The 275,923-nt window shown below is 39.8% G+C and overlaps 8 protein-coding genes across 17 annotated transcripts; 3 read left to right on the forward strand and 5 right to left on the reverse strand.

Annotated features, from left to right (window-relative positions):
- Positions 1–29,201: 29,201 nt before the first annotated feature.
- hmx2 (H6 family homeobox 2) lies at positions 29,202–38,530 on the reverse strand. Its single transcript, XM_088351185.1, has 2 exons — positions 38,036–38,530; positions 29,202–31,744 (listed from the first exon to the last, which is right to left on the reverse strand). The coding sequence occupies exons 1-2, from the start codon at positions 38,340–38,342 to the stop codon at positions 31,203–31,205; spliced, it is 849 nt and encodes a 282-aa protein (XP_088207311.1). The 5' UTR covers positions 38,343–38,530; the 3' UTR covers positions 29,202–31,202.
- An 8,807-nt stretch (positions 38,531–47,337) lies between these two features.
- On the reverse strand, positions 47,338–51,852 carry hmx3a (H6 family homeobox 3a). Of its 2 annotated transcripts, none has more exons than XM_088351187.1 (2): positions 51,319–51,852; positions 47,338–49,397 (listed from the first exon to the last, which is right to left on the reverse strand). In XM_088351187.1, exons 1-2 carry the CDS (start codon positions 51,611–51,613, stop codon positions 48,733–48,735), a joined length of 960 nt encoding a protein of 319 aa, XP_088207313.1. In that variant the 5' UTR covers positions 51,614–51,852; the 3' UTR covers positions 47,338–48,732. The 2 variants fall into 2 exon arrangements, with proteins under 2 accessions (XP_088207313.1, XP_088207312.1); XM_088351186.1 differs by having other exon boundaries at positions 47,338–49,400; positions 51,319–51,851.
- A 41,928-nt stretch (positions 51,853–93,780) lies between these two features.
- On the forward strand, positions 93,781–101,862 carry ikzf5 (IKAROS family zinc finger 5). Its single transcript, XM_088351463.1, has 5 exons — positions 93,781–94,084; positions 94,534–94,694; positions 94,983–95,156; positions 95,383–98,396; positions 98,905–101,862. The coding sequence occupies exons 2-4, from the start codon at positions 94,562–94,564 to the stop codon at positions 96,258–96,260; spliced, it is 1,185 nt and encodes a 394-aa protein (XP_088207589.1). The 5' UTR covers positions 93,781–94,084; positions 94,534–94,561; the 3' UTR covers positions 96,261–98,396; positions 98,905–101,862.
- Positions 101,863–102,074: 212 nt separating this feature from the next.
- Positions 102,075–107,424, reverse strand: LOC148353752 (scavenger receptor cysteine-rich domain-containing protein DMBT1-like). Of its 2 annotated transcripts, none has more exons than XM_088351462.1 (13): positions 107,198–107,424; positions 107,077–107,124; positions 106,876–106,977; positions 105,846–105,884; positions 105,658–105,756; positions 105,552–105,587; positions 105,323–105,467; positions 103,540–103,757; positions 103,217–103,392; positions 102,920–103,150; positions 102,673–102,836; positions 102,266–102,510; positions 102,075–102,191 (listed from the first exon to the last, which is right to left on the reverse strand). In XM_088351462.1, exons 1-13 carry the CDS (start codon positions 107,244–107,246, stop codon positions 102,145–102,147), a joined length of 1,599 nt encoding a protein of 532 aa, XP_088207588.1. In that variant the 5' UTR covers positions 107,247–107,424; the 3' UTR covers positions 102,075–102,144. The 2 variants fall into 2 exon arrangements, with proteins under 2 accessions (XP_088207588.1, XP_088207587.1); XM_088351461.1 differs by having other exon boundaries at positions 105,323–105,473.
- Positions 107,425–116,271: 8,847 nt separating this feature from the next.
- agt (angiotensinogen) lies at positions 116,272–125,420 on the forward strand. The gene is made up of 7 exons (XM_088351957.1): positions 116,272–116,416; positions 119,032–119,451; positions 119,522–119,876; positions 122,103–122,227; positions 122,300–122,448; positions 122,522–122,678; positions 125,018–125,420. The coding sequence occupies exons 2-7, from the start codon at positions 119,041–119,043 to the stop codon at positions 125,195–125,197; spliced, it is 1,377 nt and encodes a 458-aa protein (XP_088208083.1). The 5' UTR covers positions 116,272–116,416; positions 119,032–119,040; the 3' UTR covers positions 125,198–125,420.
- Positions 125,421–127,194: 1,774 nt separating this feature from the next.
- Positions 127,195–171,067, reverse strand: map3k21 (mitogen-activated protein kinase kinase kinase 21). 2 transcript variants are annotated; one of them, XM_088351955.1, is made up of 12 exons: positions 169,151–171,067; positions 145,913–146,093; positions 144,334–144,482; positions 144,082–144,257; positions 141,151–141,391; positions 140,038–140,160; positions 137,062–137,142; positions 136,456–136,606; positions 136,276–136,370; positions 133,889–134,250; positions 132,244–132,667; positions 127,195–131,474 (listed from the first exon to the last, which is right to left on the reverse strand). In XM_088351955.1, exons 1-12 carry the CDS (start codon positions 169,932–169,934, stop codon positions 131,191–131,193), a joined length of 3,051 nt encoding a protein of 1,016 aa, XP_088208081.1. In that variant the 5' UTR covers positions 169,935–171,067; the 3' UTR covers positions 127,195–131,190. The 2 variants fall into 2 exon arrangements, with proteins under 2 accessions (XP_088208081.1, XP_088208080.1); XM_088351954.1 differs by lacking the exon at positions 137,062–137,142.
- Positions 171,068–172,795: 1,728 nt separating this feature from the next.
- Positions 172,796–209,008, forward strand: pcnx2 (pecanex 2). 2 transcript variants are annotated; one of them, XM_088351586.1, is made up of 41 exons: positions 172,796–172,976; positions 174,439–174,644; positions 174,714–174,831; positions 174,916–174,952; positions 175,738–176,156; positions 177,129–177,332; positions 177,398–177,665; positions 177,750–177,850; positions 178,527–178,710; positions 178,938–179,079; positions 179,856–179,992; positions 180,077–180,155; positions 181,921–182,056; positions 182,267–182,409; positions 183,094–183,247; positions 183,334–183,366; positions 183,485–183,656; positions 183,727–183,837; positions 183,924–184,015; positions 184,104–184,213; positions 186,262–186,370; positions 186,485–186,577; positions 186,719–186,869; positions 188,102–188,243; positions 188,320–188,497; positions 189,884–189,992; positions 190,082–190,211; positions 192,004–192,062; positions 192,142–192,357; positions 194,421–194,674; positions 194,742–194,975; positions 195,868–195,971; positions 196,752–196,896; positions 197,004–197,234; positions 198,535–198,692; positions 198,764–198,880; positions 202,101–202,282; positions 204,455–204,621; positions 204,699–204,773; positions 207,978–208,154; positions 208,665–209,008. In XM_088351586.1, the coding sequence occupies exons 1-41, from the start codon at positions 172,824–172,826 to the stop codon at positions 208,809–208,811; spliced, it is 6,177 nt and encodes a 2,058-aa protein (XP_088207712.1). In that variant the 5' UTR covers positions 172,796–172,823; the 3' UTR covers positions 208,812–209,008. The 2 variants fall into 2 exon arrangements, with proteins under 2 accessions (XP_088207712.1, XP_088207711.1); XM_088351585.1 differs by having other exon boundaries at positions 177,398–177,850.
- rgs17 (regulator of G protein signaling 17) lies at positions 208,039–243,540 on the reverse strand. 6 transcript variants are annotated; one of them, XR_015852514.1, is made up of 8 exons: positions 243,379–243,540; positions 235,730–236,060; positions 230,393–230,523; positions 222,181–222,255; positions 221,864–222,095; positions 220,980–221,297; positions 220,812–220,911; positions 208,039–208,206 (listed from the first exon to the last, which is right to left on the reverse strand). XR_015852514.1 is itself a non-coding variant. In XM_088351588.1 (7 exons), exons 4-7 carry the CDS (start codon positions 230,497–230,499, stop codon positions 221,109–221,111), a joined length of 603 nt encoding a protein of 200 aa, XP_088207714.1. In that variant the 5' UTR covers positions 230,500–230,523; positions 232,540–232,643; positions 235,730–236,060; positions 243,379–243,540; the 3' UTR covers positions 212,131–221,108. The 6 variants fall into 6 exon arrangements, 2 of the variants coding, with proteins under 2 accessions (XP_088207714.1, XP_088207713.1); XR_015852512.1 differs by lacking the exon at positions 208,039–208,206 and adding an exon at positions 212,131–215,919; XR_015852513.1 differs by having other exon boundaries at positions 220,812–221,297.
- Between the last annotated feature and the right edge of the window lie 32,383 nt (positions 243,541–275,923).

The following is a 275,923-nucleotide window of genomic DNA, read 5'->3' on the forward strand; positions in this document are numbered from 1 at the left end:
CAAGACAAACAAATACAAAAACAAAGAAGATAAAAAAGGAGAAAGAGTAGCAAAAAACACGCACACAATTTTTTTGGACCATGGCCAACCCAATTTCCCAAACACCCAAACAAGTTAAGCACCACGGCACCCAAGTTGGTCATGCTTCCGTCCCTCCAGATGAAACGGGACACGAGAAAGCGGCCATGTCACTCGGGTCAGGGTGACACAACACACTCTTCTGTTCAACAGCCGGGCCCGACAGCTTTCACTGGTTTACCCATGCTGCATCATTCAGGTGCCCTGCCCATCCCTTAGAACGCATCTAAACATCCCACTATCCTTTTACAACACCTCTCCACTCATTCCTATCACCAACAAGATCATTAGCTTCCACTACATTGAGACTTTTGTCTAGCAGTGCACTCATAACACCATCTATCCACGTCAATCGCGCCCTCCTCTTGGTCTCCTTCCCTTTACTTTTTTATAATAAGCACAATTATTTTAGGAATTATTTTAATATAAAATAAGTTGTAAAATATTGTCGAATAAGAAAATACTGCCATTTTGATTCTTTTGCTTCTTTTTCTTTCTTCCTTAGCTTAGAATTCAGTGTTAACATGACTCCAATATCTGCAAAAACAATGAATTTAATATTTTATTATAAATGTGATAGGTTTATAGTTAATGAATTCCGAACTTGCAAGGAGAACAGGAAAGGACTGTATAAGAAAACCCTCACAATGCCAAATTCCAACAAAGAGTCTTTCTTGTTATTTAAACTCCTTGGTTCCAAAAAGCAGATCCACCCTAAGGGTATGGGATTTCAAAGGACAGCAACATTATTGACCAACGGTAACAGTGCATAAAATTCAAAATAACGAACATCTCTTAGGTATAATAATCAAAATCAAGAACTGGCATCTAATCTCCTTTTCGGGTGTCAAATACTAAAAAACAGAATAAACTTATTACAGATATATTAACATCACTGTAGAATAAGCAATATTATCAGACATTAGGGTGTGTTCTTGTTTTTTTGTTTTTGTTTATTTTTTGTCTGATTTACGTTTTAGAATTTTATTCCCAGGAATCATATTTTAAAATATGAAAATCATTTTTTTAAGCGGCCCACTAATCAAGTAGGGCTTCATCCCAAATGTAGCAATCATAGATTTTTTTGGGTCAAATAGTTGTATTTGATGAATAATAGAAAGAGTGGATCTGAATATGACAATACAGGGCGCACTGTGAAATTGTATTTCTCACGAGCAAGAAGAAGTAAATAAGACGCGGTTGTCTCATTATACTAGCGCCAAGCAATGGCTGCTTTATTCATCCAGAACGCATTGTACGTAAAGGTTAAGAGTAGTTATGGCAAAAGTAATGTATTATTAAAATACCTTTTGGAGTGAAGCACCTTCTGATATCTTTTTCTTGGCTGATGAAAAGCGGTATTGGGTTGAATGATGTAGACACCCCCCTTCCCCATCTTCTTTATTCGCCCCCCTCCGACGATTTATGCACCGAGTGAGTAGAGCTCGGCGGCGAGCAGGCCGTAAACATTTTGTTATAGTCGGAACCATCTCTTATTACTGGTTTTTCATTAAAAAAAGAATCCTTTCTGAAGCATTCAAAGCATTTGGTGGGTCGGGAGGCGGGAGGCAGTGGAGGGGATGAAGACGCTTCACAATGTTCTCCCTCTCACCCTCTCTGTACCTGAATCCTTTCTCTTTTTGATGCTGTTAAGGGAGTAATTGAGTGCAGAAAATGGCTTGGCTTATTTAGACTGAGTCTGATCCTGAAATGATTAAAGCTAAAGGGCTTTGAGGTATTCAAGGAGAGAGAATGACAGAAGGGGAACATGCTTAATGCTTTTCCCCCATTTGGCAAGGAGCCGGGGAGGGGGCGAATCCGCCAGACAGGTTGGTGTCGGCGGTGGCGGCGAAGAATAGCCTCTCCCTTGCCGGCCTATTAAAAGCACGGGAGAGAAGGGGGAGGATTGTCAGGGACGGTAAAAAGACAGGAAATCACGGCAAGAAATGAAGCTTCTTTTGCCAATTACCGAATGCCGAGTGCACACCTTGGAGCTCTTTGTCCTCTCTAGCACCAGTTCCCTTTTTTCTCGCTTTCCTTTTTTTGACGCTACCCCCGACCCCTCCTCTCTTCTCCGGCTGCCTTACAGATGCATTAGCACCGAGGCCCGTAGAAGAGCCACCGTTTTCGTTTCCCTTTTCTTTTCCCGTCGTCTTTCTTTAAAGTCTGTCCTGGCTCACTCCTAGGCTGCCTTTTGTGGATCCCTTTTAAGTGTGGGGGCAGGATAGGCTAGACCCCTCCACTCAACGTTTATCTCTGCCTTTTGATTAGGGTTAGCAAAAAAGGGAGCGGCACAAACCGCACAAAGGAGGCAGACGTTGAGCACAGTCTGATTAAAAAAGCGCTTGAGCATCCCAGAACGAGGCCGGCGTCACTACGTGTGACGCCAAAGCTCTTTTGTCTTATCAATAATTTAGCGCCGGCTCTGTCAGGTCATTGACTCGGGATGGATGGCCGCCGTCGCACCCCCTCTCGCCAAAAGCCGTGACTCTGGGGACCCGTAAACACCTCGCAAATGGGGCTCTTTATCTGTCCCCGCTGAGCTATTGACTCAAAGCTTTTAATTACTTCTCAGTTAAAACAGTAAAAAGAGAGCTGATGTACTTAATGCAGTATGTGTACAATCACAGCCTAAATTCCACAATTTTCAATAGCCTCTTCTTGAGCCGGGGCCAATAAACAACAGTCCGAAATACGGAAGGATGCCACATTGTGGCGCCTCTTTGCTTTTATTATGCCTCTGCTATACCAGCTCGGTGGCCCATACCAGCTCGGTGGCCTTGTGGGTAGGGCGCCCGCTTCGAGACTGGGAGGTCGCTGGTTCAAGCCTCGGCCGAGTCATACCTAAGACTTACGACTCATTGCCTCCCTGCTTGGCGCTCGGCATTAAGGGTTGGAATTGGGGGATTTGGTCACCTAATGACTCCCAACACAGCAGTTGGGTCTAAAATGGCAACGCCCTGTTCGGCTGCGGCTACATCGGCTCGCTACAGTTTAACTGTGTGAGTTGGATGTATTGACATTTCACTCTGTGTGCATCGGCACAAGAATGACAATAAAAGTAAATTCTTCTTCTTAACCCGTCTACGCAGCCTTCTCTCTTAGGACAGCTATAGGTTTGAGATGACTGACTTCAGGTTACACGCAGTAACTCTGATATGATTAGATCTTGAGTAAAGTGAACGCAAACACGTGGATTTCCACCCCAACTCAGCTATCCTCTCACTGGCACAATCTTGGTTTGATACCCGTTACATCCATTGCTCAGCAAATGTGGTCAGCAATGTTTTTCAAATTATCCATAACTTCTCAAATACAATAATATTCTACCGTAAACCCTGGATACCTGTGTATATAGCTCATCTAAGCTTTTAGGTTTATTGGGGTGGAAAAAATGCATATATTCACAAATATAAGCAAAAAATTAGGCATCTTATTATTCATTGTGTGTGGCCCCGTTACAAACCACCCACAAGCCAGTACCAATACACGGCCCTGTAGCACTCCACAGCCCAATACCAGTCCTCGGCCCGGTGGTTGCCGACCACTACTACAGACCATTTAACCCAAAAGTTTCAACAATAGGAATATCGAGATACTTTATGTCCATACATACAAAATGGTGGCAATCCTATTAGGGCATCCATCTGAAACAATGTCTTTTTGCCATTGATCTTTTGCCCGTACCTAGATTAGAACCCACAACTTCCTGATAGACCTTTTCCAAGGCTTTTGCCGCAAAAGCAAGCAGTAATGATGTGGTTAAAGATGATATAGTTGCCAAATTAGAGTCTGGGCCATCATATTTTGAGCAAGACTGAATCCATTCTAGCGTTCATAGGCCGCCTGCTTGTTCCGGCTTTGCTCTTATCAAGACACATGAGGATATTATTATGTAAGATTACTCATTTTTGAGGGTTTCAACTCCGTCAAGAGAAACCCCCTCCCCGCCAACAATACCGGCCTCATCCGTCATCGGCACCAGCGGGCAGCAGCCGCGGACACATCTCAAATGACCGGCTGTTTTGCCACAAGCGCTATTGTGACGCTAAGAAGATTTTCTTTCCATTTTCCCCTTTCATATTACATATTCCAGTGGGTGTTTTGTATAGTTTGAGGGATTTTTGGCCTAACGTGAAAGATTGAGAAGCTGTGTGCGTGTGGCCGCCAGCCATTTGCAAGGTTAATGTAGTAGAAAACAACATCCATCTCGCCCCTAAACACTTTCATTAGGCCTTCCGAGCGCCTCCTCGTGCAATGTTGTCAGCTGTGACGTGCATCATATTATTGCGAGTGACGCAATCAATAAAATCTCAATGTCGCACAATGAGCGATGTCCTCTGCGCTCTTTTGCTCTTTCGCTCATTCGCTCTTTCATTCCGCATGGTAATAAATGCCGCAGACAACCAGAGGCGACGACCATTAATAATAATAATATTAATAAATGGCGTGATGGTGTTTTGAGACGACTTTGTTCGCTTCTGACACATTGAGCGAGCACTTGGTGGATTACACAAATATGCAACTGCATCAGTTTTATGCATTCCAGGATAGCCTACTGCTTGGAATGCACTAAGGCGGCATTTACATCGCGTGCTTTCAATGTTTGAAATCTTTACTTTCGGATCTTAACGGGAACAATTTGGATTTATGTCATACAATGCAAAAAAAAGCCTCATAAAACAGTTACATCATCTATGCATGCTCCACATTGATTTGTGACGTGCGATGTGCAACCGATACAAAAAAGAACAAATAAGAACTGAAGTATAAAAGAGAAAAATTTGATCAAAATAGAATCTGAATAAGTAGACAAAAAATATTTACAAGGTAGTGCTTGAAGAGTGTTAATAGATTTGTATCATCTGATTGGCTGTTCAAACTAAAATAGTTTATTCACTAATTCATCTCCACGCTGTTTTATAAAGTGCCATCATTACAGATACCGGTTTAGAAAGGCTCCAAATTAATACAGAAGTAAATTGCACATGCAGTTTCATTAGTGCACGTACTAAGTGGTGGTATTGGTTCAGAACATTTATATACAATTGATTTGCATCATTATTTCAATATTGATATTCTAAGTGTGCGGTATGTATCAAAGGAATGACTCAACTATTGTATTTTATCCAATTTTTGTTTTTCTTGTAGTATTATTTTTTTATTATCTTTCTATTCTTTTTTGTCACTTGTCATACCATTTTTAAAGTATTTTCCTCAGATTTGCAAAAGACAATACTTGATGCACAAAATTCTGAATAATTATTTTTTTTATGTGTGCAAATCTTGATATAAAATACGGAAATAAAAATGTTTCTTTGACACTCGATACTAGTACACAGTTAATGTCCAAGTTATAACTTTCAATATTTTATTTTAAATCAACAACTTTGATTCTCACATATTTAATAGAAGTAGTTATAACTTATATCCAGGGAAAAAAATATATTTTGACAGTGCCTGTCCCCACATAATATAATTTGGGTTCAATGAGTTCTATCATCTTTTTGTGATTCAAGGAATTTATTTTTGGAGTGACTTTGTGTATTATTTAGCGCCTTCTAGTGGTAACAAATGTAGTTCAACGGAAAAAAAAAACAATATTGCTTTTAATAATAAGCAAAAATACAAGAATATCATATCAACGTGCATGTTTTACTTATAAGTAAAGACAATGGAATTTATTTTACATAACATGAGGCTCATCTAGAGGGAGCTGACCTGATAGTCCGCCATTTTGCTGCTAAAAATTAATCTTAAATTGATAAATTCTATATCAAAGTAAACTAAACTGATTAGGTCAACATCAGAAAATAATCAAAATTAATTTGAATTGAACACCAGTAGTTTGTTGGATTGTCTTTTTTAAGTTTTTAAGAGACAAAACGATGAAACTATGTTTGAATAATGGTTGAACAGAAACGCGTGGGAGTCATTGCTCGTTGTTGCTGCACAACACTACAATGATGAAAAAAAAAAACCAACCTCTGAATAATCCTAAAGTTTACTGTGGATGCAGTACTCAATTGCGTTCGAAAATAAATGTCCACTAAAGTCACAAAAAGGCAGCATTTGGCAGAATGATCCATTTTAATTGCACACAGCGGCGGCAGCAAGACAATCTTTAGGACCTCTTGATCAGCCCCGTGACCTTGTAAGTACATAGCCTGTCTCGCAAATAAGAGGGTTGCGTTTACGCCAAATTCAAAAAGCAAGGGGGGACCTGATAATTTCTAAATGGAGTGGCACTGGTGGGGAGTCCATAAAAGCCTTGCCTTGTTCTCAGCGAACCTCCTCTTTGCTTCACAACAACCAGTTAGGCTAATAGCTGGTGGGAGAAAGGGGGTGAGGCAGCGCAGGAGATAATCACTGGTAATCACTCGTCGGAGAAGAGCTGATGATCGCTACAGTATAACAGCTTGTACTGTTCCCTGTTGGAAAACAGTGACGAGTGGGGGGGGGGGCGGGCCGGATGTCGTACTCTCGGCAGGTAACAACTGCGAAATTAGTCGGTAACCTTAAACCCCCTCCGCAATCATGGAGAAAACTCTCCTCACGGCCGCCTCGGCTCCCCGCAACACATTTTCCCTCAATCTCGATATTCACCTGGTTGAGGACTGCAAGCCCTTTATTATAAAGCAATCCCGTCGATTTGTTTCGGTGGTGAAGTAGTTGCAGTTCAACAAGGAGCTTAGGTGACCCAAACAAGAAGGCTGAAGGGGACGTCTGCCGAAGCCCATGCGCTTGATTGGAAACTGTCAGTGTTGTTTACTTAGACAAATAAAACGGGCCCTTGACTTACTAGTTGAACTACTTTCGTCACTAATTCATTACACAGTTTACTCATTTAGACCAGTGTTTCTGTGTCACGGTTCACAATTCACAGATCCCTTAACCGCCTTGGTTGTTGGAGCACAAATGAGGACGCAACTCTGAGCAGCTTCCTCCACTGTTGACAGTTCCTGGCCTGTTTTTAGGTCATAGCAAAGTTAGCACAAGTCCATCCTTTAATGTTGTCCGCTTAGTTCTTTTTCGGTCTTCTCCATTTCCTGCCCCTTTGGACTGTGCCCTGGAGAATTCTCTTGGCCAGTTCTGGTTATCTTGTGATCATACGACTGACATTTCCGTCTGCGCACAGTTGTCAACAGTTCTTCTCAGGGTCCAATGCGCCCAATGATGGTGTTGTGCACTGTTTCCAGCTGTACTTACGCATTGGTATCCGATAAAGCGGCTTGCCATACTCTGTCAAATGACTTCGTGAAATCCACAAAGACGTTATAGAAGTGTCTCTAGTGTTGTTGAATCGTTGTTGGATCGATACCGGATAGGAAGGGACAGACGGGATCGATACTGGATGCGGGATACAGGAGCAGGATACCTGACAGGACAGGACAGAGCCAAAATGCTTGCCTTGCAAGTGTGGAGGTTCGTTGACAGACTGACAAGGAGTGAATGAGAGCACTGATTTTAAATAGGAGGGGAGCCAATCTGACAACGAGCAGCAGCTGGCGCCAAAAGAGCAGGCACAGGTGAGGGCAATGGGTAATCTTGACAAAATGTGTAGACTAAAGCGCAGAATTACAATTTCTAAATGTTCAAAATATTACATAATAACGGATGGTGTCCGAAGCAACTAGCAAGCAAGCATTGCAACACCCTATTCTCCACCCTCTTATTTACTAAATTTCAAAATAAACAGTACAAAATTAATTGCATTGTATCAACAAATATCAAAAAAATGAAAGTAACTTACTAGAAAGCCTCTTCTGCCATTCTTCTCTGGAGGGTTCTGAGTGACACACCAAATATGCTGACACTTTTTTGAACACTTCTACCGGAAAGCACCATAAGACCAGTGCATATTACACATGACTTCGTTGATTTGGGCATTCAGAGTAGCAAAAATTATCCCGAGCATTTTAAAATTTTCCTTAAGGGTAATAAAAATACCATCCAGTAGGACTTTATCACATTCTATGTGATCCACTTAACTCACAAGAGATGCAGAGACATAGCTAAAGTTTGTGATTTTCTTACTTCTTTTTGCAGCGGTATACCGCAAAAACTGTAAAAAAAAAAAATCTCCCATTAATAGTAACTAATAATTCGGCTCATGTGAAGGATTTTTTGTTCTCTCTCAGGACACCTGTTTTTGCACTAAATATTTTGCACTGAAATTTTTGGGGCAAAAAATGACCAAAGAGTGCACTTTCAGTTTCAGACAAAAAAAAAAAAAAAAAAAAAGGTGCTGTGCAAATTATGTTGCGATGACCTCACGTGAAACAGGAGTCCAGCTTTGCAAACCTTTTTTAACCTGGGGGTTTTGTGCACAACCCGGCTGCTTTTTACTCACTTTTACACATGGGTATTAAGCCGTCAAAACAGAGCTCTTTCAAAATTGAAACTACTGTAAAAAAATTTGGCATTGATTTGCTTGCGGGCTAGTTGTTGACCAAAAATGCGGGATCAGTATGACACACAATTTTCAGAGAATCTATAGTTTTGATGGCGCTTTTAACTCATTTTCTCCCTTGAACAAAAATGCAAAACACTGCAGATGAAAATCAGCTTTGCGAGGCCTGTCTCTCGTTTGAAGTGATTTCATCAGTACATACATATTCCGTCATCATTTTTTCTTCTCTTTTTCTCTTTTGACTGAAACCGAAAATCCACTTTAGGTTATTCTCAGCCAAAGACTCAGTGCATCCCAAATAGTTCAAATATATTTGTATAGCTAAAATAGCGTTAAAATGCATAAAACGAACAAAACAGCACAATGTTTTATTATTTCTAAAAGGAAGGAATGTGTATTCACAATCAGTGCAATTAAAAAAAAAATACCGTACTGTGTTCTGTCTCCCTGCACCTGATCGTTTCCTGCAAGAGTACATGGCGTCACAATTGGTCTCACAATCTAACGCTTAAATAGTTTACTATCAAGTATCAACATTATTAATGCGCAAATTGTCCCTCTTAAATGGGCTGAGATTGCAGTCATTTAGAAGGGACTGAGTCGAAGGAAGGTCTATTGATCGTCAGGGTGGTGTCTCCAGAAGCTTCTGCGTTGGCTAGACAGTGGCCTCCACACTTGGATGGTGAGAGGGGGGTATTGGATGTACGCAGGGACAGTCTTTTAACGGATCAATCGGGAGCACTTGGGCCACTTGTACCTGTTTGTAACTGATAAGACTTGACGCTTGGGAGAACTGCTAATGATTTGCTGGGATCCACACCACATACAAGAGAAAATATTCGCACAAAATGGGGTCGGTTATAGAAATATGCTAGGCTAACCTATCTCCTGTTTCGTTTGACATTGTGCTTTTAATAACTCATTTTTGTTTGCATGCACAATACAGCAAAATCTAGTGGTCAAATAATACACACTCTCCCTTTAAGCTAACAAAGAAATGCAAATAATCTGACTTGTAAACATGTGAAATGGACATTGTGTATTATTTAGCATCTCCTAGCGTTAAAAAAATATTTTATAAATTCAAAAAACAATAATAATTTCGATAATAAGCAAGAATACATGAACTATCATATAAACGTGCATTTTTAAAAAAATATCTGTATGTCAAGAACTTTGCACTTATTTCAAAAAACATAAACTTCACCGAGACACAGCTGAGAAAGTTGGCGGCCATCTTGCTGCTAGGGGTACCTGAAAAAAAAACAAAAAGTTTGTGAAAGACTTGGCAAAAAAATTTGGATAAATATGGTGAGGCTCGGTCACTTTGTGTTCATTAGTTTGTACTCTTACTCGTGCTTTTAAGCTTGATTTTTCGGTTATACTACACCTAACAGTGGCATCTAGTGGTCAAATAGAACATACTGTCCATTTAATACTGAATTTTTTAAATTGACAACATAAACAGGATCCAACTTCTATGGAGCTGAGACATCAAAAGCATTTAAGACTATACTCTCAACCTTCTTCTTGCAGCTCAATTTCCAGGTCTTGGCATCACGTAGTATATTGATTATTTTTCAAACAGAATTTAAAAAGCAACTGCCGTGTCCCAAAACCAAAATAGCCCTCTCTGTTCTTTTACTTTAGAGCAAACCTGTCCACTCCACAAAAGGAGGAGTAAGGCGGGAGGAGAAAGAAGTTTGTTCTTCCTACAATTAGCATTCACGGTTAGCTAAGCAGAACTAATGCGGCAATTCTTTGAGTGTCACCTTACGTGTCCTCGTAGCTGCAGGCCAGATTAAACTGTAGTAAAATGACAAACTCCCCCTTCCTGCCCTCTTCCTCTTGTCACCCTCCCTGACTCATGTGTATCAATTACCAGGCTTTTATTACGAACGGCGTTCTGGATAATTTCCTTTGAATGGCCGTGACCAAAAGTATGTGTAGCTTTAAAACGACAGGACACTTTTAGGGCGTGGGTCATTTGCCATTGATACTGTACTTTGGAAAACAAACGGAGCCGCAATGACCTGCTATTGTTGGCCAGTAGTCAGAACTCCCCAGCGGCGATCCTGTTTTAAGTATATGTTACAAAAGCCTTGTCAATACAAACGTAATTGCACATATGTTTTACGACTCCTAGAAAAAGTAATTGCTGTGAACAAGGGGAAAGGCAGTAACACCATCATTAGCGTTTGGGTAAGGGCAGGTGATCTTATGGTTTTCTTTCAAGAGAGAAAAGAAAAATCACAATTAATCGAAATCTAATCGATATAGCGATGTGACGTAGTGCGATAGTGTAACTGCAAAACATTGAGTTTTTCTCAAGGATTCATAGTTCCAGTTTGTTATTTGAGTAATGGAGTGTTTGGTCAACTCGAATTGTCACATTTGGCTCGCCAATCAGAACAAGGTTTTAATGGAACCAACCTATAAAGGCGAGGCAAAGTTTGCAAGACGTGTGTGCACGACTTTGATAGGCTGGTGTAAGCAGCGTGTAAGTCAAACATCCCTTGAACTTTGGGCCACCAAAACAAAACAAAGAACTAGGCTAAAAACTCTTAGGCCACCACTGCCGAATGTTGCTCGTCACCAATGCTAGATCCTTTACCCATGATCCTTTACCCATAGTACTCGAGAAAAACCACTACAATTATGACTCTTGTATTTTAATCATCACAAAGACCTTGCAGAAGTCGCAGTTACCTGGCGCTAGCGTTTAGCTAGCCAGCATCTCTCTAAATTGTTTTATTACACTGAAAGGAGTAGCACTCCAATTTTGTTGTACTTTTGTCTAATGACAATAAAGACTATTTGTTATGTTAAAGGCATATACTCTAAGTTTCTGAGGACATCATCTCAAGTTAAGTGCATGTCACTAAGTTCTCCCCAAAAACAAAACAAGCACTTTTCTTGTAAAATCGATAATTGCTAGAAATTGCAATACAGGTCTGAAAAATCGCAGTTGGGTTGTTTTCCAAAATTGTGCAGCCCTAGTGCCAATATTATGGGAGATTGAGCTCATGAGTCCCAAATGACATAATAATGCCAAATGCACAGGTGTCCGTTATGCAATTATTCCCTTTTACCACCACTATATAGTAGGTGTGTGATAATTAATAGGTAGTTTGGCTCTGATAAATCAATGTATCTTTTAAGAAGTGTGAAAGTAATAGTTGTTACTATTCAATAGAAAATATGTATTCTGTTAATATTGTTGTATGCTTCGTGTCTGCTGCTGCTCTCGTATGTTTAGTAGTAGTAATAGGCGATGAATTTTGTGTCTGGTGAGGCCCAGTATTCATCATTTGATTGGCAGGGCAAAAACGCAATGTACAAACTCTAGCATGGACAAACCTTTGATTGTTTTACCCGAAGATATAAATGACGTCCATGTGCTGCTTCTTTTGAGTAAATTCAGCATTAGATAGGTCATCGTTCTTTATTTCTAAAAAATGTACATGCAACTAGAAAAAAAATACTGAATTGCTTGACTTGCTGTTAGCTTGCTAATACTAATTCTATTGTTTGGGGCTGAGGTGTTTGCCAAATCAGAAACTTTGGTCGCACTATCGCCCTCTGACATGAGGCAAGAGAATTGCGTGCCTCACTCTACAGCTTTTATTTGGGGGTTAGGTGTGCAAACTTTTTTTGAAGTTCTTATATCCACTTAGTTATCAGTTTCTTCACACTAAATGTTGCAAACCTATAAAAGAAAGTGGGACTTAGAGCGTAAAAATATGATACATACTCCTCAAACATTGTTTCAATATGTTTTTATTTAATTTACCAACAGCAATTATACACTGGCCAATTCAAGCTAATTAGAAATACAAAAGCAATCGAAACCCCGCATATATTATATATCTAAATTAGTATCCATTACATGAAAGTAAATGCCGCTCATAAACAATTTGTAGAGCCTCAATTGTTCCATTGAGGGTAAACCAAGCAGGACCAACAAGACAAGAAAAGAAAAGAGCAGCAAGAATAGGAGAGCTAAATCCAGTACTAAACCAGATAGTGATCCTAATCTGGGTGCTTGGCTGGGGGTGCAAGGTCAAAGAACCAGTTACGCACCAGAGGCTACTTCAGGCCCACGGGTGCTGGTCAGGCTCTGATCCCTCTCCGAGGTTCTGACCCACAACAGATGAGAGACGGCAGCCAATTGCTGGGATCAGTATTGTATGGGCGAGTTGTATAGGGCAGCTGCGGGCCCTTGGGTGGGGGGACTATCATATGGCCACTGTATCATGTCTTTAGCTCGCAGAGGAGATTTATTGTAATGAGAAGATTCCTCCACAAAAGCCTTCAGTGAACCCCTCCAAGGGTGGGTTCTCCCGCGGGGGACGTCCTTTGATCCAAACCTTTCCGCCCTCAGGGGTTAAGCTGTGCCTTTGCAAATGAGTTTGACATGACGGGGCACTTCCTAATTGGTCAATTGGCCGCTACGCTTTCTGCAACAAGTGAAGGCTTTTCTTCCCTGTTTGATTGCTCTACCTAATGTGGAAGATTCATATATTTACCTTTGATTTGGTATATTTATACGAATGAATATTTATTGTTGTATTTCATTGCTGATCCTAAAATATTAGGCTGGGCCTACTAAAGCTGAGGGTATATCCTTTACTGACCTCTTGCATTCATTTTAACTGTCATAACTTTTGATAGAAATCACCTAGAGACTCGCTTCTTTCTTTGACATACTCAAAAATGTATGGCGGTAAGAGTGAATAATGCAGCCTAATTGAAATACACAGCGGATTTACTTATCAATATTATTATCTATATTGATATTTTAAATGTTGTTATTTATTTTCATTTTAGAAAAAGTAAAAACATGGGCCTGAACGTATTGTCAGACATTAAACAGGTCACTGCTGTAGGCAGCTGTAACTTTGAATCCATCAGAGACGAGATCAGAACAGAGGCCTGGCGGTGTCGAGTCCCACCCTGCAGGAGGCTGCTTGAAAGACGCCAAACCTTCCCCCGCCCCATCTTGTATCCCACTTTTCCCTCCAACCTCTCCCACCTCCATCTTCTTCCCAATCAGATTAGTTAGCCTGATAGTAAAAGGAAGGCTTGATGCCATTGAGGCCCTTCAGGCCATGCCAAAACAGGTGGCTGTGTGCTAAAATGGCCCATCAGAGTCAGCTGTGCACAAACAGTGTGATCGCTCTGGCCTCTTTAAATGGGAAATTTGTGTCGTTAAACAACCTGAAAAGTCAAATATACCTACAAATTGAAAACATTTCTGTAGCTCAAAACATACACACAGAAGACAGAATACGCACAACATGCATTTGGTATTAAGGCTACCAGATTATGGAACATTTAAGATATTTTGAAATTTGCAAAATAATAAAAAAAATGATATTCTTCAAATTACCTAAAATGTGTACACTACAAAAACAAAATCTTACCTGATTGTCAGAAAATTGTGCTCATTTTTTAGGGACTGTGTGTATTATTTGACCAGTAGATGTTGTTGTATTGTGTAGTGGAACAAATGAGTACTAAATAGCCAAAAGAATAATACAAAATACAGAGACTCAAGGTGACCAAAACACACCATTTTACTTTTCATCTTTTTGCCCAGCCTTTCACAAGATTTTTGGCTTCTGGTGATACCCATTGAACCAAGATGGCAGACGATAATCCCTCAGCTCCGTCTATGTAAGGCTCATGATAGGGCCCGGTCACACAGCCGTTTGCGGCTGAATCGCGGCTCAAACTTTGCGTTTTTTTTTTGCCCGTGGTTGCCCGCGATGGAAAATGCGCAAAATTGGCCAACCCGCTGTTCATCGGTGGTATGCCCGCAAAACAGACGCCAGCAACTGTTCCGCTTCCTCATCGCGTCATTTCCGCGTAATTTTCTCGTGTGGACCACGGGTATAAAAGCTCCCGAGCCGGTGTTGTGCCCAAATCCGACTCCTATGCAAAATCCCCCCCCCCCTCCTCGCGTGAACGCGCATTCTGCTGCGATCACTTTTGTTGGAAGCGTGCATTGACGTTGGTGACTTTTTCATCCGCATTAACAAACGCATTTTGTAGAATACGATCGCACTTTATTGTTTAAATAAACGCGTTATATAGACTAGGATCTCCTAATTGTTATAATTAGCTCGCTTTATTGTTTTAATAAGCGTTTTATATAGAATACGATCGCTTTTGTTGGAAGCGCAGCAGAATGCGCGTTCACGCGAGGGGGGCAGGATTTTATATACGGTGTGCATTACCGTTCGATTACGTTCACAACAAAAACAAAGACGGAATGGTTTAAGTTGTGTTACATTCCCAACAAATGCAAGACGAAGTGGTTTTGGTTATATGTTCGCCATTACATTCCCTAAAAGTGATATAAAAGTGAGATAAAACGAGTTAAAAGTGGTTGTAGTAGCGAGGGAATGCAAATCTCGGCAGGGATGCATTTCTCGGCATAACACCGGGCTGTAGAAATCATAACCGCTCAAGACACAGTCCCGTGAAGATCAAGATTTCAAGCTGTATATACGCGGAGAAAGGCGTTTGACCGTCACACGCGTAACACGCTAATTTCACGTAATAACACCACGATACAGGCGCAGAACATGCTATTACCATGCTCCACCCACGATTAGCCGCTGAAATTTCCCGTCCTACCCATGTGTAACCACGCCCTGGCCGCGGCCAGAGCACGTCGTTCCGCGTCATTTCTGCGTCATTACCTCGTGTGCCGCCCGCGGTTAACACGTGCTCAAAGTTTTGAGCAGCTCAAAACTTTTTCGCGCGGCCAACCGCGTGTGAATTTCTGACCGCGAGTAAAGCACTGCTGTATCTCGTCTATATGGCGGTCTCAAAGCGTCTAACAGCGCCCAACAGCGTCTGCTCCACGGCCAGAAATTTCTGGCCGTGATTCAGCCTCGTTACGCCCGTGAAAGGCTGTGTACCCGTGCTCTAAGGGCCCGGTCACACAGCCATTTGCGGCTGAATCACGACCAGAAATTTCTGCCTGTGAGGCGGACGCTATTGGACGCTTTGAGATCGCCATACACAGGCAGAAATTTCTGGCCGTGATTCAGCCGCAAACGGCTGTGTGACCGGGCCATTAGAGCACGGGTACACAGCCTTTCACGGGCGTATCGAGGCTGAATCACGGCCAGAAATTTCTGGGATTTTTCGTAGGAGTCGGATTTGGGCACAACACCGGCTCGGGAGCTTTTATATCCGTGGTCCACACGAGAAAATGACGCGGAAATGACGCGATGAGGAAGCGGAACAGTCGCCGGCGTCTGTTTTGCGGGCATAGCACCGATGAACAAAAAAATTCAAATTTTACCCGCGATACAGACGCAAACGGCTGTGTGACCGGGCCCTATAGTAAAAAAATACACACTTCTTGACCTATGAATATTTAAGAAAATTGGACACTCGCACCCCTCCACCATAATTAGGTAGCAGCTCACAGAGGGCTATTCGAAGTTATTTCACTCATTTTACTTTGTTTTACTCACTTTTCTTTTTTTAGAAGGAAAACAAGTTAAAATGTCAGAAAACAAATAATACATTTGCACAATTATCTGCCATAGGATTTGATTTTATTATTTTTGCAGGGTAAATCATGAGAATGATTTATGAAATCGTATGGTTAGAAATCCTGATCTTAGTTTAGAAGTTGTGTTGCGTTATCTTTAAAATTTTTGAGACACATTAGCACATTAGCATCCATGCTCTCCAAGTTGTTTTCTTTTTTCACTCTGCTTGATTTCTTAGGGTTTATTTTTAGTCCATAGTATTTGAATAAAAGCAGTTAACTCAAAAAGTAGGCCAGTAGAAGATCGACTTATCAAATATCTTGTTACTTTCTGAAAATCAGTCAGTCATTTGTCTATTAAAGCTTTACAAATCGGATGGCGACCAATCGAATGTAGATTTGGATATTTTTTATCAGTTCCCAGCTTTACTGAAGACTCTCAAGTGTACATTGTAATGCTAAAGTGCTAACTTGTGTAAGGTTTCACATGCTGGAGTTAAATTTGGTTTGGTTAACCGTTTGGTTAAGAGTTCAACATTCAAATTACAAAGTGCAATGTCTTTTGATGTTATGGTCGTTCAGCCAAAATTTGAATATTATAAAAACAAAAGGAGAATTATATCTCTTAATGCAATGAATAACAAAGACATAACCGGTGTCTGTAAGACAGCCCTTGCATTGCAAAGCAAATCAATAGCGAGAGTTTATGTACGCATGCTAACCCAGGCCACTCCCTCGGAGTGCGTGAACGTATGAGGTCTTGATCCACCTGCGGACCGTTAAACAGATGGATTACCTGCTAACCTTACTCCATGACCTTCCCAGGTTCGTCCACCTGCGCTTCCATGGGAATCCCCTTCCCCTCCCTGAAAAAACAAGGCCTACCCCCGAGCAGAGGGAGCGTGGATGGCCGGCCGCCTCACGCCAGAACGGAATGCGATGGGGGCTCTGAATTAGTCCAGTCAGGGAATCCTCAGCCTTAGGCACAGCTAGTTACTTTCTAACGTGACAATGAGTCCTTTTGAAGAAGCGTTTTCTGCGACGGGCAAATCCCTCTAAAAGCATCATGCCTGGCCGGAGGGATGTCTCAGGTTACTTCCCGTAACGGCTGTGACGCATTGTAGGTGAGACGGCGGAACTCCAGAGGACATGGTTTCTTTTCTGACTGCAGCCGAGAATGGGACAGAGGTTGTTCTCTGCACCTGAAACCCAACACTCAACTAATGTGTTTGGTGAGGTCGGCCCTATCAACCCACACATTTCTGACTGAGATTTGCTGTTGCGTCAGCAGTCTGTTAGTGGTGTTGCTAAATTAAGGAGTCATTTATGTCCTTTTTAAACCAATTGGATAGGTTATATTTAGGGATGATCTAGTTTCAGCTCCAGGAAGAAATGAAAACTCCCAAACACTGACCTTCACATCTAAATTGCCATGAGACTTGATATATTTTACTGCATGAATGTGTCCAATTTGATCTAATTGGTGAAAAAAAATAAAAAACATTCGCAAAAAGTGTGCTTTTGTTTAGTATATTTTATATCTTCCACTGGTCGGCAGAGTAAGTTTAATGCGTATCTGTGTCAGTAGGTCCCTAAAGATACATAGTTTTATGATTATATCCTCAGGAGGCTTTATTTTAGCTGTTCTTTTTTAATTAAATTGGATTTATCCGTGCAAACAAAGATCTTGCATCTTGGTAATTTAAGTTGTATTCTAAGAGAAAAAAATGGTGTTTGTAAAAGAACATGTGTTCCTCTGTTTTTCCTCAGGTCACGCGTTAAAAAGGTTAAGTCGGAATAAGTTGTAATGACCTATTTACATGCGTGGAAGTATATGGGTACTACCATTTACACAATCATAACCATAGTTGAATTGAAAATCTGATCATTATCAATGTGACAGAAGCTGCAGGTGTCTAGGGCCTTTGATGGACCCTTCACAGGGATTTACTGTGACCTACCCAAAGACGGCATAGTTCCTTTTAGGGCATGATCCCCTGATAAGCTGTCAGGTGATAGCGGACTGCCTGCTTTGTGCTACACTGGAGGCCGTGTGGTCTCTCAGGCTAAAGTGAGGGATCATGACTTGAGAGGCTACTTGATTATTGGAAAGAGAATCCGCCACATTCCACAGTAGAGGAACTTCCATTGAAATCTTATAGAAAATCATTGATTAGTTGGTTGGTTGGTTGGTTGGTTGGTTGGTTGGTTGATTGGTTGGTTGGTTGGTTGGTTGGTTGGTTGGTTGGTTGGTTGGTTGGTTGGTTGGTTGGTTGGTTGGTTGGTTTGTTGGTTGGTTGGTTTAAGCGGGAAGGTGGATTGGTTGGTGTGTTGGTTGGTTGGTTGGTGTGTTGGTGGGTTGGCTGGTTGGTTGGTTGGTTGGTTGGTTGGTTGGTTGGTTGGTTGGTTGGTAAAATGGTTGAATGGTTGGTTCATTTAGTTGGTATGTGAATTGTTTGTGTGTTTGTTTATTTGTTTTTCAGTTTGTTTGTTTGGTTGGTTAGCTGGTTGAAAGTGATACATAGTGTTATATGACAAAAGCATTTTAAAACATTCTATTAGTGATTTCTAACTCCCAAATTAACTGCACCCCTCCATCTACTGCTTTCCAATTCCAGTAAGAAAAAGGAACAAAATCTGAGAGAACTTGTTAGAAGGTCACATAGGAACCAGGGTGTAAACGTCAGACCTTTTTGCAGTTGAAGTAAGTGTACAAGGCAGCCCCAAGGGAGCACTCCTTGCCTCTCTTTAATTGGCGTGTAACAGGCTCATGTAGAGCCAAACTGTCTGTGACACGTCAGCACTTGGAAATAAAAACCCTCCTCGACCAGGTCTGTCATGGCTGTGGTCAGGGAACAGAAAGACCCACACAAGACAGCCACTATGGAAAACATTCAAAGGGATTAGTCCTCAATCCAAACCAACCAGCACTGTCTAGAAAAAGGTCATCTCATGACATAATTCAACAAGAGTTAAGAGAAGTTAATTGCTCTTGTGAAATGATCTGAAATGATCTGCATTTATATAGCGCAGGGCACAGAGGGACAGATAACTCACTCGCTCATTCCAGCTAGGGACAATTTGGACCGGCCAATCCACCTGAAATGCATGTCTTTGGAATGTGGGAGGAAACCGGAGTTCCCGGAGGAAACCCACGCAAGCACAGATATATAAATATATATATATATATATATATATATATATATATATATATATATATATATATATATATATATATATATATATATATATATATATATATATATATATATATATATATATATATATATATATATATATATATATATATATATATATATATATATATATATATATATATATATATATATATATATATATATGTGTTTATCTACTGAAATGTCCAGTCTATTCTCAATTCAAAATATCAGAATTTTAAACAACAGTGTATGTACAGAATATTCTTCATATGATTTGAATGATTGATCCCTTGACCTGGGTCGTAGGGGACCACTTCCTGTGGTGTGTCTTGGAAAGTACAGCCTGATTACCAATAGCAGAAGGAGCCTCCTGTGCTAATTGAGATACTGCACCTTTTACAAGTGGTCACTGTTGCTTTTTGGTGTTAACCATTATCCCACTCCCATTTTGGCTCCGGGGCCATCCCTAGACTTTTAGTTCACAAGTGGGCTTGGTCAGAAAAGATTTTTTAAAAAGTTTGACATAAGTATCGCTAACAAATATTCACAATTCTCCACACTTATTAGATTTTTTTACATATATCAATCAACACTTTGGACCAAAGCTCAGACCCTTCGAGGCGATTGCAATGCATTAAGCCAGCCAACTCGAAAAACCTGCTCGCTGCCTAAATAAATTTGAAGTGAGCCAGGGGCTAACAAGGTTTTAGGGGGTGAGGGTTGAGTGGGGGTCTTGTCATCCCAGCCCTTTTATTTATGGATTATTGTATAAAAGGGGGATTCTTGACCATTCTGTTTTATATTAAGTTGGAATTAAGGAGATGAAGGGAAATTATGTTTGCTTCTGTAGAACATGAATGGGCAACCCGCAGATCCGTGCAAGGGAGCAAATGTGGTTAGGCCATTGCTCTTGGCAACTATTACATAGATACAGTGATACTGTCACATTTTCCTTTCACTGTTTCCAATTCACATGGACCCTGACTCATTCACTGAAAATGATAAATATATTTGTCAAATACTTGTCAAATTCTCTTTACAGAAACAAAATGGCCAGTGTGAATGAAATTAAAAAGCCTAGTTTTGGGTTGGAGTTAGTAGTGTTTTTAATTCATTTTAGTAAAAACTGAAAATTACATGAAAACTGAACACACTCATAAACAATACAATGCACATTTCTAGGTTTTATAGGGATATATGACATCATTCATTTTTCAGACCAAAAACTAAAATAATCAACTCTTCAGTACTCTTATAGACATTTTTGGGTGGTAAGTATTTCTAACGCTTTGCAAATAATGTTATTTTGTTTTGAAAGCAAAAATAAAATAAAATGAATATAACTATCTGCATAAGCAACCTTTTGCTGCAAAGGTTGAAAAACACCATTCATGAAATTCTTGACCGCCGTAAATACTTTAATAACACTCCAAAAGATAACTTTTTGGAGCTGATTAAGACAGACTTTAGCACCATACAGGATTTTGTGTGTATGCTAGTGCCTGTACATCTTGTTATAGAATAATTTCCTTTAAGATGTATAAAAACAAAGCTTTTTCTTTAGTTTTTTATTTAAAGTGAATGGAGTTATTTTCAAAAGATCTTGGTCAATATGGAGCTTCGAAACTATACGTCTTTAGTTTCTCATTGTTCAGCCACACTCAATGGGCGGACTAACAAGTCTTTCAGGGTCAGATTTCTACATGATACACAGGTGTTCAAATACTTATTTGCAGCTATATTACCCAAATAAATTGTTAAAAATCATACATTGTGATTTTCGGATTTTTCTTTTTAGTTTATCTCTCTCACAATAGACTTGTACGGATGATTTGAATTTGAATTTTAGACCCGTCCATGATTGCTAAGTGGGAGCAATAGCAAATATATATATATATATATATATATATATATATATATATATATATATATATATATATATATATATATATATATATATATATATATATATATATGTGCTTAAGTGGATTTCCTCCGGGGACTCCGGTTTCCTCCCACATTCCAAAGACATGCATTTCAGGTGGATTGGCCGGTCCAAATTGTCCCTAGGTATGAATGAGCGAGTGAGTTGTCTGTCCCTGTGTGCCCTGCAATTGGCTGGCAACCAGTTCAGGGTGTCCCCTGCCCACTGCCCGATGATTGCTGGGATGGGCTCCAGCACCCCCGCGACCCTACTGAGGATAAGCGGTGCAGCTAATGAGATGAGATGAGATGAGAAGATATAAGATATATAAATATATATATATATATATATATATATATATATATATATATATATATATATATATATATATATATATATATATATATATATATACACAGTGGAACCTCGGTTCTCGACCATAATCCGTTCCAGAACACTGTTCGAAAACCGATTTGTAAAATCGTTTTAATCCGTTCCAACACCGTGAATGTTTACCATGAACGTAAACATGAAGCTAACCCAGGCTAATCTTACGTTCGCGTTAGCGTAATCTTCCGTACGAAAGATTACGCTAACATGAACGTGGAAAAAAAAAAAAAAAATTATGAATATGATTTCTTACCTTTGTGGTGGACGGCGGGGAGAGAAAAATCATCAAAATATTTCAACCTCTTCCAAAACTTGCAGCATTTTTTGCAATGGGAATCAAACCCGGGTCACGTCTTTGAGAGCGTCGGAACTTAACCACTAAAACACCAGTGATGCAGATCACACTATTTTTACTCACGAGGCCAAAAACAAATTTTAGAAAATGAAGAAAACAGAAAGACGCGCTGAAAGATAAAATAAACACAAAAAGGGGACACCCTGAACCGGATGCCAGCCAATCGCAGGGCACACAGGGACAGACAACTCGCTCATTCACACCTAGGGACTATTTGGACCGGCCAATCCACCTGAAATGCATGTCTTTAGAATGTGGGAGGAAACAGGAGTGCCCGGAGGAAACCCACGCAAGCACAGGAAGAACATACAAACTCCGCACAGGAAGTCCAGTAGCTGGATTTGAACCCACACAGGAGGTTCCCAAGACCTTAGAACTGTGCCGCACACGCGCTAACCACTGTGCCGCACTTTCAGATATTTAGCCAATTTGGGGGTTTAAGGTTTGCCTTATAGTCAGGAAACTACGGTATATTTGGAAAAGTCAAACATTTCATGTTGCTGATAAAAGTGTCATATTTGAGTCGTTGCGGTTAGTATATAAGCATCACTCTGATTTCCCTGCACGCAGCGCTCACAGGCGAATTGTGGCCGTCACCTTGTTAAACCCTCAGAGGACAATATTGAACCAGAAATCTGAATCTGCGCTTTAATGGGCAAAAATGCACACGGCGGCCTGATTGTTAAAGTAGCGTGCATTTCTTGAACGACCTCATTTTTAAAGTGGCCCTCGCCTGTCCAATATGCATCCGCCTATTTAGAGGCGACGCTACCTGAAGAGAAGCTGGGGCTATTACTGGCCAGATAAGTCCATTAGTATTACCTTTGACACAATAATGGATGGGAGATACAATTTTGGGCTCTCCATTTTGTATTTCCAAGGATAATAGAGGGATTATCTAGAAGGCCTTCTGCCGCTGCACTCAAGAGCGAGACCACGCTGAGGACAGAGAGCCCCGGCAACAGTTGTTTTGGCGCGGCTCTTGCCGAGACTCTCTCGCAAGATAAAGCATGTCATTATTCTATTAAAGACCGCCAATTTTTGTAATGGCCGCGGCAGCGGTCTGCAGAAGTGCACGCCGGGCTTCTCCAATATCCTGGACATTATTTGCTCGTTTAGTTAAATGATCTTTCTAATTACTCTTAATGAGGCTGTCTCCCTCGGTTCTGATGCGGCCGTGTCTCAATACGGCGTGGCATTCTTTTTTTCTTTTTCATGGGGGGACATGGTGGGGGATAATGACCTCTCAGGAGGCAAGGCTGCATGCTGCACACGTGGCAAATTGCCTTGTTTCCTGCCATCTTGTCTTCCTGCAAATTGCTAAATTGAGTTTCTGGGACCGGCGCATTAGAACACTTTAGTTTGCTTTCTCGGCTCCTTCTGACGATTGGCCCGGGCTTCGTTGGTGCTTATTTGCAGAGCGCTAGCTTATAAACTGCAGATAAACTAACACAGTAATGGCAGATTTTTCAAGTTAAGCAGGGTGTCCTCAGTTCATCTGCTCGTTCGTTCCGCACATTGGTAAAGTTGAATACGATTCTGATAACAGCATTATAATAGTGGCCTGGGATTGAAATGTGTTCCTTGAAAATACTCGGAACACAAAAATGCTTTCTTGTCAAATCATCTTTTCACTTATAAATAAATAAACATGTTTTCAATCTGTACCAAATATCACCTAGTGTGCTTTGCTTGGGCACCATGGAGCAGTGAAATAAACTGCTTCTTCTGGACTTTTTCGTGCAGATTTTACACTACTGGTAGTCGAGGTTTGCAAAGAATAAACAAAATTACCATCTACTTAATATTATTACTTTATTATGCATTATACCAAACAACTAACCCAGTTTACAAGCTCAAGCATTTGTTTAACAAATACAAGTACTGTACACTTTTTTCTATTTACAACATCTTCACTGTCAAATTATGATTTTTTTAAAAAAAATTGCTGCTTCATCACATTGTTGATTGGTTATATGACGAACTTAGACAAAAATTTTCCCACGTGTAAATGAGTGAGTTGTATGTCTGCCCTGCTACTGGCTGGCAACCAGTTCAGGGTGATGCCTGCCCACTTTGCAAAGATGGCTGGGATAGGTTTAAGCGCTCCCCCAACCCTAGTGAGGACAAGCGGCACGGAAAAATGGATGGATTGACACTTGTGCATATAAAGCAGCTTTCTTCTGGGACGCCACTTTGAAAAAAATCATTAAAAATTAATTCTGAACGTTTCAAATTTTTGTCCCTGTCATGTGTACATTATGGAAAACTGCTTTTACTTTCCTTAAGCATGTAGAGAAGTCCATTTTGTTGGCCATAGACAGAATGTTCCCCTGCCTTTTGAGCTTTCTGGGAGCGTTCTGTTCACATGATGGCTTTTAGAGAAGCTAAAAAAGACTTGCACATACAAAATGTAGGTTCATCAAGCTGTTTTACGTATGTGTACAACTTGGACCGCAACGTTATTGACACAAAGCAGACACAGATTAAAATAGATTATGAAAATCCGTGATATGGCGAAATCATGAAAAGTATACCGCATACGGCCGGGTTCAATGTACTTGTGTTTGTCATGTTTGAATACCCCGTCCCCAATCAGAACATACGTCAAGAAAAAGTTGTGATGAGTATGCACACGTGTTCCCAATGTTTTGTCTAACTGTTCCGGGTATTTGTCTCCCTCCCACAGTTCCTAGGACTGCGGTCATAAATTACACTTGAATGTGCAAAAGCCAGGACACGTCATCTCGACTAATCTTCATCGGCACGTCACTGTCTCTTTGCACTTTCAAACACTTCAAATCATTTTCATGGCACTTGCTATCAAAAGGTGGTACCTCTACCTATTCATCTTTTTGGGGTGGGGGGACGTTTGCATGTTTTCATCGCATCTCTACACGTTGGAAAGCAATCGTAAATCAAGCTGGTCACCAAGAGTCGGGTCTGGTTAGAGCCGATGACATAACGATATCTTCGGAGGTCATAAACAGCTTCCTTTCTGCAAACTTGCGCTGCTCCTTTTAGGATGTGACACATCACAAACTCACCGGTTCGAGTCCCATTTATCAATTTTGCCGTTATATCTGGAAGTTGCTCATTCTGCGTCACAAAATGGATCATCCAATAGTCCGAAGAGATTGGATGGAGTCTTGATTGGGCCCAGTGTAAAATGTATCCTTTATCTTGTGTACATGCAATAAATAATACAGTGTTTTTCAACTAGTGTGTCGGGCAGTATTGAGCGCGTTACTAAAAATCTCCAAAATACATAGCGGTTGCAGTATTCTACTTAGAGACTGACATTTTTAAGAAATTTTGAAAAAAAAGTCAGTATAAAATTAATTTGACAAAGTAAGCCCAAATACTGTAAATGCCGCACATTGTTTACTACCATCATGATTGGTATTTGCTGCAATACCAAAAACAGTAATTAGAGTTACTAGTACCTCAGTTAGAAAAAAGATAAGTCAGACCAAAAAGAAGTTCGTTACTCAAAACTATCTATCTATCTATCTATCTATCTATCTATCTATCTATCTATCTATCTATCTATCTATCTATCTATCTATCTATCTATCTATCTATCTATCTATCTATCTATCTATCTATCTATCTATCTATCTATCTATCTATCTATCTATCTATCTATCTATCTATCTATCTATCTATCTATCTATCTATCTATCTATCTATCTATCTATCTATCTATCTTTTTAAGCTTTAAGACAGTGGTAATTTCACTAAGAATTTTTTTACTTAAATATTTCATGTATATTTTGAGCTTTTGGTCAAAATATATAGTGAAATAGTACTTGTTCTGTTTCTTCCGCGCTACTTCGGGTTCTTGGTTTTTCAAGGTGTTATCTGTTTTCTAATTAAATATATTTTGCATTAAGTCAGAGAGAGGAGAAGTTTATGCACTTGATTTTCACAAATGTATGAACTATGTTCCCAATGCACTGTAATGTATTGTTGCAGTTCAACATCTGAAGAAAGACATGCCTCAATAACACGACCTCTGTGGTCCGTTTCATTCTATGGTGGTTCATTTACAGTCGAGTTTTGCACGTCTAATTCATTTGAGTTGAGGAATTGTAGTTTATGAGCATAAGGAGTGATATTGAGCATTTTAATAAGAATTAACACTTTAGTGTTGTTTTGCTATTGTGTAATTATTTCTAAAAGTCTTATGTCATTAAAACATAAGCAACTCACAGGGAGCGCAGTTGCTGTGTTTTGCGGAAACGTGGCTCACGTTTAGCATTCCGGACGCTAACGTGTAGCCACCCGGAGCTACCCGGAGCGATCCGGCTTCAACGCCGCTAAACAGAGACACGAAAGCCGGGGGGAATCGTAGAGGAGGCGGACTTGCTAACATGAGGTGGTGTATCCCTGGATTTTCACAAAGAAAAGTTTTCCATCTGCCGCAGGGATGTCGAATTTTTGGACTGGCGTGACGTCATCCACTTCGCTACAAGCACCCCTTGGGCATCATGTTCATCTGTTAATAAACAACGGGGTAGACTGCTGGAAGTGTGAATTTCCCTACGGGGATGAATAAAGTATCTTTCTATCTATTATTCTGTTCATTAGAAATCTCATGATGTTTTCAAGGTATGCACGAAAACTTGATTAAAAAAAAAGCCAGACGCCAAATTCGGACAGAAATAGAAAATTTATTGAATTACATTATTCTGGAGTGCTAAAACAACATAAAACAAGGATATTTATGTATTGTACGTCTTTTTTATCATTAATAGAATTATGTCATAAAAAGGAATTAAATAAACTGGAACCTTGTGTGATATGGAGGCTATGCTAGTTGGTTGTGGGGATAAAATTACTATCAACAAACTATAAGATACAAAATGATTAGATTAACGGATACACATGGTGTATTTAATACATGTTGGGAAGGTTAGTTGCCCTCTCACGAGACTGACTGCATAAACCATACAATCCATGTACAGGCCAGAGCGAGGGTGTCCAAACTGTGGCTCCGGGCCTTTTTTTAGTTTTTTAGCAACATGCATCATATATACTTTAAAAAGTAGTAGTTGTGTTGACAAAGTGAGTGACACTCATGTTTAACTAATACTGGTAAACGGGTAACACTGATTAATAAATTGGTTTGATATATTTCTGTTTTGGGCAGCACGGCGGCGCAGTGGTTAGCGCGTGTGCGGCACAGTTCTGAGGTCATGGGTTCAAATCCAGCTACCAACCTTCCTGTGCGGAGTTAGCATGTTCACCCCGTGCTTGCGTGGGTTTCCTCCGGGCACTCTGGTTTCCTCCCACATTCCAAAGACATGCATGTCAGGTTAATTGGCAGGTCCAAATTGTCCCTAGGTGTGAATGAGCGATCGAAATGTCTGTCCCTGTGTGCCCTGCGACTGGCCGGCAACCAGTTCAGGGTGTCCCCTGCCCACTGCCCGGAGATGGCTGGAATGGGCTCCAGCACCCCCCGGGGACCCTACTGAGGATAAGCGGTACAGATAATGGATGGATATTTCTATTTTATGCAATCAATTGTAAAATAGAATCATTGGCCACAAATTGTCTTAAAAACCGTGAAAAGGAATACAATTGTCATAAAAAGTGCACACTGAACTATAGGGCACGAAGAATTAAAAACTTCTGTCTATGGTTCTCCATTGACTTTTATTGTATTTTCCAGACTATAAAGCGCACCTGATTATAAGGCGCACCTTCAAAACTACCCTCGTTTCACGACCATAAGGCGTACATAAAAGCCACAGGTTTTCTTCAGTTTGTGGCTTATCGTGCAGTGTGCCCTGTGTGAGTTGTAATGCAGTGGATATACACCAGCTCGGGGACCTTAGGGTTGGGTGCCCGCCCCAGAACTCGGAGGTTATAGGTTCGAGTCTTGGCCGAGTCATAGACTTACAGCCAAGGGGTGAAATCAAATGTTTTAGAGTGATAGTTCACATTTCCAGCTAAATGTGACTTCGATGCGATCTCCCCTTGTCCAGCTTGTGCAAAGGACGACACGTGATGTCATGCAATTTGCGGAAATGCATGCTATCGCCGTAGCGTATCCAGCAATTTCAAAGTTATTGTTATTGTCTTGCTGCTGTCGTCTCATAAAACGGTGACATTTTTACCATTCGGACAAGGACCACAGTGCCACAGAAACCTCAAGCAGATTATCAATAAAATAATAGATTGCCGACACTTGGGCTAACGTGTCTGCCCGGACTGTTGTTCGTTAAAACCGGCATCATTTCTGAGGTGCTGCACCGTCAGTGAAGAAATTAAACCTTTTAATGGAGATTTAGCTAAGCGGTTCTGGTCTTTAACAGAAGACACGGATTTTGACGGTTTTGCATGATATGGATTACCGGTAACAAAAGTTTGGTTTTGCACCAGTTCTTTTCTTAGAATTTTGTTTTATTTGTGTGCTTTACTTTAAAATCAAAACTTAAATAAAACTCAGCGAAACTTGGTTTTGATTCTGTTGTATATTTAGATATGCACACGTGTATGCTGCAGCGCCCTATCATGCGTTGCGCCTTGTGTTGTGTTAAATACAGAAATAGAACCAGCTACGGAGACTGCGCCTTTGAACACAGGGAGCCCTATTGTCATGAAAATACGGTAATCCTTTGTGAAATGTTTTTTCTTATATAAGGCTCACCGGACTATAAGACGCATGAAAGTAAAACTACAGAAATATGTTTGCCTAATATATTTCTTTTTAAATGTATTTCAGAGAATTTCACCGCTAAAATGATTAGATTAATTCATACCATTTAGTTGTCATTATGCATTTACCAGTTCATTTATTTTGGGTAGTTGTGCCATTTCTTTTCAACTGAGCTATTTTACTCTTTTCAACAGCGGAAAATCAATTAAAGACAAGCAGAGTTACAAGCTTTATGATTGTATTTACCGTATTTTGGTCTATAAGATGCACTGGATGATGAAGCACCCAGTTTTTGGCAAATTTGGGGTTTTTAGTCGTCTCTTATAGTCAGGAAAATACAGTAATTGAAAAAACCCCAATCTTCGATGAAAAAAAGGAATAATTTATCAGTGCAACCAAAACATTAACATGTGATAATTTATTTTTGATTCAAGAAAATTGTCCTTAATAAAAAGTAAGATTGCGTTGCCACATGTTCACACTACAAAAAATACTTTATCATCAAAAGATACTTTTTGCATTTTAACTATTAATTCTATTTTAGCATGTTTATCTTTTTCTTTCCAGGCTTGTAATTTTCCTTTTTTTAAATCATGTTTTCTACTTATTTGACAGTTAAAAAAGAAAAACAAAACAAAAATTTAAGGAAAATATTTGTTATAGAAGATAATTTTTCACATTCTGGGAGTTTCTTTATACTGTACTAAGAAAAACACAAACCATTTTTGATAATTTTGCTTATTTTTAGAAAACTATTTGCCTTTTATTACTATATAGAAAGGCGTAATCGAATAATTTCACATGAAAATTGATGCTATGTGTTTATGTCTTTAAGATTACGTGTTGGCATTACATTTAAAAGGTAACGCTAGGTCATTGTTTAATCTACTCAAGTAAATTACGTTTTCGTTGAGTTTAATGTTAAATGTAAAGCATGAGTGGAAAAAAGTCTCCTAAAATAATACACATATTTAGAAATTATATACGCCTAACTGCTAATGGTTGTGGAGTTTGGGTATTTGCCACCATTTAAAACTTCAGCAAGTTAGAGCGAACAAATAAACAAAAATCATTTTACTGACATTAAATTCAAACAGTACTCCGAAATTGTGTTTAGATTACTCCTGCTTAATTCGAGGGCATTTTGTATTCTTCTGGGAATATAGAGGAGGAACCAGTCTTTCCAGAATATTGGCCCGTCCTCTTTAAAGGGACATTGTGTATGATACAGAGCCTCCTGGTGGTAAAAAAACGTATTGATTTGAATAATAAGCAAAAATACATGAACTATCATGTAAATGTGTATTTATGTTTAATACTTGTAGGTTGAGAAGATAATGTTTATTTGCCACAACATGGGGCTTACTCAGAAGAAGCTGACATGATAAACCACCATCTGGGTACCTTTGTTAGCCCTAAACCCAAAAAAACTAGGGCCTAAAAAAATGAGAGGAAAAATTGTACGTTTTGGTCACTTTGAGTCACCATAGTTTGTGATCTCGCTTGTCCATTATAGCACTCATTTATGTTTGCACTACAGAGTACATCAACATCCAGTGGTCAGATATTACACAGTGTCCCCTTTAAGAAAAAGCTTTAATAAAGCATTTTCCCCAAAATAACTGTCACATAATTATTATATAAAAACAATACATAATCTCTTGATCGGTCCGCCTCATTAGATATACCGTTAATTCCGGACTACAGAGCTCACCTGTGCATTCTTAGAATTAAGAACGAATCTCGTTTTTTTCTTTGTACGAGCCGCACCGGATTCGTAGCCGCAGGCTTTAACAGCCATAAAAATGAACTAAATCATTTCTATTTCTTACATTAAAATCCCTCCTCACATCCGGCACAATTTTCAACTGCGTCGTTTTCAGTTCTGCTCCAAGTTGTTTAGGTTACATGTTTTCGGATCACGTGACATTCAAAATGGCGATTAAAATAAGAAGTACATCTTAACTTTTGCCCGAAATGAAACGCGAACTTGAACTACGTCGCATAAAATGTGAGACCTTTATTTTTAAACGACAGCGCCACAGAAAGCATACTGTGGAGAATAGTGCCAGATTGGAACACATACGTGCAAACTCATCTTTTTGCGCTGTGGCCGTGGTAATGGACACAACATGCATTTGCTTGTCATCGTTCCTTGAAGATTGAAAGAAACATTAGCGAATTTACATTGACGTTAATGATACAGAAAGATTATTTGAGTGTTTTTAATAGATAAATTCCACTCCTGCTCGGACTGAGAACTTCATTTGTGGGGGAAAATGTTAAAATATTTCATCATGAGTTTATTGTAAATATTAAATAAGTTGCTGTTCAACCTCCTGTTTTGCTCCTGTTATGTATTATATGAATAATGTTGGCAAAGACTAAATTCTCTCGAAGGCCGTCATACATGTTTCCTGACATCACAGTGGTGTTTTGTATTTAGAGCACATGCATAGTGGAAAAGAGCAGCTCGCCCTTTCCTCCAGAGCCACAAAAAAAAACAAAACAATAAGCCACACCGTATTTAAAGATAGACTGTAGCAAAAAAAGGAGTGGCGTATACTCCGGAATTTACGCTAGCTAATAAATTAACACTAAAGAATGTCAAAGTTACCCTCGGAGCAAAAACTTTGGACACCCCAGCCAGGCTATCATAACCACAACATCTCAGTCAATATCAGTAGTCAACTTTATTGTACAGGTTATATAAAGGCAGGGCGGGCAGGTTGCTCCCAGGGTAGTAGAGCGGTGTAGGGAAGGCGATGGAGCGCGGCACCGGGACCCGGAGCAAAGAGTTCTCACGGAAAACCAACGGCATGCCCACCAGAGTCTGCGCCGAAGCGTGCGCCATGTTGGCCGCCTCCAGTTCGGCCGACAGCTGCCGCTTCCATTTGTTCCTGCGGTTCTGAAACCAGGTCTTGACTTGCGTCTCGGTCAACTGCAGGCTAGAGGCCAGGCAAGCTCGTTCCGAACTGCTTAGGTAGCGCTTCATGTCGAAGGTGGACTCCAACTGGTACACTTGGCTGCGTGAGAAGACCGTGCGGGTTTTTTTCTTGGCTGACAAACCGGGCGGGTGTTTGTCAGACGTGTCTGAAGGGCGCCCGTCCGACAGGGGGGACAGCAGGGTTTGTTCCTGATCCTCCTCCTTGTGGTAGTCGCGTAAGTGGGGCGCTCGCCTGGCCAGACCTTTGTCTGCAGACAGAAGGCCTTTGGTGGGATCTACGGGATTGATAGACAAAGTTAAATTTGGTTGGTTCGGGGACAGGGAGGGGATGTCGCCCTGTTGGGCCCTACACCCTTTTGATAGAGGGATAGAGGGTTTTTTTTTAAATACTAGGCCAGGAGTCAGGAACTTATGGCTCCTAAGCCAGCTATGGCTCTTTTAATGAGTACATCTGGCTTGAAAATAAAATAAGTACCATAGTAATCTTCTCTATGACTTTCCAATTTTTAGTATATGAGAAGGTGAAGTAACACAGAAAGACAATTGTTCTGTTTGAAGTATACAAGGGAGAGTTTCAACTATAGTTTACACTCCCAATGTAACAACAACGTCCCCGTTTTGGCTTTATGTCTCTATGGAATCCTATATATGGAAGCTCATTTAACAATGTATGTTCACTGTTGAAACATTTTAAGATGAAATACCAGTAGAGGTAAGATCTGAATCCCAAGCCCGAACCAAAACCAACCCAAAATTCGGGTCAGGTTGGGCCTTAAAGAGCAATCATATTCAGGTTCGGGTCGGGCTTCCCTCTCGATTACTTTTAAAAAATATATATATCCACCCGTCATTGCAATAATCCATTGCTGAGATACTCCGCAAAGAAAAATAAATAAATAACATAATTTTTGGATAATTTCTAAAAAGCTAGCGAGAGAGAAGCCCATCTCCAGCCGCGTCCTCATAAAAAAAAATACGAAAACTTGGTTTTGCTTCGAGCTTTATCACTGAATGAAGTTAATTTACTTAGGCTTTGATACCCGCAGGTCGGTTTGGGTAGGGCTGAAATTTTTAGGCCTGACCTCACCTTAATCCTACGGAAATGTAGAAACTGTAAATACGAAAATGTCAGCCAAGCACCCACAGCAATTTGATTGGGTTAGTGGCAGGGGTAGGCTAACCTTTGTGCACTCCTCTAAATGCATCCATATCCTTCTTCCCAAGAGTTGTCAACATTCTCAACTCCAGTTTGCACTAAAAATCTTAACTGGAACTAATCATCATTTTGCACTGCCATATGACAGCAGATTTGCACCTCATCAGACAATTTATATATACGCGACAGTGGCTCGATACTGGTTTAATTGCACAAATTGCCTTTGCTTGTTTTTTTTCTATTTTTTTATTGAACAATTTTCTTTTTCCTATTTATGCGTGCACTTGTGGTGGAGCTCGGATTTCATTATAATGTGTAATGACAATAAAGGCATTCAATTAAATTCTCATTTGCATTATTTTTGAACATTTTTTTTAAAAGAACTCCACTTGCACCTTGTTTTGAAATGATTATTAATGACAAAAATGATGTAAGCCTCGACAATCTGATGTAACTGAGGGAAAAAAGATACATTTTAATTATTTTTATTGGTATATTTAGTGATATGAGACACGTTGGCATTGTATCTTTTTCATAGATTATATCAAATAATCACAATAATTATGCTCTGAAGAATTAGCTTTTGTCTGGAGTGCAATTTGGTGGTTTCATTGCATTTTGTTGTAACAAAATGTGCTTCCTGATTTTTCGGTTTTATTGTTATGAAAAAATGAAGCAATGTAATGGCCGTGGGATTTTTGCTTTCAATGTCCACTGAAGAGGCAGCTTCAAGCTGATGGCTTCAAATGAAGTGCTTTTCACACTGTTTTGGGGGGCATGGGGCAGGCTTTCTCACCTTTCCCTTTTAATTCCCTGCCACTAATTCAAAGTAAGAGGCAGTCAGTTGACCAAACTAACTTGTCAGGACAATAAAATATCAGCAAAAAGATGAGGTCTATGATGAGACTGAACATTGACGCCCTTATTATTACTGTATTTAACTCAACATTACTTGGCCCTTTTTTTGGACCACTGGGCGTGCTTTTTGTTACCTATGCACATTTCAGAACATTTTTTCCTGGATCAGCGACAACATAAAAATGAACCGTGCATCAAATAATGACCTGCAGTTATAAAATGTGTCCATTCGATGTCGCCAAGGCTAAGCGCCACCCCCAAAACTGTATTTGCTGACTACCGTTGTTTAACCAGAGAACATGTAAGAAAACAAACCATCACGATATTATTTTACTTAAAACAAAAGTCACTGACACATTGTTTACGGAAATACGATTGCACTCACCTAAATTAAAAAATAACACAATTTAAGTATATCATATGTGTTGTTAGGGTCTGGCATGCCACCTCCCCATACAGGGCACCGACCAGTTGAGGAGCAAAACACATCTGAGCCCAATCTCCACACACCTGACCCTAGTTATCTTGACACTTTATAATGACTGTTTGGACAGCACCCAAGGTCGGGTCATTGCATTTTCATTTTGTCTGCCGGCCCAGGTTTTTGGTTTGTCTGTTTCTGGTTTCTTGTTTGTATATTTTGTTAGTAGTTTTGTGTCCCTGGGTTTGCATCTCCATTTACAGTTTGGTCAATGTTTGTGCTTTGGATTTTGTCAGGTTTGATTTTTGTTTGTACATGTCATTTGGTTTTGACCCCTAGTTTGTTTGTTACTTTGTTCCTGATTTTAGTAATAAATACCATCCTTATGGTGGAGAAATGTGTTTTTATTTTGCATTGGACATGGTTCACATAACTGGCTGTCATTTTGCTGCTAGTAACAAAAGAAAACATGTGTTTTTTCCCTTCGGCATCTTCCCTTTTTTCATTTTTCATTGCCTTTTTGCTTCCTCTTCTCTGTACCTACTTTCCTCTGATTTTCTTCTTTCGTTTATTCCCTTTTTTCTTGCTTTTTTGTTTTGTTTCCCTTTTTTCTTTCGATTTTTTATAATTTTTACATTTTCTTCTTCTCTTTTCCCCTTTCTTTTCTTTCTTACTTTTTCTACAAATGTGGAATATGTTCCCCTTCCTTCCATGGCTAGTCTGTGCCTTGCATCTATTGGTTTCTGTTCTTCTTTTACTTTTTACTTTCCTATTAAATCCTTATTCGTCCTTTTTCCTTCTTTAGATTTTTTTGTATTTTCAAAAACATAGGAGAAAATCGGCACGGGTTGGGTACATTGAGTCCCTATAGTTTGTTATCTTTCTTGTGCTTTATAGCACTAGTCGTCAGTTGCACTAGACAATACAGAAACATTTAGTAGTCAGATAAGAAACACTGTCCCTTTAAACAAGACTTGAAAAATCATCCACATCTGCATAAAAATGCTCCTTCCTCGCTCCAAGTGTAGTTTCTCTACTTATTTTCAAAGAGTAGTAGACCAATAATTGTCAAATATTGGACTTCAATCAGCTATTGTTTTCTTTCCGGTTTCTGCGCAATTTTTAAACCAATGCAGCCCACTATTTGCCCACCCCGGTTTATTAATCTAAAAACCGTTTTTTTTTTTCGTTAATTCGAAACAGTTGTTTTAATCTACAGGCACACTCACTCATACACACAATCGCTTGCGCACACTCGTGCAGGGGCAGCATCGTGGGCACCATTTAACGGCCAATTGACGACCCACGCAGCAAACACGTCCCATCAATTAGCAGCCTCAATTACATTTGAAATAAGAGCGAAATAAGAGCGCATCTCATTATTTTTCATCGCCACGGTGACGAGGATGAGGATAAAACAAGGGCTGCAACGAGTGTCACCCATAACATTCAATTAAAGACCAATGTAATTAAAAGCCTGACATGTTTTACTTTGATTTAATTATATATGTAAGCAAGGAAATCATCCGTAGGTTATTTTAATCACCGCAAACTAATTTAATCCCGCAAATATGATGCGTAGAGCCAATTCGAGACCCTTTTAGTATGTGTTGCATTGTAAACTGTAATTATGTTTGATCATAACTACTGTACCACAATTATAATGGTATATTTAATTTTCTTTTTTTTAACTCATGCAATTGTATTTTCGTGCATTTTATATGCGTCTTTTAGTCATCATTTGCAGACCTAGTACTGTAAAGAATTGAAACATGCATTGTTTTTGAATGCAGTTTTTCTGTGAAATGATATATTGCTAGTCTTGCCTAAATCAACCATAACTAGAACATTGTGTATTCTATTCTCATCACTGCACTTGTGCATATGCATTTTCCTGTATCCCAGAACTAGCACTCATTATTTGCAGACATAATACATCTGAAGTTGAAATTACAGTGTTAAAACATTCATTTGGATGCAGTGTTTCATTGAAAGGATAAATTGCTTGTATTGGTAGATCAGTTATAGCTAGATCAATTAACTTGGTGTATTTAATGATCATCATTGCACTTATGCATTTTTATTTTTGTGCATCATAGATGCTTCATTTCCATCATGTTCAGACACAAAATAAAATTATACGATTAAAGTATTGTATTATATGTTTTTGCATGGCGTATTTTCGTGAAGGAATATATTGTTAATATTAAAATATACATTGGAGCAAAAACCCTTAAAATACTTAAAGAAAATAAATAACTGTACTGTAATCTAAATTGTTCACGATAAAGCTATGATGAGCAAAATATTACTATGAATAAACCTAATCATATCATCGTGCATCAACACGAATTATTTTCTAAATTAACATTTGTTTGCCTATTTTGGGGGTCTCATTCGATTGTGCAATAAAAGTGTCCCCACATGTATCTATGAAAGATGTACACTGAATTATAAGAGAAAATCATCCCCAATCAATTAATCAAAATTCACAAACAGAATTACCCTTAAAGTGCTGTAAAAAGCATTACCTGTAAACAAAATAACCCCCTCATTTTTGTCCCACCCAACAACCCTAACGCCAAACAATGCACCAATAAGATTGCCATTTTGTTTCAGTTCAATATACATATTTTGCTGAATCTAAATAAATCTGAACGTTCATATTTACTGTTAGACATTCAGCACGTATGGAATGTGCAGGTGCAATAAACCACCTGCAGCAAAACAATGTGAGTAAATTACTGGAATTAATTGTAGGTGTTATTATAATGATTAAAATCGTTTGCATTAAAATTTGACACTGTGTAAATGCTAATTTTCCATTGGAGCCTTTTGCATTGCTGGATTGTGGAGGTGTTCGATATTTTGTCCTCTGGGCGTCTGAATGACACAACCTTTAACATAAAAACATGATTTCAATTAACTAATAATTCCCAGTTTCCGGTATTTTGGTTTGGAAACATTTGCACTTTCTCGACACTAATCGAATTGGACCATGCAGGAGTTTATTTAATAAAATTCAAATATGTTCCGGTTTATTGTTTCCTCTTGTGTTAGCTTTCAGGTAACACGCCCATTTTCTGTCAGTATCCCTTTTATTTACAATTTTTAAAAATGGTAAAATTATCCTTAAAAGAATCATATAAATACATGTTTTTTCTTCTTTGTCACCAAACTATTACTAAGGAGTATAATATAATAATATAATAATAATAATTTCCTTGTATCTGCTAAATTATTATTATTGTTAGTATTATTAATAAAATCATTATTATCATTATTACTTCTAGCAGTAATATTAATAATGATAATAATTATCATTATAACAATAATAATAATTTCACTATTATTAACTGTAAAAATATGATGATAAGGTTGATTTCGACCCATACATGTGTTGCTTCAAGAAAAGGCAAAATATATACATATATTTTTTTAGCAATATAACTTAAATACAAATTAAAATGGAAAAGAAGAAACAAGTCAATACGCACAAAATAAATAAATGATATAAACGAATAAAAAAACAGCCAAGATCAATTACTCGTTCCAAAAAATATATAGTGAAAGTAAATGTGTGCAAGCAGTACATACCTGCTCATTTGTGCTCTAGTTTCTCACCAACTTTTTCACAACAAAATATGATTTCGAGATTTCTTCACTGTGAATTTTCTTTTCATTTTTGCCTGCTTCCACAATGACATGTGCACTCTTTCGATTACTAGCTCTTTACTGCGTTCTCCCGGCATGTCTAGAGATGGATTTGTTTGGTTTTTGTGAAGGTATAATGGAAAAGACGGCAAAACGAGAACCCCCTAAATCTCATACGAGTTACAGAGGAGCTGGCAGTGTTCACTGACAGTGCACTCATGATTTTAGATTGGCCTGTACTTAATGATGATGATGATGATATAAATGTAGGCATTCCAATTCGACTATTTTATAAAGTACAGAAACTTTTTTTTTTACTTTTTTTTTTCAAAATGGACATTTCTGACAAAGTCAGCAAGCCTCGATGCCCAAAACCAATTTGTTTTTTTTAATGCATTTAAAATCCAAAACGGCTCAATGACGACCCTAACACAAGATGGGTGTTAATGAGGGTGTGCATTATTTGATTTTCTTTACCTATGCACGTGAATGCGTCGTGCTGCTGCCGCTGTCCGGAATCGGTGCAGAAGCAGTCCGCGGAATCCTCGCCGCCGCTGCACTCCTCCTCGGAGGACACGGACAATGTCCTCCTCCGCGCTGCACCTAGTCCCTTGACGACCAGCTCCTTGGTGCCGGCACTTGAGCGCGGGGGGGCCGGGTGCAGGTGCGTGTGCGCAGCCGGGGTTTCCTCAGTCGTCGCCGTACCCAAGATGGAGCGGATGGTGAAGCTGGAAACAGGCCCCGTCGAGCCCTTGGTGCTCCCGCTGTCCTCTGCGCTACTCATGCTCGCCTCATAACAGTTATCGATTGGATGCTCTCCTCCGTTGTAATAACAACAGGAAGAAAAAGAATAAATAAAATAAAACTTACAAAGTGTGCACACACACACGGGGGTCTTTTGTGCGCGTAATGGCGCGGGGGGGCTTTCACATTCAAGTGCAGTTGGAGATGTTTTTGGGTCCGCGCGCGCGGCAGCGGGTCCTCCTCTTCCTCCGAGGCGCGGAGGCTCGCGCAGAGCTCATTTGCATAAAGGTAAGCCCCTCCTGGGCCAATCCAAAATCGCCCGCACGTTTTTAAATCGGGGAGAGAGAAAGAAACGCTACCAATCTTTTCCTTGAGCAAAATTGGACAACAATCCCTCCCAATGGCGCTCCTTTTGTCGTCTTGGCTTTTATCCTAAAGGGCAACATTGGATTATATCATGGTTCCTCAAACTTTTTCCTCTGATGGCCACATACCTTGATAACTGATGAACAGGAAAAAGTGTAACAATTGCAGGAGTACCTAAATATAAAAATATAGTTTCCCAGGAAGCCTTAATCAACTAACCCTTCTGGATTCTTTCCAAAACTAATGTCCATAGAAGATAGACGTTTTGTTGTGCTGTCCCGGGTCTTAACAGGTCTAAGTTCAGCTTCGATTTCAGATCACTGGACCACCAGTGGAATAGATAACTTGCGAAAAGTCAATAGATTTTATTTTATTGTCACACTATTTTTCGTCACGGTACATGTTTCCGCAGTGCAGTGGTTAGCACATTTGCCTATCACGCAAAAAAGGTCCCTGGTTCAAGGGATGGTTGCTACCAGGCTGTATTTTCCCAAGACACACCACGAGAAATAGTGCCCTTATCGCATTATTATTCATAGTTGCATCATGTGTCTAGTTATCAATCTTTAGGAATGAATCTGACTGTTAAGAAGCTTATCTGTTTCAAAGTGCACAGCAGCAGACAGGAAAACGCTCCAGAGGGTCATCAAAACAGCCCAGAAAATTGTCAGTTGCTCTCTGCCCAGTCTGGAGGACATTGCCTACTCTCGCTACCTCAGCAGAGCAGAAAACATCATCAAGGACTTTTCTCACCCCGGCCACCACCTCTTCGACCTGCTGCCTTCCGGCAAGCGCTACAGGTCACACAAAACAAAAACAAACAGACTCAGAGACAGTTTCTTCCCCAGAGCCATTACCACCCTAAACACACACCGCACAAAAAACTGAAAAACTCTTGCAAAAACACTACCTCATACGAACGTAAATGGTACTCATGTCTATGTGTCTTGCACAATGTTGACTGCACTATGTTTACTGCTCACCTTGCACAATGTTGACTATCTTTTTTTGCACTATGATGACTATTTTTGCACCAAATGCATATTGCACAACCCTACGATACCAAACTGTATGTAACATCCTATATGCCGACATTTCTTGGGTAAACTTTGTGTGAATTATAACTATAACCTTATCCTCCTTGTTCTATAACCTTATTTTCTCTGTTCCTTTATCTTCTAGGATTTTTTACCTCACTGTGAATGTGTGAACTGGAGTGTCATGCCCAATTTCGTTGTCACAATATGTTAACCCATATTGTAACAATGACAATAAAGGTATATTCTATTCTATTCTATTCTAATTGAATTATTGATTGGTGTTGGTGGGAAGAGGTGAGCTGTGGATATATATGTTTGTGTGTGTGTGTGTGTGTGTGTGTGTGTGTGTGTGTGTGTGTGTGTGTGTGTGTGTGTGTGTGTGTGTGTGTGTGTGTGTGTGTGTGTATATATAATATATATATATATATATATATATATATATATATATATATATATATATATATATATATATATATATATATAATATATATGAGAGGCTGTTTGAGAAGTATAGTAAATCATACTTGCTCTCACGTGTAACATACTCTCATACATGCACAACTGTACACTCATAAAGACACAGTCACATCCATGGACAAACACGACTATATATTATATATTATTCAAACTACTATACTCTCAAACAGACTATTATACTCTCTCACACATACAACTATATTCTCATTGCCACTCTGTCTCGCGTAGACTACAATACTCTCTCACACATACTATAGTGGGAGAAACTCCAAATTGACGTTGAACCGTACAACATATTCACTCAGATCAGTTTGCATCTTATACACAAAGTAAAACAACAATGAGGTGAGCTGATCATTAAACTATGTATGAGAGTATAGTACTCATTGTGAGAAAGTTTAGCAGTGTGTATAGTAGTGTTTGTGCATCTGTATGTCTGTCTGTATGAGTTTTATTGTGCATTTGTGTTAGTATGTTACAAGTTAGAGTAAACTTGATTTACTTCTCAAACTGCCTCTCACACATTACACTAGTTGTGAGAAAAAACTATTGTAATGACAGTTTTAATGGTGTTTGAGAAAGAACAGTAGTTTATGATACAGAGTTCAATAGTGTGTGTGAGAGTCTATAGAAGTGAAAGTGGGAAAGGATAGTAGTGTGCATGAGAAAGTACAAAATTGTGTGAGTGAGTCTATAGGATCATGTGTGTGGGAGTATAGTAGCATGTGTGTGAGCGTGTAATAATATGTGCATAAGAGAGTATAGTAGTATGTGTTTAATCATATAGCAATACTGTATGTGTATTAGAGTAAAGTAGTATAAGTGTGAAAGCAGAGTAGTGTGTGTATGAGAGTATAGTCGTATGTGTAAGAGAGTATAGTAATGTGTACAAGAGAGTCTTGTAGTGTTTGTGCATGGGAACGACTTTGTCTGTATGAGAGTATTTGTCTGTGTGAGATTAAGATGTTACATGTGAGAGCAAGTATGATTTACTTCTCAACGGCCTCCCATACTCCCAGCCATGATCAGACAAGGCAGCTGCAGGGCTGAAGTGGCCAAATGAAGCCTGTTTGACATCTTTGTAAGGGAGGCCCCGACATATTACAAACGGCCCCTTTAATCATGGTGTCACTCGCAGCATGAACGTGTCAGGACGAGCCTGAGGGTGAAGAAGACTGGCAGCAGATCTGGTGGATCGGGAGCTACATTTGGACAATTCTTACCGTCCATCGTCAGACCACATATTGTAATAATCCCAATAGGAAGTATTTGACAAATGTGGACATCTAAACCTGCCAAAGGATGGTAAAAGCAGTTTTTCTTAACGTCCACATGATGGGCACAAAACATCATCTAAAATAAATGTGGGCAAGGGGACACCCTGAACTGGTTGCCAGCCAGTCGCATGGGACACAGAGACAGACAACTCCCTCGCTCATTCACACCTAGGGACAATTTGGACCGGCCAATTAACCTGACATGCATGTTTTTGGAATGTGGGAGGAAACCGAAGTACCCGGAGGAAACCCACGCAAGCACGGGGAGAACATGCAAACTCCACACAGGAGGTTCAATCTCATGACCTCAGAACTGAGCCGCACACGTGCTAACCATTGCCCCGCCGTGCTGCCCCATTAATAAACTAATACACAAATAATTAAACAAATAAAAGATTCTACAGATTTTGACTATTGCGGGACCTTTTTTGAACGTAAACCCCGTTGAAAAATGAGGAATTACTCCAATTGATGAACATGTAGTTTCCTGAAGAAGCCACGAGTTGGCAGAAGGGCTTTTTCATTTGTTAAATATGACCACAACCCGGGAAATAAAACTTATGCCATCAGTTCGACAAAGTATTTTTCAGAGTGTCAAAATAGAGGTGTACTGCTGACAAGTTGAATAAATCATACAACAAAACATAATGTACCATCATTGTATATTTACATTAGACACACCCAAGACACAGCATTCTACTATATTCTTTAAGTTATTTACTGTATTTGATAAATATGCTAAACTAAAGAGGATTAATATCAAGAGTTTATGTGGCAAATTTTGTGTTACAAGCATAATGGCCCGGTGTTGCTGGGCCAAGCGTTGCCGGGCATTCTACTTGGGCGAGGTTGTTGGAGCCGTGGTTTTGTTGAAATAGCACCAAGGAGCCACAGGGGGCGCCCAAGAGTGGCACATAGCTCAAAAGCCACTTTTACCAGAAAGCAAATGTTTATTGATTTTGTTGGTCTTTATTCAAAAGGCTTTGGAATGAAACTTAGCTAAAGACACTAGCAGAGACCTGAAGTGCAGCTGTGTAAATTTTCACATGAATCAGTTGAGCCCTTTCGGAGCCTATACGTCACATACAAATACACGCAAAACCGAGTTTATGAAGTAGTTTATATTTTGATTAGATGGATAGGTTAAGATTTAGATGGATTAGATTACGATAGAGAGGTTTAGATTGAGATTAGATTTGATTATTGTGATTATACTTTACCGTTTTTGTTCTGCAGGCGAAGCCTGTGGCCCGCGGAATGTAGTTTGCCCACCCCTGACCTCTTGCAACAAGCAAACAAGAGCATCATTATGCTGGGGGTATGAGGGGGGTGTAATGGGTGGACTAACGACCTGCATTGATGTGGAAATCGAGCTCCGATAAATATTAAACAACACACGCTCTGGATGATGATCTATGACGTGTCTGCCATCTAGAATAAGGAAATTACCAGAGAAAATGGTATCGATAAATTTTCTAAGTATAACCGTTGATTATGTTTCGATTTTCATTCAAGAAAGAAAGGGGCCCTGCTTTTTTTCTTACACCCCCCCTCCTTTCTTCCCTATAGTGAGAGAGTTGTAAATGCAAGCGGAGCCCCCGGAGGTGCTGCATTTATGTAATGCGAGTGTGGAAATGAACTGGGTAATTTATTGGAAAACACAAAAGTCGCTGAAGATTGGATCAGTGCCGCCTATCCGAGGGCTCCAATCCATCAAGTTCCAATTAACAAGCTAACCATTGACTTTTAATGGCTTTCCAATCTACTGCCCTGATAGACTCATCAATTCCTCGGGGAGAAATTAAGAAAATCGACCGCAGAACGCCTCCGAACGCTCCCCTACTTCCCTTCCCCTTCCTCTCCTCTTCCTCCCTGCAGCGTCTCAGTGTCATTCTTCACAGCAACTATAAGTCAAATTAAAAACACAATTAAAATTTAAACTGTTCCAATCAGACGCGGCCTCGCAACCTATGTTTCACTTAATGGCACCTTGATGAAAATCGGATGCTCGCCTTCCATCACCGGGCGAGTTCTAGGCAAACAAGGATGCGCATGCACGAGTTTTATGTGTATCAGGCGCGTGCATGTGGCACAGACGGATGCACGAAGCGGAAGCTATAAATCGGGTGTGGATACCTGGTGTGCGCAATTACGCACACATAAGACGCAAAGTATAGAACCCTACATATCCGTGATGCAAAAATTGGCAAATACGCACACATAAGAAGCAAAATTTAACACTCTGGATATTCGAACTCCTGGAAAACAGTGAGGCGCATACACGTGTTTATCAGGCACGTGTGTGTGTCACAGGCGGACGCAAAAAGCTTTGAGGTGTGGATACTGTGCGTAAATTCAACTGGCGTGCGCAATTATGCAAACATACGACGCAAAATATAGCACTCTTTTCATATTTGCAATATAAAGAAAATTGGTGGCTCTTCTTCCGTAGTGGGTTCCTGGCAAACGAATCCGTGCGTGCACTTATTTAATATGTATCGCGCACATGCGTGTGTCACAGACAGACGCACGAAGTGCAAACCACAAATCAGGTGTGAATACCGTGCGCGATTACGCACACATACGAATTCAGGTCAAGACAGGTTATGTCTATTTGTTTTGCCCTCAGCGTATACTGAATATTGGCGAGATATTGGCAAATAATGAAGCGCGTACACGTATTTTATACTTATAAGAGGCGTGCGTGTGGCACAGACAGACGCACCGAGCGCAAACAATAAATCAGGCGTGGATACCGTGCACAATAAGGCATACATACATAAGACGCAAAATAAACAAAATATAGGACTTTTCATTTTTATTTTTCGGAATATACCCAAAATTTGCAAGGTATAGGCAAGCAATGAGGTGTGTGCACGTTTTTTTGTGTTTGTTGTGTGCGTGCGTGTGGCATACGATGGGTGTGAATACTGCACATAGATCTGACTGGCACGTGCAACTACGCACACATAAGATGCAAACTTTAGCAAGCACTCTGCATGTTTGGAAAATAACGAAAATCTGCGATTTATTGGCAAACAAGGCGATGTGTGCGCGTGTTTTATGTTTATCAGGCGCGTGCGTGTGTCACAGGCGGGCACCAAGGTGGGCGCGATATAAGTTGCGTGGATGATGTGCGTATATCCACCTGACGTGCGCAATTACCAACGCATAACAGGCAAAGTATAGCGATATGCTGGTCAAAGAATTGAAAAGAAGGAACGATAAACTGTGGTCACTTTGAGTTTCCGTAGATTGCCTTCTTCCTTCTGCTGTTTAGCACTCATTTTCAATGGCACGACACAATGCAGCGACATCTACTGATCAAATTATCCACACTGTCCCTTTATACCTGTGCAATGCTTTCACGTGCATCTAATGAAATTCCAATTCATGTTTTTTTTTTAACTTTAAGAGCTAAAACTTAAAAAGAACAAACGGATAGATGGCGGAAAGGATATCTGACTATACGCAATACGGTTATATCTAGTCGTCAAATAATACACTCTGTCCGTTTAACTTCTATATCAAGGCAAGGGCCTCATTCTATCATCCTGATAGCCGCAATTGTCCCGCAGGCCGTGAGTTTGAGACCCCTGTTCCAAACAATATTCACTGTCCATTTGAGTTATGGGGTCAGTTATTGTCGTATGCAAAGTTTTGACACGATGTGTGTGCTCTTTCTTTAATCATTTAAATGTTTTTTTTAATATTTGTTGCTAAAATATCGTCAATTGAAATCGTAATGTTCAAAAGTGGATTTACTTGCCACCCTCTGATAAATGGAACCAAACAATAACATTTCTTATTTTGTAAGAATCCTCAAAAAATGTCAAAGAGCTATACAAGAGATGTCACATTTTAAAAACAAAAAAAGTTGGATTTGAGCACAAATGTTGCAAACAACTGACCTATATAAATCATCAATGCGGCTTCAAACCACCTCTAAATGATTGATCAATCTCATAATGGGATTATTGAGAGGGGGGGGGGTTGTTAGGGGGAATTATCGAGTGGTCATTTTTATTTTCAATTTATGCGCCCACGCCAAGGTCATCATCCTGCAGAGTTGTGCTCGCTAGTTTGATTTTAATCCTGAGTTTTGCACGCATGCGTGCGTGTCGACGTGAACGGTCGATACACACTGCATGCTGTGGGAGTTTGGCGCGTTTTTTTTAGGGGGGGGTTGTTTTTTGGGATATTAATGCAGACTCTAATCTAGTCAAATACGGTAATGGACTGGCGTGACACGTGCGTGTATCTTACCCAGTGTCATCACCATCCTAAACAAACGTGCACAACTGCAATATATATATATATATATATATATATATATATATATATATATATATATATATATATATATATATATATATATATATATATATATATATATATATATATATATATATATATGTAAAAGTCTTTATTACACGGTTACGATGGAATCTCATGCCTAATCTCCATTGTTACGTCGATATTAATGCCAATAAATACTATTCTATTCTATTCTATTCTATTCTATCCATTTACTTTCACTGAAAATAACCCAATTCGATGACTCAGACTTTAAGACCTGAGTCTGTTGCATTATTAGGACAGATGTCGTTGTTCGTGGTTGCAGTTTACCTTTCACGCAAGTTTGACATAATTCAATTTTATGTCACCTTAAAGGGGCAGCGAATTATTTCTGCCTTAATGCCAGAATTTAAAAAATATACATATACTGGCCATCACGTGCACGTGAAGCTAAAATTATATTGTTGTTAACAAGTAACGATTTTAGTCCACAGTTATTTATATGGTGCACAATGCAATGGCAAAATAATCTGTATTTTAAAAATAAAATAGCTGTGTAAAATTAACAATTGCCTTTAAAACTGCAATTTAAAATACGGAGAAATAATGTGGGTTGCTTTCTGTCTCAAGATGGTTGAAATATATTTTGAACACGTTATTGTTGTAATATAATTTGAATATAATGTAAAAGATGGATTGATGTATTTCAGTTATTGTGTAACCAGTGTCCTCAATAGCTATTGCTCTGGCGTGTATGCATTGCCTAAACAATAAGTTGTAAATTGAAAAAAGGCCAGTCTAAAAATAACTAATGGATGAAAACCTGCGTTTTAGTTTAAAACATGCAGGAGTGATGTGGGTTTTGATTGATGTTGTGTTTTGACATTTATTCAACGCACCTACTTATTTTTGTTTACGTTAAGATAAACGTCAAACGAATCAAAACGATAAACACCTTTCCTTGAAATAAAATGGAAAAAACATCAAACATGTTTTTGGTTGCTGCATCAAGCAGACACTGTGACACTTGTAGGATTGTGTGTTACACATTAATTCAATAATGTGAATTTAAATTATTTTTACTATGCAAATAAAACGATGTAGTCATAACATGTGCACATAAAACTATTGGTTGGTTGGTTGAATCCCTTAACCACTAGGGTTGTAGGGGAACCAATTCCAGTGGTGTGTCTTGGGCAAGTACAGCCAAGTGGTTCCCGTCCCTCTTCAGGTTGACATATTATATTGTATTAAATAAAGAAAACACAAAAAAAACACGTGCGTGCACGCGTGCACGCGTGCACTGTTGGCCTCTTATATGTGTCTATAAACAGATGATTAATTATAACAATATAGTGGCAAATACGCATCTAATTGAAGGGACTATTTTGTAAATATATACATATTTTTTTGGAAGCCACCAGATTGTAAAAACTGGTTGAAATAATTATAGAACATCCCCACCGTGCAACAATGCAGGAAAATATAGTTTATAAAAAGAAACGTGTGGAATATTCTCCTTTATTTCACCACTTGGTTCATCAATACAATATCAAAAGAAAGCATGTTTGTTTTTCCTGTACAAAGAAAAAAACAATCCGTTCTACTGCGGCGAATTAAATATTTACATTTACATAATTTTATACAGCGGTGGTGTGGAATTCAACTAAAAGTTAAAATACAAAGACAAAACGATCACAGTAATGTACAATTGAGAGTGTCTTGATTGTCACCCGTCACAGCTCTTTATCACAACCAATCAAACGAAGTTATTGTTTGTCATGGTGTATTGCACATAATGGTAAATAAACAAATGAGACGTGTAAACAAGAACTGAAGAAAAGTAAATAAAAAATAGACACTCTTTAGGCAGTGTAAGCAGGTCCTCCTGAGATGATCATAATCAGCGGTCCCCAAACTATGGGTCGTGAGCTGGATACGGCCTGCCTCCACATTCTGGCCCCCTAAACAATACCAGAGTTGCTGTTTTTACCCAAAACGGAAATCAAAGTCAAGGTATTCGAGCCTGGGTCGCAACGGTGGGAGCACCAAACTTTTTATCACTGGACCACCAATAATACAGATGACATAAGTAAAGGCATTGCTTCCTTTATCAGACTGTCTTGAGACAAATGTTAATTGTCCGAATAGTTTAAAGTTTCCTTTTGTTGATTAATGATTCATGTTGTTTTTTTGGGGCTATGACTAAAAAAGCCACAACAAACAAGTCAGTTGTTTTTGTTTGAACAGTTTGTATGTGTGTTTAATCAGTTAAATATTTTAGTTTTAAAGTATTTTGGGTGTGACCAAAAATATTATTATTTGCAAAATAATCGTCCAAAATGTTTATTTTTTTTGCCATGTCGCCCACCCCTAAATTGTACTAAACATTACAATTTCCCCAGGTTCTAAGCTATTTGTAAGTACTTACAAAAGGGTATTCCTTTTAAAAAGGCAAATGAGGACGCTTTATACTGTATACTAGATTTTATTCCTTGCCCTCATACTGCTGAAATGATTCATCTTTTTCATAGCGTTTACAAGAGCCTTATTTATTTTTCATGTATTTGTTATAATAAAATAACATTTGGTTCAGTATAATTTAGTTATTAATAGCACAAATCAGATTAGCCATAGCGCCAATAATCATTTTATATCATATCAAGTTGTATCGGTGGTCTGAGCAGCCATTTAAAAATGTTATTAAGGGCTATACAAATAAATGTGACTTGACATATCAAGTAAAATATAAACACCATGCGAAAAATATTTTGGGATTTAGATTATTTTAAAGGGACTTGGAGAAGTGATGTGGCCCTCGCAAGAAAAGTTTGGGGACCCCTGATCATAAGAATAACGATAATGCAATTGAATTGTCTGATCACATGTAAACCCTAAAAAAGGTCCCTGCGGGCCTTGTAATGTTTCTCTTCCGAGTATAAAAATAGGAAGTTTTGTTTCTCCTTTTTTCTCACACGGGTCTGAGCAGCGGCACGGATGTGACAATGGGATGTGAGTAGTAGACGCCCGGGTGCGGGAAGGTGAGCAGCGGCTGGCCGGCGGAGGTCACACTCTGAGCGGATCCTGCAGCCGCGTTTTCCGCCGCTGCAGCCGAGTTCTCGTGGTAGAGGATGGGCACACGCACGATCCTCTGCGCGGCGGCGTGGCTGAGGTTGGCAGCCTCCAATTCTGCAGCCAGTTGCCGTTTCCATTTGTTGCGTCGGTTCTGGAACCAGATCTTGACTTGGGTCTCGGTTAGGTGCAGGGAGGCGGCCAGGCCGGCGCGCTCCGAGCTGCTCAGGTAGCGCTTCATGTCGAAAGTGGACTCCAATTGGAAGACTTGGCTGCGGGAAAATACGGTACGGGTTTTCTTTTTGCGGCATGTTTTTTTGTCGTGGCAGCCTCCCGCGCCTTCATCGCCGTCGCGCTTTTTCCAGTCATCGCCGTCTTCATCCTTTTTGGCCTCTTCCGAATCGCTTTCGTCCAGGACAATCTCGTCCCCGCTTTTACTTGCAGCGTGCTCGTCGTCGTCGTCCTCGTCTTTGGAGTCTGGTTCGGTTTTGAGGATCAGTTCTGGGGAGTCTCGGTCCGTGCCCGACGTTGGAGACGAGTCCCTGCAGACTGTCAGTTTTTCTGCTGCTGCAAAAGGAAAACAGTTAAAAATAGGTGATTTGACAGTAAAGTTTTTTTTTTCAAGAATAGAATAGAATAGAAAAGGAAAGAATTCGAAAAGAAAATAATTTATTGTCACTGACTCATCTGAAATGGACAACGACATTTAAAGTGCTATTCTGAGAATATTTACAAAATTAATTACCAAAGTCTTAAATAATAAGTTTAGAGTAATGGTATTAGAATATCAGTTTGTTTGCGGCTGCGCCAAAAAATAGTGCTATAGTCGGCCCTATGGAGTTGATTTTAGTTTTTTTTTTTTAATAAACAGATCATGTTTTTAAAAATGGGATGGCGGGCTGGGGGTTTTGTAGCGAATTGGTAGCCTAAACACTGATAACATTGTTAAACCCTGGTGTTATGATAAAATTGTTATTTTTTTTGCATTGAAATCTGTATTGTTTAATGCTAAAATGTCGTTAAAGCTTTTTGCTTTAGTGGACTGTGCAGGTGTCATACATTTTGGCAGAGCATCTAAACGACGCAAACTATACCGTAAAAAACCTTTTAATTATTAATCACATACCCTCAGCCAATTGTTCACCTGATTAATGATTGTAATTGCCCTTATTGAGTGATAATAAACCTTGCAACACGGCACCCGTTTACTGACAACAAGAATAGACTAAGTAGAATTAAAACAAAAACATTGTGTGAACAAGTTTATTATATTAACGTAATAAAAACATAAAACAATTATTTCAGCATCTAAGTTTTTCCGTAGCAGTTATTTTTTTGCGTACAAAAGTTATTCAACGGTGTCCACAATTTTTTTTTTTTTTAAAGTGTAAAATATGGGGAAACGTATATTGACAAGTATGAACTTTCGATATCAACAGATATTTTATTGCAATGAAAAATAATGAAAAACTTAACATTGCACAAACCCTTGTATATCCTAAAACTTATCTTAAATTAATTGTGTTTTCAGGCTGTTTATAATACCCATTGTATTACTGTTGATATTAACACAATGACACGTCAGTGAACGTCTACGCACGCACACAAACACACACGCGTACATGCACACACACACACACACACACACACACACACACACACACACACACACACACAAACACACGCACACACACACAGACACACACTAACAAATTTAAGTAATACATTTTATATTTTGGTTTCCACTTCTATTACTTTTTTGTTAAACATGTACCAAAGATAGTATTAAAAATACATGCATTGACTATGTTATTGCAAACTGGTTTTAAAAAATAAAAATACAAACCTATTGGGAAACATAACAAACATCATATACTTAAATTCAAACTGCTTGAGAAGTTGCAATCTAAATAAAATCAAAATACGAAAAAAATGTGTTTTTTTATTTTCCAACTGGAAAATTTGTTGGACCAAGAAAAGAAACATTAAAAATACACTCTGCATTGTTTATCCTGTCAGCCACATTTTAAATCATTTGGGGGAAATGCACACAAACATTTAAAGTTTTTTTTTGGCTTACAATGTTTTTTTTTTTTTAAATTGCAAATATGACAGTTGTTTTAGAATATAAAAAAATAACATAAATAATCATTTTAAATATCAGCCACATTAGATAGTTAGACAGATAGATATTCCTTTTTAGGTCTGTCTTGTACTTTTTCTCCTGCGTCAGACAGACAGATATATAGACAGATAGACGGATAGACGGATAGACAGATAGACAGATAGACAGACAGATAGATGGATGGATAGATATTCTTTTGTAGGTCTTTCTATCTATCCATTGATATCTATTGCAGGAGAGAAAGAAAAAATACAGAGATTTATAATAGTATCATAATAACAACATCTGTTATACGAGTAAATAAAATAAACATGACTACTTTTCCTACAACTAATACTACGGTATTCTTGTTGACATTACCTTCACTGGCATGTAAGTGCGCGCTGGCATTGAGGGCGTAGGGATACCACCAGGCCGAGGTGCGCTCCAGGTAGTGTGCGGGAAGCGTGAAGCGTTGTGCGGGCAATTCGAAGCGAGGAAAACCGAAATCGGCTACTTGCGCCAGGGAGAAACCACCCGCAGTCTGCTGTAGAGAAGGCTGTGCAAGTGCACTCGGGATTTTAGGCTTGCTGGCCGGTTTGCTGTCGCAGTTGAGCAGGTTCTTGATAAAGAAGGGCGAGTCCTTGGCCGGAGCCTCCTGTGTGGTCTCGGGCATCTCTGCACAAGCCTCAAATTCTCACTTTAAAAAAATCTGGATTAAAAAACTAAAGGGAAAAAACACGCAGGTGTGCCAGGTGAACCATCCCGGGGGCTCGAACGCGGAAACACAAACCGCTGTGCAGGCGCACGATGCTAATGACCGAATAAAAATGTCATCCAAGTTAAATGCAGAAAGTACTGGTGATTGCGCTCGCACAATGGCAAATGGGATTAAGTCAGAGACTTTGAGGTGCAGGAAGAGAGGAGAGAGAGGAGAGAGAGGAAAACGAGGAGAGAGAGGATAGAGAGAGAGAGACAGAGAGCGAGGACATCCTCCTTTATTTGGCTGCAGGGTGTGCTGTGCACGCGTGGACGCGCACGCCGTGTTATTGCGCTCATAAAGTCCCGTTAGGCAGCAAATGAACAGCAGGCTGTTAACGCCAAAAGGAAAAAGCTTTGCAGCTCAGCGCGACAAATCGAAGGCGGGTTCACTGGACACTTCATTAGGTGCAGCCAGCTGATGAGAGAGAGAGAGAAACAAATGCACGAGTTTAGCTCATCATAACAATCCATTTGGACTGACTTAACTGATCATGGTTGGTAATGTGGTATCAGTAGTTTAACATTTTGGATAGTTAGCCGCAGCGACTCCAAACAGTTCTGCACCATACATCCGAATACAGCGTTGGGCACATTACTGGAAAAAGTAGTAACTTTATTTAAAAAAGTAACTGCGTTAAACGCCTCCCCGCCCCAGATTACTGACACCCAAAAGTTGTGTTTACTCGAAAGTATCTAGTTACATATTACCACATATACTTCTCAACAAAGCCAACCCCTAAAACTGCTACAACAACAAAAAATGCCACACAATAATAGAAATAGAAGGAAACGTGTACACCAACCAGTGGAAGAAGTGAAACCTTCATATTTCTTGGCTTGTGCAATCTTGTGATCTTGCAAAGGAACACCTATCTGAGACACTCCATATCCATTATGTCTTTGGTCTTCAAACCACTCGAATATTTCATTTCCTCTTTCTGGGTTGTGTCCAAGACGTTTTCTTTTTCTCTTCAGACTTGTGTATTGCATTTTTAAATGTAAAAACTACAACTCAGCACTATTTTCCTGTAAATTCTGTGCTCAAGTTTGCCCCGTTCATTTGTCTTTCCTGTATTAGCCACGGCCCCTCCCCACACTCTGCCTACCGTTCGCTACTGGTGACACACAACCAATTTTGTGCAAATAAGCTGACGCCCTGATTTCAGTATTCTATCTTACAGTTGTAAATACCGCTTAGACGTGAGTATATATGGTTGGAAGAATATCAGTAAGGAGACGTTATGCACACAGTGCTTGAGATGGCGCCATCGTAACTTTATTCAACTGTATTTTGTAGTTACATGTAATTATGCCACCTTTCTCAGTTATTCTATTCTATGTTGTGTCACGGGCGGAATGAGGGGTGTGTGTTACTTCATGAGCAGAGAGTAAATAGTAAATTTGCAGAAGACATAGTAATCTGCTTTTAAAAAGTAGTGGAGTAACGCACCATGTTGTAACGACGGATGAGTAACAAAATGTGCTCGATGACGCACTAAAGTACTTGTTACCGAGGAAAGTACTTGCATTCCAGGAACGTGTTCTTTTATAATGTGTTACTCCCAGCACTGTTGTTACTATTGGGCCTTTCTTAGAGAATAGTTTCAATTATTTGATAGGACACGTGAAGCACCCTAAAGAGTTCTGCATCACACACGAGCATACACAATTAGTTTACAATAAAATATAGGTTTAAGGTACTGTAAAACACACAACTGCTTGGACTATTGCTTACCTTGAAAGATAATTTAAATATCAGCCTTCAGTATAGAAGCCAGTGATGAACTACCTAAAAACATAATATTCAAATGGAGGGCTGGTGGACAACAAGACTAAATATAGCTATTCTTAGCACATTGAACATTTTAAAGCAGTGTGTGTCAAACCCATTTAGTTCGAGGGCCACATGGTAGAAAAAAACATAATAGGGGACAAACTAGTAAATTGATAGCATAAAAAGTGTGCCTTAGCGGGAGGGCTGGGGGTCTTTGTGGACCCTCATAATTAAATTGTGATTCAAGGATGTAATATTTGTTTTTAAAACAATTATTAAAAGTTTTGTTTGTTTTCCTTCGCTAAGATTTAAACTCTTATAGGGTATATAAGCTTGGCATTTAAAAAAAAAGGGACAATTTAATTGATTTCCACTACAGTTAATTTAAACTCATGGAGACTGGAAAGTGACAAAAATAGCTTACAAACACAAATTTAAATGATTTATTTCATGATTTGAAAGATTTTCTGCCTTTTTTGAGAGTGTTTACCTGAAAATGTGAATTTTGCTGTTGAATTTCATTTGTATTATTGACAGGAGCTAAAATGTCAAACTTCTGTAAAAACACCAAGGTGCCGTTTTTAAACTATTGTATTTGGTTTTTTTTTCGTATTGTCTTAAACAGCACGCCCGTGACTTTTGTTTGAAGCGAAACGATATCAGGATGGGTTTCCTCTCTGTTTTCTGGTTGATTAATGGTGACATCTAGTAGACACCTAAAGACAGCCCAGTAGTACAATCATATTCAATAATTAGTAAAGCAGTAAGTGATCAATATACTCAAAGAAAATTCAAACTTATAACGTGGTCCCAAAAAATCAAATAAATCAAAAAAACACTTCTTAGAACACAACATTTAGCAGGTTATAAACGTTCACATCTTTGGCTATTCACTCACGTGTGCCTTTTTTTTAAAAGTGAGGGCCACTTCCAAGGTGACACGGTCATTCATTCCGCTCCAATCGATTTGCTCAATCCGTCGGATTGGGGCTCATTGTTGAAGAAGTGCTATGAATTTTCACTCATTTATATTAATCGACTTGTTAAAAAAAAGCGCAAGTGGACAAGGTTGATGGAAAATAGCAGTGAGACAGCGCCCTCTGTGGTCTAAGAAGAGGAATTGTTACATGAGATCAGGGACCTTACATCCCAGTGCGACTTATTGTTGACCGTACAAAAATAAACGTCTGTTTCACAGAATACATCACCTAAAACACCTGAAATGAAGAAGTACTTTATTTGTTCAAAGTAACTATTGATAAAGCGATACAGAACTCAGAGGTGCAAATAACTATGTAGTTTCTGGTTGCAGAGTTAACCCCTAAAACCAAAGCTGGAGCAACACACGTACACAGACAATAGCTTCCAACAACACTCACAAGGACATTTTATTTAACCTTAGTAGTAACAGACAAAATCATCAAGTTTAAATACTACAGCTAATCGTTTTTAAGAATGGCAGCTTATTATTTTGTGTGTTTTGGTTAAATACGTAGTTCCCACACTAGTATTCGGCATGAAATTGCCCAATTTTATCTTGGCAAAATGACATACCATTGTTCAGTGTCTTTTTCTTCCAGTACTATCAATCATCCATATCAGTAGGTGGTAGCAGATTACAATATATACTGGTATATATATATATATATATATATATATATATATATATATATATATATATATATATATATATATATATATATATATACAGTATATATACACATACTGTCACGACCAGAACAGAAGTAGGACCCAGATGTGTAACGTTACTCACAAGTTTATTAAAATATAGAGGAAAGGCAGCGTCAGCGATCCGGAAGCAAGCCGCTCACAGGATCGTAACAGGTTCCGAATGCGGAAGTGGATCTTCTGGAGCAGGAGATCTTTGCGCAGTTAGACGGAAAAACAGGAGATCAGAACGTGGTCTGGGTCAAAAAACGTGTGTGTGTGTGTGTGTGACCTTCTCAAAACATTTGCATAATGTGAGAAAGTTTATTATTTTCTGTAATGCACTGATAAACATTAGACTTCCACGTATTATATATCCGTTGCACACAACAGGAGTAGTTCAATCCTTTATTGTTTTAATATTGATGATTTTGGAAAAATAGTATGGAAAAAAAACAAAATTCCCCATCTAATATCATAAGCATATTTAATCAAACCAATATAAACTGTCACGGTCGCCATGACGACCAGTATGCCACGCCCCCGAACTCAAGCTGAAGCAGATCAGCTGATTGCTGGTCTGCTACTTAAGGCTGGGTTGTGGGTTTGGCGGGCGCTGGCTTATTTTATATATATACACATTCCCGGTCTGTTATGCCTTGTCCTGTTTTAGTTTAAAACTTTGTCCGTTCTGTTATGCCTTGTCCTGTTTAGTTGAGTTGGAAGAATCAACTGTTTGTTTTGTCATGTCCCAGAGTTTTGGACAACTTTTATTTTTGTGAATAAATGTTTTTGGATCGTTACGCAATTGAGTTCTCCCTTCCTGCCTCCTGCCTCCGTTCTGGTCCGGTCACCCCTTCCCTCCACCTCGCCTCGTGACAGAATGAGCCAGCCAACATTTGAACTCAGCGAACGATCCCAGCGCGACTTGGGGAGAGCTGGAGAACGCAGCTTGGCAAGCACCCATTGAGGTATCATTCCCTCCCCGTTCGAACCACGGCCCCGCCCGTCGTGGCCATTGCTGTGCCTCGAATGGGGTCCCGGGAAGGATTGACGCCTGCCTGTTCGACTGCCTGCCCGACTCCCGTGCCGATTGCCTGCTATTCCGTCTCCCCTGCGTGCCAGTCCGACTCTGCTGCCGGCCAGTCCGACTCCGACTCTGCTGCCGGCCAGTCCGACTCCGCTGCCTGCCGGGCCGACTCCGACTCTGCTGCCTGCCAGTCCGACTCTGCTGCCTGCCGGTCCGACTCTGCTGCCTGCCAGTCCGACTCTGCTGCCTGCCAGTCCGACTCTGCTGCCTGCCAGTCCGACTCCGACTCTGCTGCCGGCCAGTCCGACTCTGCTGCACCTGTTTTGCCGGTTCTGATTTTGACTCGCCTGTTTTTGCCGGTTCTGATTCTGACTCTCCCCTGTTTGCCGGTTCTGATTCTGTCTGTCCTCCGTGTTTGCCGGTTCTGATTCTGTCTGTCCTCCGTGTTTGCCGGTTCTGATTCTGTCTGTCCTCCGTGTTTGCCGGTTCTGATTCTGTCTGTCCTCCGTGTTTGCCGGTTCTGATTCTGTCTGTCCTCCGTGTTTGCCGGTTCTGATTCTGTCTGTCCTCCGTGTTCGCCGGTCCAGTTTGCCTGCCGGACCCCCCCAACCCTGCCGAGCGTCGAACCATTCCGGGGCGTGAGGTAGTATTTTTTTTCTTTCCTTTTTTGGGGACCTCAGGCACTGTCCCTTAAAGGGGGGGCTCTGTCACGGTCGCCATGACGACCAGTATGCCACACCCCCGAACTCAAGCTGAAGCAGATCAGCTGATTGAAGCGAAACGATATCAGGATATCATATATATATATATAAATATATATATATATATATATATATATATATATATATATATATATATGCATACACACATAGAAAGCATTATTCCACTCTTTGCTACCGGGTCATAAGTAACTACGATTTGCTATTTTGGTCAAGAATGTAAGCCTTCTAATATCAGTAAAGAATAACTGTTGCAATTGCGAAAACACATTTATATCAGTTAGGAGAAGAAAATAAATTTTAATGTTTACCTGCTCACTCAAAAGTCAAAATAGCTAAACACACCAGTTGCTAACTTTTCTCAAAGCTAACGACCTTGAAAAAAATAATAGCATATTAAATTGCGATAATGATGGGATGAACTGAACATATTTCCCCCCCAAGCTTTGTTTCTTTTCACTTTGTTCACTGGCATAAAAGTAAAAATTGGGGCAGAACGTACGAACCGCCCTAAATAATTCCGGCCTTTTTCGAAGCATCGATTAGAAAGTGAAAGCGGCTCTTCTACGTCAAGCAGGCGGGCCTCCGGCTCAGTACCCATAAGTCTATTTTTGTTGCTCCTCGGGTAGGTTAGCGTGACTTTTGATTTTTATTTATTTCAAAGCGGCCAGATATCGATTATTTCAGCGAGAGGCGGGGGTAAAAAAAAATGACAAATGGCGGCAGCGAATGACACGGTCAGCAGGTTCTATTAGAGAAATGATAGCGTTGCCGGTGCTTGGTTAAAAGCTCCAGTTTAGATACTTTATAGGTTTACATCCATCACGCTCTAACGACCTGTTTGATGAAAAACACGCGCTTGGCTGACAAGAGCCGCATGCAGCCAACTTCGCTCTGTAATTGCCCCCCATATTAAATATAGATTTTTGTTTTGATATCTTGTGAGAATTCCTTATGTGGGTGATGGGAGTGGAAATGTGACCGAGCTTTAGAAGGCAAAAATCACCGAGTATGATGTTCAAAGAATGGAACGATAGCTTTGTATTGTTTGACTATTATTGCAGCACATTTTGTATTCAGGCGCAAAGGAAGAAGGAAAAAAAAGAAAAAGCTTGATTTTTCGATTGTATTATATAGATATTTTTTTTAAATAATGTATTCACAGTTGTTTAAAAAGTCTAAATTTCTTAGATCTTTTTATTTCCGATAAATGTATTCTGTTTTATTAAAAACTTGTCCAACGTCTTAATGGAAATTGTTGACAAAATTACAATTGGATGCTTTGCAATACTTTAAAGCTTACTAGAAATACAGAACAGGGTTGGAAAATTTTCCACTGGTGATCCCAAGAGCCAAGAAGAACTCCGAGGGTTTGAGAGCGTATTAGTGTAATAGTATCCTGTAGTCTGTACAGCTCCATTTTTTTTCTTCTTGTGATTACAGTAAGTGCTATACAAGAAAACATGACTTGACTTGACTTGTTAAGATGTCATGTTTTTGGATATTCAATTAAAAACCCTTCTTGGCTAAGTGTACATAACAAAAAAAAAAGATAAAAAAAAAAAATATTTACTGTATTTTCCAGACTATGAGGCGCACCTAAAAAACAAAAATCAGCCACAAATTTGAAAGTGCAGCTTGTAACCCGGTGCGGCTTATGTTCCACAAAATAAGGCGGACACAATTGGAAATCCATACATTATTTATACATGTGAGTTACCGCACAAAGTTTTACGGTATACTACCTTATTTGCGCAATAATTCATCGCAAATCACTGCAGACTAAGGTTGAAATACGTTGTATGCAACAGGAATCAAACCCGAATATAGGCGGTGAAAATACAGACCCTTAACCACTAGCCCACCAGCAGTACAAATGACACATGAAAAGGCATATAATTTTATCTCATTATTAAACTATTTTTACTCATTCCAGAAATTCATGTTAGATAATGGAGAAAAATGTGTTCGTTTGTCTTTTTTTTGCCAGTAGTACTCCTTTTTTTAATCATTCTATATGTTAAAGTGAGCGACTTTACATTTTTCTTGGGTGAGTCATATTAAAAAGCCTGTTGTATGCTTATGGGCCATAGTTTGCCCACCCCTGTTGCACCCTAAAAAATGCATAACTAAAAAGTACATGCATTCATTAATAAACTCAATGATGCCATAAACAAATTCAAATGGTTAAACAAGATGTTTTAAGAGGCTTTTGCTGACATCCCGGTCATGATTCAGCATATATAACCTCAAAAAGCAAAACTAGATGAACAGCCGTATAAATGTGCATTTTTTTGAATACTTGTAGGTTGAGAAATTGGCTGTTATATTATCTCACCTAGAGGGCACTAACATAATTGGACACTCTTTTTGCTGGGTAAAGATGTAAAACAAAAAAAGGTTGAGGTTTAGTCACTTTGCGTCTCCATAGTTTGCATTCTCCCTCGTGCTTTTTAGGACTTTTCAATTGTATGACGCAATGTCAAAACTCCCAAAAAGTGCATTTCACATTCTGAAGCTAGTTCCAGTAGAAATTTGTTGGAAGAAGTTCCCATTTTATAGTTTTGAGCTGTTTTGGTAGGATAGCCTGAATGCAAATACTCTTAAAACAAAACCTCAACTTAAGCTGAAAAAGCTAAAACACAATCATGTCAGACCGCATCACATTTTACATCCTGAAACTCGTTCCAGCAGAATTTTGTCTGGAAAAGTTCACATTAATTTTTGTTTTAAGCTGTTTTGCAAATTGTAGCCATGATTCCAAAGCTGTCAAACAGCTAAAATGCAAACAGGTCAGTTGTAATTCTTCTTGCAAACCATAAAAGCGAGAACCAAAATCCTTGCTGTCCTGAGTTGCATATTACGTCCTGAAGTAAGTTCAAGGAGAATGTTTCTGGAAAATGTTCTAATTTTACAGTGTTGAGTTGTTTTGGTAGGATAGCCTGAATGCAAGTATCTAATTTAAGCTGAAAAAGCTAAAACGCATCATGTCAGAACACATTACATTTTATGTCCTGAAACTAGTTCCAGCAGAATTTTGTCCGGAAAAGTTACATTATTTTTGTTTTAAGCTGTTTTACAAATTGTAGCCATGATTCTAAAACTGTCAAAAAGCTAAAATGCAATCATTTAGTTTGTATTTTTTTCTTCCAAACCAAAAAACTGAGAACCAAAATTCTTACTGTCCTGAGTTGCATTTCACGTCCTGAAGTAAGTTCAAGGAGAACGTTTCTGGATAAAGTTCTCATTTCATAGTTTTGAGCTGTTTTGCATAGTGTACCCTGGATGCCAAAACTCTCAAAATACTCTCGCTATGAACTGAAAAAGCTAAAATGCAATCATATAAGAACGCATTTTTTTTTGCCAAACCATAAGGGCTAGAACCAAAATTCTTGCTGTCCTGAGTTGCATTTCACCTCCTAAGGCTGGTTCTAGAATGCTTTTGGAAAAAGTTCTAATTCTTTTCTTTTGACTTGTTTTGCAAAGTGTAACCTGGATTTTGTCATTTCGACTGTTATTGCACACTGTTGTATTGACTGTCACATCATTGTTGCTATCGTCGGTTCGTGTTGCTGTTCTTTGATTTCCACACCCTTTACGGCAGATCTGCTTTTGTGATCTACGGTATGTAATGAAAAGAAAGGGCTCAGGTGAGGGCCTCAAGAACAGGTTGGAAATCCTTATCTGAAGGCTTCTCTCCCTGTCCTTCTGGCAAGTACAAATACCTTTATGTTTTCTCTGCTTATTTTGAGAGGCTACTGAAGTTTGTTGGTGATAGAAATGAGTGGAGGGTTGTAGTTCTTTGTGCTAGCCAATGTAAACAATGGGTAAAGTGGAGCAAGATGGCCGTCTCCACAGTGGCTGCAACATCGATCGCATGAAGGCGAGTGCCCCCTTTGTCCTTCTTGCACTTTTAACTGGGCCGCTCTGGTCGGGACGAGCCGTTAAATCCGTGAAGGCCAATGCGGAGATTGGTTCCTTTTAAGTATTGCATTTAACTTGTAAAGGAATCGCTGGCCTGCCGCTGACCTGCCGCGCTCTAATTGGGATTTTGCAGCTATCGATCGGCGAGCGGCCAAGCGAATCTTGAATTACGGCCCGATTAGCTTTCGCTTCGGCGTCTCGCGCCAGCCAGGCGAAGGAGCTTGATGCCTGTGAGGGCGGGAACACTTCCGCTTGATTGGGGGAAATACGATTGCTTCCAGTGGAAACAGCGGAATGTTGATTGGACTGCGCGGCAAAGCAGAAGACAAATCTGCATTAAAGTGTTGTTGTAAATTTGATTACCGGGTTTTCCGGACTATTTGGTGCAGCTAAAAAACCCCAATTGGCCAGAAATTGAACGTGCGCCCTATATACCGGAAAATACAGTGCCTAAAAGTAAAAATGCAAAGTTACAATGAAATAATAATGTTCTGTATTTGAGAAACATAAAGAGTAATGTTCGAGTGCTATTTTATAGTTAATATTTTAATTGTTTCTAGCTAAAAAGAAACAAAAGCGCAGAACTTCAATAGCAGCTCAGACGCAAACTTTGAATGCTTATTGCAAATCCTCTTTTGTTGTTGCTTAGGACAATAACTGTCCATAAGTATGAAACATATTGTGTTTCTTTGAATGAACAATTTTGTGTATGATGGTAACGTTTTGTACAAAATTATGTACTGTTGTTTAGAATGTTGTTAGCCTTTCTTAGCTTAGCTTAATAGATAGATAGATAGATAGATAGATAGATAGATAGATAGATAGATAGATAGATAGATAGATAGATAGATAGATAGATAGATAGATAGATAGATAGATAGATAGATAGATAGATAGATAGATAGATAGATAGATAGATAGATAGATAGATAGATAGATAGATAGATAGATAGATAGATAGATAGATAGATAGATAGTGCTTTGTTGTAGTTTAGCCACAGCGGAGTGGATGACGTCACACTCTAGTCCAAAAGTTCGACGTCCCTGCAGCAGATGGAAATCTTTGTGCCCAGGGATGCACAACCTCGTGTTGGCGAGTCCACCTCCTCTCCGCTTCCCGCAGGCTTTCGTGTTTCTGTCTAACAGCGCCAAAGCCAGATAGCTCCGGGTAGCTCCGGGTAGCGCCACGTTAGCGTCCGGGATGCTAGACGTGAGCCATGTTTCTGTAAAACACAGCAAACTGCACTCCCTGTGCGCTTTGATGTTTTTCACCAGCACAGCCAGTTCGTCGGTCTTATTTGGTAGAGAATTCACATTTACCATGATTACGAACAGTACCGAAAACTTATAATGCCGCTAGCCGCTTGGCTAGCTCTGGCTCTGTATCCACGATAGGGCCCCCTCATCACGACGGCGCGAGAATTCTTCAGGGCAAGGAGTTGATTCTTTGAATAAACGCATTTTTGCCACCCAAAAATAGTTTCACATCTAATGGTGTACAACCATTTTAGTTTTAATATAAATGTATTTCTTTTTTCTTTTTTTGCTTTAGATTGATCATTTATTGCATTAATAACAACTAGAGCTCATACTGTAGTCCAAGGACATTATAATCCAGTGCGATGAAAAATATATCACGAAAGATTATTTTTGGGGGGTGCGCCTTATAGTCCGGTGCGCCTTATGCGGCGTAAATTAGGGTATATGTTGACTGTTGTCGTTGCTTGGTTTGAACTAGTGATAATTGAGAAGAATTATAAATAGTGTGGACTTAAGTCTTTGAATAAAGTGCAGCAAGAATAGCATAAAAAGAGTTCTGTCATCTCTTTAAAAAATGGGATCACAAAATTCAAAATTGTCATGAGGTCGCAGTTCAAATAATTGGTCATTATTTCCAGAGTAGCACGGTCCTCACATAATTCCTGAGTCCACCTCGTCAATAACGCAAATTCCGATGTCGTAACATCGTCGTCGTTCCCCGAGCCAACCTTTCACCAAACTTTTCCCCGCCGCGCCACCATTAGAGGCGCGCCTTGTGAATTTAATGGATTCTGTACAAATAATATTCCGCCATAATGGAAAAGGTTGAAGTCAGCCAAGACAGATGAAGCCATAAACACGTATAATTGAGAATCAAAGACCGATAAATTCTCAAGTGCGAGCCGTTCTCTCTTTTTAGATGATGATCTATGTGGCTGTGGCGGCGGGAAAATGGAAGAGATTATGAGGGGGAATTATAACAATAAATTTTCTAAACATACACCTTGATTATGCTTCGATTTTTTTGGAGGAGGGCCCAGGAGGAGAGGCGGGGCCGGTGTGTGCCTCGCTGGCAAAATGGCGCCATAAAACAGGCCGGCTGCTCTTTTGCCTGCAGAGCGTCGGCATGCCTGGAGGTGTGACACCCCCCTCCGGACACCCTCCTAAATAGGGGAAATGAATTGTGTAATTTATTGCAAATGTGCACACAGTGAGATTAGATCAGCATATCCCATCAGAGGAACAACAATCAATCAGCCTCTAGTTAACAGCTTGAAACACATAAAGCAGGCCACCTAATGGCTTTCCAATTTAACAGATTGATAGACTTATCCGCTCCCGAGGGATGAATTAAGAAAATCGAGTACTCTCATACAAGTAATGGCACATTTGACAGGATCTTTTTACCCTTCTGGCGCCGTTCGCTGGTATTACTGTTTTATACCACAGCGTGGCTGATCTGAGAAAGAAAAAGTAAAAAAGCTAATTTTCTTTCTTTTCTTTTTTTTTTTTTTTAATGCCGAGGTGGACTGGACTATAAGGCGTATGCAATTAAAACGACAAAAATAGCTACGGAATTTTTGGTTGCAATGATTGATCAGTCTAAAACATGGACAGGCACCCTACGGCCCGGGGGCCCCATGCAGCCCGTCAGGCTTTGTAAAGCAGCTCGCCAAACCAAAACTTTAAAAAGTTATTATTTAACCTATTAACAGGGGACCGTCGACTGTTAAACCCTTAATGGTAAGCCATCGTGTTTGTGCAATGTCACCATTCACTGAAATAAGTCATGCCAGATATAACTGGAGAGCCTAAACTCTTAGTACTCATCAAAGAACATCACGATCAGTCTGAAACAAGATACCCGAAAACTATTAAGCCGGCATAGCTCACCAGTTGAGGGGACTTTCCTGTGGAGTCACGCCACTGGAGTGTTCTCAGGGCCAAGTGAGAGGAATGGGTTTGGGCAGTAGTCTTGCAGCCATCACACATGATGATAGTACGCAACCATGGCCTCTTTACATCTGCGAGAGTCTAGTGAATCCAACAATGTAAAATATCTACTCCGAAACACAAAATTATGCACACAGATAAAAAACAAATATCCGCCAAAAAGCATCTTTGAATCGATGGATGTTGCTAGCTCACTGTTTTACGCCAAAATTCCTATCGATAAATAAACATACTAGTAAAATGTTTTGTTAAGGACGTTAGCCTCTGAACTTCTGATTGACATATTTTTGGCCCAATTGCAGGCTTTGTTTCACGGTCCACAGCCCGCATTAGCCTATAAAGTCCCGTATGTCTAAAAAGGATAACGCCTCCTTTACTTCCGTATATATTTAGCCAATAGTAACTGATTAAAATGATGGTTGACAATTTGCTTGACGAATTGAATTCTGAATAAACAGATATGAAGATTTCCCCATTGTGGTCGAACTAGACCCTGAAATAAGTGTGTGAAACGCAATTAATGATTCATTTTTACGCACTATTTTTACACGCAAGTGTGCACAATAATGTTAGAGACGCGGGAAGAATTAAACTGTTAACTCTTTCACAATGTTTAAAAAAATGAAAACTGGTCATCTCCACATGGCCACTTTTGAAAACGCCTAAACCTGCCCTTAGAGAAATGTATAAAATGCAATGGGGTTTTTTTTCAGATTGTGATTAAATTTGACAGAGCAGGGAAGGGTTCTAGCTATGGTCTTGCCTGTTTTCCAGCTAAGAGGTACTTGCTACACTCATCTGCAGGCATTTAATTGCTAAAAAAAAAACTTTCTGTGTGTTCTAACTCAGATTACTCAATGTTAGTAGCACTTGCAGTGATTATTTCCGTTTGGCACAAAAACTCATAGTGTTACCTTTTAAATGAAACCAAAACCACCCATATATTCGAAATGGTTAAAGAACAGTATTCTTGACTTTGGGTGCATCTTGGATAAGGCTTTTGGCGAATTTTACAGGAATGTTAAGGAGTTAAAAAAGGTTGATTTGGTACCACTCTTGTCCCCAGTGTCCATTTGTGTCCCTGCCCAAAGAAATATATCTTTCACAAAGTCTTATTGTGTACTGTGAGTTCAATGATGGTTTTCTTTTCTTTTTTGTTGCAATTCTTGGTTTCTATATTTATCTCGATATTTATAAAATGTTATGCAATTTTTTTTTTATTTGGAGTTTTTAAAGCGTATTATAAAGTTTAGTACTTAAAGAAGGGGGAATAATGTATGACTTTTGTCAAGAACCGGAACAAGAGGAGAACCCAAATGCATGACGTTTCTCACACAATCTTTTGTTTTACGGGAAATGGAGCAGTCATCCACGTTAACAAAAAACGCCAGTTATTCGGAGATAGCTGGGCAACAGAAGAAAGACAGAAGTCTGGCGTGGAACAACAGAAAGCAAGGGACCAAGAAAATCAATACCAGTTACACGAGCCGATATCGGACAGATGATGTCGATACCGGAAAGAAGAGGATTGAAAGGATTGATAACAGATATAAGAGACTGGAGACAGATATTAGACAAGACGAGAATGACGGGCACAATTCAAGGAACTGGAGACCGGAGATCGAAATCAAAACAGGACACAAACGGGATCGATACACAAACGGGATACCGGAGTCAATACCCACGTCTTACTGGTGCAACGGTTCGTTGACGGACTGACAAAGGGTGAGTGAGAGTACTGAGCTTAAATAGAAGCGAAGCAAATCTGGCACCGAGCCGCAGCTGGCGCCAATTAGGCGCCATGGCAACCATGACACTTTTCTTTCATTTCATTTTGACAAAATGGTCTATTAATACAAAAAAATATATATAATTATATATATATATATATATATATATATATATATATATATATATATATATATATATATACATACATATGTTTTTATTTTTTTTTGTCATGTCTTGCCAATGTAGCAGACAAACAAATGAAACATTTTTTTTCCTTTTTCCCTCTCTTGGCCCGGCCCCTATGACAATTAGTTTGCCCATGCCTAATCTAAAATGTCACTGACCAAAATCACAAAACACTGCATGTAACAGGAATTGAACCCAGGTCCCAGCGGTGAAAGTGCCATAACCTAACCACTAGATGACTAGCGATACAGATGTTGAACAAAAAGTCATTCAATTTTTCACACTATTTTTACTCACAGTGCCAGAAATTGATTGTTACCAAATGGGGGAAAAAGAGAGTATTCCTGAAAAAAAACGTAATGAGGGAGACAACTTCTTCGTGTATCTGATGATGAAGCGGATTTAAGGATGACTTTCTGTTTTTACTATTCTTTAACATTTGTTTCTTGCACAGAGTAAAATGATGTGATCATGAGATACAATTTTATTCATTTTCAAGTGGAATAGTGGATAGGTTTGAGTGTTCTTAATGCCATGACCTGGGTTCGATTCCCGTTACATTAAATGATTTGTGTTTTTGGGAAGCAATGTTTAGCAATTGAGCAAATACAAATTCGGAAGTATAACATAAAATTTCACGTAACAACGCACACAAATATTGTTTGCTATTGTAAACTTATCAGCGAGTATTTTGCAGTATATAAGGCGGGTTATAAGGTGTACTTTCAAATTTCTGGCCAATTTAGGGTTTTTAAGTGCACCATATAGTCTGTAAACTACGATTATCTTTCAGTTTGAGAAGGCGCATAAAAAGCTGATTTGTAATTCAGATGAGAACGGGCTGCAAGTGTGGCACATGTGCAGCGAGAATGGGTTGACTTAAATGACCTGATTATGGCGGGTCATTTGGAAAGTGTGAAATCAAGGGAGCCATTAAAAGCCTCTTAAAAATATCAAAATGTGTCCGGGGTAAGCTACTCAACTAAAAAGCAGGGCTCTACAAAACTAAAGAAGAAGTTGTTGGTTTTAGACCGCTTGAAATGCGCCATTGATTTCCAACTGAGCTTGAAGTACTGCTGCATCTCAAAGTCTCGTTGCGTTGGTGTGCTTTGGTTTGTTTGTTTGCTGCATACATATCTACATGGAGTACTTGTACATAGTCTTTTTGTATGTACGTATTTAATTTGATTTTTATTATATTCTATCTTTAAACTTTTATCAACATTACAGAGGTTGCAAAGAAAATTTCATTGGCAGTTTAATGTTACTGACAGTTAATACAATCTTTGATCGGGGCGGCAGTGGATCTGGAGGTAGAGCGCAGTAGCTCAGGAGGTAGAGCGCTCGTCTTGGGATCAAGGGATCCCAGTTCGAATTCCGGCTCTTCCGTGTTACATGTCGAAGTGTTTTGGGGTAAGACACTGAAACCCTAATACCCCCAATAAGCAGGTTAGCGCCTTACATGGCTACAAGGCCGCTATTGGGAAATGTGGAGCACATTGTAAAGCGCTTTGGGAAGTCATTGACTTGAAAAGCGCTATATAAATGCAGATCATTTCATTTTTATCTCATCTTGAATGATATGGCTATACAGTAAATACAAATGGAGAAAAACTATGTTGCTAATATATATACCCTTGTAAAATTGTCTTCAACTGTTGGGATACAATTTTGCTTGTTTTGAGTGAGTTTTCCCTATTTTAATGTGTCCAAAACATCTGATGTAATTATAATTTTCATTCAATGTTTATTGCATAATACCTAATACAAAAATACCTAAAAAAAAAACAAAATAATCTGCAACTATATATTTTTTTCAGAATATTTTTCCTCAGTTCTTTTACCTGCAAACTACAAAAAGATTAAATTAAATAATGGTACCACAAATACAGTAAAATAAGAAAAATAATTAAACATAATAGCAATATTAATTGTCAAAATGTTTTTTTCATCGGTGTTTAGGTATCGAATTTAGAAAGGCCTCAGAAAAGTAAAGAAAAAAATAACTTATGATGAGTCAAATCACAGGCCAAACATACATTAAAAACATTTCAAAGACTGATATCCTCAGTAATTTAACAGTACGACTACACTGCCAAAGTCCGGTCGGTCGGTTAGATCCCTTACCCACTAGGGTCGTAGGGGCACCATTTCCTGTGGTGTGTCTTAGGCAAGTACTGTGTGGTGGCGCCCGTCCCTCTCCAGGCCAACATGATTTTAAATTATTTTGAAATAAAACTAATAGCAAACCTTTTTGCCAATAATAACATATTATCCTTCACTAAGTCGAGTTAAACAAAATGAAAATTGAAATAGATAGATAGATAGATAGATAGATAGATAGATAGATAGATAGATAGATAGATAGATAGATAGATAGATAGATAGATAGATAGATAGATAGATAGATAGATAGATAGATAGATAGATAGATAGATAGATAGATAGATAGATAGATAGATACTTTATTCATCCCCGTAGGGAAATTCACACTTCCAGCAGTCTACCCCGTTGTTCATTAACAGATTGTGGATGACGTCACGCCAGTCCAAAAGTTTGACATCCCTGCGGCAAATGGAAAACTTTTCTTTGTGAAAATCCAGGGATACACCACCTCGTGTTAGCAAGTCCGCCTCCTCTCCGATTCCCCCCGGCTTTCGTGTCTCTGTTTAGCGGCGTTGAAGCCGGATAGCTCCGGGTAACTCCGGGTGGCTACACGTTAGCGTCCGGAATGCTAAACGTGAGCCACGTTTCCGCAAAACACAGCAACTGCGCTCCCTGTGCGCTTCGATGTTTCCCACCAGCACTTGATGATCTTATTTGGTCGTGAGTTTGCATTTACCATGATTACGGATGGTACCGAAGACTTAAAACGCCGCTAGCCGCTTCGCTAGCTCCGGCTCTTCTTCCACGATAGGCCCCTTCATCACGCCGGCACGAGAATTCTTCAGGGCAAGGAGTTGAAATTCCTTGAGTACACGCATTTTTGTGCGCTAAAACCCATGTCCCATAGGATAGAAGTAATCCATTGTGTAGTTGTCAAAATGGGAAGAAAAAACACCGGAAGATAGGAGCAGACAATAAAACAATAGGGCAGCTGCTGGAAAAGGCAGCCGCTCGTGGCAGCGCCGCTTTGATGATGATGGATGAATGAAATGTAATGAAAATTAAATTACAAAAATAATACTTTACCAAAGTCTCCAAAGATCATTGTTCCTACTTCACGCCAGCTCTTGTGTCTTCCCCACAGACCTGATGTGAGCAGGCCTATTGTTTTGGGTGGCGGGTGTCAAGTGCCCCGAACCCCCATATTTTCTCTCCTTCAGCTTGACAGACAGTAATTGCCGATTGTTTGCCGTGTTATTTCCATTTGTTTGGCCTCTTTAAGGCTCATCTCCCGACTCAGGCAGCTGTCTGAGCAAAATGGGGCCTCGGGCGATAGAAGGTCAGGACATGCGTGCAACTATGTGAACTTAACACATGTATGCTAAGAAACAAGCTTCTCTGGGATGTTTCTTAAATTTGGGCACACGTATGGAATTTTGAACATTGTTACTCTCTTCCGCTAAATCCTGGCTTATGTCACCACTGTAGCCTTAGTCAGCTCATTCATGATGCCCGTGAAAATACATGTATTTTTTGGACGCGTTTTTTGTATTTTTTGGGGGGGAAGTCCAAATTTTTTAGTCATTCGGTGACCAACCCCCCCAATTCCAAACCCTAAAGCCAAGTGCCAAGCAGGGAGCCAATGGGTACTAATGTTGTAAGTCTCAGGTCGGACTTCTTGATGCTTGGGTTGGCGTTTGGATTGTACTTAAAGCAGGCCTTTTCTTACTTTCACCATTTTCATGCTAGACTAACAAATAGAAATGAATATGAAAAGAAAACTGCAGTGACGAGCATGACTTGGTTCTCCAGCATTCCCCTGACCCCATTCCTTGAACCCAACCAAACAGTTCTGCTAAAAGTGAAAGAAAAGCAGTAGAAAATAAAGTCTGAGGGCTCTTTTTACTCATTTGGGCTTGTTAACACATACTTAAATGTTCAACTTTCGACTTTATAAGAATACCTCAAACGACGCACCCCATCTATAAACTGATGGATTCATCATCTTTAAAATGGTGTCATGAGCACTCTCTCTACCGGTAACCAGCACCAATCACCACCCTGCACTGTCACTGCACCATGAACGGTTCCAACTGTCTGTTCTCTTTTACCACCAGCAGTTCTGAATTCCCTACCAATCAAGCTCTGCCCTGCCTTACAGCCTACCTTTGTCAGATCGTCTGCAAAGCTACACCCGGAACCTTGTTGCTCGTCTTCCTCTTTGTTCCATCTTTCAAGCCATCTTCCTTAAATGTAGTCCCAAATCTCCACTTCACGATTTCTCTTCACTCCAAGACCCTCTCTCCTGTTTCCCCTGTCCCTAAATAAACTTTATTAACGTGACGCAATTGTGGTCCTCGTCTGTCTGATCCGTGACAAATAGACCTGTTAGTGTTGTAATATTGAAACGTGTCACTGCTTAAATGGTCATGATTGAATGAGATCATGTAAGTGTCCTTCACAAATGTAATTATAACTAATCAAAATGATGAGTTTTCATAAAAATAGAGTTTAATTATTTAATTTGTGAAAAAATAACCAGACTCCTTGATGCAACCCTTTATTTAGTTGTTATTCAGTCTCGACATCAGGGGTCTCAAACTCAAGGCCTGTGGGCCACAACCGGTCATGAGTTGATAATTTTAGGCCCCCGCCTTAATATGAAAATTTAAAAGGGACACTGTGTAATATTCATATCCAGCGGCACACATGTAAATTGAGTTTAAGACCCATGCTCTACAGTGTTTTACATGGTGTTTTTATTTAGAAGTCGTTGGGTCTAATCATTATTAGCCGGAAAACGGACTGGTGTTAAGCTGGGATTTTCTACTGACTTAAGTTTTGTCAGCTCTTTTATCAGCGCACTTGCAAAACCTTTCTTATATACTGCCTTGTTCTGTACTCACAAGCCCAGAATATTCAGTTTTATGTGTTTGTATTGTAATTCAAAGAAATATTAATGAACTGCTTCACCCCAGCGTTTTTTCTACCCGTCGCATCTCGCAACCCCGATGCTAAACAAGCACCCGGAAGAAGAAAAGTATATCCTCCTTCACTCTAGCACGGAGGAGTTCGCTCCTTTACTTGCTGACCTGATTAAAACAAAGTTGACAGTAAAATTGTTTTTTATTCCATCCTTTTCTGCATTTCCTTCCCTGAAATATCTGTAAAATAAAAGAGGACAACCATTCCTAGTTAGGACGAGAAAAGGGCACCAATAAAAATTTGTTTTTTCCCTTAAAGTAAAAGCGAGACACCAGGCCAAAATCCAAAAGGCTTCTTCCAAAACTGCTTTCTTAATAAATCAAGTATGGAGCGCCGAGCCCTGACAATTCTATCTTACCCGCGTCTTAATATCCTAAAAGACCCTGGGGCCACGCAGTAAAATTAACCATTTAATAGCAATAAATAACCGATTCTGACTGGAGGCGACTTTACATCAGCCGAGGACGCTCATATCAGCTGCACGCATAAATAATCAAATAGCAGATGGAACAGCAAAGGGGCCATTCAAACATTTGATGACTGAGGAGGAATGCAAAACATGTTTCCATCTATTGGCACAACAAACAACTTTATTGCTAAACCTGTACTGTGCGTTCATATTCTACTCATATTCTTGGCCTTAAAATGCTATTTACGAACCTTTTTTCATTGAAGTACGCCTGCTTTATTTTGATTCTTTTTATTTAGCAAAGCACCACTTAACTGATGCTTTATGGAGGATTTCTGCCATTGTACAAGGCATAAAAAAATAATAAAATACAAAAAATAGACAATCAAATAAATAAACAAATAAAATAACTTCTGTCCAGGTGGCATATAATTTTTCTTTTTGGATTATATTTGTTTTTTTTAGTATATGTTATCATGAAAAAGAACACAAAAATTAGCTGATTTATCGAAAATAAGCACTGATGGCAGATAATTTCTATATCATTGTTGGTATTCTTTTTTAAAAATCTCGGTAAAAAAGTTCCTAAAGTGATCATTATTTATTATTATTTGTACTTTTAACTAAGACATTTTCTGTCATGATCTGAAATGAAATGATCTGCATTTATATAGCGCTTTTCAAGACAATGACTTCCCAAAGCGCTTTACATTGTGCTTCACATTTCCCAATAGCGGCCGTGATCTGTGCAGCCATGTAAGGCGCTAACCTGCTTATTGGGGGTAATTGGGGGTTCAGTGTCTTACCCAAGGACACTTCGACAAGTAACATGGACAAGCCGGGATTCGAACTGGGATCCCTTAATCCTAAAACGATCGCTGTACCTCCTGAGCTACTGCCGCCCATCTGCAATATTAGGTAATTTAATCGATGAAAGGATTATTTTTCCGTGTTTTACGCGAACGAAGGTAGACTGCTGGAAGTGTGAATTTCCCTACGGGGATGAATAAAGTATCTATCTATCTATCTATCTATCTATCTATCTATCTATCTATCTATCTATCTATCTATCTATCTATCTATCTATCTATCTATCTATCTATCCATTTCAATTTTCATTTTGTTTAACTCGACTTAGTGAAGGATAATATGGAATTATGTAAAATTTTGAAAATCTTCATCAGATAATTTAGAGAACGTAAACGACTACTTTTCTCATTTTACTAAAAAAAACATTTCGTATAAAAAGAGAAAAATATGTAAAATTAGAATTCTTATCATTCTAAAATAATATAAAAATGTAATAAATTAATCCAAAAAAGTCTGTATATACTTGTCCAATCATCAGATAATTTGATTTCTTTTGTGAAATAGTTTATGATATAACAATTTAAAAATACACAATACCTATAATGAAGAAAACAATCTACCAAGGGATTTTTTTGCTTGATGCCATTTTTATCGTTGAAAGTGACTTCAAGTACCTCCAAGGTATCAGTCCCCTTATTAGAGAAGTACTGCACGCAATTGTTTTCTATTATTTATATTTCTCTTCTCCTCCAATGCAGTTAATGAAAATCCCTCCCCCTTTCTGATAGCACCTTGGATAGCACCAAAGAGGGGCAATCAATCTTTATGAAAAGATAAGTGCAAATCATTGAAAGTGCATATCATAGACTGGGGATTGTTATTGACCATTTCATTTGATGTGAATATGAAGCGTCTTTCTCTGAACACCGTAAACACCAACAACGTTGGGCTAGCCCACACCAGGCAGAGTCTTCTGTCAGTATTTGGCTTTCTATTTCCCTTTGACAGAGGTGAAACCTGCCACATACACTTTTACCCGCCCCCTGGTGCCATTAGAAAGCCTGCTGTCATGAAGGTTATTTATGAAAAACTATTTCCTGTTTCCTACCTAGGGCTGCCTATTTCCCCGACCCCCCCTCTTCAGTTTGTGGCCTGCTGTAGATCTTTCCCAAAAGCCTTAAAGCTCAAGACATATTCTTAGTGTCCACAGGTCAGCCTCTACAATCGAGCCTAGATTGAATGCTGGTCTGGAGCGGCAAGACGAGCTTCTGCCTTTATTACGTAGGGAAGGAGGTGTCGAGTAGAGCCAGGTTTGAGGGTTCATTTCGGGAGGATAAAGACCTGCGCCGATATATGTAAAAGCGATGGAAGCTGTTGGAAGTGACGTGAGGGCTAAAACGAGTCAGCAAATTGGCAGCAGTGCGATAACAGGGATTGTGAAGCACCTCCACACCTCTTTATTTTAGATTTGCTTGACAAACATGGCCAATGTGATTGTCTGCAATGTGTAACTGAGCATTTTTTTGGGTGTGAGAAAGCAGATATCCACAGATACTGCGAATTTAAGGAGAAGCGTAGTAAGAAAAATATATATATATATGTATATCATTTGTGCAACTCACGGTGGTTGACTGGTGAGCAGTTCAGTTCAGAGGTCCTGGGTTCTATTCCAGCTGCCGGAGTTTGCATGTTCTCCTTATGTCTTATTGGGTTTTCTTTACGCATTCCATTTTCTTCCCACGTACCAAAAACTTGGATGGCAGGTTGGTTGGTGACTCCTAATTATCCCTAGGAGTGAGTGGGTGAGCGAATAGTTGTGCCCTGCGATTGGTTGGGAACCATTCCAGGGTGTCTCCTGCCCACTGCCCAAAGTCAGCGGCAATGGGCTCCACCCAGTGTTGGGCGTGCCACTGAAAAACAGTAATTAGTTGCAGTTACTTAATTAAAAAAAAAAAAAAATAGCACTTTACTCTAAAAGTAACTGTCTAGTTACACATTACCGTATATACTGTCATAGAAGCTGACCCCTAAAACTGATTTCAAATAGCCACATAACAAAATAGGAAAAATGTGTCAACTATGGAAGCAGTGAAGGCCTCATATTTCTTGGTTAGTGAAATCTAGATGGCTTGTAAACAAACACTTAACAGATTCATTCCATATCAATTTGGTCTCTGAGCTTCAAAGCACCTGAAGATCTTCTTCAATTCTGAATACTGTCAAATATGTTTTTTTGTTTTTTTATACATGGGGTACTGCAAAAACAATTCCACAAATAAAAAGACCGAAATTCGGTACGCTTTTACTGTTATTCTGTTCTCACGTTTTCTCCATTGATTTCCTGTTGGTTTGTTGTTTGTGTATAAGCCAAGCCCCCTTGCTGCCGAGATAGCTAGATAGCTAGCTAGCTAGCTAGCTAGATAGATAGATAGATAGATAGATAGATAGATAGATAGATAGATAGATAGATAGATAGATAGATAGATAGATAGATAGATAGATAGATAGATAGATAGATAGATAGATAGATAGATAGATAGATAGATAGATAGATAGATAGATAGATAGATAGATAGATAGATAGATAGATAGATAGATAGATAGATAGATAGATAGATAGATAGATAGATAGATAGATAGATAGATAGATAGATAGATAGATAGATAGATAGATAGATAGATAGATAGTTTTGTTGTTTGTTGTTTATTAACAGATTAACAGGATTCCCTCGGGGTGCTTTGTTGTAGTTTAGCCACAGCGGAGTGGATGACGTCACACGCTAGCCCAAAAGTTCGACGTCCCTGCAGCAGATGGAAATCTTTGAGCCCAGGGATACACCACCTCGTGTTAGCAAGTCCACCTCCTCTCCGCTTCCGGCAGGTTTTTGTGTCTGTCTAACAGCGCTGAAGCCGGTTAGCTCCGGATAGCTCTGGTCCGGGTAGCTCCGGGTTGCTACACGTTAGCGTAAAACACAGCAAACTGCACTCCCTGTGCACTTTGGTGTGCGCTTTGATGTTTTTCACCAGCACAGCCAGTTCGTCGGTCCTATTTGGTAGAGAGTTCACATTTCCCATGATTATGGACGGTACCGAAGACTTATAACGCGGCTAGCCGCTTAGCCTTGGCCTAACATTTACTACTGGTGACACACAACTAAATATGTGTGTATAAGCTGACCCACTATTTTCAGTATTTTATTTTATAGTTTTAAATTTGGATTCCATGCGAGTATATACAGCAGGTAGAATATCTCATCAGGAGAAATTCAGCATTCTTGTACTAATGATGGAGACGGCAAAGCCACAACTGTATACAAAATTGACTACTTTTACAATTTAGTTTTTGAAAGATTCATATTGATAATACGAAAAATTTAGTCCATTAAAGAAAATGTGTTTTTTCACCGATTGCCACTCTTAAATATTAGTAAACTTTTCCTTTTTTCACAACTTTTAAAAAGTTCACAAATTATTTTGTAGTGAATGAATCATGTTAATAATAAAAAAATAGAACCATTAAAATAAATCATTATTTTTTTTATATTTTACTTGAAAAAATATTTGAAAAGCATAATAAAATAGGAAGAACTAGTATCTTAAGAATGTGTTAAGTATTTCAAGTCATGGGTTAATAGGTTAAATTATAATAAAATTCAGGTAAGTAAATATACAGTGAAAAAAATTAAAACAAATATTCCTAATATAAAATAATTAAAATACAATAAAGTCATTTTGATACCCAAAATATATATTATATATTTATATAATGTAACTTTTTCTTATATTTTAACCTGCTTTTCTGGCAAAATAAAAAAAAAAAACTTAAAAAATAGCAAATATATAGGTCAAGTCAAGTCAAGTTTATTTGTGTAGCCCTTAATCAGAAAGAGTCTCAAAGGGCTGCACAGACCATATAATTATGCAAACCTCGGACTATTATTACACCATCCCCTGATTTAAAACCTACATGAGGGCAAGGAAAAACTCAAAAACCTCAATATGAGGAAAATAAAGAAACATCGAGAAGGGACCGCACATGAAGTAATCCCACATGAGGTAAAACCAAATGATCGCATTAGAAAAAAAAAAAGAGAAAAATACAACCTTAAATGGGAAAATTAATCTGCCAGTGGAACAAGAACAAAAAAAAAACCTACATTTATAGTGATGCAAGTGTAAGCTATATGCTTTTTGGTGGACAACATTTTTCTGTGACTTTTGCAAAGAGCCTAATAAAGCGTGGCGTGGTCAGGTAGGTTTGTCACTGTCACAGGTAAACGATGTAATTAATGAGCGTGTAGCCTTTCGAATGTGCAGCAGAATGCTGGCTTTTAAACACCTCTCCAGCTGACTGGGTCCGGAGAGGCCCAGCTGGACCTGGCCAGGGGATCGATGGTGGGGGGTTCAAGGGTCAGCCGAACCCCCCATTACGGTTTGAGTAGCTCCCGTCATCATGTGGCTAACGATGCCTGCAGGAAAGCCAGACACAGCCAACAACTGGGGCTCGTATCGTGTTATTAATTGGGTGAAAAACGGAATGTTTGATTTTCTGTTGTTGGTGAGGAATCTCAGAATGTTCTCTTTATGACAGGGGTCGGGAAACTTTTTGACTCACAGTCATTACAGCAAAAGATTCCGATTTTTATTTTCGGTAAGAGCCAAAAGTCACATCAAATATTTAAAGACAAAAATTAACAGGCTATCCAGACAGAAGCTAATCCTTAAATATATTTTATTTCCCTGTATGACGTATCATCAGTGGTGGGCCGTTAGAGCCTGCAAGGCCTTCTCTTCTGGCCCAAAAATATTAGAAAGATGGGATTTTGTTATATTTTATACATGAAAACATATTAAACAATTCAAAATTGTCAGCTTAGTTTCGTTGACTTCCCCCTGATTGTTCTGCTTCCAGATGTGTGCATTCATATTTAGACTTTCATCCAATCACATTTCAGCCATTACTTGTAATCTGCCTGGAAGCCTTCACAAAAACTTCTGAAGGTCCTGAAGCATAACATTAGTGTTCAAAAAAGCTGGTGGTTTAGCCAATCAGATTCAGAGTTAACTAATAGTGTGCCTGGTAGCGGGCCTCAGGAAACCTCACCAAATTCGCAATCTATGATTGGTTAGGGGCTGTAACGGAAGAATCACAACAAAATTGTTAAGAAAAGATTCCAGTGTCCACTGCTTCTGCTATAAGGACATTATCAGCACTAAATCAAATTAAAATTTATATCAGAAATAGGAAAAGACAGGCTCGACTTTCAGCATCAGCTTTGGTGGCGATAGAAATAAACTTTTTGATGAAACGGAACTGCGTGAAATCTGTACATCAAGAGTAGTTGAAATCTTCATGAGAAAAGAAAGAAGGGTAGATTTGTGCACAAATAAAAACAATTGCAGGTGAGTAAAAAATGGCTATATTTCTAAATAATATTGCAATTTTATGAGGTCATTTTCTATGCTTATTTACATTTAAAAGTTTTATAGCCATAAAATAATTATTGAACGCCTGGGTGTATGTAATACGGCCTGTGACTGTGTTTAATAATTTCATAAAATAAACAACAAATCGTCAAAATTGATTATTAAAAGTGTTGGCAGGAATTTCATTATCCATTTGTTGTCACACGCGATGAATGCATCACTCAGCACGTTTATTCAATGCAAAGAGAGCATTTAATTTTGTTGTGACTTTGAAATGTAGTTGGGCTGTTGAAGGGACATGCCTGTAGTACCACTTTGATCCAGCAGAGGGCGACTCAAGGTCAAACGTTGTTTCACAATGTCTTGATCTGGTGCCGAACTTGTAGTAGGACTTTAGTCCTAGAGAGAGGAACCTTGAGACAGTATTTTGATGCGCGAGGTCCTCTTGATCCGACGACGTACCTGCGTTCTCATTCGACACTCCCTCTTTTTTTTTGCACTTTGTAAAAAAAGGATCTTACATATTTGCAGCTGTATAGCATATATTTGTATGTATTTTTGGATTGTGTTAAGCAATATGACTATAACTTGGACTTTAGTTTGTTTTATTTTATTTTACAGAATGCTGTTTTTGTGAACTATTTTTCTTTTTGTGCAAAACTTCAACATTTAAATAACGAGGGGGAAATTAAAAATATGTGTTTTAAATTCCAATTAATCGAGAAAAAATAGCCAACGATTTCATCGATTGTTACAAAAATTGTTCGTTGATGCCCAAGCCTGGGCTCCATATTAACAAACATCCCCACATAACAACTCTTCCTGCCGTAGTTAGTTAAAACGTTGAGGTTCATTTTGAGTGTCATTTTTGCTGTGAATAATGATTTAAAAACAAGGTGCATACAGAGTTCGTACTTAAAAATGTCATTAAGTACTGTAAATGAGAAGGACATAAAAATATTTACTTTTAGTTATATGTTGCAGTCACAGTCCTCCGGCCTCTGAATACGTAAAAATCATTCATTTAATCTCCAAGCAAAATGTTCTCATGAAAAGAGACACACTGGGTTTTGCAAGCCTTACGTTCCCTACACGTTTTTTTGATAATAACACAACAATGTAGCTTTATTTTGAAGAACTAAAACTTTCAGGGGTATTGTCCAGTCAACTACATAACAGCTTGAGAGTAACGGTCATTTTAGAGCTTTAGAACGCAATTGCTCCAAGGACATGCGACCGTTTTGGTCTCATGATGTTGATGCATTACTAATATTACTGCAGGCAATGCAAGGGAGAGCATTCCCGCTCAGATCATGTTTGATCAATAATCTCGTTAGGAGGGAGGGGATTTATTAATCTCAAACTTGAACCCACATCATAGCTCAATGCTAGTTGTTTGTTGGATACATTTAAAATCTTTGCATTGTAATTATGACATTTGTCATCACATGATGTGAAAGATTTTGTATGAGATTGTGTGAAAATATTTGAATTGAACCAAATGCAATGTGCTTTTGAGGCTTTAGGTGACATAAATTATACACAGACTAACAGTGTAAAGATGCAAACACAATTTTGTTTAAATGTGTTTCTTTTTTTCCCCATTCTTCTTGCATTTTTTTAATTTTCCCAATTGTTTTCTTTTTCATTTTCATTTTTTTCTTTCTTTATGAAAGGCTTAGTGAATAAATAAGAAGTAAAATGGTGCAGTTTGGTCGCTTTGAGTCTCTAGTTTGTGCCCATAGGCACCAGGTAGCCTCTAAGAAGACTTGAGTAGCCTGCCAAGTCAAGTCAAGTCACATTTATTCATATAGCCCTTAATCACAAAAATGTCTCAAAGGACTGCACAGGATTAAAATTACACAATCACCTGATCTTAAACCAACATGCGGGCAAGGAACAACTCCAATCCTCAGCGTGAGGAAAAAGAGAAACCTTGAGAAGGGGCCTCACAAGTGATAATCCCCCTTTCAAGATGACCAGGGTGAATCTTGCGGACAAGATCTGAAAATAGCTCACCATTGCTAGGTCATAGTGATTTCACAGAAAATGTGATTCCTTACTGACTGAGCCTATTTTACCATAACTCTTAATTCGTAACTTCTAATAATGACAACTTAGTCATAACATAGTAGCAACATAGTAATAACATGATTAGTTGTCATTTTAGAAATCTATATGAAATGTATAGCCCATCGTGCCAATTAGTAAAAAAAAATATCTCTCAGTTTAAAAGATGTTGGTGACCCTGCACTACACCATACAGCGACACATAATGGTCAAATATCACAGTGTCCCTTAAATGTTCATGTAATGGGGATTTTAATCTCATCTCATCTCATCAGCCGTACCGCTTATCCTCATTAGGGTCGCGGGGGGGGCTGGAGCCCATCCCAGCCATCTGCGGGCAGTGGGCAGGGGACACCCTGAACTGTTTGCCAGCCAGTCGCAGGGCACACAGGGACAGACAACTCATTCGCTCATTCACACCTAGGGACAATTTGGACCGGCCAATTCACCTGAAATGCATGTTTTTGGAATGTGGGAGGAAACCGGAGTGCCCGGAGGAAACCCACGCAAGCACGGGGAGAACATACAAACTCCGCACAGGAAGTCTGGAGCTGGATTTGAACCCACGACAGGTTCCCATGACATGAATTGTGCCGCACAAGCGCTAACCACTGGATTTTTATATCAAGGAAATTTGACTTTAGTGCAGAATGAAACTTGAAGATTACTGACATAGACATTAAAAGATATTGATTTATTTATCTGATCATATTGGAACATACAGTGCCAACTGAAAGTATTGTATCAACCTTAAGGAACTTGAGCTGTTTTGTAAGGACAAAGGGCAAATATTTCTGTTTCAAGATGCGCAAAACTTATGGAGTCATACCCAAAAAGACTTTTCTACATTCAATTTTTGTGTTAGCACAATATAGAATGTTGAACAAAATTGGTCTCTTTTCACAATTGTGTGTCATGTGTTGTTGATTGTTAGAAATTATTTAGTTGTTTTTATATAGAAGTTTGAAGCCTGAAATGTGGCTACATGTCTAATAGCTTTTGGGATGCCAATCCTTTTGCGAGGCACTATATTTGTTAGGTGGCACGGCCCCCGGTGCGAAGGTTAAGAGTTTAAATCCAGCAACCGCAGCCTCCCCGTGTGGAATTTGCATGTTGTCCCCATGCCTGGGGGAACTCCGGTTTCATCCCAAAATCATGCATGTCAGGTAAATGGACCGGTTCAAATTGTGAATGAACAAGGGAGTTGTCCGTCTCTGTGTGCCCTGCGACTGGCTGGCAACCAGTTCAGGGTGTCCCCTGCCCACTGCCCGAAGATAGCTGGGATGGGCTCGAGCATCCCGGCGACCCCACTGGGGATAAAAGGTGCAGAAAATGGATGGATGAATGTATTTTGTTCTGTATACACGTGTACTAGAATGACAATAAAGTAGATCTGAATCTGAATTAGTTAGTTCCAATTAACTCTATGTGTCACTATAAAACTTGTCAACATTCGATCTGTTCGGCGCTTCGGCTTGTAGATTTATTTTAATTTGCCCTTTCGTCCATTTGACAACCCTGCTGTGGAGTAAGATGAAAACACACACAAAAATAATTATGTAGGAACACTTGGAGAGCGGGGTAGCATAGTGGGAGGTTGGTTAGCGGGTGGTGCGGAGGTGCAGGGTTCAATTCCAGTTAATGCAGCCTCCAAGTTTGCATGTTCTCCCTGTGCCTGAGTGGGTTTCTTCTGGTTTCATATGGGCACGACGGTTACCTCCCACATTCCAAAAACTGACATGCCAGGTTAATTGGCCGTTCCATATCGTCCCTAGTTGTGAATGGACGAGTGAGTTGTCTGTCATAGTGTGCCCAGTTCAGGATTTCCGCTGCCCTCTTCCTGAGGTCTACTGGGATGGGTTCCAGTACCAACGCGAACCTAGTGAGGATAAGTGGCGCAGGGATGGATGGATGGATGGATGGATGGACTTGGCGAGATAGGCAAATTACGCAAGGAAAAATAATGTAAAAGACTTATCTACATTCAGAGCAGTTCCCTCCACTTACCTCAGTTTTGACCCATGGGCAGCTGGAATAGATGCCAGCTCATATGCTTCACTGTGGAAGCTTCAGGCCTCTTCTAACGGTCTGCCATCTGGAACTAGTCACTGAGCTTAAAAAAAAAATAAAGGAATTGGTCGATATTTCTGACCAAGGTGGCATTTTTTGGACTATTTATTTGACGCTCCGGCAACCAAAAGCGGTGGCTACAAATAAAAAAGACGGCATCGCCGCTATTGTCCGCTCAGCCGCCCGAAACGACATGTCCGGTGGTGAATTATCGCACTCAAACATCATTTGTACGACTGCGAAAGTGGTGTCATTTCTCGCTTCTCAACACTTCAAGTCCCTCCGGTCCCACCCTTAAACGCTTGTCACTCTGTTGCCGTAGCTCATTGTCCTGACTGATGCATTTGAACGCACACTTGCCCCAATACGGGAATTTCACTTGCACCCGTAATGGATGAGCCTGTCTTCCTGATGATAATATAGTGCGCCCGCTAGCTCGTCCTCACAGACCACTGGATGATGCTTACTTTCTCTTCTACTTCACCAAAGCAAACCAGAATAGATTTGTTCGTCACTTTTTAGTCGTTTAGGGCAGTTTCAGATCAAATCTCAGATTTTGAATGTGTGACAAATGAAGGCATTTGATTTTATACATTGCATTTAATACACAGGCCAACGCATGCTTTATGGAGTTAGGGTTACAATAGCTTATCCAATAAAAAAAGAACCAAAAGAATACACAGTCCAAAAAAACCTGTATCAATTGTTTAGCCCAGTGGTAAAAAAAAAACCTCATTCAATAAAAAAAAAACATTGAAAATGCAAAAATAAATAATTATCGTATAAAGTTGTTGTTTTTTAAACACTGCCAGTGAAATAATTTCTATTTATTTACATAACACTAGGCCTGTCATGGTCGCCTTGGTGACCAGTCTGCCCCGCCCTCTGGGCAACAGCTGAAGCAGTTCAACTAATTGTGTCTGCTATTTAAGGCTGGATTCTGGGCTTTGCGGGTGCTGGCTCATTACACAATCCCAGGTCTGTTATGCCTTGTCCTGTTTTAGGTTTAAACATTTTCCGTCTGTTAAGCCCTGTCCTGTTGAGTTCGTGCCGGAGGAACTCTGTACCGTTCTGTTCTGATTGTAAGAATGTTTTTGTTTGTCTTGTCCCTGACTTTTGGACAACTTTTATTTTGTTAAATAAAACGTATGGATCGTCACGCAATTGAGTTCTCCCTTCCTGCCTCCTGCCTCCGTTCTGGTCCGATCACTCCTTCGACCCCACCACGCCTCGTGACAAGGCCAACCTTGAGGAAGTGGACTGCAATTGTGCTGCAAAGGGTGACCCCAAAAACCAAAAACCTTGTAATAGGCTGTTCAAAAAAATAAGTAAATAATGGTGCTTTTTGGTCACTTTGAGTCTTTGTAGTTTGTATTCTTACTTGTGCTTTGTAGAATTTGTTTTCAGTTGTATGTTTATATCTACGTGTGTAAGGGTTCATGTGCGTGTGTATGTTTGTTTATCAAGTGGTGCCTGAAAAATGTAACAAGGCAGTTCCTGGGTGACGGAAACTTTATCGCACCACGGTTCACAAAGTCTGATCACATCTTTTTCCCGCCGCAGTTATCAGAAGGCTGTTCAGTGCTTTCGTGTCTTTAAATTCATAAAGGTAATCCCAAAGTCTTAAACATGCCAAATAAAATCTCTCTATATATTTAATCTGTATATTTCAATTATTTTTAGGGGTACAGTAATCCATCGGTTAACGCGGTTAATGGTGACCGAGACCACCCGCGAAAACTGAAAATCCGCGAAGTAGCGGCGCCCCTTCAAAAATTCTTAAAAAAAAACGTATACAGGTATACAGTATACCCCCGCCAATAAACCGAAGTGATCGCTGGCATGATGGCAAGGAGTTATTGGGTGACTCATCCAGAACTCTTCACACTGGAACTGAATGTACCAAAACATGACCCACAAGTGTAGCTATGTCTTACATAATCAATTTACACGGAATAGGACTGCGGCGAAACCACTACGAACCATTCAGTATGATTGTATTGACCGCTCTCAACCACATGCAGCAATCACAGTTGATTTGGCTTGTTAACACTACCGGTTACATATTGTAAATAAAAACAGTGAAAATGTGATATATGATGAGTGTTTGTGACGCATTTTGGGAAACAACAGTTAAAAAAATGGTCTGTGTTCATTTTATTGAAAGTGAAAGAGCTACCTTCTGACAATAACAACATACTTTAGCTAGCGGCATCTAACGGCTTTTACAACAAATACACAAAACCACACACAATTAGCCGTGTTTAGGTAGTACAAACAACCGCTCGCTTTTGGTATAGTAAAGTCAAACTTGAGATGAAATGTGACGGAAGAGAATATACTTGCGTCGCGTGGCCGAGTTCCTCCATGATAAACAGCACCACAGAAGAAGGGGGTGAGGTGGGAGGAGTTGAAGGAGGGGGGTGGGGTGAGCGAAGCGGCAATGACTAAGCATTGTGTCAGGGCCTCCCCCTCCCCTTCACAATAAGAGTGGCCACACCGTGTCCTCAGTTGACATAAGCTCGCGCTTGCTCAAGTCAATAAATGCTTTTATTGAGAAGGTAAGGTATATTTTTTAGACCCGCGAAGCTCTGAACCCGCAAAAGTGGAACCGCGAACTGGCGAGGTTCCACTGTAATGCATTTTGAGGACAGGTCTCATGCAGGTCTCATCTTTGTTATTCTAAGCTGCGACGTCATCAGGGGAACACCAGCCCCCCAGCAAGCCAGTCGCCATATTCTTAATTACTTGAAGACGTTACCAGTGTTTTAAGCCAAGTCTGGTAGTTTTTGTGGAGAAAGCCTCGGTGTACATACAGCAGCGCTAATATTTGGCAACATGTCCCTTGGCCATTTTCACTTTAATTAGGCGCTTTTGGTAGCCATCCACAAGCTTCTGGCAAGCTTCTAGTTAAATCCTTATCTTTACAGCTCAAAAAGAGAAGAAATTGTCTCTGAGGCTATTTGTCCTAGTTGTATGTGACCTGTAACGCCTACCACAGGGGAAAAGGTCAAATAGGTAGTTGCCGGTGTGGGACTTGTCTTTATATTATTAGTGGCTTTGTTACAGTTTTGCAAGCCGGAAATTTCTTCTAGAATGGGGAGAGAGGAGCCGATGATCTTTAGGGCTATGTTTATTACTCTCTGTATATTTTTCCTGTCTGTTGCCTGCTCCCAGCATACCACACGCTGATGCAGTAAGGCAGAATCCTTTCCACTGTGACTTTGTTAAAGGACCCCAGCAAATTATGTTCCAGGTTATTCCTCCTGATGACCCTCAGGAAGTGGAGTTGCTGCTGAGCCATCCCCACCACCGCTGTGATGTTGGCACACCAAGAGAGGTTGTCGGAGATGTGCACGCCCAGGTGCTTGAAAAAGTGGACTCTCTTCACACGGTCTCAGTTAATGATGAGTGGGGCTGGGTTCATGTGTGTCCTACTTAAGTCAAGTATGACTTCCTTGGATTTTGTTGAGTAGTAGTTGAGTATTGAGTTCATTTTTCGAACACCACGTCGTCAGCGTCTCCACCTTCTTCCCGTATGCCTTCTCCTCCCCATCAGAGACAAGACCCACGAAGGTGGTGTCATCTGTGAACTTTACAATCGTGTTCGTGGGGTAGGTGGGTAAACAGTCCAAGGTATACAGAGTGAACAGTACAGGGCTCGGCACACATCATTGGGGGAATAGGGTGCTCATTGTCAGGGTGGAAGAGATGTGGCAGCCGAGTTTCAGAGCCTGCAGGCGATTGGAGACAAAGTCCGTAATCCAGCTGAAGATGGAGGAGAGCCCCAGTTGTAAGTGCTGGAGAGCCATGAGCCGCTGCACCCAGCTTACTGGGAAAAAATGAATGGAGAAGCGTCATCGAGAGGGGAGTTGAAAAGGTTTGATTAACGATAGGCAGACGAAAGCCTCGCCGAAAAAATGTGAGGCTGGCCAACCAAAATACATGCAGTGAGCATGTATGCTAACCGGGATTTTAAAAAAAGCGGCAACGGCTACAGCAATAAACGCAAAACCGTCCGGGAACAGACCAAGGGACACGGCAAAACTGGCGCTAACAGCAGGCTAGCAAACCAAACAACACTGGGTGGGCAGCCAATGCGCACCAACCGGGAGCAAACAAAAGAAGATAACCCTCGGCAGCTCCGGCGCTAGCGGGCATGGAGCTTACCAACTGCGACACACGCAGCGAAAAACACTCACGAAAATCCACAATCGTGTACCTCCAACCAGAAGTGAGCGGTATGCAATCTCTGTTCAGTACAATTTTCAGATTCAGATTCAGATCTACTTTATTGTCACTCTAGTACACGTGTATTTTCGGCGGTTGCCTCACAATGTTGCGTTAAAATAATTCACCATTTTGATAGGGTTGTGTTTCTTCAATGACATCACAGCTCTACAGCAAATAATCCATTTGAGTCCATTTTGAGGCTACATTTCTCAAGTACCCCGGCGCATGGAGTATTATGTAATATATTTGCGTAATTGTGGGGAGGAAAACCATACATTACCTGCCTAATTAAAAAAATATATATATTTTCCTGTTTGGAAAGAACATTGAGTCGGTGTCGGACAGAAAGACGCTGTTCATCCTCAAAAGATAAAGGCTGTGAGACGCTTTTTAGCAAACAAGAACATTTCTCTTTTTAGGACCAACAGCAGAGGTCAAACAAAGGTCAAGAAAATGTAAGTCGGTCCATGGAAAGATAAAAGTTTGCCTTGCGAGGCCTTCAGGAAATTAATCAAGGAAATTGTTTTTTTTTCTTTTTTTGCTGCGTCGCTATCGCATCTAATATGTTTCTTTTGTTAGGGTGGGTGACTGCAAGTCCAGCCAATCAAGGGGGACGCAGTGTCTTTATGAAAAGACACTTGTTCCTGCATGATTGGGAATTCTAGGGGAGGGAAATGGGGTGGAGGCCAGTTAAATTGGAGGAGGACGGAGGGGGCGGTCTTGTTTGCCCGCATAAAGTGCGATCCGGATAATAGCCAGCTCATCAAAGGCGCCAATTACATTCGGGACAAAGAGGCCGGGCGCGCCTGTGAGGAAATTAAGTGCTGAGGGGGAAGAAAAGCTTCATATGTACCTCCTTTTGTACTCACACACACACGAACATACTTGGCACTTTTTTTCAAACGCTCCACGTGGAAATACTCAAGAACGAAACAGTGTCCCGTCTAATCCCTCCTTCACCTTTCCAGTCTTACCATGGCCGCACTTGTGTCGGATTATAAAGCTTACACACACGGATAATCTTCCAATGAGACTCACAAAAAATATATACACTTACACACTTGGTCTGAAGGAGGCCACTTCTTCAAATTGAATTCTAATTTGAAAGGCAAATAGAAGCTGGACAGTTAATCAAATTAAGATCAACATTCTAGACCAGAGTTTTTTTAACCAGTGTGCCATGAGATCTCGTCTCAAGTGCCGCAGGAAATTGTCCAATTTTATCTTTTGCAAAGAAAGCTATCCATTTTAGTATATGACCAATTCAAATGATAATTGGCACATTGGTTAGGAAATGAAACGACGGTAAGAATATCCCAGCGTGCACCACAAATTACTTCCACGGGGGGGAAATCAAGTGGCCGGCTGCTTACCATAGTTGTGAGACTTGTGCGACACAATATTGATCCGTATTATAGAGCGCATGGTCATCTTTTGAAAAAAGTGAAGTGTGGAAAACTGTGGAAAACACGGTATTATTTTTGTCATTTCTCTAGAAAAACAAGAAAAAAAATACATTGGAACCCTCAAGACAGATTATAAATATAGCAAAATCCAACCTTACAGATAAATTACCAGCCAAAATGAATAACCGTATTATCTACACATCATTTTGCTGATTTATATAATTTTCTTAATTTATCTTAATAAACAAACACAGAAAGAAAGCTAAGATATAGTAAAAAAAAATTGTTCTACCGGCAGACAAAACCCAAATACATCGCCGCCCAGAATGGGCTGATGCTCCCGAGGAGGGCAGCCCCACTCCAGCCTCTGAAAATGCAGGAACGGGGAGAGGCAGGGCCGACAGGCGGACGAATCGGAGAGGCGGGCGGACAATCCGGGCTGGTAAGCAGACGAATCGGAGTGGCAAGCAGACGAGTCGGACTGGCGGGTAGAAGAATCAGACAGGCAGACAGGTCGACAAACAGGCATGGCAGGCGGAGAGATGAACGAGTCTGACAAGCGGACAGGCAAATCAGGCGAGCAGGCAGGAACCTCAGACAGATCGGTCGTTGCAGGAGAGTCGAACAGGCGAGTCGAAGAGTCGGAATGGCAGGCGGACGAATCGGAGTGGCGAGCAGATGAATCGGAGTGGCGGGCAGATGAATCGGAGTGACGAGCCGGGGACTCAAACAGACGAGCTGGGGAGTCAGACTGGGGAGCAGGGGAGTCTGACTGACAGACGGGCATGGAAGGTTGGCCAACAGGCGCGGCGTTCATGCCGAAAGGCGCATCTTTGAAGTCGACGGGGACCTCGGACAGCCCGGCGCCAAATCTTCCCGGAAACCCCATTTGAGGCACAGCAATTGCCACGGTGGGCGGCGCCGTGGGTCAGATGGGCAGGAAAGGTGACGACGCGGACGCAGAAGAGGCCCCGGGAGGCGGGGCCGTTGCCGACAGGAGCTCATTCAGCTGACGCGACATGAACTCAGTCCGCTGAGCTAATTGCTCCATCTGGCGTCGTATGCTCTGTTGAGTTTGCTAGACCTGCAGTTGAAGGGCGGTGACCGGCGCCCTCCGTCCGATCCAACTGCTGGAGAGCGCTGGGAGCATTTAGCTCCCCCCAATCCGCGCCGGTGTGAGCACACGCTGGGTCCACGTCTGGTCTGAGCGTTCTGTCACGGAGCGGAGCGGGAAACAGGAAATAAGGACGCATTCGCGTAGACGTACTCACAATTTATTAAGGAAGAATGAGGAAGGTGCGCACACTCGATCCGGGGATCGATGGTCGCGGAGTGGGTTAATAATCAAATCAAAAGAAAAGTTGTCAAAAACAAACAAACACATCAGACCAAAAACAAAACAGGATCAAACGCAGGAAAACCTACGGACTAGGCATTTCTCAGACCCAAACAGAACTTGCAGAAATCCCACAGAAGGTTCACAAAAATCTCACAGGTTTAACAAAGTTTAACAAACGCTCAGGCAAAGCACAGTTAGAAGGAACGCGTTTAAGTACTCAAAAAAGCAATCAGTCAATATGACTCAGCCGCTGTCCATAGGCGGGGCCGATTGGGCGCCGCGGCAACCGCGCCAGAATCCAGCGCCACCCGCCTGGGACCAACTGGGCGCCATGGCGACCGCGCCCGATGTGACGGAAAAAAATATTTAAGAACAACCGTAGCCTTCAAGTATAAGTTAAAAATACAGTTAAATCCAAAAATACAACAAATTATTCACCAACATCAATAACCATATATCACCTGCTGAGCCACAGTGACCACAAATGATAACAAAAACTTTGTACCGTCAATTTAGCGAACATGATGATTTAACTTGTTGATAAAATGAAATTGTGAAGGGAATTGACTGTAAACATACGGTGTACGACGAGATGTTTTAATCAAAAAAGATTGCTTTGGCTCAAAAAGGTTGGGAACCACTGTACTAGACACTTGATTGGAATACAAATTAATTCAAACACGAACACAAGCCTTGAAAAAAAAACACACTATTCGATGGTAATCACATTTTTACATAATTACACATAAAAAACATTTTGTGCTTGTGTATAAGTGCAGAATTCCTTGTTGGAAAATGCGTGCTTGGAATTTGAATATAATTCTGGCGTTGGCAGTCAAAGTTACTGAACAGAACCATGTTGGACTTTAATATCCCATTAAACTACATATTGCAGTATGTAATGCGAGCTACTCTTCTCACATACAAATCATTTTGTCTGCGTTTAAATTATTCAACAGGCTCCCAGTGCATAATTAAACTGCAATAAAATAACATAAGTGCGGACAGGTTGTTAGAACCCGATGCTAAATGTTTGTTAAAATGTCTCCAGCTAGAAGGGGATTTCGCATTCAGGTTATGTGGGCAATATCATTGATCACGATTCGTTTGAGGACTGAAGGGTTAACATTTTAACAATTGTAACGAGACCGCCATCTTGTGTGCGCTTGTTGTAATGGCATGTCAAAAAACGTGTTTTTGCAGGGCAATGTTTTCCTTTCTCAAAAAATTTAAGAACTTTAAGAAATTGGGTTGTGCACTCACAGTTGAAAGGTGCCAGGTTTATGTTACTGTAAAGTAATGTTGTGCGGTGCTCTCACTTTACGTGTAATTATTTGTCATCTTCTCCTTAGCAGGTTTTCCTTTAACTTTGACACTAATTGAGCAAGGCGATCTTCTATTGTCTCGGTACTTCTGAATTATTGACAGCAATGAAAAATGAATGAACTGATCACTGTTTGAAAGTGTTGAGCCTCGTTTACCACTAATTACATGTGCTACATGCTCAAAGTTTCTGTCTTATGATGAGTGAATTACAGTAAGTAGTAGCATGAAGGCATAAAATAATAAAAAAGATCTTTAAGGAAAAAATATGAATGCAATTTATAAAAATCTCATCAGATGGGTGCTCAGTTAGCTATTATGCCTTGCAAAGAAAAACAAACACAATGGAAACAAACATGCATGGTACCTTTAATTTAGGGGTGGTCGATACTAAGTATCTTGGTATCGATTTGATCCAAGTATCGACAAAGGGAAGTATGGATCGGTAACAATTCAATACTGATACTTTTGCTTGGAACTGTTCTGTTTGTTGAATGATTTAACCGCAATGTGGAGGTTATTAAAAAAAAGGGGAGCGTAAAAAGAACTGCACTGTCATTTTATAATTTTTGTCATGAACCAGAACTGGAGGAGAACCCAAATGCGTGATGTTTCTCACACGAGCTCTTATTTTACGGGAAATGGGGCAGTCATGCATGTTAACCCAAACGCCAGTGATTCGGCGATCGTTGGACGGAAGACGCAAGACAGTAGTCTGGCATGAAATGACAGGAAGCCAGAGGCCGACAAGATCGATGCGAATTGCCCGAGCAGATTACAGACAGATGGGGGCGATACCGGACAGGGCGGGACAGAAAAGATAGATGTCAAAACTGGATAACAAAATTAAACAGGACAAACTAGACAGGAACGAAACTGGAGAGCGATATTTAGACAGGACAAAATAGACGGGAACAATACCAGACAGGAAACACAAGCAGGAAAACCGGACTGAGTCAAAACCCACGTCTTGCGGGTATAGAGGTTCGATGACGGACTGACAAAGGGTAAGTGAGAGCACTGAGTTTAAATAGAAGGGAAGCCAATCTGTAAACAAGCCGCAGCTGGCACCACGCGGGCGGGCCCAATTGCGCGTCATGGCAACCGTGACAATTTTAAAAGTAATTTTGCTTTTATATTGCACTATTGATAGGTTGTCTGAAATATATTATTGGTTGACCGACTTTGGCACCTTTGCAAATAAAGCAGCTTTCTTTGGAAAGCTGATATAAGCAAAAAAATCTCAATTTGGCCCAAAAATGTGATTTACGCACTTATGTTATTAGTGTGACGGTATATTGTCATAACATTTTTGCCATTTTTGTTTGGCAGGGCGCATTAAAAATTGTTTAAAGAGTAATTCCGAACGTTGCAAAACTATCTGCTTTACTTCAGATTATATTTTTTCATTTTTTCTTGTGGATGTTATTGGGAGAACAAAAAAAAATGCCTTCCTTTAGCATGTGGAGAAGTCCAACTATGTTGGTGATAGAATACATTTTCCTATGCCTTTAGGTGTTGTTGAGGGTTCAGAGTGTTTTGCTGACATTGTGGATTTAAAAGAAACGGGACATTTGAAAAATATGTACGAGTACGTAATGTGGGTTGGTCAAGCTGTTTTGAAACGTGTACAACTTAGAAAGCAGCGTTATAGTTGAACAGGCACACACAGGCAGAAAATTACTCATGTTCAACAATCCTTTTAGATATATTTAATTTACTCCTTCTTTATTTTCTCTCTGCATATTTTGTACCTCCTGCATTCTATCATTATCATTAAATGCTTTTTTGGACGTGAATTTAAAGTGTGATAACTCAGCCATTTATTCATATTTATTTACTTCTAACCCCTCAAAATGTTAGTGGCATCAGACCTATAAATACACATATCGTTTGCCATCTATTTATTTTTTACCCGCCCCCTCAGACATTACATATCCTAAAAGGGATAATAAAGAAAACGAACTGAACTGGAAATACATATACATAAAGATTCTAGGATAATATTTCATATGGCCTAATTAGAGCTTTGTATTCGTCAAAAAGTGGGGACAAAAACCGTGCACAAAGTTTGTCAGTATACATTTTTTGGACGTGACCTTGAAGTGTGATAACTCAGTCATCTATTAATATTTTTTACTTCTACCCCCTCAAAATTTTCAGTGGAATCAGACCAATCTATACATATGTCTATTTTAAGTTATTTGTTCATTTACCCTCTAAACTTAAAGACAGACATTGTTGGAGCGAGCATCGGACTACCCAGTTCCTTGTACCACAGGCTCTGTGTAGACTCATCTTTTGACTTTTGACAGCTAAAATGAGAAGCCTAAGTATGCACGGAGTTTCTGTGCCGTAATCGTGGTACAGCGCATTATCGTTCTCTCCCCTTGTAAATTAGTCATTGCGACTATGTGGTCAATCATTTCCTCTGTAAAAAAGAAAATTGAGTGCGGAGACGGAAATACTGATGAAGGCAGTCGCATACTAAGTTGGCCCAGGTGTGGCAGTGTCAGGGGCACAAAGTAGTCAGCCGCTTTGTGTGATGGAGACTAAATGATTGTTTTCCATTTTTTGATGGCTAAATGTTTTGTCCACTCACATTTTCCTACACCATTATCTTGCACATTCTCGTCACCCAGATATTCTCTCCCTCCACTTCGTCACCCGGTTCATTGACGTCAGAAACCGCTTCTGTTTGTCCCCCTTCTGCCAAGCAATTAGGTTCAATATCCTCACCGGAATAGTCCGGTTCAGTTTTTTCCTGCATGAACAAAAGAAGTGCTTTATCCAATGAGTATTTCCTTTCTATACTGCCCAAGTCAGTGTTCGTAGGTAATGGTCGCTGGGTTGAGTTGGCCCACTATATACATTTTGCCAAAGACGTCATGATCCATTCGGGGCAGCTGACCAATAATAGTTGAGAGTCAAACCAGTTTTTATCTGAATTATTTACCTTTACCACGGGAATCATTCTGATGTTTCTTTCCCACCAATCAATCAGTTATCCCACATTTCAAAAACATGCGTGTCAGGTTAATTGGCCGGTCCAAATTGTCCCTAGGTATGAATGAGCGAGTGAATTGTCTGTCTCAGTGTGCCCTGCGACTGGCTGGCAACCGGTTCAGGGTGTCCCCTGCCACTGTTCGAAGATGGCTGGTATTGGCTCCAGCAAACACCCCCCCCCCCCCCCCCCCAAATTGTGTTACATGTATCTTACTCTGCTCTCTCTGTTTCACATGCTCTGCCATTTCTGATTAATTAGTTCGTTTTTTATCACACGTTTGGTTTCCGCCTTACTAATGCTTACTTGCATTTTTATTAGCCGTGTTAGCTCTCGGTGCCCTTTTTGCCGACTTTTATGACTTGTCATTCCCTTGAACCGCTACATGATGGTGACGCCATCGGAAACACATTCATTAGTTTTCTTACCATAAGATTTTGCACTTTCGTACAGTTTAACAGATTACTGTTTGATGAATCACCCTAAGTAAAATAATATATATATATATGTCGTTTTTCACGCGTGAGTGTTGTTTTATTATTTATTTTTCAATTATTCTGACTAACGTACCTGTTGAGTCAGCGGAACCTTTCTTTGAGTGATGACAATTGTCAGTCGAATGGTTTTACTCGACGTACAATTCCGAACTTTCACCCCTCCGTCCATCCCTATTGTTTTGATTCACCGTCTCGACTCTTAGTGTCAGATTCAACCAGGGTGTTTCAGCAGAATTCGCCCATACGCAAGGGAAAAAAGGGATAAAAATGAGTCGACACTATTAATTTTTTTTAGTTAGCCCCATGCTAACGTTAGCTGTCAACATAACTTGACAACCAGAGGCGTCAAAATGACGGTGAAGTAAAGGGGTGTGTAGCAGTTGACTGGATGCTCTGGATGCTTTTTGTCATTTTGTTTACATTGCTGGTCTGGATTTTTCAAACAAGCAGATAAGACAGATGTAAGTATATAAACTTTCGGGAGCTGATTGCTTTTAATAAAGATGTCAAAGCACCCGTATTACTGACACAGCTTGTCAAATTGCACCACGAGTAAACAAACCTATTTTTGTGATTTGACAAGGCTTGAAAATGTCGTACTTTTTCTGTTATTAGATTTTGTAATGTATCAATTACAAATTTACACTTAGTTTATTACAACATGTAAGTACTTTAATGCTCACTCTTTACTAACTTGAATGTGCATTTAAGTGATGTGTGTATGATAGTATTGATCACTGATTACTCTGAATCTCTTTTTGCACAGTGGCACATAGGACCCATGGATTATAGCCTTGATATTTTCATCACAATCAAAACGAGGGCGGCGTCTTGTGTCTACTTGTTGTAATCACATGTCAATGAAACCAATTTACAAACTAAAAACACGTCTATCCTTTTAAAAATGCAGCGTTGGGAATTATTATTCCTTGCTTTCAATGGGCGAGGAAAAGTCGGACACACTGGACTTTGTGAAGGATTTTCAGGAGTACCTGAGTCAGCAGACCCTGCATGTCAACATGATATCGGGCTCTGTCAGCGGCGTCAAGGAGGCGGATGAACTACCGGCTGGTAAAGTTGATGTTTCTTCTTTTTTCCTGTGCTGACGATTGATAATAAAACAACAAACCTTTGCTATTTATGGGTATTGTGGACCATATAAACCCTGATCCTGTGCAACATAGCAAAGAGCTTTACTTTTGAGGACCTAGATTCCTAGAAAAAGTTATTCAATGGGGACAAAAGTATGTGAATAAGTGTGATTTGAACAAATCAAAATTCATGCTTCCTCAAAGTTTACGGTTATATTTTTGTAGTAGGGAACTGGCACATTACTAAATGTGTATTCCTCCTTGATAGACTGCAGTCAGAATGGACTAGATCACCCAGCAGTGGATATGTCCCTTGAGGACAGCTCAGGGATATTGGTGGATGGTTTTGAAAGAACCTTCGATGGCAAACTCAAGTGCCTCTACTGCACCTACGCCACCCGAGGCACAGCGAGACTCGTTGAGCACATTCGAATGCACACCGGTATGTATTGCATTTGCTTAAAACCTCTACTGTATGCATCCAATGGTTTGTGATTGTGGCCAGTAAAATTTTTTAGGCTGATGAATCGGTGAAACCTCATGTGTAATGCGCACCTACATTGAGTTCTTTTTCTAGGTTTGAAAAAAGTGTTTTATGCACAAGTAGATACGGTAATTTGACTTATTGGTTTACTTTTGGCAACACTAAGCTCGCTTCCTCCTTGCAGGAGAAAAACCCCACCGGTGTCACCTGTGCCCGTTCGCCTCAGCCTACGAGCGCCACCTGGAGGCCCACATGCGCTCGCACACGGGGGAGAAACCGTACAAATGCGAGCTTTGCTCCTTCCGATGCAGCGACCGCAGCAACCTCTCGCACCACCGGCGCCGGCGCCACAAACTGGTCCCCAAGAAGGACGCCCGCTCGCTGTCGCACAAGAAAATGCTGAGCGTGCTTCAGAAAAAAGCCGGCTCGCTCAGCTACAGTCGCCGCATCCTCATGGCCTCGTGTTCGCCTCCCGGGGTGGCGCCCAGGAGCTGCGACTCCAACGCTTGCTCCCGTGAGATGCTGCATTGTAATAACGGTGCAAGCGAGGAAGAGACTCAATCTAGGGTTCGTGCGAATCTGATCATGGAGAACCCCCTCAACCAGCTGTCCGCCCTAGCAGAACATTGTGCAAGCCTCCCTTCTTTGTTCGAAGCACCTGAGTCCCCAGAAACCGAATCTATGGTCGACGAGAAACCCATCCTTGTTCAGCACCCAAATGCATCGTCCTCACCTGTTAACACAGCACCTCGAGCCCCACTTTTGCTCAGCCACTGCATCACTGCAGAGGGAGGACCCTGCAGCGTACACAGCAGCACACATAGCGCCACCAACAGCCAGTCTGCCACACCGTCACCAAACCAGACAGTTTCTCCGATGCCCGCCCGTCATGTCCTGTATCGCTGCCAGCACTGCGATGTTTACTTCCCTGACAACGTCCTGTACACCATCCACATGGGCAGCCACGGTTACGATGAGCCGTTTCAGTGCAACATCTGCGGCCACAAGTGCCGGAGCAAGTACGATTTTGCCTGCCACTTTGCACGTGGGCAGCACAAGTGACTACTTTGAAGAACTTTACAGCAGTGGTTGGCAAAATTTTCTGTGTCACAGACTGGTTTAAAGTCTGATTATATTCTTACGGCCCTGCCCAAAAATAACATTGGTAATGATAACAACAACAAAAATAATAAACCTAAATCCTCAGTGTAATCACTGGACCACTTGGGATGTAGATGACTTCGGCCACAGCATTAGATTGTATCTCATCATCACACTCTTTTTACTCACTGTTCCACATTAATGAATCAAGTATCAGCAACATACTCACCTTGGATTGAAGCCTGCTGGAAAGACTGTTGTTTTTATGAATAACAATGTGGTACAGTAAGCAGGAAAAATGTGTTGATGAGAATAAATCTAATGCCGTTTCCTATGTCATCTACAACCCTGGTGGTCTAGAGTTTAGGATTTGGCTCTCTCATCGCGGGTTTAATTCTTGTCGCATCAAATGTACTGCAATTGTAGTCCGCGGAACGAAGTTTTCGACTGTTTAATAATTGCTGAAAGGTGGGGTGCGTCTTTTGAGCTGTCGTGAAAGTAAAATATTTTCTCCAATAAGTATATGTTAGCAATGGCCAACTGAGTTAAAAGAGCCTATAGTATCTTTAAATTTTATTTTACATTGAACAACGCTGTTCCCGGATGCGCAACACATTAGGTAGAAGGTAAAGAGGGGAGGTTGGAAAGTGACTCTATGCTTGTCATCACAGTTTTTTGCCAGTGTAGCATGAACATGGTAAAAGTAAGAAAAGGCCAAGCTCAAGTAGAGTCTAAACGCCAAATCAAACCCCCAAAAAGATGAAAAAAGTAAAGGTTATATTGGGCATGTCTAAGAAAGGCACACACTTAATGAATGAGCCGACCGAGGCTGCGATCATGACTTTGAGCCAGCAGCCGGCGGCAGAGAGGAAAGTTTCAAATTCCTGATACGTTGTAAATAGGGTAATATACTACCCCGGCTCCTAGGCTTTGCAGCGTATTATGAACTGACCGATAATGGATAATGAATAACGAAGATAGATCAATAACCCTTAAAAACCCCCAAACCCCACTACCATAGAAATGTGTGTTATATACGAAATAAGCAAAAAATAAGGCAACTTTTTTAATTTCCTTGCGGCTCGGTACCAGACCGCGACCCAGCAGTTGCTGAAAGCTGCTTTACATGATCTCCATCTGTTTTTCTTAACTCTTGGCCTTGATGTAGCATTTAGACTTCCAGAAAGATGTCCGCATTAAGTCGGAGCTTTCTTCCGATGGATGCGGAAGAAGTCCGAATTCTATGAAGGAGTCAAGGTTCACATGTCAGTATTTATAGAAATATATTTGTAAGTGTTTTTTTTTTTGTTGTTGTTTTTTAACTTTTACGAGATTAACTCCGGTCAGTTTTAATCTTAAAAAAGCAGTTTTAGAACATAATTTGTTTTTTAATATATTGGCACATAAATTATAATTTTGCATAAAATAAGTTGCTAACAGATAACACGCATTTCAAATCATGAGTTATTTATGAAGAGTTGAAAATATGCGAGAAAAATGTTTTGAATTTTCAGTTAAAAATACGCCTAAACGACAAGTGCAATATTATAATATTTGTATTGAATAGTTTTGTTGTGCTGCAATCTAAATAAAAACGGCGATTTAGGTTGTACTTTTAAAGAAAAATGTTAGTTTGTAATAATGTCGTTTTTACAAAAAAGAGTATGAATACCATGACAATGAGCTCTGGTAATTTAAAATGAACTAATTGAATTTATTTCTTTGACATCTCTGTTGTGGGATGAATACACTGTGATTTGTTTAGTTTAGAATTGGGCAGCACGGCGGCGCAGTGGTAAGCGGGTGTGCGGCACAGTTCTGAGGTCATGGGATCAAACCTTCCTGTGTGGAGTTTGCATGTTCTCCCCGTGCTTGCGTGGGTTCCCTCCGGGCACTCAGGTTTTCTCCCACATTCCAAAAATGTGCATGTCAAGTAATTGGCCAGTCCAAATTGTCCCTAGGTGTGAATGACCGAGCAAATTGTCTGTCCCTGTGTGCCCTGCGACTGGCTGGCAACCAGTACAGGGTGTCCCCTGCCCACTGCCAGAATATAGCTGGGATGGGCTCCAGCACCCCTGCGACCCTACTGAGGATAAGGTTAGGTTAGGTTATTGCTCCAGCGAAGGTCGGGGGGTCCCGTCCCTGTGCGTTGAGCCGACCAGATGAACCAGGTTTTTCCAATGCTGGCGGTCTTGTGCCAGCTGTTCTGCATCCTCTACGGCAACTCCGTGTTGTTGGAGGTCGCCCGCAACGACGTCGAGCCATCGAGTGCGGGGTTTCCCTCGTGGTCGTCTCCAGCATGCGGCCTTTGGGTCAAACTGGAGAATGGCTCGTGTCGGATGGTCTGGTGGTAGACGAAGGACATGGCCAAACCAGCGGGTGCGGCGTTGTGCGACCAAGGAAGATGCTTGGGGCTGGCACGTGCGGGCTCTGAGCTCTTTATTGGAGACTCGCTGGGGCCATCTGATGTTCTCGATGGTTCTGAGAGCCCTGCTATCAAAACCATCGATTCTTGTGGCCAGGGTGTCGTTCAGGGGCCATGTTTCTGAGCCATAAAGCAGGATAGGGAGTACGGCGAGGTTGTAAATGCGGAGCTGAGGATAAGGGGTGCAGATAATGGATGGATGGATATTTTCGTAATTCAGTTCTGTTTATTCCTAAGCCACTTTCATGTTTCCCTAATACTCCTTCATATAATTCAAACAGTATAAAAACTACATTTTTTGACTGAACATTTTTATACATATTAGTGATGTAGCTTTCATGAGATTAACTTTTAAAGTAGCTCGACTAACACGACATTGTTAAAAGTGAAATGGTGTTGGAATAATTCCAGTGTTTTGTGCCGTGCCTGACATTTCGACTTCTCTGAATGAATTTAAAGTACCTTCTTGATTTTGCCAAAATCTTATTTCATAAATGCTGCTAAGAACCTTCGTTGGCAAGACCAAATGAACGGCAATCGCTACGGCAATATTTTCACTGCCAGCTGCTGAGACGTGAACAGGTTTTTATTATCATATACTGTGATTCCCAAACACACCTCAGCAGGGGCCACCAGGGAACATATCTTATTTTGAGTAACTTTTATAACACTTACTCAAAAATTGTCACTTTCAATGCATCATATAGCCTTAAATGGCCTTACAACCTTGTTGAAAAGTAAGTCCCCAAATATATCAGCTGTTTTTCCTAAAATATATACGGTATTGTATTCTTCATATTCATTTGATGTTTTATGCAGTTAAAAAAAGATGGCAGGAAACGTGCAAGACTGTAAGGTCCTCGCAGAGTATGAAGTCATCTTGGTCGTAGTAATTTGCAGAAGTTCTTGCCTTGAATTCAGACTTTTTCACTGCCAAATTTTGGAGGAGTGTTCTAAAAGCAAGCTTGGTCTTAAAAATTTAAGTAACGTTTAACTTAATGCTCTGGCGAAGAGAATTGAATGTCGTCTTGGTCTACTACTTGAGAAAAGCTATGCACTAAACAGGAATTGCTTTTCAATTTGTGATGGTTGGTTGACTTTCAAGGCACAGCTACTTTATATGACACACTACTGTGCCGTTCAACCGAAAACCAGTGCTAAAAAGCACAAGGAAGAAAACAGACTACGGACACTCAAAGTGACCAAACTGTACCTCAATTGTTTGCCCTGCCTTTTGCTGAATTATTTGTTTTCGGGTACCCGTAGCAGCAAGATGGCATATCATTATGTCAGCTCCCTCTAGGTGAAGCTCATGTTATGTACTATAAATACAAATGTCTGCCAGTACTTAAAATGCACCTTTGTTTGATAGTTCATGTATTGTTGCTTATTATTTAAATCAAAATTGTTTTAATGGAGATTTTGGGGGTAAAAGTAGGTGGTGCTAATTAATACCCTTTAAGGTAGCTCAATTCACACAACCGAAAGCAAAAATGGACGTTGACAAATTAAGAAGACAAAAAAATGCATGAAAATGTATGTGCAAAAAAAGAGAAAAGATGTAGCTCTCTGGAATAGTTATGACAAATTAATTTGAAATAATATTATTCAAAGTGATAAGCAAACCTAAGCATGGTTTTAACCTAAATTTAAAAATAAAGGGTGTTCCAAAAGTCTTGGGCACAATTTGACATTTAATATCTCGGCAATTATTATGTGTATGAAACACATCTGATAAATTCAGAAAGCTTGTAATCTTTATTTCTGCTTGAAATGTTCAAAGATGTTGAATGTGAGCACCATCGGTCACACGACATACATCAAGCTGATAATCAAATTCTTGCCAAATGCGTCAAAGCATTGTAATGGCAATGGTTGCAACAGCTTCTGTTATTCGTGCGCTCAGCTCATACATACCTCTTGGAATAGGGGGAACATGAACCAATCCTTTCACAAATCCCCATATAGAGAAATTGCACGGTGTGAAAGCTAGAGATATGAGTGGCCAGATAATTGTGATCATTCTGCCCGGATCGTCTAATCCATATGTCTGGCAGTGTTGTGTACAGAAACAGACTAACAGTGAGGCTCCAGTGTGGTGGCGCTCAATCCTCTTGGAAAATGAAGTCACCAGACTTCTCACTCAATGTGTCCATAAACCCGTTTTTCAGTATTTAGAGGTATGCCATACCATTAAAGAAGAATGGTCTGTAGACCGCTTTCTTCGACATAACACAAACATTGTCACCTTTGGGGAATTTCGCTGATGTTTAAGAAGTTCATGTGGGTTCTCAGTATCCCGTATGCGATTGTTTTTCTTGTTAACTTTTTTCCATTTAAGTGGAAACTCGCCTCACAGTTATCAACCATTTTCAGTTGAATAGCAATGCAATGTCACTACGATCGGTGTCATTCAGCTGTTGGGCTAACTGTAAGCTTGTAAGGCGTCATGTGCAGTCGTTTTCTAAAGACAAGCCAAATAGTTATAGGAAACTGAAGTCCCTGACTGTCTCTTCTTATTGATTGACGGGAGCTCCACAGGAAAGCAGTTCAGACCTGTTCAATCACATCTTCTCGAGTCAGGGGGCGGTTCTTTTAGTTGGGCATAAGCACCTGTGCGTTATTTATTCACCATGCCGTTTCTCTATGGACTTCCTCTCTGTTGGCTCCTTAATGAATTTTCTGTGAAATGCTCGTTGAAAACCAGTCCATTGTTCATTTTTTGTATATTCAAGCACACAAAATTGCCTTTTTTGGTTGAGTGAACACCATTAATGGGTCTGAAACTAATTTTCATTTGAAAAAACAATACACTTACAGAAAAAAACTTATGTAATTATCTTTGAAATGGCACAACTTTTATTTTACCACCAATCATAGTTAAGGAGGTACGGGAACTTCAAATGTGCCCAAGACTTTTGGAACTCCCTGTATTTTATACTTGGGGTTGCCTTGGCTAAATAACCCACTTCCATGCAGCATAAATATTTATTGATACTTCACCATTTTGGGCTTCTACGCTGCTGTATTTTATCATGTTTTTGTTTCTTATGTTAGATTGTAGCACTCATCAATCATTGCATCGCCGGTATGCATTGACCTCACGGTAGTGTCCCCCATTAAATGATGTCTCTATTTTATTGGCTACTGTAATCTTTAGCCAAGTGCCTGCAGTCTTGATTTACCAATGTGCCTAGCAGTACAAGGAGAGATTTATGCCATGTTGTCTTGTTGTGTCATGGGAACTGTGAATGTCCGAAGCCATTTCATTCTTTTGAGATGCAAATTTGTTGGGATTATTCATCAGTAAATGTGTCAAGCGTGAAGAAAAGTAACAGTTTTTCTTGCAGGTTTTAATCAAGGTTGAGTACGTGACCAATACTTTAATGATTATAGTTACGACAAAAGAAAAGAATCCTTTTAAACAGCCTTGTCCTTTGCAGCTCTCTTATTTTTCTCGCCGGGGTCTAAGGAAAGGAAAAGACAGCCATGTTTTATGTCATGACTTTCCTCCTTGGTACCAAAGTCAAATTCTACACACCAGCTAGCTGAATGGGACCAAGGATGAGATTCTGCCTCAGATGTTTGGCACCAACATCTCTGGCTCTTCGCTGAAGGCAGCCGCGGCGGCAGCGGGAGTTCCAGTCATGACTTTGGCATATCAGGACTTTACACTGGATGTAAATCTGCTCAGCGTGCTTCAGGAACTGGAATGCCCTAAAGGAGAACCTAGCGTAGCGGCTGCTGCCGCTGACAAACACTTGGTAGGTGTTATCTATGGGACATCTGCGTGAGAAAATAAAACATAAACGAACAAGTAGCGCAAGAGACAGATAATCAAGCAAGAGTCTTGGATGCAGTTGTAGATGGAAGGTGTATACTTAAAAAAAAAACAGCTTTGAGCCATTCTCAGGAATTATTGGTTGAGCCAAAAGCAATCAGTCTTACCCATTGCGAACCAGATAGTAAGTTGTTGTGCCGAAGTCTGATGACGACGGTGAGGCCACACATGTGTCGATGAAAATGTCCAGGTAACTCCTACTGTTTGCCATGAGGTCAACTTGAACGTAGAGGTCCTGGTTGAGAGATACTCTATATGGGAATTCAGTTACCTGTTGAAGGAGCACATCAAGGCACTGTATTAAAAACTGGATTGATGTTGAGGTTCTGTGAAATTCACATGTTTTCTTCCTGCCTTGTAATGGAAGTTGCTGCTGGTGTAGAAGTCCATAGTGGTGTTGAACATTCCTGTGCCCGTGATGCTGGTATTATCGTGATTCTGTGCCAAATACATGATCTGCGCCACAGAGTATTGATCCATTCGACACACCACATCTATTTTTAGATTGGCCTTGCGAGTAATGTCTCCATAGCTGGATGTGTAGCCACGCAATGTGTTGGTGTACACCATTCTGCCATTCTCAAACTGACAAAATAATTTGCATGTTAAGAGTGTCTATTGTTAAAATAACCCTTCAACTATGATGCCTACCTTTTGACTTGTGCCACAGCTGTTGACAGGGAAAGTGAAAACCACCTCCTTCGAAAAGACCTGGGGTCTACAGTATTGGTCCTTGAGGAAGAGACTATGGCCATCGTAGCCGAGCGAGTTCAGGTACCTTCGTCCAATCACAATGCTCATGTGATCCGAGGAGCAGTTCACTTGACCTTGTGCGTTCCGAGTTTGATCAATCAAAATGATGTGTTGCCAAGAAATACAGTAAGCCAGAAGGTCCAGAAAATGGCACTTGTGATTCAAATTACTATTAAACATAAATTGGTAGCCAATATTTGTCTTGAAACTTGTAATTGTACCTGAGTCTTGTGGTAGAGCGCTCGTGAACTCTGCACGGAATCCTTTTCCGACTACCGACCAATCGCTCCAGAAAACCACAGTCATGTCATCGGAGGTCGAGTAGAAAATATTTGAGCTGTCGGTGTTATTGTCGTTGCACACTTTTCCTAACAACCTTGAGTTCTCAGATGGTCCATCATAGACCATAATGTAGTCGCAATTGCAGCAGCTCTGCAGTCTGCCCACAAGGAAAACAATCAATCCAAGTAAATGTTTTTTTTTTTGTTTTTTTTTTAATCTCTATAACTTTATTATTAGGATAATGTTCTCGATTGAAGAATTTTCTTTCTTTCCGAGCATAACGTCATTGGTTCTTAACATGCTGGCTCTACCTCAGACATGTCCAAAGTATGGCCCAGGGGCCAATTACAGCCCTTGATCAAGCAACAATACGACGGACAAACATGGCGGCGACTTGAGTAAAAGAAATACAAATTTCTCGTTCTTCGATTTTCTTTTTTGGATGAAAAACATAACATTGATATGATAGTTTATGTTTGTTGACTAGTAATTAAATCAATGTTAAAATCATGAAGGACATGCGCCCCTTGAAGTCCGGAGTGTCTAGGACCGCTCTAGACCTACCCAACCCCTAATTCTAACCCCCAAAACCCCTCAACTTGACTCAACCCTCCTTAATTCTAATATTGCCCCAAAGTTGAGTCTTGCATAAACCCAAATCCTCAACAGTGCTTACACTCTCTACACATAACCGTACCCACTCAGCGCTCTGACTCCTTAGCCTCCTTAGAATGTAGCCCAATTTACCAAACCTAAGCCTCTGAGGCAAATACTACTCAAAACCTAACCCTAATCATAGTCTCAAAACTTAAACCGAAATTGAAACCTAGCTTAAACTTTCTACATCTTGTCAATCGCAATATTCCAAAGCCAAGTCAACCCCAAACCCAACCCAAACCATACTCAATAAAACCAGGCTCAAACCATACTCCATTTACTCCTAACGTAACTGCTAACCCTAGTGACGGCCTGCATCAGACTACATTATTAAAGGGTCTATGCGGTAATGGGAATAACGCCGTTATAAATAGCAACAATACGTAACGGCATTACTTTTCCAATAACGGGGTAATCTAACAAAACATTTTTTCTGCCGTTACAACGTCGTAACCGTTACTGACGGTCAAAAGCGATGCGATACTACCATATAGTCGGATAGCAATTCCAAAATGGTTTTTACTAATGCCGCCGAAAGAAAAGGAGAATGAGGGCAGAGTCGCAACTGACTCGTGTTGTTCGCAAACAAACACGAGGGAGAGTGAATGAAGGGAACCGGATTCGCACCAATCATCAGCTAGTGCCCTTTCTCGTTAGATTGGTCAATATGAATTTTTTCTGTGTGTTAGAATTTACATTTGTTATGCATAAAAATGTTACATCTGTTTTGTATTTTATCTTTTTTTGTAGATTTATGAGGTGAGGTGCAATAAATATTACAAGGTTTTATCTGTCCTTCTCTTTTTAACTAATACTACTCATTTATTTCAAATTCTTTGACATACAACCTATTTTTAATGTAGCAGACAGAGTTACTTTCCCTGGTAACTAGTTACTTTTGCTATAGAGTAAATCAGTTACTAACTTATTTACTTTTTGGAAGAAGTAGTAGGTATAACTAATTACTCTTTTAACTGAAGGTGCCCAACACTGCTTATATGTCATACAATTCATAGATCCTTAGTTGATTTTTGAACAGCCTTGTCTCCTCCAAAGTTCACCTACTGTAGGTAGGTGAATTCCAGTAAGACTCTCTGATTATTTAAAGATCTGAGATGCCACACACAGTGGCTGTTGTCGTGGTAGTACTCAGGATGTCTGGGACTGGAGAAAGCACCAGAGCCAAATATGGAACCGCCACAAGGATCCTCTGAAACGGAATAATTACATTATTTACGTCACAGCTGTCTTGTTAACTTTAGATTTATCGCCATGAAGCAGTAGAAGGTCCTACCCGTGGTTGGCATTTCAGTCGTGAAGTAGCACTGGGCTGTTTTAAAGCATATAAAAGGATGTTACAATTTTTATCAGTGAAGGTTTTTTTCATGAAGCTTGCTCACAGTGGTAGTCAGGGCAACAGTTGCCAAAGTGTTGGCATGAACTGGAGCAGGAACATCTTCCTAAGTGACTGCCGCAGTTGTAGCGACATGAAGGTACATCTGAACACAAATGAAAGGATTTTGGTAAAGTACAAAATATGTTTCTGAGTTAACCACTGCTTCTCTCTACAAACATTTCAATGAACTACCTGTGGTCACTGGTTGGTTAGTCGCCAGCACGCAGTAATCTGAAACAAAGAGTTATGATACTTTTCATGTGGGACAAGGATGCAATTCAAACTTTGTTAGAATGTACTGAGTTATAGGCGCCGGATATTATTCTGTTCATAAATGAAACGGAAATAAGTATCCTAAAAGAACAATGTTGAGAGACATGTGAAGCTAGCTTTCACTTAATGGCAAGTTTGTGTACGACGTGGCTGTTTATTTTTCATTTTGAACACGAAAAGGAAGAAGATGGAGGAAGGACCCTGTCAAAACAGGAGCTCTGCCAGTTTTTCCTTGTCTTTGTCCAACGTTTACATGCTAATATTACAGAGCTAACTTACTACAGTTGAGCCGTATCAATTCGTAAACACGTACTTTGTGACGAGTCTTTTTGTACCCAAATTAAAGCTAAGCTATGTAAGCTATGTTGTATAATTTAGTTTTATTTTATTTTAACTTTGTGAGTGTAACTCTTTTGTTGCATTAAACTGCTGGCTGCCATACCACCATTAATTCCCTCCTCCTATTTCCTGGTCACTATTTACTTTATTGGCCACTATAAGCTAAAATCCTTTAAAAAATGTGTATCTAAAAAGACGGTGAGTGAAATTGTACTGTGTAGCTGCTACAAGCGCTTCATTTTATTTATTATAACCTGCCATTTTAAAGAGCGTATGACAAACTTTCTTGTGTTATTAGCATTTTCGATCTCTCAAACGTTTGACATCCTTTGTATTCATTTGTTGTCCAAACAGATTTTTGAATGCAGTTTTATTGACTCATAAAATGATAATAAGTCTATCCATCCATATTCTGCACCACTTATGCTCACTAGGGTTGCCGGTGTGCTGGAGCCTATCCCAGCTATCTCTTGGCAGTGGACAGGAAACACCCTGAACTGGTCGCCAGCCAACCACAGAGCACACAGACAACTTCCTCGCTCATTCTCACCATGGGAAAATTTGGACCTAATATATATATATATATATATATGTGTGTGTATGTACTCACAGTTGTAGTCATGGCAACAGTTGCCGTAGTGCCGACACGAGTGTGAACAAGAACAACTTCCGAGGTGACGGCCGCAGTTGTAGCGACACGAGGTCGGAGCAGCTGAAAACATTATTTCACAAAGTCAACTCACAAAAATGCAAAACTAGAATTTCTTTGTGTATCGGCACTGTATTTAAAAATCGATTCTTTTTAGTGTACCTGAAGCTGTGTACAGCTTGGTATGACCATATCTGAGGTCATCATCACCTGGTTACACAAGATCCAAACAAAATCCATATTCAATCAGTCTTCCATTTTTACAAGTACAAACAAGGAGTACCTTGAACACTGTGTAGGACAAATATGCAGAGAACCAAGTTGGTCCACATTATGACTGGATTGGCTCACCTCCCAAGCTGCCTCCCAAGAACGACACTAATTTATATCATATGAGCACCTCCTTTCTGTGGTCATAAACCATCTGAAACTCACACCGTGCTCGTTCACCATGTGAAAGACACACTTGCGCTCAGTTGTTTGTTTTAACGTGTTTGCGCTTCTGCTTTAACGACATGTCGCTTTTGGAGAAGTGCAATCGATCACGCGCAACAGATCGGATCTGACATGTTGACACGAAGCAATTGTACCTCACTCTTACCGAAACCTGTAAAGTACGTATTTATCCGTGTATAACGCGCACTCATGAACAACGTGCAAACCCTAATTTTAGATTAAAATGCTTAATGGATTAAATTTATATAGCACGTTACCAGTCACTGATGACCTCCAAAGCACTTTACAATACACTTCACACTTTTACCCATTCACACACACACACACTTACACACCAATCAGCCATGCAGGGTGACTATCCACTTTTGGGAGGCATTAGGGGTTCAGTGTTTAGCCCAAGGACACTCCGATATTAAACCCGGAGGAGTCGGAAATCGAACCTGCGACCTCAATGGTCCCAAGAGGACCCCTCTACCTCCTGGTCATTATCTGTATTACATTTTGTTTTTGTTTTTCTTAGCTTAAACCAAGTATCGTAGATCGCAGACGTCGTGTTGAGAAGTATTACAACAATATCACGGCGGTGAGAGTGCAGAGTCTTAACCACGAAGGTTATAGATGTCAAAGGAAAAGCCGTTATGTATGATCTTATCGCCACACTATGTTTACTTATAGTACCATTTAGAAGAATTTGTGGGGCCATGATTAAAATCATTCATTGACACCAAATCCGAAATTAAATAGGTGCATTGTAAATCTTAATTTGGTATTGTGCCTATAGTGTATGTTATCAATAAATGATTTTAACCGTGGACTTACATACTCAACAATGTCGCATCACGAGTAACAATAGTGTGATTATGAGATAAAAGCAAAAACCTTTTCCTATGTCATCTATAACGGTAGCGGCCGGTGCATTCCTAGTTCAAATACCGCGGTATCAAATGTTGTGCAAATGGGATCTGTGATATTTTTCGACAGATCAATAATTGCTTAAATATGACACCGTAAAACTTCCCGAATTTATCATCATTATACGTGAATAAATACGATATGTTTTCTTTTTTCATGGTGTCCCTTACACGAGTTTTACAAAACATGAGTTTGGGATATTTTGTTAGTTTCAAACTGGGTAAGTTTTAGCTTTTCCGCGAAAACAATCAAATCAACAACCAACGGTAGCATTGGAGTCTTTCCCGTGACAAGAAAATACCGTGGTAACGTCAAGTCAAGTCAAATCATGTTTATTTGTATGGCCCTTAATCACAAAGAGTCTCAAAGGGCTGCACAGACCACAGATTATTGCAATCCATAGACTTTTATGACACCATACCCTGATCTAAAACCTACATGAGGGCAAATAATACACAGATATTGTCAACATAAATATAGGTTATTCACATGCTATAGGATAGAAGTGTGTTTTAAGTTTAGATTTAAACGTTTCCACTGAGGTTGCAGATCAAATCTCAGGGGGAAGAGCATTCCACAGCACCGGGGCCCGAATGGAGAATGCTCTCGAACCTGCGGATCTCTTCTTGGCTCTCGGGATTACTAGTAGACCAGCGTTTTCAGAGCGAATGCTCTGGACCGGAATTTAGGGGGGAATTAAATCTGATAGATATGTGGGAAGCAAGTCCATGCATGATTTTGTATAATACCAACAGAACCTTAAAATCACATCTTACGCTAACAGGGAGCCAATGCAGGTTAGATCGGGGTAATGTGATCAAACTTTCTTGTCTTAGTTAAATGCCTCGCTGCAGCATTTTGTACCAGCTGAAGGCTCTTGATTTTCGACTCCGGGACACCAGAGGGTAGTGCATAACAGTAATCGAGACGGGAGGTAAAAAACACGTGAATTATAATCTCCGCATCCGACTGAGACAGCATAGGGCAAGATTTAGCAATACTTCCAAGATGGGAAAAAAGCTGTTCTGGTAATATTCGTATGTAACGTGTGTTTTAAAGGATGGATAGTGGTCAAATATGACACCTACATTTTTGACAGAGTCCCTTTGGGTGATATTACATTTGTCAAAATATTTGTAAAAGAATCATTTAATTTTTATTCAGACATATTTTTTAATTCCGCTTGTTTACAAAGAAAAATGTGGTTGTTTGTTTTGACTACTGATTACTTATGATGCCATGGTTGGGTTATTTTGACTCTTATTGTACACTATTGTTCTTTATTTTGACTGTTACTGAAAATTTGTGCACTATTTGCTTCATTGTCACTCTTTGACAATCATGTTGCGGTTCTTTGATTCTCTCACCTAAAGCCTTAGAATTGGTTTATCTGCTTTTTTACAACTTTTGATTTTTTCAAGCGATAAATGAAAACTGAATGTAAAACACATGTGATGGACCTCATCACTGGAGGTTGTATGTGAGGACTTTATAAATCAAAAGTAAAATGTTGTTTTTTGGTCACTTTGAGTCTATATATTTTGTCTTCCTTATGATTTGTAGCACTCGTTTTCAGTTGAACTCCAGCGACATTTAGTGGTCTAATATTACACCAAGTCGATTTAAGTTTTTTCCCTCTAGAAACTACTGTTTTGTGCTTTTTGTTCAGTAAACTACAAATTATATTTTCACAAATACTACTAAAATAGCACTGTATTTTTCCAGTAACTGCAACTTCTTTTTCTCAGGGTGGGGGATGATTTGGGGGGCCGGACCTGGGCATTAACAGTCAGCAGTTATGCTATTGTATACTAAAGGTTCTGTCAGGGCCAGAACGGAAACAGGACCCGATTGCATTACGTTTCTCACAAGTCTTATTTAAAGGAAAGAGAAAGGGCTGCGCCCACGATACGGCGTTCGCCAGGCGCGGGAAGCAAGTCGCTCTCATACTCAGTTTGTGATCCGAACACGGAAGTGGATCTTCCATAGTGAGTGATGGCGGTGTCAAGGACGGAAAAACAAGCTGAGAGCCGGGACAGTAGAGGTAACACGTGGTCGGGGTCAGAAACGGATCGTAAGCCGGGACGGGAGAGCAGCAAGGTCGGGATAAAAAATGGGCCATAAGTCAGGACAGGAGAGCAGACGTGGTCAGAATCAAAACGGGTCGTTGCCGGAGATAGACAGGAGCAAAAAACAGGTGGTAGTCAGGGTCGAAAAAGGCTTGCCTAGTGTTAACTGAGGTTCACAGACGGACTGACAAAAGAGGACATATAGGAGTGGGTTTGAATAGGGACAGGGACCCAATCAGGGTCCGAGGCAGTTGGCACCAAAGGAGCGGGCACAGGTGATTCACATCGGTAATCATGACAGGTTCTACTGTTTGAGTTATTTAAACATCCCCTAAATATTATCCCTCCTAAACCATATATATGTGTTATTAAGCAATTGGTGTTTCACTTCATGAAGGTTATTAGTTTATGGTGCAACAGCGGCTGCAGACTTCTCAAAGTCTGTGTTTACCTTGGCCCATAAAGACAATAACATAACCTTGCATTTATGATGTGAAACTTTAATGTGTGTGTAGGTGTGTGAGTGTAACTCAATGATTCCTGCCACCCTAATGGATATCAGCTTTTTCCTAGCCAAGTATCCGATCTTCATTAACCACTATTGCCTTTATCGACTTTGGTGGATGCTCTGGAAGCAATTCTGCTGACTTGACGAGAAGTAAAGCACAACATCTCAACCATTCGGTACATATGGCAAATCTTACATTTGGAGCACCAGACAATTTTAAGTCCTGTGAGTTGGGGTTTAAGATTAATAAAGCATGTATAGAAGAGTTTTTAACCATTCACTATGAGTGTTTCTCATTCTATTTTGTGCAGCTTAACAACTAAGTGCCTTTTCATCATAATAACAATAACAATCGTTTGTGAAATTCACACAGTTCTTTTTCAAAAGAGATTTCTTTAATATGTTAAGAAACATCAATGCTACGGAATTCTACGCATATGCCGTAGTTTATAGCACATTACAAATTACGTATTTTTGATGAAAACTATGGAAATCGGATATAATGCAACCAATGCCCATTTTTGTATTGTTAATGGTGATTGTTCCTTGGTTATATTTATGGTCATAGTTACGGAGTAATGAATATATACACTTAACAGCGTAATTGGATACAAATAATTCTAATTGCATTTTGTTACAGTTAAAGGAAAAAAAGTGTAATCAAATTACAGGTAAATTGAGTTAAAATAATAACTTTGCAGGATAACAATTTTATTTCAAACTGTATTTACATATTTACAATGCGCTGATAGAGGCATTGTGTCTATGGTCATTTCATTACTTGACAGAGAGACACGACTGACACGACGTGCTCAAGATCGTTTTTGCTGGGCAGATTGATCAGATTGCATGTTTGCCACACTGTGTTGCAGGTAAAAGCAGTTTTCTTTGTGTCTGTATTTTGTTTTTCCTTCAATTTAGCATTCATATTATTCAATTGGGGCAGCACGGCGGCGCAGTGATTAGTGCTTGTGCGGCACAGTTCATGTCATGGGAACCTTCTGCGTGGGTTCAAATCCAGCTCCAGACTTCTTGTGCGAAGTTTGTATGTTCTCCCCGTGCTTGCGTGGGTTTCCTCCGGGCACTCCGGTTTCCTCCCACGTTCCAAAAACATGCATTTCAGGTGAATTGGCCTGTCCAAATTTTCCCTAGGTGTGAATGAGCGAATGAGTTGTCTGTCCCTGTGTGCCCTGCGATTGGCTGGCAACCAGTTCGGGGTGTCCCCTGCCCACTGCCCGGAGATGGCTGGGATTGGCTCCAGCCCCCCCGCGACCCTAATGAGGATAAGCGGTATGGCTAATGAGATGAGAGATGAAAATGAGATTATTCAATTGGGAAAGGCCTGCAGTTTTGTGAGGCCGATTACGTGTGCGCGTATGGCCAACACAGTTGCGCGATAGTGATGTGCTCAGGGACAATAAATTGATTCGAATTGATGCCAATTGCAGTTAATTATTGCTCAAAATCCATTTTTGATCACTATATTGTTATATATCCAAATGGTTGGTATCTCCACTTCAATCAAGTAAAACAAGACATCCCTTTCACGGTTGCCATGCGCCCAATTAGCCCCGCCCGGCTCGTTGGCTTCCCTTCTATTTAATCCCAGTGCTCTCACACACCCTTTGTCAGTTCATCAACGAACCTCTGCACCCTTAAGACGTGTGTTTTGACTCTGTCCGGTTTCCTGTTTGTGTATCCTGTCCGGTATCGATCCCGTCTGTTTCATCCTGTTTTGATATCGGTCTCCGGTCTCCAGAGGATGGTATCGTTCCCGTGTATCTCGTCCTGTCCAGCCAGTCCAGTTTTTTCCGGTATCGAGGCCATCTGTCCTGTATCGCCTCGTGTAGCTAGTATCAATCTCGTTGGTCTTTTGCTTCCTGTTGTTCCACGCCAGACTGCTGTATTTCTCCTTCCGCCCAGCGACCGCCGAATATCTGGCGTTTGTGTTAATGTGCATGACTTCCCCATTCCCGTAAAATAAAGCTTGTGTGAGAAACGTTACGCTTCTGGGTTCTCCTCCTTTTCCGGTTCTTGAAGATCCCAGGGCTTGTTGTAAAATTATAAATTGAACACTTGGTGTGTTTAAAACAATATTGGGCTCTTAATATCCTCCTAATTTAAACTTAAACCGAGCACATCTTGTCTCCTATATAAGAGAGAATGTTTTGTTTTCCTTTGCCCATCTGGGTTGTGAAACAGGTAAAACAAGCACTCGAAATAGACAGTTCTGTTAAATGTTATCAAGAATATTCTGCGCTGAATTGAGGAACAGAACAAAGTTGTTTGAGTCACAAATTAAATAGCCGAGAATCACTTTTATACTAAAGAGGCAGGTTACAAAGAAAACAAAACTTTAAAGATGGTCAAAAACTTCCTACTTTCCAAGGTTTCTTAATTTCCTCATGCTGAGGTTTTGAGTGTTTCCTTGCCCTTATGTAGGTTTTAGATCAAGCGGATGGTGTATTCATAGTCCGTAGTCTGTAGAGCTCTTTGAGACTTTTTGTGTTTGCTTAATAAACTGTAATACGTGGTTAAAATTTTAGCACTTTTGTGTCGGACTACAAGCAACTTTCCTCGAAATCATTTTTAAGGTTATAATATTAATTTATCTCAAACAATGTTCAGTAATTGAATCGACATTGTTTAGTTTGTCTTTTGTGAACATATTTGGTATTGGAGTAATGTAATCCAAAAAGTAATAGAAAGTAATCAAGTTACATTATTTCAATTGTATAGTATTCGCTTTTAGACACAGACAAAATTTTTCAACAGATAATTAGTAACCGTATCCGATTTAATTTTGAAAACCAAATACTGTTTATAATGCATTAGTGCAGTGATTTTCAACCAGTGGGCTGCGAGACACTAGCGTGCCGTGGGACCTTCTCTAATGTGCCGCAGTAAATTGCCCGATTTTATCATTGCAGAAAAACTTGCCATTGTTCTATATTTGCTTTCTAACATTTAGCGATATCAGTAGGTGGCTTTTTATTATTGATATATACAGTACTATGTATCTGCTCATGAGGTAGCACAGTATATTTGATAACTTATTTTGTTTAATGAAGCTATTTAAGATTGCACTGCAAACAAGAATAAAATAAAATATGTCAAATAATTTTTGGGGAGATATTTATTATTTTCCAAATAGAATAATTAAATATAAGTTAGAACATGAAAAAATCAGTTTTGTTCCCTGGGGGATAACTTTCACTCATTTTAAGTATAATTTTTGTTATTGACACATACTTTTAAAATATGGCAAAATCCAAATGCACAGCAACATTTGAACCCAAATGAACAGCCCGTATTACCTTCAGAGCCAAGATGACCACAAATTATAAGATACACTTCCTACTGTAAATTTAGGTCGCATGATAATTTGAACCTTCGAAAGTCGTTATTCCTCAAGTTTTTTTAATGAAACAAGGCGCAACTTGGCTCCCAAAAGGTTGGGACACGCTTCAGAGTGTCACCTGCTGGACAATTGCAGTAACAGCAGGGTTGGTGCGCAGTTATCACTGTCTAATACGGTACTTCTCAATTACTTTCTGTCATGACCACCCCTCACCCTCTTTTTTATATGAAGCAGTGTTGAACGAGGACATGATAACTCTCAGCTTCTCCTCAATTATATGATGACAACAACGCAAGTGATCACATTATGTTTGTGGCGACAAGACAAAGAATGCTCGATATTGCTAGGGACATGTCACCTCCATCTATGCTTAATCATCACAAAAAACTCAATAGTCTTATTATCAGGATTGAAGGTTTAATGTGTTCAATGGTACATCACCTCAATTTATTTGGCTTTCCTCTGCCAACATTTTTGATACAGTAACACACCACCGGTCATTCCAAGCCAATTATTAAACATAGTTCACCTAATTTCATCTTGGCTTTCAGGAGGCTTTAGTTTGTTTTTTATTTCAGTCTCTTTCCGCCTGTCTTCTCATTCCTGTTAAATATTTATTTCACAGGGTCACTTGAGGGTCTGCTACAACCCATTTTGCAGGCTCCCATTGGAAATGCATTTCGTCAATATGAACAAATGGGGCCCTCATTGGGTTGCACACTGTCCCTTTATGTCTGGAACCACCTGGCGGATTTATGGGGTAGTGCAGCCTCCAATTGTAAAGGCTTTGCACCCATTAAAAGAAATGGTTCATTCTCTGTTTTATGCATGAGCGAAGCGTGGATGCTTCATCGCCGAGTGAAGCAGCTGCATTGAGGGCAACACTGCCCTCTATTGTAGTGGAGGTGCAAGGTGACTTTATTGTTGGACAGCTACGAAAAATGTTCGCTAAAGTCAAACGTGCCCTCCTTGAAAGAGTCTAGCAATCCCTCTGCGGTTGTGCGCTCCAATATTTGAGAAGCACTGGCACGGCAGTTGAGTGGTTAGGGCGTTTGCGGCATAGTTCTGAAGTCACGGGATCAAATCCAGCTACCAGCCGTCCTGTGCAGAGTTTGTATGTTCTCCCCGTGCGTGTGTGGGTTTCCTCCGGGCACTCTGGTTTCCTCCCACATTCCCAAAACATGCATGTCAGGTACAAATTGTCCCTAAGGGAGCGAGTTGTTTGTCTCTGTGTGTGCCCGGCGACTGGCTGGCAACCAGTTCAGGGTATCGCTCTACACACTGCTCAAAAACAGCTGGGATGGGCTCCCGCACCCCCGCGGCGCTAGGAAGGATAATGAATGGATGGATGCATGGTCTGAGCCAAAGGTGGACAAAACCTGTCCTCGAGGATAGCATGATCTGTATGTTTTGGAAGTTTCTCTGCAACAATACCGGGGATTCCAATTACCATGATTGTTGTAAAGCTCCCTCACAGCTTGCTAGCGGGATGATAATTCAAATCTACTGAGTTGGAGAAAAGAAACCACCATAAAAATGCAGGTTATGCGGCCCTTAAGGACCAGGTTGCCTACCTCTGGTCTAAGAACCCCTTTCGACTTGGCCCTCTTAAATGCTACCAGGATAAAAAAAAAACTGAAATCTTCTTTATCCAGTCTGAAATATGATTTTCAATATTTGGCCGATCTGCATCTTTATAAATGTGCTTTTACTGTTCCCAAAATGATCGGCTATGTCCAAGTCAAGGTCAACGAGTGCGTGGGCTCTGACACAAGACGTCAATCGGCCCATCCAGCAAAGAACAGCAAATACCACCAAATACAGAATGTTGTTCCACTGCACTAATTCTACAAGTCTGTAGTTTTCCTCTCTGTGAATCATGTTTGTGTTTGTGTCCTGTTTTGGGAAGACTTTTCCGATGTCACAACATCTGTGCAACATTTGGCTTGAATGGATCCTCCCATCTGTCCCCTGCCCCCCTTTATTGTGGATGGCTCTTTTCAGGATGCCCTTACATCATCGAGTCAACAAGTCAGAGGTGGACGTGGGCGGGAGGGCCTCCTGTCCAAACCATAATTGATCGCTATCGGCTTGTGAGTCAGTCCCAGCGGTTAATAAGTAACCAGCACGGTGGTCCTGCTTTAAAGTCGGAGGAGCCAAGCAGCAGCTGCTTCATTCCGCTACGACCCGCACACGGTAAGAGTCAACTTGACTAACTCTCCTTTGCCTTGAAGATGATTGTTTGCCGCAAAGAAATTGAAACATGACTGAAGCTTTTCATGCAATCGTTCGTCAATCCGGATTTCTTAAACATGCAAAATGTGAAGAATAGTATATATATATAGATAGATGAATAGATACAGAGAGAGAGAAAGAGAGAGAATACTATATATATAACAATTAATTTATTATATAATGCATTTTGGGGACAGCATATCTTGTCTTTGTCTTCCTGAGCTGTGACGTCATCAGAGGTATACCAACACCCTCACAAGCCAGTCCCCATATTGTTTAACGTGTTAATAGGTCAAAGAGGTTAGGATTGTTTTAAAAGTTTTGGTAGTTTTTGTGAAGAATGCATAGGTGTTGTGTCACAGTAATGGCTAACGTAACAGCTACGGTGGACAGCTAACGAGCACCAACCGGGAGCAAACAAAACAGGAAAGTCCTGGTTGGAATTGTCCCAACAGTGACACACGCAGCCAATAACACAAACAAAAATCCACAATCGCCTCCCTCCAAGCAAAAATTTGCAGTATGTAATCGCTGTTCTCTATAACAGAAGGCTGCTTCAGAGCTGGCCTCACATGTTGTGTGAATGGGATTCACCATTTTGAAAGTGTTGTGTTCCTTCAATGATGCCATAGCTCTGGGGAAAACAAGCCAGAAGGGTCGACAACATTTCTGAAGTATGATGCATGTGGGCTATTTTGCAACATTAGCAGAACTGTGGTTGAGGGCCACTACATGTTCTGTGTTTAACTTGAAAGAAATTATGTTTGAGAATACCTTTAAATAAGATCTTTAAAGGGGGGGTCTGAAGTGGTGTTATTGACGAGCAGACGTCGAAGTGCATTCATTGATCAGGGACCAAGGCCATGTCCTGCAGTCCATCCGCTCGCTTCTGTTTGCTCAGCTAACGCATCAACTTGGGGCTAAAGTCCCCCTTGGACGTGCGCAACGTGAGCATCTGCCCAAATTCCATTTTGGCTGACTTTGCATTAAAAAAAAATCCATTCCATCCTTGAAATCTTGATGGGAGCAACGCTCTATGTGTTATGTATTACATTACGATACAATTTCAAACCAATACCTTTTGAATTACCTCAAACGTATTAAAGTTTCAATATGTCATCACTAAATAAAGCTTTGAAGTTATAACTGCATGCAGCCTTAAAAAAGTGACCTGAGTTTAAAATTGAAAGGCACCCATGGAAAAATTATACCATCAAATAGACATCACTATTTGGAGTTGCTGTTTATAATAGTGGACACATCCAAAAACGATTGTTTGTCTGTGATTCCTCACTTGTCATTTTGACTGGTATGCATTATTTACATCATGTTACCCTCGGCCCATCATTTTTATGAACTTGTGCTTTTTGCAACCTAGGAAATTTAATAAAAGGAAAGGATCACACATTTAAAACAGACTGGAATTGTTTATCATGAGGATTTTTGTACAGTCTTCTCCTGTTCTCCTTGCAAGTCAAAAATCATGAAAGTATTCTCACCTTGTTTTAAATGTCTACTAGACTGTAAACTATCAGTAGGTTGCATCAATGAATTTTGACCATTCCGTCATTGCTAATGTGGCGAATTATTATTATTGGAATTATCATTATACTGCATTATGATCATCATCCAAAACAGCTGGGATACGCACCTACTATTGTGAAAGTTTTAAATCAATTCAATCAGTAAAACGCGGCTGCAATTTTTTGACTATCATAAACTTTTAACTGCCCGCCAATTGTAGTAAGTGATTTTATGTTTCCTATAAGTGTCTTTGGAATTAGCACTGTTTACATTTTACAGTATCGAAAAAGTTTTTCTTTGCAACACGAAGCTTCTGCTCTTTATTCTTATCTCTCAAATGTATATTTCCACATTGGCTGGGCATTTTTCTGTCTTTTACAGTAATTCAAATTAAGTCTCTATTTAAATGACACAAAAGAATAAATACATGGTAAGTTATTTTTCTCATTGTTTTTTTTTTTTTTTTTCAAATTTTAAACTTGTTGTTATATTACTTACGTAAGTAAAAAATGATAAATTCCTTTGAAAGAGCCACTAAGGAGCACCAAAGAGCCGCAAATAGTTCTAGAGCAAATATAGCGGGTCGAGAGGTCCAACCTTGTTGGCGATAGAAAGCATCTCCCTCTGCCTTTTTACCCTGGCCGCCGGTGCTTTTGTGGGTCCAGAACGTTTGGTTGACATTATGGTTTTTAGATAAACTTCAAAATGATATGGTAATACTTCATGTAGGTTCATCAAGTTGTTTTACGTATGTGTACAACTCAGACCGCAACATCATTGCTGTGCAGGCAGAAACAAGCAGAAAAGGGGCGGGGCGACTGATTAGCCGATCAGAATGCAGAACAAAATGCACAATGAAGATCAGCAAAGTAGAAAAAAAAGGATAAGTATACAGTGATACAGCAAGGTATTACTGTAGTCCGAAAATTCCGGTAACATAAAATCGAGTCCGTTAGTAGGGATTGACCCACTTTTCCCAAAAAGCTGACAAAATACACATTTGTCATTGCTTGTTCTCTCATTTTCTAAATGTTCCCATTCCCTCCACCTAGAAATTCAGAATGCGAAGTCTCCGCCAATCTCCTGTGGTCCTGCTGCTGTGGTTCTTCCTCGCTTTGGGTCGAGCCAATCGGGTCTACATCCACCCCTTCCACCTCTTTGCCGTCGACAATGCCAGCTGCGAGACACTGCAAGCCCAAGAAGACAAGCCCCTGCAAACGCTTCCCGTCAACCCCTTGGACATGGCCGTCTTGACCCCAGACGTGCGGGACCCGACAGAACAGGACAGACAGAACGTGACGCAGAGGACGGCGGTTCTGGCCGAGTTGCTGAACTCGCTGGGTCTGAGGATGTACCAGGCTCTTAGCACCAAGCAGCGTGACACCAATACAATTCTGTCCCCCGTCAACACTTACGGGTCTCTGGTCACCTTCTACCTGGGGGCTTCCAAAAAGACGGCCAGTTCTTTCCAGGTTTGGACCTTTGTGAGTGGATGTGGTTTACCAGCGGCAAGTGAGAAAAACATATGACCTTTCTTTGCAGAATCTTCTCGGCCTGAGCAGCGGCACCGACCAGGAAGACTGCGTGTCCCTAGTGGACGGACACAAAGTCCTCAAGACGCTGCGCAGCATCAACTCCCTTGCTGACGAGGGTCCGAAAGACGAGCTGGACACCCGCGTTTGGCTGTTCATCCAACCGCACGTCAAATTGGCCGCTGACGTGGTCCAAGGCACAAGGGGCTTCTCTGACGCGTCCTTCGTTCGTGGCGTGGACTTGTCCCAGCAGCTGCTGATCAACGATTTTATAAACAAGACGACCGAGGGCAAAGTCGAGGACGCCTTCAAAGACGTCCAGGCCGACGCCAACCTGCTATTTCTTTCGTTTTTTAACTTCCAAGGTTCGCACCTTTCTTGTATTCTTAGCATTAACACTTGAGAGATTGATTTTTTTTTGTAACAAAAAGAAGAGTGGTATTTCAAAGGAGCAGTGTACCATAAATCCCTCACCAATTATAGTTTTTACTCGCTTTATTGTTGATGTTATAAACTAACTTCGCACATTTAAAGCAAAACAACACTTTTAAAATTTGTAAATGGCGGGCCAAAAACATTTTCAAAGATCAATAAATTGTTATGTAATTGTCTTTGGGTTTAAGGCAAAGTAAGAAAATCTGAAGAAGATACCACTTAAAAATATGTATTATGATTTTGCAACTATGCAAGTAGAAAAATATATTTAATGATCCCTTGAATGCAAAATGACTGTAAATGTTGAGTGAGGGACTTGTTATACTATTGATTATATTGTACAATTATAAATAAAAAGTAGTTTAGATTTTATTTAAAAAAATCTTTACAAGACTAGAATTGTACGGACTAGCCAAGACTAATCTAGATTAGCCTAGACCAGGAGTCTCCAAACTTTTCAAAAAGCGGTTGAGATTTGGTAAACTGATCATTTTGTGTCGCAAACTCGTAGCATTTTACTTTTACTCGCAGGGTCCGTTTAAAAACCCTGTTTGGCCGTTAAAACAGCTTCCGGTTGCTTCACCTTTTCACAGAGTTTGTTTCCAGTTAGCTAATTTTAGTTAACATGTTTTGTCTCGCAGTGCCTCTTAATTTTATATTCTTTGAAAACAGGCACAGCCTTTTGATAAATTGGGCAGACGCGGTTGTTACGGATTGCGGTCAAAAAATAGTCCAATTTCCGCTTGTCCTGGAAGTGGCAGCACACAGTCAACTTTCCTTTTTTTATCTACAGTCAACATGTCGGAAATGGGCCGGGCTAAAATTATCACAGAAAGCCAAAGTCAAGGTGGCCGAAGGGCTACTGCCATCATCCGGTGAAATGTATTTTCTATACACATTTATTCTGTAGTGTTGTCAACATTGCTGGCAGGCCACATATTATTAATTTTATGACAGTGGTTTTTGCTCACGGTCCGTAACTTGCCCAAAGGCGGGATTATAGACATGGCTCGCCAAGACTATTTAGACTACAATTGAGGCTAGTTTACACTAGATTAGACTACAATCAAATAGCCTATATGAACTTGTCTCAAGAAAGATCAAAATATAATACATTTAAATTGACTGGGCTGGTCTTAGTTAAAATTTAATAGTGTGGCCAAGGGTAGATTAGACCAAACACAACTACAAGAGACTACAGCATACATGAATAGAATAGTACTGTCTATTGACTAGTCTGGGAATAGAATTGAATATAGTAGCTTAACTAGCACTACTCTAAACTAAACTATATCAAAAATATGAGAAACAAGTAGACAATACTCACAATAAGCCTACACTGCATATAAGCTGACGCCCTAAAACTGTTGTAAAATAGCCACATACTAAAATAAATATGTAACCAGCATATTAATGAAATGTATACCTAAACAGCAATAATTATTTAAATGTGAAGAAAATAATGATGAATAAACCCATACTACAAACAAAAAAAACAATTTTAAACCATTCATTGTATCTTTAAGCAGCGAGTCAATGGCAGACCCCATACACTATTTTAATATATCGCAATAATTTGCCTTCTTCGACATGGTTGTTGTCACTGTTTTGCCACTAACTTTGAACCCATTATTGTAGGCAAAAAAGCAATAAAATGCACTAAATCTGGATAAAATTAGATGTGGTCCCACTCAACCACAATCGGGACAACGCTGATTGACTGTACAGCATGAGCTTGGCTAAGTTAAACTGACACAGAGCCTGATTTGAGTGGTTCTGCCTGTCTTAGGCCCCCTTGTGCTCATTTTGTTTTATGCACATATATGCTGAACCCTTAATCTGTGTACCTGTATAGTGTTTTTAAGCTCTAAATTTGGCTTGTATGTGCATATATACAGTAGATATTATATGAATAATAGATTGAATGGAATACAACGCATTTGCACATAGTTTTATCGTTGATTACGCTTTTAGACTGATACTTTGTAAGCCTGGTCACCTGTTGGAAGTGCATGATATGAAAAGGGAACACCAGTAAAAGAATATCTACAAGCCCCACTATGGGTATAAAAAAAACTTTATTGATAAGAAAAGGCTGAATCAAAACATGTTCAGCAGTTGTTTAGTCCCAAAATAAAAATATCTGGTGTATGCAGGCAACTGGAAGACATCTTTCCAACCGGACACGACCATCTTGAAGGAATTTCATGTGGATGAAAGCAACACTGTAATGGCGCCGCTGATGACACGCACGGGCCGCTACCTCTTCTTCAACGACAAGGTACGCAAAAAAAAACTTTACTTTAATGTCATGAATATGTGAACCTTCCAAATATGAATATGTTCTTTGCAGGCCAGGAAGTGCACTGTGGTCAGACTGGTTCTGAGCAAGCGCTCCTATATGATGCTGGTGCTGCCACACGAAGGCACCACCCTGCACGAGGTCGAAGCTAAACTTCTCACCAAAGTCATGTCGTCGTGGAGCGAAAGCCTCCAGGAGGGGTGCGTCCATTATTTGTTCGTCCGACCTTCTGTTCGTTTGTCCATCGTTCTTAGTTTTTTGACACGCCCGCAGGCTGCTGGAGCTTTCCCTGCCCGTGTTTTCGGTTTCGGCCACCAACGACTTACGTGAGCTTCTGCGCAACATGGACGCAGAGGTGGAGGCCAAATTGTTGGGCTCCCAGGCCCAATTTAGCCGAATGGCCAACACCACCCAGTTTGTCATTGATAAGGTAATCATCATAATATTGGGTTATTTAGCTACTTACTCTGCCAACTGACTGAAAACAGCAACCTAGGGCTCTATGAACAAATCGGGGCAACACATGAAGTTTGCATTCAAGGTTGGGTGCATCGTTTGAGGTGTCCTTAAAAAGCTGAAAGGAAACATATTAACAGTGCCCAACTGAGTTCAATGAGCCCTTGTGCTTTTTACCTGCTTTTGAATAGCAAAGCTATTTGTGGCGGATCATATTAGGTAGGAGGAATGGGATGAGGGGCGGAGGTCTGCTAGAGAATGACTTTATGCTTGTCCCAGCGGGTTTTTTCAGTTTCCATTTATGAGTTTAGTATTAAAATGGTGGAAGTAAGAAGAGGCATGCTTCAAAGACAGTCCAAACGCTAAACCAAATCCGAAAAAAATCGGAAAAAAAAGTTTATTCAAGCGTGTCGAAGAAATGCATGTACTTACACGCGTAACATGAACGAGCTGACAGAAGCTGAAATGATGACACGAGCCAGGAGAGGGCAGTCGCAGGTAAGACAAATTCCATTTAGCTTCTTTAAATAGATAACCGAGCCTATTATTATTTTTTTACTGTTGATTTATTTGTAAGGCACTTTTTAGACAATCATTGCCTGTATAAAAACATTTAGCGTACATTCCTAAAATGAAATCCTCTCTTTTTCTGACCCAGCAACCCAAAGCACCTAATACACAGACACAAACAATGTTTGAAATAATACAAAACAAAATATATAAAAATAGAAATATGAATAATAAGTAAAATTACATTTAATGTCTTCTAAACATGCTATTTTTTTAAGAATACGCGTAAGTTAAGAACATTTAAATTACACGAGCCTCACCTAGAGGGAGCTTAGATAATTGTCCACAAACTTGCTGTTACGGGTAGCCTTAAAATACAAAAAAGCCTGCGGGCAAATAAAATGAAAAGAAAATAATGTCGTTCAGTCACTTTGAGTGTCTGTAGTTTTTATTATTCCTTGTACTTTGTAGCACTGGTTTAACCCAACCACGATATTTAATGGTCAGCTAATATCTACTGTCCCTTTAACACGGCTGAAGTTGTGTAATTCTGTTAACAAATGCCAAAGAAAGCTCTATTTTTTGATAAATTCCGAGTAGTATTCTATTCTTACATTACTGTACTTTGAAATTGACTTTCTGGTAAACTATGACATACGGTACTTAAAATGTGAAAATGTATGTTTTTACTATAATACATTTTTTTGTTATTTTATTTATCACAATTATTTTAACCATTATTTTACTTCAGTCAATTGATTTCAATGCTATAAAAAAAACTACAAATATTCCGTAGTTTGCTACGCCAGCATAGAGCAAACTACGATATATGCTTTTTCTATTACAGTACATTTATTTTTTATAGTGTATTAGTGCCTTTTAGTGGACACGTGCAGTAACTGCAGCTCTCATTTGATAACATCGATAACATCGTTTAAAAATGACTTTCAACTTAAAATTGAGCTGCTACGAAAGAAAATTCAAATTGTGAACAGCTCTGTAATATTTTAACAAATGTATTAACTTATTTTTCTATATTTCAATTTGTATTTGCAGTAAAGTAAAAATGGACTTTGGGAAATTGTCTTATAAAGCAGATATAGGACCAAAATGATAGGTATTTAGTCTTTTGTTTTCTTAGTTCAAATTTGAGTACTATTTTAGTAAAAAACAAAACTTATTTCAAATGTTTCACTCACTATAATATAGGCTTTTTTATTTTACAATAGAAATGTTTTAAAGGAAATACGATTAAAAAGTTGGTGGCACAGTGGATAGGTGGTTAGCGCGTGGCCCCACAGTGTAAAGGTTCATGGTTGGATTCCAACTACCGTGGCCTCCTTCTGAGGAGTTTCCATGTTCTTCCCATGCCAGCGTGGGTTTCCTCCGACATTCTAAAATCATGCATGTCGTGTTAATTGGCCGGTCCAAATCGTCCCTCGGTGTAAATGATCTTGTGAATAGTTGTATACCTCCTTGCGCCATGTGATTGGTTGGTATCCAGTTCAGGGTGTCCCACTGCCCAAAGGTTGGGCACCAGCACCCCTGATACCTTAGCGAGGATAAGCAGCTCAGAAAATAGATGGATGTAAAAGGCAAGGGTTTTTCTGTCAGCGTGAAGCTCCTCAACTTACATTAACTCACATTAAAGTGCCAAAAACCCTTCTTTGGGACATATGATGCCAACAAGAAATGTTCAGTATCTAAAATAATCAATAAAATCGTCCAACATTAGGAACTGCAAGACACATTAAAAACGTTTTTCCAATCAGAGGTTGTTTGTAACCCCCTAACTTCCAACAGGCGCTGAACAAGTTGTCGATGGACATGTCAGAAGAGGGTGAGCTGGCCAATCAGAAAGAGGCGGAGGAAGCAGGCGTTGCCCCAAAGGTGGTCTTCAGCCGGCCCTTCTTCTTCTCTGTAGTGGAGGCAGAGTCCAACGCAATCCTTTTGCTGGGCAAAGTGGCCAACCCGACTCTGTGAAAATTGCAACACGAAACTTGATGCCGCGTCCTTTCGTCAGTATTTATGAAAATGTGAATTTTTCTCTTTTCCTTTTAACTTGAGTCAGTTTTCTTTTGTCAGAAAGCAAATTGCTGCACAGTTGAGTTGTTACACTTGCTTGTATATTCTACTTAAATACTTTATTTTTGTTGGAGGCACCAAATAAAATGTTTGTTCCCTGGAACAATTTCAATCCGCTCAATGGTGTTAACAAAATACTTATTTGAAACTATAGACCTGGGTTGAACACCTGCTCACCTGCTCTTCGACCTAAACAAAACATAAGTTAGTGGAAATTTTCCCAAATCCCATTTTCACACCAGTCTTTCATCTAGGGTGAATCCTTATTACTCATGTGAAACTTAAGTAACACTGTTCAAAACTAAAGATACAGTAGAATACAGTTTCCATTAGGGAAAAATCTTATTTGGAGTTTTAAATTATGGTTACTTTGCTGTTATAATGAATTGTCACAGCAGTCATTATATACCCTTCATTTATTTAGTGGAAATTAATGCATCTTATCATTATCCATTTATTTATATGTCCTTTTTTTAGTGATTGCTTTTTTTATTCACTTGATGTCTCTATGTACGGTTGGGAATGGGCCTAGAGTCTTATCAAACCACACCCGGGGTTCCTTCTGGACAAAGGAATGGTGCGAAGCTGGGTTTCAGGGAAATTTCCACAGACGTTTTGTTTTTGTCATCAGCCATTCGAAAAGCGCAGTTGAGAAACCGTTACAGCCTTGTTCTGTACTCACAGTAATATAATTATTAATGGAACTGCTTCACAACCATGTTCAACAAACACCCAGGAGGAATAAAAGTCAGTCCTGCTTCTGGTTTCATAGCTTCCAAGAGATTTGTTTTAAACATAGGGGTTTAAAGTAGGGTTTTACACTAGGCTTTGTAACAATGTTCTATACATTGTCTTGTGAAAAACTCATAAGACAAGTGTATCAGTTCAGGATGCTTTAATCACACAGCCAAGCTTCGGCATCCAAGTTTACTGCTTTCCCGGGAATGCGTGTTACACTTAATGTCCCTGGTCAGCTAATAACACAGGCACATTGTGGTTTTAAGGTAGGGTTAGGGTTTGAAACTGGTTTTAAAGTTGTTTGAGGCTTCCTAAGTGTTAAAAAATTGCTTTAATAATAGATGCACTTCAAAATGAAGGGGTTAAAAATTCAGGTGAACATTTTTTGAGTGAATCTGGGTTTTGAGATATGGGTAAGATTTTATACTTTCGGAGTAAAGGTAGCATAAATCGGCCTTAAAACTAATCTATCTATCTATCCACCCTCGTCATATCCCTCAAGAGGGGTGACCGACAGCAAGACAAACACATACAAAAACAAAGAAAATAAAAAAAGGGAAAACGTATTAAAACACACACACACATTTTTGGACATTGGCCATACCGAATGCCCAAGCACCCAAACAAGTTAAGCACCTCGGCACCCAAGTCGGTCATGCTTTCGTCCCCCCGGATGAAACGGGACACAAGAAAGCGGCCATGTCACTCGGGTCAGGGTGACTCTCTTCTGTTCAACAGCAGGGCCCGACAGCTTTCACTGGTTTACCTCTGCCGCATCATACGGTTGCCCTGCCCATCCCTTAGAACAAGTCTAAACATCCCACTATCCTTTTACAAAACCTCTCCACTCATTCCTATCACCAACAATAGCTCTAGCTTCCACTAGATTTAGACCTCTTTCCTACAGTCACCATCCATCCACGTCAATTGCGGCCTTCCTCTTGGTCTCCTTCCATTGACTTCTGCTCTGTAGATCCTCAACATTCGCTCCTCACCCATTCTCTCCATGTGTCCAAACCAACCGAGGACTCGCTTATCCACAGGCTTGCTCAGTTTCACTACTACTCCAGTTCTGTCTTTCACAATTCCATTTCTCAATCTATCCAATCTTGTCGACTAGGGTAGGGATATGAAACAATGAAAACACTAATCGGTACTCAAGTCTTGATTTCAACTTTATTTAAAAATGTTGATACTCTTGATCAATCAGGCAATGAAATACTGTAATAATAATACAAGTTTCAAAAAAAGTCGCTGAAAGGCACAGTGGACAGTGTCATTTGTGTAGTTGATATCATCCAATCAGAAACGCAACATGCTCAACGTCACGTGGAGTCTTCCTCGACTACACAACAAGCACACGACTAACACGAGCAGTTTGCTCACGTTTTGGTCCGCCCAACACATTATTAAAAAAAAAATCCTTAAGTGATATCCTTTTGTTTGCCTTCATTTTGGTCCACTTGGGAGAAGCTCTGACTGAAGAAAAACATGCAAGAAAATGAAATCACACGATTACAACGGAATGTTTGCTTGCTTCACATTGGTTGGTGCACACGATTGACACCGCATGTGTGCAGGATGAGAAATAACGGGGCACTCTAAGAATACATTTGATTTTTTTTTTTTCCAAACAAGAGAAAATGGCTCTTAATTAGTTGCTAATGTTTTGTTATCAAAACAGGTGGCAACAATGGAATGTGAATAAAAACAATTGTGTATTGTTTTAGTTTCGCCTTTAAGTTAAAGGTACAGTGTGTATTATTTGACAAGATCTCAGTTTTGTTCAACCGAAAATGAGTGCTAAAAGCACAAATGCAAAACGCAGATTCAAAGTGACCAAAGCATTTTTCTTCCAATTTTTTTGACACCCCTCTCATAGATATTGATTTTATTGGTAAAAAATGGCGGACACATACAGTATATCAGCTCCATCTAGCTGAGGCTCACATGATGCTTATTAAATGCAAATAACTTGACCTAGGACTATCTTAAAAATACATGTTAATATGATTGTTCGTGTAATTACGCCAACATTTTAAATCAACATCATTTTTTTTCAAAGAGTAAAGGGTTTTATTTTTACCACTGGGAGGCCCAAATAATACACACGGTCCCTTTAACAATTCATTTGACAAGGCAGTTTGTTTTAATATCCATCCGCCTCTTTTAAGTACATACATACCAATTTGAAGGACGTGTGTTTTATTTGACCAGTAGATGTAGCTGTATTGTTTAGTGCAAGGGTTGTCAACCCAAAATGTTTAAAGACCCTTATCGGACCATCCCACCGCTAAAAAAGCTAAATAATACACACTGTCTCTTTCAGTCAGGAATGCCATACAAAAATATTGAGGTAATTTTTCAAAATAACAACCACCTTTCACGAGAGGTGGTGGTACCCAAACCTCCATAGTCCGTCCTCACACAAACGTGTGGGCCGAAAAATACAAAATAAACCCCCGGTGAGTAAACCGAGGGAGGCACTTTAGTGGCAACTAGCAAAAATTCCACCAAACTCCTTTGAAAGTTGAAAATAAAAATAGAGGGTCACATAATGTCAATATCATCTGGGACCTTTTCGGAAAAGTCATCATCAAGTATTACAACAGGACTTGTTTTCCTGAAGGTTCCATCATTCAACTAGCTTGTTTTTTTTTGTTCTGGATTGTGGCGCCCCAGACGCCATCAAGCGTGGTAAGCATTTCCTCTGCATCCAAAAGCGCCACAGAATATTTACACGCTTCCTCCAATAAAGATACGAGTTCTCAAGTGGAATACTGTACAGCACGGTTTGTCCCGCCGTCAAAATACCGATTATAAAAATAGGTGAATAAATATAAAAATGTATTGTGAACGTAGCTGCACCGAGGAGAAGGCGTTCGGAATGAATAAATGTTATAAAATCACTTGGAGCACCGTCGCTACGTTCAAGAACACAGGTGTCAAAGTGGTAAGCACATTTTTCCTTCACTTGTGATTTTAGATAGATATCATAAAAATACTTTCCCAAGAGCCAGAAGCAGAGCTGCACTGTAAACACAAATCTCATTTGAGAATTAAAAAAAATAAAATTTCCTATAAGTAAATATATGGTCTTGAATAGCAGAACAAAATATTTTCTTATCTGTCAATATATCAATTTATACCTTTATTTCTGGACAAGAAGGCATCTGATTAAAAACCTCATGCGTAAATTTAAGGAAGAAACTTAATTTTGTTTTATTACAAGCCGCACCGGATTACGAGCTGCAGACCATTTCTTACATTTGAAGAAAAAAAAAAATCTGATGGGAAATGTCTAGTACAGAAAAGTAACAAATTGTACCACGATCGAGACACATGTTTGGGGACTGTGTCTGCAGCTGTCAATCTTTATCAACTAGAACACTTGTATGTGGCAGCAGATAGATGATTATTGGGTTGCTCAGAAGGTAGAGCACTTGTCTTGGGACCGAGAGGTCGCAGGTTCGATTTCCTGCTCCTCAAAGTTAAAAGTGGCAAAACAATGAACCCCTGATGCCCCCGATAAGCTGTCACCGCTATTGGTGTTCGAGTGTGTGTGAACGGGTAGGTGTAAAACACATTGTAAGACACTTTGAGAGCTCTTCAGTGACTTAACAAGTGCTATACAAACGCAGATCCTTTACGATTTAGTTTTTCTGTTGTGCTGAAAGCTGTGCTGTCAAATAAGGTTAACAGTCCGATAATTATCATGTACCTTAGTTAGAAACTAGTATTGGCATGTATAATGTCTTTATCCAGTAGTAACATTACTCAGTCTCCTTTCTATCCCTTTGCCATGTGTGAGAGGGATGGGCGATTATGGGCTTCTAAATTTGAACCACCTATATTTTATGTTGACAATGTCTGTGTATTATTTGTTATTAAAACATCCATTGCAGCCATGTCATCCTGGAAGGGGGATTAGCTGATGTGATGTCCCTTCTCAAGGTTTCGTCATTTTCCTCATGTTGAGTGTTTCCTTGCCCTCATGTAGGTTTTAGATCAGGGGATGGTGTCATAATAGTCTGTGGTTTGCAATATTCGGTGGTCTGTGCAGCCCTTTGAGACCATTTGTGATTAAGGCCCATACAAATAAACATTACTTGACTAAATTTGAGTTACGTAGTATAGTACACTGATAATTGGCCTGAGAATGTTTTTGTAGCACCCCCGTGTATTTGTTAATGCCAATTTGATTCATATTGACAGCGAGCTAGTTGAATAAGATTGTGAGCTGCAGGATCAGTTCGCACACGAATGTCTTAATCGCGACACAATGTGTTACTTTTCGGTACATAGTTACTCCCACCGTTTACCCCCTCTCTATTGAGTTGGTTTACTTTGACATTCAGACCGTTGGGCAGAAATCATGCCCAAATAGCGATGCTGTTTTATCAAAACATTCTGATTCACATGGTCCACACCAGTTTTAAACCAGCTTCTACAGTAATAATAATCCGTTTATTTTAAATTATTTAATTAATTAATCTTAATCTTAAAAAGGTAAGTCTTTTTGAAAACATGTGAAATAATGGCAGCTCATTTTTTAAGCTTAATCTTTTCCTGAAATGTTCTGTTAAGAGGAATATTTAAGATCCATTTATGAATATCCAGATGTAATGTGCTTTACCCAGCCTCAATCAATAGTATACATTTGTGAAAAGAGAAATTTAACGGGCAGGATTAGCAAGACTTGCATCTTTAAGAAGACAAATACAGTGAAGTTCAGCTTGTGGCTTTCATTGAAAGCAAGATGCTTTTAGGAAAATGTTCCATCTGTGAACTCATTATGAAAGTAATAAAAAAGAATGTTACGTTACAAAAACACCTTGCAGTGGAAATTCAATATTTGTCCAAGGCAACAATATTTTTCATCATTATTTTTTCAGCATTATAATTCAAACGTACTGTTACCTTAGTTTCCACCCTTAATGCTGTTAAAGATTATTTTTGAATACCTACCGCTTGTTTTGCATTTTTGAGCAATATCTGTAGTCTGCAAAGAAACCTTGCGACCAGGAGCTTCTGGTTTATGTATACCCCATATTCCCCCGGTACCGATGATGAAACCCGCATTTTGGACGAACTTGTTCTACATTTTGAACTTGCATCAGCAAGAAGACATCTGTTAAAGGGACCTTGTCCTGCTAGGACAAAAACTCTTTCTCCAGTTCATAGAGACGAGGCCGGGCCGGAGAGCTCTGGATACGGCAGAGCGGCACGGTGCAGTCGCGGTTCTGGCCCTCAGCGTCCATGTCCAAGAGTGAGCAGGCCTGTGCAGTCTTCTCGCCCGAGTAGTGGCCTAACGAGTAGCTCTTGCCAAGGCGTGCCACGAGGCCTCGGGCATGCGGCTTGGCCCAGAAGGAAGCGGGCCGTGGGTCTCTGGTCTTCTTGGGCGCGGTGGGCGGCGGCAGGCTCGGTAGACCGTTAGCTACGCAAAAATACACAAAGATATGGTTTCCATGGGGGACTAAAAACTGTCAAGATTAAACAGGAGTAAATAAACACAAGTGAGAATTGGATATAAAATGTAAATTTAACACACAAAAAAATGAAGAACATATCAATTTCGTTATGTAGCCCTTTGCTAATTCACCAGATCAATATACGTTCAGTTGGGCAATGCAGTGCCCCTGTTGGAATTTATTACAATACAAATCCCTCCTAAAACATCTTTTTTGTGCTTTAAGTTCGTTTTTTAATTTTTTTAACATTTCAGTAATTTTGGGTTTGCCAATGTGCACATAATTGCGTGTCCATCATGAATGTGCTCAACAGAGGCTGCATTGATGATACAAGCCAGAAGAGGCAGGCGTGTGTAAAAAAGTTCCTAATTCCGTACAGCTCCTTTAAGTCTTTATGGGAGTCAATGTTATATACAGGTTGACCAACTAATAGGCAAGTTGTTAAACACACTTAAAACCACTCCATATAATGACAGCAGGAAATAATGACATGTAAATAGGGTTTTTATTTACTGATGGATACAATATAAGTAAATGTCAATCTACCTATCCATCTTTTTATTGCAAAGTATTGATTTTCTGAACTATTATTTTAGATATATTCTTATTTATTTATTCATTAATTTCCAGTTATTTGATTTCTGGCAGTTTTGGTCACCCATAGTTTACTACCCCTGAACAGGCAAAATTTGTCCAGGTGGCCTCGCCCCCATTTTACAGAAACGTTGAACTCACCATCATGGTTATATTTCTTCCTGCGGAGGCGCGTCCCCGTGTTATGGTTGGTAACCTCTGGCATTTGACTTTGGATTTGAGGCGGTGTTGTCTGTTTTTTCTCAGCGGGAGGCGGGACGAGCCGAGGGGTCTCCACCGACTGAGCGACGGGTGAAACGGGTGCGACGTCCGCTTTGGCGGGGACGCACCGCCACACCTCCGCCTCAGACTGCAGCAGACACTTTGTGGACTGACACTCCACGATTGCCGACATGGAAACTAAGTTGACGTGAGCGGCAGGAGCACGGCCCGGCGAGGCCTCATCCTTGCGGGTGCGGCCGCCGCTCGGGGGCGAGGTGCTGCGACGGAAGCGGGTGGCGCGCTGGAACAGGCCCTCCTTCTTTTTCTTTTCTTCCCGCGGGGGCTCAGCATCATCCTGAGCGTTCTTCAGGCATAAAAATGGATCAGAGGTTAGGCGGTGGGAAGGGTGTGGAGAAAACATGTACACTGTAATCTAATCGGTATTGCGATGTGACATAGCGATTGAGTAATTGCAAAACACTGCTGTTTTTTCAAGGATTTATGGGACCAGGTTTGCTTTTTTCCCCTCTTTGTTGTTTGAGTGATGGAGTGTTTGGCCAACCAGAATTGTCACAGTTCAGGTTTAAATGGCACCAGCCAATTAGAGGCAACTGTTAACAGCACTAGTCAATGAATGAGATACTAAGTTTGTAAGCAGCACGCTATGCCACACACCGTGTGAACCTCGTTGAGTCGTTATAACGAAATCCCAAAACCCAGCTCGAGAGTCGACAAACACCGGAGCAACATGACACTCTTTTAACATTGAAAATAAATTGATTAATTCAATCAGATTCTGAGGAAAGTCAGAAGAGCTGCCTGGATTGTTATCTCATCTGTGAATCAATTAAGGCGGCGTCGGTAGAGAAGCAATAGCGAGTCTGCAGGTCCAGACCTACTGCTATGACTAGGCTAAAAACTCTCTTAAGCCACCCATCTCGAGCCTGGATAGTCCCCAACATCAGATCCATTACCCATGAAACAGATGACCTGGGGCTAAAACTTGAAAAAACAAACCAAAAAAAAAAAAACCCCCACTACATTAGTGACTCTTGTATTTGAATCATAGCAGGGACCTGGCGGAAGTTGCGGTTAAGCGATGCTAGCGTGCGAGCTCTCTAAATCACTTTATTACTCTGAAATGAGAAGCTGTTCAATTTTGTTGTACTTTTTAATCATGACAATAAATAGTATTCAACTGCAGTACTGTGTTTTTATTAATAGCTTTATAACTGTTATTTTGTTACAGTCGTAGTTTCATCAATTGAGGAATCAAAAAGAAGCAGTCAGCAACCCTGACAAAGCTCCCCAGAAGAGGGCGCTGTTTTTTCAAGATTAGAGCATGTCACTATGTAATAGGTGTTTTCAAAACTGGCCATTCGGAGACGACCACTTAACTACACTAAAAGCTTTGCAAGTTTGTATTTAACTTCGGCCAATTTTGTAGACATTGTAAAAGAGATGTAAATGTTGGATTTCTGCTTCCACAATAATCTTTTTCCACTCTCTCTTTAGGTCTATACAATTCACGCAAGTCAACCATTTTGACTTCCGAATTTCAGATAAAGAAAATGGCTTTTCATGCCTGGTTCTTGAGTGCCTCACGGATGTCGTAGCCCAGCAGCACAGAGGCCAGGAGTGAGCCACAGCCATACAGAGCCAAATCTGTCTTGCGGCGGGGTGACGTCCTCTTTAAGCTGTTGGTGGGGGTAAGTTGTGGGGTGGTTGAGGCGGAAGAGGTGGATGTGGTGGTGTAGGGGTCCTCAAAACTCTCGACTGGGCCTCCCTGAGGTGCCGACACGGTCCCACCCTCCCCGCAAACAGTCTGCTGCTCATCCCGCCACAGAGGTAGATCCAGGTACACCTGGTTGGGGAATTTAAGCTGCTTTGGTTTGGAACTGCTGTCAGGAGACTCCTGAGGGAACGCCTCGTCTTTACCGCCACTTTCTGGAGGTGAGGAATATTATAACATTTACATGCAGATTAGTGCAATGTATCCCCCATTTACCGTATTTTCCACACTATAAAATAAACCGGTTATTAGGCACACACCTAAAAATAGTCTTTAGTGACATTTTTGAAACAAGGCATATAAAATTGAGACCACAGTAAGAGCTACAGAGCTCATCATATTACGGCATATATTAGCACAATGATAAATCAGTCGATAAGTAACACTGATTGCAAACTATGCTTCGTGATTTCATCAAGAATCAAAGACAGATCACTGTAGAGGGCACAGGCAATTTACCACTGGACAGCCACTGGTACGGATGACATACAAAAAGGCATCAAAGCCTATCTCAATATTACACTATTCTTACTCACGGTGCCAGATACAGTAACTTGCATTATTTTCACCTGTTCAGCAATAACCTCTCGGTTTATTAAGTATACATACGTTAAAGACCTTGTATAGTATTATGTTGAAAGACTTTGGGTTTGTCTTTTGCGATATTATTGTCGCACAAGTGAAGAACTTCAAAGACTGTTTAATCCATCTGACTTAACTATGCAAATCATTGTTTATGGCATCACAAGTAAAAATAGTGTGATAATGAGATAAGCACTTATGCATTTTCATATGTGATATGTACCACTGATGGTTTTGTTGTAAAGTGATGGCATCCTCACCACCATGACCTAGGCTTGAAACCCATTGCATTCAATGTATTGCGATGTGGACCAGTGATGAATATCGATTAATCAATCATTGTTCAAACAAGAATGCATACGGTAAAAAATCGTGAAGTAATGACTCCTATAATACTGTATAAATTTCCAAACTTATCCACCATATAAAAAACACGCCAGATTATAAAGCACAACTTTAAATTTCCGACCAATTTGGGGTTTTGAGTGCACCTTATTGTTTGTAAAATACGGTCTTTAAAAGCTGTTGATGTTTTAGGATTATTTATGGTGTAATGTGAAGTTCCCAATTAAAGTTTTAAAGTGGGTTGCAATAAATATAACAATTTCTATATTTTAAGTGTAAACTATATAGTACCGTAAAATCGGGACTATATGTGTATTAGATTTAAAGCCACATGCTCAAACTTAAGAACAATACTATTTTGTCTTTCTACATCCCGCACTGAATTTAAAAACCCAGGCTCAAACAGCTACAAAAATGATCCAATTCCCGCCCATTTCTTACATTTGAAGTTCAGCGCACACCTGGCACCAACAGCATTGGGAATATGGCTTGGATGCCTTTGGCTGCAGAATGGCATAGGCGCCGTGCTCCCGCCCACAAGAAGCCTTTTTTAGTTGCATTGTTTTCAGTTATGCGCCGATATGTTTCTGTCATGCGTTTTCAGATTATGTGACCATTCAAGATGGCGATCACAAGGAAGAGCACATATTTACTACTGCACCAAGAGAAAACGCCCTGAGGGCTGTTTTGCTTGAAATGTGAGCCCTATATTTCTAAACAACAGCACCAGCTTGTTCTCGTTCTTCGAGGATTATAGGAAACTTCAGCAAACTGACCTTAGGGATGATGATATGAAAAGAGGAGTGTGGCATTTTCAATATATAACTCCTCCCACTGCTGTTCATTTGAAATGTATACTTGATTTGTGGGTGAGCGAGTAGAAATATCAAAAGTGCGTAGTAAATATTGAATAATGTAATGTCAAACCTCCCGTTTTGCCTCTGTTGTGTATTATGTGAATAATGTTGTCAAAACATGGACTAATTTTCTCTCCAAAATGTCGGATTTCCTTAGGGGCCCCCACAAAAGAAAAAACAAAAATAAAAAACACGGTATTTAAAGCGGCATTGTTTAAAATGTAGTAAAAAAGTAGCGGTTTGTACTCTGTAATTCAGAATGTTTACAGCTTGGAGCCAAAGATATAAACTTTAACCATCCATTACACACAGGTTATTTTCAAAATTAATGAATCGTGGTCAACCAAAAATACTTTTTCGATATGTTTTATCGCAAGGAGAAATTGAAGTATGAACCTTGCTCAGCAAAGAGAGCTGCGAGGGGGACAGGCTTCTGGGACTTCATTAGACTGGTAGACCAAGGATTGCTGCCATCTGAGAGGGGACGTATTCTGAAAACCATACGCGCCCATGTGAGACACCACAAAAAAAAATGGTGGGGGGGGGCATCGAAACACACCAAATGAAAGAGCTTACCTCTCATTGGCAGCAGGTCTCTCTTTGCTCTGTACTGAACTTGGGCCCCACGTTCGGCCCTTCTTCTTGGATCCTCTCTTGAAGTCATCAAAATCCTCTGGCCGTGAGGCTGCATTACGACCCCAAGTGCGGTTGCTCTCGTCTTGCGTAACTATTTACACAAACAAAAATAGAGGGCATGTTAGACTCTCAAAAATAACTATTAAGCAAGATAGAATGTTATTAGTGGGTTAATCCCGATACTGTGAGTCACACCCATCAAAAGAAAAGCCTGAAATCTGCGATTATAAAACCTTTCGGTATTTTGAGTTTAGGCTAGAGTAATTAATCCATTTTAATTATTTATTCAAACGAATCCTTCATGTTTTCTGTAGCTTTTATAGACCAAAAACATACGAGCAGTGTCTTTGGTCCAAGATGAGAGGAGCCAGGAACCAGTGGAAAACCGTAACTTGATTATTGACATTCGAAGATAAATGCACAATTCTAGTAAAATGAGTACAATTCTGTTTTGAGATTAAAGATGTCCCCCAAAGGCAAATTCTTGATTTGCAAGAGTGAGAAGTTAGCGGGCTCGGGTTCCATCACACAAGTGCTTGCCCTCACCGCCGAACCCAGAAAGTTCGCTGGTCAGATCCACGTCCTGCTGGTATACAAACAAAGTGTCCCTCTCCACAGGGTATGTCACTGAGGAAGGAAACAGTTCCATTATGCTCAAAATAAAAAATGCAGGAAAAAAAAAAGTTAGCCTAAGTGTAATAAGCAAGGCTTTAACGCAAACAGGTTTGTTTAAGATGCCGACCCAAAAGAACACCATTCATTCAGGGTATGAATTTTGCGACCATTTTCACTGATTTAAGAACACAGAAGATATCACCCTCTTACAAGATATGTTAAAGAATGTTTCTGTGTCAGTTAATGCAAAAAGAAAGAAAATAAAAGAAAAGAAAAGAAAACACCACTAATTGTCACAGCCTGTTAGGGATCTGCATTTTAATGTGTCAGAGATGCAAAATGATAAAATCCTATATTGATCGGATCAAAAGTACACAAGAGGCAATGAATGAATAAATGCTAGGTCTGCAGTTAAGAAGCCTATGCTCTCATTTGTGGGTGTATGTTGGATATATTTCAGCATAAAATCCATTTTGTAATCCTTCATCGGCCATATCAAATCATAAAGAGGACAAACATTTTCTGTAAAACTGCCACAAGATGTTGTCAAGTACAGTGGTATCTCTACTTACGAATGTCTCTACATATAAAAAACTTCAGGTTACCAAGTGCCTGAGCGGGAAAATATAGCCTTTAGTTATGAAGATTGCCTTTAGTTCCGACGTCAGTAAGCTGTAGAGTATGCTATTCGCCATCACAGATTTTCCCGAACAATAAACAGTGAAATCGCACCACCTAGTGACACTTTTCCCTAACTGCCCTACATCAACAAACTGGCTATCGCTTCCAATATGCTTGGTAACGAGTGCGCATGCGTGCTCTCAACATGCTCTTTGTGTCTCCGTTACAGTTCCGAGTTCACATGTGAGGAGAAGGAGGGTTTTCGGCAACAAGCAGCCATCACTCAGCCCAAATGAAAGACATTTTAGCAAAATTCTTCGAAGTTTCGGAATTTGTCGAAAGGAATCACCCGGAAAAAGTGTTGACGAATCGGGCTATCGCTACATCTGCCTCGCGCATTTTCGACAGATTGTCCGACGTCATTGGATCGTTTTTTTTTTTTTTTTTTCAAGGAATGCAGGGCAAAAAGGTAAATTAATATTTTTATTAGTTCATTTATTCTTTGTTTTGTACATTGGGTGCCTCTCGTTTTATGTTAGTTGTGCGGTAATGTAATTCCAACATGTATTTGTTTCATGTACTGATACCCCTTTATAATTTATTAAGAAAAAATACTGTACTTTTGCTGGGTTTGGAACGGATTAGCGCATTCACATACAAAATGTGTCTCTCCGTATGAAGTTTTCAGGTTTCCAAGCTACTCTAAAAACGAATTAAAATCATAAGTAGAGGTACCACAATATCTTGATTTAAAAAACATGATCGAGAAGCTCAAAAGTGAGTCTGTTTTTTTTGTTTGTTTTGCTAATGTCACGCATATTCAATACAAACTCAAGATAATTTGATTATCAAACTCATGTAAAATCCAAAATAAAATGCACAAGGAAAATCAGTAGGAGTGGGACCAAAAAAATAAAAAATAAATAAAAATGATTCATGTATGTACCGTGATTTCATTTTTCGGGATTTCTAAAATGGATGATTCTCCCCGTGTGACGTCATGTCCGAGTAAAATTGTGGGAAAGCTAACAGAAGTAAGTGGAAGTGATAGCTTGCATGTGTGCTTTTTTTTTTAGACACTTTTATCATCTTACAGTGTTTACAGTAAATAGGATCAGTAAAGGACCACATTTGTGTTATGTTGATATTTCAATTCATGACATTTTGTGGCTGTAAACCTATTGCAGTGTGTACATGTTATGTTCTCATTGTCTTTTTTTTTAATAAATGTCAGCTTACGGACTGACTGACACAGACTGATGTGTATTATTTGGACATTATTTATGGTTTATTGTCCCAGAAGTGTATGATTTAAGGAGCTTGTTTTTTAGGAAATAAAATAAAATTGCAATCATCAATTACATCGAATCACAATACTTTTAGATATCGCAATTATCGAGAATCAATACATAAATGGAATCGGTACCTTAGTATCGTGATACCATCAAATGGTGACAAAAACATATCCCACCTCTACAAACCAGTGTCCCTGGCACTGTGATTAAAAATAGTGTAAAATTTAGATTAGCTAATGCATTTTAGTCGGTAATCCGTACCACTTGTCGTCTAGTGGTAAATTGCTGGTTCCATCACAGCGATTCCTGCTGCAAACAACATTTTGAATTTTGTTAAGCGGATGCCGAAAGAGAACTAAGAGCCTTGTTATAAGCGAATAAAAACGATAGTTATAACTGTATTCTTAATTTCATGCCCCTTAATGTCCGTAGAGCCTTATATGAGAAGAAAATATGCCAAAACGCATTTTTGGGGGGTGCGCCTTGTAGTGTGGAAAATACGGTATATATTAAAACTTATTAGAAAAGGTTGTCAATTAGTCAGGGCTTGACACTGATGGAAATGGGTAACCTTATAATTGGTTGCTAATCTGTGCAAAATAGATGACGACATTTAAGGCCTAATACAGTTGGTGCTGTGCAGTTGAACTGAACGGTGATCCATCGTGGGGAATGTCCATCTAAGACTAATCTTGGTGCTCTGTGCGCACGTCAGAGCCAATCACTGGCGGTCAAGCGGAATTTGTTCCAGTTTTTGTATGACTGTTGGTGCGTGACTAACAACATTAAAAAACTGTTCAAACAACTGTCCTTGCTCGCTTTTGTTGACATGCTCCTTGTCACCGCCAATGTTCCCCTTTTGCATTCCCCCTTCAACAGTTGACGGACACTCGCGCGATACGTGCCGGTCGGACACTCGCTCCGGATCAGATCTGACCGGGGGAAAAGAGGGTGTGTGGGGATTCAGGGGGTAAGAGGGGAAAAAACTCACGCTGAATAGCTCGTAGGCGGGGAATGAGTGTGGGACTGCTGGGAGGAGAGGAGCTGGTGCTGTGAAGGCTTCGCCTCTTGTCCATTGAGGGCGAAGCCTGCACTGTGATCTTGTGCTGGAAGTCTACAGAAATGTGCAGAGACAAGAACGGGTTGTAATTTTAAGGACTGCAAGGTTATACAATGACATGTGCCATTAGCAAAAAAATGAGGTTGTTTGAGTTCAGGGTGCAACTAATGACTATTTTAGTAGTCACTAGTCACAGACTATTGAAATGATTAGTTCAATTTTTGGCTTTTTGCCCTCTTAAATTGTTGATTTAAGTATGTGGCAAATGATGATATACAATAGAAGAATTGGTACAGTTAAAAATACATATGCGTATTTGTATAAAAAAATAATAAATACACACAGAGCTTGGTCAGTAGATAAATAAATCCAAAAGAAACCTCTCTTCATTTTATAGGGACTGACAAATAAATAAACAGTTTTATATTAGTTTTAAAAACTGACATTTGTCATGTTTTAAAAAATGTCCGGCTCAAACTCTTACAACGAAATATTTGCGTATAAAATGTACATTGCATGTCATGAAAGGCATATTGGCTCGAATGTTACTTGAATCTTACCAAAGGGAATCACACACAGTTCTGTTCAACTGTCAGACTTGCTCTTTCTTTAAATGCTTGTGCATCACAGAGGTACCGCGATAGGCAAATGTCATTTTTGCTAACTTTGTCTTTTTATTTGCCGTATCTTGCCTTAAATGCTCTGAAACTTAAGAAGATATTGTAAGCTTACTTGTTGATGCCGTATGATCTGTGTGTTAGCGCTAATGACATAGACGTTCTATTGCAAATAAGCGACTCTTGGAAAAGATTAAAATCATGAAAGGTGCCTCACTCTGTTGGAAAAACGTGCCTATCGACAAAAGTCAACAATGGAATTCATTGTTGACTAGCTCAACGTCGACTAATTGTTGAATCCCTACTTTAAATATAATAAAACTACAGGCAATCAAAAGTAAACGCCAACAACTTATCACAATATTGTGCAGCCCTTACAATACTTATATGCACAGGTTACAGGCAGTTTGAAGTGCATCGTGCCTACCTGAGGGCAAGCTGATGCGGTTGCCATCCTTGAGCTTGAGGCGGGATCGCTTAAACTTGCCCTTACGCTTTTTAACATTGGGCTTGTCTTTGTTGAGCTGGAAAATGAGGATGTTGAGCTCCCGCTCCAGCACATTGATCTCTCGCTCGGCCAGCTCCTGCTCGCGCCGCTTCAGGAGCTCCTCCTGGGATTTCTGCTGCAAGGCAGCCCGCGTCAGCTCCTCCTCACGGGATCGTAGCTCCTAAAACCAAATGTAAATTAAATAAAAGTTGCCGTCATCAATGTATGAGAGCTAATTTGTTGGAGTGTTGTGTGAATGCTTTCTTCCGACCGTACTTTGCTTTTTTTTCTGTTATTGCTCCAGGATGAGTATTAATCATAATCCCTAATGGATGGCTTGTGAAAGCAGCTTAGTGGCGAAGCCCCAACAGTCACCAACCAACATCAGCCCAGATTAAGTGAGGATTCTTGCAGGGAATGTGCTTATGTTGCAGCTAATTTTAAATAAATGATCACACTGACCCATTACAGGAATTTTTTAGTGATTGAGGTTGATTATATAAATACACTTTATTAAACAGTCCATGTACTGTAAATTTAGAGCTTGATGCAATGACCCCTAATGCAAACAAAGTGGCAGATGTTAATAAAGGAGTTTAACCCTTTAAAGTTTATGGAAAATTCGCCTAAAATCCCAATCCAAGACGTACCCAAAGAAAATTGATTGGTGTTCTTAAACAGTTTGGAGAATATGGACGGTTTTAGCCTCTTTTGAAAGGTAAAATTCTGAAGTTTTGTCCCAGACTGAAACAATCACTGCAAGTGCTACTAACATTGAGTAATCTGAGTTAGAACACACATACATAGAAGGTTTTTATTCCCGCATCCGATTTTTTTGCCATTAAATGCCTGCAGATGAGTGTAGCAAGGGCATCTTAGATGGCAAACAGGTGAGCTAAGAGCCTGAAGCCTTACCTGGTAACCCAGTCAAATTTGATCACAATCTGAAAAACTAAACATTGCATTTCATACATTTTCTAAGGGAAGGATTGGGCGTTTCCAAAGGTGGCCTTTTCGACACAACCCGTTACGTGTTCTTTACTTCGCCCATTTTTCATACATTCTGAAAGAGTCGTGAACGTTTGGATTCTCTTCACTATTGTGCACACTTGCGCATACAAATGGTGTGTTAAACTGAATCACTATTGGCATTGCGCACACTTAATTTAGAGTCTAATTTGAATACAATAGGGAAATCTTCATATTGCTTCGTTCAGAATTTCATTGGCTAACCAATGTGTCAATCATCATTTGAATTGGTCACACCGGTTGGTTATTCAGAAGTAAAAAGGCATTGTATTTTTTAGCAATACAGGCTTGTATAGGCTGATACGGGCTGTGGACTGTAAAACAAAGCCTGCAATTGGCAAATGTAAGAGGTCTAACAGAAGTCCGAAGGCTACCGGCCTATAGAAAATAATTGGACTAGTCGGTTTATTTGTCAACAGGATTTATGGGGCCAAACAGACTGCTAGCAACAAGCAATTTTTACCGATGCAGAGCTGCTTTGTGACTGATTTATTTTCTTTATCTGTCGGCATTATTGTGTTATGAAGTAAATATTTTGCACGGTTGGATTCACTAGACTACACTGTGGGTGTGGCATAGTGTGGTGCTCAATGAGTGTCATGGCGGACTCAACAGAGTCAACAAACGAGAAGGAATCAAATACACCGGGGACCCAAGGGGGCGCCAGCCTGCAAAAGTTTGGGATCCATTGATTTAGCCTAACAGCTGTGGATTAAATGGCTGCAATACACCATTTTTGGTGCGCTTTTTTTTTTTTTAAATCAAATTTATTTGTATAGCCCTTAATCAGCAGATCTCTCAAAGGAATGAATTAACCGATTTCTTAAATACATTTTTAATTTGCTCCTCTTGATTCAAATATTGAAGTTTGTGTTTGATAGAAAATAGTTTACTAAACATCAGAATATTCTATAATATAAAACAATGAAACAAAAAGTGTTATTAAGTGTGAATTAGCAACAAAAATACCTACCTATATACCTAAATACTATAAAATACCTGCTATACACTTGCAAATATTGTATGTAAGACACTCTTTTCCCACCACCTTATCCAAAAATCTTAATATATACGGACTTATCATACTAATCAAAAAAGAAAGAGCGATACATTTCATTTTATTTGTAAAAATTGGTTTTATTCGTTAAATATTTCAATATGATCAACATTTCCATTTGGAAAATGCGATACAATATGCTTAAAAAGCTGCTTCATCTGTACATTAAAACTTGTAATTACTATTGTTTATTTTTTTACCACCATATTGGGAATTGTTACTGTTTTTCTTTTAAATTAAAATGGAACGGAATGGAATTAAAAACGTTTTTTTTCCCATATAGTTTTCGAATAACTTGTTTCAGACTGACTGTGAGGTTTCTGTGATGAGTATATTTCTAAGCTTTTGATTGATAATTGGCATTACATATTTCAGTCACGGGTGACATCTTACGAACACGTATTTGCTTTTCAACAGTCCGACGGCCAGCCGGCAGTTAAGGGGTTAAACATTTCAAGAGGACATTTATGCACCTAAGCGCTCAACTTCATTTTATTCATTAGCTTTCACAAATTACTGAAGGCTTTAAGTGGAACTAAAGGGGATGTCCATAGAATCTAGGAGGCACCCGAAGACAAACATTGCAAGCTCAGGTAAAGCACACACTCTTACATAGTCTTGGCAGAGCACATATTAGACTTTTGCACATTCACTCAAGGCCACATTACTGACCTTTTGTGAAATATTCAATTTAGTTGTCAAATTATAACTGTGCAAAAAGTACTGTTCGTCACACCAGAACGGGTTTTCGGCACTAAAGTAGTCTGTGACCTTTCCCACCTCACCTTCTCTTTGGTCCTGAGCTCATCAAACATCTCCTGGATCTCCACGCGCCAGTCATCCTGCATGATGTGAAAGGAGTCCTGCGGCATGGTGGCCATGACCGCCTCTTCAATGGCTGACAGTTGCTCCAAAATGCAGGAGAAGGAGGGACGCACATGTGGGTTTTGGTCCCAACACTCTGCAAAAACATAGATGCATCTCGTTTTCAGGTAGATTTAAGCATTGATCTATTTTTTGTTGTTGTTTTTCACTACCTTCCATGAGCCTGGCAAAAGGTTCTGGGCAGGTGGATGGGATAGGTAATGTTAATTTATTAACAGCAACGCCATAAGCAACTGCCAGGCCATCTATTCCTCTGTAGGGCACTTCTCCTGTTAACAGCTCCCACAGCAGGATGCCATAGCTGGGGAGAGTACAAAATTGTGCTTAAGTAAGGAGGACCAATTAATAGAAAATAAATAGCAATAACTAATAAAGGAGAACAAGGATAGGATAAATAAAAGAGGAGATGGAGATGCAAAGAGGCAGACAAAAAGTGCACATTTTTTACGTTAATTACATAAATTGACTGGTCTAGAGCAGGTGAGTCAAACATACAGCCCATGGGCCGGATCAAGCCTGCAACAGATTTAATCCGGTCTGTGACACAATTCTGAGGAAAGCACAAGAGAAAAATTAAGCAATGACCTGCAGTATTAAATACGGCCACTGGATGTCGCTAAAGCCAACCGTCACTTGTAAAATAATCGACCTGCTGTTGCTCTACTTGCTAAAAAAAACATTTATCAACCAAAGAACATATGAGGTGGTGAAGTTCCCAATTTCAGGTAAACTTTTTCATAAATAAATAGGAAGCCTACATATAAAACAACAAATAATTTGCACTTAAATTAGTGTTTGTATGCTATTTTTTGTATATTTCCATGTGAAGTTTCCGCAAGTTAAATAAACTAGTGGAAATGAATTCAATGGGGTTTTTTTTTTGCTTTTGTCTTTTTCAGAACACATAATTATGAGATTAAATCTTAGTGTGGAAAAAAATATTAGGGCTGCAACTAACAATTATTTTCATAATAATCAAATTTATTTGTATAGCCCTTAATCAGCAGATCTCTCAAAGGAATGAATTAACCGATTTCTTAAATACATTTTCAATTTGCTCCTCTTGATTCAAATATTGAAGTTTGTGATAGATAGAAAATAGTTTACTAAACATCAGCATATTCTATAATATAAAACAATAAAACAAAAAGTGTTATTAAGTGTGAATTAGCAACATAAATACCTACCTATATACCTAAATACTATAAAATACCTGCTATACACTTGCAAATATTGTATGTAAGACACTCTTTTCCTACCACCTTATCCAAAAATCTTAATATATACAGACTTATCATACTAATCAAAAAAGAAAGAGCGATACTTTTCATTTTATTTGTAAAAAATGGTTTTATTCGTTAAATATTTCAATATGATCAACATTTCCATTTGATACAATATGCTTAAAAAACTGCTTCATCTGTACATTAAAACTTGTAATTACTATTATTTTTCTTTTTACCACCATATTGGGAATTGTTACAAGTGTGTTTATTTGTAAACGGAATTAATGTGGCGAAATAAACAGCCTCCAAAAGACGCCAAATCCTACAGAAAAAAAAACACATTATTATGGCATTCATTTTTAAGGCTTGCCCCCGCGAGAGTGCTATGTCTACCATGTGGCCCCTGAGCTTATATGAGTTTGACACCCCTGGAGTAAAGAATCTATTTTAATCTAGGAAAACTCGTATCTTGACCTGGAACCAACTCCACAACAAAATGACTTACCTCCAAACATCACTGCCTTTGGAAAAGAGAGACATCCTAATGACTTCGGGGGCCATCCAAGAGTAGGTTCCTGCCGCTGACATCTTGGTGGTTTTGTGCCACTCCCGGGCCAGGCCGAAGTCTGTAATCTTCAGTGTCTTCCTCCCGATGTCATCATTCTCGATTGTTTCAAGTAAAAGAACTGAAGTTTAAAGAGGAGGAAATCATTATAATACATTAATTCCACCACAAATAAAAAAGAAACATGTAAAATAAAAAAAAAATCACCCTTTGAACACATTAAATGCGGTTCCAATAATTTCATCCTGATTATTTACTTGTCACACGGTCGACCGCTATGGCGAATTATTCACCTGACGTGGTTGGCAAAAATTGTATAAGATTGGCGCTACAAAAATGATAAAAACTAATCTAGAATATTTCTGCATAGTAAAACTCAACTATACAAAGCAATAAACCAATGTATTGAAGTGAAGGCATTGTTGGCAACTAAAAAGAAACATTAGGGGTAAGGAAATGATAGGTGATATTCAAAATGGCCAAGAGCGGAGTGTGGCTCATTTGTTACTGTAAAAGCAGAGACTTGACAGCGCCACAATGCACCTGTCCCTAGGCCCAAAACTGTTAAAACACATTCAAGTCTGAAGGAACCCTGAAAACTCGCCTGGAACTCGACACCTAGCCTTGCGTGAGAAATGAAGACTACAGCCTTTGCCAATGATGATAAAAACCAACACGAAGAAAAATGTAACTGCTATAAAGTCTTGAAAAAGTTATTATCAGTCTAAAATCCTAAATCCTCAGGTTCAAAATGATCTGAACCGCACTGAGTACATCATCTAGGTCCCAAATACAGAGTAAATAAAATATATTTCAATAACTTAATGTGTTCCTACCCTTGAAAGACAGCACTCAACTTTTTAGCCAAGGCATGTATTAAATTAAGTATTGTAGCACTTTATTACATAATGACATGCATGTCAATATTATGGTGCTTACAACAAAATATTGTCACTATAGATAAGGCCTGCACCTAACCATTATTTTAATAATCGATAACTTGATGGATTATTCGATACATCTGAATTTTTAAAAACATTTTTTAAATTTCATCTTTACTAAAATTATTAAGTTTTGGACAGATAGAAAAGTAGCACACAAAACAACAGAATATATTATGGTGTAAAACAATAAAAAATAGTGATTAACAATAACAGCTTACAATAAAGAAAATACATACAAATGCAATAAGCCTGCAAATATGTAAGATACATTTTTATAAAGTGAAAAAAAGAAAGGCAACATTGGAGTAGAATGCAAGTATTTTGTCAGATGCTTGTTTGTGGCTTTCTATTTATTACAATAATACAGTTCTTAAACATGTGCCCTAGCCAAAGCGTTAAGGTGCCTACCCCTCGTCCATTTTTTTTTCTTTGCAGGAAAGACATATTCAGAATCAACTTTAACCCACAATGGGAAAATTAAAGAACAAATAAATTACATTTCAAACTTAAAATATAATTGCTAGTGACTCATATAACAATTACAATCTAAAGAAACTATTGATCTTTTCATCTTCTTCAGTATATTCATCCAAAATATGTAAAGGATTTCTTTTTTCAAATTTATGTCAAAAAGGGACATTTCTAAAGCCATCATCTAAATACTTCCAAAAATAAAAAGCTTTTGGAGTGGCACAGTGCCTTTTCAATGTTGTGCGAGACTATTGGACCTTAAATTTTTGGATTCCCCTGAAATGATAAGTGTCTGCTCTCTAGAAAAACAACTGTTAAATATTTGTTGCTTACTTGCTTTGTATACTAATAGGGATTTAAGTTACAACATATCTTTAAAGTTTAACATGTTGGATTTGATAAATTGTATGTTTTTATACCTTGCGTTATGCACAATCCTAAAAGCTTTCTTCTGTAATCAATTCAATATTCTATATTGCTTTTATATGTATTTCTCCAAATTTCTATACAATAAATTAAGTAAGGCAATTTAACAAACTATATTATATGAAGGGTTTTTGGTCAAATATATGTCTTCATCTAGCTGCAATGTAGGCATCTTATTGTACATTTAATGTTTTTATATGGCACATTTAGTGAAATTCCTGTGAAAATAAACCTTTGGCTACTGATTTTAGATTAAAGAATGTCAAGTGAGCAACGCAGATTTTTGAACAGCTTGCTAAAGAACTATGTTGGATTTTTTTCAATATAAAAACAACCACTGGCTGTCAGAAAGTTGAACATTGGCAGTCCAGGAGTGGTATTCCAGTGCCAGTCTGACTGGACATAAAAGTATCAGTACTATTAACAGCCTGGGGCAAGATGGGAATCCTTTACCAACACTTCAAACAATAGGATTTTTATTACAAACAGGTTTCACTTGAGCCAGGCCATGTACTGGAGCTACTTCCCTTTTTCAAATTGCCATCCATCTGACAGGTTGTGTGGGTGTAAAAGACTAATGATGCACTGGTTACACAACCGAGGAGGGAGCCTATAGCACAGCACTTTAGTTGTCACAGCATTTTAGTCCAAGGTTAGCACTTCCTGTCGGTGAACATATCTGAACGCTTAGGTACACTTGAACATGAGGTCAAAGTACAAGTTCATGCCAAAAAAACAGTGTTCTGCAGCAGTCTTTTATACCAGCCACCTAGCTACTTATGTGAGTTCTATGACTGCAGTTTAGAATAATGTGGGCCTCCATCACTAAGTAGCATTAACATACCTGCCAACTTTTTAAAGTGAAAAAGCCTAGTAACTACGGTCAGGTCCAGGACGAAAGAAAGTTCTTTAACGCTCAATAATGTATTTAATATGACAAAGTCATAGAAAACCCTCATAGTTTTCTTTTCAATATTCGATACAATAAGAAACAAACCATTTAATTATATATTTCATATATGTTTAAATCTTTGTGCCCAGGCATACACCACCTCGTGTTAGCGAATCCACCACCTCTCCGATTCCCGCAGCCGCGAATCGGAGAGGAGGTTAGCTCCGGTAGCTACCGATTGCTCCAGGTAGCTCCACGTTAGCGTGCGGGATGCTAAACGAGAGCCACGTTTCCGTAAAACACAGCAAACTGCACTTCCTGTGCGCTTTGTTTTTCACCAGCACAGCCAGTTTGTCTGTCTTAATTGGTATAGAGTTCACATTTAGCATGATTACGGACGGCACCGTAGACTTATAACGCCGCTAGCTGCCTAGCCTTAGCTCCGGCACTGCATCCACGATAGGGGCCCCTCATCACGCCGGCGCGAGAATTCTTCAGGGCAAGGAGTTGATTCTGGCAGCGCCAATAGACTTTTGTTTGAAATGGTACTTCCTCTCCATCTTGCGGTGGAATGTTTTTACGATTTTATTTTTTTTAACGGGAAACCCGTAGTTTTTGTGATTCAACCGTAACACCGTAGTGGGTTCAAGAAAACCGTACTCATTACGGCAAAAACGTAGTACTTGGCAGGTATGCATTAATGCTAAGTGAATTACTAAACAGAAAAACTGCAGTCAGTCATGCCACGCTCCTCTGTTTATAGAACACAAACAGTTTCAATGCATCATCGTAGTTGTTCCAATTATAATGTATCATGAAAACAATGTGTAAAGAATGGAAAAAACACATCTTTAAAAAAGTACTAGCAAGTCGTGGCTGCTATTTTTTGTCTCCAGGCAACTGGATGTAAAAGTGGAGTGAGGGAAAAGCAAACACACCTTATCTACTGTAATGGTAGCCGCATTCCGTTTGCCAGACACTATAAAACATTTTAAGAATAAGAAAACAAAACAGAGCAAAGTTCAGATGTCCAAAAGAGTCGAATAGAGAGCTGTTGCCTTAGCAACAGTATAATGTATGCATTGACAAAAAGACCAAAAACGCCATTTATTTACTCAATAAAAGTAGTTGTGTTCCAAGTTCCAATGATCACTGGACACAATGACAAATATCTGTAAAGCTGAGAAAATATATCCAGTAGAAGAAAAACAAGTCTTCTTTACCACAGCTTCATCAAAGTCTTTGATATCGCACTCTTTTAAAACGACTAAGTTTTAAAGAGGACAACAGATAATGCAACTGGAGATGGATGTGGCCCTAAGGTGGACCCCACCCAGCAACCCACCCTCCTCCAACAGGGATCTTCAGGAAAGACATCTTTCATAAAGGGGTAGTTGTAAGATCTAAAAAGAAAAGAGGTACCTTTGAAGTAACTCCCACGGTTCTTCCTTTCCTTCAAACCCTAAAGGTAAACATTTTTTCAAAAATTGGGGGAGGCGCTAGGCAATCTTTTTAAGAAAACCAACTTACAAAGACCATCTACAGTGGTGGGCTGTCAGGGCCTGAAAAGGCCTTCTCTGCTGGCCCAAAAAATATGTGAAGCATGTGATGTTATATATTTTATCAAAGAATACTTACTTTCATTGCTTTTTCCTGAGTTGAACTGCTTTCAGATGTGTGTTTTCATATTTGAGCATTTGACCAATCAAATTTTGGCCATTTCTTGTTGCCAGGTTCATAAATCTACCTGGAGGCCTTCCCAGTCAGTTATGCAGGCCATGGGGCATAAAATAAGTGATGATAAAGCTGTTGGTTTAGCCAGTTAGATTTCAAGTTGGCAGAGTGAGGGCCTTTCTGCTGGCCGAGGGAAACCTCAGTGTTTTGACAAACATTGATTGGCTAGGGGGCGGTAACGAAGTATCACAGTGAAAAGAGTGAAGAAATATATGTTTCCACTGCTTCTGTCGGACAGAAATGTTCAGCCCTAAACCACAGAACAGGCTCGACTCTTAGCATTAGCTTCAAAACCAATATATTTTATATTGCTTGATTGCTGCACTTTGTCTTTTGGTTCTTTGTATTGGTTATCTTTTGGATGTTTGCATGCGAAGAAGAGGAAGTAGATTTGGTGCTATATGTTGTGCATCAGGCATATTTGACAGAAAGGTTCTAGTTGATGGCCATAGACATGGAACTTGAGAAAAAAAGAGAATGGATTTTGTGCAAAGTTAGGAAAGGTTTTTGGTGAGTAAAATGTGGCTAGGTTCCTAACTTGGAGCCTGAACGCAGATTTGAGAAGGAATTAAATGTTTTTGAGATTAAGTGTTTGAGGAGTATGTTAGGAGTGACAATATTGGATAGATTCAGAAATGAAATTGTGAGAGACAGAACTGGAGTACCAGTGGAACTGAGCAAGCGTGTGGATGAGAGAGTACTCGGTTGGTTTAGACACATGAAGAGGATGGATGAGGAGCGAATGTTGACGAGGATATACAGAGCAAAAGTAAATGGAAGGAGACCAAAAGGAAGGCCGCAATTGACGTGGATGGATGGTGTTATGAGTGCACTGTAGGAAAGAGGTCTAAATGTAGTGGAAGCTAAAGCTCTTGTGGTTGATAGGAATGAGTGGAGAGGTGTCATGGAAGGACAGTGCAATGTTTGACCGCATTCTAAAGAATAGGCAGGGCACCTGTATGATGCGGCAGGGGCAAACAAGTGAAAGCTGTCGGGCCCTGCTGTTGAACAGAAGAGTCTGTTGTGTCACCTTGACCCGAGTGACATGGCCGCTTTCTTGTGTCCGGTTTCATCTGGACAGATGAAAGCATGACCAACTTGGGTGCCGAGGTGCTTAACTTGTTTGGGTGTTTGGGCATTTGGGTTGGCTATGGTCAATTTTTTTCGTGTTTTTTGTTACTTTATCCTTTTTTTCTTATCTTTGTTTTTGTGTACGTGCTTGTCTTGCTGTCGATCACCCCTCTCGAGGGATATGCCCGCCACTGATAGATAAGCTCATAATGTAAATGGCTTGCTAAGTATCAAAGAAGTGCTTTAAATATTTGCCTTTACTGAATTTGTTCCCTGCTTTCGTATCCACATACACTAGAAATACCTGAAACACACGCTTCTCTTACTGCCAATGAGTGGTGTGGCGATGGCATGCATATTTGCATATTGTAATTAAAGAAAAAAAAATCCATCACTGATAGCTGTTCACTCGCCACAATTTGCAGAAAAAAATCCTCAAAGGTACCGTGTACTTTTAGAGGCATAGCTGAACACAGATGCATGATGGAGTTTTAAAACTCAGACTGCTGCCTGCTAACTTGTCGTGGCAGTATTTTGCTAACTGTGCCAACACACTTAAGCTTGAGTGCACGGTACCCCCTGTCGTAAGCAGAAATAAGGCTGCTGAACATTTCCTGAGCCGGGCATTCCAGCCGGTGGGAAAAGGATCAGAGCTAGTAGCTGCCTAAATCCATCTATCATGGTCGACTGTTCTCAACCCCTCCCAACTCGTTTGTAGAGTAAAGCACAAATTAACCCGTAACTGGACTAATTATAGCCTTACAACAGAAGAGGTATGAGGCTGGTACTTTTTGGGATTAAGCAGTATCTACGTTTGGCCATCAAGTGGGTGCATGGGGGTTGTCTGTAGTACTGATTAGTTGTTTGGAAGGGCAACGCATGTCAGCTGTGGGCCGTTTCTTTTCACCCTGTGCACGGCAACAATAGGTGCAGTCAGGGAGAGGTCGTAAAAGACACAGTGAAAGCATCTCCATTCCTCCTCTCTCACCTTTGCCCCATTCTCTTGTCACAGAAAAGACAGACAGTAACTATGTCACTGGGAAGTTGTGGGAAAAATTGCCCTTCAACACCTACAAACCCTTTTTGCAACTTTCCCACTGATTCCCTGTCGCCCATTCGCAGGTACTTACCAAAAAGTTACTGTCAGTGACATTAAGGATGGATATCAACCAGCCGTGACTGAGAGTTCCCACACACTCAAAAACATTTCAATGCAACTTGTTGGAATCAATTTTGCCCAAAACCTTTTAAATCAATGAAAACCAATTACAGGCATAGCATTAGACATTGCTATTAAAATAAGAAAAAACTTGTGGAGCGGTATAAAAATGAAGAGTTTCAGTCTATTTTCTCCTAGTTTCAAAGTATAGACACTGATATCAGTGAAACGCCAACCCTGGATTTTCAAACCTGGTGAAGACCTCATACACGCCATACCCACCACCTCAGCCCTAAAAAATTCCTTTTATTTAGTCTTTTCTTTCTTTTTCCAAAATGTTGAGTAGTCAGGGATGGAATATTGGAATATAATCCAGCTACATCACTCTTACACCTCTTCTTGTTTATTGACAACTACACGAGCCTTCTGGTGAAACATATACCGGAATAGCCAAAGATCAATGAAGCTGCTTCGCGCTTTGGTTATCGCTGACTCACTACTTTGCAGAATTTGAATTGAATTGTCTTTATCTTCATTTATATCAACATATAATGCATTGTGTTGCATAGTGAGCATATACCTCACAGCAAATGCCATCACTGGGGCATCTTAGAGAGCCATGTCAGTGTGCGTGACAGTGATAGTGTATGATGACAGTCAAACGGCAGAGCTGGCGCACAAGTAGCCACCAAAAAAGTGCGGAGCATGGCGCCAGATAGCCTTAAGCCATTCATTCCATTGAAAATAAATTCATCAATTAAATCGGACTCCAAAAAAGTCAGAATAGTCCAGGGAAATGGCCATCACCAGCAGGTGCTCCGTGAATTATCAGGTCTGGAAGCAACTGAGGCAGCGTTGCGAGAAAGGGCAATGGCCGTGTTGCAGGTCTGGCCTACTGCTAAGGCTAAGCCAAAAACTCTCTTCAGCCATCCCTGCTTGTATTACACCACCACAAGATCCATTATCCATGAAATGGAGGGCTTACAACCTGTGGGAAACATTCGGGACTGTTGTATTTAAATCATCGCGTAGACCTGGCTCAATTTGAGCAGACCCGATGCTAGTGTGCTATGGGCCAGCCACTATCTAAAATGCTTTCTAACACTGAAAGGAGAAGCCCTCCAATTTTGTTGTACTGTTGTATAAAAAAATAACAACCATTCGTTCAACTGCAATTCTGTGTTTTTATTTGCAGATCTACAATATATTTACTAACACACACCAATGCACACACACGCACACACAGTCAAGCCTCACCCTGGGTTACACTTATTTTCCTCATATTTGATCAGCATGTAATTCTTGCAAAAACAAAAGCACTTAAATACTATTTATAACACACATCCACTGTGTATATATATATATATATATATATATATATATATATATATATATATAATCTGCAACAATGAATTGTCAAAATCGATTAAAATCGATGATTAAAAGCGTTGGCAATTAGATCATCAATTCTTTTATGAGCCACCAAGAACGTTAAATCAATGCAAATTAGAGTGCACACTATTTCATTGTGACTCTGGGAATAGTAGTACCGCTTCGGTCCAGCAGAGGGTGCCGAGAGTGTTTTAATAAAAAAGCTATGTGAATTTTTTATATACTAACATTTTGAACATTCTATCGTTTAGAAACACAATTGACATGAAAGTTTCAACTTATTAGTTTTTGACTTTGACTCATCATGAAACAAAGTTAACAATTTTCAAGGGGACAAAAATACAGAGAAAAACAATCAGAAAATAAGTATACAATAAATAAAGAGAAAAAAATAATAATGACATTTTTAACCCTACCCAAGGGGTAAATTCTTAAGCATATATCATTTTCATATTGGCAATGTTCAACTCCAAAATTTAACCCCCAAAAACAAATTTGTTGACAACATTCCAAAAAGTCGGTTTGTTTACATTTTTGATGATTTATTTTTTTTGGTGGATAAAAAAAATCTACACAAGTTGAAATATATTGCTTTTTCTTTTTTGTTTCCACATTTCAAATGATCAGTGGATGAGGTGGTAGGAAAAGAGTGCCATACATATTAGCAGGTGTATAGCATCCATTTCTATGCACTTTTTTATTATCAAGTTTCTGACAAATACTGTGAGTTAGTGAACATGGGTGATAGTAGTAAGATTTGGCTTGTTAATGTTGAAAATCATGTTACTGGGTATTCAGATATGCATTTATTTCTTGTTCCAAAAGCTCATGTCCTTCAAACAAAAAAGATGCTCTTTTTGCACTTTAAAAATAAATATCTATACAATTCCAGGTGTATAGTATACATTTGTATGTATTTTATTTGCTCTTTGACAAACACTGTTTTTTATTGTTCAATATAGTGTGATATACTGTTTTGTGCACTATTTTCTTCTTTGTCTATAAAATTTCAAAAATGAAATGAAATGATCTGCATTTTTCAAGTCAATGACTTCCCAAAGCGCTTTACAATGTGCTCCACATTTCCCGATAGCGGCCTTGTATTGCAGCCATGTAAGACGCTAACCTGCTTATTGGGGGTATTAGGAGTTCAGTGTCTTACCCAAGGACAATTCGACATGTAACACGGACGAGCCGGGATTCGAACTGGGATCCCTTGATCCCAAGACGAGCGCTCTACCTCCTGAGCTACTGCCGCCCCCCCACGGTTTGGGGGGTGGTATTTGAATGAAACTTTATTTTAAACATGAGAAAACAAAATTAAAACAACAAGTCAAAAAACAAAAACAATGTGAACATACCATGTCCGAAAAGGAATAGGAAGAAGCATATGCCTTTTTGATCCTACCGCACTTCCTTAATAATTGTGTTTTATCGCTAGAAATCCAGTGTATTTAAATCTATTAAACACCTCAATAATATAAATATTTACATACGTTTTGTGGATGCACAGTGACTCAATCATCACCACCACCACCCACTTTCACAGTCATTATCATTACTGTCTTCATCCATTCTCAACATACTGAATAATAAGAGTATCTATTATAGTAATAATTCTCACTGGTGCTGATAGTGACAACTGAAAGCTATGTGGTGTGTGTTTTCCATCATATCAGTATCTTTGAACCTTCTGCCTTAGGGGATCCACTCCCTAAGGCAGAAGGACCACCATTCCTGAGTGTCCTGCATCTTTGCAGAAACCTCCAGCATAAAAATTCCCACTTGTCTGCCCTTACTAAGAAATGTGCCTGATTGCCTGTTTTGTGTTCTTATTAAAAGTTCTCTATGTGATGGTATCTCCTTATATTTAGGTTTTGTTTAGTTTTCACCATACTCACCAACATATTTAGTCATCTCATTGGTTTGTTTAAAAATATAGATCTAGATTGGAATGAATTTGTATAATTTAATGGTGACAGCAATATAATAACGATGAGAATAAGAAGAGTCATATAGTTGATGACAATAATAAGAGTGCTTGAATTAAGAGGAACTTAATGGTTTTTTTTATTCGATTCATCGATTAATCGAAAAAATAATCATCAGATTAATCAATTATTAAAATAATCGTTAGTTGCAGCCCCAATACTCATACATATGTACTAACACACATCAAAGCACACGTGTCCATATGCACTAGAGGTCGACCGATTATCAGCACCAAAATTTGGGAATTTGACGGGTACCTGTATCGTCTTTTTTGGGGCAGATTATTATTAAGAAAGAGATGCAACTGCCTGAAATCTCTTGCTCCTACAAACGCTCCTCCCTCTACTATTTTACTTTGGCCATTTTTTAACCATTGTGAAAGATTTTTAAAACTGTTTGACTTCTCTTTCCCGATGTCAAATCAAGAATTTTGAACTATTGCACATAATAATTGGTGCTAACGACCATTTTGGGAATAATTTTAAGAGTCTGTTCATTTTCAAACGTACCGTTACAAGCGAAACGAATAAAGTTTAAGAATCAAAGCCCAATGAAACAGAATAGTTTTAGGCCAAATTGTATTTATCATGGGGCAGTACGGCGGCGCAGTGGTTAGCGCTTGTGCGGCACAGTTCATGTCATGGGAACCTGTCGTGGGTTCAAATCCAGCTCCAGACTTCCTGTGCGGAGTTTGTATGTTCTCCCCGTGCTTGTGTGGGTTTCTTCCGGGCACTCTGGTTTCCTCCCACGTTCCAAAAACATACATTTCAGGTGAATTGGCCGGTCCAAATTGTCCATAGGTGTGAATGAGCGAATGAGTTGTCTGTCCCTGTGTGCCCTGCGATTGGCTGGCAACCAGTTCAGGGTGTCCCCTGCCCACTGCCCAGAGATGGCTGGGATGGGCTCCAGCCCCCCCGCGACCCTAATGAGGATAAGCGGTATGGCTAATGAGATGAGATGTATTTATCATCTGTCGGCATTATCGTGTTTCGGAGTAAATATTTTACATGGTTGGATTCTTATGGCCAGGAGATGTAGTTGTGGGTTATGCCGGCTTTAAAGTTTTCGGGTACCTTGTTTAAGACTGATCGTGATATTTCTGTGATGAGTATATTTTCAATCTTGAATACCAAGAGTTTAAGCTATTTAAATGATAGGTGGCATATTTTAGTTATTGGTGACATCGCACAGAGATGCATTTCTTTATCAACGTTAAGGGATTAAGTCATGTCGGTTGTATTGTCACTTTAATTTATTGTAAAAAAAAAGGGAGCTATTTAAGTTTTATGTACCTGTATACAAGTTGCTGCTGGGCCTAATTTGGTTTCCTGCACTGTTACTTTTCGATTAAAGTGACAGATTAGTTATTTTAGTTGTGTTTAAATTGTAATTTATTTACTGCAAAAATTCAGGGAGCTATTAAAGTTTTTCTATAATTTTCAAGACATTTTTTTTGGTTTCCATTTCGTACTCTAAGAAATTGTTCGCCATTTTTTTAAGCTTTTACTGCAAAAGAATATAGACTATTGGTTATCGGCCTCCTCTGAAAACTAGTAATCTCTATCAGCCCTAAAAACAAAACATACCGATCCCTAATACGCACACAAATAGTCAAGCCTCACCCTGGTTAAACTTTTTTTCCTCATACTTGCTGTCCTTATCGGTATGTACAGCTTGCAAAAACGAAACCAGGGCATTGATCCAGCATCAGTTCGCGCATTATGTGAACAATGTGACTCTCTTATAAATAGCGGTCATAAATGCTGGGCTTTTATTTCTAAATCTTGATTCATATATTTAAAACCCAAATGACACACAAAAAAACTCACGTGGGGAGGGAAACACAGTCAAGTAAATAAAACAAAATCAAACCTGAAATAAAAAAAGTGAATGACTGAGGTTAAATACAAGTTATGTCCATTGGCTCTGGGCCAAGTTTCAGTAATTTGTGGTTCTTATCTGTTGGTACACAAAAGCCAGCACTCCTTGTTTCACACAGATGAGAGTGAAAGCATGAGGAAGGTGGAATACATTTCGATTTCACCATTTCTTTGCCAACATCCTCCAAGATTTGCTTGTGAGATTTGGACACCTTAAAGTTTTAATTGCAAACAAATACTAAAGTGCTCAGTATTGTGTGACATCTTACACTCACTTTACAGTACAGAGTGAAATTCCTTTAAATTATTTTAAAAATACAATGTCTTCTTTGTTATAGGGAAGTTTGGTTGAGGTTGTTGACAAGATTCAATAAAAGACTGTCAAAAATGAATTTCATTGTCGACTTTTGTCGCCCGACCTATTTTTTCAACAGAAAGAGGCATCTCTACATGAATATATTTCTGGTGAGAGTCGCACATGAACAGCCAAAAATGTCAACATCAAGTACGCGTACCCTAACTTTGAAAGTTTTGGAGTATTTTAGCCTGGATATGGTTAATAAAAAGATTATTTGCAAAGTTTGCATAGCAGACCTTGCGTCATCATGGTAGAAGATCGGTGACACAAACATTTCAAGATCAGGTCGGACAGTTGAATGAAAATGAGTCTGACTCACTTTGGTAAAATTCAAGTTACGTTCAAGAAAATACGGTTTTGATGACGTGTGTTGTACATTTTATATCCGTATATTAGAGCTGGATTAAAATATCAGACTGCCTGACAAATGTTTTTGAAATTATTTGCATGCAGTCCGAGGAACAAACGTTAGTTGTGAAAACCATTAAATTTCAAACTGTAGAGAATCGAGTAGGGTGGTGTCCGCAACTCGAAATTTGGCTAATCTCTGCAGCCATCTCCTGGCTTAAAAGTCATGACCACAGCCTCAGTCAACTCATTCCTTAAGTACTAATTAACTATTCTTTTTTCATCTTTTTATGTTGGCATTTGGACTGTATTTGAAACAGGCATTTTCTTACCCTTACCATTTTCAAGCTGAACTAACAAAAAACTCCGGGGACAAGCATAAAATCATCCTCTACCTACCCCTCCTCCCCTATTCCGTATCCTTATGTGTTGCGAGTTCCAGAACAGCAGTGCTGTGAGATAAAAGTAGATAGTGGGGTGGAAACTTACTTTTTGTACAATTCCATAGTATGTTCAATAAAAGATTTATTTTTGATTGTAGCATTCTTCTTGTGTTAATCATGATTTTCCAAATAATTAAATCAACTTTATTAATTTTAAGAAAAAAATATTATTATCCAATTATTTGACTCATCATTTCAATAGTCTGTGACTAGTCTACAATTAAAATAGTCGTTGTTTGCAGCCCTAGTTGAGAACACTGCCAATTCAAAAAGAAAGTAAAAAAAAGTTCTCAGCCAAAAAGAAGACAGAAGAAAATAATGAAGGGGGCAATGGGGAGGGGGAGGAATGGCAAGGGAAGTAAAAAATAAGTGAGTAAGGAGGCTAACCCCCTCTAGTTTGTGGCAATAGAAGAGCACTGCTGCTCTCTGGGAGATTAAATATGAACAGAACAAAACACAACGAGTGCTTTGGGACCCTCCGAGTCCTCGCCATTCTTTGGGCCGCAGTAGCCTAGCAACCGCTGCTTGACCAGTCCATTGTGCAAACGTATGTTAAGCTTTTATCCCTCATTAGCAACATTCTTCCCCGCAGGCCGGGATTTTACAGATTAGCTGGAAAATCACAAAAGGAGATTGGGCAAATCTTGCTGACTTCCAAGATATTACTTTACAGGGTAACCAGTGATCGAATAGTGACATGTTTGTCTGGCATGCAGATGTATACATCGGGAGTCGGTCCAATGACAGGCTGGGCGAGGGGACGGAGGCAGGACTTTCTGCAGGGATTGATGGCACGGAAGATACATCAAACACTGCACTCTAGGAACTTCTCAAAGTTAAATAATTCACTTTTTTTTGCTGCGAAAAACACTCGACACACCATGGGGTGCGCTTGTGTGGGTACAAGAGACTCTTTCTGTGAACTTCACTTGGCCTTAGACAACGATATTTCAAAGTCATGAATTGAGTACTAAAAAGCTTTCTTGGAGATTTTTTTATGACTTTCAAAAAGATCTAGTTAAGACCAAGGACAAAGATCTGCAACCCAAAATGTTACAAAAGGCATATTAAACCTAAGAAAACCAAATCACAAATATACCTGAAGCTGCAAAAACTGAAGGCATATACACGGTGTCCCCCCAAAAAGTATACACATATTAGCAGCAAATATATATATATATATATATATATATATATATATATATAAATTTTAATAGACTGAACCCATTGAACTGAGTGTATGAAAGTATGAAAAGACAAATAATTCATGGTAAATTGACATGGTGATCGACCCCAACATGTGGATTCTCAACTCTCCGGTTAGTGCAATTGTGTCCGTTAATCGAACCATTTAATTTGAATGTGGCTTTAGTACTTCATACAATCTTTTGGGGAATTTTACATCTTTTGTTACATGGTTCCAATTACCACTCGCAATACTGTACTATTCGGTCTGGGTCATTGTTATTAAGAGCTGTGTATATGTGCATACATTTTTGGGACACCCTATATAAATGTATTTTCAAAATAAAACCAAAAGGGGATTTATACTCAAAAGCTAGCCACTAAATATTTATTCTTAAAGTTTTAGAGCACTGCAAAAAGTCCAAAATGTTAGTTGTATTTGTCCTCTTACAAAAAAAAAACGCAAAATGTCAAAAAACCTAACCCCCCCCATATTTTTTCTTCTTGATCGTTCATGAAAAAGTTCCAAGTTGCCACATGTGGCTCTAGAGCCGTAGGTTGCCAACCCCCGACTTAGAAGAATGTGACAATATTGAAGTGTGTGTGATATAGCGTCTCAAAAAGACCACATCTTTTATATCTGACAGCAAGTTTACAAATTATTTAGAGAGAGAAAGCAGGAGTAAACCAAAATCTTTAAAAAGTACATCTAGTGCAGAGATCTCTAACGTGGTGCCTCGGGACAGCTGTTCTGATAATAGCTTAACAGTGCTCATTGAGATTTTCTCATAAAATATTTTTTGGAGTTGACTGAGTCAATTGAATCCAAACGATACATCCCAGAAACTTCTCTGAGCTAAAATGTTCACTACTTCCAATAATCAACCTAGTAATAACATTTTAACCACATAGTAATACATTTTCTATGTTGTTATTTTGGAATTGCATGTAAAAATGGGTGCCTTCTGCGCTAATTAGTCACAAAAAGTATCCCTCGGCTTGCAAAAGGTTGGAGATCCCTGATCTAGTGAAATAAACTGGAAAAGGTTAGCAAGAGAAAAGCATAGGAAACAAGCTGCATGATCCCTATATAGAATTTGGGGACAAACACAAGCAGGTTCCTGCCGTGGAAGGCAAATGGCAATTCATTTTTCACGAACTTCCACTACCACAACAGAATTACTATGTTTGCTAAGTTCAATTTATTTATGACTATGTTTGCCAAGTTCAATTCATCTAGATATATGCTGAAAAGATGTGCGCCTTCTATAGAAAAAGAACCGACCAGACTAGGGGTTACATTTTTTTTTCAAAACTCCACAAAGTATTTATCAATTTAATTTTTTAAGTATCATTGAAAGTAACGGTAATTATCTCAAACACCAAGCAGGTCAATTAAAATCGATGATGGCACAGAATGAGATAGGAGCCTTATGCAATGTGTTCTCACTGACCACACAAACCTATGGATGTATTAGTTTCATTTTAAGCACCAGCATTTACAAATAAGTGTTAAAACATTGCCACATTTATTTCCTACATGAAAATGCCAATGATGGCACATTCAAGTCACTACTGCCCGCCATCTTTGTGGAGGTCACGATGCAGTGACAGGACAAACACATTGACTTGTGTGTTAGCAGCTCGGTGTCCACTCAAGTGGGCGGGGGTGTCACGGGGGTTTGTTTATATTCACCAAACACCTGATTAGCCGCGACAGTTCAAGTCTTTTCTCTCCATCTGGCCACTAATTAACAGAAGTCTTTGCAATCTTTAAGGACTGCACTACCCCAGTCTTTTCTTGTGTTAGTTATGCGATCGATCAGGATGATAAATAGCACCAAAATAGTTAAGAAGTTTTGATATATAAGTTGATATTTTGTAAAAGCACTCAAGCATGTTGTGTTTAACAGAAGTTGGAAAAGTACTTCATGATTGGATTAATCGTGATTAGGGGGGTGGGCGTTCTGGATCTAGTTTTTAATAACTGTGCAATAGTAAAAAAAGAAAAGAAAAGAAGACTACTCTGCACCTCCTTCTGATGAGCCAGATGTATAGAGCTTGAGAAGTTACCTGTTGAATGGTTTAGGACGCTTAAAGCGCTGTTGCGATTGTATGGGCTTTTGAACTTTAGTGAGCATATTGCGCTTTGCGTTGTTTATAGTTTTTTTACTTTTGTTGCATTCCTGTGAGTGCGTTTGTGCTCAACTGTTTTGACTGACCCATTGTGTTACGTATTGTTCTAGAAATACAAAGTATAATGTACACATTTTAATGTTTGATACTACTTTTGGCAAGACCTACTATGCATTTTGAGAGACTTCCATGGATTTAATTGGCTAACATTGTTTTTGCTCAGTGTAGTTTGATTTATAATAGATACAATGTGTACTACAAAAGAAAATGAGTGATATATTTTTCTTAGCCAAGGGTGCCATTCAATAGCACTTGTGTACTATTTAAAAGTGATGTATGTTTACATAATCAACACACCCATATTCTTATGCCTACAGTTTTTGTCAATATTAGAGGGAATATCTTTGGGCCAGGTCGTGTTCAGGCATAAAATGTCGAGCCGAGCCTGGCTTCTCTCTCTTGTTTTTTTTCTCTTCTTCATAAAAAATCTTGACAGCATGCATGCTCTTCGGCGCACATGCTTTTATTCAAGAAAATAATTGTAATTATTAAAGTGAAGTTTCGGGTTTACTTCGGGCTGGGGTCCCTCAAATCGAGTTAATCTGTCTGGCTTGGGCTGATTTGGGCTTTTATACCCGCGGGTCGGGCTGAATTTTATTTAGACCCGCTCTTATCTCTAGTCAATATTATGGTGCTTATAAGAATATAGCAATTCAAGTAGTTATAGTTATTATTGACCAACTTAGTATTGATCATTTAAGTCAAACTTTGTGCCCTCCAAAACAGCCTTTAAAATAACTAAAACTGCAAAATGTTAAGGTAATTGTAAACTAAAATGAAGAAACACATATTTAGATTTTGTGTGTGTGTGTTGTTTTTTTCCCAAATATAGGATGCAGTTGAAAACGTGTTTGGTTATCTATATTGGTTTTAGTTCACATAACGATTTCATTTTGTGTATACTCATCTTTTCTTCTTTAACATTTCTAAAGATCTAGTGTAAAGTCCCCACATTTTAGTCCATTCAAAACATGGATCACCAAGCTTTTGAAGCTAAAAGCTTCTCTATGTTAATGATTGGTGCGAAAGGCTTCAATTTTGTTATACTTTTTGAAAATAACAATTTTTGTTATTACTATGTTGTTACTAGGTTATTATGAGGTTGTAATTATTAGGAGTCAACTCCTTCTTGTTCCTGTGAAATTCACCTAAAATCACAATCCAAGACATACCCAAGATCCGCCATTGTTGTTTTGGTCTTGCGCCAATCTTGGCAAACGAGATCTCGTTGCTTCAAGATGACGTCATTGTTTTGGTGGTTGTCGAGTGAAAGAGAAGTATGCCTCCATAAAAACAGTTGGTATTAGGTGCAAATCAACAAAAAATTGGTAATTTCTTCAGTGTCGGTAATATGTCGAAACATAATACAGAAAGTGGTAACAATAATTCCGGCGCGAAAAAACGGCGGAGAAATTCTTCAGAAGACTGCGAAGGCAAGGAAAACACGTGTTTTGAATTGAACGATTCGACGAAAGATAAACAAACGAATACTCCTAGCAAGAAAAGGACTTTTCTGCCAAAATTGACTCAATTATATTCCTGGTTTACGCTATGAGGAGAATGATAATGGAGGCTGCATGTTCTGTGATGCGTGCACCCAGCGTGACAAAAATGGATTGCATAAATCATTTCGCAATACGAACTTTCAGAAAAGCACATTGGATCGGCACAACGACAATGAAAACCACAAATTAGCTATGGAAATTCCGTTGCTGCAATTGGACCTTGAGAAGGCATTACAACTGTGGCGGGACAGCAAACCACGAAGAATATATGAACTGAAAAATCTGAAGTGATTAAAACTGCATGAATATATAGACAATATTTCAGCAATATTATTTTGTATAATGTATAATATTTTTGTGAACTGAAAAATCTGAAGTGATAACTGATTTTTATTACAAATTAAGTGTGATGATTAAAACAGAATGAATATATAGATTTATATACTTATTCATATTTTTGTTGCCGATTTACAATTTCAACCTCGATAACACTAAATTTTGGGGACCCATAGATCTCTGTTGGGACCCATAGAATTTGGAGCATGCGAGTCCCCAGGACCCATCACTTTTCAGAGGTAAAATGAACACTGCTGAATTAAGTTTTGCAATCAAATGCCAGCAAAAGAGTGTAGCATGGGCATCTTGTTTCAAACTAATAGTGATGTTTTTGTGATAAGTATATTTTGAAATGGTCCTCATGTCTTTAATTCCAAGAGTTTAAAGGGATTCCGAAATTTTAAAACATACAAAATGTGACAAAATAGTAAATGTTTTTGCATAAAATCTATCCGTCAGTATTACATTCCAATTATTTTCGGACATAATGAATGTTTAAGACAGTCGGTCTTTGACTTCCTGAGCTCTGACATCATGTGAACGCACGCTGTACACAATGGCAGGTAAACTTAACCTTTAATGATCAACTCGGACAAAACAGTCAGAAGTCCCCCAGCGACACAGTCATTTGGTTATCTTTACTTTAAAGAGGTTTAATACCTCTATGCAAAATATCATTTATTCAATATTTGAACTGATTCATCTTGAAGCATGTGCCAAGAAACAAATACAATCGGAGTTTGTTTGAGAGCATTTTGCCCTCCAGTTTTCTGGTGTTCGGACAGCACCAAAAGTCAAACACATTTATTGTATTTAAAATACTTTTTTCATTCACTTAAAGGTTTCATCTATTTCCCCTTCAACTGAGCTTAAAACTTGTCATAATACCATCAGACCTTTCTGTTGCTGCTATATACAAGTGGCAGTCACATGAGTGTTAGAATTTGTGCAATCACTGCATCTATTTGAACAACATTTTCAAGTTGGGGATGGTAGGAGAGAGGTGGGGGCAAGGTCGGGAATCTTGGAAGGTGTGCTTGACTGAATGTGTGTGCTTAAGGATAAGGGTAGGGGGAGCTTCCCAGCTGTGCAAACTAACTTCATTTCGCATCCTCTCGAGGGCGCACAAACACATGCATGCGCACAACCCCAGGTGCGCACATTTCAAGTGCATCCACACTTAATGAAGTGAGTTCAAACAAATTTTAATTCATGCAATAAATAGTAAATGAACAGTAGAAGCTACTCCAGAGCTCTAAACAAGTTTGTTGTGAATTTGTTGTGTGTATGAATTAAGACAACAGTTGATCGAATATTTGTGGGAAAGAAGTTTATAAGTTAAGCCGAGTGTAAACCACGTAAGATTTTTAAAAAATTGCTAACAAAAATCAGCTATATAAATTGTTGACAATGAAATTCATTGTTGACTATTGTCACCCAAATTGTTTTTCCAACAGATTGATATTACAGAATTATCTCTGCTGAGAGACGCTGATGCGCTATAGCATCTCTGTCTTGACCAGTAACGTACAGAAATGACAGCGTCAACATCAGGTTCCAAAAAATCTAAAGTTTGGAAGCATGTTAGGGTGGATACAGATAAATAAAAAGACTGTACAAAGTTTGCAACACAGGCCATGGCAGTAAATCGGTGAAGCACTAGCATTTAGAGAGAACATTTGGCGCTTGAACGTAACCCAGTCTGACTCGCTTCGGTGAGATTCAAGTTACATTCAAGCCCATACGGTTTTAATGATATGCATTGTACATTCTATATGCGTATAGTTTGCTACAAAAGAGCTAGAGCATGACTGTGTCTGCCAAACATATTTGAAATTAGATGCATGCACATCTGTTGTTAAAACATTATAGGCGACATACGTCTGATTTCAAGCGGTTGAGAATCACTGAATGTACGTCACAAAATGCACATCATATTTGTTTTATCTACTTTTCTACTACTGCTACATAGCCTGTGATTCGTTTACAAGGATAGAAAATGTTAAGTTGATAAAAAATGTATTATTCATTTGCGTGTCCCTAAAAAATTAAGTTCTTTATTGGATTTATGTCTCTACTGACTAAGCACTGTGCCTAATAGATTTTAGATAGACCATTTTTATTTAATTTTAGTACAAATCCAAAGTAAAAGATGTATTTCCATTGTAGAAATGGTTTGAGTTTATATTATCATTTGCCACATAAATAAATCAACTTCATGATGGATTCTAGAAAAAAAAAAATCATTATTATCCTATTACTAGACTAATCAATTCAATAGCTAGTGACTATTCGATTATCTAAATAGTTGCATCCCTACCGTATGGATGCATTTTATTTTTACATTTTCATTGTTTTTTTTATTTGTTTTCATCCCTTGGAATGTTGAATACCTGATTTTCATTTATGTAGATTTAAAGGAATTTATAATAAAAGACCAAAAAGGAATCATGGGATCTCAACAGAAAATAAATCAAATCAATCATACACGTCTAGCGGTACTAAATTTATTAGCTGATATGAGTGTGCGAATACTCCATTGGGAACAGAGGTAAGATCTGGAGCCCAAGCCCGTACCCGAGCTTAATTTCGGCCTAAAATGTCAACATTACGTACGGGTCAGGCTTCTCTCTCGTTGACTTGAATTTAAATACCGTATTTTCCGCACTATAAGGCGCAACTAAAAGTCTTAATTTTTTTCAAAAGCTGACCATGCGCCTTATAACACAGTGCGCCTTATATATGGCTCAATATTAAATTCGCATGGTCTCGCAACTTACTCAACAGCCGCCGACTCGATTTTACCCCGAACGTGGAGTAGTCCGCGGTGTATGCTGGGATTTATATACCGGCGTCTCATTGGCTAACCAATGTGTCAATCATCATTTGAATCGATCACTATTGGCTGAAGTTATTCGGGGCCTCGGATTGGCTAGATGGCCAAAACAAACCCTGCAATCGGCCGAGTTTAGCAATGGCGTACCAAGTCCGCGGTGTATGCTGGGATTTATATACCGGCGTCTCATTGGCTAACCAATGTGTCAATCATCATTTGAATCGATCACTATTGGCTGAAGTTATTCGGGGCCTCGGATTGGCTAGATGGCCAAAACAAACCCTGCAATCGGCCGAGTTTAGCAATGGCGTAGCAAGTCCGCGGTGTATGCCGGGATTTATATACCGGCGTTTCATTGGCTAACCAATGTGTCAATCATCCGTTAAATCGATCGCTATTGGCTGAAGATATTCGGAGCCTCGGATTGGCTAGAGGGCCAAAACAAACCCTGCAATTGGCCGAAAAAGATGTGTCAATCATCCGTAAAATCGATCGCTATTGGCTGAAGTTATTCGGAGCCTCGGATTGGCTAGATGGCCAAAACAAACCCTTCAATCGGCCTAGTTTAGCAATGGCGTAGCAAGCTTGCTAAAGTACGGCATAAAGAAACATGTTTCATTAGTCTGTATTTGTAAATATTCTACTCTCCTGGATTTACTTCACTCACGGTTGTAAGAAGACCATGATTGCGTATCATTATTGAACGTGAGAACTTAGGTGAGTTATGCGGCTTTATATTTTCCCGGTATCTTGTTTTAGAACGATCTTGATGTTGCTGTGATGAGTTGAGTGAATTAAACTCAATTCCAAGTGTTTATTGTCATATGCACAGTAAAGTTGTGAGCGAAAAAGAAAATAGAAACATAGAAATGTTTGGCATTTCTTGAATCCCAAGACTTTAACCTTCCGAATGATATTTGAAATGACGCATTTAAGTGACATCGTACGGACACTGCATCCGCACGTGTCTACGACACGTATTTGCTTCTTTGCAAGCTTTGGGAATGTTAAGGGGGTAATCAGTTTGACTGAATCATCTGACTGTTTTGTCGACGTTCTCATTGTAGCGCCTTATAAACCGGTGCGCCTTATCTATGGAAGATATAGGACCAAAAACTATTTTTTGGGGGTGCGCCCTATAACCCGGTGCGCCCTATAGTGCGGAAAATACGGTAATGTTTAGAAAAACGTACAATAAAACCAGGTGTGGATATTACAAAAAAAAAAACATTCATTCACACTTTCCATCAACGATGGAAAATTGTCAGTTGCTTTAATCTTTGCTGACAGAAAAATACTGTATCAAAGTTGTAAATTTTGATAGTTTTGTTTAACTTAGATTTCCTTTCAAAAGACACCCTGTTAAAAGGTGCTATAGGAAATTTAATCTTTTCTACTTACTGACGCCATCTTTTGCCTCAAGTCATCATTGCAGCCTCTGTCAAGCTCCTGATGTGTCACGTTTATGTATATGCATCCCTAAGATTTCCTCAAATGAACTCTTTGTAATCTTTTTTAGGGTTTGGGTTGGATTTTGCTTGAAAAAAGTTGTTTCTTTCGCCATTTTCAAGCTACACTAGACCTATTCACTCTCAATCACCTTCCTTCCTCTTTACCACATGCCTAGTTTCTTATGTGTTGTGGATTCTGAAAAGGTGTTCCAAAAAGAAAATAGGCTTGATGGAAAAGAAGGATTAAGGCTCTTCGAATAAAATTGGGCATTATAATCACATTCTTTGGAGAGATAACGCACTCAACCTATAATTCGTCATTGTAAATCACGTCTCCTCCTCCAGAGTCCTCAGACATAAAATATGAAGTTTCAGGTTTGCTTCAGGCTCGTCCATGCAAATCAAGTTATTTGGTTAGGCTCGGGCTGGGTTTAAATACCCGCGGGCCTGGGTTGGGCTGGATTATTTTAGGCCCAATCTTACCTTTAAATAGAAAACACTGTGATAGCCTCTCTAAGACATGAGCAATCAAATACATTAAAATAACCAAAAGCCTTACTGTTGCTTGATTTGAGATCTCTGTGGATGACCCCAGCTTCTTCGTGCAAGTAATGCATCCCATGCGCGATCTGCACGGCCCAGTTGACGAGGATGTGCGGTGGGATTCGCCTCCCAGCCAGCGCCCGGTTCAGCGTCCCCCCGCGGGCGTACTCCATGACGAGGCATAGGTTGGGTTCGTCCAAACACACACCCTCCAGTTTGATAATATTGGGGTGCTGCAACATGGAGAACATCTTTGCCTCCTGCTTGAAACTGGCCGCCGTGGCAGTGATATCCTCGTCGGGGTCCTGCCGGGCCGCCTTCACGGCCACCTCCTGACCCCTCCACGTGCCGCGGTACACTTTTCCAAAACCCCCCACACCGATGATCTCTTCCAGAACCAGTTCGGTAAAAGGGATCTGCACGGGTGAGGCCGGGACCCGCTCCCGCGCTGTGGCAACAGGCAACCGGTAAATAGGCGGCTGGTAAGTGACGTAGTTGGACGGGAAGATGCCGACGCGGCGGTTGATCTTGCCAGTCCACCATCCCTCGTCGCCAGAGATGGCTGCATCCTTGGAAAGGACCTCAACCACATCGCCGCGGCGCAAGCTGAGTTCGTCTTCCCCACTCGCCTCATAGTCATAAGCGGCTGTCCATAGTGATCGCGGCGAGCAAAGCGGGGCTGAGTGAGCCCATGCAGGTGTGGGGATATCTGACCAATAATTTTCCTTTTTCCCACCACCAGCATCTCCACCGCCCGGCCGTCCTTCACCGTTTGGGAAAGCGGCCTGCGAAACATCCATTTTTCGGTGGCCGTAAAGGCACCATAAGGTGCGGGGGTGAGGGGTGTTAGAATAGGCTTCTCAGATATTAGAAAACTCTAGCTAACCTGCTAGGTTGCTTACACTTTATCCCTGCTTGGGCGTATTCTTAACTAAAAGCACTTTTGCACACATTATCCAGTTTGAGCCACTTAAGACCATTGGTCTCACATTGGCACAAATGTGAGTGCTGCAAAGACAAGACTACGCACAACCTTAAATAAAACGGACTTCTTCCACGTCATGCTGTCTATTCAATCTCTCTAGCATCCAGTAAATTGTTAAACTAGAATATGTTGTCACTTAGTTCTTAATTCTATATGCAATTAACATTAACTTACTGGAAGGAGGTTCAGGCCGAACCTTACAAGGAAAGCAAATTGGGAATTTTTTAGTTCAGCATTTGTATGAGTTCGTCTTAGAAAAGCAGGGAATTCCCCGCCTGAGCTTTTGACAGTGTCCAAAGTCCCTCGGCGAAAAATGTCCCACAGCGATTGTAACTTTATCCGACGACACCTGGCTAACAAGTGGCTGGCTTCTCGCTCACTTTAAGTTCACTAAACACTAGCTAGTCGACTTGGCGTGAGATTTAAAACTTAACAAATTAAATTTTTCGTTTTTGATAGTCCAAACCTTTGGGGTCCAACTTGTGCTTGAGGCTAAAGCTAAAAGCTAGCGCGCCGCTTCGTCGCAGGTGCCGCAGGGACGGAGGTGCACCTGCCCCCCGGGATAAAGGATGCGGCCGCTGAGGACAGACTTCCACTCGCTCTCAAAAGTTGAAGTTGGATTTCAACGAAGCCAGATCCTGTCCATTGCGAATTTAGTGTGTACGGATTTGCTGAAAAAGTTTCCACGACATTCCCGACACGCGCGCGGCTAACGAGCTAGCTTGTTTAGCTCACTTTGCCAGGAGAGATACGGTCAAAGTTGCTGGACTCGGCTGCACACGTTCTGGGAAGTCCTCTTTTGCGGGCGGCCGGTGCGCTCACAACCTCCCCATCGAACATTCTCCGCTTCAAAGTAACACAATCAAAATTTTATTTTAATATTATTGAAAAACCCCGTAAAGCGAGGGGGGGTATCAAAACAACCCCCCCGTGGAAGTTGGTCGCTTGTTGGAGTTGGGAGGACGAAATGCACCCACTCCACAGTAGATCGAAGAGGGACACTGCAGGGAGGGGCGGGGCAGCGCTGGATTCTGCAGTGTGATTGGTGGATATTCTGACATGTGACGACCACAACAGCAGGGGGAGGGAGAAAGGAATGCACGGGAAGCTAGCAGCCAAATGCAGGGTAATGATGGAAGAGTCAAGCGCATAATTTATGCACATTTTTAGTAAGTAACTAAAATCGCATTGTTTTTTTTTCAAGTGTTTTTCCGAACATATTCTCTTTAAAGGGAAATTGTGTAGTATAGTGCCTCCAAATGGTACAAAACTTAAATCCAGTAAAGTAAAAAACATTGTTAACTACATTAACTATCATGCCAATGTTAATTTCTATAATAAATCATAGGTCGAGAAATTTGTATTTCTTTTTCCCAGTGAAATCCCTTTATGTTCTTCCGGCATGCTGCCACCACGCTCGGCCATGTACCCCAGGCCCTTGCTCGTATCAGACAACACAGTGCCGTGTAGTGCTCAAATATTACAGATCCGGGCTTTGAGTAATTGTGGTACATACAATTGCGTGAAAAATGAGTTGTATCGACCAGGTTACAGTCGGTTAACGCAGGTGTCTCCAATAAAAAAAACTTTTTGAACAACACACATGGCCACAAGGAGGAGGGTGGATTGATCTAAATACATATATTATTAATACTAAGCAAGAGTTAATATAGGATCGATACTGTTGTCCTGGGATCGATACATTTGTCTTCCACACCAGTCTCCTCAAAGCATCGCTACTCTATGTAGAAAGTGCAGCCCTTCTCTCTCCGACCCCTCGGCCACTCTTTGAATGTATGGTTCAGTGCGTTATTGATAACCACACTTGTATCCCGCCTTCCTACCTGGGCTACTGCTGCATCTCGCCTGCCAGGCAGGAGAGAGGGACAACATTTTGTAGGTACCCCTAATTATTAGAAGTATGGTTAAAATAAGCAAAGTCAACCACTGATCACATCCATGATTTCGCATGCCAGTTAAAAGTCAAATCTCGGAAAAAAAATTACAATGACCTATGGCTAGAGAGTTTTTTTCAAAACCAGTCTGCGGGCTTCTCAGGTGCCCGCATTCACCAAATCAGACATCCCAGTTTTAGCTCCTTAACACACTAATTACCTGCACGACTGAATGTAATTTACCAGTATAATAGTTATATCTCACCTTTATTAAAGCAATTTAAAACTATTGATCGAACATAAAAATAATGTAGTTTATGAAACACATGTCAATACGACCAAAAATACATCTACCTATTATATGCTATGATTTTTGGTATAAATGCGTAAAATTTTAACGTCTACACACAAGCTATTCTGTGCTTGGAAGGTAGGACACACAAATAAGCAGAGGGAGGAGGTGAGAAAGGGGAAGTGAGGAAGGGAACGGGCAGGGGGAGGGGGAGGAGGCTGTCAAATCTGTGCATCTGTCGAGCCAGGGAGGGAGTGAGGGAGCGCAGCGAGCTGAGCGGGATGAGGACGGCGGCGCCTGGGATGACTCGGCCGTCGACGCAAGGATGGGAAATGCCAGCACCACCACTAACCATAACGACAAGACGTAAGGGAGAGCCGCCTCTCGGAGGCTGAGGGACGGAGCCTCTTTTCTGAACCATAGCAGCATCATCAGCACCATTCGTCCTACTAACCTGAGCGGGGAGGGAGAGGAGGAGGAGGTGGAGGACGAGGAGGACGAGGGGAGGGAGTCAGGGATGGGCTCCCACATTGCTCAGACCCTGCGTCAGGGCGTTTGGGCGTCCCTGACTGGGGGCTGGTACCACGACCCAGAGCAGAAGAAATTCAACAACTCCTGCCACCTCTATCTGTGGATCTTCCTGCTCATGTTGCCCTTGTCTCTGCATCTGGTTAGTCGGGGCCTTCTTATTGTTTCTGTTTTTTATTGCTTCTGTGAGGATGACGTCGTCTATTGTGCGTTTGGTGAGGGGGGATAGGCAGCTATATGGCAATGTTTTCCCCACTCGGTACATGCAATAACTGGATGCATGGCTGCTCCCGCATGTAACAGTGCAAATAGACTGATGCCATGCATGCTCATTGCGAGCCATGTGAATACTCAGCGACGATTGCTAATCTCTGGATTAAAATATCTTTTTTCTCAGAAAATAGAAGAGGAAATACCTTGTGTTCCTTAAAGTAGAAGACTTCCTCAAATAGAATAAACCTTCTATATGCCTGAATCTCAGTGTTAGGTACCTTACGAGAAAACAGTAATTATTCACAGTTACTTGTATCTTCATTTAAAAAGTAACACAGTTACCCCCAGTTCACTGACACCTAAAAGTTATATAGCCACATAATAAAATAAATAGAAAAAAACAACCTGTGGAAGCAGTAAATCCTTCATATGTCTTGTGCAATCTTGAAACGTTGCAAATCGACACATTGCAGAGACACTCCATATCCATTTAGTCTCTTAGCTTCAAACCCCTGTATGGTTTCTTTATCCATTTCTGGGTAGACCTTTTATGTTTTTATCCATGGATGGTATATTGCAAAAATAGTATTACAAATACAAAGACCAAAAGTCAGCACGCTTTTACTGTATTCTGTTCTCGCTCAATTGATTTCATGTTGGTTTGTATTTCCTGTTTAAGCCATGACCCCTTGCCCACATGCCGCCTACCATTCTCTACTGGTGACATACAACCAAATATATACATATAACCAAACTCCCTGATTTCAGTAATTATTTTTTGTTGTAAATTCTGCTTACATACATACATATAAACAATGGGGTAAATATCTGAATTGGGAGGATTTCTGTGTCCTTGCACGACGTCCTTGAACGGGCACCACTATAACTGTATTCAGTTATACTTTGTTGGTAAATATAAGCAGGCCGACCATTCAGAGAATGTTGCCTGTGCATTTTTCTTTTGTAATTTCTTTACAATTATTGAAATTGGGGTGCTGCAAACATTTTGAAGTAGGATGCTTTCATCTCAACTCAGTCGATTTACTTCTTCTCTGGAAAATAAAGATCATCATTTTTGCCTTTTTTCCAATGTAATATGGAATATACATTGGCCTAGAGAGGGATGGGCGCCACCAGGCTGTACTTGCCGAAGACACTCCACAGGAAATGGTGCCCCTACAACCTTAGTGTTTAAGGGATCCAACCAATTGACCAACCAACAAATCAATATGGACCAAACCAAGTTTTTACTTATTAGATTGATTAAAAAAAATAATTGTAAAATAATTGGTTGTTAAAATCATTATTTGCTGGAGCCTTATTTCCAACTGTAGCAATATTTGGTCATACTTTCAATTCGACCAAGCAACAACTGTGGTCCACACTTGCAGGCCCTTCCTCCAACCACAATGGCCCTGAGTATCTACTGCGCCTCCGTCACAGTCTTCTTCGTACTGGTCAAGACGGCAAACTACAGACTGCACATACTGTTCGATGAAGGCGAGGCTTTGGTTCGCAGCAGTCTCTCGGACCTCAGCAGGGCCAGCGACAAGAAGAGTAACGCCGCCTCTAACGCCTACCTGTCAGGCAACATGAGGTAACCGTCTACACAACCAAAAGAGCATATCAAAAGGAGCTGAGTCAGAGACTCACCTTCGTTCACCAGGAAGAGCAGTACCGTCCCAGATGGTGTTGCCATGACAATGCTGGCCCACAAGCGTCCCAGCCAGGTAATCCAAGTGACTGTGAAGCAGACGGAAACGGACGCGGGGCTGATTGGGGTGGTGAGTGGTCGTCAACATTGCAGAAAGTCCAGGAAAGGAAAGACGCTTGTTTGCTGATGGGAAATGTATTTTTCTTCCATGTAGGAGGGTTCCATTTCAGAGGAGGGGATAACGATGGAAGGTGATAAACAACTGTTTGTTTTAAAAAGTGGTACCTCAACATACAAGCTGAATTTGTTCCAGGATTGTGCTTGTAGATCGAATTGCTCGTGTAACAAGCACATTTTCCCAATATGAAATGATTAAAAACGATTTGGCCCGTTCCCAACATCCCAAAATGATCAAAAAGAACCCAAATAGCCATAAAACACCTCTTCCTGATCACATAAAACATATTCAACTATTAGTTAAATATAAATAAAAGTAAATTAAAGAACATTTTTCCACAGCTTTGTGATCGGCACTTACTGCTTCCCGATTATAACACTGCACTCGTAGTTTTATATTAATCCTTGCTTCCTTTCAATCGTCAACATAGTACTTTTTTCTCAGACACCTTACTGTTACCATTTTCAGAACACATTGCTAAGGACACAAAAAGTCACAAAAAGGAGATGCTATGAAATGTGATTGAAGAGAAAACAAATTTGCTACGGAAAACAGGTACTCTACAGGTAGAGGTGTGGGTGTGGAATCAGATGCCTGATGGGTGAAGGCGTAGGCACAAACTGAAATGAGGTGATGGGGGTGAGCGGTTATGAGCGGTGAGCAATCTCTACTAGTAGCCTCTGGGAATGCTTGTGAACTGGATTCTCCTTCATTAAGCGAGCAAAATTTTGGTAAAAAAATTGTGTATCAAGATTCTCGTGTGTAAAGGTTCTTGTATAAAGAAGTATCACTGTACTGTACCATTATCGTTCTTATACATTTTACTCTGACATTTTAAGTGTTTCTTTCTGTTTTCAGCTATAAAAGTGCCCTGCAAGGCTGAATGCAGCACAGAGGACAAGCAAGGGGAGACGGAGCAGGCCCAATGCGCAGAACCTCCATCAAGAGAATCTACCGACAAGGATTCAATTCTGCTGCAGGCTCAGCAGGGGACCCGATCCATAACCGAAAAACAGGAGATATATATATCGGAAGTAATCAACAAGAACAAGGAGGCACCAGATGGAGGAAAACGAGAGGAGCCCACCAACGAGGAGCAGGAGAACGCAAGCGGATATACCTGCAAAAGTCTTCTACCCCATGATGGAAATGAAAATGACAGTGGAGAGAAAGAGCGGGAGTGCCACGAAGATCCCTCAGATGCTAACAACAACTCTTTGGAACCCACCAAGGAGCGCCCTCATAAACCCCTCAATATGCCTGACCCACCTATACAGGTGCAGTGATGTTGTGTGTAAAAACACATCGTACAGTATGGAGTGGGAAAAGCTTGCCAATGGAGGTGGACGAATGGTGGGAGTCTTGAAGAAACATTTTGAAAAGCCTCTCTCCAGATTTTTGGCTCTGTGTCAGTCAATATTTTAGCAGGCACAAGTTAATAGGACCTTCTTTTAATAATATGTCAATGACTGACTGATTATCTGCAGGACCAATAAACAACACTAGCTACAAACCAAACCAAATGAAGGACTGACTAACTAGCTAGCAAGCTAATTAACTGCCTGACCAGCATACTAAGAAATTGCCTCAATGACTGATGAACAACAGAACTGTCAAGATATTTTCCGACTAACTGGGTAAAAATTACTGAATGATGGACAAAATACTAAATTGCTGGCTAACAGAAGTATTGGTTGACTGAGCTAGCTAATTAAGAACCCAATAAACCAACTAAATCAGTGACTGATTCACTAACCTGCGACTGGTTGGCATCCAGTTCAGTGTAAGCGGTGCCGATAATGGATGGATGGATGTATGGCTGGATCACTCACTGCCTGGCCCACTTAGTGGGAAATCTATCAAAGTTACTAAAGGGCTGACTAACTTATTGTGTGTCTAACTAACAGACTAACTGTGTAGCAAACCAATTCAATTACTGTCAAACTGATTTACTGTCTGCCTAACTTTTTTAGTAGCTATCTATTGATTGCTCGATTAAGGGACTGACTGAATAAGTGATACGCTTCCTAACTGACACAGCAAATGAACGTATAAGTAACTAGCTAAATGTCAAAATTTCAGGTAAGCGATGTAATGGCATAATTAATCCCCTTATAGTAAATAACTTGTTGACAAAATAATGTTTGCGCAAGGCAGGGAGCTCACTAGCTAGATTGATAAATGTTGTTTTCTCTATTGATTTTGTATGTTCAGCAGTCACAAAAAATATTTTTTGTATCTTGTATCAGGATGATCACGGGGAAGAGACATACTGCTCCGACGAAATCGAAGTGGTCCTTACAGACAGTTCCGGTCCTGTCACTTTGTCCCCCCCTCGTCTGGTGGACCCTGATGGCGATGCGGTCAAGATCGTCATCACAATGAACTGTGACTCACATACCGCCGCCCAGCTCGAGGAAAATGTTAAGATGAGCCTGCTGGAGAATGCACAGGTGAGATTTATGGCGATGAGCAGATTTTTTTTTATGTGTTAGTCATTATCCTGAGTATATCCCAGGCCCAGAAAGATGCTGGCCAATGTCACATCAAGATCCCAGTCATCACTTTCGACTTGCCTGAGGAACAAACGGAAGAAGTAGCTCCAGAAACCGAAGGAGGCTTGACGGAGTATGAGTCCACCCTGAGGCAGACAACAAGCCAAAGCGAGGAGTTTTACCTGTGCAGGGACACCATCAGCTCCAAGGTGGATGCCTCTGGGTTACCTCAAGCCAGTGTGGAGCAGGACCCGGCCAGTCCACCGCAGACCATCGACAATACATTGTCTGGTGAGGAGGTCCACTTCCAACCCGATGACACGGACCCCCCAGTTTCCAGCTCGGACAATCAAGGGTTCTTACGTCTTCCGTCAGCTTTGGGCCGCTACGGTCCCGGGGGAAGGTTGCACTTACGTGGGCTGAGCATGGACAGTGGGAAGGATGCCGTGTTGCTCTCGGATCGCTCCCAAAACACAGTATGTTGGCACGATAACTTTTGTTTTCTGTAGAAGGTACACTTCTTTGCATATACCATAAATTCTGGAGTACAAGCCACAACTTTTTTTTGCTACATTTTAAACACTGCAGCTTAAGAAACGGCTTACTCTTTTTTTCAGTGGCAGCGCAGAGGAAAACGGCAATGTCAGGTTGCTAAAGTTTCCTTAATCCTCGAAGAATAACTTGCGAATGCAATTTGGTCTAGTACCGCAGCGAACAACAATGACAACACAAAAAGACAAATTCCACGTTTGTGTTGCAATCCAGCACTATTCTCAGTATAGTTGCCCTGATGTTGTCATCTAGAAATATAGGGCTCACATTTTACGCAACGCAACTTTTATTCGTGTTGTCTTTTGGCACAGTAGTAAATATGGGCTTTTCTTTGTAGTTGCCAACTTGAATGGTCACATGTTTCATAAACACGTGACGTGAACAACTCGGAGCAGAACTGAAAAACAATGCACTCTTTAGTCCCGAATTTACTGTAGTCTTTTCTCGTAAAATTAATTGTAAGTGCTACTCATCCATTTTAACTAAAAATCACACGCTAAAATATTATGATTTAGATTTCTTTAAATCTTTATGTTTCTCAAGTGTCACCTACCCCGTTTATATTTTGTACCGAATTAAATATTTCTATCTTGACGCCAGACCACAATGACAACCTCTAAGTCTGACCTGGAGGCAAAGGAAGGTCAAGTTCCCAACGAATCCAACTTTTTAGAGTTTGTCTCCAAGTTGGAGTCGCTCAGTGCCCGAGGGAACAGCAAGGAAGAAGGACCACAGCTGCAGCTAGAAGCGGGAACCTCCAAAAAAATTGAAAACCGCCAAACTGGTACGTTATTGTGTCTTTATTCTTAAGAGCTTACATACTCTCATTTCCAATGGTTTAGACTATTGTGAGTCCTTTTGGACCTAATGACAACAGAATGTACAGCAAAGTTTTGAGACTTTGAGTGACTGTAGCAGTAACAGATTTACTTCCAACCACTGTTCACGCCTAAATTTTTGTTAACCTCTTAATATTGAATAACTATCACACTGACATAAGCTGTGTTGCAGAGGATGCAAGTGCATCTTCCAGAGCAGATGAAACCAAAGAGATCAAAACCAAGAGTAAAGCGGACCGGCCCAAACCACCTACCAGCCTGGCTCCAGAAAAGTCTGTTCTACCTATGCATATTCCCATCGTATCACCAGACAGGTACCAACAAACACCTTCTGTACACTATTATAACAATACTCATTATTTCTATTGAGTATTAAAATCAAGGATCAATTCTGGGCTGTTTTTATTTTATATGCTAGTTGGGGACTTTTAAGAATGATGCATATTCTGATATCACATAGAATTTATATATAATTCTGAATAGTTGATCAACCGATCAATTAAAAAAAACTATATATGACAAAGAATTTAAGTGATTTTTGTACCTGAATCTGACATTTTACCGATTTTTCTTTCTAATTCGTTAAAAAGGTGGGGTGCATTCTTTGAGGTTTCCTTAAACAGTTGAAAGTTAAATATTTTTTATATTAAGTATGTGTTAACAATGTTCATGTTTTTATCTTAATTTTATCTGAGCTGTTAGGTTCGAGGAATGGGGGCTGAGGGAAGTTAGGTCATGCTCATCCCTCCAGGTTTTTTTTCAAAATTATATTTTGTTAGTGTAGCATGAAAATGCCTACTTCTAGTATTGTCCAAAACCCCAAACCAAACCCTCCAAAAGATTAAAAAAGAATCATTAATGAGCTGATGGAGGCTGCGATCATCACTTGAAAGCCATGAGATGGTGGTAGAGAGTAACTAAATTCCAAATTTCTTACAGCTCTTTTAACATAACCATAAAACTATGCTTTTTTGGCAGATTTGTTTTATAGGAATCGAAGACATAAATGTCATTATCTACACTATTGACAAATGAATCCTATATAAACTTACTGTAGGTGCATTGTGGACATCTTCTTTCTGTATTCCAGTCCGCAGACGGAAAAGGATCCTGACTACGACTCCCTGCCTTCCCAGACGTCCCAGTCAGAAAGCTCCATGCTGCAGGTCATCTGTCGGCCGGAGGCAACAAACAAGGAGGAGGCATATACCTTTCACACTGTACACCGTAAGCTGCTAATCATTTCAGAGTCAAAATACCTAAATGCAAAAGATCAGTTGTGTTTTCAAGTCACATGTTTTCTTGACCCAGGAGAGAGGCCACGCAAACTGTATGCCGAGCGTGCCCTAAACCTGCCGCTGGGAGCTGAGCTGATCACTGGTAACATGTGGTACGGCTGATCACAAAAAAAAAAAGAGTGTTTTTTTTTTTTATTTCAAAACTCACACTTATTATCTGGCGCAGGTACTCTAGGGCTTGGCCCAAATATGCTTAATGCTTAAGTAGTCGAGGTAGTTTTAGCGCAATCTTTCTACACCTGAGCACGGTGAGGGTCCCCAGTTGGACATGCAGGGGCAAACTAAAAAAAAACTGTATTAATGGATGTTCGCATCAGGTTCAAAAAAATCGTCAGAACAACCAACAATTATTGATTTTGTTTGGTATCTCCACATAGAGTCTTAAAACGAATACATGAGGAAAAAAAAAGAAAATAAGAGACTTATCCAGTTTTTCTCACATGGTCATTACCAAAAAACATGTATCACGATTTTATGTCATTATTTTTTGCAACGTTGCTTTTTTTATTGTAAACATTTAACTCATGAGAAAAAAAAAAAAGAAGATGATGTTCTTTAAGGGGAAGGGTAGCGCCTGCGATCCGGTGCTCGCTGGACGCGAGAAGCACAACGCTCTCGCAATCGGATCGTGATCCGAATACGGAAGTGGATCTTCCGTAACAGGAGATGGCGGTGTCAGGGACAGAAAGAAACGGTTGATAGCAGGGACAGTAGAGCAAAAATTTGGTCGGGATCAAAAACGGGTCGTAAGCCGGGACGGGAGAGGAAATGTGGTCGGGATCAAAGACAGGTCGTAGCCGGAGACAAACGGGGAGATCAGGAACGGACAGGTGGAAAAACGGTGCAAAAACTGGACAGGCGGGAGTCAGGGTCAAAAAGGCTTGCCTTGTAACAACAGAGGTTCGCAGATGGACTGACAACTGGAGAATGCCAGGACTGGTTTGAAAAGGGACCGGGAACCAGGTAGCCCGCAGCGGCTGGGGCCAAATGAGAGGGCACAGGTGATCCAAATCGGTAATCATGACATACAGTGTGCCTGTGCTTCATAAAAAAACTTTTTTTTATGGAGGGAAACTACATCAAAAGAAACTGGGGACAAGAGTGGCACCAAATCAACACATTTTATTAGTAGAACATGAAAGAAAAATATTTTATATATATTATCATTTTGAATATTTTCAGGTTGGCAGGCTTGATCAAAAAGCTTGACAGACCCTGTGGTGTAGTTTTCCCACCCCTGCACTAGGGAGAGGTGGGCCAGTACACGGTACAATTGTCTGCTAATGCGCTTAGCCACCGGAGTAGTTGCTGCGCAAAACGTTACCATGACACCACGTACAGTATGTACATATGTAACAGTGTTGTCGAGTTTGCTCTCCATAACGCTTCTTAGTAAAAGACAAACAAACAAAAAAAACACTAAGCATGTGAGTACAGGCCCGAAGGTAACAGAGAAGGGGTCTAAGTCAGGTTTCAGCACGGTGTAGATTATGGTCCTAGTGTAGGGGTGGGCAAACCTTTTGAGTCACCTAGGAATGAAAGAAAAATTACTGAGAGGCCAGGAGGTAAAAACCAAAAAGATTTCTTTGTTTTTGTGTGTATCTGCGCATAGTCTCGAATCTGATACCTCAGAAATACATAAAGAAGAAAAAACAGTCACCTGCAGTCAGGGGAGGGTGAAAGATTTTAGCTGAATCCTATTCACGTCTGTGAATTAGAATGCTAAGTTGGGCAGTCATGTGATATCATAATTGAGAAATAGACAAAGAAACTGACAGTAGATCTCAATCTCTATTTTGTGACACTGGGGATTTTCCATTGAATAGTGTTAGCTGTATGTGTGCATTTGAGTTGCAGTGACCTGCTGTCCACTTCTTCCAATTCCGAGTGTCAAGACAGCCTGGCAGGCGGTCATGGAGATTGCCCTTTTCAGCGTCGAATTATTCCATCACACAGATTTCGTCCCCGGAGAACACACCCTGAGATCTTCCAGGTTTGCATCTAAGAATTCCATTTAAAACAAAGTTGCAGTTCCCGTTATTATTACTAATATTATCATCATTGTTGTAATAATCATTATCATTTTTATTATTCATTTTTTCACCTAAAAAAAGAAAGAAAAGGCTTAAGGACCATATAGAACTGTTGTAATCCAACTCGAACACTTCTGCTGAGGTACATAAATGTAGTGTGGTTTTATCAGGAAGAGGACTCTTTAGACGACACTTCAGAGACCTCTACTCAGGAAAAGTCTGACAAGAAGATTTACTACAAGCTCAAACTGTTTCCTGGCAAGTGGGTGGAGCTTTTGTACGACCGGCTCACCTTGCTCGCTCTTTTGGATAGGTAAGTGCTCTCCTTACTCTTAAACACATTCAATACAAATTTTACATGACTTTATCACCAGAAAAAAATAATGTCATATTATTCATATAATATTACTGCAAAGTTTTGCCTTTCATAAGGTGTTCGTTTTTGGGGATACCCATAGCAACAAGATGTCGACGCTTATGTCAGCTACCTCTTAGTGATCCTCATGTTATCTATATAAATACAAATTTCTCGACCTACGAGTATTAAAAAGATGTACGTTTATATGATAGCTCATATATTTGCTTATTCGAACCAATATTGTTTTTGTTTTGTTTTTTTACAAACGACTGCAGCTGTTTTAAACACTAATAGGCCTCAAAATACTATACACTCACCTAGTTTAAAACCATAAAAAAGTTATTTCTCCCTTTTTACTGTTTATATAATGTGCATCAAATTGTAGGTTTTTTTCTCATGTTACACGATCACTAGCATTTATTCTAACTTAAAGAATTGCCCTGAAAAGCATTCTTTCTTTTTAAGCATATTTTTCAAATTCTTTAAAAAATAATAAAATTTCAGAAGAAAACCCATTCAAACTAATTTAAAGGTGCAGGAAAAAGAAATCTATTCCCATGAAAAAAAAGTTAATAGATTTCTCCTTATTAGTCAAATCACCAACGAGAGGCCCTAAATAATACACAATGTCCCTTACAGGAACCAAGATGTTCTGGAGAACCTGGTGGCGATTTTCATGGCCTTCCTGGTTTCCTTCCTTGGCTTTGTACTACTCAATGACGGCTGCTTCAAAGACTTTTGGATGTTCCAGTTCTGTTTGGTCATTGCCAGCTGCCAATACTCCTTACTAAAAGTAAAACAAACCCTCAATCAATAAGTGTACTATTCAGTGTCAACTGGTCATATACATTTATCTATCCCTGTGCGTTTACTTTGCAGAGTGTTCAACCGGATGCAGCATCACCAACACACGTGAGTTATTTCTCTGATTTCAAAATATGTTCCCCTTTGCACAAAAGGTCTCATTTTAATCCTATATTTGAAAAACCAACATCTCACACAATTCATAATTGGTTTCGCATATGTGCAGGGTCACAACCAGCTTGTGGCCTACAGCCGTGCGGCATACTTCTGCGTTTTCTGCTCGCTCATCTGGGCTCTGGAGCAGCTTCTACGCAGAAAAGATCTTCCTGTTTCCACATTGTACGGTGTCACCATCGTGTGCCACGACGCTCTGCGACTCCTGCAGAACCTGCTCGTAGGTACGGGAGGACCGAGATGCAGGCGGCACTCATGATTTAGCCCCTGCATCAAGTCGATGTTCCGTAACAGGTTTCACCCACTGCTTCCCCATCACCTTCCTGGTGGGCCTTTTCCCGCAAGTCAACACCTTCATCATCTACCTGCTGGAGCAGATCGACATTCACTTTTTCGGAGGAACGGGTCGGTCAAGCCGTATTCCGTTTCATCTTATGAACAAAAAAGAACAACTGTAAAGAAATTGTATGTGGGTCTTTACCTTTATACAGCGGCTACAAGTCTGATCTCTGCAGTGTACAGCATCCTCCGTAGCTTGGTCGCTCTGTCTCTGCTCTATGGCTTCTGCTTTGGAGCTCTAAAGGTAAACTGACCCTAAGTGCTGAATGTACCGAGAAATGTTTAAGAATTGTCTTCGCCAGTGTGTGTGTGTGTGTGTGTGTGTGTTACAGGACCCATGGGATGAGCAGCACACACCTGCATTGTTTTCTGGATTCTGCGGCCTTCTGGTGGTCTTCTCCTATCACCTCAGCCGGCAGAGCAGTGACCCTTCTGTCATCATGTGAGCAGAGCCCTTATATCTAGAATGAGTCAAATCAGATAAAACGTATTTTCATGATGGGGTGCGTCGTTTGGGGTGTCCTTAAAAAGTTCAAAGTTGATTATTTTCTCTATTAAGTATGTGTTAACAATGCCCAACTGAGTTCCAAGAGGCTATATAATTTTTTACATTGCGCTCATTTGCTTTTAACTCACTTTTAGTAATGCAGTTTGTGATGTGCAACAAATTAGGTAGAAGGAGGAGGGGTCAGGCGAGATTAGGTTGGAGAGTGACTTTATGCTTGTCATTGCAGTTTTTTGTTAGTGTAGCATAAACATAGGAAAAGTAAGAAAAGGTCGGTTTCAAATACAGTCAAAACGCCAACCCAAACACCCCAAAAAATTAAAAACGAAAACATTTTTGAGCTTGTCGCAAAAACAAATATAGTTGATAATTGAGCTGACAGAGGCTGCGATCATAAATTTGAGCCAGGAGATGGCAGCAGTCAGTAAAAAAGTTTCAAATTCTGGATAGAATCTTTAAATAATTACATTTTTTTTCAAAATGAGTGGCGTTTCCTGTCGTGCAGTGCGCCATGTGTTGTGGACTGCGATGCAGAAGACGCCATGAAACTTTAAAGGGAAGTGCGAGTGTTAAAATGTATATATATATATATATATATATATATGTATGTATATATAACACCAGTTCAGGGTGTCCCCTGCCCACTGCCCGATGATTGCTGGCATGGGCTCCAGCACCCCCGCGACCCTACTGAGGATAAGCGGTGCAGCTAATGAGATGAGATGAGATGAGATATGTATATATACATATCATCAGAACTCCACAATTCAATGTTGATAGAATCCAAAATACGCAAATTTTATGACTTAGTGTAGTGGAATTCAAAACAGCACAAAACATGTGCAAGGATATAATAACCTTACATACAGAGGGTTTTGTAAAGATCAGAGGGGCATGTAGATAGGAAAAGAAGTCACTTGGATCCATTCACAACAAAAAACATATGTGTGTTTCTGTAAAGTCAATTTATGGAATAATTAAGAGTTACACCTGAAAAGATATTAATTATTTGCTGTATGTTAAAAGAGGTTTAAAACTGTTGTAAATGTAAATGTTTTTTATTTATACAGCCCTTAGAAACAATCCCTTTGGCTTACCAAAGTGCTTTACAGTAACTTAAGCCAAGCAATAAAAAAATAAAAATAAATAAAACAAACAAATAACACAAAACAATATAATACAACAATATTTGATAAAATAAAATACTATGGGGCATGGACGGCACGGCAGCGCAGTGGTTAGTGGTTGTGCGACACAGTTCTGAGGTCATGAGATCGAACCCTACTGTGTTTGCATGTTCTCTCCGTGCTTGCGTGGGTTTTCTTCCGGGCACTCCGGTTTCCTCCCACATTCCAAAAACATGCATGTCAGGTTAATTGGCCGTTCCAAATTGTCCCTAGGTGTAATAGGCAAGTGAGTTGTCTGTTTCTGTGCCCTGCAACCGGCTGGCAACCAGTTCAGGGTGTCCCCTGCCCTCTGCCCGAAGATAGCTGGGATGGGCTCCAGCAACCCCGCGACCCTCCTGAGGATAAGCGGTGCAGATAGTGGATGGATGTACTACGGGGCATTGAAAGCCATCCTGAAGAAGTGTGTTTTTAGCCTGGTTTCAATGAGCCCCAGGTCAGAAATAATACCAAAAAAGTAGACAAATTAGGTAGAGGCACGATTGTTTTTTGTATCTAATTTTATTCAGTTTTAATTTTATTGTTCTCATTTCAATTATAATCAAATAAACAACTGCATGAAGCGGTATTATTTTGATTTGATTGGACTAAATAATTGTTCTTAATCTTCCTACTCCATTTTTCCATATAAACTGTGTTATTGTTTATCTTTTGTTGATCCTTTGAATATGCTCCCCTTTATTCTGTGTTAGCACTGTATTCTTACAATTTTTATGTTAAATTAACTAAACAAAATTAAAGCAAATAATCCCAAAAGAAGTATAACAAAACTGAATTAAAACACTGTCTATGTGACTTCAGCTCACTGATTAAATCAAAAGTAATGCCTACATTGGCCGAAGGCGAGCAAGAAGAGGGCCAAGACGTCGATATTGAAGACCCTTTGCCGAAGAAGCTGCAAAATTCCATGGTAAACAAAATAGGAAAATTGTGTTTGCTATTTGGATTTTATTGTGGAATTTGTCACATTGCACAAATTACACATTCAACAGCTTATCAATTATCCACAAATGTAATTCCATAGAAGGAGATTCTACTATCTGACATGATTGTGTGCTCGCTCGCCTACATCCTGACCTTCGCCATTACCGCCAGCACAGTCTTCCTGTCGCTTAAGGTGAGTCCTTATCTGGTTTCGGGACTCTAAAATACTTTACGACTAGAAACTATTCGGGTGGAAGCCCAGAAGCATGGAGCAGATGATAATGTCAGTACCCGCTTCCTAAATTGATTTTTTTTTTTTTTTTTGGGACGTTAGCCCTTTGTGACCATCGTATTGTATGCACTGGCCGGGACAGTGGGTTTGGTGACGCACTACGTAATCCCACAGTTGAGGAAGCATCACCCCTGGTTGTGGATCTCACACCCGGTGCTCAAGACTAAAGAATACCACCAGTTTGAGCCCAGAGGTCAGACACTCTAGCATAGTAATGGCGACAGTGACACGCTCCCAAAAAAAATCAAGTAATTTGACTTTGCAAGGAGAACAGGAGAGGACAGTACAAAGAATTCTCACAAAGCCAAATCCCAAATCTTTCCCCCAAGCCCTCTCTGAGCCCTTCTTTTTATTAAGTCTCCTATGTTGCTAAAGGCAGATCCCACCGTAAAGGGTGTGGAATCAAAGAACAGCGACATTTTTGGCCAATAGTGTAAATGATAAAAACAGTGCATAATAGTCAAAATAACTAACAAAAGTGGGATTATTAGTCAAAATAACAAACTGGAATCCCATGCAATCTCCATTGCAGGCGCAACAACAAAACAGATCAATGAGACCCAACTTTTTGGGATGTTTTGCACAAATAATCACCAAAATGTGGTTACATTTATACAAAACACACCTATTAAATCAGATAATTTTGTTTTTCACCACCCAAAGATGACAAGCCAAACCTATAAATAGGACATAAACTTTCAACCAACCCCAAAAAATGTTGCTACTTTATAGCACCCTGAAAAAAAGGGGGTATATAGTATAAAAAAACATATTTTGGTTTGGATAAATGAATAATGGTTATTTTGTTGGAAACCTTTGAAATCTGTGTTTTTTTAATATACAAACCTGAAAAGTTGTATGAAATAATCCCTAATCGCGCTTATACCCATTAAGTACCTGATATTATTTTCTCTGCATTTTTTACTCACTCGTAATAAGTAGAACTGTTTGATTTTTCAAATTTCAAAACAATATACCTGTTTCATGAAATGTAGAAATGTATTTAGTGGGATAATGTGTATTATTTAGCAGCTTCAAAATCTCATTCATTAAAAAAAAATATATTGATTTAAAAAATTTTTTACAAAGACTATCATACAAACGTTAATTTTTAAAATACTCGTAGGTTGAGAAATTAGCATTTATTTTACATAAGCCCCACCTAGAGTGAGCTGAGATAATTGTCTGCCATCTTGCTGCTATGGATACTCGAAAATACAAAAACCTTTCAAAAGGCCTGGCTAAAAAGGGAAAAAGAAAAAAGGTCTGGTGTGTCACATTGAGTCTCCATAGTATATTCTTCCTTGTGATTCTTAACATTTTTGTCAGTTGCACGACACAATACAGTGATATTTATTCAACCAATTATACACACTGTCTGAAAGAAATTAACAAGTGTAATTGTTTTTCTGTGTCATATGTAAGAGGACGCAGTACTGATGTGGTTCGAGCGTCTTTACGTGTGCCTACTGTGCTTGGAGAAGTACCTTGTGTACCCCGCCATCGTCCTGAGCGCCCTCACCAACCACAGCTTTGTCCTGAGCCACCGCAAAAGGCTGGGGATTCAGTAAGATGCATCTTACCTTTGCGAGCCAGCAGAGGTCGCTCCCACTGACATAATTGATTTTTTCTGACCCGTGAAGTTGCGATGTCCTACTGACAACGGTGGCCGGGATGAAGCTCCTGCGTTCGTCCTTCTGCGACCCGAGTTTCCAGTTCGTCACCTTGCTCTTCACGCTGCTCTTCTTTCATTTCGACTGCCCACGAGCCTCCGAGAGCTTCCTGCTGGACTTCTTCCTCATGTCCATCCTCTTCCATAAGGTGAGGGGGATGAACCTGGAAGCACATCTTTACAGTGTGTATTATTTGACCATTTGATGTTGCTGTAGTGTGTTGTGCGTCCGAAAACGAGTGCAAACAGTAGCAAGGAAAAAAACTACTTAGACTCAAAAGTAACAAAACAAGAGTATTTTGGTCCCATTTTTCGTCCAGTCTTTCAGGAGGTCTTGGGTTTTTTAAGTGCTTGTAGCAGTAAACATCCAGCCATTCATCCATTGCGCCGCTTATCCTCAGTAGGGTTGCGGGGGTGCTGGAGCCCATCCCAGCTATCCGCGGGCAGTGGACACCCTGAACTGGAACAATCGCAGGTCACACAGGGACAGACAACTCGCTCGCTCATTCACACCTAGGTACAATTTGGAACGGCCTATTAACCTGACATGCATGTTTTTGGAATGTGGGAGGAAACCGGAGTACCCGGAGGAAACCCACGCAAGCACGGGGAGAATACGCAAACTCCATACAGGAGGTTCGATCTCCTGACCTCAGAACTGTGCCCCACATTCACTAATTACTGTTACACCGTGCTGCCCTAGCAGTAAACACCCATTCGATATTGTTACATTTAAAATGAAGTTTTTGTTGAAACCAATACCATTGCACCCTCTTGAGTCTGTCAGCAAATGTTGATTATCCCAAAATAATAGAATATAATTGAATTGAATATAATAGAATACTCGTTTTTGTCATTTACAACAATATAATGAACATTGTTTACAAGGAGATTTGATGTGGCACCCCTTGATAAACCTGTTATAAAATGAAATAAATAGGATATAACAGAATATTAGGGTTGATAGGCAATATTCACAAGGCAGCTCTGACTTGTAAATAATATGCAAAAAGTGATGTTTTTCTTACAACTCGTGAATATTATCAAAACTTAATTTTGGAACTTAATTTGCTTTTCGTTTCTCTCTTTGAGAAAACATCACATTTAAAACCAGAGCAGGCAGTGATTTGGACTTTTTTGCTACCATTTGTTTTGCCCTGCTTGGCTGAGGTTAGCAACCATGCTATGTCCCTACCCAGAATACATTGCGACATACATAATAATGGCTAAAGAAACAAGGTCTCTGACATAATAAATGTGCCTTAGCAGAGATAGACAGGCACATACTTACGTGGAGGGGATTTAAGTAACGGGTTCAATGTAGCATAATATAACGGAGTAAGAGTACAGTTTCTTCTTCACAAACCTACTCAGGCAAAAGTAAAAAGTTTAGTGATTTAAAACTACTACAAGTACAAAATATCCCAAAACTCACTCGAGTAAATGTAATAGAGTAAATATAACTCGTAACTACCCACCTCTGGTCAAATTTATTCGTCATGTACACCTGATGAAATGACCTTTTTTGTTTACAGATGCGAGAACTGTTGCTGAAGCTGCACTTCATTCTGATTTACATTGCACCTTGGCAGATTGCCTGGGGTAGCGCCTTTCACGCCTTTGCCCAACCCTTCGCTGTGCCTCGTATCCTTCTGGTTGCCTAAAGCGTGTGTGTGTGTTTTGTCAAACCATGAGATTCTCAAGTTTGTCCTTGACTGTCGGCGCTTAATGAGATTCTGCCATGCTGCTCCTGCAGACAATGATCACAACTGTCTTCTACACTCCGTTAGCACCCTTCCTGGGTAGTGCCATCTTCATCTCCTCGTACCCAAGACCGATTAAGTTCTGGGAGAGAAACTACAAGTGAGGCAAAATGAAATGATGTCATTGACATGTCGAGAATGTGACACCCAGCGAAAATATAGTACACTTATATTTATTGTCTTTTTTACCGTCATTTCCGAACTATAAACTACAACGTTTGTCACACAGTTTTAATCCAGCAGTTTATTCCGAGAGGCGGTTAATGTAAGCAGTTTTTGTAATGGCCACCAGGGGCGCTCAAGCATAAAGGTTAAGAGTGTGACAGGTGGTGTCGAAGAAGACACAAGTCACACATATAACATAACCGCCAGTAAACACCACAGAGGAAGTCGTTTAACATAAGATTATACGCATTGTACATTAATGAAATTAGCAGAAACTGACCCTTATCATAGAAATTATGGCTTTAAGTTAGGTGCAGGTTTTCATGTACAAAATGTATTGGGTACTGCTTATAATCAGGTGCGGCTTATAGTCGGGAAATTATTATATACTTTTTTTGTTTTTGTTTGTTTGTTAAAGGATCAGTGTGCATTGTTTAGCACCTCTTATCCTATAAACATGTATTTTTTAAAATACTTGTAGGTGGAGACTTTTTTATTTATTTAAAATAGCATGAGCCTTACTTCGTGAAAGCTGACATGGTTTCCTGCTATCTTTCTGCTATGGGTACCCAGTAACCCAAACTTTTGTGAAAGGCTGGGCAAAGAATGAGAAGAAAAATAATCAGTTCAGCTAACTTTGAATTACTTGAGTTTCTATCAGTCATTTTCGGTTGCGCTACACAAGTCAGCGACATCTAGCGGTCGAATAATAGACAAAAGATGTGTTAAGAATGTCTAAAGAAAAAATTACATGTTTTGCTTATTATAAAGTAAATTAACTCATTTAAAAAAGGTCATTTTTCAGTTTTGAGTTTAAACTAATTTGGGACAGTTGGGACATTTTAAATGCCCTAATCATACATATGGGGCAGCAGTGGCTCAGGAGGTAGAGCGCTCGTCTTGGGATCAAAAGATCGCAGTTCGAATCCCGGCTCCTCCTTGTTACATGTCGAAGTGTCCTTGGGTAAGACACTGAAACCCTAATACCCCCAATAAGCAGGTTAGCGCCTTACATGGCTGCACGGCCGCTATTGGGAAATGTGAAGCACACTGTAAAGCGCTTTGGGAAGTCTTGACTTGAAGAGCGCTATATAAATGCATATTCATTTCATACACCAAAAAGCTCAATGTTTGGTAAAAATTATTTTGTGTGTGTGTACATGTCATGTAGAGTATCTCTAAAAGTAGAACTTGCGGTATTGTGTTTTTCTGTTTAAAGAGACATTCCGCATTATTTAGTGTTCCTTAGTGGAAAAAATTGAATTAATTAAAATAATACCATTGATTTGAATAAAAAGCAAAAATACATGAACTATGGTATAAATATGCTTTTTTAATAGTCGTGGGTTGAGAATTTTTTTATTTAGTTCACATAACATGAGGCTCACCTACAGGAAGTTGACATGATTCTCCGCCATCTTGCTACAACTATTGCCCCGAGAAACCAAAAGCATTGTGAAAGGCTGGGCAGAAAAATGATTGTTTGGTCACTTTAAGTCTCCATTGTTTGTATTCTTCCTTGTGCTTTGTAGCACTCTTTTTGTGGTTCCACTACACAATTCTGCAACATCTATGGTCAAATATTACAGTGTCCCTTTAAGAAAAGAATTATGTGGTCACACTGATTATTTGAAATATCTAAACATATATTTTCCATCACAGTGCAGGTTATGTTAGTCACTTTGAACAAAACTGTACTCAAACATGAAGGCTTTTTTTGGGTACAGTACAAAGCGCATCGACAACTCCAACAGCCGTCTGGTGTCTCAAGTTGACAAAGAGACTGGTGAGATACCGGGCAATTTTTTACAATCTTGTAAAATACAATATTCTTTAATCACTCTTCCTCTCTGGGCACCTGCCAGGCTGCGATGACAACAACCTGAATTCTATCTTCTACGAATACCTGACACGCTCACTGCAGCACTCCCTCTGTGGGGATCTCATGCTGGGCCGTTGGGGCAATTACAGTGCCGGGGACTGCTTCATCTTGGCCTCGGATTATCTCAATGCCCTAGTACACCTCATCGAGATTGGCAACGGCCTGGTGACCTTCCAGCTTCGAGGGTTGGAGTTCAGAGGTGTGAAGTTGCTTTGTAAGATTGCGATACCCCGGTATAGAGCCCAGGTGTACATCGGTGAACACATTGAAAGGATGGGAAATACATTGTTGTTTGACCTGGGTTCATGGAGTGGAGCTGCTTTATTTTCTGTCAAATGGTATGGACCGGGAGTCTCCAATGTATCACCTGCGGGCATCAGGTAGCCCCCTAAGTCCACCTGAGTAGCCTGCATACTGGTTCTGAAAATATATCATGGGTCTTTGTGATTTTCTAGGAAATGTATTTCTAACTGGCATGATATTTAGTGGTTGGATGATTCTTTTTAAACTCTAATAATTACAACCTGGTAATTACATGGTAAAAACAAGTAAAACATGTTATTATAGAAATGCATATCAAAATGGTAGCCCTAATTAATAAAAAAAAGCAGCCCCCAGATTCAAAAGGCTTGAATACCCATGGTATAGACCAATGTTTCTCAACCTTTTTTGAACCCTGGAACACTTTTTTAATAATAAAATCTCAGGGCACAGTGTTCCTTGCAAATGTTTAAGAAATCATTCCTGTCGCCATTTACACTTTTTCGTTACTTAAATTATCATGTTGCCTAATTTCACGTATTAGGCGGAGGTCACCAATTATTTTGAAGCTGAGAGCTACTTTATTTTTTTTACTGAATAACACGAAGGCGCACCAGTTTAATATGCGTTTGTGAAAAACAGCTCATGTAACTACAACGTTACTACTATGTTATTATTATATTATTTATATTATCATGGGTAAGGTCAAAATAGGCTCATTCAACTATTAAAACATCTGCCTTGGTGATTTACATTTATAAATTAAAGGCTAATTTGAAAACAAAGAATTGATTATGTATCTAAAATCACTGATCACGTCAATGATTAGAAATCAAAATTCCTAGACAGTCACAATAACTTACATGACTTGTGAGCTATTCTCAGAACCGGTCAAAAAAAAACTAAACAATTCCTAAAATTTGCAGAAATTATCTGCCAGTGGAACAAAGAAATGTTTACTATGCTTTTTTTAAAACTTTTTTTTAACAAAATAAACAGCTTCATGAAACAAAATCCATTTTAAATACATTCCCTGTATCATGAGCAGATAATTACTATATTAAAATAAACAAATTAGCAATCTAATTCCATCTACAGTACTGATACTGATGATTGTTACTTGTTTGATCACTGTAACAAAACAGATACACCGAACAATGACATGTTTTTGTTGCATAGATAAAATGATACATTTTTCCTGTATTATACATGTTTTCATCATTTCGCATTGTGTACGCAGGCAGCTCGGCGGTTAGCGCGTGTGCGGTACAGTTCTGAGGTCATGGGTTCAAATCCAGCTACCAACCTTCCTGTGCGGAGTTTGCATGTTCTCCCCATGCTTGCGTGGGTTTCCTCCGGGCACTCCGGTTTCCTCCCTCATTCCAAAAACATGCATGTCAGGTTAATTAGCCGGACCAAATTGTCCCTAGATGGTAATGTCTCTGTGTGCCCTGCGACTGGCTGGCAACCAGTTGAGGGTGTCTCCTGCCCACTGCCCGAAGATGGCTGGGATGGGCTTCAGCACCCCCGCGAGGATAAGAATAAGCGGTGCAGATAATGGATGGATGGTTATTGTGTACGCAGCATAAAGATGTTTGTACGGGAAATACTTGTTAGACTGATCTTGTCTAGCCCATTTCTACACTATCTGATCATTTTGGTCACTGGTAGCAGACGACAACATCATCGTTGTTGCGGTACACTAGCAAACGTTTTCCTTGATCAAGCATTTATTTTTTCTGCATACTCCGGCCTTTTCGATGAAGCATGCTTATATAGGTGCCACGTTATGTTCGCTTTATAAGAGGAATTGGAACAATTAATAGGGGGAGCAATTGACAGATTAACAGGGACAGTATGTAATTTGTACCAAGTGTTTCCACCGTCGATATAATGTCCCTGCTCTTCAGCTTCTACCCTTTACTGTCTCTATTCTACTGCATTTTCACATTGTTTTTCCACACTGTTTTTGTACTACATCAGTTGTTTTTGTCTTGCCAGGAACCTACTGCCAGCAACGAGAGGTGGAGGCCATCACCGAAGGCGTAGAGGAGGACGACTCCTGCTGCTGCTGTGAACCTGGCCACCTGCCCCACATGCTTTCTTGCAATGCCGCTTTCAACTTGCGCTGGCTAGCATGGGAGGTAACGGCCACCAAGTACCTGCTGGAGGGATACAGTATCAGTGAAAACAACGCTGCCACCATGCTGCAGGTTTATGACCTCCGCAAGCTGCTCATTACTTACTACCTTAAGGTACTAGTATATAAACAGAAGCTTCCCCTTTAGGCTATCTTACTCATTGATGTATTCTTTCTTTTAGAGTGTTATATACTACCTGGTGCAATCCCCCAAGTTGACCACCTGGCTCAAGGATGCCGCCATTAATGAGGCATTGCAGTCCTACACCAAGTGGCACCACATTGAGCGAGACCCTCAAGTGTTTAGTGTCAAGATAGATGAAGACTACGTACACTGCCTGCAAGGGGTGACGCGAGCCAGCTTCTGTAATGTGTACCTTGAGTGGATCCAGTATTGTGCGGGCAAGATTGAGTCGGTACGGAAGACTTGGGAATTTAGTAGGTGTGATTGAGGTCAGAATGGTAGGCAAGAAAATATGTATGTGTAGTGCACAGTTTATATGCAACATCCAACAAAACAAGGTAAATACAAATACAAAACATAACAACCTAACATAAAACAAAGGCAGTTCAGAGATACAATCAGGGAATAATATAAAAGAGCGACAAGATTTTTTGGGGTTTTCCAAGTTTGTCCCAAGTACTTCATTGAACTTCACTTAACTGCAAGAGGACAGTTTTTCTTCCTGTGTGTTCGTGTGACAAGATGGGTAAACTTAAGCGCTAAAGTGAGCAGTTTGAGGTTTATTATCACAGTAAAATAAATATAACAGAGTATGCTGGGCTTGTGAGTAGAGAAAAAAATTGTAATGGTTTCACAAGTGTGCTTCCAAAAAGGTTGACAATCATTTCTATACCAAAGGGGCCAAACACAGATATTAGTAAAACATTTCCAAAAGCACCAGCTTCATACCAGTCCTCTCCCCAGACTGCTGCAGGTGGTTTTGATAAAACTCAAGGCCTCACCCCAAAATGTGAATCAGAACACCACTTATAACAATGCAGAGGCTAAATAACAACAAGATGAATGGATTTATCTTGGCGACAAGTGAAAACAACTCAATACATCAAACCTTATAAAGTGCATTTTTTTACCACTAAATTATCAACATGATTACATATTGATGTGATGATTTTTTAAAAAAAAAAAGATAGAGTAATTGGAAAACGCACACAATTATGACTACATGCAGAGACATTTTTCAATATTTCAACATCACCAAGAGGTCAGAACTCAGTACGGGGTACCAAAAATAATCAAAATATGAAGTCTGTTCTTTTCTCGTGTCCTCATATTTATCTTCCCAGCCTGTTGACTGCGATGAAGACTCTACCTTGGTGACGCTGTCGTACGCCCTCTCAGTCCTGGGGAGACGCTCGCTCGGCACAGCATCACATAACATGTCCAACAGGTAGGGGTGCATGGTCAGTCAGCCAGATTGTCCAAAAGTGTGGACAACTGGGTTTGTTCTCAATGAAAAAGTTAAATGGCTCTAAGTGTTAAATGTTGCCTCAAAGCTGAATATTTTCTGTGCTTTGTTGGGCCACTCGGGTGGTAGTATTTAAACTAATTCATGTTATTGCCAAGTTTTTCCCAAATTGTGTGGCTTGGGTAAGTAGACTTTCTCTTTTCAGAGAGAAAAAGGTAGTAGGTCAGGATTTTTAGCTGGCATTTCATAAAAACCACAAAAACACATACATACATCTTCCAGAAAACTGGGCAATCGCATAAGGTAGCTGCATCTTGCAGGAAATCCAATCTTTACGATTGTCCCGATCACTGAAAAATTGGCCATACATAGGTCAACAAAGTGAGGTGTATGGATAAAATTTAGGAAATTGAAAATACCAAGTTACTTTTCAATCACTACAGCCAGTTTCTTGATCATTCTATTTATGCTTCTGTAGCACTTTTACTCATTAATTTCACAATAGTTAGTATATCCCAGCTAACAACTTGGACTGTAGCACAAAATCCAATCCATCACAGGAAATGTTAAGACAAACTGCCCTTCAGGCTCTTATTCACCCTAAAGGAGAATTGAATCTTTACCAATCTGAAAATCCTTTAAACCCAGTAATCGGTCTATTCAAAATTATTTTCTAAAAATAGTAGACTTCACCACATTAAGATGGCATCTGATCCAACTGAAGCTTCATCAACTCTCTCTTTTTTTTTTTCTTCTGTCAAGTCTGGAATCTTTCCTGTACGGTTTCAACACACTATTCAAAGGGGACTTTCGTATCGCTGCTAAGGATGAGTGGGTTTTCGCTGACCTCGACCTCTTGCAAAGGGTGGTGGCTCCAGCTGTCAGAATGAGCCTGAAGCTGCATCAGGTAGGTCAAACTTTATTTCACTGCAATACAAAGTTAGTTCTCAACTACCAAAATCAATAGTGTTGTAGTCAATTAGCTAGTCAGTCTACTGCTTTTCCTCCTCCCAGGACCATTTCACATGTTTGGAGGAAACAGAGGAAGCATCCATATTATATGAAGCCATCACAAACTACCGCAGCAGCTTGGTCATCTGCCATGAGAGTGACCCGGCCTGGCGCAAGGCGGTGCTGTCCAGCCGCGAAACTCTGCTAACGCTGCGGCACATGGTGGACGACGGCACGGACGAGTACAAGATCATCATGCTTTACAAGCGCCACCTCAGCTTCAAAGTCATCAAGGTGACACCAGAGACTTAACATTGTAAACAAAAATTCCACTAAAGATGCTACTTTGTCCTCATTTTTAAACCCTGTAGCTTTAAATAGGGTGTGGCTTGTTCTGTAAAATTATTTTTACCTGGAATATATTTCTGTGTAAATAGCTGAGCAATACTTAAGAAAACGGAAGAAATGCAAACAAAACACCGCGGTGACGTCTGGAAACATTTATTCAAGAGAAATTAGTCCATGTTTTTGCCAGCATTATTCATAAAATGCCTAACAGGAGCAAAATGGGAGTTTTGACAGTAGGTACTTACTTGAATAACTACAAGAAACACACAATATTTCAACATTTTCACCCACAAATGGAGTCCTCCATTTACACTTCTGAATTGAACATCAGTTAAAGTTATCAATAAAAAAACGATACACTTATATCTCCGTATCATCTATGTTAGGTCGCTGGAGATTCCTTTAATCCATTAGGAACGATGACAAGCGAATGCAATTTGGTCCACTGCCGCAGCAACCTCCAATGGCAAAAAAACATACAAGTCCGTATGACATATTCTCGTTTTCTATTTGCGCAATACAGTAGTAAATATGGGTTTGCCTTTGTAATCGCCATCTTGAATGGTCACATGATTCACAAACACACGACCTGGGCAATTATGAAGCGAGAGGAAAACGGCCAATCTGAAAACATCACTCTAGACCACTCACTCGCTGCTCCCATTCCACCAACCTTACGAGTTTGCCCTGAATACCTCTCCATAATGTAAGATAAAGGCAAATAGGCGCAGTGGAAAAAAGCATAACTGGGTTGGGCATTGTTAACGCTACCTTAACACAGAAAATATTTTCTTTCAACTTTTCTTTAGACACCGTAAAAGATGCAGTCGACCTTTAAACCTGTGGCTTAAAATCCAGTGAGGCTTGTACAAAGAAAATTTCTACAAATTTAATCATGCGAGCTCTGTTGTACAAAATGTATGACAGTTTGTTTATGTAGGAGGTCTCTATTTTGGAGTAGAGAGCTTTTTGTTAGCAATTTTTGCATTCTAAGACAACATTTTATGACTAGGTTGTCGTTACTAGAGGTTGAAACAGCCTTAGTCAACTACCAAACATCATACCAGTTAGAAATCACATTTCCTTGAAGATCAAAATGACGCAAGACATATTTTCAGAACCATTCCGTGGAATACTCAGGTAGTCATAGGGGGTGACCTGGTGCCCATGTGCACCATGTTGGAGACCAGTGTTTCATGTGCTTTCTGTGGGCCGCATTGCATTACTTTATTAATTTTCCGGGTAGATCAACAAGGAGTGCGTACGAGGCTTGTGGGCAGGCCAGCAGCAAGAACTGATCTTCTTACGGAACCGCAACCCGGAGCGTGGCAGCATCCAGAACTCGAAGCAGGCTCTCAGGAATATGGTCAACTCGTCATGCGACCAGCCTCTGGGTTACCCCATGTGCGTGCAGGAACAGGTCCGAAGAGAACTTTTCAGGGTTTGATGTAGGTTTCTTTGTGTTGTCAATCCAGGTTTGTGTCTCCGCTGACGACGTCATATGCGGGAACGCACAGGACACTACGTACGATTGGTGGGGGGACTTTCAGCTTAGATGCTATTCGTTCCTGGCTGTGCTCCAAATGGCTAAGGTTCAACAGAGCTTCTCTTTTATGTCATACTCAGTTTCTTTCGGTTGTTTTGACACTTAACATGTTTGCCCATCCAAATGGCTAAGGTTCAACATATTTTCTATTTTTTTTTACAGTTTTTATAACACTGAGCATTTTTGGGCAGTTAAAACAAAAAACAACATAACGGAATTTGATCAGTTTTTCCGAAACCAAACTGTTCATTTTAGCTCAACTGTTACGGAGGTTCGATCCGAAATGAATACGTTAATAAAGCACGTAATGCCAAACTATATGGCATACATACAATTTACACAGCTCACACACCTTTTTCATGGTCAGATTCAAGCACTTTTTAAGGAATTTCAAAGACAATCAGCCAATTTCTGCAGTATCAATAAAATAATGAATCCAGTGTTAATCATGTAATTTGCAGAGCCACAAATATATCTGCGTTTTATATATTCGATTTTTAATCTTGCATGTGCATTCATCAAGACATGGTATTTAGATGTTGTGTTAATTGCAAATATGTGTGTGGATCTGAATGATATACAGTGAAGAAAAGAAGTATTTGAACACCCTGCTGTTTTGCTATTTCCACCACTTAGAAATCATGGAGGGGTCTGAAACTGTCATCGTAGGTGCATGTCCACTGTGAAAGAGATAAACTAAAAAGAAAAATCCAGAAATCCTAATGCATGATTTTTTTTTTAACAATTTATTTTTGTGACACAGTTGCAAATATGTTTTTGAACACCTGAGAAAATGAAGGTTAATATTTTGGACAGTAACCTTTGTTTGCTATTACGGAGGTCAAACATTTCCTGTAGTCTTTCACCAGGTTTGCACACACTGCAGGAGGGATCTTGGCCCACTCCCCCTTACAGATCTTCTCTAGACTAATCAGGTTTCTGGGCCTCCAAAGAATTTCAATTAGGTTCAGGTCTGGAGACTGGCTGGGCCATGCTAAAAGCTTGATATGCTTCTTACAGAGGCACTCCTTGGTTTTCCTGGCTGTTTGCTTCGGATCGTTGTCGTGTTGGAAGACCCAGCCACGACCCATCTTCAATTCTCTGACAATGGGGAAGGAGGTTTATCCCCAAAATCTCACAATACATGGCCCCCAGTCACCCTCTCTTTAATGCAGTGCACTCATCCTGTCCCATGAGCAGAAAAACGCCTCCAAAGCACCCCCATGCTTCACAACAGGGATAGTGTTCTTCGGATTGTACTCTTCATTCTTCTTCCTCCAAACACGCTTAGTGGTATTTAAAAAAAAAGGTTTTATTTTGGTCTCATCCGACCACAAAAACTTTCTCCCATGACTCTTCTGTATCATCCAAATGGTCATAGGCAAACTTAAGACGGGCCTTGACATGTGCTGGTTTAAGCAGGGGAACCATGCGAGATTTCAAATCATGACGTCTTAGTATATTACCTATAGTAACCTTGGAAACGGTGGTCCCAGCTCTTTTCAGGTCATTGACCAACTCCTGTCATGTAGTTCCGGGCTGATTCATCATCTTTCTTAGAATCATTGAGACCCAACGAAGTGATATCTTGCATGGGGCTCCATTCTGATTGAGATTGACCGTCATGTTTAGCTTCTTTCATTTTCTAACGATTGCTCCAACAGTGGACCTTTTTTCACCAAGCTGCTTGGCAAATGCTCTGTTGACCTTTCCAGCCTTGTGGAGGTGTACACTTTTGTCTTTGGTGTGTTTGGACAGCTCTTTTGTCTTTGCCATGTTACAAGTTAAAGTCTTACTGATTGTATGGGGTGGATAGGTGGCTATATCCAGCTAACAACCTCAAACAGGTGCATCTGATTCAGGATGATACATATAGTGCAGGTGGACTAATGGGCGGACTAACAGGTATTTCGGAGTCAGAATTCTATATCATACTCAGGTGTTCAAATACTTATTTGCAGCTATATCACACAAATAAATCCATAAAAAATCATGTTGATTGGTGCATCTTCCATAAACCAAAAGGTGAAAAATTTGACCCGCCCCCTCATTTCAATAAAATTTTATTGTGACAAAATAAAAATAAGTACAGAAATAAATTAATTACAAAAAAATGACAAAGTGCATGAATAAATTAATAAATTGCATTCTTATCCTGTGTTAGGTATTACGTGGTTTGTGTATGTGTTTATTTATTTATATGGTATAAATTGTAGTTATTATTGTTTATACATTTATTTCTACATATGGCAGGATTGGTCCTCCATAAATTGGATATTTGTGGCAAATTAACCACGAGCACTAGATCTGAATAAATTAAATTTAAATTTCTATCCTTACCTAAGAACTTGAACATGTTAGTTTTATAATGTAGCACAAAATAGTGTGTGCTAATAATACCTTATTTTATTTTAAAATATTGTGTAGTTTAAACAAAAAGGCCTAATTGTTAAGCAAAAACCTACATGCCGAGCGAATCTAATGACTGTATTTTCCAGACTGCGAGGCCTTCCTAAAAACCCAAATTGGCCACAAGTTTGAAAGTACAGCTCATACACCGGAAAATGCTGGTAGATAAACTTGGAAATGTATTCAAGTACATTATTATTGATTCATTGAACAAAAAACATCGCTGACCAATTTCACATAACATTGTACGCAACAGTAATTGGACCCAGGTCACTGCGGTGAGAAGACCGAAACATATCCACAAGACCACCAGTGATGCAGATAATACATGAAAATGCATTAGCGTTTGTCTCATTATCTCACAATTTTTACTCACTGTGCCAGGGACGAATGGTAGAAAATGGAGCAAACAGAAAGCCAAAAGATATAAATATACACAAAATAAACAACAAGGGAAACAACTCTTTGGTGTATCTGATGATGAGTCAAAACGTATTTATATCTTTCAGGACACTTTTTTGTCTCTTCTCATCTAGTGCCTTTTCAGAGGTCATCTATATCCCCGATGGTTTAGTCACTAGACTCTAGGGGATAGGTTTTGCGATATTGGTCAGCAATATTTTTTGACTGATTAATCACTAACATATACTAAAAGTACGGTATATAAAATGCACAATGGTACGAATAAATACAGTAGCTCTTATTGTAGTTTTAATTCAATGTGCCTTATAGTCCAGTGTGCCTTATATATTAGAATATATGACAAAATACTGTTTTCGAGGGGTGCGCCTTATAATTTAGCGCGCCTTATAGTGTGGAAAATACGGTAATCTGCTGCATGTTGCATATGTTGTCAGAGTGCGCAAGGACAACCTGAATAGCTGCAACAGCGGCGTTAACGTGGACGATGCCGACTGTGGAGCCGGGAGGTCGTCATCTCTGAGTCAAAACCGCCCATCCTCGGTCACCTCCAACAGTCTGAGTGTCCACCAACAGAGAGCTCCTCGTACAACACGCAGCCACCGACACCATGGATCAGGTTGGCAGCTGGCTTGGACCCAAAATAGCACCAAATTTAAGATACTTGTGACTAAATCCAAAAAACACAAAAACATGTCCACTATCAAGCTAGCTAGTGTAAGAATACTGTGAAACAGGGGTCGGGAACCTCTGGTTCGCAAGCCGTAGATAGCTTTTTTCATGAGTACATATGGCTCGGAGATAAAATACAACTTGAGCTATTTTTTGGATGTAATGTAACATGCAGTGGCGATTTTCGCACATGGAAGCCGGGACAATACTTACTGCTTACAGGTTTCAGTCCAGTATATGTTTAAGACACAATTTTAACTACTGTTTGCTGTCAAGGTGTTACACCAACAAACCCCGTTTAAGCTGTAAATCGCTAGATAATCCTTTATTTGGAAGTTTGTTAAACAATCTATTCATTTTTGAAACACTTATTGATGAAAAGCCACAGAACTAACTTTGAACACCCAAGACCTCTAGCAAAGCATCCAGGGCAATTTGATTGGGTAAGCTGTGGTAATGGGTGGAGCTATACCCAGAACACACAGACTCCTCCTTGCTTAGCGAAGTCTGCACTAAAGGTCAATGCGTTGGGATCATCATCTGCAGTATTTCGTGACATTTTTACAAAAAGACTTTGCTCGCAGATAGTTTTCAAAAATGTCAAAATGAGCCGTAAACAATCTTAAGTAACTTTGAGAGTGAGACAAATTTCAAGTGGTTTATATTGATATGGGACAAAGACAGGCTCTGGCATTATTATTATTTCATATATTTTACCAAATCGTCAAACATCACACAGTGAAATAAGAGGTGCTGCTTCTTGGAGAGTGGGTTTGGTGGTTTTGTTGAATTTTGTCTTTTTAGTGTTATAGTGTAGTTATTATATATATATATATATATATATATATATATATATATATATATATATATATATATATATATATATATATATATATATATATATATATATATATATATATATATATATATATATATATATGTGTGTGTTTTTTTCATTTGTTTTTAAAGGTTCCCGACCCCTGCTGTAAAATGTCACTGCATTTACAGTCATAATTTGTTTTTCAGTTTGATCTGTTTAGATATTTAAATCATTATTCTTATGGCAATTCGGTTGTTGTGAATACATTTAATGATTATCTATATCAGGGATTTTAAACTCACTTCTAGGGCCACATGCAGATTTTCTTTCCCCAAGTGGGCTGTATCAGTAAAAACATGTTTAGTCTACTGTAGTTTTTTTAGAATTATGCTTTATCTTTAAGGCCTCTTTAGTAGATTAACCAACATATTATAATCATGGATTGCAAGGGATCCTTTTTAACAGAGGGATGGGTTGGGTTAACCCTTCATTCATTTACAACTTATGATAAAAACATATTTTCGTTTTTGGCGTTGAATGATTACTACTTATTAATTAGTAGTCATAGCTGTTAGTGATTTAACTTTACAGTTGAGTGAATGCAGTTTTCCACCTGAACCAACTGACCACACTACACAAACATAGTTATGCAAAAATATATATACATTTCACCTTAATTGTCATAGTAGTTTAAGGTCATTTTAAAAAACAAATACAAAATAAACGCTTTAACCATTAGACGACATCAAATAAAACTAATTGGCCTGGCCTACCGAAGCTGAAGGAATATATAACATGCTTGATCTATGTATTTGACGGAAGCATTTACTTATGGTTTGTGTCTGGACCCTTGCCAGAACACCCTCAAATTGCAATGATTCAGCTTATCCTGCCCGGGAGTTTAAAGTCACTAGGTAAAATTCCAATGCACTCAGAGACTGTTCTTTTAAACTACACCTGTCTTCTACTGTAAATTTCTCAATCCTTTTATCTGGTTGACGTGCATTTCTGAACTAGCCCAGAATACATAGTCTTTCTGTATTATGTATTTTATTATCTTTTATTCAACATTGGTTTATTGTAATAAAATTCCCAGCTTTTTCTTATTTATATTTGACATATGGGCTCGTTGAACCAGATGTTTTAAATCGAACTTGCAGAGGAAGATAAAAAACCCTAACGACAGCAACATTACCTCGTACGATTTCAGCCATACATCTTCTAACATTATCAATTGAAGGCAAAAACAGGCCTTCCGTATGTGGGTTGTCATATGAAAATATTTTCATTTGTGTGCAGCAAGAAGAGAATATCGCAGTAGGTCGGTGCAGCCTCAGAGCCAGCGGCTGCCGGTCACAAGCCAATCAGGACCCATTGTGGACTCGACCTCCAACCATGGTCTGGTTCAACGTTTGTCAAACAGCCAGCTGTCCTTTAACACTTCCATAGCATCCATATTCTCCCAGGCAAGAACAGAGCTGATAAATCAGTTAGCTTAGCTATACAGTGGCTTCTGACGCGACCAAGCACTTTTTTTCATCAGGTCCCTCGACTCTCGGGGACCGGTGGGATCAGCTCGCAAATCCAAGCCGCGCAGAATCAGCAACGTTCCAGCCAGGTATGAGTTTTATGCATTATATTTGCATTTCCACACTTCAAGGTGACGTTGTCCGCTTTGAAAAAACAAAACTATTTAAAATTCTACAATTACAAATTACTAAACAATGTAAATTGTTATATTTCAATCACAGAGTCAAAAACTCGAATTTAACCCTGAAATACAATAATACGACAATGTGATTGGACCACTAAATGTTGCAGTATCGTTTAGTAGCTAAACTTGCAACTGAAAACAAGCGCTACAAAGTACAAGGAACAATGCAAACTAGGGAGACAATACAATTTTTCTTTTCATATTCTGCCCAGATGTTCTCAAGGTTTTTGGTGATACCCCTAGCATTAAGGTGGAAAACAAACATGACAGCTCCCTCTAGGTGAGCTTCATGTTATGTTAAATGAATAGAATTGTTTTCAACCTACTGGTATTTACATCATAGTTTATACATTTATGCTAATTATTTGAATAAATATTATTATTTTTTATTCCACTATAGGATTAAAAAATAATATATATTATTATAGTGGAAGATAGAGCTTTTGTTGATAGGAATGAGTGGAGAGGTGTTGTGAAAGGATAGTGGGATTGTGGACGCGTTCTTAAGGATGGGCTGGGCACCCGTATGATGCAGCAGGGGTAAACCAGCGAAAGCTGTCCGGCCCTGCTGTTGAACAGAAGAGTGTGTTGTGTCACCCTGACCCGAGTGACACGGCCGCTTTCTTGTGTCCCGTTTCATCTGGAGGCATTGAAGCATGACCAACTTGGGTGCCGTGGTGCTTAACTTGTTTGGGTGTTTGGGAAATTGGGTTGGCCATGGTCCAAAAAAATGGTGTGTTTTTTGCTACTTTTCCCCCCTTTTTATTTTCTTTGTTTTTGTATGTGTTTGTATTGCTGTCGGTCACCCCTCTTGAGGAATATGACCAAGGTAGATAGATAGAATTTTTATTCAATCGAGTTTTTTTTACCACTAAGCGAAGTAAAATAATAAACAATGTCCCTTTAATTACTAAGATAAAACGGAACAATTGAATGGAAAGATAAAGGGATCTTGAGTTATGTCTAGCACGTCCTCGTCGTAAAAAAAATACATTCATTAAAAAAACAAAACCGATTTGATTATATGCAATCATACATCACAAATAGCCGTAGCTCAAGAAATTCGAATTTATCTTAGAGAACATGAGAATAGAATATACCTTTGTCATTGTTACAAAATGGGTTAACATATTGTGACAACGAAATTGGGCAATGAGGAGATGATTGTCAGTTATATTGCTGCTAAGTGTATCCCCCAAAAATCAATACCTCGTGGACACCAAAGAAAAGAAAAATGCAGTTTGGTCACTGAGTCTTAGTATTTTGTTTTTTCCTTGTGCTTTGTAACACTTGTTTTTAGTTATACCAAACAAAACAGTAACATTTACTGGTCAAATATTACAGTGTCTCCTTAAATTAATTCATGACTATTGCATCATTACATTTAAAAGATTTAATAAATACAATTACAAATCTAAACAAGTATCAGGTAAGGCATGTAAAAGCTATAAGTACAAGAATAAGTAGCTGAGGGTGTGTACATGTTCCCTTACAAAGTGAAGTTGCCATCTGCCATCTGGTGCGGCATACACATTATGCCATTTTTTTATAACTTTGATGTCTCTGCGAAATCTTCACGTGGACTAATAGTTAACTGCTAATACCATTTTAACTCCTTTGCTAATCAAACGATCAGTGTATGTATGTTAAAAGAGTGGATACCAGTGACGTGCAGTCAGGGTAGGCAGGTGAGGCTGTGCCTCACCTATCATCAATATAAAAAAAAATATATATATATATATATATAATCTTAAAAAATATTTTTCTGTGTTATAGGTCTTTGTCATTTAACTCGTCTGTATGCTTGTGGTGATTGTATTTGTTTTCAAAATGCACTAAATTTTCACATTATATTGTGAATAATATGAATGAAATAATTATGTAACATATTACGGTGCTGAGCTTCTGCATATGCAAAGTAAGGCATGTGATTCTCTTGCCTCATCGAGGAATATGATGATGAGACCCAGGATTCTGATCTGGAGCACATCTAAGCCCCAAGCAATATGCTAAGTGATGGTCTTAGCAAGCTGACAGCAAGTCAAGATTTCGAGTAATTGTGTTTTCGTTGCATTGACTTTTATTTCATAATGGAGTACCTGTCTATTGATGCTGTAATTCGTTGATGCAGAGTGAGGCTTAAGTTCTCTTGCCTGATGGCAGAGGGTGATAGCCAGACCAAGGATTATAATTATGTGCACATCAAAGCCCCTAGCAATATACTTAGTGATGGATTTAGAAAGCTAACAGCAAGTCAGTATATCGGGTAATTCTGTTCTCGTTCACTTTTATTTCATAATTGAGTTCCTATCTATTGATGCTGTAATTCATTGATGAAGAGTGAGGAACAGTTTTCTTGCCTGATCGCAGAGGGCGATAGTGAGACCAAGGATTATGATTTGGTGCACACCTAAGCCCCAAACAATAGAATTAGTGATAATAATAAGGCCAAATTGTATTTATCATGGGGCAGTACGGCGGCGCAGTGGTTAGCGCTTGTGCGGCACAGTTCATGTCATGGGAACCTGTCGTGGGTTCAAATCCAGCTCCAGACTTCCTGTGCGGAGTTTGTATGTTCTCCCCGTGCTTGCGTGGGTTTCCTCCGGGCACTCCGGTTTCCTCCCACGTTCCAAAAACATGCATTTCAGGTGAATTGGCCGATCCAAATTGTCCCTAGGTGTGAATGAGCGAATGAGTTGTCTGTCCCTGTGTGCCCTGCGATTGGCTGGCAACCAGTTCAGGGTGTCCCCTGCCCACTGCCCGGAGATGGCTGGGATGGGCTCCAGCCCCCCGCGACCCTAATGAGGATAAGCGGTACGGCTAATGAGATGAGATGAGATAATAATAGCAAGATAACAGCATGTAAAGACAATAAGTATTTTCTTTTTTAATCGTTGCATGGATTAAGGTAAGACAAACTTTTTATTCTTGACTACAGTTTTTACATTGCTTTCTTGCCCTGCCAATTAATCAATGAATACCACACGTCACTGGGGGATACTTACCCCGTGCATAATGCAACCGAAATCTCTGTGCAGTGCACAATTTGACAGTAGGTTTCCTGACAATGTAGTCATGCAAAAACATTGTTTCTGTGTTTCTCGTCAGGTGTCGTCCTCATCGTCCACCCTTAGTCTGCTTTTCGGTAAGCGCAGTTTCTCCAGCGGCCTGGTCATCTCTGGGTTGTCGGCTGCCGAAGGAGGCAACACTACCGATACACAGTCGTCGTCCAGCGTCAACATTGCCATGGGACCCTCGCACCGCTCAGGCAGCAGGGCTACACAGGTATAGCCACATCGCTGACAACACTTTTGCATGTTTTGAAATGCTGTAATAGCTGCCACGACAAAAAGAGAAAATTATTTGTCTACAGTATTACCTCTATACAATAGCACCTTTGGACCTGAGAATTTCGATGTACGAGATTCATTTGGGACAAAATTGCAAGAAAAATCAAAGTGACACGCATTACCAGACGCAACCACTAAAGGCCACTCACTGCTAGCATTTGCTAGTCCTAGTTTGCGCATGTGATTCCGGACAACAACAAGGGTTGAAAGAACTATATTCGCTGGAGTGGCAACTGGCACCTTACTGGGTTGCTGTGATGTTTGGGATGCGCAACACAGCAGTAATGGTTGGGTGAGATGGAGGAAAGTTTTTTCATGGTCGTCCCAGCGTTTTTTTTGTTTAGTGTACCATGAAAATGGTGAAAGTAAGAAGAGCCGGTTTCAATCACAGAAATACTGGCGCATTAGCACAGTCATAATTGAAAGTTCTTTGTTTTTTTATTAGTGGACCTCCGAACCGTATGAAAGCATCGATGAGACGGGTCCAAACACTGCCGTCGAACAGACTCGCGACCAAAACGTCAGCCAGGAATGTGACAAGACACCCACTGAAGAAGACGCCCCAAAAGTTCCTGATGCAACGGATCAATAGATGGCATGAGAATGCAAACATGCAAACATTTGTATTCACAAATACAGAAAGGACTGTACCAATTTTTTCCATGAAGAGAGCCACCGAAATGCACACCAACCTGCCTCCGCATCACTCAGCATGTGCTCTCACCTTGTTCTCTGAATGTACTGTCAACAACACTGTCATCAATACATAAATGATGTTTTTAACTACAATTCGTCACTGGTCTTTGATTAAAAATGCAAGGGGCTAAAGATTTCTAGGTTATACATCCACAGATTGTGATTGAAGATGAAGCTTTTTGAGCAAAAGTTACTTTTTTTCAGGGTTTGTATGGCCAAATTCAAGCACTTTTGAATGACAATTTTCCAGTTTCTCCAGTTCCAGCTTACGAAAATATCTGGTGTGAATTTTTCAGAGCCACAAATATATCTGCAATTTACATATATGATTTTTAATCTCGTATGTGCATTTGTCAAGACATGATTTTTAGATATCCAGTAAATTGTAAATATATTTGTTTTTAAAACAAATATCTCCCTATAAAGGTGTTGGGTAAGAAAATGTAAGCTACATACAGTAATACCGTACGCAGCTTACATTTTTAGTTGCAGGAAGTTCTTTCATTACAATTTACCACTGGGATACGCTACCATATCATTTTGCATGGTCCATAATTAATGTCCATATTTGTCCATACCTGTTGGGAGTGGTGACTCTTTATAGGACAATGCCAAAAAAAACTCATGCCAGCTGCAGTTAATCAGGAGGGAAGAAGAAATGCAATGGCAAAGCGAAGCCACCAGAGAGCAGTGCCTAGTGTCATTTTTTGAGAAACATAGCAACAATTTCAATAATTTAAAAGCACTTTACCCATAATTTAAAACCTTTCAATCCTTGAACATTATAATGCAAGCATTTTCTAGTATTCTAAGCACCCGTACAAACCCTGTTTATTTATGTTACCCTAAAAAAAACAGTGTGTATTATTTGACCGCTGGATGTTGCTGTATTGTGTTGTACAATTAAAAACTACATTTTATAAGTGTGGGCAGCACGACGGCGCAGTGGTTAGCGCATGTGCAGCACAGTTCATGTCATGGGAACCTCCTGCGTGGGTTCAAATCCAGCTCCAGACTTCCTGTGCGGAGTTTGTATGTTCTCCCCGTGCTTGTGTGGGTTTCCTCCGGGCACTCCGGTTTCCTCCCACATTCCAAAAACATGCATTTCAGGTGAATTGGCCGGTCCAAATTGTCCCAAGGTGTGAATGAGCGAGTGAGTTGTCTGCCCCCGTGTGCCCTGCGATTGGCTGGCAACCAGTTCAGGGTGTCCCCTGCCCACTGCCCGATGATTGCTGGGATGGGCTCCAGCACCCCCGCGGCCCTACTGAGGATAAGTGGTGCAGCTAATGAGATGAGATGAGATTTTATAAGTGTTCCACACTTATACCAGTCAAAAAAATATTTGGGTAGGTCAATCTTTTCCCGGGTTTTTTGTTTTTCAGGTACCTTGTAGCAAAAACGATGGCACACTACTAAGTCAGTTCCCCCCTCATGTTATGTAAAATAGATTCAAATATGTCGACTTACTAATATATAAAATAAGTAAACGTATTTTTGCTTACCACTCACATCTATTTTACTTTTTAACAACTATAGGGCACTAAATAATACACACTGTCCTTTTGAATTCAAAACCACAAGAAATACTATTTTTACATCCTTACTCTGTAAACATATTGCATCAAAATATTTTTTTTCTTATGGTGTTAAAGCCTAATCTCTCTGGAGGAATAATCACCACAGTGTATTCTAATTGAACAAATTGCCTTAAAAAGCATTAATCTTTTTTTAAAGCCTATTTGTCATTTTTTTGTTTGAGATAAACATTTCATAAGAAAACCTTTTTAACAAGTTTTTAAGTTTCGGTAAAAAACATCTACATTGTTTTTTCTCAATAATGCATTTATTCCAGTGACGTGTGGTCCAGTTTGTGTCTGGTGAGGCACAGTTAGATTTACAAATGAACTAACCCTACATCCTATGTATCATATAATTCCCGGAGCAAGAAAGCAATATATAAACGGTAGCATAGAAAATACTTACCTTAACTTAGAAAGGAAGATCATGCAAGGGGAAAAAATACTGGATTGGTTGACTTCTAATACTATCACTAATTCTATAGTTTGGGGCTGAATCCTTGGTCTCACTATCACCCTCTGCCCTGAGGTAAAATAACTGTGTGCCTCATTCTGCATTTGCAGATGCCCAAGCACAGTAAAACATTACACATTAAGTGTATTAATAATATTCTTAATAAGTAAAAAAATCGGCGATTTTTAAAGAGAAAAAAAAAAACAAAAGATTTGTAGTTAAATGAGAAAACACTTTAACACAAAATACAAAGTAATGTATTTTACTGTACATATAGTGGCTTCCGAAACTATTTGCCCCTCTGGAACTTTGTGAAACATTTCAGACTTCAAACATAAAGATATAAAACTAATTTCTTGTGAAGCATCAATAATAAGAGGGACACAATCATAAAGTGGAACGCACTTTATTGGATATTTTAAACTTTATTAACAAATAAAAAATGAAAAAGTGGGTGTGAAAAATTATTCAGACCCTTTACTTTCAGTGCAGCAAACTCTGTCCGGAGGTTCAGAGAGGATCTCTGAATGATTCAATGTTGAATTAAATGTCTAACAATGATAAATGGACTCCATCAAAGTCGAGACCTCAATCCATTTGAGAATCTGTGGAAAAAGCTGAAAACTGCAGTTCACAAACGCTTTCCATCCAACCTCACTGAGCTCGAACAGTTTTGCAAGGAGGTATGGGCAAAAATATCAGTTTTTCGATGTGCAAAACTGATCGAGACATACCCCGAGCGACTTGCAGCTGTAATCGCAGCAAAAGGTGGCGCTACAAAGTATTAACTCAATGGGGCTGAATAATTTTCCATACCCACTTTTTAGTTTTTTATTTGTTAAAAAGTTTAAAATATCCAATAAAGTGTGTTCCACTGCATGATTGGGTCCCACTTATTGTTGATTCTTCACGAGAAGTTACAGTATTGTATCTATTATGTTTGAAGTCTGAAATGTGGCAAAAGGTCACAAAGTTCAAAGGGGCCAAATAGTTTCGCAAGCCACTGTATCCCTGATGACAGGTGAGGCACAGCCTCATTTGCCTCCCCTGACTGCACGTCACTGATCTATTCCCATTAAAATGTTCTTTGTTAAACAGCCCTTACCCCCTCAACATTTGTCAAAAATCCTCCCGTCTCAATACACATATTGTGCCGCCCAGTCCCACAAAAGACACAATAAACATTAGAGAAAAAAAATCTAATAAGTATTTATTGTAAGTTGTTACACTCTCTAGCAGCACTATGCAAATGACAAGATATTCAAGAGCAGTTACAACTGATAGGTGTTCGGTTGCAACGCAAAGATGGTGTGTGTTTTTTGTGTAAACAAAGACAAGACTGCGAACTGCCCATCAATAGGGACCAAGGCTTCCACACAGCAGGTGAAACTCGCTGAGAAGCTCTCAAGCCTTTTCAGAAAAATGACAAAGCCCCGTCTTCAAGAGAAATCAATAGCACAGTAATAATGAACATTTTTTTTTTTTGCAGGTGAAAAAAGTTACAATTTCAGTAGTGACAGCATAACTCTCATTTGCCCGTAATCACCCACCGTGAGACGTCATCACCTCTTAATATTTGCACTTCTTAAGTAATATGTGATTTAGTTTCATGAACACCATCTAAAAATAAACAGAACAGAACGCTAATATTGGGTTTACAGTCCATTTTTTATGAAAACATTTCGGCACAGTTTTTTTCAATGTGTCGATGCGATTTTGAGTGTATTTAGAAAAATAAATAAATGGACATGTGGATGCAAAAGTACTATTATTTCATTCTTCGAGTTCGAACCCCCATGCAAAGATATGCTGAAAGCAATATCATTAATGATCAAATATCTGTCATAATGTACACATTTTCCAATGCTCTCTTGAGGTATGCATCTTACAACATTCTGGTTAGCTGGATGCTACACTTGAGGTTTTTTGGAGAACAAGCGCTCCACAAACATCAGTCTGATTTCTTCCGGTCAAAACACGTAATTTCGTTTTCGATTCATGAAACCGTCAACATTTGAAGATCAAGGAATTACAATTCAGTCACTGTTGAACCCAAATTTGTGGCAATTCCGAGGAAGATCGCATTTGCAAAAATGTCATTTGGTGCCTTGTAATACAGTTTTTCTTATTTTGGTGTCGTCAGACAAAAAAAAAAACTAGGTTCAGACGTCATTATCATCATGATTTTGTTGTTTTGTACAACGTAACTGAAGAAGTGACTGACAAATTAAAGGGACAGTGTGGATTTTTTGACCACTAGAGGATGCTCTATTATGTTGTCCAACCGAAAACGAGTGTGGACAAGCTGATAAGTTCAAACTTTAGTAGACAGTCAAAATAAGGAGAGAAGACATCAATTGATTTTGAACTTGCAAAGAGAACAGGGAGAGAAGCCCTGAGATAAGAAAACTCAACCTGTTCTTAAGGCCCTCTCATGAGTATTTTTTTATATAGGATTGGTCGATAGGGACAATGATATAATACTCAAAATGACAAACTGGAATCCTATGAAATCTCGTTTTTAGGTGTCCAATTTTAAAAACAGAATAAAGAAGCACAAGGAAGAATGCAAATTACGGAGTTTCAAAGTGACCAAACCACACTGTATTTTTTTTTTTAACGCAGCTTTTCGCAAGGCTTTTGGGTACATGTAGCAGCAAGATGGTGCACAATTATGTCTTTAAATTAGGCTTATTTTGCTGCTAAATGTAGTTGCAGTACTAATGATGCAATATTTTTTATTGCACTATTTTTACAACTTATTACAAGCATTAAAAAATTGTTTGCCGATTGCCAAGTTTTTAATATTGGACACCTGCAAAGGAGATCGCATTTTTTTGACTATTATTGCGCACTGTTGTTTGTTGTTTTGAGTACTGTGAATTGTTTATATCAGGGGTCCCAAACATGCAGCCCGATGGGCAGTTGTGGCCCGCGAGACGATATTTTGAGTTTAATGTAAGAGTTCAATATGGATGCTCCCTCGAAAGATGAGATGGTCCTAGCTTGTGAACTGAAGCTTAAAAGACAGAGTATGCATCTGACAAGTAACTTTCGTTGTGCTTCCCCGATGTGTTAAACATGTTTTTTTCTGATTGATTATCTATAAAAAAACAACTTGGCTGTATTATTAGGATTAATTGTTTGGCTAGAAGCCATGTTCAGAATAGTTCATGTTCAGAAAATTAAAAGCAAACAATATACATTAGAATATGATTACTATAATTCAATTTTTTGACTCACATATTAAGCGTTTCCTAATTGATTTATTGAAAACGTATTTTGTACAGTTTTTTTTTGTTTTTAAATGAGATTTGAGAACAGGTGTATATTTTTATTGGGGATTTCTTGCTGAAAACTGATGCGGTCCAACTTCATCCAGTCACTGTCATGTTGTTAGTCTTTAATATCCACACCCTTTAGTGAGGATCTGCAAGACAATTTATTAAAGAGAAAGGGCTCATGGGAGGGTCTTTAGAAAGGGTTGGCATTTCTTCTCTGAGGTTTGGGTCCTCTCCCGTACTCCTTGAAAGTTCAAAATCCATTGATGTTTTCTCTACTTATTTTGAGTGTCGGGTAAACTTTAACCTTATCACCTTTTCTTTCGGATATTAGCTTGTCTTATTTTTCTCTTTTAAGTCTTTGTTACGTGTTTATCCTGTCTTATCTTGTTGCAAACAACGTCCACTACAGTATCAATGACAATAAAGAGAATTCAATTCAAATGAATGTAAAAAAATCGCAAAATTTCTTGAGTTTTTGAAACAATGTTAAATCATGTACTTTTGCTTATTATTCAAATCAGTATTTGAATAATTGGTTATTTTCTATCACTTGGAAGCATTATATAATACGCACGGTCCCTTTAGGCAGGAAGAAAAAAAAGTTTCTGTCAAAAAATGTACTTTAAAGATTAGCTGTTTCAGATCTTTATCATTGGTTATGAACTTTCAGCTAGTCTTCAGTCAAGTCAGTTTCGTGCAACATCTCTCCTATCCAAGTTTGAAATAGTCCTCATTTTAAAGAGGTTTTTATCTTACAGCTTTAAAGGGACATTGTGTATTACTTAGCGCCTCCTAGTGGTAATAAAAAAAACTCAATAATTAAAAAACAAACATACTGATTTGAATATTAAGCCAAAACACATGCTATTATATACTATTATAAAAAGGTTCAATCACTTTAATACTCATAGGTAGCCTTCTTGCTTTTGTATTGTTTGTATTCTTCCTTGTGCATTCTAGCACTCGTTTCCAGTTGAACTACACAATTCAGTGACATTTAATGGTCAAATATATCACAGGGTCCCTTTGACAAAGTCTTAGGCAAGAGGTCTTAATAATATTAGGTCAGTTTATATTTTACATCAATACAGACTTGGTCAGGTTTTTTTGATCTGACAAAGTTGAAGTTTCACATAAGGTTTAAATATTATCTAAAAATGGTTTTGTCTTTTTTATGTTGTTGGTCTAAATGTTAGAGAATTTAGTTATTTTGTGCACTTCATCGTGCAACCAGTACACAAACTCATGCTCACGGACCAAACACTGACCTTTTGCACAAAGAGGCTCATTGTTATTATGTGACACTCAAGAATCAAGTACGCTTCAGTGAAAAAAGTAGGAACCCCTCAAAAGAGTTTTATTTTTTAAATTATCTGCATACTGCAGTACTTGAATACATACTCATACAGTATCGTTTATAGCAAATAACGGAATTATTTCATTTACTTAGCAAAAAGCATGCTCAATATAAAAAGTATTTTCCTCGGCAGCTGAACGTGTGAATTCCCATTTCCGTCTGCGCTTTATCCATCATCTCTTGACCTTGAGGCTTAGGCATCGAAATCAATAAAGGGAAAAGTGATCGCCTAAAATCCGTTTGTTTATTCGGGCACCATCCAAGCGAGGACTTTAAAAAAATGGAACGGAATGTTGCCGCTCTGCCTGCGTATGGTGGTGCTCTGCATGTCACTGAGCGAGGAAACAAAAGCACGAAAAATAAAAGCGACGGATATTGAGGATTACTTGAGAAAACAGAAACAAGGGACTGTGCTTGGCGCAAAAGTAATAGCCATCAGGAAAATTCCCGGGTGTTTACAATGCTTAAAATCAAAACTTTGCATAAATACCGTAGTTTCCGGACTATAAGGCGCACCTAAAAACCCCAAATTGGCCAGAAAATTTGAACGTGCGCCTTATTAAACATATGTGCAGACTTAAATGCAGACAAAACTGAAAATGTGTTCCCATATTTGTGCAACTTTTAGTCAGTCAATAATGGATGGTTGTTTTACAATTGCATAACATTGAATACAACGGAAACAGAACCTGAATCACGGCGAGGAGAGAGATGGATGCTATCTACTGGACCACCAGGAATAAACATGTCACAATATTTTTTAGTCAGGGTGTTCAAGTAGAAATAATATATTTTAATTTCTTTCTCAGCTCAACGTAAGAATTGTAAGGACAAACCCTTTTAAAATTGGTACAGCCTTGCGTTTATTTATATATTTTAAGATGACCGAATTACTTCCCAGAATTCCGATCTCGTCATTCAGTTCAGAACAACCAAATTACTTCCCACAATGCATTTTTCCTTATTAAAAATCTCATGCTCTTAATAAAGATTTTGCGAGCCGGCTGTACCACTAACCAGTTAATGTCTGACAATATTATCTTGGAACGACCCGATAATAACATGACAATATTAATCACATAATCACAATAGTGTGATGATGAGCTAAGACATAATGGCCTTTCATGTGTCTCCTGTATCCCTAGTGGTCGAGTGCAGTGTTTCTCAGTTGGTAGGTTGGACCCCAAAAGCGGGTCGCTGACCCGTTTTCAGTGGGTCGCGGGCCTTTACCGTGGCAAATGAATGCTAAGAATAAGAAAAAAAAGGAGGGTCGATTCCAATAAATAACAGTAGATGGCGATAATACCCTGCTCCATTGTTATAGCTTTTTACCAGTATATTAATCCTAATTAACAACATAATCAAATAATTATTGATTTTTAAGTACACGCTTTATTTATATCAACATTTTTTTTTATTACGTTGTTTTTGGAAAAATGGTTGAATATATTCTACTATCTCTGCCGTCAACTGCACAATCATTTCATTTAAAAGGTGGAAATGTTTTCCTGATTTGGGTCGCAGCTTGTCATTAGGTGGAATGATGGGTACTGAAGTCAGACCAGTTGAGAAACAGTGGTCTAGTAAATAGGATTCGGGGCACTCCACGTCGTAATATGGGTTTGATTCGAGTTGCATCCAATGTTATGCTATCGTGTGCAATAGTGATTAGTAATATATTCGAACTGATCAATTGTAGCTATGGTAGTTTAATATTTGTTTTGCAAGACTAGCCCCTTACAGTAGTTTTAATTCGATGCGCCTTATAGTCTGGTGCGCCTTATATAATCACAAAAATATCACAAAATGACAATTTTTTGGTGGTGCAGCTTATAGTGTGGAAAACACGGTACTTTCTTTTCAAACAAGCTGAGTGAGCTATTTCATGGAATTACTGATCGAGAAACAAGACATGAAAAAGTGTCCGTTAAGTTCCAATGGATGCTTTCCTACATCAATGTTACTGTCTTGGCACAGTGATTGTTAGTAGATATAGCTACAAAACAATGTTTAAAAGTTAGTTTCTGAAAATGGCATTCTCTTAATTTGTGTAAAAAAAGGAAAACATTTTTTCTACAGACTGAATCGAAAGTTCACAGAAGGTTGAGTTTAACAAACGTGTTTTTATCACATTTCAGCCCTTCAAACCTCTTCAAATGATAGAATAGAGATTGGCTAGCAATGGTTACTAAAAAAGTTTCTTTTTGTTTTGCTTTTACAAGTGAAATCCCTCCATTTGTAAATCGTACACAAGGCTACCTATTTTTCTTCGCAAGACGCCAGCACACAGCCACATACTGTCAGACAACATTTATTTGTTTATATCATCACGAAGGCATATACTATTTTCTCTGTATATTACTTATAATGTAATATTAGACTAACATCTTTGCTGTGTGAGATTGAAGAACTTCAACAAAGGGCAATGTAAACCATAGTCCATCTTTTTACGGGTTCGTGTAAAACCTTGCCCATTCCCAGCAACACATTTGCATAGGCAAAAATGGGATTAGCCCTTAGACAGTGGTTTCCTGAATCATTTATACTTTTGTAGAGTCGAAAACAAAAACAAAACAGATAAATAAACATCATCAATAATAACATAATATCTAGGATAAGCTCTCTTGAATGCACCCCTCGCCCCATACGCTGCCACACGAGCACATATTTCTCTGTGCACAATTTGTAGTTTACAGTGTTAGGCTTCAAGTAGGTCTACAAAAAACAAAAAAATGAGAACTAGATATGAAATAAATAAACCGACATGAGAGGTAGTGAAAAACCTACGGAGACGCCTATTTTCATCGAAAGAGAATATTTTTTAATAATAATATTATTAACAAGAATGTGTCAGTAAGGCCAAAGCTTCACAAACTTTCTCGTTCTTGTTAGGACACTTCAGCTCTTAAAAACGTAACAAATAAGATAAAGTGGAAATTGCTTCACATGTTCATTGCCATTAAAAGCCACAGTTATTCAACAAAAAAAAAGCGCCTTGGCCACAGAAAAGTCACAATAAATCTACCCGGGTAAAGGGCATGGGATGAAGGACACAGGGCGCAAAAACGCTCACAGTACAACTCTCCCAAATTTCTGGCTAATCTCCCAGATGGTTTGCACATGGCACCAACAAGCACATCAACTCTATATTTAGAAGAAAATGTTATTTTAACTGCACCGTGATATTTTCAGTTTGTTTATATTTTTGGTGGTAAAACATTCTCACATTAAATTGCGTTTAAAAGGCTCAAAAAACACATTTTTACCCCGGACTAGATATTTTTTTTTCATAGGATTCAACTGGGCGCATGCATTGACAGTGAACCAATATCTTCCACTGTGTGGTAACCTGCATGTATTGTCAAAGGTTAAATATGTTCTTTAAAGGAACTTTTGGGCCAAAAGGTGGTTTTTGTTAGCAGTTGACTCATTTTGTTTTTAAAAAAAATTTTCTTTGTTTTTTGATGTAGAACACTGAAAATGTGTTGGAATCTAGAGCAGAACCTCTAAAGCAGAGTTCAGTCTATCTAAGCAGTTTTTAAAACAGTGCTCAAAAACCTATGATTCAATAGACAACTTCAAAAGTCAGTTTTCATGACAAGTGAACCACTGTAAAATACAAGTAAAACTATCCACCATCTGACGGCTAACAAAACGTAAAGTTATCTGCAGATTTATACCATCATCTAGTGACGAAGCTCGATTAAGAACAAAACACACTTGTTTTTTTTTATCTGCTCAAATTTAGCATTAGTGTTAACCAAGTTAATATACAGTAGATTAACTGACTATTGAGGCATAGAATTTTTGGGGTTTTGCTCAACTCCAAATTGTTCCAATTTTGGAAGGGAAGATTAATGATACTCACTAACACTTTCCTGTCTAAAGAAAGTGAACAATACAATGTAAACCACCCAAACCTCAGTTCAATACAAAAATGTCATGAATGCTAGAGTTCAGAGCCTTCAAAGAGCAATACTAATGACTAATATTTCAAAAAGTTGTTTCAAATGTCATCCCTATCTTTAATTTTGAACAGTATTAGTTATTTAAAACGTAGCGTAGCAACTTAGACACACAGTTGCTAACTGAGCAAACGACTGCACTTAAGCTAGCTTGCGTTTCCAATGGCTCTGAAACTTGGCATGTCAACGTCAGGTAGGTAAATAGACAGGTAGCAACACTGAGTCCTTCTCAATTATCAATCAACAAATAGTGGCACAGTTTTCGACAACTCTTTTGGCGCATGACATATTATTATCATCTATCGCCAACATAACCAAAGTTAAGTCAATAAATGAAAAAAATAGCATAATACTTCAGTCATGCACTTTCTACTGCATATCATTGGGGCCAGAAAACGGTTACCATGACATTTAGTAACACCTTACCCCTCAATTTTGACTAAATTCTTTAAAGCTACACATAATTATCATGCGTTCGAAGTCGGCTATTTTTCTCTCTTTTTATTAATGTAAGAAAAGTATATCAAAAAGAGTGTGTGTGGTGCAAAGACATGCTATCATCTAGCGAGTCTTACTAGCGTCCACAAGTGAGTTAGCATTGTCACTAACTAATATTTTGCTGGCTGAAACGAGTTATTTCCTTCTTAGCGTTGTTGACCTCACGTTTAGCACCCGCATCGCCTCAAGAACAGTTTGGGTGGCTTGTTATTCCCACATTGGTGCAATGTAGAAAACTGCAACTGTTATTATTATTTCTTTTTACCTGTGCTTGTCAGGCGATGGGTGTACAAAGGGGAAGTATGAGGCTGAAAACAAAGGAGTGGCCGGGATTAATTGCTGTTGCTTTCCGGGGGACGTGAGGGACAACACTACTTGTGCTGCTTCTTATTTTGTCTTTTTCAAACACGTGTGAAGGCATTGTTGAATGACATGTAGCTGCCTACAACAAGTCTAGCCCTTACTTCACCAATGTAAAGGAAAGTGATCGAATGGACGGACAAAGATGGATGGATTCACACACGGACGGTCGGCAATGTGAATGTTTTCTTAAGACTAAACTGCTTGTTTAGCCTCCCTGCAAAGCGTATTCCAGAAAAACAAATTCTGTGAAAAAAACAAAGCTTTTGCAATCTTCGGCATGTGACAGCCTTCTACTCTTTAACCCAGAATGATATGGGGAGAAAGAAACGTGCTCAAAGTGAAGTGTCATTATTACAGTACAAGATTAGTTGGCATGTCTCGTGTTTTCTCTCCCTTACTTTCTGTTCCTGAGGACTCCACCGTCTAACGTGACCATCGAGACATCTGCACTCGCAAAAACAATCAGCGGCCGGCGAAGGCGGCCTCGTCAAATTTGACCTAAAAGCAACCAGCAAATTAGTGTCACTGGCTAGAAATTGCTTGAAAATATAAATAAGAACAATAACCAGCTATCTTGGATGTCATTCAGTCTTCAAGAAAGAGTTTGTTTTTTCCAAACCGGATGTCTGGCACCATAGTTGACGTAGTCGTCTAGATGGGTGGCGTCGAGGGTTAGGTAGGTAAGGTGTGGGTCTTTAGGTGTCGAGGCAGATGCGCCTCCTGTTGGCGAGGAGGTCTCTGTAAACGGTGGAGTTGAGGAAACGGGGGAAGGAGTCTCGGTGCATCAGCGTGTAGATTTGAAGCTGTGCCTCCTCGTACATCAAGCTGCTGGGCTCGGCCAGGCTCAGATTGATGCCCTCTCTCACCCGCGAGTCCAGACTCACCTTGGTTCACGGATAAGAAAGACAAAACGGATAATAGACTGGGCAAAAGACTTTGTTGGCGAATAGTAGGCTTGTCAATATCTATAGCAATGACTCTGGCTAGTATAGTGAACCCTTGTTTTTCGCAGGGGTTAAGTTCCAAAAAGAACCCGTGTCAAAATCAGTGAAGCAAAAACGTTTTTTTTTAACAATTATTATGCAAATTAATACACTATTATTCAGTTAAACCTCTAGACACAAGAATCTTGCTTGACCTACTACGGAAAATCCCAAGTTACAAGCATTTGATAGAAATAAACTGTAGCGTTATTGACGCATAGATAGAGGAGGCGGAGTGACTGTTCAGTCAATCAGAATGCAGAAGACAATGCACGATGCAAATTGCGAAACTGTGAAAAGTAAACCTGATTATACCGAGGGATCACTGTATGGGCTTTATTGCTAAAGGTACACAAAAACTGGGTTCATATAGCAGTTAACAACTTTGCCTTGGTCTTTTGCATTCCAGGTTTTATTGTTTGCTTTCAAACAAAAAGGTAGTCTTTAAGTAAAGACAAAATGCAAACCTCTTTTGGCGACAGTATGGACACGTAGTCTTCATATATAATCCTGGCCTTCTCGTCCACCACCGAGGGATCAGTTTCCTTCTTCAGTTCATCGCACGCCAACCAAAAGAGGAGATTGTCCTCGCTGTACTCTGACCTCAGAAACTCCTGGAAAATCTCTCTCCCCTCCAGCGAGCGCAGCATCATCTCAAAGCTCCGAGACCACGATAGCACCTCGTCAAGGCTGGGTTGTCTGCGGCGACAGTGGGAGATACTATAAATCAAGACACAGCAGTCGTGACAAGGAAAAGCAGAGGCCTAAGAGGATAATGGCTTACTGTTCTTCTGCAGCTTCAATACTGTCCATCTTGGTACAGGTCTGACGTTCACTTCTCTCCATCCTGTCTTCACTCCTGCATGGGATTAAGAGGCAGGTTTTTACTTACAGTACAATAGCATGCATTAGCTAGCTGAAAATTTTCACTTCAGGAGTCAAATAGTGCAGTGGTCTATGTGGCCTCTGAATTCAAGATTACATTAATCAAAAGTGTACTAGAGACGAATACAATCAAGTGAATAAGTGGAAATAAACGGACTCAATGTCAGACGTTTCTCTCAGATGGGAAAAACCAATTCCACACAATTTTTGCCATTATAAATCATTCTTGAAGGCCAACATGAAATCATTTTTTTACCTATATCGGCATAGGACAGATCAAAAGATTCAACCCTCACCTTTCATTAGAAAAGGACATTTGTAGTTTTCATTAATGTTAGGCAGACATGGGGACTTGAGACTTAGTGACTTGGACTCGAGTCGACTCGAGTCGCTGTTTTTATGACTTGTGACTTGACTTGGACTTGGCAATCTAAGACTCGGGACTTGACTTGTGACTTGACTTGCCCAAGAAAAAAATACTTGGGACTTACTTGGGACTTGAAGGTGAAGACTTGAGACTTACTTGAGACTTGCACATGTGTGACTTGGTCCCATGTCTGATGTTAGGTACACAAAAGTTGAAAGTTGCCAAGTTTCTTGAAAATACTCATGTTCAGGAAAACCTCGTTTTTTGTGAAATGACGCATTTTAAGCAGAACTTTCACTTTGGTGCTTTTTTATTTGCATTGGTGATAATTACATTACCTAAACAATGCTTTCCATAAACAGAAGGGCACTTCACTTGGAAAATAACATTTTAATGCAGGAACACTGAACCTATGAACGAACTACGCATGAAAGATGCCTGAATTTTGTAAGGACTTCTCAGCGCCCGATTTCTTTGGTCACCATGGCTATCGTTTTTCCTCGTTCGTGTATCAAATGACATCCTTCTTTGACCAGACGATAATGATGGGACTTTGTCATCTTTTTTTGATAGGAATATGCTCTGTTCCCTCACCAAAGTGCTTCAGTGCGCCACCCACACACGCTCATTTGCTGGATACAGGAAGCAACTCAAGGATGTGGGGGCCTGCTAGGTGTGTGGACAAAAATCTGATCAAAGCCACCCCAGCCATGTAATCCATGAATCATTCCCAAAGACTTTATACTTATTGATGAGCTATGCTAAAACATTTACAATAATATATTTTTAATAAAACAAATAAACAAACAAAAAACATATGTGTTTATGTGTTGGCACTCATAGACAATGCTTCTGAAAACGTAATTATGTTATAGCAATAAATAAGTTAAATTAATAATGCAATAACATACAACTCCAACCAAAATGCGTATAAAGCCAATAATGTTGTTTGCAAAATGATTTATTCTAGAAAAAGTGTAAAGTTGTATCTTGAGAAAGGTCTGTTAAAAAAAAACGGTTAATTAAAAAAATGTTTTTTTCTTAAGGCTAATTAGGAAATTGTTTGTGTCTGAAGAATTTGTTTTTCCAGAAAAAAATTACAAGTTCAAAGACTTTTTTTTGATACCCTCATACAAAGAAGCAGTGTGAGAAAACAATAGTTGTTTTTTTTCCCGGAAAACAATCTCAGTCTTGTAATTTATTTTTTTAATTCTAAGAAGTTAGACCCTTGCTGGAATTCATATTTGTTTTTTTTTCTAAAAGGATATTGCAGCTGTATATCTTAATATTTCATAATATTTTTCATTTTTCTGATACGACTGCAATTTTACAAGAATGAAATATTTCATTCATTTGTTTTAAATATTTTTTAAAGTCAAACAAGTACAATTTTTTTTGGTAATGTCAGATAAAATTTTGCTTTTAATTTAAATAATGTCTATACCAATCCATCCCCCTATTTTCTGCGCCACTCATCTTCACTTGGGTCACACGGGTGCTGGAGCCCATCCCAGCTATCTTCGAGCAGTGTGACACCCTGAACTGGTTGCCAGACAGTTGCAGGGCACACAGAGACAGACAACTCACTCACTCATTCACATCTAGGGACAATTTGGACCGGCCAATTAACCTGACATGCATGTGGGCGCAAACCGGAGTGCCTGGAGGAAACCCACGCAAGCACGGGAAAACATGCAAACTCAACACGGGAAGGCTGCGGAAGCTGGACCCTGGGCCGCCGCACCGTGGGGCCGCGCGCTAGCCACCCATCCGCCGTACCGCCAAATGTCTATATCTTCTTTATAATTTCCATCTAACAATATCCTTTTTAATGTGTTAATTTTTTATTGTTGTAATTTTAATTGTTTTCCCCCTACATTGTTAGATTTGACATCTTCAGCTCTCACTTGGAGAAATTCATCAAAAACAAGTACTGTAAATGTTTTCCTGCAAATATACCGGTAGTTTTGCAATTGTAAAAAGACAAGTCAGTCTACTAGCTTGTGATCAAGGCAAACACAACACATGCATTATTTGTTTCTTGGCAGTAACAGAAATGCACAATGCTAGCATTCAGACCTAAATTTCATGGTAGTTTTAACATAAAAAACTGAAAAAAACAATTTACAGACCACTGCATATCCAAGTTGTGAACTTATTTTTACAAAATATGTTTGTGTTATGTCCTTACTTGATCCTGAGGTAAGATCTTATGCCAGGATTCAGAAATCCAGGCTTGGTTGGGCCCAAAATGTCAATTATCTACGTTTAGTTGGGAAGGGCCCAAGCCTCTCTTACTGATTTTTGCTTTTTTTTTTTCTAATATCTTGATGAACAATAGTCCATAATCACTGGAGAGTCCTTTTGTTAGGGCCCGGTCAGACAGCCGTTTGTGGCTGAATCACGGCCAGAAATTTCTGCCTGTGAGGCGGACGCTATTGGACGCTTTGAGATCGCCATTCAGACGAGATACAGCAGTGCTTAACACGCGGTCGGAAATTCGCGCGCGGGTGGCAGCGCGAAAAATGTTTGCGCTGCTCAATTCTTTAGAGCGCGGGTAAACAGCCTTTAACGGGCGTATCGAGGCAGACGCTGTTAGGCACTGTTGGACGCTTTGAGACTGCCATATAGACGAGATACAGCAGTGCTTTACTCGCGGTCGGAAATTCACACGCGGTTGGCCGCGCGAAAAAGTTTCGGGCTGCTCAAAACTTTGAGCACGTGTTAACCGCGGGCGGCACACGAGGTAATGACGCGGAAATGACGCGGAACGACGTGCTCTGGCCGCGGCCAGGGCGTGGTTCCACATGGGTAGGACGGGAAATTTCAGCGGGTAATCGTGGGTGGAGCATGGTAATAGCATGTTCTGCGCCTGTATCGCGGTGTTATTACGAGAAATTAGCGTGTTACGCGTGTGACGGTCAAACGCCTTTCTCCGCGTATATACAGCGCGATTTGCCGAGCACACGTCAGTTGTGCTCGAGACGTCAAGGGGGTGAACATGGATCCCCGTCAGCGTAGTGACCTCGTCTTAATCCATTTTTATTTCTTGACATTTCTTTTAATTTCATAACAAGATAATAAAATCAAATATGAAAACCTATTACAATAATAACATATTGGCTTCTTCGGTGCCATAGCTTGAAATCTTGATCTTCACGGGACTGTGTCTTGAGCCCGGTGTTTTGCCGAGAAAATGCATTCCTGCCGAGATTTGCATCCCCTCGCTACTACAACCACTTTTACCTCGTTTTATCTCATTTTTATATCACTTTTAGGGAATGTAATGGCGAACATAGAACCAAAACCACTTCGTCTTGCATTTGTTGGGAATGTAATACAACTTAAACCATTCCGTCTTTGTTTTTGTTGTGAACGTAATCGAACGGTAATGCACACCGTATATAAAATCCTCCCCCCCTCCCGTGAACGCGCATTCTGCTGCGCTTCCAACAAAAGCGATCATATTCTATATAAAACGCTTATTAAAACAATAAAGCGAGCTAATTATAACAATTGGGAGAACCTAGTCTATATAACGCGTTTATTTAAACAATAAAGTGCGATCGTATTCTACAAAATGCGTTTGTTAACGCTGATGAAAAAGTCACCAACGTCAATGCACGCTTCCAACAAAAGCGATCACAGCAGAATGCGCGTTCACGCGAGGGCGGTTTGCGTAGGAGTCGGATTTGGGCACAACACCGGCTCGGGAGCTTTTATACCCGTGGTCCACACGAGAAAATGACGCGGAAATGACGCGATGAGGAAGCGGAACAGTCGCCAGCGTCTGTTTTGCGGGCATACCACCGATGAACAGCGGGTTGGCCAATTTTGCGCATTTTCCATCGCGGGCAACCACGGGCAAAAAAAAAAAAAACGCAAAATTTTAGCCGTGATTCAGCCGCAAATGGCTGTGTGACCGGCCCCTTAGACTGCGAATGTCCGTGTAAATTTCCATTAAACCGGCTTGCATCACAGTATTTGACCTTTAGAGCTAAAATTATTAAACTCTAATCTTGCTTCGATTCTAAACTTGACTCTTTTGCCTCTTCAAAGGGGTTTCGAGTGAACAAATGAATTGTTTCTTGGAGGGTAATAGCAAATGTTTTGCAATTTTTTGGTAGCATGTTAGATAAAACAAATAATTGTCGTCAAAAAAAAAACAAAAATAGAGTATACAATTTTGAATTTCGCTTTGTGCTAGCGCCTGCAAATTACTGTATTTATTTGTGTACATCGCACCCCCACCATAATTTTCTATTAGTAATCGTAAAAACCTGTATTCCCCTTTCTCAGCTAACACCTTATAGTTGGATGGCACAGGAATCAAACTCGAGTCGCGACGTGAAAGTGGGGGGTTTTTAAGGGTTATTGATCTATCTTCGTTATTCATTATCCATTATCCGTTATCGGTCAGTTCATAATACGCTACAAAGACTAGAAGCCGGGACACTTACTCTCAGCCAAAAGGCCAAGCTAAGGTCCTAGCCCTAAAGCCTTGCTGCGATCATTGCGAATGCACCGTTCCCGGAGGTACTGCAATACCGGGCCGATGCGTGGAGTGGACAGAGCAAGCTCTTATTCGTCCTTCATTAAAGTCCACAGTCTAAAAATCACAGCCGGTGTTCATTTCTAACCATAATACCACCAGTGGAATACACGTAACATGCAAAAAGGCAGTTGATTTTATCTCATTATCACACAATTTTTGGTCACGGTTTCAGAGACGAATGTAAATTTTGCTCTGCGTTTCACAATGAAAAGGAACTCAATTGGTTTTTTTTCTATTTTATTCCAAGCATTTTAAGTGACATATTTATTGTCACTGTAACATGTGAAATGCACAATGGAAATAACATTAGTCTGTGGTGTCGTGTCTAAAGATAGTATAAGGAAAAATAATTCAATTGCCTTATCATATGTTATTTATATCACTAGTGGTCCAGTGGTTAAAGTTCAGCGCACTCACTGTCACAACCCGGATTTGAATCTTGTTCCAACCAGTGTTTTGCGATAATATGGTACAATATTGTGTTTAACGTGAGATATTTTTAGGTGAAAAAAAAATATGCGCTATACACAAGTAAATACGGTAAATTAATTGGGTGGTCTGGGCTGGTTCAAGCTAAGTACCTGCAGGCCATAATACATTTTTCAGTTTTACCTCTAATCCTGATTCCTTTTTTTTCATTTTCTGTTATAATTCTGGTACCAAATATTTTTGTGTGACAAAATGGAGAGGGAATACATTGCTGTAACTCCTTTGGTGGAATAAAAAATATTGTAATTGGGTTCATGGTATTCTTTTTGGGGGATAATCAAAAAAAGAAAAGAAAAATGCTGCCAAGATTTGTCTGCAGCATTCACCCCATAAAAGTGGCATTTTTCCAGGATTGTATCACACAGCTATTAGTCATGCTGGGTAAATGCTTGCGAGCCTCAAATGAGTTAGACAATGTGCATTAAATACTGCCACGCATCAAGTGAACAATGGCTTCCTGTCAACGCGCTAAACACACATGCTAACCTCCCTCCATCCACCACAACTCTGTCACACTCGCAGTGGTCCATAATGCAACAGACACTGCGCCGTCTATTTTTGTCCCACCATGGAGGATTTCTGCTTCCTCTCGCCGGCTCTTGTCAAAGTCCCTATTGTGCTGCCTCTAATAGGGTAAGCAGGCCGCAGCCCCCTGGCGCCCTCACAATACGGCTAAATATACAGGCTGTTCTTCACAGCTGTTTTGCATGTGATGAGAGGATCGAAATAGAAAGGAATTGCATGATTGCGGGTGAGGCCCGGGTTAGAGGGGATGAGTGAGATGAAGCGAAACAAGATTAGGAAGTTTTATAGACAAACATACAAAAAAAAAAAAAAAAGATTAGGAGGGGGGAAAAAAAGAGTCTGATCCGCATGGAAGTCATTCAAACTTTGGCTTTTAGGGAGACTTCTTTACAGGCTGGACAAGCTGCCAGCCTTCCACCACTTCAGATAGACTCCTGCGAGAGAGACAATGCATTCAAATGCCCAAGTGATGCAGCTGTAGGTTCTGCATGTCGTCTACTGCCATCACTGGCAATTGTGCCAAGGGGCGACCCCATAAGGGAGGTCTTCTTGCAACATGGGCCAGAACTAAATTAATTTTCTGTTAATTATATGAAGATGCCCCGCGACCCTACTGAGGATAAGCGGTACAGATAATGGATGGATGGATATTTGAAGATGACCCATTGTAATCCTGAGAGTTCTCTTGAATTTTTTATCTACGATAAGTTGCACACCCCCATTTAAATTTTAGAAAAGTTCATAGTTTGTTCCCCTTAGAACTAAGAGATATGGTGTATCTTCTAGATTAAAAGAAATCTCACATGCATAGTATGAAAATTGTTGCCTGTGTAATGGTTTGGCGATAGGCACTTGAGAAGGCCTTACATATAAACTAAGGATACACCAAATTTTCAGCCCTGAAAAGTTTTGACCTGAAAATGACCAAAATTTCAATTTCAGTTTTGGGCCGAAGAAAAAAGTTAAACCAAAAACAGGTTTCTCAAAGAATGACAAGTAGTGATGATGATGTGTAATTTAACTAAAGATCGACTGATATGGGTTTTTACCAAGTACCAATTAACATATTAAGAGGAGGCTGATAACCGATATTAGGACCCGATATTGATTTGCTGTAAAAGCTTGAAAATTGGCGTAAGAAATGTTTAATATTGCAAAAAGATACAAAAAATATTTGCTATGAATTCAAATAAAATTTTGATAGCACTCTGAAAGATTTTACCGTGAATAAAACATTATTTCAACATAACTAACATAACTAATAAATGTGATATTCTTCTGTAGTCTTCCATAGCCACACATTATGTTTGAAGTGTGTCTTACTTCACAAACAGTCGTCAGATTTTAAATCCAATTCAAACATTTGTTTACACTGGGAAATTCAATAAAACCAGGGTATTTTCTGGCTACAGCAATCAGTGAACAACTACGTACAATAAACATGCGTTAGAATAACACCGCTATAGCACGCTATATAAAGCCAACTTGTTTATAACTAGTCATGGTCGTAAATAGTATAGCGTTAAGCTCCATTGGGTCACCTCCAGTGATGGTGGCGTTCGGGGTAATATGCCTTAGTAAACATATTGTAAAGACAACGATTGCTTTTTCGTTTCAATTACGTTTATCAATGTCTCTTAATAAACACATTGTAGGGACTACGATCGCGACACTCGTTCTATCAGAAGCGAAACGCTGAGAAGCATGGGAAATCTGAGTTTGTGTTACGTGAAAGGGAGTGAGACACTGGTAGTGTCTGTTTCCATGTGTGTGACACTGCATGTTGACGACATTTCCTTGACGTTTCAGTCAAGGGTAGTCACAAATGGGAGTGGAGAAAGAAAAATTGTGAAAAATTAGAAAGAGCCCAAACTCTCGCCCCAGTCTGCAGTCTCCCACTGCGCACAATGCGGAGTAGGCTTCTTGCCTCAGTGGCTTCGCCCCCGGTTGCTTAACAGGTGGGTCGCAACCGAGACAGAAGGCAGGAGAGCAAGAGAAAAGTTTGGCTCAGATGTTGCTCTGTGTGGTGATTAATAATCGGCTTAATCGGGCTAATAATATGCCGATTATTAGCCCCGATATCGCTCAAATTCCCAAATTTCGTTGCCGATAATCAGTCGACCTCTAATTTAAATGCATCTTTTTCACCAGCTCGAAGAGAAGAATTGGACCTACCACAGACATTTGCAGCAGCCGCACCAGCAGAGGCAACAGGTGTTGGGTCGAGGGTGTCCAGGGACCTGTGGTGGGGCCTCGATGTGCGCCGCCTGCCTTTTTCTCATCTCCACTCCACTCACACTCTGGGGCTTTAGCAGACACAGAAAAAAACATACATAGTTTATTAAAGAAACATTGACAGTTGGCATTAATTGTTGTACTTAGCAAAATGAATAACAAGAAATTGCTGTATTTTCAGGACTAAAAGGCGCACCCAAAAAAAAAAAACGAAATTGGTCGGGAAATTACAACATTACAACATGAACGTTACCATATTGTGCAATTATTGATCAATCTATATATTTTATCGCTGACCACAATTGCATAACAAAGGTCGCAACAGTTGATGCATTGGGAATCGACCCAGATTGCAGTGTGGAGTGACCCAAATCCTATTCACTAAACCACTTGGAATACATAAAAACCCTTTTCACCGAAATTCGAAACAACTGCATCTGCCTAATTTGCCAAGAAACAATGGTTGTATTCAAAGAATATGTCAAGAGGCACTGCCAAACCAAACATGCTGACTACCACTAGCTAATTGTAAACGAACGCTGTAAAAAAGTGAAGCTGTTTTAATGGAACAGCAGCGCTTTTTCACAAGACCCTGCGGATCAAATATAAATTCTACAAAGTGAGCCACAGGGCCGAGACGCTGATAACCAAGTACTGCAAATCTTTCACAAAATTTATTTGAGACCGTGAAGCCAGGCTGAACCTGTCGGCACTCACACAATTTCAGCTTACCAAATCTGTCCTGGTTTTGAAAAGTTTAGACACCCCTGGCTTAAGCTCTTATCTCATTATCAAACTATTTTACCAAATATTAGAAAAATTGGAAAACAAAAAGTGATTCAAGATCTGTATAATTTCTTTTATTGTTTTTTTTCTCAGCTCAAACTAAGCATTATTAGTGACGTTTATGTGTGACCATGCGTTTATTTATTTCTTTCACGATGACTGAATTACTCTCCACAATCCCTTTTTCTTCATTCAAGTTCAAAACAACTGAATTCTTAGGCCCACTAACATCAACAATTTGTTACCATAACTAAAAATAGTGTGATGATGAGATAAAAACTAATGCCTTTTCTTGTGTCATTAGTATCACTAGTGGTGAGTCTTTAGGCTCCGGTGCGCTCCCACCACAACCTGAGTTTGATTCCCCTACCATTAAAAGTTGTGCAATTGTAATCAGTATGTTCAGTATCAATATGTTCCAAATGATCAAACAAAGCACAAATACAGTACTTTTTATATTTTGCCCAAACTCCAGCCCAAACTGTAGTTGCACCTTTTATATGAAAAAAATATAAAAAAAATTCAGGATGCGCTCTACCGTGAGGAAAATACGGTAAGTGATCAGTGCATGATTGCTTACCCTTTGTAACAACCAATTAATTAGTTTCATGAGTGAAAGTAAATTAATACTACTTAATACATTGCCTCAGAAGTTCATAAGGGTTTCAAGATGGATACAGTTTAAGCACTTGATATGTTTTCCCATGGGAAACACAACCTGGAGGTCAAACAGAGTTGTCACTATCTAACGTTCAAGGATGATTTGGGTGCATGCTGTTTTCCACCTTGGAAACCATGGAGCCTTGCCATGGTTGCCCGAAGGGGGTTTCCCTGACATTTCACATGCTTGCAAGACGGACATGAGCAAGGCTTTGGGTGAGAAGTTTTTTTGTATTATGTGGATTTGTGAGAGAGGGGGCAAATGGGGCAGGGGGTTGTTCACACAAGTGAAAAGAGGAGGCGTTAAGAGAACTACTCGAACATCACACAGCAGCCTTTCTTTACGAGCCAGATTGAAGCAAGTACTCTGGGTTCGTCTAAATAAAACGCTTCTCTCTAAGAAGTCATTTAAAAAGTGACACAGACAATACCACGCAGAACGCCTGTAATTTGATTTCATAAGCAAACAGTGAGCGAGGCGGCCAGCTGGCGGGCTTGCTACAAGTTATACGAACCTAGGAAAGCCGGCTCGTGCTGCTGAACAAAGGCGCTATTGCAGATCCAGCCTGCTGCATCACAGTTCCTGAGATTTAGCTAACAAATTTGGTGAATTTTAGCTGACTTTAATTCAAAGTTTTTACCTGCTAATATCAAAACTGTCATTAACACTTGTGATATGAAAATGGGACAGCAGAGTTTCATCTTATGGTTCTTGATACACCTGGTCTGCATATGGGGACACCACCTATGAGAAACCAAGGAGAAAGGATGTCTGATATACAAATGAGTCGGTCTGACCATTTGAAAGTGCATCAGTGATTCAGAAACCAGGCAACGAGCCCGTGTACAAAAAATACAAAATAAAACAGTACTGCTGGATGCAAATGACAGCGGAACACTGCTTTGTTGTGAAGAGGGTAACATGCATACTGACAATATAAGCGTGGCAGCTGGTGCATGAAAACAAGACCTATAAAAGGCTTCTGGTGCTTAAAGTGCAGCAAGAAAGCCAATAAATACCTGCAATGTAAGATTAGTAATATTTTAGTGCAGTCAAATGAACTCAAAAGTTAAAGCAGCTCAAAATGTTAAAGCTTACAGCGTTCAAGCTTGAAAGGTAATATGACTCCCATTAAAACATCTTTAAAGGTTAAACTTTTAATTCTAAACTTTATGCTAGTGATTATTTTTACCTCCATGTCGGACTAAACCACTTCAAATAGAAACTTAATGTAGTTTAGGGAAGCTATTGTCTCTTCTGCCAGAATAATGATTAAAATAAATAAGCTAAATTAAGCTGGTTATAAAAAATAAGCAATTATGGGGGGGGACATCAGTCTATCTTTACAAGGAATACAAAAGTTACATTTCTATGTTACATCAACTTAATTATTTGAGTAGCATAGCTAAGAAATAATCTGGAGAAAACTTGTCTAAGGTACACAAACAAACATAACATGTAGAAATTTGCAGGTGTCACCTCAAAATCCGGACCTCTTTAAAGGAAAGTACTGTAAATAGAATTGGAAATTAATAAATACATCGAAATCCGACTTTTTTTTTGAAAACTAGGGTTGCTTTGACTTCATGCAGCTTTTAGTCAGGAATGCCTTATATGTAATTATGATTTTATAAATTTTGCAAGTTAGTGAGTCTTATAGTCCAGAAAATACTATATTAATGAGTAAAAGTATTAGTTTTTGAGCTAGAGACCTTAGGATTTCAACTGCAAGATCTCTAAAACACTGACTTTACTAAATCCCCAAAAAGGCTGTTTTGGAGCTAAGGGAGAAGAAAGCTCCAATTCTTGGACAGATTGCAATTAAGATATTATATTTTCATAAGTTCCTAAATGTCCTGATTTCAATTAATGAAATATGTCAAATAACATTTAAATGGACCATTCTAGGTAATTCGGAACGACATATCATGGTCCCGTTTCTGGCTGGGAAACTTAGGGCTGGGCACTCCCACAAAACAAAGCTTAAGAAATGCTCATTGAAAGGCACACCTCACTAAAAAAAATTGCCTTTAGTTTCAAGTGTCAAGAACGAGACAAAATTCAACATTATATCCCAGTTGTGTCGTGCTAAAGTGTAAACCCTGTAGAGGTGATCGAGTCACATAAAGTACGTGAGCCCAGGAATCTGACACCACTTGAAATTATTTTACCTAAACGTAATATGGGTATGAAATAATTAAACTTTTTTTCCTTTTTTTTGTTTTTCTTAAGTTTTACATTGGGTATCACGTGCTTTACGAGTCAGCAACACTATTAAAAGTTTGAATTGTTATATGTGCTTGTTTTGTATTTTACTTTGTGGTGTAAAGTTCTGTGTTTTTGTTTTAGTTTTGAATATTCCATGCAAGGAAAATTATATATAACAGGGGTGGGCACTTAAAAGCATCTGCTTCAGCCTACTCCCTTTGGGCACGTGTATGTGTATAATATAATTGTATTGTTCAGCTGTTTTTTGTTTTTGTTTTCTGCAAATGTCATGAAGTTCCCTTTTGTTAATTCGTAGTTGAAACAAATTTCATACAGTCACTCATTCATTCTTTTTTTGTTCAATGGTTATTGGTTATCTACATTAAAGGACACGGTTGTATATATATATATATATATATATATATATATATATATATATATATATATATATATATATATATATATATATGCCTGTTAGAGGCAACAGTCATAGCACTCCACAGCCTCAGGACATGGTGAGTGGATGTTTCTCTTAACCAGATAAGTTATGACTGTAACGGCGCTTTTAATAAAAGTGATAAGAAAACCAAAGGTTTTTACCAAGAAAAAAAAGACCCGGCTATCTTTTCAGAATTTTGAACAAGCTTCGGCTTAATTCTATGATACACAAGACAACTATTGATAAAATTCGCGGACTCAAGGAAACGTTGTTATTTAAAAATTAAATAAAAAACACAAAGATATTTTTTACCTTTCAGATACTTATGTAGTCATTTTTACTTAAATCAGAGTTAGTAAGTTCATGATGAGTTTTAAGTTTGCATAAACATGTAAAATAATTTAATTCTTGTTTAACTTTCTTACAAATACAAAAGTGACAAGCAGTCAGGGGAGTTAGGTGAGGCTGTGCCTGATGGAAATATAAATTCTTATTATTTACTCAGTGTTAGCTTATTTACTTTTACAATTTCTGGACTTATTTTTTCTAAATTTCTTAACTATCACATATTATGCATATTATTAATACAATGAGTATGTAAACTATCATTGCGTTGAGCATCTGCAGATGCTGAGTGAGGCACACATTTCTTTTGCCTCATGGCAGAGAGAATAGTGAGACGAGGGATTATGATTTGGCTCACACCTGGACCCCAAATAATCAAATTAGTGACAGCATTAGGGAGCTAACAACTAGTAATTTATTTGCTTTGCAGCAACTTTATTCATAATGGATGATTACCTATCTATTGATGCAGTTATTCAAAATAAGCAGCGCATAAACTTTATTCATAAGTTAAGGCAAGACAGCACATCATGTTTTTTCTATGCTAGTCTACAAATATATATATATATATATATATATATATATATATATATATATATATATATATAGCTTTCTTGCTATGCTAATCAAATGACGAATAAGATGTAGGTCGTATAATTAGTAAATCTGACATGCCTCACTAAACATTAACGTCATTGCGTATCCCTGAAACACAGTTATTAAAAAACAGGTGTTTGAATCTTACTGAGGGAGAAAAGTATTGAAGAAATGCTTCAATAATGTACCCCCTAATTTGAGGTACTCAAAGATCCCCACACCTATTTAAAACATATCTTACCATGAATTAGTAAGTTCTTGCAAGAGTTTCAGACGGAGTGGTCATGATGTGAGGTAACCGTTTGCTTGGCTGATAGCAAGGTTGCTGGGCAGTGCGTCGGATATTGGCTAACGGAACGCCTGGGTAGCTGGTGAGATGCTTGGGTCAAGGCAAGGCCAAAGTGGGTTTTTTTACCAGCAGCACATTGTGGTTTCACCATCCCTGACCGAAGGTGGCCAACAAAATCTCTCCTCAGTTTACAACCGCTCCTTCAGTGTCTCTTGCCAGCTAGCCTTGTAGGCTTGCTTCAATCTCAACCAATGGGTCGTTTGGGCACTTGGAAGTGCAGCATCTGTGGGGATGAAAAAAACAGAAAAAGGTAAAGCACATTTATCAACTAATATTTGCTTAACATTGAAAGTGACCCAATGCAATATTCGTCTTAAATCTAAGACAGAGTCAAAACGCACGAGACACACGCACGTTTGTTCAAAAATATGTATTCATTGCAGCCATTTTAACAATATTTCTTTCTAATTTCTATTTCTGTAAGTATCACATTATATACAGTAATCCCAAGCTGTATCGCAGTATACTGTTTGCGGTTTTGATACTTAGTATAGAATGTGTGTGTGTGTGTGTGCATTTGTGTCGGATGGGCGTGACTGTCTGTGTGCGCAACTCTGTTAGGCTGGTGTTTGCTAACAGTCAAACAGAGGGGCGGGCGCACAGGTATACAGCAACAGGTATTATTTTATCGGCTCGTTACATTGACTAGAAATTGATCGATTTAGTTGAACTTTATGGAAAGTAAGAATAGAGCTATGAAATTCTGATCACCACCCGGTCCAACGTGGATTGTTTTCGGATCCAGGAAGAGACTGAAGCGGCGTGTGAAGAGTAAGCTTTGGCAAGGCTGCAAGTCCAGCCTATTTCTACAGTGAGGCTCGTAGAGGAGTCGAACACCTTTTTCATGGCCAAATTCAAATAAATAAATGGTAAATTTAAATAGCGCTTTTCAAGTCACTGAAGACCTCCCATAGCGCTTTACAATGTGCTTCACACTTTCCTGTTTTACACACACTAACTAACCGATAGCAGTGTCAGCCATGCAAGGCAACTACCTTCTCATCGGGGGCATTAGGGATTCAGTGTCTTGCCCAAGGACACTTCAACATATAACACGGAATCAAACCTGCGACCTTTTGATCCCAAGATGAGCGCTTTACCTCCTGAGCTACTGCCGTCCCCAAGCACTATTTAAGGACTTCCAAAGCCAATTTTTACATTTTTCCAGTAGCAATATAAGAAAAATACGTTGTAAATCATGTATTTTGCAGATCCACAAATTTATCTGTGATTTACATATGATATTTTTATTTTTTTGTGTGCATTCATCCAGACATATGATTTTAAGATCTTGAGTAAATCGCAAATATATATTTGTGAAACTGAACAATACGTGTGCAAATGTTTTGGAGACGCATGTTGAACCATTTCAAACATTAACAAGCACTTCACCATGCACTTTTCAATCCTTGAAAACACAACATAAAAATTCAAGCATTTTCAAGGATTTCAAGCACTCGTACGAACCATGTTAATGGTTTCGTGATACAATATTGTTATTGTTTATCATTCTGATATTTTAAAAAAATGTTTCAGATTTTTTTTAATTCATCCGAAATCTTAGACATTGGTTCTGATATTGGCTCTGATATGGAAGCAGTCCGTTCCAGGATCCGCTCATGTTTCTGTATCCAGCAACATCTGGATGTAGCTTGAAAGAGCTTGGAGGAATGGGCTTTCGGTGTTGGTCATGGACAAGCCGAACTTGAGAGGAGCAAAATGAGAACAAAATAAGGTCGATAACGCTAACCTTGATTGACTCAAGGAGCCAGAATGTTACAAATTCAAACTGGGTCATGCCAAATTCAGATGAAAAATGAAAAAAAACTACAAGAAACAGCATTCAAAATTTCGGCTGATCTGATTGAATCGGCATCGAACAATGTACTTATTGTGAGGGAAGCGAGAAAGTAAAGTGGAATACCGCTTCGAACTATTTTACCCACTGTTTACTGGGATGACAGAAAAAAACAGTTGTCAAAGTCCAGAATATATTCATCCATTCTATCCATCAATTATCTTCAGGTTATCCATTATCTGCACCGCTTATCATCAGTAGGGCAGCTGGGGTGCTGGAGCCCATCCCAGCTATCTTTGAGCAGTGGGCAGGGGTCACCCTTAACTGGTAGCCAGACCTTGTGTAGTGTGGCGAAGGAAATTGGCCAATTTTATTTTAGCAAAAGAGCATGCCACTGTTATTTGATTGTATTTGCTTCTTTGCAGAGATTAACCAAGTAACTGCAACATTCATCCATAATCAGTAGGTGGCAGTCTATTTTATTTTTATGTTGTTGACTAATCATCTGCTCATGAGGTTGTACAGGTAGCTTTATAACATGTTTTATTTGATGATGCTGTTTAAAATTGCAATTTTACAAATAATGTAATACAAAAAAGGGGAAACTCATGCACATCATTTTGCTGATTCGAATATTTTTTTCTTATTTTACTAAAACAAAAACGACTTTTTCCCACTTGCAGTTAATCTTTGTACATTACAATAATTATTTTTGCTATATTTCTCATTAAAAAAAAAGAAAGTTAGATAAAACTAAAAGGTTGAAAGTATTTTCCAATCCCAGAATAAAACAAAATGATACCGATCTGGATAACCCGGATTACCTACTGAGCCACAACGACCACAAATGATCATTTAAAAAAAAAAACAACAACGTTATTCTAGCAACATGATAAGCTTTGAAAAAACATGAAACTACTGCCAGGGAATAATTCTAAAACATTTTTGATTTAAGGTGGGCCTTGGGATATTTTAATGAAAAAACGTGTGCTCACACAAGGCTGATAAACAATGAGCTACACTGGTTTGACTGATTTTGGAAATCATTCTTTGACATCTATCAATATCCGCCTTTTACAAGATATCAGTTCTTGTGATGGTATCCAATACCTATATAGTCTGCCTTCTAGAAGTCATTTAAGTAGAGAATTCCAACACTGCATAGGCAATATTAAGACCAAGTATTTTCGTGGCATTTAAAGGTGTTTGATTGAAATGAAATGAAATGATCTGCATTTATATAGTGTTTTTTAAGTCAATGATTTCCCAATAGCGGCCTTGTATTGCAGCCATGTAAGACGCTAACCTGCTTATTGGGGGTATTAGGGGTTCAGTGTCTTACCCAAGGACAATTCGACATGTAACACGGACAAGCCGGGATTCAAACTAGGATCCTTGATCCCAAGACGAGCGCTCTACCTCCTGAGCTACTGCCACCCCAAATTATTAAAAGTATAATTATTCTTTTGTAGATTACAATAATTGTATGAATAAATAAATATGAACAAATTAATACCTACCTATATGACATAAACGCAATTCATGACGAAATGTGTGAATATACAACTAAATTGCATTCACATCATATTTTTAGGTATTATGTGATTTATTTATGTGTTATTTTTTTCGTCAACAATCAACAAGTGGATATTTTATAGTCCTTTAACAGATGGAAAACTGGAACCTTAAGTGTGAAATATTATTTAAATATTTTAAATTGTATTGTATTTTTTTGTGTGTCCGTATATTTAGAATTCTGGGTTATTGAGTGGGGTGAAAAGGAGGTGATTTCACTCATGTGCAGTCCCTTCTCACGTTTTTTTTATTTTACTCATGTTGAGGTTTTTGAATTCTTCCTTGACCTCAAGTAGGTTTTAGATCAAGGGATGGGGGAATCATTGAAAGAAGTTTGCATATTCTGCCGTCTGTGCAGCCCTTTGAGACTCTTTGTGATTAAGGGCTATACAAATAAACATGACTTGACTTGACTTTGTTTATGGCTTATATTTGTGGGTATTTAGCAATTTATTTCTTCATATGGCAGGATTTGTCCTCCATACATTTAGTTTTGATAAGGGAGAGCAGTATCAGTGAATACTCACAATTTGGGCAGCGTAACTGTTTGAAAAATGTGGTGTGGAACATCCCTAGTGTCCAGACTGCGAGATATTCTAAGGCATGAGACGAGTGATGTGTATTTTTGAGTGTTTCCACGGAGATTGGATATATAGTAATCCTTTTCTGTATCGCTGTTTACATATCGCAATTTTGCTACTTTGCGGATTTTCATTGTGCATTGTGTTCTGCATTTTGATCGGTTAAACGGTCACTGGGCCCCTTTTCTGCCTATGTCTGCCTGTGCGCCAAGGACGTTCCAGTCTGAGTTCTACACTCAGGTAAAACAGCATGCCGAACACACATTATGCACAAATATTTTTCATTTTCAAGTTTCTCTAAAAGTCATGCCATCAAAAGGCTCTAGACCGACAAAAGCATGGGTAGCTGGGGCCCAAAAGGAGAGGAAGATGCTTTCTATCGCCAACAAAGCTAAACCTCTCCACCCGCTAAGCTTGATCTGAAGCATGCGGCTCTTTGGCGCTCCCTAATAGTTAAATATAAGAAGACAAACAGGACACATACTTAACTTTTTTCCAATGAATAAAGATGAATACAATGTGTTTTCCTTTCTTATAATGCTTGTTCAAAACTTTTAATTCTGGCTCCAGACATTGCTTGGGTCCAATAAGTGTTTTTCATCATATTGGGTAACTGACCGGAAGGTAAATGCAGTTTTCTATAACGTCCACATGAGGGCGAAAAAGTATCATGTGAAGTGAAAATGAAGTGTCCTGAAATTATTTCTGCCCCTTAGGGCAACACAAGCAGCAAGATTATTTTAAAATCATAATAGTATAGAAGTTATTTGTAAAACAAAACAAAATCATAAAGTACAGTACAAGGTAACTCTTTATATATATGCACCTTTACGGACAAGATTCTCGATACACAAGTGCTGTAGAAAACTCTGCTCTCTGAGATTCGATCTGCATCCTCATCTAGGCTTGAAACGCACTTACTGTATATTCTGTTGGGTATGAATGATCAATGTTTTATGTTGACGATGTCCGCGTATTGCAACATCCATTGCAAACTGGTCATCCTGGAAGGGGGATTACCTCATGTGCGCTCCCTTCTCAAGGTTTCTTTATTTTCCTCTAACTGAGGTATTGAGTTTTTCCTTGCCCTCGTGGAGGCTTTAGATCAAGGAATGCTGTAATTATAGTCTGTTGTCTGTAATAGTCTGTGGTCTGTACAGCCATTTTAGACTTCTTGTGATTAAGGGCTATACAAATAAACAGAACTTGACTTGTTTTACAAGGAAAATGTTGTTCACGAGCAGTCCCAGAGTCTACCAAAAGAGACGCTCGTGATCGTTTAGCCACCATCAGTTCAGTTCAGTTTGCGCGTACGCTTCCTGCCGTCAGGCACCTTATTCTGCACCCTTAAACCCACGGAGTACCTGTATTCCTTTAGCAAGTTTGTTTTGTTCGCATCTCATTAAACGCAGTTTATAGCATCTACTTGTTATGACTTTTTGTTCGGTGTCTGAATAAAAAAAGAATGATGACATTTGAAACGTAATAATGGAAATAATAGAAAAACACGAGCTTTATCTTTGTGAGTGACCAAGCCCAGGAATACAAACGGGAAGCAGCGAGCACAGATCACAAAGTCGCAGAAGAATTTACGCAGCGCTGCAAATATTTCCGAGGCAGGTTTTATTTCTGTTGCTAAAAAACAGAGAAGAGGAGGACGAACCAAATAAGTGATACCTGTTTTAAGTGTACAATAAGGTATTATTATAATCAAAATTTGTGAACCATCACTCTTCACACATCATCTTACTCGCACACCTCCGAGGCAGAACCACACATTCGTTACAGCAACTCATAATAAATTTGCATTTTATATTGTTAATTTCATCTTATGTATTTTATTACCGTATTTCGTATGTTTAATTACTATTCAGTTGAGTTTTTAGTGATCAGGAAGATGTATATTATAGCTATTTTAGTTTCACTGTGATCGTTTTGGCAGGTCAGAAACGGAACAATTAGCTTTGAATTATTTCACATAGGGAATATGTGATCGTTACACGAGCAATTTGAGCTGTGAGCACAATCCTGGAATGAATTAAGCTTGTATGTAGGTCTACTATTGCACAGGGTTCGTACACCTTTTTAATGGGCAAATTCAGGATCTTTCTAAGTACTTTCAAAGCCGAATATCCGATTTCTCCAGTACCATTCAAAGAAGAAATAATACATTAAATTATTGTTGATAATAAAAATTATTGATAAATTGCCGTTAGCAATATTATCATTATTGATCCCAACAACACTAATGATGTTCTAAACTGGGTGCAAGCCAAGGAAAATCAATCCTTAAGTTTACCTTATGTGTGAACTAAGCTACTGTAAAAATGAACTGATCCGCTATTTTCGTCCATTTAACCTTAAGATAGTTTACTCATTACTTACCAAATATGGACCAGTGCCATAAATTGCCTTGCACATCTATGTGTAGTGCCGATCAAAAAAACATTTCTTTCGCCTTTACCAAAAGGAAAGACTTATTATTATTTCTTAAATTTAGTGCGTGCTCTATTGAATCAGACAACCAAAAAGCATGGCAACAATTTTAAGGCTTTGATATAGTATCCGCATTGCCACACGCCTCTGTCCTTCAGTGCAGATGTCCGGTTCATCTCTAAAGAGTGTGATGACGCTTTACACCGAAAACAAAGACCAGATGATGAAGGTGCTGTATCTGAGTCAGATCAGAAGGCTTTTCCCGCTACTGAGGACCATGGAAACCAAGTTTTATCTGTTTCACGTGAGGAAGAAACAAAAAAAAAAAAAAACAGCTGGAGAAGGATGGTGTACTTGGTGTACTTGCCCAAGACATTTCACGGGATGAAGGTGCAGTGTAAGTCAGAGTCAGATCAGGAGGCTTCTCCTGGTAACCATGGAAACCAGTACTTTTTGTTACATGTCAGACAAAACCCCTACCCAAAAATGGCCTGGAGATGGACGGGCGCCGCCAGGCTGTACTTTCCCTAGAAACACGGTAGGAAGTGGTGCCCTGACTGCCCTAGTAGATAAGGAATCCGCGAGCATGAGTAAACAACCACTTCACCCAAAATTCAAGCACTTTTCAAACCCTGAAAACACCACAATAAAATTCAAGCATTTTCAGGGATTCCATGCACCCGAATAAACACTGACTTAATTGTTTTTTTGTTTGTTTTTTTGTTTCAATGTCCAATAGAGTATTTGAAAAATTCAAAAGCAAAGGTTTCTACTCGCGGGTTTTGACTATGGCGGGACCTTTGTAAAGAGCAACCCCGCGAAAAACAAGGTTTTACTGAATTGCATCGGCAGGAGGGCCCCGTTTTCCAATTTTCCGTGGAATCAACTAACAGCATATGAATTATTAGCGTCACTGGCTAGCTGCTACTTCGAGCTCATCCGAGCGCAGCCGCGATCGAAGCCCGAAAGCCATCAGCTGGCAGAGACGAACACAATCCGAGTTAAGGAACCATCGCTAGGCGTCTTGTGAAGGAAAGGAGGAGGAGGGGGGATGTCGACCTAGCTGCCATGCTAATCACCGAGCTAGCTCCTCCGCCACCAGTGTGTGCGCCCCCGGATTCGTCGCGCGCCCGAATAAAACGTCGTCTTACCGCCTTGTGTCGGACTGTCACTGTCCCAGGAGGTTGGACGTGCACACGGCGGGATCCCAACGCCTCTCGGAGGGCATCTTTAACGGGGATTTCGCTGCAGAGCGTCCATCGCTGCCGTTTTTCCGTCCATCCGCCCCACTTCAGGACCGAACGCCGACGAGCCTCTGGATGCACTGCGCATGCGCGCTGCTCCTTGGCTCTGCAGCCCATCATTAGCGGGTATCGTCGGCCCAGATGTTTTGCCACTTGAATGTGTTAAATGTTGCTTGCAAATGCTTTAAAATAACCCGAGATATTTTTGCAGCAATTTTTTTGTTGTGTAATTTTTTAACTCAATTTCCCACCGAGATTTCTGGAAAAGAATGTAAAACAAGGGTAACCAAAGTACAGCCCGTGTGCCGGATACAGCATGCCTCTACATTTGGTACGGCCCCCTGAACAGTACCAGAGAGCATTTTGACGTGCATTTTTTATTTTACTTAAAAAAGAACTCCAATTATTGCTGTGCGTTTTTTGTTGTAACGGGGTTCAAACTCGGGTTGTGGCATTGAGAGCGCCAAACTCTTACCACTGGTCTAAAAGTAATCTGCTGCACATTACATATGTAAAAGCCTTGGGTTTTATTTCATTATCACCCTATTTTTGATCACAATACCAGAGACAAATGGTAATTTCGTTTTGCATTTGACTTGTTACAATGATAATAAATTTGTAATTTACAAAAGTCAGAATAGAAGAATAAAATGATAATGCGATTAATTCTACTGCCTGATTGTGGCTTTTCGGGAAAACAATATATTTTTACATTGAGGAACTCCTTATGTTTGTTACAAACTGACTTGTCAGAGAAGGGAAAGGTGCGCCACAGCTTTAGTGCAGTGGCCAAGGGCAGCGCGGCACACTGCGCATGCTGGTTTCTGTGGCCGCAAACACTTTTGCAAACAGCTCTGGCAGAAAGTGTGGCCGCATTGTGTCGTGACGGGGCTGTCAAAGATCTCGAGACAAACAGGACAGAGAAACTCGGAGACATCACTGCTGGATTCCGGGACTTGTTTCTTATGCTGTGTGGAGCTGAAGCCTCCGAGCATCGCCCTACCCTACAGACGTATACCACCAAGTCAGTATGAAAAACTGAGGACGACTCTGAACGAGATGGAAGAGAAAGGAATTATTCAGAAGTCGACTAGCGACTATGCATCTGCGCTTGTTCTCATATGGAAGCGGAATGGAGAACTAAGGGTATGTACTGATTTCAGAAGGCTTAATGCAAGAACCATAAAGGATGCCTACCCACTAGCGACCCAAGCACAGGAAAGTCAACGGAGAGGCGTGCGCAAGGGAAAAACACAACGGGAAAACGAGTTGTGGGAGCCCAGCGAAATTGAGTTTCGGGCCGGGCAAGACTAGCCACTCCGCCGCCCTGGTACCAGGAGCGACCCCCGTACGGAAAATCTTCAAAATCAGCAACTTCCTCGCCTCGCATAACCTACTCCTCTTGTCGGTTGAAAATAGTTTGTGTAATATAGTGTAACAATCTGTGAAGCCCTTTGAGACTCTTCGTGATTTAGGGCTATACAAATAAAAATGACTTGACTTGACTTGACTTATGTTGCCCTCACAAGAAAATGTGTGGGGACCTCTGATGTACAATATACCTGTCATCCTAGGCCTATTTCTGCCCTTATATATGGATGCAACTCCCTTCTTATGTGATAATAGACCATACCAACACAACGCGGCACCTATCAACTCACAGAAAGAAACACTATGTCCAGCAAAGACAATGATCATTCGTGTAAAATGAGTTTATTTTATTTACCAAATACAGAATACGCACAATACTTTCTGCATCATTCTGTGTTCTCTCCCCACTTGCAGTTGAATGTAGTGTTGCTTATTATACGTAGCAAGAGCAAAAAAATCCTCTACAAAAAGTGTTTTACAGCATACACAGTTTGAAAAGATCAACAAACATGTGAAATAACCAGTAAAGGTTTGAGTTGACAAGTGTGGTACGATATTCATTTTTACTGTGTATATATTGTTTGTCTGCTATACACACTCCTATTCCAAAGTACATCCATCCATCCATTATCTGCACCACTTATCCTTAATAGGGTCACGGGGGTGCTGGAGCCCATCCCAGCTATCTTCGGGCAGTGGGCAGGGGACACCCTGAACCGGTTGCAGAGTCAGTCACACCTAGGGGCAATCTGGACCAGCCAATTAAAATGACATACATATTTTTGGAATGTGGGAGAAAACCGGAGTGCCCGGGGAGAACATGCAAATTCCACACAGGAAGGTTCGATCTCATGATTTCAGAACTGTGCCGCACACGCGCTAACCATTGCGTCGCCGTGCTGCCCTTGCAAAGTACATTGATCAATAAATCAGTTATTCAATTACATTATGCCTTTTACAATTTAAAATGCAACTAGGATTGCATTAGAAAGGGGAAAAATGACACACAAATTATTTGTTTCTCACCACACATAAAGGTCACCCATTGGAATATGGAAAATATATTCTTCATTTTTTTGTCTTCCATCAGTAGAGGATGTCAGTGTTTCAACTTTTAACACCCACAATGTTCCAGTGAAAATGTATTACCACACACAAACACGCACTTAGGATCACACACGCGCACACTGTAAAATCTACAGTATACGTTTCATCAAGCTCACGAGGATGTACAATTTTTACACACCTCAATGTCCTATAAAGTACGCATTTAAACTTTTCATTACACAGACTCGTCGACGCACTTGCAATGACTAGTGCATCCATCCATTTTCTGACCATCTTATCTTCATTAGTGTCGCAGTGGTGCTGGAGCCCATCCCAAACATCTTCGGGCAGTGGGCAGGGAACACCCTGAACTGATTGCCAGGCAAGGTATACCAGTAATTTTGAAACTAAATCTTAGTAAATGATGAACATGGACACTTCGAAAAAAAGGCAGTCACCCTCGAATTGTAATGGACCTGAAAGCAATGTGGACATTTTCACTTCTTACCTAAAATTCACAGTAATGAATTTTATTAATAAACACACACAGAGACACACACTATAAAGAACCATTTTTAGTAAAGCAGGGCAAGATGGACTTAAAAGTATTTATATTGTTTAAATCAATTAATTCGTAGTGGTTTATCGATACTGATGATTGTTCTAACGAACATCAGGGGGCAGTAAAGCTCCGTTTCGTCTATTTCAAGTACACAAACGCCCCTACACTCACGTGCGCGCGCGTGCGCGGACGGACACTTGCGCGCACACTTGCATGCACACGCAGACTCACGTACACACACGCACGTTCACATGCACGTGGACACCCACACTTACACACTCGCAGACACACTCGCCGACACGCGTGCATACACCCACGCACACGCATATACCCAAAATCGCGCAGGCACACGCGTATACACACACACACGCATGCAGACGTTCACGCGCACACACACGCACCGTACTGCCTTTTTATGTGCAGAAATCTCCACTTGTTGACAACTGACGACTCACAGCAACATGCAAAGCAAAGACAACCCGATTTTGAAATTTGTCGATTAAATATTTGATTTCTAACAATGTACACAAGAAAAGTACAACACACGGCAGTGACAAACTTAGAAACCTCTTGTTTTTTTATTAAAGAACAGGCAAGTGGTTGTAGTTTCAGGTGGGCGGAGAGGGTACTGAAGGTCTATTCTGAATTAGTGGTTTTTCTATTGATTAGCAGTGTTACTGTAATATAAGGTATTAAAGTATGTGTTTAATGAACCACTATGTTTATTCTGTTTTAAATATTGGACACTTGCAAAGGGGACTGCCAGTTTGTCATGACTTCTTTTTTGCGCATCGTTGTTTGTTATTTTGACTGGTATGAACGGTTAACATTACTGTCACTACAGAACAATTTTGTTGCTGTTCTTTGATTACACCCCCTTTATGGCGGATCTGCTTTTGTAGCTTAAAAGATATATTCAAAAGAAAGGGCTCAGCAGTGGTCCTTTCAAGCAGGTTAGAAATTGTTATTAGAGGTTTGCGCTTTCTCCCCTTCTACTCTTTGCAAGTTCAAAATCCATTGATGTCCTTTTTAATTGTTTGAGTATCTACTAAACTGTCAATGCACCAGTAGGTCTTAGACGATTACACTTTTTAGATCACATATCTTTTACTTTTAAGGTGGCTAACATATTTTTGCTAGAGATACTGGAAAGAAAACTTAACATATGTAGTTAGCTTCATAGAGATTGTTGCAGGAGTCAAGTCAAGTCAAGTCATTTTTATTTGTATAGCCCTAAATCACGAAGAGTCTCAAAGGGCTTCACAGATCATTACACTATATTACACAGACTATTTTTCAGAATATTATCATACATTCCCCTGCTCTGGAGCCGACGAAAACAGTAGGTTATTCATATGCTATAGAGTAGAAGTGAGTTTTAAGCTTAGATTTAAACATTTCCACTGAGGTTGCAGATCGGATCTCAGGGGGAAGAGCATTCCACAGCACCGGTGCCCGGATGGAGAACGCTCTCGAACCAGCAGAACACTTCTTTGCTCTTGGGATCACCAGAAGACCGGCACTCTCAGAACGTAGGCTTCGGACCGGGACATAGGGGGAAATCAGATCTGAAAGATAAGAGGGAGCAAGTCCATGTACGATTTTGTATAATACTAAAAGAACCTTGAAATCACATCTAAGGCTAACTGGGAGCCAATGCAGTTTAGCCAAAATCTGTGTGATGTGATCGGACTTTTTTGTCCTAGTTAAAAGCCTCGCTACGGCATTTTGTACCAGCTGAAGAGACTTGATTCTAGACTTCGGGAGACCAGAGAGTAGTGCATTACAGTAATCGAGACGGGAGGTAACAAACGCATGAATTATAATTTCCGCATCCGATTGAGACAGTATAGAACGAATTTTAGCAATGTTACGAAGATGGAAGAAAGCGGTTCTAGTAATTTTCTTTACATGCGTTTCAAAGGATAGATCAGGGTCAAATATGACACCTAAATTTTTAACTGAGTCACTCTGTGTGATGTGACATTTGTCAGTGTTCACAGCAGTTTTTGAGAACAAGTCACGGCATTTAGATGGACCAATGACTAACATTTCGGTCTTTACAGAGTTAAGACAAGAAATTAAGTGACATCCACTCTTTTATCTCAATGAGGCAGGCCTCCAAATTTCCACAGTTTAGTGTGGCAGATTCCTCCAACGGAAGATATAGTTAAGTGTCGTCTGCGTAGAAGTGAAAACTGATATTGTACTTGCGAATAATATCACCTAATGGAAGCATGTAAATGCTGAAAAGAAGGGGGCCAACACTGAACCCTGCGGAACACCACAGGTAACATTAAAGGGCTCAGATGTCATTTCGCCATATTTAATACAGTGCGTCCTATCTGAGAGATAGGATCTGAACCATGAGAAGACGGTTCCTGAGAGAACCAATCGATTTTTCCAACCGTTCTAGTAGGAAATTGTGGTGCACTGTGTCAAAAGCAGCACTAAGATCCAGCAGCAGCAAAAGTGATGAAGCGCCTGAATCCATTGCCAGTAGGAGATCATTTGTTACCTTGATCAGAGCTGTCTCAGTAGAGTGGTTAGCCCTGAATCCTGATTGCATTGATTCAAAAAGGTTGTTCTCGGATATGAAATCATTCAGCTGCTGTGCCACTACTTTTTCAAGTACTTTAGAAAGGAAAGGTAGGTTTGACACAGGTCTATAATTACATAAGATTTCTGGATCAAGGTTGGGTCGTTTCAGTGTGGGTTTAATGACGGCGGACTTAAAAGCTGCTGGAACTACAACTGAGGAGAGTGATATGTTTATAATATTTAGAACTGAAGGTCCAAGGATGCCAGAAATACTTTTAATAAGTGAACCTGGGAGCGGGTCGAACTGGCAAGTTGTCGGTTTGGCCGCATTCACCACCTGTTTGAGATCATCAAGTGACAGTTCACTAAAACTGGACAAATTCCCTGGACAGCCACCCTGTCGTGCATCTGTAGATTTCAGCTCTTTAATATGTGTAGTATTAATAATGTCTTTAGCAATTTCTTCCTGTATGCATTGAATCTTCTCAGTAAAGAAGACCATTAAGTCATGAGCAGAGTGGGTCGAACTATCTTCCATAGTCTGTTGCCTTGTAAGCGATGCTACAGTGTCAAAGAGGACTTTGGGATTGTTCTTTTGAGACGCAATCACCTTCGAAAGGTAGGCCGATATTGCAGAGGCAAGGGCCGCTTTATACCTTAACAAGCTGTCAAACCAGGTTTGATGGAAAACCTCAAGCATGGTAGCGCGCCATTTTCTTTCCAATTTCCTGCATTCTTGTTTAAGGGTTCTAGTTTCATCAGTAAACCAAGGCGTGCGTCTTTTAGGACGTGATTTAAGCTTTATGGGCGCTATTGAATCCAGGACACTAGCCAGGGTGGTATTAAACTCATTCATGAGTGAATCAATAGAGCCATTGTATGAAGGAAAGGACGCAACTGCTCCAGGAAGGAGTTCAAAGAGCTCAGAAACTGTGCCAGTGCTTATATTGCGTCCGCTAAATCCTTCAGCTTTTTTAGCACTACATTTAGCTAGCACGTCAAATGTAACTAAATAATGATCCGAGATAACGGTAGTACACGGTAACACCATAATGTTTGAGGTTAAAACTCCTCGAGTCAGAACCAAGTCTAGCGTGTTTCCATCTTTATGGGTTGGCAAATCAACCAGTTGATTAAAACCAAATGCATCAATTAGAGACCGAAACGCAACAGTAAGTGAACTGAGTGGGGAGTTCATATGAATGTTAAAGTCCCCCATAATTATAATTTTGTCTGCATAGGTTAGTAGTTCAGACAAAAGTTCATCAAATTCGTCTAAGAAAGTTGTGTATGGCCCAGGTGCGCGATAGATAGTTGTTACATAAATTGACAATAGAGAGGACCGCATCACAAGAGCCTCAAACGGCTTGTAATTATTAGAGGTACGAGGATTAAATTTGAGCGTTTTTTCAGAAATGAGCGCGACACCGCCACCCTTCTTCAACGTGCGTGCTACATGGCTACTCACGTAGTCTGGGGGAGAAGCATTATTTAGCGGTAAAAATTCATCCGGGCGTAACCAAGTTTCACAAAGACCGATACAGTTAAGTTTAGAATCACGAATAATTTTATCAACAAGTAAAGCTTTAGGAGCAAGCGATCTAATATTTAAAAGACCAAATTTTAGCTTTACTGAATAATTTGACTTAGCTGAAGTCTTTGTAGTCTTTGTAGAGATCGTCACAAGATGTCGCCCTTCGTGAGCGTTGAGTTTAAAGCGTCGGTTGTCCGGCGAGGAATGAATGGTGGAATTAGTCACATCTTCGCGTCCTTCTTGCTCCTTCGACTTCGCACGCTTCACACATTTACCCGCACGGCAACCACGCTTCTGTTTTCTCTCTTTACGGCGCCGTTGTCGTCGTTTAGTAGGAGGAATAGTTGTCCACAGAGATGCCGGATGTCTTTGAAGCTTGGTCGGGATATCATAGGCGGTGTAAAAAGTGCCCAAAAAGTCGAAATTTAGACGCCCACCCAATCGAATAAGTTTGTTCCTACTGTAAGTATTTTTGGCCACGCATGTGTCCAAAAAAAAAAGCAAAAAAGACAAGAGAACGGTAGTAAATAGAAGATTTGCTGGAGAGCATTGAGCCGCAGCATCCATTGTATGCGCCGCCATGATGACATCTGCCGGTGAGAGCTTTGGTGGAGCAAAGCGGTGGCCATGCTCGGTAGCCTAGATGGTAGGGGAGGTCGCTGGTTCAAGTCATGGCCGAGTCATACCTAAGACTTACAACATTGGTACCCATTGCCTCCTTGCTTGGCGCTCGGCATTAAGGGTTGGAATTGGGGGGTTTGGTCACTTAATGACTCCCAACACAGCAGTTGGGTCCAAAAAACCCGGCGCCGATCGAAGGCGACGAGTCACGTCGATAGCTTCGCGTGACAAAATGATTTCCGGTAGATATTATGTTGATGGTTGATACTGGCTGAATAATAATAAAAAAAATAAAAATGCTGAAGGAGGGTGGGAGCAGGCGATGGAGAGAAGGGTCATCTGCAAGGACATTTAGCATCCTCAAAGGGTTAAGTTTTTGATCCAGGGGGTATATGATGTCCTTACATGCTCATATAACCTGTACACACTTCCCTGCCCCCTGTGTTTTTCTAAAAAGGGACACTGGAACATATCCTCAGCAGCGTCTCCGTGGCGAGCGAAAGCAGTGTCGAGAGCGGGGAAAAACAGATCGATGGCCGGGACGGGGGAGCAAAAACGTAGTCAAGTTCAGAAAAGGGCTTGGAGCCGGGAATCAAACAGGAATCAGGACAGGAGAGAGTCAGGGTTGAAAGGGCTTGCCTAGCGTGAGCTGAGGTACGCAGATGGACTGACAACGGATGACAGGAAGGCGGGGGTTTAAAAAGAGACAAGCAGCCAATCAGCGTCCGAGGAAGTTGGCAGTTGACTCAGATGCCTTGCGTCAGTGATCATGACACATGCATTAAAATTGTTGCATTTGATTAGTTGAACAAGCAATCACAGTTAAAATTTAAAAAAAAAAAATTGTACCTGTAAAATTACGCAAATACTGTGATAAGGTGAAATATTTACTAAGAGAAACAGTGAATAGAAAGAGTTTTTAATGTTTTAATACCACCCCTTAACTTTTCTTTTCCAAACAGAGCCTGTAACATTTACTGATTTCATTCATGTATCTTAATTCGGGGTAGAGAGGACCAAGTGTCCTTGGGCAAGACACTGAATCCCTAATGTACCCGATAAGCAGGTAGTTGCCTTGCACGCCTGACGCTGCTATCGTTGTAGATAGATAGATAGATAGATAGATAGATAGATAGATAGATAGATAGATAGATAGATAGATAGCTAGATAGATAGATAGATAGATAGATAGATAGATAGATAGATAGATAGATAGATAGATAGATAGATAGATAGATAGATAGATAGATAGATAGATAGATAGATAGATAGATAGATAGATAGATAGATAGATAGATAGATAGATAGATAGATAGATAGATAGATAGATAGATAGATAGATAGATAGATAGGGACAAAATATTTTTGTTGTCCAATGAATGTTTTATACTTCACTTTGACTTGCAGTCTGTTGTGTCAATAGTGTTATTCAAATTTAATTCGATTCTATTTTTATATTTTTATTGTTCGACAATATTATTTTGTTTTCCTGTCTTCCCTTCATTGATTTTCTTTTACAAAGTAAAATAAACAGTAAAAATGAAATCAACCTGAAAGCGACAGCAGTAATAGGACACTAACTGCTGTTTTGTTAAAACGGCCAGGTCAGCATTTCCTTGCGTAGTTAGAACACCCTCTGGTGGTCGCTATGTGTTCTATTGGTAACAGGCATCTTTTCGGCCACTTATAAATGTTTCTCGATAGCAGTGGAAGTCAATGAGCAGACAAAGTGGTTTTTGACACTTTTCAATTTCTCCATTAACTGATATTACTTGTTTTGTGCGCAAGATACACAGTGTGTTTTATTTGACCTCTAGATGTTGCTGTATTGTGTAGAGCAGGGTTCTCTAATGCGGTGCACCTAAGAACACCTGGGTAGTCCAACTTGTCCCTCGGTGTGAATGAGCGAGTGTGTTGTCTGTCTCTGTGTGCCCTGCGACTGGCTGGCAACCAGGTTAAGGTGTCCCCTGCCCACTGCCCAAAGATAGCTAGGATTGGCTCCAGCACCGCCGCGACCCTACTAAGGATAAGTGGTGCAGAAAATGGATATCCTGGAGTGCCTTGTCCAATCTAGTTCCGTACAATGTTCACTATTTAGTTAGCAATGACAATAAAGACGGTTGTAATTCTTGTTATGATTTCCCAATTGCCCTCACCTGCGCTCACTCGTTCAGCCCCAGCTGCCACTCGTTTCCTAATTAGTCCTCTTCCTATTTAAGCTCGTCATTCACGTTCACTCCTGGTCAGTCCGTCAGCGGACCTCCGCACATGCAGGACAAGCATGTTTGACTCCCGTTCTGTTCCCGACCAGTCCCTGTGTCTTGCTCGAATTCGTCCCCGTTTCCTGTATCGATCCCCTGTTCCTGGCTTCCCGATCGTCTCCGGTTACATAACATGTTCCGATTCCCGATCTGCGCTGTGTCTCCTGTCCCGGCTGCCCGACTTGTTCTGATCTCCGACCACGCTCCATCTCCCGTTCCCGTTGCCCAACTTATGCCGATCTTCGATCCACGCTCCGATCTCCGGCCATGCTTCATTCGCGATGGCTTCCCACTCCTCCTGCCCAGTGAGCACAGGATCGCAGTCTCATTCCTTCCGCCCTGACTTCCTCGAACCCTCGATAAAGCATTGTGTTATACGTTACGTAGTTGGGTCCCCTGCTTGTACCGGTCGTGACAATTCTAATACCAACCTATCTAACAACTTACCTACATATAATCATTTTTAGCACCAGATTGATCCTTCAGATTGACCTAAATTGAATGGCTGACATGTGAATTGTATTTGGGACTTCTGGGATATTGGGAAAAAAAATTCGCCCCGGGTCATTGATGGTTTTCTTTTAACTCGTAAAAATAGAGAGGATGAAAAGTGAATGAGTCTGCCATTAAATCAATTGAGTGTTCATTCTGTGCTTACGCTCAAAACGCTCCACGACATCTGCGATCGAACCTTCAACTTCCATTCAGCAGCCAAGCAACACAGCCTCTGGCATAAAATGTTACATACTTTTATAAAAGACCATTCCTGAAGGGTTGTCATGCCCTTCACTTGGCCTGTGAAACTTTTTCAATTTAAGAGGAAATCCTGGCAAACCATGGATCCGTCATTTTAGACTTTGGCAGAAAATGTCAGCAATAGGTTTCAACACTTACACTTTTCATCATGAGTAAAGGATAAAGACATTTTATATTCTATGGGGAGAGTTTTAACTCTGTACTTTTGGTCACACTGACAATTATACAGCAGTGTGCTGTTGTGCTTATACTTACAGTCTAGAGGATTTTTGAAACTACACCTCAGGATCTGTGGCTTCCGGTAAATTATTTTACATTGGTAAAAAATACAATTTCACTTGTAGTCGTTTTGTGCAGCACGGTCCCTAGCCAAATTTATATCCGGTTTAGCTCACTGTGCAACTGATAACATCCCAAACAATCGGAAATCATTAAATTGAACAATACAAATGCTCCTTCTATACTAGGTAAAAGTTACTAAATATCCCTATTGTGGTAATTACGTATAGCAAAGCCATTGTAAATTCAGTTGTAGAAATAGTTATTCTCAAATCCTTGTGTCGCAATAACAAAACAATTTGAGGACAAAATGTATCTACACATTTAAGGTAAAACTTTGCATGCCAATCAAACAATAAATATAGATGCCACCAAAACAGTACCTCTATAGGCTACAGGTGGCATTACAAAAATCAAATAAACTAAAAAAGTATTTTTTCAAGTTGTGGTTGCAATAAAAATTCCTTGCTAGTGTTAAAACAATTGCTTCCAAAGCTACAGTCATGTGAAGCATAACAATTGCATGCCTTTATTGCTAAGGCAATGGCTCTCAAAGATGTGTGTCATATATAAACCCTTCTCCTTGTCGTAAAGCCCGTCTGAGAGCTATGTGTCGAACCATAATCAATTTTGTTGACAGAGTATAGCATAGCTTTTGTGGCATCACGATCATATGATCCAAATTATGGTCTAAGTACGGCTGGGAATAGTGCAATTGGAAATGTGGGGTCAAGACTTTCATTTCAGACTACCAGCATGCATACCGATTTGAATGCTCTGCACTAACAGCCACAAAAGACTTTGGACTTGTAGTACAAAGATTAAATAACCACACTAGCTCCAGTTTACTTGGTAAACTAGCCTCATCTGTTTTGGTTGAATTTCCATTTCATTTTCTGACCCCATGGCAAAAATACCACATTTGTTCCATACATGTAGAGAATAGTGATAGTCAATGCTTCTGGCAAGCAAGGTACAAGCACAACTAGTCAAGTCAAGTCATGTTTTTTTGTATAGCCCTTTATGACAAGGAGTCTCAAAAGGCTTCACAGACCACAGATTATTGCTAACTACAGACTATTATTACACCATCCCCTGATCTAAAACCTAAAACCAGCCCAAACATGCCCCACTTTGCATCAACAACAAGGCTGTGGAGGTTGTCAGCAGTATCAAGTTCCTAGGGGTGCACATTACAAACAAACTCACCTGGTCCGTGAACACTGCATCACTGGTTAAGAGGGCACAGCAGCGCCTGTACTTCCTGCGGAGGATGAGGAGAGCCCACCTGCCCCCACCCTCCCTCATCACATTCTACAGGGGCACCATAGAGAGTATCCTGACCAGCTGTATCTCTGTGTGGTGTGGAGGCTGCAGCGCTACCGACTGGGGTAGTGTGAGGAGGGTAACGAGGACAGCAGAGAAAATAATCGGGACTACATTTCCCTCCATTCAGGACATTGGCCAGAAGCGCTGCCTATCCCATGCTAAGAACATTATCGGGGACCCCTCTCACCCCCATCATGGACTGTTCACTCTGCTAGCCTCTGGGAAGAGGTACTGCAGTGTGCGGTGCAGGACCACCAGGTTCCGCAGTAGTCTAGTCCCCCTGGCCATTAGACTGTTAAATGGTCAATCTAACATATAGTTAACCTAAATCTTAACGGCTGCTAATCTGACTTTTTGCACTACTGGCAGTTCTTTATAGCTTGCCACTCCTTGCACATTTGCTCTCTGCACTATTGTACTTACAGCGTTATTGTTACAGTGTTAATGTTACTGTTTACCTGACTTGTTAACCTGAATGCCCATTTTGCACATCTGGTTAGCTACTCCTCTTGCACTATCGGCACTACGGTAAAATACTATACGTAGCCATAATACAATACAACTTTTACTTATATCTGTACATTCGAGGAAACTGTGCGGGTCAGATGTATCGACATTTCGTTCTGTATACACGTGTACTAGAATGACAATAAAGTAGATCTGAATCTGAATCTGAATCTGAAATGAGGGCAAGGAAAAACTCAAAAACCTCAACGTGAGGAAAATAAAGAAACCTTGAGAAGGGACCACACATTTTCTCTCTCTTTATTTCTCTATTTATGTTTTTGTGTTTCCATTTGTTCCTCTGTTTTTTTTCTCTTGTTTCCACTTTCTCTCTTATCTTTTTCTCCCTCTTTCTCTTTGTCTTTCTCTTTCTTTATTTCTGTCTTTCTTATTTTTGCTTCTCTTCTACACTCTCACTCTCCTTCTCTATTTTTTCTACACCCCCATTTGTAATAGTGTCCCCTCTTCCAATGGATTTTACAATACAGTAATCCCTTGTTTATAGCAGGGGTTCGGCTCCAAAATGAAATTGTGATTGGCAAAATCTAAACATACAAGATTAAGCTATGGGCCACACTTTTGAAACAAGGACAAAACAATTACGTTTCTCCTTTGATTGTTGTGAGTGTCATGAATTGAACCTTTTTTTCTTTTAACGTGAAACGCGGGCATGTCTTTTTGAGTTATGATTCTTCGCTAGTTCTGTTGGGATTGCTTGCAGACGGCATGTATATGTTTTTTTTTTTGTCACTAGTCATGTAATTCCGAATTCTTATCCCAAGTCGGACGCTAAACATGTGTATGTTCATGTGTATTTGTAGGCTCTCTCTCTCTCTGTCTCTCTCTCTCTCTCTCTGTCTCTCTCTCTCTTTCTCTCTCTCTCTCTCTCTCTCTCTGTCTCCCTCTCTTCCCCCTCTATTTCTCTCAAGATCATTTAATCACTCACCTCCTTGTTCAATGTTCTTCCTCACAGCTGCTGTCACTTGTCCTGATTACCCTCTAATAACGATTCTTCCTCGTCACTATTTAAACACTCCGTCCCATTGGCTCTTTGTTAGTTCTTTGCCTACCTTGTCCTGTCCTAAGTCTGTTTGTCACAGTCTTGTTGTTATACCAATGTACCAAACCCTAGCCTGTCCTTCTGGATCACAAGTACAGACTACCAAATCCTTGAACTGTGGCCTTTAATGTTTGAGTTTACCGGACGACTGACACCTCACCTGGATCTCGTACCAAGATTGTTGCCTGCCGCTCAGACTTTTCGTGCACCGAAATCCGTCCGAATAAAGACCACTGTTACTTGATGTTTCTGCACTGTGCTTCCACCCCAACCTAAGCGGGTCCATAAACATACCAAGTAAAATACATAACAGCTCCAAAGTAATTGAGTAACATTCATGCAAATCTTTAGAAAAGACAATTATACTTCAATTTAATCGGAACAATTAGTTGTGTTTATTACATAAGTGCATGGAGTGACATAGAGATTCTAATTACTGGACAGTGGAATGGGGGGGTTTAATTTTAGCTGTCGCCGTAAGAATCTTCATTCCTATATACAAGTCATGATACATTCAGGATAAACGCTCAATTTTGCAACGCTTCCTTTGTCTTGCTTTGTTTTTGCATGTTGTAGGAAGCTGCAACTAAATGCACCAAGAGGTCGTAACGATGTCAGCATCCTACTGGAAATGCTTATAGAGAAGAACAGATTCAAAAGGCAGATTAACAGGAACACAATATAATAAAAAAACTGTTTAAGTGGGAATTATTGACCCTCAAACAAAATGTAAGTACAGACGGACATTAGAAGATACGATCATTATTTTGGGGATATCGAAAAATATCCGGATATTGCTGTAAGTTAAATTTTGTATTATGTGCACCTTTTTCCGAGTAGAGGACAGTACTGTAGTGCTTCTTTCCGCCGCATGGCGCTGTGAGAGGTCAACCAGCATTCGAACCGAGGAAGAAATCCGGCATCTACTCCCTAGTTTGTGTGTTATCAAGAACTTAGACATTTTTATTGTTTAATATCTTGTGCTTCCATTCAATATGGTTGGTGTAAAGTGTAAGACAGAGGCGAGCTGTTTCTTTTGAAACGAAAGTGGAATAGGAAGGCTTGCTGTGTTTGAGAAAATGGTCGGAAGGCTTATTTTCGGCCTCTTTTTACCACGAAGGAGGACCTCTTGAAGTGCATCTTCCGAAAGTAAGTTAAACTCAACTTTATTTATCTTTATAAAGCATATTATTTTATGAAATGTTTATTTTTTTAGTACAAAACAATACAGTTTACTTATACAAGCCTTAAACATACTTATATAAACCTTAAACATACAAAATATAGCACTTAAGCAACTTCCGAACGTTTATTTCGACTTAACAGCAGAAACAAGTGTTGTAGCAGGAAAAAGCTATTTCATGCATTACCATAGCACAAATGCCTACACAAAATAAATGCATTTGGAAAAAATACCTTCAATATTTGCAACATTACTTTCCTGAAAAAAAGCACCCAGACACCAAAAGATGTTTTGGTGAAATAACAAATTTTTCCAGATAAAATATATCTAAGATTTCGCTAATAAATGTAACCTTGTTAATTAGGCATACTAGGAGTTCCTAATGAGTTATTTTTGTTTAAATATCAGACACCTGCAAAGGAGATTTCACAGGATGCCAGTTTGATATTCTGACTATTATTGTCACTATCAGCCAATCATGTTGCTGTACTTTAATTTCTACGCCCATTAGGGCGGCAGTAGCTCAGGAGGTAGAGCGATCGTTTTAGGATTAAGGGATCCCAGTTCGAATCCCGGCTTGTCCGTGTTACATGCCGAAGTGTCCTTGGGTAAGACACTGAACCCCCAATACCCCCAATAAGCAGGTTAGCAGCCTTACATGGCTGCACAGATCATGGCCGCTATTGGGAAATGTGAAGCACAATGTAAAGCGCTTTGGGAGGTCATTGACTTGAAAAGCGCTATATAAATGCAGATCAGATCATTTCATTTGGTTTTGTAAGCTAGGAGATGAAATAATGAGTCATGTGGTTATTTTGGTGAGTTATATGACTTTGTAAATGTGTGTTCCTTTGGACGTCTAAGATTGCCAAGAGACGATTGAAAAGTCTGAAATATTGTCGCTTAAAACGTACTATCTTGGGAGAAAAGGATAAGGTACAACTGCAAGGCACAGTTTGCCAGTTTTTTTTTAATATACGTTAGCTATTCACAGACCCATGAATGCAAACACACCTTAATAGGGCAGGGGTATGGTGAGATGTTACATGATAATAATTAAAAATCATTTTGTGCAAACAACCAAATGAAGCCGTTTACCATGCTCGGGAGGGAAAGTAAAATTTTGTTTACTGTACAAAATATATAAACCTGCCTCAGAAATGTCGGCAAAACGCCTTTTCCCGCTGTGTTTTAAAAAACGGTTTGATTTGCTCATCAGGAGATAGCGCATACAAATTGACTCTCTTATCCAATCCACCAGCTAGGTCCCATTTCAATGCAGCAGGAAGTTTGACATTTTAAAGATTACTGACTCATTGACGGTTGACAAGCCTCAAAAAACACAAAAGAAGAAATGTCGCCTCATTATAGCAAAGGTTTTCTTTGCTGCTGAATGTTAGGTTGTCAAGAGCTCGTGAGTGGGAGAAAGAACATTGGGGAAGCACGCAATTAATTGTCAGACGGAACAAAATGTCTTGGGATTGTTTTTTTTTGCACTTTTCATCTGAAATTCTCAACAGACAAGGCAGTGGGTGTAAAATAAACAACTGTAAAGTTGGGCGGGGAAGTAAAATCAATCACAGACATTACAAAAACGTAATCATATTTTCTGAGGCGTTAAAAGTTTTTGTATCAATTCCAAATATCATGAAGCAAAGACGTGGAAATGGGTGAAATACGTGAAAATTGTGAGAAACTGTCAGCATCTGGCACGCCATCTTCCCTAAGAGGGCGCCAACTGAGCGTGGAGCAAGACGCACCTCAGCCCAATTACCACACGCCTGTCCCTACTTATCCCAGTACTGTACTTTATATTGATTGCTCAGATAGCACACTGTGTTGGGTCATTGCCTTTCCATTTCCAATTTGGTCTCTGTTTCTGGTCCGGATATTGTCAGGATTGATTTTGTTTGTACATGTCTTTTGTTTTGTGACCCCTTGTTTGTTTGTTCAGATTCAGATTCAGATCTACTTTATTGTCATTCTAGTACACGTGTATACAGAACGAAATGTCGATGCATCTGACCCCCACAGTTTCCTTGAATGTACAGATATAAATAATGTTGTATTGTATTTTGGCTACGTATAGTATTTTACCATAGTGCCGATAGTGCAAGAAGAGTAGCTAACCAGATGCGCAAAATGGGCAGTCAGGTTAACAAGTCAGGTACACAGTAACATTAACACTGTAACAATAACGCTGTAATTACAATAGTGCAGAGAGCAATGTGCAAGGAGTGGCAAGCTATAAAAAAAACTGCCAGTAGTGCAAAAGTCAGATTAGCAGCCGTTTAGATTTAAGTTAACTATATGTTAGATTGACCATTTAACAGTCTAATGGCCAGGGGGACTAGACTATTGCGGAGCCTGGTGGTCCTGCACCGCACACTGCAGTACCTCTTCCCAGAGGCTAGCAGAGTGAACAGTCCATGATGGGGGTGAGAGGGGTCCCCGGTAATGTTTTTAGCATGGGATAGGCAGTGCTTCTGGCCAATGTCCTGAATGGAGGGAAGTGTAGTCCCGATTATTTTCTCTGCTGTCCTCGTTACCCTCCTCACACTACCCCAGTCGGTAGCGCTGCAGCCTCCACACCACACAGAGATACAGGGGAGACTGGAGGTGATGTGCTCTTTAACCAGTCTCTCAAAGCACTTCATTATGATAGGAGTCAGTGCAACGGGCCGGTAATCGTTGAGTGATAAGATCTGGGGTTTCTTTGGCACTGGGATGATGTTGGCAAATTTGAAGCATGATGGTACTTTGGCTTGGTCTAGCGAGGTGTTGAAAATGTCTGTTAGTACACAAGCCAGCTGATCGGCGCACTCCCTAAGTACCCGCCCCGGAATGTTGTCCGGGCCTGGAGCCTTCCTTGTGTTGACCCTTCTCAGGGTCTTCCTCACGTCAGATGAGTCCAGGTGGAGTGCTCTTTCGCCCTGATTTGGAACCGCTTTCGCTGCAGGGGTGCCGTTTTGTGCCTCGAACCTTCCAAAGAATTTGTTGAGGTCATTCAGAAAGTCCATGCTAGTGTTCTGCACTGGGGCGGTGGTTGGCTTGTAACTGGTGATGGCCTGAATGCCTTTCCACATATCCCTGGTGTTGGTTGTGCTGAGGAAACGTTCCTGGATTTTTTGACTGTGCGTTCGCTTTGCTAGTCTGATAGCCCGGTTCAGGTTAGCCCTCGCTGATAACAGCGCCTCCTTGTCACCAGATCTAAAGGCAAGGTTCCGTACTTTTAGTTGTTTTCGTATTTCAGCAGTCATCCAGGGCTTCTGATTGGCACGGGTGCATATAGTTTTGTTATTGCTGACGTCTTCTGCGCATTTACTGATGTAGGCTGACACAGAAATGGCGTACTCATCTATATTTATTTTGTTGTTGTAAGTGGCAGCCGATTTAAACATGTCCCATGTTACCTTGTTCCTGGTTTTATTTTTAAATACCATCCTTATTTTAAGCACCCTTGCCTCAGTTCCTGCTTCCCTTCACTTGGGTCCACTCGCAAAACCTGACAGAGTGACCCGCCCACCAAAGGACCCTGTGAGAAGCGTCCTTCTCCTTTTTCCCTTTTTCGGCATCAAAGTACTGTCTGTCGCACCCAATTCCTGTCCCAGAGACAAGGAGAAGGTCCGTCAGCTGCTTCCTTTTCCTGTCCTGGTGGCGAGAAAGTCCTTTGGCTGCTTATATTTACTGTCACAGTGCTGAGGAAAAGGTCCTTTGGTTGTTTCTGGTCCCAGTCCCAACAAGAAGGTTCCAGTCCTGGCAGCAAGGTGGGGTCACTCGGACGCTTCTGGTGTCTGCTTTAGCGGGGAAGGAAAAGGACCCTTGACCATCCAAGTCCTCGATCGCGATTGTCCTCTTTTACAGCCCAGAAGGTCTTTTTGTGGCAGCCTCCATGATCTTTTTTTTCTGGCATCTGCCCTTTAAGGGAGGTGATGTCCAGGGGGTGCGTAACTAGGCACATCTGTGCCCAAACTCCACACACCTGATGGCGTTTACCCTGACCCTTTATAACGACTGTTTGGACAGCACAAGGCATCGGGCCATTGCCATTCCCATGCCACTAAAAGCATCTGGCTTCCCTGCATTTGGGTCCGACTCTGCACAAATGACAGGAAAATCATGACAAGTCAAGGTCCAAACAGAATAAAAGAATGCTTGATAGAAAAATGGTATAAGTTATCTCATTATCTCACTTAACCTTTCAATTGTGACAGTTGGCAAATAATGTAATAGAATGCTTTTAACCACACTTTCCTTAAGAAAGGAGTTTCTGTTGTTTTTAGACTCCACCTAGTTTGAGAAATGTCATGTCCAGCATGGTCGCCATGACAACCAGCTGGCCCCGCCCCTTGGCACCGGCTGTAACAGATTGTCTAAATGGCGTGTGTGCTTCTTAAGGGCGGGTTTTGGGGACTGCCGGTTGCTGGATCATTGCATTATTCTGTTCTGCATTGCCCTGTTTTGCTCTGTTCTGTTCTGTTTGATTTGAGGAAGACCTGTCATGCCCATTTGTCTGAGTTAGTGCCTTTAAGCCTGTTTTGTGAGTATTACCTAGGCTGAGTTCCTGATTGCCTGTAAGCCTGTTTCTGTTTTGTTTTCGTCCCTGCGTGTTGGACAACTTTTATTTTCTAAATAAAAGTAACTGATCATTACGCAATTGAGTTCACCCTTTCTGCCTCCCGGTCCGGTCCTTGACAAGAAAAGTTTTTGGTTTAAGATTTTCTGTAAACAACACCTGCTTTGAGAATACACAACAAGGAGAAAGACCTTTCTGGTCAGGTGGAATTTGAAAATAAATGACCTTCACCTTTTGAAGAAGAAACAGTTGAACTGACATTTCTTGATCTTTGTCTCCAAGCATATTTTTATTTTAACCGTATCGAGGCTAAAAAAATCTGCGTGTATTGTCCATAATTAACAACATACCTTGTAAATGTTGAAATATGTCCCTGTCCATATTTTGTCATGATTCTATAACTTTTTTCATTTATAACCTTTTTATTTATTCATTCGTAGTTATATAACTTTGGTTTTGTTTTACAGTATTTCATAACCTTTGTTCACCTTCCTTTTTTGAGTGGAATACACAATATACGACAGGAAACATCAATTTAAGTTTTGAGGAGATATTTAAATAGCACATTCTTGAGATCACACTAATTAAAGTCCAGTTTTTATCCCTTTTAACCAAATACTATTGATTTCCTCTTTAAGGGTTGACTGGCTTGGGTAAAATTACCCTCTTTTTATAAGGATTATAGTAAACATGTCAGTCTTCGCACAAGTGACTACTGCTCATTTGGTTTCAGTCTCTCGTTTGAAACGTTGCCTTCAAGGTGTCTGAACCAAAAAGGTTAACATTACTGGAGGTATAAACGTAATTGATTTGCAACTAGAATAGAGAACTCCATTGAAGAAAAACTCATGATTGTGAGCCAGATAGAAGGTAAATGATACAGGGTCATTTCATGAATAGTTTACAAAGAAATGGCTCAGCTGTCACAATGTTTTAGAGTGAAGTTTTTGTGTCTTTTTCTTGAAGAATTGTGAATAAAAGAACAGTCCTTGGATGAAAAAGAAGCAATTGTGAATCTTAGATGATAAATTTAAACGCTTGTTGGGACACCGTCTACTTCAGGGATTGACCATGCAATTTTGAAAATTGTAATATGAAGTAAATGCACCCATTTCTATTCTCTGACACAAAAGAGCGAATTGTGGCCCAAGGGTAAAAAACAAGCAATTGTAAACCTTATTGATCCGAATTCCGGCTTTTTTTTAGAGAACCGGCTCTTTTGACTTTGCTCACCAAAGCCTTTTTTTGTCGTGATTGCCAATCTGTAGCACCTGCGGCAGCTTGATTGGCGCCAACAGCCCGAACAGCTGATTGGTGGACACTCCCTTTTTAAACCCCTGGCTTCCTCTCAGTGGCTGTCAGATTGTTGCGAACTGTTGTATTCCACTCATTGGGCCGTCCGACTCCGATTCTGCTAAACCTTTTTCCTGCCTGATCCTCGTTATTGACGCGTTTCTGGACCTGATTACGCCCGTTCTGCCTGCCTCCCGTTACTGGATCCGTTTTGCCTCGTTACATGCCTGCCTCCTGCCTACGACCCCGATTACGAACTCAACATCGCCTCCGATCTCCAGCCCCGGCCAAACGACTTACTATTCCCGCCTGTCTTCGTCCGACACGGAAGTGTCACTCCCGCCTCGGTTGCTCCTGTTTTCCGTCAGTCCTTTGATCAAGCAAGCAAGCCTTACTCTCCCTCTCTTTTCAAATAAAAACTGAGAAACGTACGCTATTGAGTCCCGTGTCCGTTCTGGTCTGTGACACTTTTGGACCACAAACGGTTCTTCATATTGTTTTTGTTTCTTTAATCAAAGTATTTTTCATTATTATGTAGTATTATGCACAAAATGAAAGGAAAAAAAAGACAAATCTTAAAAAAAAAACAATATAAGAAAATAAAAATTAAAAAAGAAAAAAAACAGAGAAAAAAAGAAAGAAAATAAGTAAAAATGTAGGCAAAAACAAAAAAAAGAAAAATGCATTGTTGAACAATTAAAAGGAATGCATGTAATGTACTGGCACAATCACCTCTAAGAGCACTAAAGCCACCAATGTGTGAAAAATGAGGAAAGAATTGTAAAACATTGAAAAGATCACAAACCAGACCGTGCCACTTTGGAACCTTCAGTCTATGTTTTAGAGGAAGTATCCTTTTATTGTTGATACTTTTAGAGGGTGGTTTAAAAGGAGTCTTTTGCCCTGAGAAGATCACTGGAAGGTCATTGCTTTTCAGTGTACTTGAAGATGTTGATGCAAAATACACCTCCATCGCCCTCATTCCCACCCTTAGGGGGTGTTATGGCTTCCATTCTGGCACTTGTCAAGTCCATTGTTTGTAATATTTATGCGAGGTATTCCATCTGGAAAAGCTCGCTCCGAATCGCCACTACCAAGCCACCAGTAAATAATTCAGTGTCGCCGCTGCGGCTGTGCTTAAAATTCATTGTCTTCGGAGTGGGAAAAAGACACTCACCAGATCATCAGGTTCGCAAGTCAGTGAAGCTTGTGGATTAGTTCTCATACGAAATAAGATATCTTCATCTATAAACAGTGTGAACAATTTTAAAACTCATATTCTTAGATTCATCTCAGTTTCACAATTGCTGGTTTTCTACCCCTTTATTATCACCCGCAAGCAAAGCGAGGGTGGTGATAATGGTTGGAATCTAAGTATGTATATGCAGTATATCTGTTTGTGTGTCTGTTTGTGTGTCAGTCCACCCAAGGCAAACAGGGAAGAAGTTTAGATATGACCATCATCTTTCCCAGGCAGTCTGGTAGGTTATCCTAGATGTGAAAAATGCACAAAAATGCTAAGTCTGCACTGTTTGTTTTGTTGACTCTGCATTTGTTCTGCAAAAAAAAAAGAAAAAATAGAATGACTAAACAGCTGCTTTTCAGCTTCCAGTGTCCGTTTTTTTTGTAATCTCCTTGGATTCTTAGCATCTTGAGGTTAAGCTTTTCCAAACAATATATATATATGTTAACGATTACATATTTGGACTCTTTGCACCCCCATTTCAATATGTTAGTGTCTATCTGGACTCAGTCTTACTCTTTGGGTTTTCCATTCTACTGTGCCAATGACCCTGCCAAAAAGGGAAATTCTACCCAAAGCTAGCTTTGCATCTCAACGCGGAAGATGATCTAATGGCGCACAGCCATACTAATTGGTCCTAAAACACCCTAGCTAAGGTTCTTGAATGTGCATGAAACAAACTGTCAACATATTACATAACAGGTTTACTGGAAAACCAGCAGAATGTCCAGATTACCCTTTAAGGGCCTTTATACAAGTAAAAAATTAAACATGATTTCTTTTCTCGTCATTTCTCTAATCCATGGGTAATTTGACTTCAGATATTGGGACAAAAATCAGTCTAAAATAATCTTGTCACAAATACTTGCAAAAAAAGGGTTGATATACGCGGCTTGCGATACCACAGTAGAGTCGTCAACATTATATAGGGACTCTCACCCCGGCCACCACATATTCGACCCTTTGCTTACTGGTAGGTGCAACAGTTCACCTAGAACAAGGACAAACAGGCCCGGAGACTGTTTCTCTCCCGCGGCCATCACCACCCTAAACAAGCGAGCAGAACTGCAAAAATATACATTTGCAACTCATCTGGTCATTTTTGTTGCTGCTAATGTTACATTTCATTGCACTATTGTTACAATGTCCTATATTTTTCGTTGCACTTTTTTTCCATAGCTTGGGCCTGTGTTTAGGTACTACGTTGTAAATGTTTTTCCTTCTTATTCTGAGTCTTTTATTTTTCTCTTTAGAGAGTTCATTACATGTTCTACCCTGGAGTGCCATGTCTAATCTGTTGTATACAATGTTCTAACACGTTGATATTAACATCAATAAAGACTATTTTATTCCATTCTGTTTTATCCTATTCTATTCTATTCTGATATTAAAAGATGACCGTTGGACAGCTTTCTTTTCCATGCGAGTCACATCTCCTCTTTGGCTAGCTCCTCTCAGGCCTCCGGTCCATAATTAAAGAAGACTAATTAAAAGCAAAGGCAGTATTCCCACGAGCCCATTCAATGAGAGAAGGATGACATTGGGACACACTGGTGTACTGAGTTTAATTCCTCTTTTCACATTATGCTTAGAAGAATTTTGTAGAACTGTTGACAGTGATGAGTAGAGGAGCACCAACTGAGAAATTTAGAACAAAATGAAAAACCTTAGTTTATCTAAGTGTTAGGAGTCTGTCGAAAATCTGACTGGACCTTACACTAACCTTAACTTTAAAGTGTACTCACTTGTCGATTCTATTCCTCAAAGAAACTAGAAAAAAATAATACATGTGTTATTGTTTTGGTCAAAATTGCATGAAAAAGGCCAGGGAAAGAGTACAAAAGGAAGGCCCGCTGCTTCCTGGTAATAAAAGAGCCATTTCGAGAAGCCATTGAATAAGTAATTTAAATCTATTTTTTTCAGTCCTTCATCTTTGAAAGTTGCTATGGTTATTGTTACCCTTATACATAAAGGTGGATGGATATGCAGGCTCAGGGACAGTTGTAATTCAGAGTGTGTTGTTAGGTAATCATTGGTCTGACCTTCTTTTCGCAATTTTGTTCCCCAAAGTTATCTTGATGAATGCCTGGCCAAGATCACAGCGGAACTAAATAAACACAGCCTTTATAGTTTATACACCAGTCAGAAACCAGTTTAATTTATCTCAATTGAAATGCTTTTGATGAGTCTGTTGAATCAGGACACTAATCTACCGTAAAATTTGGACTGGAAGCCACTATTTTCCATGCATCCGTTGTCTGCACCGCTTATCCTCAGTAGGGTCGCGGGGGTGCTGGAGCCCATCCCAGCTGTCTTCAGGCAGTGGGCAGGGGACACCCTGAACTGGTTGCCAGCCAGTCGCAGGACACATAAGAGACAGACAACTCACTCGCTCATGTACACCTAGGGACAATTTGGACCGGCCAATCAACCTGACATGCATTTTTTTGGAATGTGGGAGGAAACCGCAGTGGCCGGAAGAAACCCACGCATGCATGGGGAGAACATGCAAACTCCACACAGGGAGGTTTGATCCCATGGCCTCAGAACTGCTGCCACTAATTCATTGCTACATTTTAAACACTGCAAATGTGTCTTTTGATGGGTAAATATTTTGCCCAGTAACAGTAGGCCAAATAAATGAATAAGTAGTTTACAGAGGTCAATTTAAATTCTATGAATAATCATAACTTGTGCTATTGTAAATCAGTCAGGTGTGCAAATATATTTGTACAGTGGTACCTCTACTTACAAATGTCTGTACATACAAAAGTTTTAGATTACAAAGTACCTGAACGGGAAAATATTGTCTTTAGTTACAAAGGCGTTTCAAGATGCTAAGTAAAACATACAGTATAGTACGCACTGCCATTCGCCACTTCAAGAGTTCTACAACCTGGTACGTAAGTGTGCCCAAATTAATGACATTTTGGCAAAATTCTGTTAAGTGTCAAGATTTGTGAAAAGGAATCACCCAGAAAAATTGTTGACAGGTCTGGCTATCATTTATTATGAGTATGTCTGCCTTGCGCATTTCCGAACGTTTGTCAAAAGCCGGCAAAAGCGGAGGTCAATGGATCAGTTTTTCAAGAAACGCGGAGCAAAAAAACACTGCTAAGGGGCCGGTCACACAGACATTTGCGGCTGAATCACGGCTAAAATTTTGCGTTTTTTTTTTGCCCGTGGTTGCCCGGGATGGAAAATGCGCAAATTTGGCCAACCCGCTGTTCATCTGTGGTATGGCCGGAAAAAAGACGCCGGCGACTGTTCCGCTTCCTCATCGCGTCATTTCCTCGTGTGGCAAACGGGTATAAAAGCTCCCGAGCCGGTGATGTGCCCATATCCAACTTCTACGCAACACCCGCACTACCCCACCCCCTCGCGTGACTTTTTCATCCACGTTTACAATCGCATTTTGTAGAATACGATCGCACTTTATTGTTAAAATAAACGCGTTATATAGACTAAGATCTCCCAATTGTTATAATTAGCTCGCTTTATAGTTTTAATAAGCGTTTTATATAGAATACGATCGCTTTCGTTGGAAGCGCAGCTGAATGCGCGTACACGCGAGGGGGGGAGGATTTACCTTTCGATTACGTTCACATCATAAACAAAGACGGAATGGTTTAAATTGTATTACAATTCCAACAAATGCAAGACGGAGTGGTTTTGGATATATGTTCGCCAATACTTTCCCTAAATGTGAGAAGAAACGAGGTAAATGTGGTTGTAGTAGTGAGGGTATGCAAATTTCGGCACCGGGCTGTAAAATTCATAACCGCACAAGACACAGTCTCGTGTTTATCAATATTTCAAGGTTTGGCTTCATTTTATTTTAAAGTCTTGAAAAGAAACGTCAAAAAATAAAATTGGATCATTACGAGATCACTATGCTGACGGGGGGGAGGTGGAATTAAGTGTTGTTGGTCTATCTTTTATAATCACTACTCATCGATAAGATCATAATACGCTTCAAAGCTTAGGAGTCGGGATTCTTACTCTCAGCCTATGTTTTTTTTTTTTGGTTTGAACAAATTTATTGACACTAAAAACAGAAAACAATCATGACAATCTCAACAGCAATTAAGCACATTCACAATATTATATTCCAATATTACGTTTTTAACAGCAAACACAAAGTGAGGTTTGAACAAACCTTCTCGAAAATCAAACATATTCACAATTTCATTATATAACATCTTTGTTATTTTATTTTATTTTTTTGGTTTGAACAAATTTATTGACACTAAAAACAGAAAACAATCATGACAATTTCAACAGCAATTAGGGGTTTTTGGGGTTTTTAAGGGTTATTGATCTATCTTCGTTATTCATTATCCATTATCCGTTATCGGTCAGTTCATAATACGCTACAAAGCCTAGGAGCCGGGACACTTACTCTCAGCCAAAAGGCCAAGCTAAGGTCCTAGCCCTAAAGCCTTGCTGCAATCATTGCGAATGGGCCAAGCTAAGGTCCTGGCATTAAGGCTTTGTTGCGACCACTGCGAATGCACCGAAACATTTATTCGAAATGAAGAGAAACTACGCTGACGGGGATCCATGTTCACCCCCTTGACGTCACGAGCACAACTGATGCTCGGCATTCGCGCTGTTTATACGCGGAGAAAGGCGTTTGACTGTCACACGCGTAACACGCTAATTTCACGTAATAACACCGCGATACAGGCGCAGAACATGCTATTACCATGCTCCACCCACGATTACCCGCTGAAATTTCCCGTCCTACCCATGTGTAACCACGCCCTGGCCGCGGCCAGAGCACGTCGTTCCGCGTCATTTCCGCGTCATTTCCTCGTGTTGACCACGTGTGCGGCACGCGGTTTAAACACATGCTCAAACTTTTGAGCTGCTCAAAAGTTTTGAACGCGGCCAACCACGTGAAAATTTGCGACCGCGAGTAAAGCACAGCTCTATCTCGTCTATATGGCGGTCTCTAAACGTCCAACAGCGCCCAACGGCATCTGCTTCACGACCAGAAACTTCTGGCCGTGGATCAGCCTTAATACGCTCGTGAAAGGCTGCGAACCCGCGCTCTGAAGAATTGAGCAGGGCAAAATAATTTTGCGCTGTCACCCGCGCGCGAATTGCCGACCACGTGTTAAGCACCACTGTATCTCGTCTGAATGGCGATCTCAATGCGTCCAATTGCGTCTGTTGGAGAAACACACGAGATCTCAAAACAATCATAAATATACAAATACCGACGCCGCTGCACCTTTTATCCAGGTAAATTAGCCTTTTTTCTTTTTCAAGCAGCCATGTCCCAAAACAAACAGGACTCTCTGAGCTCAGAATCCCGTCGGACATAAAAATCTCAACTCAGTCTATATATCTCATCCGTCCGAACTTGGGCCTGACTATAGACGGAAAATTCCACTTGCACGCATTTTCATAATTTAGCTCCGACGTCACAGGCTCCCGTCCTCCCACGAATCTCGACAAGCAAACCGAAATAAGGAGAGAAAAACTTTCCTTACCTCACTTGCTCATTTGAGACAGTTCCACTGAGAAGTCTTCCTCCCTTTTCTTTTTTATTTAATTAGTGCCAATCCACGTTGAGGCGCCATTTAATGTTGGAGAAATTGGAGGTTCGATAATCGAGAGAAAAGTCTTCTCATATGTGGATAAGGAAAATGGACAGGAGCCAGCCTCGTAGGAGGGAGATACAACTTTTATTGATGCGTCAATGAAGATCTCAGAGAGCTGGGAACATGACAATGTTTTTAAAGCTGGTAGTGACGATTAGGCTTCGATTGAGTACACCCCAAAAGGCGGTCCTGTATCACGTATCAAGTTCAGAGCGTCCCGTCCCTTGCACGCTATCTTCAAGGAAACTTAATCGTCTGCCAAGAGTATCTTCAAGGATGTCTACCCGACCTTTTCCCACAACTGTAAGCAAGTCTTTCTAAATTTCTACATGTATGCAAATCTATTCTACAAATGCAAGTGTATTTACCACAACACGTCCGCCTCAGAGGCAGAAATTTCTGGCCGTGATTCAGCCGCAAATGTCTGTGTGACCGGCCCCTAAGGACTAGTGAACAAAGAGGACAGTTAAAAGGTAAATTCGTATTTTAATTATTTCTTGGATTTTATTTTTACATTATTTGCCTCTCGTTTCATGTTTATTGCACAGTAATCTAATTTGATATTCATTTATGTCACGTTCTGTTTTTATGATTTATGAAAAAAATACCATACTTTTGCAGGGATTGGAACGGATTTGTGCATTTACATTCCAAAAGTGTCTTTACTTACAAATGTTTGAGGTTACAACACTACTCCTAGAGGGAATTATATCTATAAGTAGAGGTACCACTGTATATTGTTTTGACAAATCTCTCTATTGTTATATTTGTATTTTCGTCATATTTCAGATTTTTTATTTGACTCTTCTGGCTTTTACTCTGTAACATTTTTAAAAGTAATATTTATGTTAATTTTTTAGACTGTCAGTTTGAATTATAGTATTCAATAAAAACATGAAACATTTTTATTACTTAAAGTCTTCGCTGCTGTATTTATCATAAATACAAACTAACTCAAGGGGCAAGGGTCAAATTTTCAATGATCGTGACATTTCTAAATAAAAAGTATCGGATTGGGATTGTTTGATTCTACCATGTATTTACTTGGATCGGATGGATGCTAAAATTCTCAGTATTGCCCACCCCGTATTTCACTGACTCACTTGGTGGCCTCGAGTTACTGGAACGCAGGATTACTCGAGTGCAGCACTTGAGTCAATGACTCAAAGTAACCCAAAGGCAGGAAAATTGCCTTCACTTGGGTCTGCGAGACAAATGGCAATCAGTTAAAGGCACCGAGAACATTAGCAGATGCACTCGGGTTTGTTTTTGAGGCCGAGCGTCATTATTTGCTCGGCTCAAGTCTTTGACTAATGCACCGTGCAATGTTACGACAAAGCCAGCGCAAATGGCTAAATTCATCATCATCGCTGTTGATAAATGACTCGGCAAAAGGAGGCCCCCAGTTAACCTTTACAAAATAAAGTAAATGTCCAAATACCTTTTTCGGACCTCAAGGCATTGTTTTTTATTGCGAAAGTGGTAAATGGCTCCTTTATTTCGTATCCTCCAACCGATCCATTAAATAATCCAAAGATCAAGTGATGCCCTTGTTTGAAAGACTGTCCTGCTTTTGATGGGAATCAGAGCAAGTTGGGATTTTTTCCTTGCTTTTTTCTTTCTTTCAATCTAGCTTTCACATAAAATGGGATTTGTTTTAAAAATTTTTCAGAGCATTTTTTAGTTATAATATTTGAAAAAAATTAATCATTTTTGTTAACTTTGTAAAATGTGTATTTGTTTAAGAGTATGATTTTATCATTTTAAGGTCAAGACCAGAACAGAAGGAGAGCCCAGATGCGCAATGTTACTGACAAATTTATTGAAATATAGAGGAAAGTCAGCGCCAGTGAACCGGTGCTCGCTGGACGTGGGAAGTAAGCTGCTCACAGGAATGGAGCATGTGGAAGTGGATCTTCCAGAGCGGGAGATCGTAGTGTAGTTAGATGTGAAAACAGGTCATCAGCCGGGACGGGAGATCCAACATGGTCGGGTCAAAAAAACGTGTCGTTGGCCTAGACGGAAGATCAAAACGTGGTCGGGGTCAAAAAACGTGGCGTAGCAGGAGACAAACGGGGAAATCAGGAACGGACGAGTGGAAAAAGGGTGCCAAAACGAGACAGATGGGAGTCAGAGTCAAAAATGCTTGCCTTGTGAAAACAGGTTCGCTGACGGACTGACAACAGGCGAGTGAAAGCCCTGAGCTTAAATAGGACGGGGAACCAATCAGGTAACCAGCAGCAGCTGGCGCCATACGAGAGGGCACAGGTGAGTGTATTGAGTAATCATGACATTTACTTTTTTTTCTATTTAAAGAAAAAGTGTTTATTACTTAGCGCCTCCTAGAGGTAAAAAAACAACAACATTGGCCCTTTTTCAAATCAAATGCAAACTTCTTTTTTAAAATGTCGCCCCAAGGGCACGTCAGCTGAGTGGTTAGCGTGTCCGGGGCACAGTTCTGAGGTACAAATCCAGCTACCAACCATCCTGTGCAGAGTTTGAATGTTCTCCCGTGCTTGTATGGGATTCGTCCGGGCACTTTCTCCCGCATTTCAAAAACATGCATGCCAGGTTAATTCGCTGGTCCAAATTGTCCCCAGGTATGAATGTGCAAGTGAGTTGTCTGTCTCTGTGTGCCCTGCGACTGGCTGGCAAGTAGTTCGGGGTGTCCCCTGCTCATTGATTGAAGATAGCTGCAATGGGCTCCAGCAACCCCGCGATCCTCGTGAGGATAGGCGGGGCAGATAATGGATGGATGGATGTTGTTCAAATTTTGGATTTGTGTTAAGTTTTCTATCATTACCATAGTCTTGATTTGGAGGACAAATCATGCCATGTTCAAACCATCTGTTTTTACTGCTACAGCATTTTTCAGAGTCTTCGCTTTAACTCTTTTGTTGGTCATAAGTTTTCTATTTCTTTATCTTGTAGCTCTTTGTGAATTATTGCCCTTTAAAAGAGTAAATGCCTTTGTAAGTTCACAACATTAATTTTGTTCGTAATAAGCGCAGCCTTTTTGAAAATCTGTGTAAAAGGTCCTTGCTGACATAAATTTACATCGTTAATTAACTCATTTTTTGATTTTTAAAAAATCACGTTTTAAAAAATGTACCCCTTAAAACAAATATGATCGTAAGCTTGACTTATGCACAATTAGATTGTCTACAGGTCGGAAACTCCATGGTGTCTCAATTCGACACGCAGTCATTTTTCCATTTAAAAGGTTCTAAAATTATGCGCCAGAGTAATTAAGAAAGTAATGGCTGTTCTTCCTGGAAAAGAACATGGTAGTACTTCACAGTGTAATTATTTTGAGAACTGCCATTTTCATCAGCCGGCTATTGAGAATTACTTGCTCCATCATTAAGGTCATTAAGGGTGAAGAATAATTTATTCTTTAATCAGAAATCAGAAATTAGGACTTTTTGTTTTACGGATATGAGAATAACGGTGGCCTCCCTTGGCTAGCAAAATAATAGTGTGTTATTTGTAGTGGGCTAAGGCTTGGTCACTTTTATATATATTGTACTTATGTTGACAGACTTTTTCTTCCTCTGTGTGTTTAAATCAACATCCGGGTCTAGAGTTGGTTAAAACAAGCACAGCAGAGAACATGTTTTTGTTACAATAAAACAGATAAAATAAATAAAACGAATTATTCCCTGCTTTTGAGTACAGAACAAGGTTGTAATGGTTTTACAATGTGTTTTAAAGACGTGTGGAGAAATCTGCTTTAAATTATATTTATTTGGTTAAAAATATAATTTTGTGGTTACAGATTTGGCCAGCAGGTAGTACTCACGGTCTCCCATCTGAATTAATACGAAATAGCCTCTTATTGTCTAGCATTTATCATGAAGCAAACAATACTCTAAACATTCACTCTTTCAGGTTATCGATATGGATAACCATTTATCAGTCTGAAAGGAAAATAGTATCAACACACAAATATATAATGCCTGTGTTTGAGTCAAACAAACTACGTTTTATTTTCATGAGACTGAAAATGTAATGAAACAAAACAATGAAGCACATTGTTGAAACAGGCACTCGCAGTCTGAGCAAATGCGGAACGTGGTAAGAATTTTGGTAGCAATACCAAAAATACTGATCAATAAACCCGGTTTCAAGATAATCACCTCATTCAAATGATCAGGAAAGGGTTTTATAGTGTTTCACAATGATATTTATACCCAGCACCAAAACGGTTTGTTTGAAATACTTTCTTGCCTACGTTTGTGTCAAACAATGCAACCAGGTGGGAGGCGTGTTAATATGGTGGAACGCCCCCTCCTCAGAAAAGTCTCTTTTTACCTTTTGTCGCAGACCCATTCAGCTGATTTTTTATTGTTTCTTTATCAGCCGAGGGATAGGGAAAGTGAGAAACATGACTAGGTTTCGCCACATATCCTGGCTGAGGAGACAAGACTGTGGTTTTCAGCCATCTTGGTCGCCATCGTCCCAAACGAGTACAGGCTGGCGAGGCAATCCCTTTGAGTGTGTGTGAAGATACAGTGAGTGTCAAGGGGAGGAGGCAGGAGGCAGGAAGGGAGAACTCAATTACGTTGACGATCAAAACTTTTATTTACCAAAATAAAAGTCGTCCAAAACGCTTCGATTGGGGCAACCCCGCTCCCTCCTCCGAACACGCAGGAACGGGGAGAGGCAGGCGCCATCGGC

This window comes from Urocampus carinirostris, chromosome 13, assembly GCF_059441175.1.
Source record: "Urocampus carinirostris isolate Australia breed hairy pipefish chromosome 13, RoL_Ucar_1.0, whole genome shotgun sequence".
Lineage (NCBI taxonomy): Eukaryota > Metazoa > Chordata > Actinopteri > Syngnathiformes > Syngnathidae > Urocampus > Urocampus carinirostris.

Bases quoted from the DNA above. Each gene is read 5' to 3' on its own strand.
- ikzf5 (XM_088351463.1), top strand. From the start codon at position 94,562: ATGGGCGAGGAAAAGTCGGACACACTGGACTTTGTGAAGGATTTTCAG. The intron at 94,695-94,982 runs GTAAAGTTGATG...CCTCCTTGATAG, and splicing joins GGCGGATGAACTACCGGCTG to ACTGCAGTCAGAATGGACTA. The intron at 95,157-95,382 runs GTATGTATTGCA...TCCTCCTTGCAG, and splicing joins GCACATTCGAATGCACACCG to GAGAAAAACCCCACCGGTGT.
- map3k21 (XM_088351955.1), bottom strand. From the start codon at position 169,934: ATGGATGTTTCGCAGGCCGCTTTCCCAAACGGTGAAGGACGGCCGGGC. The intron at 141,392-144,081 runs GTGAGGTGGGAA...ATTTGGTTTTAG, and splicing joins AGCTCAGGACCAAAGAGAAG to GAGCTACGATCCCGTGAGGA. The intron at 137,143-140,037 runs GTGAGTTTTTTC...TTCCTTCCTCAG, and splicing joins CCGCCTACGAGCTATTCAGC to TGACATACCCTGTGGAGAGG.
- pcnx2 (XM_088351585.1), top strand. From the start codon at position 172,824: ATGGGCTCCCACATTGCTCAGACCCTGCGTCAGGGCGTTTGGGCGTCC. The intron at 179,080-179,855 runs GTACCAACAAAC...TCTGTATTCCAG, and splicing joins CCCATCGTATCACCAGACAG to TCCGCAGACGGAAAAGGATC. The intron at 204,774-207,977 runs GTATGAGTTTTA...GTTTCTCGTCAG, and splicing joins ATCAGCAACGTTCCAGCCAG to GTGTCGTCCTCATCGTCCAC.
- rgs17 (XM_088351587.1), bottom strand. The intron at 222,256-230,392 runs GTAGGTCCAATT...AATCCCATGCAG, and splicing joins GGCTGCTGCAAATGTCTGTG to GAGTGAAGACAGGATGGAGA. The intron at 221,298-221,863 runs GTTTGCATTTTG...CCGTGAACCAAG, and splicing joins CCATACTGTCGCCAAAAGAG to GTGAGTCTGGACTCGCGGGT.
- hmx3a (XM_088351186.1), bottom strand. From the start codon at position 51,613: ATGCCCGAGACCACACAGGAGGCTCCGGCCAAGGACTCGCCCTTCTTT. The intron at 49,401-51,318 runs GTAATGTCAACA...TTCCTTTTGCAG, and splicing joins GCACTTACATGCCAGTGAAG to CAGCAGAAAAACTGACAGTC.
- LOC148353752 (XM_088351461.1), bottom strand. From the start codon at position 107,246: ATGTGGACCAACTTGGTTCTCTGCATATTTGTCCTACACAGTGTTCAA. The intron at 106,978-107,076 runs GTACACTAAAAA...TAATGTTTTCAG, and splicing joins CAAGCTGTACACAGCTTCAG to CTGCTCCGACCTCGTGTCGC. The intron at 103,393-103,539 runs GTACAATTACAA...GGAACGCACAAG, and splicing joins CGCTCTACCACAAGACTCAG to GTCAAGTGAACTGCTCCTCG.
- agt (XM_088351957.1), top strand. From the start codon at position 119,041: ATGCGAAGTCTCCGCCAATCTCCTGTGGTCCTGCTGCTGTGGTTCTTC. The intron at 119,452-119,521 runs GTTTGGACCTTT...CTTTCTTTGCAG, and splicing joins AGACGGCCAGTTCTTTCCAG to AATCTTCTCGGCCTGAGCAG. The intron at 119,877-122,102 runs GTTCGCACCTTT...TGGTGTATGCAG, and splicing joins TTCGTTTTTTAACTTCCAAG to GCAACTGGAAGACATCTTTC.
- hmx2 (XM_088351185.1), bottom strand. From the start codon at position 38,342: ATGAGTAGCGCAGAGGACAGCGGGAGCACCAAGGGCTCGACGGGGCCT. The intron at 31,745-38,035 runs GTAAAGAAAATC...TCAATCCCGTAG, and splicing joins CGACGCATTCACGTGCATAG to ATCCCACCAAAGGCCTTCTG.